This window comes from Esox lucius, chromosome 3 (assembly GCF_011004845.1).
Source record: "Esox lucius isolate fEsoLuc1 chromosome 3, fEsoLuc1.pri, whole genome shotgun sequence".
Taxonomy (NCBI): domain Eukaryota; kingdom Metazoa; phylum Chordata; class Actinopteri; order Esociformes; family Esocidae; genus Esox; species Esox lucius.
The window spans coordinates 33,915,463-34,159,276 of record NC_047571.1 but is presented as its reverse complement, the minus strand read 5'-3'; the positions used below and the strand labels follow the sequence as shown (position 1 = coordinate 34,159,276).

Below are 243,814 nucleotides of genomic sequence, written 5' to 3'. Positions count from 1 at the left end.
CTTTTTTGCTTCCTGATGTAGTGTGGATGATGTCTACATCTGTCCTACTGCTGTGAAGACTTAACCGAGGATGACTTCTCTTCAGTCCGGCACGGTGGAGACCTTTGGACCTTTGTTCACTGAGATGTTGACACTGACAGCCTATCGGTGTTCACTGTGATGTTGACACTGACAGCCTATCGGTGTTCACTGTGATGTTGACACTGACAGCCTATCGGTGTTCACAGTGATGTTGACAATGACCGGCTACAGTTTCAGATCCCCATAGTCAACATGGTCCTGTTGTTTTCCAGGAATTACTACCTAATTACGCTAGCAATAATGGCGGGGAAAAAAGGTTGAAAAGTTGTTATTGAGGAAATCATGTTTTGCCAATTTATAGATTTATTTTTTCTATTTAATGGCACTTCCATTCAACAGAGAGTGAACTTAACTGGATCTTAAGTAGTATTGAATGTCTGTCATAGAAAATATGTTGTTGTGGTTCTGACTCATTGATCATGAACGGTAACTCACAACAATATCACCAGTACACTTCCTCACGTAATATTCTTTTATTATTTACATCACAAATTTACAACCATTTGGCCACATAAGAACAGCTGCTTTTAGAGTGGGAGAACAACATTATAGCTTTGAGACAGCAGTCTCGGAGACATCCGGAAGGTCATCCCTGTACGGTCAGAACGTCCCTGTACGGTCAGAACATCCCTGTGCGTCGTCATTAAGGTTGCAAGTTTTTCCCAAAATCCCAGTGTCTTCCAGAAACCCTGTTCGGAAGATTCCAGGAATCAGGAGGGGATATGTGGAAAATGTCGTAAATTTACAACTTGAATGAAAACCTAGGATTTGTTAGGAAGTGACCATACTTATTAAATAGTCCTGAAAATGCTGGTTGAAGACGTGCTTCTAGATGTGCTTTCATACCTTGTATCCAAGAGGGTTGGAGGGGCTCAGAAATGGGGTAAATTATAACTGAAGTCACTCATTTCAGGAAGTTAGTTGAATTTAAAAATATAACTATTTAAGCTTCTCAGTTGAATATGCAATTTCTTCAGTTTAGTTCTTGAATTTACTTCAATCAAAACTTAAATGCTGGTAGATTTAAGAGGGGAGACTATTAACTGTCTACTTTATGAGCCACCGTATCAAGAAATCTGAGAGGGAAATGTTGGCCTTGCTGACTGAAGTCCTTCAGCCAAACACGAGGCCACGTCCACGGCTGTTCGTTTCTTCTCAAAACAACCTAACCATTCTGACTGGTCCCACAAACAGATGGGTTGTGTCTGATTGGTCCCTGAAACAGATGGGTTTTCTGATTGGTCCACCAATGGATTCTGACAGAGTCAGCACCTGTAGAAAAGGGGCCACTGGTTGATCTAACCAGTCTCAGACTGAAACACTTAACGAATGTACAGAGGAGATTTAGTGGTCAGTGACTTGGTCCAGTTCTACGGTCCAATGACATCCGAGAACCAAGCCCTTCGCTGGACAAGGTGAGGTGAGAACACACTGGTCCCGGGTGTCACCCTCACCTGGGAGTGTAGCGCCGTATGACAAGGCTGTTCAACTCAAGTCCTGCGCGGACAAAACACTTGTTTTCATCCTCATTAAATTGGGCATTAATTCAAATCTGGGGGCAAACGGGAAGTGCAATTAAGCACCAGGTAGAAATGAAATAAAACAAGTGTTTCATCCTTTGGCTACTGGAGTTAAAGAGCCATGGCCTGTGAAGTTCCCATATAGACCCGGGACCATGGGTGGAAGGAGGTCATTTAGGATGCAGGCCTGAATAGGAAGATGTGGGGCTGAGGTCACACAGGTTCTCCAGGTAGAAGCTGTCCTGAACAACAGATCTGGGGTCAGATAACCGTAGCCCCAATCCAAAAGTTAAGTCGCTACGCACAGGGGTTTGGGTCCAGCTTCGCTCTCAACACACCAGTAAATGTGCCAATGTAGCACGTTGAATGACTCATTATTGGACTGTGGTGTGTTAGAGAAGGGCTGGACCCAAACCCTGCGTGCGAGACATCCACCTGCACCGCTGCGGTCAGGGACGACCTCTGACCCGGGATGTCAGAGAGACTGGTGCTTGCTGCTGGCGCAGGGGCTGAGGTACTGGAGGAGACCTCGCCTCCACAGAATGTGGAGGAGCGGCAGGAGGAGCAAGCTGGCTCCCGTGGAGCAGTAGAGGGCTATTACGGTGCTCTCCTCCGGGAGGAAACACTTGGATAGGCCGTAGGCGCCTGGGGAGAACGACCCCTGGGGGCAGGAGGAGAAGCGAGTCAGATGGAGGAGGTGCGCAGGCCGGGGTCCAGCCATAGGAGGCGCATTGCCCCCTGCGCCTGCTGATGTCATTTAAAACCCTCCCCTTATGTTGTTCAGGGTGAGAAGGATCTCAACTACAAATCTGGGGAAGGGGTTTCAAATGACACGGCAACGCGCCTAAGAACTCCAGTGGCAAACAAAACGCAGAGGCTGATGGCTTCTGCACAACAGTGATCTGGATAACAGTCACCAACCCAATGGTGAGTTCTTTACCAGGATGAAGCTTGGGTTGTTGCGGTTCCTCCAGTTGAAGGACGGTACACTGATCTCTGGGTATAGGTTGTCATGGAGAACCTGGCAGCCACTGTGGGTGTGGCCACTGAGAACCAGGCGGGGCTTAAACCATTGCAACAGCTGGAGGGAAGGAAGAGAGAATTAGATCACTATAAGTACTAAATACTATATCTGATCACCTGTCAGTCACTATAAGTACTAAATACTATATCTGATCACCTGTCAGTCACTATAAGTACTAAATACTATATCTGATCACCTCAGTCACTCTAAAACTAAATAGTATATCTGTTCACTTGCACTTGGCTCACTAAGTAGCTTTGTCTAAATTTTAAAAAACTAAATTAAAACAGCCTCCTCCTTTTAAAAATACTTTCCCCTATAACGTACAAGCATTTGATAATAACCCACATAAAAATATCAGTAATACATTTCCATCCACTGGACGATGTGCTGGTCTACTGAAGTATCCCCATTCAACAGGCCAGGTTACCTTTATAACATTGACACTCAAGGAACATTCTGGAAGCTCTGCTGGTGAAAGGTAAGTGGGAGCCCCACTGTCCACACACACAGCTAATAAAAGGCAGGCCAAAATGTGTTTCCAAGCGCCAGTGTCCCATACCCTGTGTGAGGCCTCCTGGGAGAGTACGTCATACTTTTCTCTGAACAGCAGGTGGCGCTCTTCTGGAGGAGCAGCATCCCGGCCTGTGCATCCTGCATCACTCACTCTGTACAGAGGATAATGCTGAGACAAAACACAAAGAGACAGAAAGGGTTAGATTTTTCGGTTTCACATTCCAATTACTCTTCTAATCATGCTAACATGGACACGCCACAGGCTCAGAGGTTTGGCTTGGCTGTACTAGTTAGCTACAGGCTAACATAAATGTCTACCAGCTTTGCACATGTGGAAATTGCCATTTCTGTCCGTTCCTCTTTGCACAATTGCTCAAGCCCCATCAAGATGGATGGGGACCTTTGGTGAACAACAACTTTTTTTGCCACTGTATGCCTTTTGGCAATCTCTAGCCAAGATCTGATGTGAGTTGTTGTCCTTTTGCCACTGTCCCATAAAGGCCACCATTAAGCACCCAGGTACTATTGCAGTATGAACAGTGTCTCCCAGCTCAGCCCTGGAAGACTCTACCTCTGGAGTGGCCATTGGCCTTTTAGTGGCCTCTCTGACCAGTGCCCTTCTCACTTAATGCTTTTGAAGAAACTTACTCTGGATTTGCTTTGAATGTTTCTTCATGATGTAGATTTTCTTAAATAACCAAGAATGGGAACTCCCAGAGACAGGTGTATTTGACCTCAAATTAACTGAAACCCCTTTATTGCACACAGGTGAACACCAGGCAACAAATGAAGTGACTTCTAAAGACAACTGGCGTCACCACAGCTCATTCAGATGTGTTATAGCAAAGGGGGTGAATAACTATGTAATCAGTTATTTTCTGATGTATGTCTGTAATTAATTTTTCAGATTTTATCAATTTAATTCCTTATGATTTCATGTTGTCACACAAAATAGGGGTGGGGGAGAAATCACAATATTATTTTAGTCAATATTAAAATCTATTCTCAAATCCCCATATAGTTTTTTTTAAATACAGCTCTGGTAAAAAGTCACAACACAAGGTGAGGGAAAGTGTTACCCCAGCATTAAAGTCACACTCAAATTCACAGGTTTTTGAAAGGGATATCATAGTGGTTTATTATTACTGTCAATGCTACGTAATCTAAATTATGACTAGTTAATTGTGGTTATATGTACTGTTATTAATATGTAATCGTGATTATTAGTACTGGTTATTCATATGTAATAGTGTTTTTTAGTAGTGGCTATTAATATGTAATAGTGATTATTAGCACTTCTTATTCATATGTAACAGGGATTATTACTACTGATTATTCATATTTAAGAGCTTATTAGCGCAGATCATTACTACGTAAGAGTGTGTATAAGTACTGATTATTACCCTAGTGTTATTTGGAATGCTAACGGGTTCATGTATACCTGCAGAATTACAGGCGATGAGGGAGGGTAGATCCATGCGTCTCGGCAGTCTTCTCTTATGATGCTGGACTGGGAATTCTGTCAGATAAAAAAACACAACAGGACTCGGTAGCCTATGCGTAACGTATGCGTGTCACATTGACAAGCAGTAAATCAGAACTTCATACGTGCTCATGTTCATAACCAGAAGACTTGCTGGCCACTGCGATGGGAGCACGGATGCCCACCTGTAGGAGGGAACAGTTGAGATCCCTGGACAGTGTGAACAGCTGTTTCTCCACTGATTGGCAGATGGGACAGCCGTCGCCGTGCAGCGCCACGCTGTTGACCAATAGGAAGCTAGAGTAGTGATCCAGAGAGACAACACCATGGGATTATACAGTATCATGTAAATGGTACACGACATGACGGTAAACACGGAAATGCTGATTTCTTCTGTAGAACACGTGGCTCAGTAGTCTGAGTGTTAGACCAGAAACTGGAAGATTCCTGGTTCAAATCCCAGATCCAACATGGTAAAGGGAAAACTGTCGCTGCGCCATTGGTTACGACACTTAACCCCAATTTGCATAAAGTGTCACCTTACTTACTTGACACCTTTCTTGGTGATCATTCTGGTAGAGGTGGCGTTGAAGACCTTCTCAAACCGCTGTAACTTGAACCAATCCATTCTTCAAGAGTATGAAGTGACAAGACAGTTAGAATTCAGTCTGTCAAGTCTAAACTACAGCAGCTTTTATTGGTTATGAAAAAAATATATTATCTGTGTAATCATGTAGTTTTATCTTTACTGTTTCACCGTTTTAATGTCAAAACTCTGCAGCAAAGAACAGCCCACAGTCCATGACTCATGACTGCACAAGAACAGTCAGGCAAAGATCAAGAATAAACAAAACAGACAAGCTGCAGTACTACCTAGCTATATTTCTAAGTATGGAGTATTAGTATCACTGAGTATTACATAAGGATCCCCATTTGCTGTTTTTGCAGAAGATAAAATACATAAAAGTGCGTGTGAATTTACTTGCAGTACACTTAAGGGGTCCCAGTTTGGGGGTTTGAAAATGTGGTCACCTTACAAGAACACCACAAGCACCCAGAATATGTTCCTGGGGATGTCTATTTCACAGTGTGATTTGGCCATTCCCTCGTCTGCCAACTGAAAGGAAACAATATTGCTTTTGACAAGGCCTTGTTAACTTGGTCAAACCGTCTTAAGCCATGTTAACCCTGTGGCACCATGCCGGGTTAGGATGAAGCCGCGTACAATCCTACTTCCTACAGCTGATTGATGTAAACCATCTCTTAGTTGGAAACAACGAGTAACCTAGTGGAAGACAACGAGTAACCTACTCATAATGAAATCCGATGTCGTGGTTTCCCACCAGCACTACTAGATCCGTGTCACTGGAGTGCCGAAACATCTTCTGGAAACGGCCCACGTCCTCGTCCCAGTTCTGAGGAAATAAGAGCTTAGTTATGATATAGCATAAACATTTTGGGAGTTAGAGGAACACGTGTACAAGACCTATATTGCATAAACACGATCAGTGAACATGCCTGGTGTCCTTAGAATCGAGCATATCGGATCAATGTTCTTGAACTTTTTGACTAGTGCATCTTTTTACCAATCACATCAGCTCTGAGAAATATGTGAAAAGTTCCGAATCGATAATAAGTACTCATAACAATTAGGGGGAATTAGTACAACGATGTATGCAGTCACTACTGTTATTCACTTTGGCTAAGAGCGTCGGCTAAATACGACGTAAATATAAATCTAGTGGAATTCAAACTAATAATCATTAGGGGGTGAAGATCCTAATTGGGTTGCGTGGTTAAACGCAGCCAATCCGCCTGGCTGCAACACAACAGCCAATCTGCGTCAGGCATCGCCGTCAGCCACCTACGCTCAATTCGAGATCAATGAAATGTACATTGCCCATGTTGCGACCGCAGCGTCCAAGCTCAGAAATCGCTAAAGTTTGCTTCCGGCTGACGCGCGGGTTTAGTCTATGTGTATCTTTTGAATGGAAAACAAGGCCTACATTTTGGTCGGTTTCTGGTGTAGCGGGTAAAAGCTCCATAAGGTACCTTTGGAGAGCTCCACTTCCCCTCGTCAAACACGTCCCCCAGAATAAAGACTACCTCTGGCCGGAGAAGAGCCAGAGCTGTCTGGAAAGCCCGTTCCATCTGCCATTCCCTGAGTGGTACAGCGAGCGCATCGACAAAACAGTCAGTCATCCCTCTGCTCAGAGGATCATGCGCTCGCGTTCTATTGTTATTGTTGACCGCAGAAGTGTCGTAATCTGCCTAGAAACAGCGTGGATACAGACTGACACGGAACCTCGGTGACATCTTATGCGTTCCAATCGTTTAGTAGCCACAACAAACACTCGGTCCCAGGCGTACCTCATGCAATATTAACCAAATTAATATCAGGGTATAATGCACAAAAATAATTTCATCAATTGGTATAATTGTGCCTACCTTCGCAGTTTGTCAAACCAGTGCCCGCCAACGGCGCCGAGAAGGTGCGTGTCTGCAAGCACCATAGCCCGGAGGAGCTCCGGTTGGCCGTCCGCGCTCCTCTCTCCCGCCGTCACACCATGGTCAATTCCCGGCCAACTGCACTGTAATATCGCCGCGTAATAAATCAGATACTCACAGAATATAAAAACGCTGCAGACCGCTCCGAGCACCACCACAACAACGCTGCACGCGACGTTCAAGACCGGCATGTTATCTCAATTGTTGTTTTAATTCTCAGATGACCTGCAATAGAGGCGCACTGACGGAGCGGCGCATCATAAGGCATATTCTTTTATTCTTTTTTAAAACCTAAATACCCGAATGTCTGCGTGACGTTCGTATCGCAGAGTACAAGCGCCCAGTTCCACATTCAAAGACTCGCCGGGCTCCGCATCTCTCCCAGCTGTCGACTGGACGGTACAGAGCAGAGCGAGACAAGACGCTGTGTTACAATGGCTCGCACTGTGCCCCCACCGCGAGTGCTAATGCAATAACAGCAGTGGGGGGTTGTGACGGGGATCTTGCCACCACTTCCGGAGGCAGCAAATAATTGCTGAGATCTTCCCGATGATTTGGCTGCCCTTTTACTGCACTAACCATGGGGGTTCCTTAATTATTATTATTATTCTAATGTTTAATTCTAACGATACAATTATTTGAGGTCGGCATTTGCACACAAGATCTAACCGATTGCAGAGGGCGCCAATATGGATAAATGCTTTGTTCAAGGGCAGAATGAAAGATTTCTCATCTTCCTCACTCTGGAATTCGATCTTTCCGTTCCAGGCCCAAAGCTCCTGACTGTTGGACTACCTTCCACCTTCTACCTGCTAGCCACAATAGTACAATCCATCATGGAATGCTGTGTAGCCAGATAGAAAAGCAGGGAATGAATTATAGCATTACAGTATTTTTTTTCCATATTCATTTCATTAGTAAACACCCTGCTGTTTGTACATCAGTAATGTCCCGACTATACTTTATGATCAGTTGAATGCCATTTGTGGTGAGTGAAAGTACCAATTTCATTTAGAAACAGCAAAATCTGTACATTATTCCGAATTTATGGCCACCAGTGTATATAAAACTATATTAACAGGGTAGCAAGAAAATATGTTACCTATATTAATACAAATTAAAAACATGTGTTTGGACACATTACTAAAAACATTATTGTGACTAAAGATATAATTTGACTGTTTGCACTAATTGAAAATTCTTACTTGCAGGTTCTCGCACGGCAAAGTAACAATAGACAATAGAGTCAATGTGAATAAAATCTTTATGCAATACATACCTCACAGCAATGCACCAATAGAAGAATCTGGAAGCAGCAACTGAGACTTGAGTTTGTGTGTGTGTGGGGGTGTGTGTGTGTGTTTGTGTGTGCACAATGTCAGTCCAGTTCAAGTGTCCTTCGCTGGTCAGCAAAAATCCACCGGGGTCCCCTGCAGGGGCGTAGAATTAGGGGGTCAGGGGGGTCATGACCCCCAATATTACAGACAGGTAAACGTGACCCACCAGGAAAATCCTGTAATAAATTGACCCTGACCCCCAAATATACAGTACAAACCTACGCTGTTGGTCCTCTGTGTCAGTCTCATCACCAGACTTCATGTCCTCAGTTGCCCGGTAAACCACAGCTTCTCTTCTTAAATGTCCTGAGCAATCAGGTGTCCAGGGTAGGGCTGTGGAGGTCGTGGACGAGTGGAAAGTTTTTTGATTTGGCGACACCTCTTCTCCCCATTAGAGCAGTTGGCTCTCCTTTGTTTGTCAGCTGATCAGGTACTCAAACTAAGCAGAGCGCCAGCTCGGAGAGGAAACCAGAAATCCACCAACCAGAAACCAGTCAATCTCCATACCAGACATCATGTCCTCAGTTGTCCCGACAAACGGCAGCATCTCTTCAGCCGAGAGTTTCTTCAACCAACTAGTCAAAGCCTGTGAAAGTACAGTAGACAATAAATTGACATTGTCAAATTGGTACAATGTCAAACTGTAAAACTCTAGATCTGTCCAAACATTACAGCCAGTCATACTCTTTACATCTAAGGAAGCTAAAGGTGTTAGGATAAATTCAAATACATATTAAAAGGAATATACACCCATTTTTACATCTGGCCTTATTTTATTTATTTTGGGAGAAAAATGAGCCATCACATCCAATCTAATATAAAACAAAGATCCTCAAAATGTGATTCCGCTTTTTGATGTCCCTGTTGGCTGCCCTTGGGTCCAGTATTGGCTTGCAGCTGCATCTGAGAAGTCAAATGTGGTGTTTTAGAGTTAGATAATTTACCCAATACTGTTATAAATTAAGAATGATTCCTTTGATAGTATTAATAAACACATTTGTTTAAGGCTCTACTTTCATTTTAGCAGCAGCTCTAGTCAATAACGTTAATATGGGATCGCTTTGAGACTCTGTTGAGAGTAATCTGTAGTTGGTATAAGAGCCTACTGATGCAAGATCTTAAATTTGAGCTTGTTTGCTACAGCAAAGTAAATCCCCTGCGGCAATGAAAGATGCCCATAATAATCTGGATTAGAATGTTTTCATTTAAAGAAATGAAATACAAGATAATACAATTGCGATATTTCAAAATGACAACTAACCAATTCAGATGTTTCCTGCATTGAAATACGTTTCTCCTGCAACAAGGTGATCAAATAAAGATCCCACACCTAAATTGGACAGGATTACTGTAATGCGGTTGTAGACAACTTCATCTAATAAGATTAGCAGCTTTAAGAGGTTGCCTGACTGCTTTGCAAGCAACTGGAGCCTCTCATTAAGACTGGTCTGTGTCTGGGATTTGACCATCAGAACTCCCACAAACCTGGCGATAGCTGAAGTAGAAACGAATCTAATTTCACAGATCGTCCTCATCTTCTAAGTTTAATGTTTACAGTGAGAGTTTGTCTGATCAAACCGCATGAAAAGCGTTTACTCTTACGATCATTTGCTAACAGCACTCAAATGACAGACTACAGTGTTTGTGTGCAGTTTTTGGAAAATGTGAAATTCTGGTTCAAGAAACAAATTGGTGACCATGACGTGAAGTCAAATCTCCAGCAAACTTTCCCCCGTGGCTCCTTTTGGGAAATCCAGAGTATAACGAAGGATGTTTCAGTGAGGAGAAAAGACACGAGGCCTGATACGTTGGCATGTCATGTCTGGAACACGTCTGCAAAAACAGGGTTTGCACACAGCTGAACGTAGCTGGGACCGTGTTTCTGTCAGTGTGTTCACCATCAGGAACGTAGCTGGGACCGTGTTTCTGTCAGTGTGTTCACCATCAGGAACGTAGCTGGGACCGTGTTTCTGTCAGTGTGTTCACCATCAGGAACGTGTCGGCGAGGCCTTCGGGGTCAATATGGCGACGAACGAGGACAACGACGCGACAATGTGCCAGGTGAGGAGAGAGGACTAGGGAGCAACTTGACACTTAAATTTACACTTTGATATGCATTGGGATGGTTATATTATAGTAAGTCTAAAACATGTGACTAAAATGTAGGAGTGAAATTAAGATTCCAGCTAAAATTGGGATGTGAGGTGGAAAGATGTAGCGTGCATGGTATCCTCTGTTCCTGCACCTCTCCGGACGTGGCTACATGTGAAACTGACTGACACTTCCTCTCTATGATGTTGTCAGCCAATCAAATGTGTCCGGCGTTTGATGTGTGCCCACCCTTACAAAAACAACAAGTGTGATGGTCAGTTTCACATCAGATTAGCCATTTTCACATGTTGACGCAAATAATCATGTGAAAGCAAAGATGTTACAACTGAAAACTGTTCATTACATGTTGAGCTTTGTCTTTCACATCTGGAAACAAAATGGAATAGGCCTTTGTGAAGTCAATTCCTCACTTGTGAAACTTGTGGAATTATTATTTTCCGTGTGAAAAATATTTTTCATCTTTAGCTAGGTACATTTTTAAATCAATAGCACATGTGAAAACAATTGTTCAGTATTTGTACATGTTAAGTTAGAATTTTCTACAAAATTAAAGTGTGTACCTAATGTTTAATCCAGCGTCCACAAATGATTTTCAAACACTGAGCTCAATTTAATCACATGTTTATCACGTGATGGTAACTATAGCACATACAGTGTGAATTGTGAAGATTGAGAGTTGAGAGTAATTGATATCTTCCAAAAGTTAACATACTTTAGACCTCTGTGTTTAGGACCCAGATCCTCTGTACAGGAGGACGTTCCATGACAGACTACAGTAGACTGGCAATGAAATCAAGTTGAATTGAGGAGAGGCATCATGTTGCCTTTAAATGACACACATCCGAGTTTGTCTGTTTCAGATCTCTGGGGATAATTCAGTGATATTTTGGAAGAGAAACATCCTTCACATTGTTCTAGTCAGTATCGCTTCAGTTACTCAGCTTACATATCTGCCTGTTAACCATCAATGCATTTTAAGATTTTTTTCTTAAACATAGTATTCAACTTTCCAAAACATTATGTTTTTTATATTGCTGGGAGTTTAAATGTGTGGGAACAAGAATTGAAACTGGACGAAAGCTGTTGCAGGAAATAAAGATGGATGGATTATTTTCATAGAAACTGATAAATTGTGGCTAAAGATCAAAATGAACGTTACCATGACATCAATAAAGCCACGTCATGCTGTCAGATAAGTGACAGAGAACAGATATAAAGCCAGTGTCTTTAATGTCTTTAAAGATTCACAACTACAGAACCACTGAGACAGAGACTAAGTGTTTAACCAGCAGTCAGACAGATTCCCTATAACAGAATGGATTGTGTCACCATGCTGAGCTTTCTACTGGCTGTTCTCATCACAACCAACCAGGCTGGACAAAAATATGAAGTTTTAAAAGAAAGTCAAAACTTTAATCTTCTCCTCGACCCAAGTCGTATATCCACCTACTGTCTGATCTTCAGATCCTCCTCTGAGGAGAACCTCCTGCTGTGGAACACTTCTAATCCTTCACCTGAGAATTTCACCCTGCCTGGAGGGTTACGGGATCGACTGGATCTGAAAGGGGAAGTATTAAAGATCTACGATGTTACTCACTCAGACTCTGGTCAGTACAAGGTAGAGTGCTGGACAGATGACAGTGTTACATACCAGGAGAATCTCATCCTGGAAGTCTGCAGTAGAGTACAAGAGATGAGATCAACGAAAGTGTATCGTGGTCCAGCAGAGATAGAACTTCAGTGTGTTGGAGCAGTAGGACGTGACGATGTGGAAGTCCAATGGCTTTACAAAACAATGAAAGACAAACTACAACCTGTAATAATGGACCAATCGGTTAGAGTACCGACAGAAGACATCTCCACTCTACACATTCATTTAACCAGGAGGAACATGGGTGGGTACAAATGCCTGGTACTGGAGGGACAGAGTTGTGTTTATAGTTTATTTTTTAAGGTACTAATGATGTGGGACTACATTCATGGTTTTGATGGAGATGAGGCTGTACTACCCTGCTTTATCAGTGATCACAATAAGACAGAAATATGGTGGGAAAAAAATTCAAGACGCATCCAACCATCCCCATCTATAAACCAGTCTGAGAGAAACATCACTGGTCAAGTCAACCAGATGTACATGGAAGATGGAAGAATATCAGGGAATTACTCACTGGTCATCCCATCACTTACCCTTCAACACACAGGGTTTTACACGTGTCAGGAAAATGATGCTAAATATTTGGAACTGTATGAACTGTTTGTGTGTCCGAGGTCTGAGCCCCTAACAGAGTTCTTCTCAGAGGGAGAGGAGGTTGTTCTCAGATGTGACTCTAATCTCATTGACTGGGTCGTGTGGTCCAGAAACACCTTTCAGGGGGTTGAAGTCATTCTGGACCAAAAATGGGGTTTGATGTTCCCAATACCAGAGGATTTGGTTGGGAGAATAAATATGTCTCTCCCTAATTCTTTTCTGGTCCTCTCTAACCTGACACTGGAGGACATTGGAGAATACTGGTGTTCTGTTTTCAGTGGTCAGGAATGTGTCTCTTTAACCAAGACCGTCCTGCTGAAGAGGGACCCCTTTGGCATCAACTCCATGTTCTACAGAGTTTACTCTTCACTGATGACCTGTGCTCTGCTGGGGATGGTCTGTGTTCTGATCACTGTGAACCTGAAGACCAGGAGAAGAAACCAGGTCTCCCTGAAGACCAGGAGAAGAAACCAGGTCTCCCTGAAGACCAGGAGAAGAAACCAGGCCTCCCTGAAGCCCAGGAGGACTGCAGCCCAGACACAGAGGAGCAGCAGAGTGGAGGAGGAGAGAGAAGAGAGTGATGAAGAGGAGAGAGAAGATGAACGACAGAGAAGAGTGTGAAGAAAGGATAAAGAGAAGAGCTTGATGACAAAAGTAAGAAAGTATAAGAAAGTGAGGAAGAAGAGGTGAGAGAAGTTTGAAGTTATAAGATATAGAAGAAAGAGATGTACTTCAATTTAAAGTAAACATACAAACATCTCTGCTTACAGCTACACTTACATTCTGTACATATTTTAGTATTTCTGTTAACCTAGTTTCATATTGTCCATTTTGGATCCAAAACCACTTCTAATACTGAATGTTTGACCTGATCTGACCACCTACACTGACTCAACATGGACTGACTCCCTCACCCACACACCCATACAAACACATGGACTGACTCCCTCACCCACACCCATACAAACACATGGACTGACTCCCTCACTCACACACCCATACAAACACATGGACTGACTCCCTCACCCACACACCCATACAAACACATGGACTGACTCCCTCACCCACACACCCATACAAACACATGGACTGACTCCCTCACTCACACACCCATACAAACACATGGACTGACTCCCTCACCCACACACCCATACAAACACATGGACTGACTCCCTCACCCACACACCCATACAAACACATGGACTGACTCCCTCACCCACACACCCATACAAACACATGGACTGACTCCCTCACCCACACACCCATACAAACACATGGACTGACTCCCTCACCCACACCCATACAAACACATGGACTGACTCCCTCACTCACACACCCATACAAACACATGGACTGACTCCCTCACCCACACACCCATACAAACACATGGACTGACTCCCTCACTCACACACCCATACAAACACATGGACTGACTCCCTCACCCACACACCCATACAAACACATGGACTGACTCCCTCACCCACACACCCATACAAACACATGGACTGACTCCCTCACCCACACACCCATACAAACACATGGACTGACTCCCTCACCCACACACCCATACAAACACATGGACTGACTCCCTCCCCCACACACCCATACAAACACATGGACTGACTCCCTCCCCCACACACCCATATAAACACATGGACTGACTCCCTCCCCCACACACCCATACAAACACATGGACTGACTCCCTCACCCACACACCCATACAAACACATGGACTGACTCCCTCCCCCACACACCCATACAAACACATGGACTGACTCCCTCCCCCACACACCCATACAAACACATGGACTGACTCCCTCACCCACACACCCATACAAACACATGGACTGACTCCCTCACCCACACACCCATACAAACACATGGACTGACTCCCTCACCCACACACCCATACAAACACATGGACTGACTCCCTCACCCACACACCCATACAAACACATGGACTGACTCCCTCACCCACACACCCATACAAACACATGGACTGACTCCCTCACCCACACCCATACAAACACATGGACTGACTCCCTCACTCACACACCCATACAAACACATGGACTGACTCCCTCACCCACACACCCATACAAACACATGGACTGACTCCCTCACTCACACACCCATACAAACACATGGACTGACTCCCTCACCCACACACCCATACAAACACATGGACTGACTCCCTCACCCACACACCCATACAAACACATGGACTGACTCCCTCACCCACACACCCATACAAACACATGGACTGACTCCCTCACCCACACACCCATACAAACACATGGACTGACTCCCTCCCCCACACACCCATACAAACACATGGACTGACTCCCTCCCCCACACACCCATATAAACACATGGACTGACTCCCTCCCCCACACACCCATACAAACACATGGACTGACTCCCTCACCCACACACCCATACAAACACATGGACTGACTCCCTCCCCCACACACCCATACAAACACATGGACTGACTCCCTCCCCCACACACCCATACAAACACATGGACTGACTCCCTCACCCACACACCCATACAAACACATGGACTGACTCCCTCACCCACACAAACACATGGACTGACTCCCCCCCCACACACCTTTGACAAAAACCAAGGGACAACAGACTGAACTAAAAGCAAGAGAAAAACGGTGTGTCTTTAAATTTGTGGGATGGGAGACTATTCCAGCATGGGAGCAGCAACAGACTAAACTGGCTACATAATCCTTGCTGGAGGGTGGGTTCTTGCTTCTTCCAAATATACCAAATAGTTTATTTGGAAAGACCAAACATCTTGCCCATGCCTATGATCTGATGTTTTAATCCTTAATATAATTGATGCAACCATTCTTTACTCCATTTCCATTACATTCATGTTCACAGTAGCAGAGGACTTTGAAAATGATGCATAAAAGAACAAATTGGTGCATAAAAATTCACCAGAATGCAGGAAGTGAAGCATCTGACACTCTCATTGGGGAGGACCCCCAGACCCACCAGACCCCCAGACCCACCAGACCCCCAGACCCACAGACCCACCAGACCCCCAGATCCACAGACCCACCAGACCCACCAGACCCATCAGACCCACCAGACCCCCAGACCCGCCAGACCCCCAGACCCACCAGACCCGCCAGACCCCCAGACCCACCAGACCCACCAGACCCACCAGACCCCCAGACCCCCAGACCCACAGACCCACCAGACCCATCAGACGCACCAGACCCCCCAGACCCCCAGACCCACCAGACCCCCCAGACCCACCAGACCCCCCAGACCCACCAGACCCTCAGACCCCCAGACCCACCAGACCCCCAGACCCACTAGACCCACCAGACCCCCAGACCCCCAGACCCCCAGACCCACCAGACCCCCAGACCCACTAGACCCACCAGACCCATCAGACCCCCAGACCCACCAGACCCACCAGACCCCCCAGACCCACCAGACCCACCAGACCCCCAGACCCACCAGACCCACCAGACCCCCAGACCCACAGACCCACCAGACCCCCAGACCCACCAGACCCCCAGACCCAACAGACCCCCAGACCCCCAGACCCACCAGACCCACCAGACCCCCAGACCCACCAGACCCACCAGACCCCCAGACCCACCAGACCCCCAGACCCCCAGACCCACCAGACCCGCTTCATTTGTGTCCCCCGGGTTTGGGGCCGCTGGCAAGGGGTCCCTTATTTTTCCACATTGAAGGTGGCAAACCTAATCTAACCCTAATCTAACCCTAATCTAACCCTAATCTAACCCTAATCTAACCCCACGGCGTCACTGACTAGATAACAATATGCTGTTGCACGGCTGCTTTGGGTTCATTCAGTATGAGCCTTGCACATCTAGCTAGTGTTAGTGGTTATACAGTTGTGCTCATAAGTTTGCATACCCTGGCAGAAATTGTGCAATTTCGTCATTGATTTTGAAAATATGCACTGATCATGCAAAATAAATTAATTTTATCTAAGGATAGTGATCTTATGAAGCCATTTATTATCACATAGTTGTTTGGCTCCTTTTTAACTCATAATGAGAACAGAAATCACCCAAATGGCCCTGATCATAAGTTGACATGCCCTTGAATGTTTGGCTTCGTTGCAGACACAACATCTAATGACACTGCCCTTCACGTGGGTGACCTGGGTTCGATTCTCGAGAGCGCTGCCATGATCAACACATTCTACTGCGGGCAGGCTTAACTAGGCGTGACTGGCTTCTTGTTTAATATATATTGTTTTGTCTTTGTTTACACTTTAATTAAAAGTGAATAAATGCACCTGCTGTTCTTTTTTTACATTTTAAACCTACTTTTGTTAACAACCTTCATTTTAAGTTCAATTCATTTTAAAGATACATTTTATGATCTTCTCGATTCTGTTTTCATTTCCGTACAACTTTTACTCCTTTCATTTAATAAACATCCTGTTATTTAAAAATACAATAGAATGAACACCTACAAACCAATTGAACAGGGGCATAGAAAGTAAAGTCATTCAGCAAGAGTGAATCCATTGTGTCAATCAACCAATCACAAACTTTATTTTCTGTGGACTCTGAAACAACATAGCCATTGTGTTTTCAAGTGACTGGACTCCACCTTGCCTCCAGAAACAATGCAAGAAAAATTTAAAATAAACATACCTGTTGTGTAAACATGCAAGTAGTCAAACCAGTGATGTGTTTAGAAAATACTAAAATAGCTTCCAAAATGAACACTGACATAAAATAACAAATATGTTATTGATATGGACTTGTTGTGTACAAGCTGTTTGATAAAGACTTGTGGAACATAACCTGTCTTAGGTGGGATAGTATTTTTGACCATCTGAAAAATATCACAAACTCGATTATAATGGTGTCTATAAAATAAGTTTGACCTGGTGGTTGTTTTTGATATGGTATGTTTAAAATGTATTTTTGCCTTAAAAAAAAAAAATAGATGTCAATAACATTTGTCATGTCCTTTCTCACAACAAGAAAAGTGTAATACATTGCATTACTTAATTTGAGTACATTTTATCCATTAGTGCAGAATGTGTTGTGTTATGTTGTGCAACATGTTAATAACTCCTGGGCTGTTTCACTGCTCTTTATCATCTCTTCCTCTTCCTCCCTCTTGTGGGAAACAACTTGAGGTCCCTTTCTCAGAAAGAGTTTACACTGATCATTAAATGATAAGACACATCAATCATGTTCATGTATTTGTGCTTTACAACATTTGTAGCAGTACGTAATTTCATCCACTATTATTTTGCTTGAATGGACCGGATCCACACACAAAGATGGTTATTTTTTTAGACAAACGGTCCCAGAACTTGAGGAACTGAGGCTGTCAGACTTTCCATTCAGCAGAAGGTGAGGCCATGTCAGACTTTCCATTCAGCAGAAGGTGAGGCTGTGTCAGACTATCCATTTAGCAGAAGGTGAGGCTGTGTCAGACTATCCATTTAGCAGAAGGTGAGGCTGTGTCAGACTTTCCATTCAGCAGAAGGTGAGGCTGTGTCAGACTATCCATTTAGCAGAAGGTGAGGCTGTGTCAGACTTTCCAATCAGCAGAAGGTGAGGCTGTGTCAGACTATCCATTCAGCAGAAGGTGAGGCTGTGTCAGACTATCCATTTAGCAGAAGGTGAGGCTGTGTCAGACTTTCCATTCAGCAGAAGGTGAGGCTGTGTCAGACTATCCATTTAGCAGAAGGTGAGGCTGTGTCAGACTTTCCATTCAGCAGAAGGTGAGGCTGTGTCAGACTTTCCATTCAGCAGAACTATCCGCTTTGGTCAAGAACAAACATATCCTTGTGAAGTATATCGTCGTCAGTGTGACCGGACTTCACACCAGCTGTGAGGCATAAAACAGGACCTATGATACCGAGTGATGCGTTATGTAATGCCTTCTGTAGCTCCTGTTGCAGTCCTCTACTTAAAAATCATTTTAAATTGCGCAGAAAGAATCTTTGAACACCCCACTTCCTGTAGGAGACATAATACTGTAAATAACAAGTCAAAACTACTCCATGTGGTTACCTGTCGCAACCTAATCTTTAATTACATATTCATTTCATAAGAAATGTATCCAAGTAGAATGTGCAACTATCCACATAGCATTAATTAATCACCTTTACAAGTAACATTATATTTAATACTATTTAAATGAAAGACATACAGACTGGTGACAGAAAATCCAACATAAAGTGTCTCAGTAAAGTGTTGGGCCACAAGTCACCAGAACAGATTCAATATGTCATAGATTCTATGAGTCTCTGGAACTCTACTGGAGGGATGGAAAAGATATTCTATTTTAAAAGTTATTCCCTCACTTTGTGTTTTGATGATGGTGGTGGAGAGCTGTCAACCACAATTTCTGACCAGATTTACATATGTCTATCCCATAGATCTAAATGCAGATGTCACTTTAGCCACTGTTCCTATTTAAACACCAACTAGTTGAGCAGTCTATGGTACTGAAGCTCCTGCCATCCCTCACCCAATAATGACCATTTCAGAGTCACTTAAACCCTTTCCTCTTGCCATCTTCATCCAATATCGAGATCAACTGGGCCTGCTCTGCATTTTATAAGTAACAGAGCATGATAGGATGTTTGTTGCTTAATTGTGTCATGAGGGGCAACTGAATGGAAGCATCTGCATTTGTTATGTTCCTCCAGTCATTTCTTCAAGTTTTTTCTTTAAATTCTCACCCGTGTGTATGTACTGTCTATTGAATCACAATGTAGAAGTATTATCCATATCATAAAATGCATAACACGTATCACACATATGGTCAGATGTGTCAGTTTCTCCCCCTAATAAACAAATGAAGAAAAAATAGAACAAAAACATATGAAAAATGCACGTGGAAACATTCACATGTGAAATGTACAAAAACATATGTCAGTTTCACATTTTTTGCTGTACCAAGAAGAGCGAATGTCTCCGACTGAGTCAGTGAGTGGCTGGCTGACTGGCCCTTGTTAAATAGCGTAGTGGTTAGAGATGCGGATTACAAAATGACCACCAGCGGACTACTGGTGTGCATGTTTCTGACCAAACTGTGGGTGGCATGAGGGCCCGACGTCCTCCAGTGGGACCTGTGCTCACAGCCATATTTGGCATTCGCCCTGAGAACACCAGAATTGGCTGGTCTGCCATTGGTGCCAGTTCTCTTCACAGATGAATGAAAAAAACTACTTGAAAAAACTACACAGTTGTGCTCATAAGTTTGCATACCCTTGGAGAATTGGTAATATATGTACAATTTGTAAAGAAAACATGAGTGAACAGGTAAAACGTCTCTTATTTCTTATGGGATTCATATTCAACTGTAGGTCATTACAGAATGTGGAGAGGAGAGGGTTTGGTGACACAGTGGAGAGAGTTTGGTGACAGTGGAGAGGGTTTGGTGACAGTGGAGAGGGTTTGGTGACAGTGGAGAGGGTTTGGTGACAGTGGAGAGGGTTTGGTGACAGTGGAAAGGGTTTGGTGACAGTGGAGAGGGTTTGGTGACAGTGGAGAGGGTTTGGTGACAGTGGAGAGGGTTTGGTGACCCAGTGGAGAGGGTTTGGTGACAGTGGAAAGGGTTTGGTGACAGTGGAGAGGGTTTGGTGACAGTGGAGAGGGTTTGGTGACAGTGGAGAGGGTTTGGTGACAGTGGAGAGGGTTTGGTGACCCAGTGGAGAGGGTTTGGTGACACAGTGGAGAAGGTTTGGTGACAGTGGAGAGGGTTTGGTGACAGTGGAGAGGGTTTGGTGACCCAGTGGAGAGGGTTTGGTGACCCAGTGGAGAGGGTTTGGTGACAGTGGAGAGGGTTTGGTGACAGTGGAGAGGGTTTGGTGACAGTGGAGAAGGTTTGGTGACAGTGGAGAGGGTTTGGTGACAGTGGAGAGGGTTTGGTGACCCAGTGGAGAGGGTTTGGTGACAGTGGAGAGGGTTTGGTGACAGTGGAGAGGGTTTGGTGACCCAGTGGAGAGGGTTTGGTGACCCAGTGGAGAGGGTTTGGTGACAGTGGAGAGGGTTTGGTGACCCAGTGGAGAGGGTTTGGTGACCCAGTGGAGAGGGTTTGGTGACCCAGTGGAGAGGGTTTGGTGACAGTGGAGAGGGTTTGGTGACAGTGGAGAGGGTTTGGTGACAGTGGAGAGGGTTTGGTGACAGTGGAGAGGGTTTGGTGACAGTGGAGAAGGTTTGGAGACGCTGCTCTACGTCACGACGGGGTCTCCATAGGCACAGCTCTGCTCAATGGCCAGGTTATACCAGTGACCCTTCCCTCCTTTATAAGCACTGGTGACGATCCTTGCCCAGCCATACTCCCCCTGCCAAAACCAAATCAGAGACTATGGTTAGTCGACACAAAACCAAATAAGAGACTATGGTTAGTCGACACAAAACCAAATAAGAAACTATGGTTAGCCAACACAAAACCAAATAAGAAACTATGGTTAGCCAACACAAAACCAAATAAGAGACTATGGCTAGCCAACACAAAACCAAATCAGAGACTAAGGTTAGTCAACACAAAACCAAATCAGAGACCAAAAACGGTAGCTAATACATCATGTTGTCCAGTATATTTTATTCACCATGTATACGCATATACGTCCCAGCAAACATTTGGAATGGCCAAGTGTCTAACCTTCTGACCGGTCCTGAATATGAACATGTATACACAGCTGTATTGGCAGTAGTTTACACGTTAAGTTGACCAACACGGTCACACTATGAGGTCAACTATACACTTCTTTGTCAGTATACACGCTAGGTGGGCCACTTCGATGAACCGACTCAAAAGATGCTAGGCACATCCGTGCGTGGTATTTATTCAGTTGTCCAGTAGAGGGCGCTGCATCTGAACGGGTATTTTAGTGTGAACAGCAGGTGTGCTTGTTCCTCCTGAGAAGCTGACATTGTCAACTATTAAGACTTGCCCAGTTTTCCCCGTTTCTCCCTTTATCTAGAAACAAAGCAATGTCGGCCTACGCTATAGCTAGCAAAATAATATTGTTACTAGCTAACCAGCTGTCTCAGGAGCTGCGCCCTCTACTGTGTAGAATAACTAACTACACGCATTTACATGTGCATTCAGACGACCAAGTAGGTCAACAACAGCAGTCGACTGTGTATTTGGTTCATGTGTGTGGGTGTGTGTGTATATGTAGGTGTGTATGTGTATGTGTGTGTATGTATGTAGGTGTGTATTTGGTTCATGTGTGTGGGTGTGTGTGTATATGTAGGTGTGTATGTGGGTGTGTGTGTGTGTATATGTAGGTGTGTATTTGGGTTCATATGTGTGTGTGTGTGTGGGGTCGGGTGCCCGACACATACCCACGGCTCCCCCCAGGAGTTGCGAACCACCCAGTACTCCGTCCCGTCCCCGGTCAGCCCCCAGCCGGCCACTGAGACGATGTGGTTCATTAGGGAGATGGGGTGGAACTCTGCAAACACGCCCCCACTGTACTCCTCCAGACCCTTGGTGGCCATCACACCACAGCTGAGACAGGACAGTTCAACATGTTACAACCGTTACTACGGCCGCCATTACACGTACCATCACACCACAGCTGAGACAGGACAGTTCAACATGTTACAACCGTTACTACGGCCGCCATTACACGTACCATCACACCACAGCTGAGACAGGACAGTTCAACATGTTACAACCGTTACTACGGCCGCCATTACACGTACCATCACACCACAGCTGAGACAGGACAGTTCAACATGTTACAACCGTTACTACGGCCTCCATCAAACGTACCATCACACCACAGCTGAGACAGGACAGTTCAACATGTTACAACCGTTACTACGGCCGCCATTACACGTACCATCACACCACAGCTGAGACAGGACAGTTCAACATGTTACAACCGTTACTATGGCCGCCATTACACGTACCATCACACCACAGCTGAGACAGGACAGTTCAACATGTTACAACCGTTACTATGGCCGCCATTACACGTACCATCACACCACAGCTGAGACAGGACAGTTCAACATGTTACAACCATTACTATGGCCGCCATTACACGTACCATCACACCACAGCTGAGACAGGACAGTTCAACATGTTACAACCGTTACTATGGCCGCCATTACACGTACCATCACACCACAGCTGAGACAGGACAGTTCAACATGTTACAACCGTTACTACGGCCGCCATTACACGTACCATCAAACCACAGCTGAGACAGGACAGTTCAACATGTTACAACCGTTACTACGGCCGCCATTACACGTACCATCACACCACAGCTGAGACAGGACAGTTCAACATGTTACAACCGTTACTATGGCCGCCATTACACGTACCATCAAACCACAGCTGAGACAGGACAGTTCAACATGTTACAACCGTTACTATGGCCGCCATTACACGTACCATCACACCACAGCTGAGACAGGACAGTTCAACATGTTACAACCGTTACTATGGCCGCCATTACACGTACCATCAAACCACAGCTGAGACAGGACAGTTCAACATGTTACAACCATTACTATGGCTGCCATTACACGTACTTTCACATCACAGCTGAGACAGGACAGTTCAACATGTTACAACCGTTACTACGGCCGCCATTACACGTACCATCACACCACAGCTGAGACAGGACAGTTCAACATGTTACAACCCTTACTACGGCCGCCATTACACGTACCGTCACACCACAGCTGAGACAGGACAGTTCAACATGTTACAACCGTTACTACGGCCACCATCAAACGTACCATCACACCACAGCTGAGACAGGACAGTTCAACATGTTACAACCGTTACTACGGCCGCCATTACACGTACCGTCACACCACAGCTGAGACAGGACAGTTCAACATGTTACAACCGTTACTACGGCCGCCATTACACGTACCATCACACCACAGCTGAGACAGGACAGTTCAACATGTTACAACCGTTACTACGGCCGCCATTACACGTACCGTCACACCACAGCTGAGACAGGACAGTTCAACATGTTACAACCGTTACTACGGCCGCCATCAAACGTACCATCACACCACAGCTGAGACAGGACAGTTCAACATGTTACAACCGTTACTACGGCCGCCATTACACGTACCATCACACCACAGCTGAGACAGGACAGTTCAACATGTTACAACCGTTACTACGGCCGCCATTACACGTACCATCACATCACAGCTGAGACAGGACAGTTCAACATGTTACAACCGTTACTACGGCCGCCATTACATGTACCATCACACCACAGCTGAGACAGGACAGTTCAACATGTTACAACCGTTACTACGGCCGCCATTACGCGTACCGTCACACGTGTTACACTTCTAAACATTCAATTTCATGCCACAGCTGAGGTGTGGATAAAGCTACCATAATTTACATCGGCAGCAGTCCCACAAACACACATAATTAACCTAATTAAAGAGCTGGCAACCAGATATTGAAGCACACTGGCTATGAAAAAACATTATGGCTAGAAATTCAAAAATATTTAAAGATATCTTTTCTGTCATTTTATGCTCTATGGCATTGGGTGGGATTTGAACCCATGATGCAGCAGTACATGTGCACCAGAGGCAGTGGCTTAGACCACTGGTCATGTACCCCCAGGGGTCCTAGTTCCCATGGTTGGGAACCACTGGTCTATGAAATATAATTAGTATTATAGTTTCCACATTACGAGTTGAAAACAAAATCATGTGGGTATGTGTCAACAGAATGTAAACGTTTAAAAGGGAGGTTTTTACTGATCATGTTTTCCCTAACTACCTCTGACGTCAAATCTGACAAAAGCCTTTTCTGTTTTGGTCACAATAACAGCAGTAACAACCTAAAGGTCAAAGAGAAACAGCCTAGAATTCAAAGAGTAACAACCTAAAGGTCAAAGAGTAACAACCTAAAGGTCAAAGAGTAACAACCTATAATTCAAAGAGTAACAACCTAAAGGTCAAAGAGTAACAGCCTAAGGGTCACAGTCCCGGGACCAACGGTACATAAAACAAACAGCCCTGCTTCCCTCTGATCTGTGGTCACCTGATTGGCCCATTGGTGTATATCTCCGCCTTCATCTTGTCTCGACCAGACACCTCTCCATAGTCCCCAACCTTCCACAGGGTGTAGTTCTGCACCACAGCACAGGAGTCAGAGGAACACGTTCCACACTGGTTGAACTGCTCACACTCTGCAGAACATACAGGAAAAAGATGACGATTATCCTTCTGAAGAGACCTCACTGAAATATAATAAATAGACCAGGTGTCACCATTCAAGTCAATGATGGCATGACGGATGGATTGGCCATTCTATTCTTTTTATTTCAATGCCTCTAGCCATACAAAAGACTGAAGACACTGTAGCCTGGGAGACGAAATTCTAAGCACACGCAAACTGAAAAAAGTACAGTATATTCAACAGGTAGGAAGGATGTCATGAGAACAGAAACTTGGATTCTAATTCAGTACCCATAAAAAACAGGTTCTGTTCATATTTTATACAGCACACATCACAAAATTGTCTTCAATACCAATTCTCTGATTTGTATCGAATGAATACTTTCTATTTACATTCTGCCATGAGAGGGCAGTGTTGCCCTTATAAAAGTGTCCAAAGATAAACATACTATGCAACAAAGGCTAGACAACTTCCTCGTGACATACAGGAATACCCGGAATACCCGGAATACCATACACAGGTGTGCCTTGTAAAAAGTTAATTTGTGCCACAGAAAAGTTGGTAAGTTCGCTTATTTGAGCTGTTCTTACCATAATATGTATTACTACAATACCGATATACTGATGGTCTGTATACTAACCCTACTGTCACGGCACAACTGATTATGTTCAACACTTGTTGGGTTGCTACATGATTTTATATGAATTATTTCATAGTTTTGATGTATTCACTAACATGGAAAATGTGGAAAATAGTAGAAATAAAGAAATATCCTTGAAATACCCTTCTCATTAAAGACCAAAGTTTTAAACGTTTTCATGTATTTTTTAATTATAAAATAACAGATTGTAAAGGTTCCTTAAAAATAAATAAATAAATAATGATTTAATGGTAATTGTTAATTTCTAAAATACACAATTGATGTATTAGATTTTTTTTTTTGCCTTGGAATCGCAATGGTACCGAGAATAGTATAATTTCTGTGGTACCATTTCGAAAGTTCAAACTTCTGGCGGTATCTTGACATCCCTAATAGGCATAACGGTCAAATTTAAACGGGAGCATTAAAAGACATAACGGGAGCATTAAAACCAGACAAAGCATTTGAACCCCCAAACTGAAGCGTTACTTTGGTTTTTGGCCTGGTAGTTGTTGCAGGTCTCGTCCGGGATTCCCGCCAGGTGGGCATAACGGTACACTCCGGTGTGATCTCCTCCGTAACACGAACCCGCGTGGCCACAATCAATCACGTTCTGGACAGACAGGTAGGCAGACGGCCAGCTACCGCCACGCTTTATGTTGATCCGGTCTAATCAAAAAACACGCATTAGATAATCATTATGTTAAACTTTCATTGCCATATTGATCAAAACTGTTGAGCTGCAGTGTACAGAATCAATCATTTATTTACGATATAATGAAGCTAGGCATCGTGCCCGCAAAAATTAACACAAATTGGTAGTAATCAGGACTAGCTACACAGTGAACATGAATCGATTGACCCAATAACATTTTAATGACAACCTGTGTGACAACCTACAGTCACCTCCAAAATTATTGGCACCCTTAATAAAAATGAGCACAAACGCTGTATAAAGACAAAGGCAAAGAGCTATAGTTTATGCTCAGAAAAATAGAAATTACATAATTTTATAATAATAACATTTCTTAGAGGAAACATAAAACACTGCTCAAAAGAATTAAGGTAACAAGTAATCATCACAGTATAACACTAATTCAATTACATTTCAGGGATATCAATCTGTCGAATTAGGAAGCATAAGCGATTGTGAATCAATTTAATCTGTTTTGGTGCAAATGAAAGTGACATCATCCAGCATGACCAGTTTGGCGGTGGGTCAGTGATGGTCGCAGGAGGCCTATACTTGGAGTCAACGTGCTAGTCAACAGTACCCTGACTGCTGTTAGGTACCGGGATGAAATCCACCCATCGTCAGACCTTACCCTGCAGTGGGCCCTGGGTTCCTCCTGGTGCAGGACAATGCCCGGCCTCATGTGGCCAGAGTGTGTAGGCAGTTCCTGGATGACGAAGGCATTGATGCCACTGACTGGCCCTCATGTTCCCCAGACCTGAATCCAATTGAGAACCTCTGGGACATTATGTATCAGTGCATCTGACACCACTAAGTAGCGCCACAGACTGCCCAGGGGTTCACTGATGCCCTGATCCAAATCTGGGAGGAGATCCCCCAGGACACCATCCACCACCTCATCAGGAGCATGGCCAGACGTTGTCAAGAGTGCATACAGGCACGTGGGGGCCATACACACTACTGAGTCACATTATGAGTTGCAGTGATGAAATTCACACAAGTTGGAAAAGCCTGTTATTTCAATAGTTTACTTTGATTTTCGGTGTGAGTTTGAATCCAGCCTTCAATCGGTTGATTTTGGTTTCCATTGACCGTTGTTGTGTCATTTTGTTCTCAATGAAATACATAATGTACAGAAAGGATTTTGATCTTTAATATATTTCGTTCATTGAGACCCGATTGTGTGATTTAAGTGTTCCTAATTGTTTTGAGCAGTCTGTAAGGTATTGCCTTGTTTAGAAACTGCCGGGCGCTGTTATCAAGGCAGGAAAAAAGCCCTTTGCACAAAGTGCGCTAAACAAGGGTGCCAATAATGTCTCACTTATTCTTTGGTGAAACACCTTTAATTCGAGAAATGTGCCACTGTGTGTGTTATTGCTGCAGCCTTTTTTGCTCGTCTTTATCAATGGTTACAGTATTTTTTGAGGTGCCTTGCGTCTCTCCGAATTGTTTCAAGCATGTGTAACGTTGACTCACAACAGGTTGAAACACGGTGTCATATTGTTTCTACGGAGTCCAACATACCCGCGAGCGCGCTGGTTGAGCCCATGGCCCAGCACGAGCCGCAGTACTGTGGAATGTGTTGGTTGCGCGTGATGCTCACGTAGTTTGTCCCGTCCACGTTCCTCCAGTCCCAGACTGCAGGCAACTCTGACACATTCACGTACTCATGAGGTCGGGGATAGGTTCTGAGAATGTACACGTTTATAGGAGAAACGTGTCAGATGTTAGACAAGACAATTCCTTCAAAGGGAGTTTGTCGATTTCATAGATTTTAGAACAATGCTTTATGTTTACGTTTAATCTGTACAGTAGCCTACAGGAATGCGACAGCGTCAAAAAAACCGTATGAGATTTTGTCCTTACTTTACCGATGTAGGTCTGCCGTCTCTGATGGGTTTGTAGCATGCACCGAGTGTACCCATGACGTTGCTATCCGCCGTGACCAAAAGTAAAAATACGTGGGTCATAAATGTAAACAAAAACATAGCGACAGATGATTCCATGTTGATCGGCTTGAAATTACTTCTTTGACCTCATCCGGTAAAATGTTAATGCCAACGGCTTCCATCTAGCGTCAAGGCATGTAACTACAACCAAACGTATACAACCATTATTACGGTGATGTTAACAAATATTTGAACAATATTTACAGGTTTTTTAGCAACATACGCTGCCTTCCAGACAAAGTCGTTTTCAGAGAACGCCTTGTTTATTTCAGCAGGACAATGCCAAACCACATTCTGCACATATTACAACAGCATGGCTCTGTAGTAAAAGAGCCTGAGTGCTAAAATGGCCTTCCTGCATTCCAGACCTGTCACTCATTAAAAACATTTGAGACATTATGAAACGAAAAATATGACAGAGGAGACCCTGAACTCTTGATCAGCTGAAATTCTATATCAAGCAAGAATTTGGGAAAACATTTCACTTTCAAAACTACAGCAGTTGGTCTCAGTTCCCAAACACTTACAAAGTATTGTTAAAAGAAGAGGTGATGCAACACAGTGGTAAACATATCCCTGTCCCAATGTTTTTGTCATCCAATTGTATTTTTCCAAAAACAATAACATTTCTCAGTTTTCCTTGTACAACTTTCAATTAAATATAGGGATAAATGAATTGCACCTCATTGCATTCTGTTTTTATTTGCATTTTACGCAGTGTCCCAATTTCTTTGGGAACAGGGTTGTATTATTACATGTATTTTCAACACTAATTGTGCTGCATTTAATCAAGCAGTTAACCTGTCATTCCCACTTCATACCTGGCTTAGAATTCCCCTCTTCTCCCTCTGTTAAGTAAAGTACGGTAGGTGAATGACTGTGACTGTTAAGTAAAGTATGGTAGGTGAATGACTGTGACTGTTAAGTAAAGTACCATAGGTGAATGACTGTGACTGTTAAGTAAAGTACCGTAGGTGAATGACTGTGACTGTTAAGTAAAGTACCGTAGGTGAATGACTGTGACTGTTAAGTAAAGTACCATAGGTGAATGACTGTGACTGTTAAGTAAAGTAAGGTAGGTGAATGACTGTGACTGTTAAGTAAAGTACCATAGGTGAATGACTGTTAAGTAAAGTACGGTAGGTGAATGACTGTGACTGTTAAGTAAAGTACCATAGGTGAATGACTGTAAAATGGAATTTATATTTGTAACCACTAGGGGACACTGTCTAGTTTCACAAGTGTCGAGGGTGGAAACGATGACAAGAAGACAGCTTAATGTACTAAAAAGAGCTGTCTTTCAATATCCCTCTCTCATCTGGATTTAAAAGTCTGACGTACTTTCCTCTCTTGCGTATTATTAAAATATCACTGAACGTGGATTTGATCTGATCACATAAGACCCAGTTAAACAAACGTCAACAGACTCTGTGTGTGGTCACATCTTCTGCAGACTCAGCACTAAAGTTTTAATGAGTCCATAACCCAACCCATTAATTATATCTTGAGTTCTATCATACATTTCCTAAATGCTCTGTTCCATTGCATTGGATGACAGTTAACTCAATAGAGGTGATCAGGATGAGTTTGGCCAGAAATAAAATACAGATGCCATAACCTAATTTGAGCCGCCTTATTACATCGGGAGACAGTTCTGCAACAACGAGAAATGTGAATTATATTGTGGATTATTCTGAATGATTATTATGAAGTTTTGGCCGTTTTTCTCAAACCGGCCGATGTTCCCATGACGCAAATTTCCCCCGTGAGTCTCTCCGGACAGTGCCTGGTGAATGAATGAGATGGTGGAAACGCTGTAGGGATTTCATACATTTTTCATTTTCAGAGAAAATCAAAGTCAGACATTTTGAAAGAGGAAAATGCAAATTTTCAGTGTTTGCTTTTCCTGCAACGACAGGATGTTCCAATTATAATACAGCATCTGTACCGCTAAAATAGGGCCATTATAAAGCTGTTATATTGCTCCCAGGCCTTACAGTCAGGGCAGACAGGAGCCTCATTTCCAATCTGGGGCAGCTTCCCTCCTAAACGACACCCTACGTCCTAGTGTGCTTTTAACCACGACCCAAAGGAACCTGTCCCAGAGTAGTGCTCAACTGTGTGTGGAGTAGGGGGACGTTTGGGGCGCACACTTCGGTTTTGTGCTGAGTCTTGGATGCATAGTGCTATCTCTTTTTTACGACAAAAGCGTAATTAAGTTGGGCTTGCATTAGGTAGGTATGTGTGCAGTACATTTACATTAGGCGGAGAGCTGTAGGAACATCATGAAGAACAGGTCATTCAATGGTTGGTGTTAGTACTGTGGGCCAGGGACAGGACGACCGCTCTAGTGTCCGTCTGTCTTTCCCCCCTTCCCTCTCTTTCCCTCTCTCTCTCTCTCTTTCTCTCTCTCTCTTTCCCTCTCTCTCTCTCTCTTTCTCTCTCTCTCTCCCTCTCTCTCTCTCTCTTTTCCTGCCTATCTCAGGGAGGGGTGTCCATTTTGTGCCATAACTGAGACTAACGCATCATGTGTTTTCTATTCTTGCCAGTAGAATAACATGACAATCTCTTTTTGATTCTGTCTTTATGATTGTGTCTTTTGGACTGTGTGTTTTTGACTATTACAGGAGCTGGTGGAGTTTAGGTCAGGGGGGTGTAGTAGTATTATAAAGGCTGGTGGAGTTTAGGTCAGGGGGGTGTAGTAGTATTATAAAGGCTGGTGGAGTTTAGGTCAGGGGGGTGTAGTAGTATTATAAAGGCTGGTGGAGTTTAGGTCAGGGGGTGTAGTAGTATTATAAAGGCTGGTGGAGTGTAGGTCAGGGGGGTGTAGTAGTATTATAAAGGCTGGTGGAGTTTAGGTCAGGGGGTGTAGTAGTATTATAAAGGCTGGTGGAGTTTAGGTCAGGGGGGTGTAGTAGTATTTTAAAGGCTGGTGGAGTTTATGTCAGGGGGGTGTAGTAGTATTATAAAGGCTGGTGGAGTTTAGGTCAGGGGGTGTAGTAGTATTATAAAGGCTGGTGGAGTTTAGGTCAGGGGGGTGTAGTAGTATTTTAAAGGCTGGTGGAGTTTATGTCAGGGGGGTGTAGTAGTATTATAAAGGCTGGTGGAGTTTAGGTCAGGGGGTGTAGTAGTATTATAAAGGCTGGTGGAGTTTAGGTCAGGGGGGTGTAGTAGTATTCTAAAGGCTGTGCAGTTAACATCAGGCATCTGGGGTCATTATTACTGTGTTAAAAGCTTTAAACCCTTTGGGATTCAGTCAAAGGTCACACAGTGTAGGGAATTACTCCAAGGTTGAAGCTGTCTCTTATTTTTGCCTCCTTTTTACCACCCATATCAAACGGCTCCCTTTTAGCCTCATTTCTTCTTCATCTTCTCCCTTTGATCGTTTTTGGATTTTCCCATCCACTCCTTCCCACTCCACACTTTTGGAGAGTCAAAAAGAAAGCAAAGCATAGGAGAAGTCCAGCAAAAGGGTGAACTGAGAGTGAAGATTCCCTAGGTGTTTGTGACTGGTGTTAACGTCACTGGACTGAAGTGACTCAACTTAGTAGCAGGTTTTTTATTTTATTATCTTAAATGAACATGCTTGGATGAATGTGTCAATTCTTGTTTTTACTGTATAGATGGTTTTGAAACATTGAAGATCGGTTACTAATATATATATACACCGATCAGCCATAACATTATGACCACTGAGAGGTGAAGTGAATAACACTGATAATAATTATCATGGCACCTGTCAGTGGGTGCGATATATTAGGCAGCAAGTGGTGAACTGGCGACAGGGTCAAGAGGGGCCAAGGCTCATTGATGCACATGGGGAGTGAAGGCTGGCCCGTGTGGTCCGATCCAACAGACAAGCCACTGTGCCTCAAATTGTTAAAAAAGTTAATGCTGGTACTGATAGAACACACAGTGCATCCTATTTTGTTTGCGTATGGGGCTGTGTAGCCGCAGACCAGACAGGGTGCCCATGCTGACCCCTGTCCACCCGCCGAAAGGATCTACAATGGGCGTGTGAGCATCAAAACTGGACCACGGAGCAATGGAAGAAGGTGGCCTGGTTGGATCATGTTTTCTTTCACAGCACGTGGATGGCCGGGTGCGTGTGCGCTGCTTACCTGGAGAACACATGGCACCAGGATGCACTATGGGAAGAAGGCAAGCCGGTGGAGGCAGTGTGATGCTTTGGGCAATGTTCTGCTGGGAAACCATGGGTCCATCCATTCATGTGGATGTTACTTTGACACGTACCACCTACCCAAGCATTGTTGGAGACCAGGTTTACCCTTTCATGGCAACGGTATTCACTGATGACATTGGCCTCTTTCAGCAGGATAATGTGCACTACCAAATGCTTCAGGAATGTTTTGAGGAACACTAAAACGAGTTCCAGGTGTTGACTTGGCCAGACTTGGCCAAATTCCCCAGATCTTAATCCAATCGAGCATGTGTGGGATGTGCTGGACAAACTGGTCCAATCCATGGAGGCTCCACCTCGCAACTTACAGGACTTAAAGGATCTGCAGTTAATTTCTTGGTGCCAGATACCACAGCACACCTTCAGAGGTCTAGTGGAGTCCATGTCTCGATGGGGCAGGGCTGTTTTGGCGGCAAAAGGGGGACCTACACAAAAGGCAAAAGGTCATAATGTTATGGCTGATCGGTGTATTTCATGAATGCCTTTTGACTTTAAATGAAAATGGTAAATTTCACAGTGAGCCAGGCCTGTTTTTTGATTGTGACACAGAATATATATATATATATATAAACACAGGACTATATATTAACCTGTATAGTCCTGTGTCCATCCCATCCTGTAGGTCCAGATTGGTTTAGTTGAGCTGATGTCTTTATGGACCAGCGTTGTTCCAAGTTGGTGCTAGGCAGTCAGGACACAGGTTGCTCTCTATGTCATTCATTAACACTTAGATTATAGGGCAGATGCTTCCTGAAATACTTTGGGATTAGTTACCACAGAGGCGGACTTGGCATTTTCTTACTGGTAGTCTGTCTTAAGTTTTTGGAGACAATTATCTGGCTAATAATAATGATGATGACTCAAGGGGAGAAAATGGCCCGGTGGGTGAGATGCCTTGAACAAGAAAACGTGCAGGTGTGTCAGAATTGCCAGGGGCGATTTCTGGTCCCTCTCTGTCCCTGGTAAACAATCAAACACATCCTGAATGGCAGAGCGGGCATAAAATATTTAAGTTGCGTTGTTTTAAAAACAGAGCATCATCAGCCCATCCATTTTTTAATAACATTAATATATGATACACTTGCTTTGACAGCGAGATGTAAAAACAAATGTTTTTGATGCTAACCTACTGTATATTATTTGTAAGAACTATGAATCATTTTCAGCTGATCAATTTTTATTTTCTTCGATTTGCAATAGAACAAAGGTTAAGAGCATCTCATCACGCTGTTAAGTCAGCAAGAACGGTTTTCAACAGGCTGTGTTGCTGTTGTTCAGACAGGGAGCCTGGAATCAGTCATGCTCTCATCACAGCACATCGATCTGTTAGCACTTGTCAACATTTAGACCCAAACTGTATGGTTGAGGTTTGTGCCTCTATATTACCTCTGAGACCAAGATCTGTTTTTAGCTTCTGACCACTGTGGAAACCTACTAGAAAGCCCACTTAAACAGACACAAAAACACACACAGTTACATACACGCATATATACACACACACACACACACACACACTCACACACACATGCACACACACAGTCACGCTTGTTTTACTAAATACTTGTGAAGACCCATAACCTTCACCTAAAAACTTCAGAAACGCCAAACTCAAACCAAAAACTGTAAAACAAAATTCGAACCCAAAATTTTATTAGAAACCTAATCTTAATCCCAAACCTAGAAAAGAGAATAACGAATGTGAAGACAGGCAAAATGTCCTCATCAGTCATGATTTGCTGTGCTAGGACATCTGAACTTCAAAACTATAGTAATACACACACACCAACATTGGCACACACACACACACAAGCAGTCATAGAGCTACAGAATATACATCTACTTAAATACAAAATTAGGTGAAAAACCTGCATGAACAACACATCTATGCTGATATTGAAGTTACGGAGTAGATTTCATACTTGATCAATATTTGCAAGAATATGAGTTGGGGTGATTCAACTTACACCTCCTCCTTTTTGTTAAAAATAAAATGAATAATAATAAATAACATATTTACAAATAACATGCATCTTACAAATGTTGTGGAAATTACCACAAATTACGAAGAAAAGTCTGTATACTCAAATTGTACTTTTATTCTTATAGCGATTGCAGGAAACAGTGGTTAGGCTCTGATCCCCTTTTCCACACATACATTATCATTTAGAAACATTCAGAACCTTTAAGACTTGTTTTAGTACAAAGACATACTGAATGTGCAATTGGAAATGACACTTTATGTTACAACTATAGGGGGATCACACTTCTCAGCCTCCCCGGGAAAGTCTATGCCAGGGTTCTGGAGAGGAGAATACGGCCGATAGTAGAACCTCGGATTCAGGAGGAACAGTGTGGTTTTCGTCCAGGCCGCGGAACACTGGACCAGCTCTATACCCTCTACAGGGTGATGGAGGGTTCATGGGAGTTTGCCCAACCAGTCCACATGTGTTTTGTGGATTTGGAGAAGGCATTCGACTGTGTCCCTCGTGGCATCCTGTGGAGGGTGCTTCGGGAATATGGGGTCCTGGGTCCTTTGCTAAGGGCTGTCAGGTCCCTGTACGACCGAAGCAGGAGCTTGGTCCGCATTGCCGGCAGTAAGTCAGACTTGTTCCCTGTGCATGTTGGACTCCGGCAGGGCTGCCCTTTGTCACCGGTTCTGTTCGTAATTTTTATGGACAGAATTTCTAGGCGCAGCCAGGGGCCGGAGGGTGTCAGGTTTGGGGACCACACGATTTCGTCTCTGCTCTTTGCGGATGATGTTGTCGTGTTGGCCCCTTCAAGCCAGGACCTTCAGCATGCACTTGGACGGTTTGCAGCCGAGTGTGAAGCGGTGGGGATGAAAATCAGTACCTCCAAATCCGAGGCCATGGTCCTCAGTCGGAAAAGGGTGGCTTGCCCACTTCAGGTTGGTGGAGAGTGCCTGCCTCAAGTGGAGGAGTTTAAGTATCTAGGGGTCCTGTTCACGAGTGAGGGAAGGATGGAACGGGAGATTGACAGACGGATCGGTGCAGCTTCTGCAGTAATGCGGTCGATGTATCGGTCTGTCGTGGTGAAGAAAGAGCTGAGCCGCAAGGCGAAGCTCTCGATTTACCGGTCAATCTACGTTCCTACTCTCACCTATGGTCATGAGCTTTGGGTCATGACCGAAAGGACAAGATCCCGGATACAGGCGGCCGAAATGAGCTTTCTCCGCAGGGTGGCTGGGCGATCCCTTAGAGATAGGGTGAGAAGCTCGGTCACCCGGGAGGAGCTCAGAGTAGAGCCGCTGCTCCTCCACATCGAGAGGGGTCAGCTGAGGTGGCTTGGGCATCTGTTTCGGATGCCTCCGGAACGCCTTCCTGGGAAGGTGTTCCGGTCCCGTCCCACCGGGAAGAGACCCCGGGGAAGACCTAGGACACGCTGGAGGGACTATGTCTCCCGGCTGGCCTGGGAACGCCTCGGTGTCCCCCCGGAAGAGCTGGAGGAAGTGTCTGGGGAGAGGGAAGTCTGGGCATCCCTGCTTAGACTGCTGCCCCCGCGACCCGGCCCCGGATTAAGCGGAAGATGATGCGATGCGATGCGACTTTATTTTACTAGTTTATGTTTCAAGGTTTGGAACAAAACATCCATGTCTCACATAAACTATTTTACAACAGGTCAAAAATAGTATGTGTTACAACAGATCAAATATAGACCATGTTACAACAGATCAAATATAGACCATGTTACAACAGGTCAAATATAGACCATGTTACAACAGGTCAAATATAGACCATGTTACAACAGGTCAAATATAGACCGTCTTACAACAGGTCAAATATAGACCGTCTTACAACAGGTCAAAAATAGACCATGTTACAACAGGTCTAATATAGACCATGTTACAACAGGTCAAATATAGACCGTCTTACAACAGGTCAAAAATAGACCATGTTGAAACAGGTCTAATATAGACCATGTTACAACAGATCAAATATAGACCATGTTACAACAGGTCAAATATAGACCATGTTACAACAGATCAAATATAGACCATGTTACAACAGGTCAAATATAGACCATGTTACAACAGATCAAATATAGACCATGTTACAACAGGTCAAATATAGACCATGTTACAACAGGTCAAATATAGACCATGTTACAACAGGTCAAATATAGACCATGTTACAACAGGTCAAATATAGACCATGTTACAACAGGTCAAAAATAGACCATGTTACAACAGGTCTAATATAGACTGTGTTACAACAGGTCAAATATAGACCATGTTACAATAGGTCAAATATAGACTGTGTTACAACAGGTCAAATATAGACTGTGTTACAACCGATCAAATATAGATAATGTAACAATAGGTCAAATATAGACCATGTTACAACAGTTCAAATATAGACCGTGTTACAACAGGTCAAATATAGACCATGTTACAACAGGTCAAATATAGACCATGTTACAACAGGTCAAATATAGACCGTGTTACAACAGGGCAAATATAGACCGTGTTACAACAGATCAAATATAGACAACAGGTGTTACAACAGTTAAAGAGGTTAACCATGTGTCCATTGGTCCACTTTCCTTGTGATTTCCATTTGTATTTAGTTGAACTGATCATGTTGATTTGTGTATTCCTAGGGCTCCACACCAAGTAACTCAGATATATTGGTGTCAAATCAGTCCATAGAAAAAAAACACCTTAAACCCCATATACCTCCCTTAATAGCATAGAATATTCCTGAACACCACAAACACCATAGAATATCCCTAAACACCATAAAACACCCTAAACACTACAGAATATCCCTAAACACCATAAAACACCCTAAACACTACAGAATATCCCTAAACACCATAAAACACCCTAAACACTACAGAATATCCCTAAACACCATAAAACACCCTAAACACTACAGAATATCCCTAAACACCATAAAACATTCTAAACACTACAGAATATCCCTAAACACCATAAAACATTCTAAACACTACAGAATATCCCTAAACACCATAAAACACCCTAAACACTACAGAATATCCCTAAACACCATAAAACACCCTAAACACTACAGAATATCCCTAAACACCATAAAACATTCTAAACACTACAGAATATCCCTAAACACCATAAAACACCCTGAACACTACAGAATATCCCTAAACACCATAAAACACCCTAAACACTACAGAATATCCCTAAACACCATAAAACTCCCTACACTGGCCTCTTAACACGGCTTCGTACATTTAGTTCAGGAAGTTATCAATACGTCCTTTCATTCCTTCCTTGCGCCCCCTTTTCCTCCATCCTTCCCTCCCCCTCTCCATCCTTCCCTATCCTTCCCTCCCCCTCTCCATCCTTCCTTCTCTCTTTCCGCCCGTCTTCTCATGGAATGAATGAATAATGTATCAAAGACAAGTGGTAGCTGAAGATATCCATCCTTCCTTCTCTCTGAAGGGCTAAACTTTCTTAGGTTTGATCTTTGGACTAGCATGGGAACAAATCGATGGAAGATTTCTGTCTAGTTCTAATTCATTGGTTGGTGCCCCCTCAGAAACACACACACACACACCTTAGGGGGGGGGTTAGTTATTTTCTTCTGTTGTCCTCCTACCTACATCCAAACAACACAAACAGATCCAAGACCAGGCTACATCTTTTAACACCTAGCAACGCTTCAAACTTTATCCTGTTGTGTGTGTGTGTGTGTTTATGTGTGTGTGTGTGTGTGTGTGTGTGTGTTTGTGTGTGCATGTGTGTTTGTGTGTGCATGCGTGGTTGTGTGTGTGTGTGTGTGTGTTCCATTAATACTTCATATTCAGGCCTGTAAATCAATGGAAACTCCATGATGTGAGAACAAATATTCTGCATCCCAAACAACACACTATTCCCTATGTAGTGCAGTCATTCACTCCACTCTTAGAAGGTGTTATTTCTGGTTCCAAAATATACCATTCTAGCAGAACCTTTTCTGTTCAAAACTAAATTATTCTGAACACTAAGGTCCACTTTCACAGACACAGATTAAGCCCAGTCTAAAGCACTAGACTACGCTAAATCCTTGTCTGTGAAACCGGCCCTACAGCCTTGAGGCGTGGCTGTACAATCTAACTTCTTGTTCACCTATTAGGGAAATGTAATTCCTGTTCACCATGATAACATTTCACTCAGCAAATACATTTCAATTCTGCTTTAATTTTCATGGGCAATATATGTAATTGTATGTTATTATAATTAGTAGACTACTTTATTATAACTAACAATTATACTTCTTAATAACAATGCTGACTAACTTTGGAAATAAAATGGTAACTATTCCACCTCTGTAATCATAAATTCACTGAAGCTAAATGAGGGACTGACATCAGGCTACCTCTTGTACAATCTATATGTCAGGACAATTCAACAGAAGACTGCAAGATTCTAATTCAGATTTAAAACATTTTTTATATGTTCAGATCAGAGAATATATCACCATGCCACATTATACAGTTTGTTTTTGTTGTGGAATTATTATCTAAATGTGTTTTAAATCTGTTGTGCGCTTTAAGCAGAGACATGTCATTCAGAATGACCCATGAGTGTGTTCAGGTCATGTTGCCTTGGTCTAATCTGCTTCACGACTCTCTCAATACAGATGCCATATCATTATTTGATCACCCTGTTGTTACATAAAAACTTTGCAATATATTTGCAGATTAATGAAAAACAAATGATGTGATTGCAACAGTTTTAACTAAATTTGGCCAAACCAAAAAATATCCTGAACTGACCTGTGTATATTATAATCCACATAGTAATTCAGATTTCCTGTTGCTCTGGTAGTGTTGCTTAATAGTCCTGCTGTTAACATAGAATTAGGCTCAGATTGAGACAGGGCATCTAGGTGTATTAGTCCCATTGATCATTAGTGTGCTCTTTATAATGTCCTAATGCACGTGCTTACTTCCGTGGAAACAGCAGGGTGTGTCCGTCTCTCACATCCTTGTCAATATAAGTCATTAATATATTACTTCATGAACGTTAATAGAACATTTATTATGATCACAAAACAACTAATAAATTATCTGTTTTTCTGTTAATGTTTGCTTATATACAGTTCGGCAGTGGACAGTAAATGGTTTATAACTATCAATAAACCAACGGCAGAAAGAGACTTCAGAGAGATTAGGATGTCATATCTATCTACGCTCGGGACCCACTTTAATGCACTTCCTCTGCACTATGATTATATGAAGGGCGGGAATAATTAACGTCTCGTGTCTGTGCAGTTCGGTTAGTTTGATTGCAGCTCAACACTGTCAGCAGTGTCGCCAAGGGGCTCCATCGGTAGCTTGCTTTAAGTCGGGTCAAACAGATGTAGTTGAAGCACTTGGAGCCAAACATACGCATGTTTAAAGATCCTCGTATATTCTAGACCATTATGTGGGAAAGCACGCACGTCTGCACTCTCTCTCACTGTCTCTGCACTCTCTGACTCTCTCTCTCCCTCTCTCTCTCTCTCTCTCTCTCTCTCTCTCTCACACACACACACACAAATGCAGGTTATATATATACATAAATATTTACAAAAGGTTAAATTAATTATGAGGAAAACACTGTATACAAATTGTATATTAATATTATATTAAGATGACTAAACATTTACCGAGATTTGAAGTTTGGATTATGTTGCAATCCACTGTTCATGGAAAGTACTTTTCGTTTGGGAAGTGACCCAAACCTCTCCCCTAATTACCAAAGGGATCGCTAACCCAAAGAACTGTTCTGATTGGCTAAACAAGATGACAATCACTCCAGTGTCAAACCACAGTCAAACCAGAAGTCGGAAAGTCCAAATTCACCAATGCGTCAAAACCTGGGACTGCTTAACTCAAGGGGAATTAGTCAACCTCGATTAACCAAAGATACATTATAACATGAACGTTTCACGTGGCGACTTTGATATTTTAGCTTCTGCTTAAAAATGTTTCATTGTGGAGGAAAAGATTGGTTACGTGACCGGATAAGTTGCTGACGGTTGGCGTTGTTATTCTGTGGCTCGCACAGAGGCAGCAGTTTTTCTCACGCACCTGAGTCTTGAGGACTGTTTAAAAAAAGGTTTTTAACATATCTTTAATATATTAAAATATTGTTTTTGGTTTTCAATTGCTTCAACATTAAATATTGTTAATGGACAAAAACGCGAATTGCGGTTGGTTCATGTGAACATTTTCAGTTTGGAATGCAGGTGGGATGGTGCTGATGCTGCCGCGAGAAACATGTGTTCGGAAGTCGGAGAAGATGACAGCTGCATGATGCGGTCGCGGTTAACGACATCAGAAAGGACATAACTACCTAAAAGGATGCAATTTTCAGAAATTTGCTGTCTTTAAAACCATCAATCTCACTGTTTACCTGGTGGTAAAACCCGCAACGCAAAGTGATGGCGTCTGAGATGATCTGCGGGCTGATCTTCAGATTGCTTCTTCCGATATGTTTAGCAACAGGTAAGTTTTATCCGTGTATGTGTACGGTTTAATCTTGTGCATAAATACTTTTTTGGTATTACCTATTTATTTAAGTAGCCTAATTGTTAGAGTGTTGGACTTGTTGCAGATTGGGTGCTAATTCAAATCCTTCAGCCTACATGGTGAACATTTTGTCTATGTATCCTTGAGCAAGGCCCTTCATCTTTGTCGCGTGTTCTTTGAATTGATTACCTGTATGGGCCCCAATGATTTGGTAGTGACTAAATTGTTGAAAACGAGAACGTTGCCTATTATTGGACAGTGTTTGCTTGTTCGTCACTCGCTGCATTCGGTCTATTTGAAAATCGTTTTGTTTGATTGTTAGGTCCGGAAAACCTCTTATCATATTCTATAACGGTCATCACTGATCCAATTCACTCCCTAACCTGCAATGGGTCTACGGCTGTATCATTAACATGCGCATTTACGAACATGCGCTTTTACACAGGACTTAATTCGCAATTTCCCTGAGGTATTCTTTTTGAAGGCTTTAATTTACGGTTATCTTCCGGAAGATTCTGCACTTATGGGGATCACGTACAACAAAATAGGTCCTGCAACGACGGCCTTTCGTTTCACAAAAATAGATGCAATGTCTTCCCTAAGGTGATATTTAAATTGTCTCGGCAAATAAGGATTCGGTACTTAATAAAAATATTAGCGATTTGTTAGCATGTCGTTTATATTCTATCACGGCGAAGGAAAGACATGGTTGTCTTAACCAACATAGTATGACAAAAGTGAGGAGTTGTGGATCCAACCTAAGATCGGGTGTGTGGAGGGTCTGTGAATGTGAACCCCAATATATTTATGGAATTGGATTTTGTTTTTTAAATAAATAAATACACCCGATGTACAGTTGGAACATTAGTGTGTTAACAGATTAGTGTGTAATGTTTAAGTATATGTGAATGGTTAAACAGTAAGTAGCCTCTCACTTAAATTGTTTATTGGCTAAATATTGACCCCTATCCAAATATTGAGCCCTACCCCCCAAATCTAAATATATCCTATTTAATATGTTGCCCAAATGTTTTTGTTATCCCAGAATATAGTGTCTCTGTAAAAGATTGTGGATAATCAAAACTTTTTATATTTTTTTGATTTTATGAAGTATGAAATTACTTACATCTTACATGTTAGTATTAAGCGGTTTTTGTGGCCTGAAAGAGTAATGTAACACAAATATAATCTGTCAGGAAAATTATAAGACAAACATTTCCATCTCCAAGTAGCAGACATGTGAAAATCAAAATGTTGATATTAACTGTTTAACTTTCTAAGTATTGTATAATATTTGAAATAATCTACAAATATATCAAAACTTATCCTATAAAAAATCTATTGAAAAATGCTGCCTCAAATCTATCACAAACACACCTTCAGCAGGCTACAAAAGCCAATCAGCAGGCTACAAAAGCCAATCAGCAGGCTCCTCACATCAATAATTTCTTGCACCCACATAATTATATTTTTTCGTATATACCAACACATATCTTACAGAGAACAAATGTCAAGTCAATTCACTTAATTCCTTATTTTTGCTCAACAGTACCTTTCAAACTGGTTTGAACTGGCTTGATCAGACACTGTCTTGATCAGACACATAAATAATGTTAAACATTAAAACACTCCAGGAGAGGTCTTCGAATTATGCACTACACTGAACCTGAAACATTAACACCAATATAGTGTTTTTGATATTTTCAGAAAGTGCTCCCAGTCCCTGGAAACTTGATTAACTGATGTTACAAAAACACTGTGTTATATTTCAAAACATCTGAGGAGGATGTGTTTCAATGCTTCAGCAGAGTTGAACTTTTAGTCATATTTAAGATGGTGGCAGCTCAGTTGCTGCTTGTTTTCGGGTGGGAAAATATAATTTTTGGGTGAAAATATTTGTTGATGTTATTTATTGCAATAATAAATTGTGTTCATACTTGTGTGAATTGTGTTCATACTTGTGTCCACAAATTCAGCATTGTCTATATTATTAGATTTCAAAACAAATAATTGCTGTTTTGCCTTAATTCAATTTTGGAGTTGGACATATGGTTTGCTGTGTGGTTAGGGTTTACATTCGGAATAGGTTTAATATGATCTGCACACAATTTTGAAATAACCTTACTATCACTATGAGGCTCTGGAAACTAGTGTTGACTCTATGCTGATGCCTGTATATACCTCCTAGCTGGGTTTTACCAGTCAGGTAATCAGGCAATTTACACAAGTGGAGTTTTACAGTCACAGGCCTTAAACAGGGCCGAAACAGTGGGGTTACAGTCACACGGCTTAGTGTAAAGACAGTGGTGTTTTACAGTCACACAGCTTAGTGTAAAGACAGTGGTGTTTTACAGTCACACAGCTTAGTGTAAAGACAGTGGTGTAAAGACAGTGGTGTTTTACAGTCACACGGCTTAGTGTAAAGACAGTGGTGTTTTACAGTCACACGGCTTAGTGTAAAGACAGTGGTGTTTTACAGTCACACGGCTTAGTGTAAAGACAGTGGTGTTTTACAGTCACACGGCTTAGTGTAAAGACAGTGGTGTTTTACAGTCACACGGCTTAGTGTAAAGACAGTGGTGTTTTACAGTCACACGGCTTAGTGTAAAGACAGTGGTGTTTTACAGTCACACGGCTTAGTGTAAAGACAGTGGTGTTTTACAGTCACACGGCTTAGTGTAAAGACAGTGGTGTTTTACAGTCACAGGCCTTAAACATTGCAGAGATAGTGGAGTTTTATAGTCACAGGCCTTAAACAGGGCCGAAACACTTGAGTTTTGCAGTCACAGGCCTTTAACAGTGTCGAGACAGTGGAGTGGATACATTATTATTTGCGCAAAGTTGTTATGCTTCTGTGCCAAGCTATTGTGTTTACTGTTGATGGACAGTGAAAACAGAAACCCCCCCTTTTCATGCCGTACAAACAGCTTAAAGTAATTCAGGCCAGCTGGCTTCCACAGAGGTGTGTGTGGGTGTGTGTGGTAGATCAGGTCTGCTGTGTTTGTGTGTGTTTGTTCATCCCCCCTCTCCATTGGATCGTATTGTATCGTGCGGTGGTTACCTTAATAGGCCACAGTTAAACAGGATTAACACCCAACCTTCATGGTGGAGGACTGCCGGACCAGGCGCAACCCCTCTTCTTGCTAACAACAGCAACCCTTTGACCAAGGGGGCATTCCATGCCTAAGCCCCATCCGTAGAAGTGTGTCCTAAATCACACAATGTGCCCTATGGTGTGCCCTGCATCTGACCAAGGCAGCGTACTCCTTAGGGGTTAGGTTGCCGTTTGGGCCGCAGGCCAGGAGGATAATGCAGTCTGCACCAAGGCCTTCGTCTCTTCCAGGAGCCGTGCCGGGGCCGCGGTCTCTGCCTTAATTGGTGGAAAGTCGTTTTAACAATATGAATTAATAATGCGGTTGTGTGGGGATGAGAAGGACTGCCTTTCCCGTTATCCTAAAAACACACCTTTAATATTTCATGTTTTTTTCTCCTAGTTTTTCCCCCCACAAAGTGGCAATGAGCGGGATGTAGTCCCAGGCTCAGGGACATCTCAGAGATACGGGGAGAGGGGACATGTCAGAGACACAGGGGACATGTCAGAGACATGGGGACAGGGGACATATCAGAGACACGGGGGACAGGGGACATATCAGAGACACGGGGGACAGGGAACATCTCAGAGACACAGGGACATATCAGAGACATGGGGGACAGGGGACATCTCAGAGACATGGGGGACATATCAGACACATGTGGGACAGGGGACATCTCAGAGACACGGGGACATATCAGAGACATGGGGGACATATCAGAGACATGGGGGACATATCAGAGACACAGGGGACATATCAGAGACACAGGGGACATCACAATGTTATGTATTTATATTCCACATATAATATTACATTTTGTGTTGCTGCAGAATGATTTTTCGTCCCTGATAAACTGGCTTAAATTAAGATACAGCATTGACACTGTTTCTGTTTGCCGGACCACGTAAGCGGAGCCGGCTCAGAAGTGCGAATGTCTCTTACTGACTGACTGACTGACTGACTGACTGGCTGGCTGGCTGGCTGGCTGGCTGCACCTTGTTAAATAGCGTAGCAGTTAGAGACGCGTGCTCCGGCATAACAGGTCCCGTGTTCGCCTCCCATGTCATTCCAAACGCATTATGCCTGAGGTTCAGGACAGAAAGAACATTATGTAGCTACATAATAGGAAGCCTGAAATAAAATGGTTCTGGTGGATGTTAGGATTTGTCCAGGATAGACAAACACTTCATCGGCTTCACAATTCTTTCATCTTTTAACTGACAAAAAGTCAGTTATCGTTAGTGATGGTCATTCAAGGCTTCATTACCGTCATTCAAGGCTTCATTCTAGCAGCAGGATATTATGCTAGCAGCGCTAACTCAGATTTTCTTTTTCAAAATAGAAGCCATCATTGAAATATATAAGTTAATATAGTTAACTATCTTGTCTGTACATTTTATGTTTAATATCCATTACAATGTTATTCTTGTCTGTTCTTTTTCACAGAATAGATTGTTAACTATATTACCTTATACATTTCAATTATGGCTTTTGGGATAAAGAAAATCTGAGTGCTGCCAGCATAATATCCTGGCATTGTGGTGGAAGGAAACTTAATAAGAAACGTTACTCAGTTTTATGCTAGTTAATGGTGTCTAACAAAATATTCAAACTTGGCGTGATTTTAATGAGTGAAAGTATTATAATGCGAAGAGGCGTAGGCGACCCGGCTTCGATTTTCGAGCCACGATGAACACATTTTATTGCGGGCCGGCTGATCTAGGCTTGCTTGGTTTCCTGTCCCCTGAACACTTTGTACTGCTTCATGCTCTGTGTGTGAGTGTGTCTGTGTGACAGAGAGAGAGTGTGTGTGTGAGAGAGTGTGTGTGTGTGAATGTGTGTGTGTGTGTGAGAGAGAGTGTGTGTGTGTGTGAGAGAGAGTATGTGAGTATGTGACCGAGGGTGTATGCCTCTGGACAAAGAGGCTAGTTGCTGTCTTCATGGAAACTCAGTAAAGACACTATTGTCTCTATAAAGGTGATATGTGGCCCAGTAAATAACAGCCCGATCACAACCATAACCATGTCATTGTGGAATTTCAGATAAGTCCACTCTAACAGTTCATAGGGGGACATTCAAATTTTAATAGCGTATTTATACCTGAAATACAAAACATGTTTCCAAACTCCTCCTGCTTGGGTGATCAAATTCAGACCCTCCATTTGTGCTGTGTGAGGCAGAGAGAGATGTGAGGCTGGGGGCGGGGGGGATTTGCCTGGGGGGCATCAGTTGCATCATGGCGACTGTTACCTGCTGCTTCTCTGACAGCACCTTTACAGGCAAGCAAACAGAGGGTGAATAGAGCTGTTATGCACACACACACAGACACACACAGACACACACACAGACACACCCAGACACACACAGACACACCCAGACACACACAGACACACACAGATACACACAGACACACCCAGACACACACACAGACACACACAGACACACACACAGACACACACACAGACACACACAGACACACACAGACACACACAGACACACACTTATTGTTCTGTTTAGTTGCGTACAAGTACCACATACTGGTCAGACACAGGTTCTGTATTACCCAGGGAGGGAACAGGTTCTGTATTACCCAGGGAGGGAACAGGTTCTGTATTACCCAGGGAGGAAACAGGTTCTGTATTACCCAGGGAGGAAACAGGTTCTGTATTACCCAGGGAGGGAACAGGTTCTGTATTACCCAGGGAGGAAACAGGTTCTGTATTACCCAGGGAGGAAACAGGTTCTGTATTACCCAGGGAGGAAACAGGTTCTGTATTACCCAGGGAGGGAACAGGTTCTGTATTACCCAGGGAGGAAACAGGTTCTGTATTACCCAGGGAGGAAACAGGTTCTGTATTACCCAGGGAGGAAACAGGTTCTGTATTACCCAGGGAGGAAACAGGTTCTGTATTACCCAGGGAGGAAACAGGTTCTGTATTACCCAGGGAGGAAACAGGTTCTGTATTACCCAGGGAGGGAACAGGTTCTGTATTACCCTAGGAGGGAAGTGGTTTGGTTTTACCCAGGGAGGGAAGTTGTCCTGCTGTAATTTGCTTCCAGTGATTTACTGACTTCCATTCAATCTCCCACCATTGAATTCTCTGTAGTGAGACACAGTTTTATTATTTAATCTCTCCTCGATGATGCATTATCAAGCCTGCTTAATAGTTCCTCCTGTAGGACGACAGGCTGGTGACTCTTCATTTTCTCTCTCTTATCACTTTCTGCCCAAGCCCCACATAGACACACTTACACACACACAGACACACTCACACACACACAGACACACTCACACACACAGACACATTCAAAGACACACTCACACACACACAGACACACTCACACACACAGACACACTCACACACACACAGACACACTCACCCACACACAGACACACTCACACACCCAAATGACTTTTCTGTTAGTTCTGACTCTTTGAATACAGTTTTTTACAATCACTTTATTATTCCCACAGGACTAGTACTATAGAATGTGGATTGTGTCAATATTTACACAAGACTAGTACTATAGAATGTGGATTATCTCATTATTCCCACAAGACTAGTACTATAGAATGTGGATTGTGTCAATATTTACACAAGACTAGTACTATAGAATGTGGATTGTGTCAATATTTACACAAGACTAGTACTATAGAATGTGGATTATCTCATTATTCCCACAAGACTAGTACTATAGAATGTGGATTGTGTCAATATTTACACAAGACTAGTACTATAGAATGTGGCTTATGTCATGGCTTTCCCATAGGACAGAGCTGACTAGACTGTAGGACACGTTCAGGTACCTGTTCTGACCAGTCCCCTGTTCTGACCCGTCCCCTGTTCTGACCCGTCCCCTGTTCTGACCAGTCCCCTGGTTCTGACCCATTCCCTCTTCTGACCCATTCCCTGTTCTGACCCATTCCCTGTTCTGACCAGTCCCCTGGTTCTGACCCATTCCCTGTCCTGACCCATTCCCTGTTCTGACCCAAGCTGCAGCACCTGTTAAACCTTAGAGCACAGGGATGTCTAATCACATGTGACACGTTTTCTCACAGGACTTTGGAGTTTGTAATATGGTTCATTAATGTGGCTGGAATAATTCCTCTCCGACAATTTGTGGGGACCCCAGGGGGAAGTGCTACTGCCACTCCAAGAACTAATGGGGGGCCTAAAAAACAAACAAACAAATGGGAGCTACGTACAGGACTTAAATAACTGACATGGGAGATACGTACAGGACTTAAATAGCTGACATGGGAGATATGTACAGGACTTAAATAACTGACATGGGAGATATGTACAGGACTTAAATAACTGACATGGGAGATACGTACAGGACTTAAATAACTGAAATGGGAGATACGTACAGGACTTAAATAACTGACATGGGAGATATGTACAGGACTTAAATAACTGACATGGGAGATACTTATAGGACTTAAATAACTGACATGGGTGATCTATACAGGACTCTGATTACTGACATGGGAGATCTGTACAGAACTTAAATTACTGACATGGTGTTCTGTGCTTTTTCCATGGTACTACATTACCCCGACCACCCCCAGTAAAGCATAGCCCTTCCCAGTAAGGCTGTAAATGCTGTTTGGTGTAAGTGTCCCGGCCAGGCTTGGTTGGAGCCTACACCTTATTTTCCGTTCATTCTTTCGGGGCAAAGATTCACTCCCTAAATCAGCTTGAGTGTTTTCTTTTGTAACTTAGTCCGGAGGGCAGTGCCGGGCTACAAGCCCTTTTTTGGATAGCTCATCTCTGTTTCTGACGCTCTCTAACGTGGAACAGAAGAGTTAGAACGCCATTAGAGAAGTGTTCTGTACGTGTGGACAGTGGTAGGAGTTGTCATTGATTTCTCTTTAAGGTGACCAGGCCATGAAAATACTCGGTCACCCTCTGCCAGGTCCCTATCAGACTGTTTTTCCCGTTTCACTGAGGTGTGAATACTGGACGTATATAAAAAAAGGGAGATGCTCTTAGACATTAATCTCACTAACCAATCTATGGTCAGGGACAATAACAATATTATTATTAGATTGAGTTCTTACAGTAAAATCTTAGCGAAGCCTTAGTGTGATGGACACAGTCCCAAAGCAAGTCCTAACCCATATTAGTGCGTAGAGCTCCATTGGCAGTTAAAACACCCTTCAGGTGTTGAAGTAAAGTCAAGTAAAAGCACTGCATATTGACACCACCATATCAGAGTAGTGAAGTACTTTCCAGAGTCCTGAAGTACTTTCCGGAGTCCTGAAGTACTTTCCGGAGTCCTGAAGTACTTCACAGAGTCCTTAAGTACTTCCCCAAGTCCTGGAGTACTTTAGAGAGTCCTGAAATAGTTCAGAGAATCCTGAAGTACTTCCCAGTGTCCTGAAGTACTATGCCAAACAAAGGCTGGTTAGTCTTCTTGTGCGCTATGTACTGAATGTTTAAACCCCTGGTCTGTTTGTTGCAAATGCAAATACAAAGGTACTTGTGTTTGTGTTCCAGAGAAGGACATCAATGAGCTCCTCCAGTTGTTTATGAATCCATCTATTGACTGAGACCAAAATAAGTAACATTTTACGTGTCAATCCTGGCCTAAGAATTTTATGCTTATGACCTGGACTTTCTTTTCCAATCAGGGAATCCTTTGTGCCTTAAATGTTGTAATGGCTGTAAATATGAGTCATTTGGGACATGGTGATGATGGTCAGTGCAGTAATGGCAAAGCATTAGCTTGTTGGAGGGGGGTTGGGGGGTGGTCAGTAAACTGGTAAAACATTAGCTTGTTGGAGGGGGGTTGGGGGGTGGTCAGTAAACTGGTAAAACATTAGCTTATTGGAGTGTGTCTGCATTTTTTTTTTTGGGGGGGGGGGGCCTGATGTGGAGGGAAACCTGATGGGAAACCTGATTAAGGGAAACCTGATGTGGAGTGGATATTTTCTGTCAGGATATAGAGCCATACATACATGATTTTCTGTCAGGATATAGAGCCATACATACATACATACATTATTATTTTTCGACTTCAATTTGGCCTCTTGCACTTCAAATGACACATTAAGGCCAGCCAGTGTTCCCCCACCTGGTTCCCCGAAGCGCCTTTCCAATCCCAATATTTGTTCAATTCCAGCACTGCCACACCTGTCTCAACTAGTCATCTGGTAATCAATCAAACCCCTAACGATTCATTCCCTGCTCGAGCCACCGAGCTGAGTTGAACCCAGCTGATATGCTCAGGTCTCTGTCAATGCATTATCCAACTCTATTTCTTAACCACGAAAAGCTCTCTGTCCAGATCCAGGATGACTAGTGAGACAGGGGTCGAGGAGACAGCATGATGTTCCCTAGACTCAATGTCCTTATTGACCTAATGGACCTCGTCCTGTTAATTGTTACTCTGCTCGGCATATACTGTTAACAGCCAGAGTCTATCAGGCTGATTGACTACATCAATATGATTATATCTGTGGCTGTTATCTTACAGACCAAACGCCAATATCCCAGCAACCCAGTGCCTTCTCATATCGCCTGTGTGTGTGTCTGTGTGCGTTCGTCTTGCACGCGTGTGTCTGTGTCTGTGTGTGTCTGTGTGCGTTCGTCTTGCACGCGTGTGTCTGTGTCTGTGTGTGTCTGGACCAAACGTTGATACCTAAGCAATGTAGAGATAATGCAAACTATTTTTCCTCACACAACTTTGATCGATACTGTTGTTACTGTAACTCAGGGCCAGATTATTTCCAGGGAGGATGCTAAATATGTTATTTTTACTTTTCTATGATTTCTATTGATTTGCCTACTAATCCATGTCTCTTTGTCCTTTACCTCTCTCCTCCTTTCTGTTCCTGTCTCTCCTCCTCTCTGTTCCTGTCTCTCCTCCTCTCTGTTCCTGTCTCTCCTCCTCTCTCCTCCTGTCTCTCCTTCACTCCTGTTTCAGCGTGTCTGTTCAGGTACAATGGGCTGTCATTTGTCTACCTCATCTACCTCCTCCTCATCCCTCTTTTTGCCGAGCCAACCAGCACAACCATGCAGGGTAAGTCCCTCCTCCACCTCCTCCACTTCTCTCCATGATCTCCTCCACCTCCTCCACTTCTCTCCATGTTCTCCACCTCCTCCACCTCCCACCCCTTTCTCCTCCACATCCTAACTTCTCTTCTCCTTCTTCATGCCCCCCCCTTCCCTTCATCCTCCTCCTCTAACTCTTTGGTTTCCTCCTCTTTTCCTTGTCCTCCTCCTCCACCAAATCCTCCTATTTCTTTCGTATTTTGTTTGTGATTCACCGTCTTCTCCAGACCAACAGGCTGGACAATTGACCCTGGTCCTTCCACTAACTCTTCTCTGAGAGACACATAGTCAATGGGCCTGCTGGTCTCCATCACCTGCAGGATCTGCAGAACTCTCTGTTTCAGAAAACCCAAATGAATCCAGCTAATGAAACTGTATTTCCGTTTCAGAAAACCCAAATGGATCCAGCTAATGAAACTGTATTTCCTTGATGACAGGATGTCCTTCCCAATAGATATTAGGCCTGGCTGTGATTGGATGGTGCAACTGGTTTGGCCACTAGTCATGTGGTTTGTCCGACAGAGATGTGTTTTGTCTGTAATTAATTAATCTGAACTGGCTTAATCAGGAGGGTGTGTCTTAGAAGTAAGACGAAGAAAACAACTACGCTGTTTTCATTTGAGAAACTGATAGGGAAATGGTGTTTAAATATCAATGTTTGGACTACATTGAGAAACAGATCAACTATCCTCATACCTATTTGGATGGACCTCAACCTCTCATGGGGAAAAGGCCAAACTGGCATTGGACTGGCATTAGACTGGTATTAAGTCACAGATCACTGACCTTTTGAACCTCTACTCTCGGACCTCTCCATTGGTCCAGAACAGTCAGCAGTCTGTCAATGTTCCCTGGAGCAAGGCATTTCAACGTAATTGCTCCTATAAGTCACCCTGAATAAGAAGATTATCACTGAAATGTAGATGTTTGGTTTAGTGAGACTACTGATGACTCCACTGTCCTGGAGAACGGGTCATTTCTCTATCACTGCTGAGAAACCGGATGGTTATATGTGTATTTCACCACAGGTTGGAAAGGATGGTTCTGATGGTCAGAAACCTGGCCGCTATGGTTTCTGGAGGGGACCATGTCCTCTGCTTAGGATTACACAATGCTATGCTGCCTCAGGAGACAGGTGGAGTGGATTGGTTCCTGTCAGCCACCAGACCCAAGCGCCAAGACAGAGCATTTGGACATTGTCAGTGGGCATCTGGAGAGGCTGGGTTGAAGAGGTGATGAGGTCCAGATAATCAGGCTGTATGTGGCTTTATCTTCTTGGAATAACAACCTGTCACACAGGAACTGAAGCAGAAGAATTAAGGGAGCAAGTCGGAGAAAAGAGGATGTACACCCTCAGGAAAGAACTATTAGCCAGCCAGTCAGGAAGTAAAATACAGCAGAGGGTGTAATGGAAAGAGGAAAGAAAGAATGAAGGATAGAGAGAGGAAGAGAGGGAGAAAACAGACGAGGGATGGAGGTGGGAAGGAAGGAATGATGGAATGTAGTGATGGAAAGAGCAGAAGGACAGAAAGGACAAAAGGAAGAAGAGGGGAGTGAGGAGGAAAATAATCTTTAAAGTGTTCCACTTAAACTCTCATCAATAGTTAAGGAGAGAGGACTTCTTAGTCAAGCTAATGTAACGTAATGTGTAGTCTGGATAGCAGGTTGACCGTATGTAAACTAATGCATATTGCTCATAGACAGTTTACTGTATTGTTTCACAGATCAGGGAAGCAGTATGGGTGACCTCTCTGTGTGATGCTAAGACTTTGTACTGTCTGTGTGATGTTAAGAGGTTGTCCTGTCTGTGGTGTTAATAGGTTGTCCTGTCTGTGGTGTTAGGAGGTTGTCCTGTCTGTCTGGTGTTAAGAGGTTGTCCTGTCTGTCTGGCGTTAAGATGTTATCCTCTCTTTTTGGTGTTAAGAGGTTGTCCTGTCTGTCTGGTGCTAAGTGTTTGTCCTGTCTGTGATGTTAGGAGGTTGTCTTGTCTGTGTGGGGTTAAGAGGTTGTGCTGTCTGTGATGTTAGGAGGTTGTCTTGTCTGTCTGGTGTTAAGAGGTTGAGTCTGCAGACGTTCTCACCCAGAGGTCACAGAGGAACATGCGCAGGCAGAGATACAAACATACACACACACTGCTGTATACACACGTGACCAACAGAGACAGTGGGCAGTTCCAGGAAACCACCGAAGCGGTCTGTTTTGGCCATACAACACACTAGGCAGCCTGTTAAAATTGCCTTTTAAAAACAGATGCCATGTATGAATAATTTAGCTACTTTTCAGATGGCTATTAAACATAAAGCCATCCTACAATAATATCCTCAGAGACAATAAAAACTAGGTTTGCCTCCTGAATTGCACCCGATTCCCTATATAGTACATTACACCAGAGTCCTATTCCCTATATAGTACACTACTCTAGACCAGAGACCTATTCCCTATATAGTACACTACTCTAGACCAGAGACCTATTCCCTATATAGTACACTACTCTAGACCAGAGACCTATTCCCTATATAGTACACTACTCTACACCAGAGTCCTATTCCCTATATAGTACACTACTCTAGACCAGAGTCCTATTCCCTATATAGTACACTACTCTAGACCAGAGACCTATTCCCTATATAGTACACTACTCTAGACCAGAGTCCTATTCCCTATATAGTACACTACTCTAGACCAGAGACCTATTCCCTATATAGTACACTACTCTTGACTAGAGTATAATTCCCTATATTGTACATTACACCAGAGACCCTCTACCTATATAGTACACTACTCTAGACCAGAGACCTATTCCCTATATAGTACACTACTTTTGACTAGAGTATAATTCCCTATATTGTACATTACACCAGAGACCCTCTACCTATATAGTACACTACTCTAGACCAGAGACCTATTCCCTATATAGTACACTACTCTTGACTAGAGTATAATTCCCTATATAGTACATTACACCAGAGACCCTCTACCTATATAGTACACTACTCTAGACTAGAGTCCTATTCCCAATATAGTATACTACTCTAGACCAGAGACCTTTTCCCAATGTAGTACACTCCTCTAGACTAGAGTCCTATTCCTTATACAGTACACTACTCTAGACCACAGACCTATTCCCAATATAGTACACTACTCTAGACCAGAGACCTATTCCCAGTGTAGTACACTACTCAAGACTAGAGACCTATTCCTTATATAGTACACTACTCTAGACTACAGACGTATTCCGTATATAGTACACTACTCTAGTATGGAGTACTATTCCCTATATACTACATTACACCAGAGACCCTCTACCTATATAGTACACTACTCTAGACCAGAGACCTATTCCCTATATAGTACAGTACTCTAGACCAGAGCCCTTTTCCTTATATAGTACACTACTGTGGTATAGAGTAATATTCCCTATATAGTACATTACACCAGAGACCATCTACCTACATAGTACACTACTCTAGACCAGAGACCTATTCCCTATATAATACACCTATTCCATGCAAAGTAACTTAACATTGCACAACACTTTTGAAAGAAGTAACTATATAATTTGGCTTGAAAATATTGATTGTTTTTTGGAATACGTCTAGATAAAATATGCAGATTAAATAGTTTTGATGTGGAACAGAATATGAATGCACATCTTACTTTGAATCTACAACATAGATATTCTAGTATCTGCCTTGTTAATCTGGAGATGAAGTTTCCAGACTGTTATTTGCCCCTTCTTGGAGATGAAGTCTCAGTGGTCCGTTTGTCTTCTACGTTATTGAGAAATGGAGTGGGCGCAGCCAAAGCAGGGCCATTGCCCGGACATTAAGGACCAATTTGGACACTAAAACCTTTGGACACTTAAACTCTCCCGTTCTGTGTATTAACACAAATTCTCCCCCCCCCCCGGTGACCGTCAGGGGAACACTGAAGGAAATCAGCACACTAGTTTTACTGTAGAAATATGACAGGCTGTTGTTGGTAGTGGTGATAAGGCTGGCTGAGAAGAGATGTTGGCTGGCTGAAGGAGGCTCCTGGAAATTAAATATTATATTTTATTACTAAAATGAAACAGAAATACATTGAACATTTATTCAAAAGTGGAGATTTAAGTCCTTAAATGAAGTGGTGATTTATAAATTTAAACAAGTTTGATTTTTTGCTGTAATAACGAGATGATTAAATTAGGACACAGGATCTGTAGTCATTACCTTCAGGATTAAGGATAATGTTTTTGGCAAGGCATCTCATTGCATCGGCATGACTCACTGACTCACCTAAGATACACACTTTCCTTGTCACTCCACTTCACAATAGTGAGAATAGTGTTAGTGTTTTTAATGGAGTGTCTGTTTCCTGGGGTTGAGGATGTTCACTTCCTCATCAAAAGGGGAGATCCAATCACCCTACTGTATTCTATCATCACCATGACAACCATTAGCAACAATTATGCCAAATACCTGTAGGTGTGCAGTAAAACCCTGCACATGTGGGGAGCAGCTGTGGGTGTCTCTCCTCCTATTTTTCTCCCTTTTTCCAACTTCTCTCTCTCCCTCCTCCACCACCCCCACTTTCCCTCCTCTCCCACCCCCACTCTCAGAGTCCTTCACTTTCCCTTGTTGGGAGTGGAGTAGGCGTCTTCTGAAAGAGCTGTAGTGATCAGTTTTAGATCAATTGGAGAGATTGCTCTAGTGATCAGTTTTAGATAATGTGGATAAACTGCTCTAGTGACTTGTTCATGTAATGTGGAGAAAGTGCTCGAATGATAATTTCAGATAATGTGGAGAAAGTGCTCTAATGATCATTTCAGATAATGTGGAGAAAGTGCTCTAATGATCATTTCAGATAATGTGGAGAAAGTGCTCTAATGATCATTTCAGATAATGTGGAGAAAGTGCTCTAATGATAATTTCAGATAATGCGGGGAAAGGGCTTCAATTGTCAGTTCAGATAATGTGGACAATGAGCTCTAGTTGTCAGTTCTGAGCCTGTTGATGACAAAAATATTTATTTTTAATGAAGTTCCATGTCATTGTTTGTCCTCCAGGCCACACGGGGCACCTCCTATTGTCCCTGTGCATCACCAGTTTCAGCTTCCTGCTCTTTCACATCATCTACCAGATTACCATCAACAGTATCCTGGCCTGGAACAACATCAAGCCGGACTTTAACTGTAAGTACTAATGTTAAATCCAATCATGTGAGTGGGTCAGTCACTGAAGAACAGGTGTAGACCTAAATGTGGAATACTTACAAGGGGGTTGAGTCAATGCGAGGGATATGAGGTGGTTGAGTCAATGTGAGGGGGTATGAGGTAGTTGATTCACTGTGAGGGGTTATGAGGGGGTTGAGTCACTGAGGGGCTATGAAGGGGTTGAGTCAATGTGAGGGATATGAGGGGGTTGAGTCAGTGTGAGGGGGTATGAGGGGGTTGAGTCAATGTGAGGGGGTATGAGAGGGTTGAGTCACTGTGAGGGGGTATGAGGGGGTTCAGTCAATGTGAGGAGGTATGAGGAGGTTGAGTCAATGTGAGGGGGTATGAGAGGGTTGAGTCAGTGTGAGGGGGTATGATGGGGTTGAGGTACAGTGACTAGGCAACAGGATAGACTTAAACCTAACCCTTATTCTAACCCTTCAATTATTAACTTACTTTACCCTCTCCATGATCACAACATTCCACTTATTAGAACAGAGAAACTACATACACAGGCATAGTTCACACTACTGCTGCAAAATGCAAAACCATAGTTTTCCATCCGCAACACCAGTGTTGGAGCCATGAGGTACTCCAATAGGGTGGTGTGAATGTTACTAAAATGCACTGTATACCTTTTAATGCATTGAGGTCTGTTCAGGACAGGGGTAACTCATGGCTAATTCTGTTTTTTGAAAGAAAAATTGATGATGACCTACAATGTTTGGGATTTAAGTCTCTGGATACGAGCTTCTGCTAAACAACTGAAAGTTAACTGCCAGAAAAAACTGCTAGTGTTTATTAAAGTCAAAAAACCAGAACATTTTGAGGGAGCTTTTGTGGAGGTGCCGGGAGCATTGAGTCGTTTGTTTGAATGGTTGTTGTGAATAGTTTTGGCCCTGTGTGAACTCCTCAATCAGTGGATAACATGAAGTTAATAATACATCTGTCTACCACACTAAACAGTCTGTCTTTTCCTACCTCATTAAGTGGTCTGTCTGTCGGTCCCCTTTTCTGTCTACATCACTATGCTGTCTGTCAGTCTATATCTACACCACGAAGCTGTCTGTCAGTCTATATCTACACCACTAAGGTGTCTGTCAGTCTGTATTTACACCACTAAGGTGTCTGTCAGTCTGTATTTACACCACTAAGGTGTCTGTCAGTCTATATCTACCCCACTAAGGTGTCTGTCAGTCTGTATTTACCCCACTAAGAGTCTGTCAGTCTATATCTACCCCACTAAGGTGTCTGTCAGTCTATATCTACCCCACTAAGGTGTCTGTCAGTCTATATCTACCCCACTAAGGTGTCTGTCAGTCTGTATTTACACCACTAAGGTGTCTGTCAGTCTGTATTTACCCCACTAAGGTGTCTGTCAGTCTGTATTTACACCACTAAGGTGTCTGTCAGTCTTTATCTACACTACTAAGCTGCCTGACTTTCTGTACCTAAATAAACTGTCTGTCTCATCGTCTCTGCCGGGCTTACTTTGCTGTCAGTCTGTATTTACACCACTAAGGTGTCTGTCAGTCTGTATTTACACCATTAAGGTGTCTGTCAGTCTATATCTAACCCACTAAGCTGTCTGTCAATCTATATCTACCCCACTAAGCTGTCTGTCGGTCTATATCTACCCCACTAAGGTGTCAGTCTGTATTTACGCCACTAAGCTATCTGTCAGTCTAAATATACCCCACTAAGCTGTCTGTCATTTTGTATCTACACCACTAAGCTGTCTGTCAGTCTATATCTACCCCTTTATGCTGTCTGTCAGTCTATATCTACCCCACTAATCTGTCTGTCAGTCTATATCTGCCCCATTATGCTGTCTGTCAGTCTATATCTAACCCATTATACTGTCTGTCTGTATTTACGCCACTAAGCTGTCTGTCAGTCTATATCTACCCCATTATGCTGTCTGTCTGTATTTACGCCACTAAGCTGTCTGTCAGTCTAAATATACCCCACTAATCTGTCTGTCAGTCTATATCTGCCCCATTATGCTGTCTGTCAGTCTATATCTACCCCACTAAGCTGTTTGTCAGTCTATATCTACCCCATTACGCTGCCTGTTAGTCTATATCTACCCCATTATGCTGTCTGTCACTCTCTACTCTACTAAGCTGGTCTTATCTGTCTGTCTGTCTCTCTGTCTGCATGTCTAACTTTCTTTCACTGTACCTCTCTCCCTCTTGCTTCAGTGCATTGTGTTGAGTAGTTTTATACACAGTTTTGTCTCCTCAGCCTCATACATCTCTGGGAAGATGTATGTGACACAATATGATATATTCCTTCTCTTTTAGCCACACGGTAGATATGACAGTTTTGGAATGTGCCCGTTGTTAATCTGTGGAATTAGCGGACAAGGACATGGTGTAGTAACAGGACTAGAAGCTAAATAAGAAACTGTTAAACTGTCAGATACACAAGAGTAGTCTGACACGGTAGCACTTTATTTCAGGAAGAGTGTGTCTAAAAAAATAATGGCTCAATGAACACAGATGTGCTCAGATGAACACAGTTGTTGTAGATTTCAAGGACAGGTGTTTCAGTAATTGTATTTTAAGCTGGCCAAGCCTCAAATCTCTCTAAACTCATTAGGGAAGCTAGGCCCAGGTCAGTTGTTCCCTCAGTGAATATAATGGCTTCCTATTGGTACATAGTTATTACCAAATTGTTTGAAATGCATAGAGTCATTGTCTGTACACCTTAATTTTCTCTACTACAGATGCAAAGTCATAATTTGATCATGCTGATGCACAGCAGGAAATGGAAACTTGTAAGTGTGTTCAAGTTTTACAGAGGCTTCTGAAGTTACTAATTTAATCTTTAAAATGTTATATGTGATTTGCCCATGCAATAAAATATACGAGCCCTACAAAACAGCCCATTATATAAAATAAAAAGTATTATATAATTTCTTGTTGATGCCACATTATTTTCCTGTTGCATCAAACTGGCTCAAGATGCCAAGGCTCATGATCCTGCATGTTAAGCGATGTCTGGCCTGCTGTGTTTTCAGTTGTTAGCAACATGTCTGGATGCTGTATAATGTTTTGGATCATCTCTGGTTCCAGTACATTCGACTGAGACATTCCTGATGCGTTACACTGCAGGAATGTTGGCTATAGCCTGCAGTAGAGCATCATTCATTTTATACAGTGCAATAAAAGTTGCCCAGTTTTCACCACGATCTTGGTTAGATACTTTTGTGGGTCGTAGTGGCGTATAGAGGGAGTCTGAAGAAGTCATGTCAAGGCTGCTTCTTCCGTTTCTGAACAAAGTATATAAATATGCAATAATCAGAGGTCAATACATTATTGTCCCCCCAGTCAACCTGATGAAAAGGCTCTTTTGGGTCAGCTGTGTGAGTACTTTCTGTGCCAGTCTTGGTTTGGGCCAGCCCCAAAATATAAATATGTATAGAAATCTGACTAACTTTGCTTCACACCAGCAGACTGACATATTCACTACAAATGTCTCTGTTGCACGTTGGGCCGCTACCCAGAGAAATCCCTTTTTTGAGGTCTTTTGAACACATCTGCTGATTCCGTTTAGTCAGTAAAGGGTTACCAAGACATTTCTAAGGCTCTGGGGTTCCTGTGAATCACAATCAGGGCTATACTGTCCAAATGGAGAAAGTTTGTTACGGTAGTGAACCTCCTTAGGCGTGTCTGTCTTGCCAAAATCTCTCCAGGAGCAGGGCATAAAATTATCCAGGAAGTCACAAAGAACCCTACAACAACATCCAGGGATCAGCAGGCCTCTCTCGCTTCTTTTAAGTTCAGTGTTCATGACTCCAAAATCTGAAGGACACTTGGTCGAAACGGATGGATTCACTTCAGAGTAGCAAGGTGGAAACCACTGCTCACTGCGAAAAACATAAATGGTCATTAAGTGAGACCTGAATGATCCTCAAGAGATTCGGAGCAATGTTCTTCAAATAGATTAGCCAAATGTGGAATATTCTGGCCAACATCTGATCCGTTACGTCGGTTGAAACCCTAACAGTGCATTCCGCAGTTGGAGCTTTTCCCAGTGGTCCAACAGAATATGGTAGCGCCATGGTGTTGGGTTGCTTTATCCCCAGCAGGCTCTGGACACCTTCTCTTCATCGAAGAAACCCTAAGTTCTGCTCTGAGATAATTACAGGACAATGTCAGACCATCCGTCCTGTTGTTGGAACCTGAGGTGATGCACTTCTGAGTCATGCCACCACACTACGATCCAAAACACACAAGCAGGGCTACATCAGAATGGTTGAGGGAATCATTAAGCTTGCTTTTTATGGTCCAACACTGGTCAAATATAGGCCTATTTATCTATACATCTAGGGAGAGGTTAAGATTTTGTGGCAGGACATGAAATGGGTACTTTCTTGAAAAAAGATGTCCACTGAGGTCAAGTTCAGCATGTGTGGGCCAAAATTCCTCCATGGGCCTGTGAAAGACGATACAATAACTGTGTTGGGTTTTAGTCAGGACTGCGATAGTGTGCTGTTATTGAGTGTAACAGGCCAATTACTTTGTCACACAGGGAATTTGACAATTTCAACTTTCTGTAAAAACCTAATTTGCATCCATGTTTCATGTTGTTGCAATATGCACTCTGGACAGAGTGCATGATGCCATGTATCCCAAAAAAAAATCCCAGAACCTTTGGAAGAAAAACAGACCCATAAAGTCACAGACTCCCCTCCATACTTCACACTGGGGAGTTGGTTTGTATTGCATCGTAGTCCCTTTTTTGTGCCAAACCACATTTGATGTTTCCGGCAAAAAGCTATATTTTGCCTTATTTGACCACAGAACCTGCTTCCAATCAAAATGATGATGTTCAGTAGACTCCATGTGAAATGATAATGCCATTCAGTAGACTCCAGGTGAAGTGATATTGCTGTTCAGTAGACTATGGGTGAAATTATAATGATGTTCAGTAGACTCCAGGTGAAATGATAATGCTGTTCAGTAGACTATGGGTGAAAAGGTATTGACTTTCAGTAGACTCCAGGTGAAATGTTAATGACATTCATTAGACTTCAGGTAAAATGATAATGATGTTCAGTAGACTCCAGGTGAAATGATAATGACATTCATTAGACTTCAGGTAAAATGATAATGACGCTCAATAGACTTCAGGTGAAATGATAATGATGCTCAGTAGACTCCAGGTGAAATGATAATGATGTTAATTAGACTCCAGGTGAAATGATAATGATGTTAATTAGACTTCAGGTAAAATGATAATGACGCTCAGTAGACTCCAGGTGCTTACATTCATGTCTTGAGGGGGGTGGAGGCTTTCATCTTACCTATAAATCGGGCTGCGACAACAAATCGATAAAATCTAAAACATTGATAATAAAATCTAAAACATTGATAAAAAAACAACTTTCAGAACTAATTATTTAGGTCTGTGTGACACTCAGCAACTTTGATAGAAATTTGAAGTACACCTGGCAGAACTTCCTTAAGGCAGGTGAGACAGAGATCAAAATACTCTTTAACACCATATCAGTTTTAATACATTTGCAAGGAGAGAGATATCTTAGCAACAAAGTGACCACTGAAATGTCTCTGACATTTTTATTTTGACCCCTGATTTAGCACACTGGATTCACTTAGTAATGAGGCTTGATGCTTAGTTGCCCATTTAAATCAGGTGTGTTAGTTTTGAGTTAACATGAGTTAAGGTGTGAAACATCTGGGGAGACCCTGAAGAGGAGGGTCGGGTGACTCTGCTCAAAATCAAAATGTTCTTAATGAAATGAAACGTTTGTAACAAATGTGATTGTTTCTTATCTTTCTGTTCTCCAGGTACTCTGTGGGAGAAATCCATAAGACAGATTGGCTTTGAAAGGTAAGACCATAGAGACTAAACAGTCTTTATATAGTATACATGTACCTTTTTGTTTCAATCTTGATGATAACGGCTTACAGCTCATGGAAATAAAAATCTCAAAAAATTTATAATATAGAAATGTCGACCTGAAAAGTGCTCTAATCAGCTAATAAACTACCTGAGCCCTCAATCTCTCTGTCTGGTTCAGTACACACAACCACAATCATGTGGAAGACTGCTGACTTGACAGTTGTCCTGAAGACACTCATTCACACCCTCCATGAGGAGGCTAATCCACAGAAGGTCATTGCTGAAAGGGCTGGCTGTTCACAGAGTGCTGTATCAAAGAATATTCATGGAAAGTTGACTGGAAGGGAAAAGTGTAGTAGGAAAAGGTGCACAAGCAACAGGGATGACTGCAGCATTGAGAGGATTGTCATGCAAAGTCGATTCAAGAACTCGGGGGAGCTTCACAAGGATTGGACTGAGGCTGGAGTCAGTGCATCAAGAGCCACCACGCACAGACGTGTCCAGGAAATGGACTACAAGTGTTGAATTCCTGGTGTCAAGCCACTCCTGAACCAGAGACACCTGAGTGCTGGAGAAAAATGACTGAATAACTGTGTTTACAATGTTTTCAGTGGTCCAAAGTTCTCTCTTCAGATTATAGTACATTTTGCATTTCATTTGGAAAGCAGGGTCCCAGAGTCTGCAGGAAGAATGTAGAGGCACAGAATCCAAGTTGCTTGAAGTCCAGTGTGAAGTTTCCATCGTCAGTGATGGTTTGGGTGCCATGTCATCTGCTGGTGTTGGTCCACTGTGATTTATCAAGTCTTTATGGAGATGCTTTATGGAGATGCTGATTTCCCTTTCCAGCAGGACTTGGCACCTGCCCACCATGCCAAAACAACTTGTAACTGGTTTGCTGCTCATGGTATTGCTGTGCTTGATTGGCCAGATAACTCGCCTGACCTGAATCCCATAGAGAATCTATGGGGTATTGTCAAGAGGAAAATTAGGTACACCAGACCCAACAACACAGACGGGCTGAAGGCCACTATCAAAGCAACCTGGGCTTGCATAACACCTCAGCAGTGCCAGGGCTGATTGCCTCCATGACACGCCGCATTGATGCAGTAACTTGTCCCATAAGAGCCCCGACCAAGTATTGAGTGCATAAATTAACAAACTTAGGAAAACGTTGCAGGTGTTTTGAGTGAATTAGCTGATTAGAGCTCTTCTCAGGTCGACATTTCAGGATTATAAATGTTTTATTGTAATATTTTGAGATATTGGATTTTTGATTTCCATGAGCTGTTAAGCTGTAAGTGAAAAAATTGCTCTATGTATCTCTATGTTCGAAAACAATTAAAAGCCCCTAATATAAATCAGGCACAGTTGTCAAGCTGAATAAAATATCGTCGGGTTGTGGTTTTCAGTCAATTGACCGTGAAAGCTTCTCCCAGTAGAGCAATTCAAACACAGCCTTTTCTAAAAACTGATGTGTCAGTTTCAAAACTGTGGTTTGATAAAAGCCATTTAATAAGCAATAAGGCATACGTTTTTATTTTTTTGGCCTGTATATCAATGCGAAGGGCTCTTCATGGGCATGTATATTCTGTACCATAATCCCCAGAGAACCATATTGGTTTCATGATTTGGTTACTGAAATATTAGAACAGCAAAACTATTCAGGTGCCATACCTGTGCTGTACTGTCTGTGATAACCCGGGTAGATTGAATGCTGAAATCTAATTGGCCAATAGCTATGATATGAGATTATTGTACATTATTGAGATGCGCTGTGCATAAGAACAATTCTAAGCCATGGTATATTGGCCATACAGTGGGGAGAACAAGTATTTGATACACTGTCGATTTTGCAGGTTTTCCTATTTACAAAGCATGTAGAGGTCTGTCATTTTTATCATAGGAACACTTCAACTGTGAGAGATGGAATCTAAAACCAAAATCCAGAAAATCACATTGTATGATTTTTAAATAATTAATTTGCATTTTATTGCATGACATAAGTATTTGATCACCTACCAACCAGTAAGAATTCCGGCACAGACCTGCTAGTTTTTCTTTAAGAAGCCCTCCTGTTCTCTACTCATTACCTGTATTAACTGCACCTGTTTGAACTCATTACCTATATAAAAGACACCTGTCCACAAACTCAATCAAACAGACTCCAACCTCTCCACAATGGCCAAGACCAGAGAGCTGTGTAAGGACATCAGGGATAAAGTTGTAGACCTGCACAAGGCTGGGATGGGCTACAGGACAATAGGCAAGCAGCTTGGTGAGAAAACAACAACTGTTGGCGCAATTATTAGAAAATGGAAGAAGTTCAAGATGACGGTCAATCTCCCTCGGTTTGGGACTCCATGCAAGATCTCACCTCGTGGGGCATCAATGATCATGAGGAAGGTGAGGGATCAGCCCAGAACTACACGGCAGGACCTGGTCAAAGACCTGAAGAGAGCTGGGACCACAGTCTCAAAGATAACCATTAGTAACACACTACACCGTCATGGATTAAAATCCTGCAGTACACGCAAAGGTCCCCCTGCTCAAGCCAACGCATGTCCAGGCCCGTCTGATGTTTGCCAATGACCATCTGGATGATCCAGAGGAGGAATGGGAGAAGGTCATGTGGTCTGATGAGACGAAAATATAATTTTTTGGTGTAAACTCCACTCGCCGTGTTTGGAGGAAGAAGAAGGATGAGTACAACCCCAAGAACACCATCCCAACCGTGAAGCATGGAGGTGGAAACATCATTCTTTGGGGATGCTTTTCTGCAAAGGGGACAGGACGACTGAACCGTGTTGAGGGGAGGATGGATGGGGCCATGTATCGCAAGATCTTGGCCAACAACCTCCTTCCCTCAGTAAGAGCATTGAAGATGGGTCGTGGCTGGGTCTTCCAGCATGACAATGACCTGAAACACACATCCAGGGCAACTAAGGAGTGGCTCTGTAAGAAGCACCAAGGTCCTGGAGTGGCCTAGCCAGTCTCCAGACCTGAACGCAAGAGGAAATCTTTGGAGGGAGCTGAAAGTCTGTGTTGCCCAGCGACAGCCTCGAATCCTGAAGGATCTGGAGAAAGTCTGTATGGAGGAGTGGGCCAAAATCCCTGCTGCAGTGTGTGCAAACCTGGTCAAGAACTACAGGAAACATATGATCTCTGTAATTGCAAACAAAGGTTTCTGTACCAAATATTATGTTCTGCTTTTCTGATGTATCAAATACTTATTTCATGCAATAAAATTCAAATGAATTACTTAAAAATCATACAATGTGATTTTCTGGCTTTTTGTTTTAGATTCCGTCACTCACAGTTGAAGTGTACCTATGATAAAAATTACAGACATCTACATGCTTTGTACATGTGAAAACCTGCCAAAAATGGCTGTGTATCGAATACTTGTTCTCCCCACTGTATACCACACCCCCTTACGCCTTATTGTTTCATTATATCACAGCTTTCAGCCAATCAGCGTTCAGGAGCAATGGCCCCATCACTGCTGCATTTACTGCCACGCACACACACACACACACACACACACACACAGACACACCCACACACACACACCCTTTAGAGTAATTTAGTTGGAAAGTTGGTGTCTGAGTTCCCTTCCCCTACTTAGCAGGCCAGACCACTTAAAAGCATCACACAGATATGACTGAGAGGCTGGCTGTCTGTGTCTGTGTTAGAGAGGTGTGTGTGTCTGTGTTAGAGAGGTGTGTGTGTCTGTGTTAGAGAGGTGTGTGTCTGTGTTAGAGAGGTGTGTGTCTGTGTTAGAGAGGTGTGTGTGTGTGTGTTAGAGAGGTGTGTGTCTGTGTTAGAGAGGTGTGTGTCTGTGTTAGAGAGGTGTGTGTGTGTGTTAGAGAGGTGTGTGTCTGTGTTAGAGAGGTGTGTGTCTTTGTTAGAGAGGTGTGTGTATTTGGGTCTGCGTGTGGGGGAGAGATATTCTGGGGGCATTATTATAATTAATAAACACTGATCTTTTGTGTATATTATACTAAATATGCAATAGCTTCTACTTATTTTCCGTATTATGTCTCCCTTTCAGATTTGTTTTGTCATCAAAGGATGTTGTATCTGAGTTTGAATTTGAGAGAGCAAAAGGGGAGTAGAGCGAAATAGACAAAAATAATTAGTTCTGTAAAGATCCTAAATATATAAATCCTATACTACACAAAATGTGTGTATTAGTTTATAGCTTCTCACATAAACTTCCCCTGTCCATGTTTAAGGTTCAGTTTGGTCCATTGGCACCACTGCTAGCTCCATATGGGTCTAACCTCCGGAGACCAGGGTTCAGAACCAGTCTCCACTGATTCTCCTCTACATTTGTTTCTCTGTAATCCTAAATGTCTGTATAAAAAACTTAAAAAAGCCAGAACTGAGCTTCAGAACAATAAATGTGGCCATTTTGTGGAAACAAGGCCTCTGTCCCAAATAGCAACCTACCTCCTATACCAAGCTACCTCCTATACCACGCACGTCTGAGCGGATAAGTGGAGTAGGGTGCCATTTGGGATGTCCAGCTGGTCTTGATTAAATTAACTTCATCCACAGGAGCCCTGTAGGCGTTTCTATCTGAGTGAGTGTTTTCCACTGTGTTGTGTAGCACTCAACTTGTAAACTTTAACGATGTGACTATTAGGGCCAAACACCCAATCCGAGACCGTGTTTCTGCTCATAGAACTGTGAGTTCTAGAATGGATGTTCCCATTCAGGTCAACTGTTCAAATTGCTCTGGGCTGAGTGTCCTCATCAGCTGAGTGTTCTATCCTTTCTGTTTCTAACCCTGTAACCGTGGTTACAGACATTTCTTCATACCATAACACCCATGCATTTGTTTTTGCACTAGCCTCAGATGCATCGCGCGTCAACCACACCAGATTTGGAAGGATGCCCCTGGGACTGCGTTAACATTCACTCTGCGTCCAACGTGACTGCAGCTTTTTGTTGTTGCAATATCGTGAATAAAGACTAAACCAATTGCTTGAAGGAAAACAGGATGTAATTAAATAGTTACAATAGAGACAGCCACTGGTTTGGGCTTCAAAGGGGAACAGTGGTACATTTCTAAAATATTTCTCTGTTTAAACCTTCCTTGCTTAATGTTGGACTGTCTGTGGAAGTGTCTGTGTGTTTATCAATCAAATCAATCAATCAAATTTATTTATAAAGCCCTTTTTACAACAGCAGTTGTCACAAAGTGCTTTACAGAGACACCCGGCCTTAAACCCCAAGGAGCAAACAACAGTAGTGTTGAATTTGTGTTTAGTGTTGGACTGTTTGTGAAAGTGTCTGTGTGTTTAGTGTTGGACTGTCTGTGAAAGTGTCTGTGTTTAGTGTTGGACTGTCTGTGAAAGTGTCTGTGTTTAGTGTTGGACTGTCTGTGAAAGTGTCTGTGTTTAGTGTTGGACTGTCTGTGAAAGTGTCTGTGTTTAGTGTTGGACTGTCTGTGAAAGTGTCTGTGTTTAGTGTTGGACTGTCTGTGAAAGTGTCTGTGTTTAGTGTTGGACTGTCTGTGAAAGTGTCTGTGTTTAGTGTTGGACTGTTTGTAAAAGTGTCTGTGTGTTTAGTTTTGGACTGTCTGTGAAAGTGTCTGTGTTTAGTGTTGGACTGTTTGTGAAAGTGTCTATGTGTTCAGTGTTGGACTGTCTGTGAAAGTGTCTGTGTTTAGTGTTGGACTGTTTGTGAAAGTGTCTGTGTTTAGTGTTGGACTGTCTGTGAAAGTGTCTGTGTTTAGTGTTGGACTGTTTGTGAAAGTGTCTATGTGTTTAGTGTTGGACTGTCTGTGAAAGTGTCTGTGTTTAGTGTTGGACTGTTTGTGAAAGTGTCTGTGTTTAGTGTTGGACTGTCTGTGAAAGTGTCTGTGTTTAGTGTTGGACTGTCTGTGAAAGTGTCTGTGTTTAGTGTTGGACTGTCTGTGAAAGTGTCTGTGTTTAGTGTTGGACTGTCTGTGAAAGTGTCTGTGTTTAGTGTTGGACTGTCTGTGAAAGTGTCTGTGTTTAGTGTTGGACTGTTTGTAAAAGTGTCTGTGTGTTTAGTTTTGGACTGTCTGTGAAAGTGTCTGTGTTTAGTGTTGGACTGTTTGTGAAAGTGTCTATGTGTTCAGTGTTGGACTGTCTGTGAAAGTGTCTGTGTTTAGTGTTGGACTGTTTGTGAAAGTGTCTGTGTTTAGTGTTGGACTGTCTGTGAAAGTGTCTGTGTTTAGTGTTGGACTGTTTGTGAAAGTGTCTATGTGTTTAGTGTTGGACTGTCTGTGAAAGTGTCTGTGTTTAGTGTTGGACTGTTTGTGAAAGTGTCTGTGTTTAGTGTTGGACTGTCTGTGAAAGTGTCTGTGTTTAGTGTTGGACTGTCTGTGAAAGTGTCTGTGTTTAGTGTTGGACTGTCTGTCAAAGTGTCTGTGTGTTTAGTGTTGGACTGTTTGTGAAAATGTAGATGTCTCTCTCTTGTAAACCCTCTTTCACACTGGACATACTGCATAACCTCCCTGACTTACTATTCAATCACAACTAGAGGGTCAGTGTGCTTTGGATAATTAATTTCCAGTGGGATGCTGCTTGCCTTCCACAGGCAATAGCAGACCATTCTGTTTGGTGAATGTGTTGGATTTATCCATTGTTTGCATTGAGTTGTACTGCGCCAGAATTGGCTTGGGGAATAGTGGTGGCAGTATGTGAACTTCAAAGGCACACATGCCCAGATGATGTATGAACAAACGTTCTGTCACAGCAAACACCCTCATTTTGGGGAGGATAATCGTTTGTGAGATATGCTCTATATATTTTGATTTGAGTAAATTTTCATTGAGTTGTCACGATTTTACTGTTTCATCATGAAAGCTCTGCCAAAAAGTTGTAGAAACCTTCGCTGTAAAACCCGCTTGTTACGTGCAGCTTTCCATATGCATCCAATGTGTTCCTGGGAGTTTGTGTAGAGTCTTAACAGGTTTCCTTGATGGTTCTGACTTCTCTTCATAAACCATATCCTTCCCTCAGCCATACTGGACCGTTATACACACACAAACACACACAAACACCTAAACACACAAACACACACACACTATCTGTAGCTCTCTGATCTATATTACTGTCTGTGTTAGTGGTTCTTTTACCGTAAATGTACTGAATGTTTTTTTTCCAAATTTCATTCAGAAAATATAAACAAGAATTTACCAAAAAAACGGAAGTTCTTCCAAAAGAAACCTTGAAACAGTCATACATTCTGAATATGTGTACAATATTATTTGCCGAGTCATAATGTTCTACAATGTAGCAGTTCTGCACTGTCCTACAGTTCTACAGTTCTGCACTGTCCTACAGTTCTACAGTTCTGCACTGTCCTACAGTTCTACAGTTCTGCACTGTCCTACAGTTCTACAGTTCCACTGTCCTACAGTTCTACAGTTTCACTGTCCTACAGTTCTACAGTTCCACTGTTCCACATTTCCTGCGGTTGTAAAACGACATTGTTTATCAGTTCAACTGTTTTAGGGTTCTATAGTGTAGTTCTCCTGTTGTTACATTTAGATAAAAGAAAGTCGCATCAGGACTGAGTTCCAAAGGCCTCCCTATTCCCTATATAGGACACTAGATCAGGGCCCTAAGGGACTAGACCTTTTGGGACAGATTCTGGGCTGTTTTCTTATTAATAATGTTAATCGGTTTTACGTGAGATCTTTTAATTTCATGGTCAGCCTAATGTGACCCAAGTGTTTGGGGATCCCCATATAAAACCCACAGCCCATGCTGAAGAAACTGCTGTTGAAAAAAAAATGTTTCTGATTCCCACAGTGTATTTCAAGCACACTTAACAGGTGGGGATTTTTATACACAAATAAACAATGTGATGCTCTGGACAAGGTTTTACAGACACATTTAGATTTGCAGGAACATTTGATTATTGCTGACTAAGGGTGCAACATAGTTCTAGGCTAATGTTCAGTGTTAGTGTTATTAGTCACTAGTTCTAGGCTAATGTTCAGTGTTAGTGTTATTAGTCACTAGTTCTAGGCTAATGTTCAGTGTTAGTGTTATTAGTCACTAGTTCTAGGCTAATGTTCAGTGTTAGTGTTATTAGTCACTAGTTCTAGGCTAATGTTCAGTGTTAGTGTTATTAGTCACTAGTTCTAGGCTAATGTTCAGTGTTAGTGTTATTAGTCACTAGTTCTAGGCTAATGTTCAGTGTTAGTGTTATTAGTCACTAGTTCTAGGCTAATGTTCAGTGTTAGTGTTATTAGTCACTAGTTCTAGGCTAATGTTCAGTGTTAGTGTTATTAGTCACTAGTTCTAGGCTAATGTTCAGTGTTAGTGTTATGAGTCACTAGTTCTAGACTAATGTTCAGTGTTAGTGTTATTAGTCACTAGTTCTAGGCTAATGTTCAGTGTTAGTGTTATTAGTCACTAGTTCTAGGCTAATGTTCAGTGTTAGTGTTATTAGTCACTAGTTCTAGACTAATAGTTAGTGTTAGTGTTATTCATCACTAGGTCTAGGTTAATATTTGGAGTTAAATTTAATCTGTCTGTAATACATTCTGTCTGTAACTCCGTATTTAACTGCCTGTCTGTAACTCTGTAAATAGCTGTTTGTCTGTTACTCGTTATATAACTGTCTGTCTGTAACTCTGTGTATGTTGCCAGTGTGATTGGTGCTGATGCGGGAAATGGCATCCGTGTCTTCCTCCCGGACGTCGGGATGTTTCTGGCTGGTCTGGGCTGTTGGCTGGTGTGTCGCAGTCTGGTTCAGAAAAGACCCCCGGAGGACATGGCTCAGGACAATACTGACTTTGAACCTGAGGAAGAGGTGAGCACACGCACACACAGATAAACTAAGACACTGATAGTGCACCCACACACACACACACACACACACACTCACATACACACACACACATGCTCACACACACACACATACACGCTCACACACACACACAAGTTTGTACAGCTACCCTCATGGGGACCAGAAAATTGAAATTGCATGCTCCCTTGCCCTAAACCTAACCCTAACCTTAACCTCAATATAGTAACATTTAGGTCTAAACTTTACCTAGATGTAATGCCTAACCTTAACCCTAAACACAACCAACAACGCCTGGACCTTAAAGAAACCCCAATTCAAACTATAAAATAAAGTGTAAGTTTGACCCTAAACCTAAACCCTGAGCCGGAAATTGACTTTTGCCTCACGGGGACCGGCAAAAGGTCCCAATGAGTCCAATGTTTTCTGGTCTTACTATACTCATTGGGATATTTGGTCCCCATGAGTTCAGTAAGACCTAAAACACATACATGCTCACACACACACACACACACACACACACATGCTCTCACACACACACACACACACACACATACACTCAGAGCCAAAAATCACTCTTAGGCCTACATGTGGTTTTGATGGATGTTAAGAAACCATTTTAAATTGTTATTAAATAAATGTCTTAAAACATTACAAGTTAAAAACTATTTTCAGGGGGCACCTACTTAGACGCCTGTGTCCAGGATAATCTCAATGATCGGGGTAGAAGGCTGGAATGTTTCCGTAGTCATAATCATCTTGACGTTTCCTCAAGTGTTTTTCCTCGGCTAAGTGAGTCTGGTTCATCTTACGATGAGGGACGGTGGCAGACAGAGTGTGGTCAGCCCTCAGGTGACTCTACTCCCTCGTACATCCCATCCTCTGTCTCTCTCTCTCCCCCTCTCTCCCCCTCTCTCTCTCTGTCTACCAACCAGGAAGAGGAGGAGGAGAAGCTGAGCCTTGACGACAACATCCTGCTGGACGAAGACTTCGAAGCAGGTTATGAGGCTGGAGAAGAGGAAGAGGACGAGGAGATGGAGGAGGAGGAGGAGGAGGAAGGGGAGATGGAGGTGGAGGAGAGCACAAAGATGAAGATTCTGCGTCGTGTTGCAGGCGTGGCGTCCAGAGTGAAGGAGATCATTGGGAATCTGATCACCACGGCAGGGAAAGTTGTGGTCACCATACTGCTAGGCCTGACAGGTCAGTTGTCCTTCAGACTCTCTCACAAAGCTCCATTACGGACTGTCTGTCACAAAGCTCCGTCACCAACCATCTGTCACAAAGCTCCATTACCAACTCTCTGTCTCAAAGCTACAACACGAAACTTTGCTCATAGCATTACTATCTGTAGAACATCTACATTTGCTATAGAGGAGATGTTATCAGCCAATTGACGGGTCAAATTAGGGTCACACTTAAGCTATGAGGCAGAAGGGAGTGGATTATATTGCAATTATAGGATGTTGTTAGGACTGTTGTTAGGATACCGTTCTTTTGTATAGAGACCTTAGCTGTGGTATGTCGTAGACCAACAGGTGCCCTGTATTATGAAACTGTAACCAGTGCAATTAAAACAGTAAAAACATGTTTTTTTGTTAATCCCTTTGGAATATGGTCGATACACTATATGATGTCTTTCACCCAAACAACATTCGGGGCTCTGTACACCTGGTTTTTCCTGGACAAGTCAGCCACCTGTTCTTCATTGATTTCCACCAGGTATCATGCTGCCCTCCCTGACGTCGGCTGTCTACTTCTTCGTGTTCCTCTTCCTGTGCACGTGGTGGTCGTTCTGCCGGACCTTCGACACGCTCATCTTCAGCTGCATGTGTGTCCTCATGGCCATCTTCAGCGCTGGACACCTGGTCGTCCTCTACCTCTACCAGTTCCAGTTCTTCCAGGAGGTCATCCCTCCCGAAGACCACTACATCAGGTCAGGCACCGACGGCGCCCCAAGGGGTTAAGGGACACATGTACAGCTCCGGAAAAATGAAGAGACCACTGCACCTTTTTCTGTCCTTTCCAAAAGAAGTCGAAAAGGAAGGTTTTGAGTGAGGAACAGAAGGGTTACAATTAAGAGACCACTGCAAATTCAACGCTTCTGTTCCTCACTCAAAACCTTCCTTTTTGACTTTTTTTGGAAAGGAAAAAACAAGAAACCAGGCAAGCCTAGTTCAAACCCGGGTCGCCCACATGAAAGGCTGTGTCGTTAACCACTACACCACGGAGCTGTATATTTGCAGTCTGTCATTATAGCCTCTATACTGACACCCGTATATCCTGAACAAATCCTCTTGCCACTGGCCATTTTAATAGTTAATTGGCCATTCGTGATTGACATTGATACAGTTAAACTAACTAACGTTTCTTATTAAGTTTACCTGAACCAAAAATATGAATATGAACTGTTAGCTTTTTTCCACTGGCTGTTTGAACAGCTTATTAGCCAGTAATAGACTTACTGGTTTCTACTAACTTCTTAGGAATAATCATAAGAATTGAGCAATTGCTAACGAGACTGAAGATAAACTTTTCCATGCCTGAAATAGTCGCAATATAACCGTATATAGTTTTGTTAAGGCTCACTGTAACGTAACTACAGTAGCCTAAGTTGTAGCCAGCAAATGTATCCTGACCCAAAACGCATGCACGGAAGCGAACTTGGAAACTCCACCAGAAACAGTCGCACTATAACCTTAAACTGTTTAATTTCAGGCTTACTGTAATGTAGTCACTGGAGGTTTTAGCCAGCAAAGTTTTCGTCTATACGGAATAATTCATAATGCTTACTTTGCCTGCGAGGTGATACGAACTCAGGATCTATAATTCACAGGTCCACTTCTCTAACCACTATGCTATTTAACAAGGTGTAGCCAGTAAGTCAGTCAGTCAATCAGTCAGTCAGTAAGAGACATTCACTCTTCTTAGCCGGCTCCGCTTACACGGTCGGGCAAAAAGGTGCAGTGGTTTGTTAATTTTTTCCCGGAGCTGTATATTCAGCAGATGGCCGCTTTTTTGTAAACAACCGTTCAGTCCTACTAGCTGTAATTACTTATGCCCCCCCCCCCCCGGTCATGGAAATGGAATTCCTGTCATCTTTTACTCCAGAAACCAAATCCTCCCGTCGGGAGGCTCCCGGTCTTCCAAGCACCACGTGGTCAGGGGCGTGTCCCGGTGCATTCTGGGAGTGACTGCCATAGCCCGTCATGATCAGGGCTGTTTTATCCCCGTCCTTCCATTCTGAACGGCCTCCTGGTTCCCTTGGTGATACATCCTGGGTGCCGGGTTATTTGTGAAGGGTATTGATTGTGAAGGGCTGTTGTCAGCTGGCAGCGTCCGAGGCTGTCCGGACCAATGCCACGATCCCCATCAGAAGCATTAGCCCAACGCCCCCCCCCACACACACACACATTGATCGGGTTGCTGCATTGCTTTCGCAGCCTTGAATAGATGGCCCCACTTTGATGAACCTTGAGTAACCTCGATTAACCTCTAGTGAACCGCGATGAACCTTGATGAACCTTGTTGTACCTGGATGAACCTCCATGGTCCTCTGCTCAGCTGGGAGGGGAGTCTTCCTGGTCGTGGTGCTGAATTTCTATGATTCAAAATCTTCCTGTATCAGTGTTTGGAAGAAATGACCAGCATAGTGTTATCCTCAGTAGATCTTGTTTCCACAAGCTCTGTATTATTTCCGACTCTGATGTCATCTATAGAACCTCAACGACATGATGACAGAGGCCCAGGACATCTATGATCCATTTAATGACACCCTGTTCTGTGTAGTGCACTGCTTTTGACCACGACCCAGGTGTGGTATTCCCCACATGGTGCCCGACGGCCTCCGCCCTGCCTCCGCCCTGCCTCCACCCAGCCTCCGCCCTGCTCCCAGTGTGTTCATGACAACCGGGCAAACTCACCCACTCCCTGAATACGCGCCGTGCTGCCCTGGGTTCACACAGCATCCTAAATGTTTCAAACACTTTAGGCTGCAGTCAGGTGGGCGTGGATTGGAATGTTCCATTGGTTCCATTGGAACAGGCAAGCTCAAACAAGCCCGGGCAGAATACTGAAACCATTTCTAATTGCCGCTGAACCCAGTTCCTGTGTTGTCCAAGCAGCACAATGGACGGGCTCCGGTGGGCGTTCTAATTGTGTGTGTTGACAGGGGCCGGTTGGCTGTGTGGCCGCGCTGAGTGAAGGTGGTGAAAAGCCTGGTTTCCTCTTTGCTTCCTGCCCGCCCCGGCTCAAAATAGACCAATCTGGGGAAGAATGTGCGCAGGTCTAGAATCAGATTCACTGTCACCGGTCCTAATCGGAAACAATTGGAGTGGATGCTGCACTTGGACCCAGGATTGATCTCTTGGGGCAAATTCCCCATCCTGTGTAGACCACTCCCCTTTTGCTGAGTCACTCCCACTTCATCTTAGGGGGTGCACTCACAGCTACTGGAAGGTTCTGAGGGAGGAACAGGAGCGTTCAATTTGCAGTGGTCTCTTATTTAACCCTTCTGTTCCTCTCTCAAAATATTTTTTGGAAAGGATAGAAAAAGGTGCAGTGGTCCCTTAATTTTTTCCATAGCTGTATATGCCACCCCAGCTATTACCAGCTTCAGGAAGAAAGCAAACTGGTTTAGCGTGGAGGGGTTGGGGGTTGTTAATGGCAGTAAACCTTTATCCACAAGGGCTGTTTCCTCTCACTAACACTCTTCAGGTCTCCTTTCCTTGTCAACTACTTTTGCCATCTCTGTTTTGCTGTCATGACCACAGAACTGGTCAAGTGAAAACAATCTGACTGACTGACAGGTGCTTAATATGACATTTTGCACAGAGCCTGTGTTCACCTTCTTTCATCCTAGCTGTAACTCTTACATTGAACTCAATTTTGTGTTTTACAGAACCCAAGGTCCACTAACATGAAATAACATTCCTCCTCCACTCCTGGTTTGGAATTAATGGCCTTACGTATATTGTATGCATCAGCAGAGGAATTCAGACCAATTTATTTCCTATTCTGAAAATCTTCACTGCAAAAAGGGCAGGGTTACTCAGTGCTTTGAATAATATTTTTTATTAATATATAGGTGTCCAGAAATGTGTCCCATCGTATTTCTTTATTTGCAGTCTCTGTCCATCCCTTTGTCTCTTTCACACCACATCCCTCTCTCTCCAACAGCCTCTTTGGCATCTCGTCAATCATTCAGACGAACTGTTCGTCCACCTGGAGGCTGATTGTTAACCCTACGATGGCCTGGCATCACTTCGTCAACCCCATCATGCTACTACTGTTATACTACACCCTGGCCACGCTCATCCGCTTGTGGCTCCAGGAGCCTGTTGAGGTGGGTGACAACCTGGGGACCAATGTCACATATGTCTGGGGAAACACAGTTAGAACACAGAAATACATAGAATGGGCGAAGGGGTTCTACACTCTAGAATGTAGAGCTTAATTCTAGGATGCAAAAGATCTGGTTAATTATGTCAATAGAATATCCTTTGTGGGTTAAAATTGAATTTGGATGCTTGTATTGATGTCAAACATAATCTGTGTTCATGTCAACTCACCAGTCAACTGCATCAAAGCCAATAACGATTTCTCTTCCAACTTCTATAACTGAAATAATAATTATGCTGTGAAAACAATTAAATATATCATAATCAGACTTGAGGAACTCGTAGGCTTGTTACCATAAATATATCATGATGAATTTGGCAAATATCCCCATGATGGATTTGACAAATTTGCCCCAATGAAAATTATCTCTCTTCTCCTTCCTGGCATTCTCCTATCTGGCCTTCTTCTACCTGGCCTTCTTCTACCTGGTCTTCTTCTACCTGGCCTTCTGCTACCTGGCCTTCTGCTACCTGGTCTTCTGCTACCTGGTCTTCTGCTACCTGGTCTTCTGCTACCTGGTCTTCTGCTACCTGGTCTTCTGCTACCTGGTCTTCTGCTACCTGGCCTTCTGCTACCTGGCCTTCTGCTATCTGGCCTTCTGCTACCTGGCCTTCTGCTACCTGGCCTTCTTCTACCTGGCCTTCTGCTACCTGGTCTTCTTCTACCTGGCCTTCTTCTACCTGGCCTTCTTCTACCTGGCCTTCTGCTACCTGGCCTTCTTCTACCTGGCCTTCTGCTACCTGGCCTTCTGCTACCTGGTCTTCTTCTATCTGACCTTCTTCTACCTGTTCTTCTACCTGGCCTTCTGCCAGACGTTCTCCTAACTCTTTACCAAAACTAGGGAAATGGTTCTGGTATTCAATATTTCAATTTCAAAACTACCCCATCAACGACACCTTCATTAGAGAAGCTGTGGAAAAGCCTATATGTCTCTCTCTGTCTGTCTCTCTCTGTCTGTCTCTCTCTCTCTGTCTCTCTCTGTCTCTCTGTGCTTCTCTTTATCTGTCTCTCCCCCAGTCTTCTAAGCTCAGCGAATCTCTTTTATGTTTCCCTCCTCCTCTCATCTTCTAAACGTGTAATGGTGTTATAGATCAGGGTTTTATAGAGAGGTCGATGCTCGTCCCTGTAAATCTTTGGGTCAAGGCTAACTCCTTCTCCGGGCTGCAGTTTCTTGTGGGACAGTTCCTCTATTTGTTATTTCTCAAACCTTTATTTAATCATGGACCGCACCGAAACCAGACTCTCATTTTTAATGGCTCCCCCAGGGCAACAATTCAACGAATACATTTCTTTCCCAATGAGACAAATAACATAAAAACAATCCATTAAAACTAGAATTTCCAGTTTCAACAGCACTGTATTAACAATACTGACACAATAAAAACACAGCTCTTATTTAACTCATCCATCACCAGCCTCAGAGAGGCATCAAGCATCGATGAAAAGATGACCCATATCATAGATTCCAAAACTGGCAGGCGTGAATACGAAAGGCATAAACCTTTACAGCTATACATTATTGATTTCCCTTTGCGTTTTTTCCCTCCCTACTTTCAAGTTACACAAATAAAATATGATTACAAAGTACATATGCAGCAGAAATGATCAATAACTTGTCTTCACCATCCTATCCTACAACATGATCAGTGGTAAAGCTAACACATACCTTACAGGGATGGAAGGTCATTTATATCATGCTAACACATACTTTACAGGGACATTATGTAATGTATATCATGTTAACACATACCTTCCAGGGACATTATGTAATGTATATCATGCTAACACATACCTTACATGGATGGTATGTAATGTATATCATGCTAACACATACCTTACATGGATGGTATGTAATGTATATCATGCTAACACATACCTTACAAGGACATTATGTAATGTATATCATGCTAACACATACCTTCCACGGACATTATGTAATGTATATCATGCTAACACATACCTTACATGGATGGTATGTAATGTATATCATGCTAACACATACCTAACAGGGACAGTATGTCATGTATATCATGCTAACACATACCTTACAGGGACGGTATGTCATGTATGTCATGCTAACACATACCTTACAGGGACAGTATGTCATGTATATCATGCTAACACATACCTTACATGGAAGGTATGTCATGTATATCATGCTAACACATACCTTACAGGGATAGTATGTCATGTTTATCATGCTAACACATACCTTACAGGGACGGTATGTCATGTATATCATGCTAACACATACCTTACATGGACGGTATGTCATGTATATCATGCTAACACATACCTTACATGGATTGCATGTCATGTATATCATGCTAACACAATATGATGGTATTCACATCCAACAAAATGGAAGATATTTGTTTTCGCTAGTAAATCAGACCCGGGAGAACATATTTTCACTTTATAAAATTCATATGAAATGTAAATGGCTTGAGGCTCCTGAAATTGGAACTAAACCCATTTATTTGGGTAATAAGTGTTTAACATACAGCACTGACACTACCATATAATGTATATTATTGTATATATTTTTTTTACAAATAAACACCCAAATAAATGGCTTTAGCTTGACTTTTTCACAGTACTGTATGTAGATTATATAGGTAGCATGTAAGGTACAGTATGTTATTAGACATCTTTTTCTATTATTTTCTTTTAACGCCTCATGAGGCCCTCTCCTCGTTGAAACTTGTTTTGGTTTTCTTCATCAGGAGGACGAGAAAGAGGAGCAAGAGGAGGTTATGGGGAATGGCACCAGTAAATCTGCTGACAAAAAGCGCCAACTGTGGTGGAAGGCTCACCAACACACTGAGGAGAGAAACGTAAGAGAGATTCCTGATGAAACCATTCTGAAGTTAGAAACCACGTGGCATTGTAGAGGAAGGAATAAAAAAAAAAAGAACACTTAGCAACAAGACTCTTATTAGGATAAAAAAAGATATAGTCATAATAATAAACAAATTATACAAATAAACGCATTCATCAAAACACAAGGTCTATATTAAATAAAAACAACTGCTATGTCTACTGCCATTGCAACGGGAAATTAGAATGACCTTTATAATGTGTATGAAGAACAAAGACAGTCTACATTACCTGCAAATTTCTAATAATTAATAAATTATGTTTACCTTTATGAAAGCATCAGGGATGGTAATCTGTGCTGTGTTGTTCAAATGGGGGGGATTGTGCTGCAGTAAAGGCAACCCTGGAACATATCACATAAATCAGTCCATGGTCCCTGCTTAACTTCAGGGTGAATAAATAAATAATAATGAATGTTACATTTATTGATTATTGGATCCAGTATAAAAACAGTAATTACATTTTACTGACCATAAATTTAGGAGGCGATTCTTTGTTTCCATCTTTATATTTCTTCACCTTGCCTGTATTCTTATTTTGACCTTTGACCTATACACTCTTTCTTTTTGACCTTTCACCTGTATTCTTGGTTTACTTCCTAGCTGCTCTCTACTCTGGACGGCTACAGCACTTCTGAGGTGGGTTACTGATATCCCTAGATACTACCACACCAAAATCCTAGATATATGATACTACACATATCATATCACTACAGACGATTAAACATATCATACCTAACCCTAGTCCATTACCAGGAACACCCCTGGGACCTAAATCTAGTCCATTACCAAGAACACCCCTGGGACCTAACCCTAGTCCATTACCAGGAACATCCCTGGGACCTAACCCTAGTCCAATACCAGGAACATCCCTGGGACCTAACCCTAGTCCATTACCAGGAACACCCCTGGGACCTAAATCTAGTCCATTACCAGGAACACCCCTGGGACCTAACCCTAGTCCATTACCAAGAACACCCCTGGGACCTAAATCTAGTCCATTACCAGGAACACCCCTGGGACCTAACCTTAGTCCATTACCAGGAACATCCCTGGGACCTAACCCTAGTCCAATACCAGGAACATCCCTGGGACCTAACCCTAGTCCATTACCAGGAACACCCCTGGGACCTAAATCTAGTCCATTACAAGGAACACCCCTGGGACCTAACCTTAGTCCAATACCAGGAACATCCCTGGGACCTAACCCTAGTCTATTACCAGGAACACCCCTGGGACCTAAATCTAGTCCATTACCAGGAACACACCTGGGACCTAACCCTAGTCCACTACCAGGAACACCCCTGGGACCTAACCCTAGTTCACTACCAGGAACACCCCTGGGACCTAACCCTAATTCACTACCAGGAACACCCCTGAGACCTAACCCTAGTTCACTACCAGGAACACCCCTGGGACCTAACTCTAATCCATGCTTTTGTTATGCTGTCTAGCAGGGCTTAGCAGTCAAGTCCAATGGGACATCTTTTGACCTAATCTCCCCCCTGAATGTGGAGAATGGACCTGTCTGCCTTGACCTGTATTCCACCCCCCAGTACAAAATGGATCAAACCAACAGCATAGCAGGTAAACACAATAGTACACATTTTCTGTTTTGAAAAGATTGTATTAAATGTGATGTTTATTAGAAGGTTAGGAGCAGGCTGGAGAAATGTGTGAAACCACTAGTGGTGTGCACTGATGCATTTAAATAAGCACTGAAGCTCATTCTGAGACTTCTTGTAGTTGCTAGAAGATCTCCAGTTGTGGAGGTTGGACAGGGTAAAGGTCAATATGGTAAAGGTAATATAGATTGTTTAAGGAAACAGTTAGCTAGCTGAAGTGCAACACATTTCAACTATTTTGTGAAATTTGACCAAAGGTCAAATATTTGACCAAAAGGTCTTCCTATAATAAGGATCTGTAGCCTTTACTATGAGAAGGATCTGAAAAATGTATCCCTTCTATGTTTTAATCTTGTAAAGACACTGTCAGTAAACATTAAAAGTATATGGGGGGTCAATGATCATCTGCATCATGATGTATGTATTGATTATTATAATGACTATATTATATTTTGATTTCTATGTTATTTTTTATTATTACAATATTAAATAGTTTATATATGATTTATGTGTTCATTATCATTGCCTCTATATTATATATATATTTTTGTATGTTAGTTGTTATTATCACTAAGTTATATATTTTAGGTTTTTCTGTGTACGTCACTGGTGATTATTCTTTCTTCGTGTCAACAGGCCAGAGGGTTGGAGGGGGTTATGACATCAGTCCCACGCTGGAAGGAGAACTGGCTGGGATAAAGGGAACGGTGGAGGAGAAGGGAGAGGAGGAAGAGCAGGAGGAGGAGGAGCAGGAGGAGGAGGAGCAGGAGGAGGGCAGAGTGAACGCGGCTGTGACGGTGTTCAGGTTCATTATGAAGCAGAGCTACATCTGTGCTCTTATAGCCATGATGGTGAGTCAATACAGCCACTCTGCTAACTCTGGTGACTGTGCTCACATCAAGGCCAAAGAAAGCACACGGGTTTGTGTTGCTTCGGCAGGGGGAAGAGTTTGTCTTTGACCCACAGAAGGGTCAGAGGTTTGACTTTGACTCACTGAAGAGTCAGAGGTTTGACTTAGACTCACAGAGGAATCACTGGTTTGTCTTTGACTCACAGAAGGGTCAGAGGTTTGACTTTGACTCACTGAAGAATCACTGGTTTGGTTCAAAGTCACTTTAGACTCCATGGGTGATTTAGAGTCAAGGTTGGATGTAGAGTGACCCTAGTCCACTGGTCATGGATTATGATATTGTCTTCCTCCCCCCTGTCTCTGTTTGTCTCCCCCTCTCTCTCTCTATTTATGTCTCTCCCTCTCTGTCTCTGTCCCCCCCCCCCCCTCTCTCTCTCTCTGTTTATGTCTCTCTCTCCTTCTCTCTCTCTGTTTATGTCTCTCCTTCTCTCTCTCTGTTTTTGTCTCAAACCCTCTCTCTGTGTGTCCAGGCCTGGAGCATCACATATGTTAGCTGGCTGACGTTTGTGTTCCTGATGTGGTCATGTATGCTGTGGATGGTGAGGGACCGGCGTCGCTACACCATGCTGACCTCGCCCTTCATGGTTCTGTACGGGAACCTGCTCCTGGTTCTGCAGTACATCTGGAGCTTTGAGCTGATGCAACCGGTTCCAGGACTCTTCATTAAGAAGACGGTGCTCTTCAGGGAACTGGGATCCAAGGTAAATGGATGAATCAGGTTTTTCCGGGTTATATCAGGGTAATGTTGGGGTTATCTGCGTTTCAAATATGTTTTCTATGAACACCCACTTCACTGGATATTTTACAAAGAATGAAGTGTTTTTATTGTTTTAAATTTGAGGGAAAGCTATTATTTGGCCTGAAAATTAAAGTATGTTTTGCCAAAATGAGACCATAGAAAAATAGGAATTGTTTGCCAGTACTGGTGTCTATTGTCTGTCGGTAGGTCCTGTGTCTGTTTTCCTTTTGGCTGCTGCTGAGACAGACTCTGATGGAGAGACAGGAGAAGCAGAGAGAGGAGGCTGCTGTCCTCACTGATGTCCACGTGGACCTCCAGCCCCAGAGGAAGGGTCGGGACACCTGTCACCTCTTCATTAATACTGTGTTTACATCATGAGTGACTGGCTGGTTTGATCCCTCAACAAATATATGATACATATATAATACTCTCCGAGGCAAACTTGCAATCTGACATATTTTAATTGGTTACATTTTCACCTAGTCAAATGTATGTTTCTTTGCCCAAAATAATTTTGCTTATTTTGGGGCGATTCACAGAATGAAAGGGCTGGTGTCAGAAAAGCCAGGGCTGATTTCTGGTCCCTATCTGCCAAACTTTAATCTCTAGTCCCACACAGTAGAGTTTTAATATGAAGAAGACAAACAAGATATTTGTGAGATTTTCATAAACAAAATATTCATTCATGTTTAAAGATTGGTTTATACTCATTTTAGCAGACATTAAATGTTTTATTGTGCATGAAAACAAAGGAGATTGATCAAATTCTAATGTTCTTACATGAGTTACAATCTAGCCTCAAGTCATTCTTTGATTATCCGTCTTGAATAATCAGGGCTTCTAGCTCTGCTTAGTGTTTATCAGCCCTTCTAGCGCTGCTTAGTGTTGATCAGCCCTTCTAGCTCTGCTTAGTGTTGATCAGCCCTTCTAGCTCTGCTTAGTGTTGATCAGCCCTTCTAGCTCTGCATAGTGTTGATCAGCCCTTCTAGCTCTGCTTAGTATTGATCAGCCCTTCTAGCTCTGCTTAGTATTGATCAGCCCTTCTAGCTCAGCTCAGTGTTGATCAGCCCTTCTAGCTCAGCTCAGTGTTGATCAGCCCTTCTAGATCTGCTCAGTGTTGATCAGCCCTTCTAGCTCTGCTTAGTGTTGATCAGCCCTTCTAGCTCTGCTTAGTGTTGATCAGCCCTTCTAGCTCTGCTTAGTGTTGATCAGCCCTTCTAGATCTGCTCAGTGTTGATCAGCCCTTGTAGATCTGCTCAGTGTTGATCAGCCCTTCTAGCTCTGCTTAGTGTTGATCAGCCCTTCTAGCTCTGCTTAGTGTTGATCAGCCCTTCTAGCTCTGCTTAGTTTTGATCAGCCCTTCTAGCTCAGCTCAGTGTTGATCAGCCCTTCTAGCTCAGCTCAGTATTGATCAGCCCTTCTAGCTCAGCTCAGTGTTGATCAGCCCTTCTAGCTCAGCTCAGTGTTGATCAGCTCTGGACTGTTTTTGACATTCAAGCTGTTTATGCTGTAGAGTCAAACATCTTGCATCTTCTCTTGGTTCACAGAGGAAGAGGAGGAAGAGGAAGGAGAGCAGGACATCATGCAGGTCTTGGGGAACATGGTGATGGACATTCTAGTGAAATACTGGATCTACATCTGCGGCATGATGTTCTTCTTGGTGAGCTTCGAGGGACGCATGGTCATGTACAAGATCATCTACATGATGCTGTTCCTGTTCTGTGTGGCGCTCTATCAGGTTGGTAAACACACACACAGTTCCAGTATTACTAACCATATGGGGTCGCACTAACTCCAGCCCCTAACCCTAACCGTATTCCTTACCCTAAACCTAATACTAACCTCACCCTAACCTTAACCTCAGTTGCATAACCTTTGTACCTAAACCTAATCTAGCTCTAATGCCTAAGCCTAATTTGAAGTTTCACCTTATCCCAAAGCCAGAAAAATTATGTTTTTCCAAGTGGGGATGTCCCCAGATTGTCACTTTTACTCCCCAGAATGTAATTAAAACATGACCATACACAAACACACATATATTTTTCTGTTATTGTGAAGACCAATCATTCAATACCAGGAAAGATACTCCCTAACCCCGAATCCTAACTGTAAATTTAACACCAACATATAGCCCCAAAAACCTGACGTTAGCCCATTGGCTAACCCTGACTGCTAAACCTACTCCCTATTTTCAAACTATTCTTACCTATACCCATGTCTAACCCCAACACTACTAAATTGTGTTTTGTGAGTGTTCATACATACAGTTGTGGCGATAAGTACTGGTGCCCCTCCAACTTTATTCAAATAATGTACCATTATATGAAATGTTATGTATTACTTTGTTGTGCACAAAACCAAAAATCTGAGTAATTACTAAATCTAAATTATTCCACAAAACAATGTGTGTGTCCCAGGTGCACTATGAGTACTGGAGAAGGATCCTGAAGTACTTCTGGATGTCTGTGGTGGTCTATACCATGATGGTCCTTATCCTGGTCTACACCTTCCAGTTTGACACATCTCTGCCCTTCTGGTCCAAACTAACCGGCATGAGCAAGGAGAAGTAAGCTAACCCCTGACCTCTCACCCTCTAACCTCTGCCCTTCTGGTCCTTAGTGAATGGCTTGGATTTATAGTTTTAATTTTAAATGAATAGTCAACAAATGTTGGTCAGTCAAGTCGACTTGCTAATATTATTAGAATTAAGCTAGCCTGCTAACAAATATTATTGTAGGCTAGCCATTGGTAGCTAACCATGTACATGCTGTGTTTCAACAGTTTATTGTAGACTAGTCATTGGTAGTTAACCATGTACATGCTGTGTTTGACAGTTTATTGTAGACTAGTCATTGGTAGTTAACCATGTACATGCTGAGTTTGACAGTTTATTGTAGACTAGTCATAGGTAGCTAACCATGTACATGCTGAGTTTGACAGTTTATTGTAGACTAGTCATTGGTAGCTAACCATGTACATGCTGAGTTTGACAGTTTATTGTAGACTAGTCATAGGTAGCTAACCATGTACATGCTGTGTTTCAACAGTTTATTGTAGACTAGTCATTGGTAGTTAACCATGTACATGCTGTGTTTGACAGTTTATTGCAGACTAGTCATTGGTAGCTAACCATGTACATGCTGAGTTTGACAGTTTATTGTAGACTAGTCATAGGTAGGTAACCATGTACATGCGGTGTTTCAACAGTTTATTGTAGGCTAGTCATTGGTAGCTAAACACCATGTGCTTTGAAGTCGGGCGCCTGATGTCAGTTGACATGTTCAAAATGACACGTGCAATAATGAGGCCTTCAGCGTTCACCTTCCATGTTGTTTTTGGCTCCTCCCCCCTCTCTCTTTATGGCTGTCTTTTTCCCGCCTCTCCGTCTGCAGACTGAAAGACTTGGGCTTGGAGCAGTTCTCCGTCTCTGTGCTCTTCACACGCATCTTCATCCCGACCTCGTTCCTCCTGGTGTGTATTCTCCACCTGCACTACTTCCATGACCGCTTCCTCCAGCTCACCGACCTGAAGGCGGTGGCCCAGAAACAGGACAGCACCATATACAGGTGAGACCCACTGGATTGGTTCAGGGCAGCTTGGGTCACCGAGCTATGCCGGGGGGCATTAACCTCTTACTCTGCAAGATTTACATCTAAACACAAAAGGTTGCTAGATGGTCTTTTTAGGGGTTCTTTGAATTGAAACGGTGACATTCTTCTAATAACATTTTGGGGTGGATTTGTGAGTGAGTAGTGTATTGATAACCTTTCACACATTTGCTTGGAGAACTTATTGGTGTTCCCCCCCATAGTTACAGCCGAATCTGCAACTGGCTTACCAGGTCAAGATTTGAAGTGCAATTCCTAGTCACAAATGTATGGAGTTACCTGTGTTAAACATCTGCTATAGCAGGACAGACAAGGGATTCAAACCATGGTACAATGTCAACCTTCTGAACTAAAGTCTAGGCGTTTGTTCCGGAAGCTAACATTAATTTGATGTCAGCGTCTACAGGTGCACTGGGTAGCTGAATCACTGACCCCCCCCTCCCCCAAAAAAATAATTCTAGTTGAGCTAGTTCGCTAGCTAGCTAAAGTCTGCCATCGATGGTTCAGCTTATTTCTATGTTACAGGATTCGCTGGAAGGTCATCGCATTGTCTTGACATTGATTGCCATTGCCTCCAAAGCATGCTTCAGAAGGGCTCTTAGCTCTAACAATAGTGCAACAATAACAATTGGAATCGTATATTCACCGGAGTGCTGTTGTTTGCTTTGTTGTGGTTCTCTGGTTATTGCCATGATTAACTAAGATCATTCTAACTCTCATTTTGTGTTTTCTCTCACTACAAGAAACTGAGTGCTGAAGTGTGTCCTGCACCACTGTGTTTCGCCCATGTTAACGTTCAACTTTCTCATTCGCTTCTTCTACATACTTACCATCCTGTGTCCTCACTGCTTTCCTTGTCTCGCCGTCATCTCTCATCTCCCCTTCTTTACCTTCACGCCCTTCACCTGGTCCACCGGCCTTCCTTCACACAGTCATGCTAAAGTCAATGGGCGTGTGTACGTGATCATGAATAGGTGGGTACCTGCTCGCTCTTCTCCAGCATCCATGCAGCAGCATCCAGACACCCTCCACCCTTCACTGCTCGACCTCCATCCCTTCTCCATCTCTCCCTTCTCCTGTCTCCTTTTACACCTCTCCACCACTCCTCTGCATCTCTCCTGTGTACCTCTACACCTCCTCTCCCGGTCTCCTTTTACACCTCTCCACCACTCCTCTGCATCTCTCCTGTGTACCTCTACACCTCCTCTCCCGGTCTCCTTTTACACCTCTCCACCACTCCTCTGCATCTCTCCTGTGTACCTCTACACCTCCTCTCCCGGTCTCCTTTTACACCTCTCCACCACTCCTCTGCATCTCTCCTGTGTACCTCTACACCTCCTCTCCCAGTCTCCTTTTACACCTCTCCACCACTCCTCTGCCTCTCTCCTGTGTACCTCTACACCTCCTCTCCCAGTCTCCTTTTACATCTCTCCACCACTCCTCTGCATCTCTCCTGTAAACCTCTTCCCGTCTCTCCTGTAAACCTCTCCTCGTCTCTCCTGTACACCTCTCCCCGTCTCTCCTGTACACCTCTCTTCGTCTCTCCTGTACACCTCTCCTCGTCTCTCCTGTACACCTCTCCCCGTCTCTCCTGTAAACCTCTCCTCGTCTCTCCTGTACACCTCTCCTCGTCCCTTCTGTACACCTCACCACCAATCGTCCACATTTCATCTACACTGCCCTCCCTCTTCTCTTCACCACTCCTCCTCTTCACCACTCCTCCTCTTCACCACTCCTCCTCTTCTCTACCACTACTACGACTCTCATTCTCTCCACCTCCTCACCACTCAAAATGTTCTCCTCCACATCTCTCCTCTACACGTCTGCATCATCTCTCCACCACTCCTCAACTCCATTTCATCTTGTCCCTGTTCTGGTTTCTACCTCTCCTCTGAAACAGATTGCTTCCATGGTTAATAGTAATCTATGGCTTGATTTTTCTTTAACAGGTCATGTTTAACGGATGTGAATACGTTTTGTACTGTTGGTTTCTGCTTGGATCCCATTTTCTCTCCTGGAACACGACAGTTTGTCCCCCTATAAGAACGCCTCTTCCTCCAAGCATGTTTTGACTGTGTTTGTAGACGACCCTCCACTTACAGCTCCCTCTTCCTCTTAAAACCTTCTCCTTTCAACACTGACTGGAACATCTATGTTTTATCAATCTCTCTCTGTCTCTCTCTCTGTCTCTCTCTCTGTTTCCCTCCTGTGTTAATTGTTTCTTTCTCTGAAACTTACTCCGAGCAGCGTCAAGCAAAGCATTTCTTCTCCGCAGACCAAGTAAGTCTGAAATGAACTTCACAAAGATGTGAAATGCTTGCCCTGACATGCAGCCATTTCATGCAAGGCTCCCTCAACCTCAATATTCTAACCTTTGACCTCTGATATCCCGCCCATTTTGCCATCCACCATTGCCTGAGAGGGATATTAGGTTTGGGTTGCATCTTAAATGGTCCCCTATTTCTTACATAGTGCACTACTTTTGACCAAGGGCTCTAAAAGTGGGTGCAACATATGGAGATCTGGGTGCAAGTTGGGATCCAGTTGCTTGTGCTCATACCCCTCTCCCAATTACTGAGGATCTGTACTGAGGAAAGGAGGACTCTGAGAAAGGCTTTTATTCTGAAGTACGTGAGAGTATGAAACTGAAGACATTTATGTTGCGGTATGTCAGTCTAAGAATGTGCCTTTTCTTTTTCTGTTGACAAAGATCCATAGCATCATCCGTCATGACATCAGTTGTTATTGGCTAGATACAGTCACATCCATAACATCATCCGTTATGACATCAGTTGGTATTGGGTATATACGGTGACATCCATAACATCATCCATCATGACATCAGTTGTTATTGGGTAGATACAGTCACATCCATAACATCACCCGTCATGACATCAGTTGTTATTGGGTAGATACAGTCACATCCATAACATCATCCATCATGACATCAGTTGTTATTGGGTATATACGGTCACATCCATAACATCATCCATCATGACATCAGTTGTTATTGGGTATATACGGTCACATCCATAACATCATCCGTCATGACATCAGCTGTTATTGGGTATATACGGTCACATCCATAACATCATCCATCATGACATCAGTTGTTATTGGGTATATACGGTCACATCCATAACATCATCCGTCATGACATCAGCTGTTATTGGGTATATACGGTCACATCCATAACATCATCCGTCATGACATCAGCTGTTATTGGGTATATACGGTCACATCCATAACATCATCCGTCATGACATCAGCTGTTATTGGGTATATACGGTCACATCCATAACATCATCCATCATGACATCAGTTGTTATTGGGTATATACGGTCACATCCATAACATCATCCGTCATGACATCAGCTGTTATTGGGTAGATACAGTCACATCCATAACATCATCCGTCATGACATCAGCTGTTATTGGGTATATACGGTCACATCCATAACATCATCCATCATGACATCAGTTGTTATTGGGTATATACGGTCACATCCATAACATCATCCGTCATGACATCAGCTGTTATTGGGTATATACGGTCACATCCATAACATCATCCGTCATGACATCAGCTGTTATTGGGTATATACGGTCACATCCATAACATCATCTATCATGACATCAGTTGTTATTGGGTAGATACAGTCACATCCATAACATCATCCGTTATGACATCAGCTGTTATTGGGTATATACGGTCACATCCATAACATCATCTATCATGACATCAGTTGTTATTGGGTAGATACAGTCACATCCATAACATCATCCGTTATGACATCAGTTGTTATTGGGTAGATACAGTCAAATGTAGTATGCTCCATCATGAAATCAGCTGTTTTTGGGTAGATTCATGGCTGTAACATCATCCGTTATAACAGCAACTGTTGTTGGGTATATGCAGTCACAACTGAAATGTCATCCGTTATAACATCATCTGTTTTCTGGGTATATAGTCTCATGGCTGTAACATCATCTGTCATAACATCTGCTGTTATTGATATGATGGGATCCTGGGGATGAGTGTTTGTGTGTCTGCATGCTACAGTTTCACCAAATCAATTTACACCATAAGGCAAGCGTGGAAAATTGGAAATACATTGATGCTGGTTTGGTCCACCATGAGCCTAATCCCATCTTCCCGTCTCCAGACTGGTTCATTAGATTGTCTGTGTTCAGACTGGTTCATCAGTCTGTCTCCCAACTGGTTCATTAGTCTTTCTCCCCACCAGACTGGTTCATCAGGACGGGAGCCTGGCAGACATCACCATGCTCAGCATGTCATCTGGAGAAGGAGCCATACGGATGGAGAAGGAGGAAACCCTGGTTGTAGTGACGGAGGAGAAGGATGTAGGGATGAAGCAGAAAGGAGCACTCCGTCACACCATTGACCTCCGTCAGTCTTTTGCAAAGTCCTTTGAGTCCAGGTCCAGTGCAGGGCAGGGGGCCAGTGTGGGGATGGAGACCTCCACAGAGAACACCAGCTCAGGTACACCAACCCAGGATCCCACCCACACAGGGACGACTGGATTGTTTTGTGTATCTGTTGTTTTTATTTCTACATTAGTCTTCCTGATGTATTGGTCTGTCTCGTTCGGTCAGATCTAAAGAACAAGTGGCACCTTGTGGTGGACCGTCTTACTGTTCTGCTCCTCAAGTTCCTGGAATATTTCCACAAGCTGCAGATCTTCATCTGGTGGCTCCTGGAAATCCACGTCATCAAGATTGTGTCCTCATACATTATTCTGGTATCAGTGAAAGAGGTAAGGCCTCCAGATTGTGTCCTCATACATTATTCTGGTATCAGTGAAAGAGGTAAGGCCTCCAGGTTGTGTCCTCATAGATTATTCTGGTATCTGTGAAAGAGGTAAGGCCTCCAGATTGTGTCCTCATACATTATTCTGGTATCAGTGAAAGAGGTAAGGCCTCCAGGTTGTGTCCTCATAGATTATTCTGGTATCTGTGAAAGAGGTAAGGCCTCCAGATTGTGTCCTCATACATTATTCTGGTATCAGTGAAAGAGGTAAGGCCTCCAGGTTGTGTCCTCATAGATTATTCTGGTATCTGTGAAAGAGGTAAGGCCTCCAGATTGTGTCCTCATACATTATTCTGTTATCTGTGAAAGAGGTAAGGCCTCCAGATTGTGTCCTCATACATTATTCTGTTATCTGTGAAAGAGGTAAGGCCTCCAGATTGTGTCCTCATAGATTATTCTGGTATCAGTGAAAGAGGTAAGGCCTCCATATTGTGTCCTCATAGATTATTCTGGTATCTGTGAAAGAGGTAAGGCCTCCAGATTGTGTCCTCATACATTATTCTGTTATCTGTGAAAGAGGTAAGGCCTCCAGATTGTGTCCTCATAGATTATTCTGGTATCAGTGAAAGAGGTAAGGCCTCCATATTGTGTCCTCATAGATTATTCTGGCATCTGTGAAAGAGGTAAGGCCTCCAGATTGTGTCCTCATAGATTATTCTGGTATCTTTGAAAGAGGCAAGGCCTCTAGGTACTGGCCCATTCATAAATTGATTGACAGTTAGCTGACATGTCTCAGTTCTCCAGTAACTATACTCATCACAGATCACCAAGGTTACATATTACTGATCACAAATTTCCCATATCAGTAATCACAAAGGTTCCTCATCACTGATCAATACATTTTCTTATCACTGATCAATAAGGATACTTATAACTGAGGCTAAATAAATAACTTCATTATTGATACAAATTAGTATTTCTTTATGTAATTTTGACACCATCAGTGGAATCGACACCTTGGTTGTCTTTAATTTTCTCTGTCCCGTGCTACAGGTGACCTTGTTTAACTACGTGTTCCTGGCCTGCTGGGCCTTCGCCCTTCCCTTCCGCCGCTTCAGACCTGTGGCCTCCAGCATCTGCACTGTCTGGACCTGTGTGGTCATCGTCTGTAAAATGCTCTACCAGCTGGAGTCCATAAACCCTCCCCAAAAGAACTGTTCCATGGTGAGGAGCATCACCGGGTCATTGGATGGTTGGAATGTGTCTGTCTCTGTGAGGGGCATCTGTGGTCTGACTCCGCCTTTTCCCTCCCTCTCCAGGAAGTGAATTACAGCGAAAAACAGAAGCAAGGGGAGTTGAAGAACTCGCTGTTTATAAAGCAACGAATTAACCCGTCCAATTGGGTCGGCCTGGAAAAGTTTAACCCCCTGCTGGACTATCTCACGGTGAGCAAAGGGCTACAAATGACCTGCGTATTCCAGGATATTCGTATCCAACCTCATCTTTCACATTTCCTTGGGCGCAGCAATTCAACTGAAGTGTTGGCTTTGACTTCTGCTTTTCCCTGAGGAGCGAATGTAATGATAATCGCCACGGTAAAGATGATTTTAGTTATTTTCACAAACTCTGTCCTCCTCTCAACTGGTACTGCTGGATGGGTAAATGTGTTTCTGACTCCTGTTATGTTAACAGGTAGTGATCGTCCATTTGTATTGATCCTCATCCATTTGTATTGCATCACTAACCAGGTTCCTTTCTCATGGTAATGTGAAGTCAATTACCCGTTATAATAGATTTAAATTAATTTCATGTTGGACATTGTTTTGTTATTATCATAATATTGCATAATTAAACAACACTTGGTTATATGGGATTTTTTATTGTTTGGGTTTTTATATTTTTACAGTGCCAAGATATGTCCAAAACACTTTACCAGAAAGTCTAGACAGGATTCCTAACATTCCAGAAAGGAATGTAAGCTCACAAAGACTCACGACTGGGCCAAGCCATCACATTTTATGACTAACACCCAAAACTCAGTGTTGGCCATTTGCTTCTATGCTAATCCACAAGCTCGATTTGAACCTTGGTCTCCAAATGATGTAGCTAACTGTGAGGCGGTTCACTTTGAGGCGGTTCACTGTAATGAGGTTCACTGTGAGGAGGTTCACTGTAATGAGGTTCACTGTGAGGAGGTTCACTGTGTGGAGGTTCACTTTGAGGAGGTTCACTGTAATGAGGTTCACTGTGAGGAGGTTCACTGTAATGAGGTTCACTGTGAGGAGGTTCACTGTGTGGAGGTTCAGTTTGAGGAGGTTCACTGCGATGAGGTTCACTGCGAGGAGGTTCACTTTGAGGTGGTTCACTGTGAGGAGGTTCACTTTGAGGAAGTTCACTGTGAGGAGGTTCACTGCGAGGAGGTTCACTTTGAGGGGGTTCACTGCCTCAGTATGCGAGCAATGTGGCAAGTGCCATTTTTGCTTCTTTGGCTAAATTAGATGCAAGAAACCAATATGAAACCAGTATGAAACCAGTATGAAACCAGTATGTGTGCACTCTACCGAAGAGAGTATCTCTCGATAAAAGCATCTGCTAAATTATGTAAATGTATAAACTGAAGCAAATGTATCATAACTCATGATTTAAACGTTTTATAATATAGCCAGTAGATTATTTACTTTCCCTTGTATTACTTACGGAGGTAGTGGATTGCTTTTGGCACGTGTTTGGATTGTGATAATGTGTCATCTCTGTATTTGGCTTCCGTATTTAACATAATTTTAAAACAAGGTAGATGATACTGCACTAAAAATAAAGCAAGGTACACATTTAGTAAAACAAAGCCGTAAAACATATATACACTGATGAGCCAAAACATTATGACCACTCACAGGTGTGTGTATATGTATGTAGGACATGATTATAAGAGGTATTTAAGAGTTGTTCAATGGGACTTTTTTGATTTATAATATTATCATTTATTTACTATACAGTATATTTTCTGTCTCCACCCCTGTCTCCTTCCCCTGTCTCCTCCCCTTTCTCCTCCCCTGTCTCCACCCCTGTCTCCTCCCCTGTCTCCTCCCCTGTCTCCTCCCCTGTCTCCTCCCCTGTCTCCTTCCCCTGTCTCCTCCCCTGTCTCCACCCCTGTCTCCTCCCCTGTCTCCACCCCTGTCTCCTTCCCCTGTCTCCTCCCCTGTCTCCACCCCTGTCTCCTTCCCTTGTCTCCATCACTGTCTCCTCCCCTGTTTCCACCCCTGTCTCCTCCCTTGTCTCCTCCCCTGTCTCCACCCCTGTCTCCTACCCTGTCTCCATCCCTGACTCCTCCCCTGAATCCTCCCCTGTCCCCTCCCCTGTCTCCTCCCATGTCCCCTCCCCTGTCTCCTCCCAATCTCCTCCCCTGTCTGTCTGTATCTAGTACAACTTCCTGATGCTGGCCCTCCTGGCGTTTGAGGTGACCATCTACCGTCACCAGGAGTTTTATCGTCTGAGGAACAAGCTGACAGCGCCCGCTGCACGCATCATCTTCCATGACATAACACGGCAACACCTCGACCATGGCATCCTCAAATGTGCCAAGTACTTCATCAACTACTTCTTCTACAAGTTTGGCCTGGAGGTAGGTGGAAGAAGTTATTATCATACAGATCACTGTCCCTACAAGTTGTACTGATTCTGCCTGTACTGTTTACAGAGGGGTCCATTTTGGGTTCATTGTACACTTTTCATGCTTTTGAGAATAGCATGACTACCACATCAAAAACGTGAACATCTCTCTCCACGCTCTCTCCCTGCTCTAGACATGCTTCCTGTTAGCGGTGAATGTGATTGGCCAGCGTATGGACTTCTACGCCATGCTGCACGCCTTTGCTCTGATCACGGTTATGTACAGGCGCAGGAGAAAGGCCATCGCTGAGATCTGGTCTAAGTACTGCTGCTTCCTGGCCTGCCTGCTGACCTGGCAGTACTTCATCTGCATTGGAATACCGCCAGCCGCCTGCAGAGGTGTGTGATACTGTGTTGCATTATGGGATGTATATGATGCACAGCGTGTTGATTGTTTCTGCTTTGATGACATGGCCACTGATATTTGTAGTTGTTGGCTCTGGTTTCTTCAGAATACCCGTGGAGGTTTCCTAACTGGACGATGGAATCCAATGTCATCAAGTGGCTGTATATCCCAGATTTCCACATGAAACCCAACCCCATGTTCCTCATCTGTATGGGTCATGTTATTCATTCGTGTTCATGGCGTGTTGACATTTTAAATTTGTTTGCTATCAGCCACCTAGCTAGTCACAATCTCCAATCTCTGGTCTCCTCTCCAGATGACTTCATGCTCCTGCTCTGCGCCTCTATGCAGAGAAGTATTTTTGACGAGGAAAACGAGGCAGCTGTTCGTCTTATGGCTGGGGACAACGTGGAGATCTGTAGAGACCTGGACGCGTCTTCCTTCAGCATTCACAACCCTGTTCCTGATTTCATACACTGCAGGTACAACTACTGACAATGCTATTTACTTGAACACTCTGACCCCATAAGAGACATTCATTTCAGTTCCTGTCAATTCAGGAAGTTTATTGAAACAAAAACAAACTATCTAACATTTTCAATAAAGTACATTGGTCCACTATAGGAATGGACTTAAGCAGACATTTAATTGACAGCAACCGTGGCCAGTATCTATGCCTGACCGCTGAAGTGTCAAGGTGCTTTGCCCGGCCGAAGAACCGACCCCGAGCTCTCTCCCCGACAGCACAAGGCAGGAAATGAGGAAGGGTGATGAAACAGGGAGATAGGACGAGGGAAAGGGAGAGAGGCTGTCCTGGGCTGTCCATTCCCATCGACCGTATCGTCTTCTAACATTCCAGTGTTGTGATTCTGGGAGCGGAGAGCTCTTTCATTATAGCACTCTGTGTCCATCAACAGAGGGTAGTGTAGTGAAGACAGCACTACCCCTTCACCTACACGTCCCAAATGCTTCCCTATGCCCTGTATTCTACCACAGGACCCTGGTCAAATGGAAAGTGCTGTATAGGAACACGGGGGGGCATTTGGGACTAGTCAGCCCTTATTCCCCGGCACTTATTATGTTGTTTTTCAATGTATCACCTTACGGCTACAGAGGTGGGGATCAATAAAACGCCAAACGGTCTGTCCAGTTGGTGTCCGTCTCTCCGACCCGCTCCCCAGACCTCTCCGTCTCTTCGCCTCAGACCCTCCAGTCTGGGACTCTAACTCAATTACGGCTTTTAAGGAAAAGTGGAAAAGGTTTTTTCTCTCTTGCCGTGATTGAGTTCCACCGAGGACGACACTCACCCATCTGTTCCGTGCAGCCATCAGCGTATCTTAAGCCCGTCTCCCCGTCTGTCTGTCCTTTTTCCCACCTCTCCATCCATACATTCATCCATTCATTCATCCATCCATTCATCCATGCATTCATCCATACATTCATTCCAAAACAGGATTTTATCTAGAAGAAGCAGGTTCCAAATAGCATCCTTTTCCTTATAAAGTTCACTATGTTTGACCTGGGCACAGAGGGAAAAGGAAATTTTTCCTGTCTTTAGGACTCTTTGATGCTCCACTTTCAACATCGTAACATAATAGATAACAGATTTACCTCGGCATTCACCTGACCCAGGGTCAGTTCGCAGTTCCATAAACACAGGGCCAATACACGGTTCCATAAACACTGGGCCAATACATGGTTCCATAAACACTGGGCCAATACACGGTTCCATAAACACAGGGTCAATACACAGTTCCATAAACACAGGGCCAATACACGGTTCCATAAACACTGGGCCAATACACGGTTCCATAAACACAGGGTCAATACACAGTTCCATAAACACAGGGCCAATACACGGTTCCATAAACACAGGGTCAATACACGGTTCTATAAACACAGGGCCAATACACAGTTCCATAAACACAGGGCCAATACACGGTTCCATAAACACAGGGTCAATACACGGTTCTATAAACACAGGGCCAATACACAGTTCCATAAACACTGGGCCAATACACGGTTCCATAAACACTGGGTCAATACACGGTTCCATAAACACAGGGCCAATACACGGTTCCATAAACACTGGGTCAATACACGGTTCCATAAACACAGGGTCAATACACGGTTCCATAAACACAGGGCCAATACACGGTTCCATAAACACTGGGTCAATACACGGTTCCATAAACACAGGGCCAATGCACGGTTCCATAAACACAGGGCCAATACACGGTTCCATAAACACAGGGTCAATACACGGTTCTATAAACACAGGGCCAATACACGGTTCCATAAACACAGGGTCAATACACGGTTCTATAAACACAGGGCCAATACACGGTTCCATAAACACCGGGCCAATACACGGTTCTATAAACACCGGGCCAATACACGGTTCCATAAACACAGGGCCAATACACGGTTCTATAAACACCGGGCCAATACACGGTTCCATAAACACAGGGCCAATACACGGTTCCATAAACACAGGGCCAATACACGGTTCCATAAACACCGGGCACTTGAAGACCCCATGTATGGGTGAAATACGCAGTACTCTTCGAGAATGAGCACCTGTCTGTATTTTCAGGGTTTCAGATCATTAATTTTCCATATATTGATCGATCCCAATCAACCTCTTACTGTAAGTCTGATAGAAGTTGATCAGATTAAGATGATGCGATTAATGGATGTATGATTATGTTACTGTAAAACCACAAACATCATTTACAATCTTCCTGCGCACTCAACTGGAAGATGTGATTTCCCACTGTAGCTTAATGGAATAACTAAGATGTATTTTCCCACTGTAGCTTAATGGAATAACTAAGATGTATTTTCCCACTGTAGCTTAATGGAATGATTAAGATGTGTTTTCCCACTATAGCTTAATGGAATATTCAGATGTGTTTTCCACTGTAGCTTAATGGAATATTCAGATGTGTTTTCCACTGAAACTTAATGGAATATTCAGATGTGTTTTCCACTGTAGCTTAATGGAATATTCAGATGTGTTTTCCACTGTAGCTTAATGGAATATTCAGATGTGTTTTCCACTGAAACTTAATGGAATATTCAGATGTGTTTTCCACTGAAGCTTAATGGAATATTCAGATGTGTTTTCCACTGTAGCTTAATGGAATATTCAGATGTGTTTTCCACTGTAGCTTAATGGAATATTCAGATGTGTTTTCCACTGAAGCTTAATGGAATATTCAGATGTGTTTTCCACTGTAGTTTGATGGAATAATTAAATTTCTGTAGCTGATGGGTGTTATCCCTATTTAGGTGAAGTGGTCAGGAAGAAATAATATGTTCATATTTTCTTTTAGATGACCTCCTGAGATGGTAGATAATCATGATAAATGTGTCTTTTTAAGAGCACTGGGATGAGAGGCAGTGAGGGAGCGACCGGATTTTACGATGGGAGATAAAAGTAGAATAAACAAGCCTCCTCACTTTGGATCACCAGCATATACCTCAGACACCCGCTCCGCAACATGGAATCCACACAGTTGGTTTCAGGGCCAAGTGAACTTCAAGAGTGTTTTCCAGAGGTTCATTTCAGACCCAGACGGTTTAAAACCTGGGTGTTCCTAAAACACTGTGTTACCCCGCTGAGAGTAAAACTAGACCACTTTTACTTTAACACATTAACCCTTCCCTCTTCTTCTCTCCTCCCCTCCTCCCATTTTCTCCTTCTCTCCTCCCCTCCTCCCATTCTTTCCTTCTCTCCTTTCATTCTCTCCTCCCCTCCTCCCATTCTCTCCTTCTCTCCTCACATTCTCTCCTCCCCTCCTCCCATTCTCTCCTTCACTCCTCCCTTCGTCTCCTTCTCTCCTCCCATTCTCTCCTTCTCTCCTCCGCTCCTCCCATTCTCTCCTTCACTCCTCCCTTCGTCTCCTTCTCTCCTCCCCTCCTCCCATTCTCTCCTTCTCTCCTCCCGTCCTCACATTCTCATATTTCTTTCTCCTGTATTCTTCTCCTCTTCTCTCCTTCCTTTTTTACCAGGTCTTATCTGGACATGCTGAAGGTGATCGTGTTCAGCTACCTGTTCTGGTTCGTGCTCACCATCATCTTCATCACCGGTACCACACGGATCAGCATCTTCTGTCTGGGCTATCTGGTAGGCTGTTTCTACTTCCTGCTGTTTGGCGGGCAGCTCCTGCTGAAGCCAACCAAGACGATTCTCCACTACTGGGACTTCCTGATTGCCTATAATGTGTTTGTGATCACCATGAAAAACATCCTGTCTGTGAGTAACACACAAACACACACACACACTTACACACCATGTAGCACATTTCTATTGTGAGTAACATGTCATTAATAGCTTATAAAGGCTTGATAGCTTCATTAAATGCTTCAATAAGCTTCGGAAAATTTGCTTCCCTGTCTATTAAATCTTTTTATTTATCTGATTCCCTGTCTGTTAATCATGTTCATTTATCTGATTCCCTGTCTGTTAAATGTGTTCATATATCTGATTCCCTGTCTGTTAAATGTGTTCATAAATCTGATTCCCTGTCTATTAAATGTGTTCATATATCTGATTCCCTGTCTGTTAAATGTGTTCATATATCTGATTCCCAGTCTATTAAATGTGTTCATGTAACTGATTCCTAGTCTGTGTGCTACATTCAGATCCTGGCCTGTGGTTACATCAGGATTCTGATGAAGGACAGTTGCTGGCTGATTCAGCTGCTAAGTCTGGCCTGCACCATCAAAGAATATGACGTCCCCACTGGCTTATCACGTAGGTCTTCAACCGTAGTGACTGTTGTTAGATTCTGTCCAGACTGTGTAGTAATCAGGGATACGACAAAAGCATCAAATCATAAGTTATAGAAGTTGGATAATACTGAAAGAGAGATTTTGGTTTTTAGCATGTTCCACCTCATTTTCCACTTACTTTTCATAATTCCACTATTGAAATCATAAATGTGTCTTACTCAAAATGTGTGTCTGCTGTGATCTGTTTGTCTGCTGTGTTCTGTGTGCCTGCTGTGTTCTGTGTCTGCTGTGTTCTGTGTGCCTGCTGTGTTCTGTGTCTGCTGTGTTCTGTGTGCCTGCTGTGTTCTGTGTCTGCTGTGTTCTGTGTGTCTGCTGTGTTCTGTGTGTCTGCTGTGTTCTGTGTTCCTGCTGTGTTCTGTGTTGGCTGTGTTCTGTTTGTCTGCTGTGTTCTGTGTTCCTGCTGTGTTCTGTTTGTCTCCTGTGTTCTGTGTTGGCTGTGTTCTGTTTGTCTGCTGTGTTCTGTGTTCCTGCTGTGTTCTGTTTGTCTGCTGTGTTCTGTGTGTCTGCTGTGTTCTGTGTGTCTGCTGTGTTCTGTGTGTCTGCTGTGTTCTGTGTCTGCTGTGTTCTGTATGTCTGCTGTGTTCTGTGTGTCTGCTGTGTTCTGTGTGCCTGCTGTGTTCTGTATGTCTGCTGTGTTCTGTTTGTCTGCTGTGTTCTGTGTGCCTGCTGTGTTCTGTGTGCCTGCTGTGTTCTGTTTGTCTGCTGTGTTCTGTGTGTCTGCTGTGTTCTGTGTGTCTGCTGTGTTCTGTTTGTCTGCTGTGTTCTGTGTGCCTGCTGTGTTCTGTGTGCCTGCTGTGTTCTGCATCTCGGCTGTGTTCTGCATCTCGGCTGTGTTCTGTGTGTCTGCTGTGTTCTGTGTGCCTGCTGTGTTCTGTGTGTCTGCTGTGTTCTGTGTGTCTGCTGTGTTCTGTGTCTGCTGTGTTCTTTTTGTCTGCTGTGTTCTGTTTGTCTGCTGTGTTCTGTGTGCCTGCTGTGTTCTGTGTGCCTGCTGTGTTCTGCATCTCGGCTGTGTTCTGCATCTCGGCTGTGTTCTGTGTGTCTGCTGTGTTCTGTGTGCCTGCTGTGTTCTGTGTGTCTGCTGTGTTCTGTGTGTCTGCTGTGTTCTGTGTCTGCTGTGTTCTTTTTGTCTGCTGTGTTCTGTGTGCCTGCTGTGTTCTGCATCTCGGCTGTGTTCTGTGTGTCTGCTGTGTTGTGTGTCTGCTGTGTTCTGCATCTCGGCTGTGTTTTATGTCTGCTGTGTTCTGCATCTATGCTGTGTTCTGTGTGTCTGCTGTGTTCTGCATTTCGGCTGTGTTCTGCATGTCTGTTGTGTTCTGTGTCTGCTTTGTTCTCTGTCTGCTGTATTCTGTGTCTGCTGTGTTCTGTGTCTGCTTTGTTCTGTGTCTGCTGTATTCTGTGTCTGTTGTGTTCTGTGTCTGTTGTGTTCTGTGTCTGCTGTGTTCTGTGTCTGCTGTGTTCTGTGTCTGCTGTGTTCTCTAGGAGAGGACGATAAGGCGTGTGACCTCCCCAGCGATGAGGCAGGGATTATTTGGGACAGCATCTGTTTTGCCTTCCTCCTCCTACAGAGACGCGTCTTCATGAGCTACTACTTCCTCCATGTTGTGGCGGACATTAGAGCCTCAGAGATACTGGCATCTAGGTACACTGGCCGTGTGTGTGAGAGCTAGGTCAAACAGAAAGACAAAACATGAAAAATCAGCTCACACAAGGTTATATAGCGAGTCACTAGAAAAAAGGCTTTTGGTTTAAAATTGGAGTTAGTGTCAGAAGGGTTACTTTTAAGTTCAGGCCTTGCGTGTAAGGTGTCAGGGCTTTTTTAAATTTAGAGATAAAGATAAGGTTATTGAGGTTATGTTTAAGGTTAGGCTAAGATTAGAATTAGGGTTAGGAGATAGAAAATGTGAAGTATTAGTGTTTCAGAGGAGATGGCTTCCCAGGCTATATCGTCTCGGTGTGTTTCAGAGGAGATGGGTTGTTCGAGGCTATAATGTCTGTCTTTGTTTCAGAGGAGCTGAATTGTTCCAGGCTACTATAGTGAAGGCAGTGAAAGCCAGACTGGAGGAAGAGCGCAAATCTATGGAGCAGCTCAAAAGACAGTGAGTCACAACAACCTGATGCATAACTTAATATGAACTGTGACCTCAGTGTGGACCTCGAACACAGAAGCCCTGTCCAGCCTCTCACAAGCCTATTGGTCGAAATAGTTAATAAGCCCTTCCAGTGTCATTAGAGAAATATTGCTTGGAGGAGCAGTGATTGAGTAATAACTAATCCACCCCCGGCCACCAGGATGGACCGTATCAAGCAGCGCCAGGAGAAGTTCAAGAGAGGGAAGGAGAAGATGCTGAGTCTCGTTCAGGAATCAATAGATGGACAGAAACCCATACAGCTACAGGAGCAGGAGGATGATGATGATGGTACTGTATAATGAGGAAGTCTCTTCAGGAACACTGCCTGCCAAAATCGGGTGTACCAGATGGTCCATAAGAACAGAGCGTTGGGAATGTCTGAAGGGATCTTTAGGATGTCCAGTAGTAGAGTTGAATATGATTACGATTATTATAATATCGATACTGTAAATAATGTTATGGTCTCAATGGTTTATGATTCATTGAGATGTCTTTGTTTTGAATTAAGAAATGTTTCCCGTTTACAGTATAATGGATCTCCCTGTGAAACTATTTTTATTTTAGGGGCAGAGCGACAAAGCCAGAAAGAGAAATCCAAGACTAAAAAAAAGCAGTGGTGGCGGCCTTGGGTTGACCACGCCTCCAGTAGGTTGACCCCTCCTTCTTTCTCCGCTCTGATTGGCTGTCATGTCCTTGACCAGAACTCTTAGAGGATTCCCATACTGCACCTGGGCTCCAGACAACCCAAAACAAACAAAGAACCAAAAGAGTACAAGGGTTTCGTCCAGACTTCAGTCCTTTTCTGATTCTATTTAAGGCCCCTGGTTCATCAAATCGAAGACCTACCTGGTTGAATAAATGTCTCCACGTAAACCCCAAAATATCTGAACTTCACTTTCTCGGTCATGTAACTAAACCATATAATTGGGGTTGCCTTAAATAGACAGGATTGCCTTGGTTTAAAGGAAAAGGACAGATGCCTTAATGTTTTTGAGTGACCTGATCATCACGGTCCTGTCTGTCTTGGAGCTCTTAGTGGGGAATTTCTCGCTGTGACGGTGTTCAGCAGGGATAAAACCCTTCGCCCTTTTACATCTTTCTAATTTGGAAAGAAGAGGGTAAAGGATTTTGTTTCTGTTATCCAAATGATCATCAACAGGCATTCTACAAGAGAAAAGCTGAGCAATGAGCCAACTTAATTAACAAGGCTTTAAAGATTGATAGGTCCCAATGAGTCGACTTATTTATCATGATTGACAAAGTTGTCCCAAGCAAAAAAAAAATATATATATATACTTGAATTGTCTGAATGTATATTTGTTTGTAATACATTTTATGTCAATTGTATAGTCATTTTATTAGCATTAAAAAACATACAAAAGTATCAATGTTGGGACAGTATTGAACGCTAATAATGATGTGATTAATGCTAATAAAATGCTAATATAGCTGACAATCAATACAAAACATTTGTTTGAAAATGTAGATTTTCATACATTGTTTTAAGTATATTGAAGTATCTTTTTTCCTGCTTAGGGTACGATGTCTTTTCTCTTAACTAAAGTTCTCCATAAAGAACTGTCATTACTCAATTCTTCTGTTTTATGGCCTGTTTTGTATTTAATCTTTTTTGTAGTATCTCCCCATCACGATGTTGCATTCACTCATTATTTAACTGTTTCATCCTTCATCCATACTCTAAACATCCCATCATATATTACCCAGCATCTTCTGTTCCATCCTCTTCCTGTTCCCCATTGTGGCTCTTCTGTTCAAGGACATACGCCAGTTTCACCTATTCCAATAACTTTAAAGTCTCTGCCCAAGTCACCTTTGCCTGTCTGCCATTGGTTAGGAAACAAATACAGTGCCGTGTGTAAGATTGTGCTCTCTCAGCCTCTTCCTCCTAATACTATGCTTTAAATTTCACCTTCTTCTGCCTCACACAAAGATTCACCACAAAACATACAACGCCTGTCACCACAAGGCCTTTCCTCCAGTTACATTTCACCAGTAACAGTTTGTCGCTTTTCAAGGCCTTTCCTCCAGTTACATTTCATCAGTAACTTTCCATCACTATTCAAGGCCTTTCATCCAGTTACATTTCACCAGTAACTTTACATCACTATTCAAGGCCTTTGCTCCAGTTACATTTCATCAGAAAAATTTACATCACTATTTGAGGCCTTTCCTCCAGTTACATTTCACCAGTAACTTTACATCACTATTCGAGGCCTTTCCTCCAGTTACATTTCACCAGTAACGTTACATCACTATTCAAGGCCTTTCCTCCAGTTACATTTCACCAGTAACTTTACATCACTATTCAAGGCCTTTCCTCCAGTTACATTTCATCAGTAACTTTACATCACTATTCGAGGCCTTTCCTCCAGTTACATTTCACCATTAACAGTACACCACGTTCTTCCCTTCAGTGGTGAGAAGCGGAGATTATTACCTTTTTGAAACTGATAGTGAGGAAGAAGAGGAAGAGGATGTGAAAAGTGAAGACCAAGAGCCGCCCAAGAAGTCAGCATTTCAGGTGAGGACCAGACCAGACTAGACCAGACTACACCAGACCAGACTAGACCAGACTACCACAGAACAGACTAGACCAGACTGCAACAGAATGGACTAGACCAGACTGCAACAGAACGGACTAGAGCAGACATTTTTTATTGTCTTTACAGAACAGATTACACTGCACTGGACTACAACAGATCAGACTAGACTAGACCAGACTACAACAGAACGGACAAGACTATACCAGACCTCAAAAGACCAGACTACACTAAACCAGACTACAACAGTCCGGACTAGATTTCACCAGACTACAACAAAACAGACTAGACTGGCCTTGACTGCAACAGACCGGAGTAGACTGTAGTAAAGTTTTCTCACTTGATGTAATCTTTATTAATGTCATTTTCAGTCGTTCCGTTCCCAGGTGGGGGTCAGGCCTTCAGCAGGCTCCAGGTTATCAGTCTGTACTACACCTCTCTCTCTCAATATTAGACACCATTTAATTGGATATTTGATTGATATAAAATAAAATGTGTTTAAGGTATATTTTCCATTCATTGTGGGCTCTGCCTGTCAAGTAGCAGTGGGAGGCATTTGTGTTATTAACAGTAGCTAGCTAGAAAGTTTTGCAAAGAAAGGTCACTAAATATTATGTTAAGGCATGTACATCGTTTTTCTCCAGCCAACCTACTTAGCTATCTAATATTGTACCACTTTCAACATTGATTTCAAGACTGTCTAATCACTATTGCTGATGGAAAGCAACATAATGGACATTGATTAATGAAACATCAAATTAGCAAGAAAATGACAGATTGTGTCAATGCTGCTTGCTTTCAGTATTTTTAGAAGCTATTCAGGTATCTATAAATATGATTAGTTCAGATATGCCTATACAGAAATTGTGGTGTCAGACAAATTCTACAAGGAAAAGTTTAGACTCAAAATATAGGTATTCCAAAATAGGCTTTATGTCAAGCTCTTTCCAAAAGCCTTTTCTGATCAACAAAAAATAAACTAAAAGGCTTAGGCAAGCTGTTTGGTTATGTAAAGTTACTAGCTACATGATTATGCTAGCATGATTATGTGGTCTTCAAATGATGAAAATATTACAACTAAGTAATTATAATTTTTATTTAGAAAATCCCTTCAGAACTGCTTGCAGTTCTCAGTGGTTCTAGCAGAGTTTTAACCCCTCCATGCCCCCAGAAGGTAAATCGGCTGTTGTTAAACCTTATTGGAACTTTTAATTGAGAACATCATATACGTAAAGACTTGTACAGCTGCTGCTGTTGTGAGATATATATTGTAATGTGTAGAGTATTTCATAGTCAGTTCTGTGTTATAACATATTGTGTATTTCAACATTTCAATCTTCTATCTTCCAAAGATTGAAATGTTTTCTACATCATCAGCTGTCACTACATTGTTAGTTTAATACCTTGTTGAAAATGTTCACGTTCTGTGTTTCTACTAACTCTCCCATCTCTGTTACACTATTCCTTCTCTGTGTTTCTACTAACTCTCCCATCTCTATTACACTATTCCTTCTGTGTTTCCTCAGAGAGCTGTTGGAAAGTTTCTGTCTGCCCTCATAGCTCTTCCTCGATCTATCTTTAAGCTGCCCAAAACCATCCTCCAGTATATACTCAGGGCAGCCAAGGTATCAATCACCAGACCTGAGTGGTTACTTCAGTCTGTGCTGTGTGGACATATTGTCTTTCCGTCCCATGTCAATGCAAGATGTGTTTGTAACCGGAATTAAAGAGGTGCACTATCCAACAGCAAAGATATGAAACGGAAACACTTCAAAGGTCATGTTATTGTGGTTGTTTTGCAGTAGTTTGCACGAGTTGCTACTGGATATCCCTTGTGTCTGTTTTTTGTTTTTTGTCTTGTTTTTTTGCCTGTGGTTTGCTCCATTGCACTAGATTGTTAATGTCAAATATTGTTCTGCAGTCCCAAGTTAATACATGTAGATACTTTAGTATATGATTTTACCTAGCAATGTTTCAGAGAGATGGTTTAATAAATTCAGATTAAATTCATATCAGGCTTCTCTTAACTGGATAAAGGGAGTGCCAGAGCTTTTGTTTCTAAACTAACCTTGTTCAGTTACATCTAAAGGGTTAAATATAAAAGGTTATACCTTAAGGGTTAAATCTAAAGGATCTTTTCAAGTTCCAATGGTTTGTTCATTTTGATACTTTGATGTCAGTTGGGTTATCTGAGAAGAGACGGGCCATAGTGATGGAATAGAGTCTGATTGGTGGATGAGCGCTGCTTTTAATTCACTTGGATAGGATAAGATCAGCTTAATCTAGTAGTATGTAGTATGTAGCAAGTTTGGTTCAGAGCAATTGTAGCAATGGTTTCTGATCAAGCCACACATCAAGCTTTCTTTCTGGAGGCAAAAACTTGCTCAACTTCTGGTTTGACACTGCTCATTAAGTTAACAGTCCAGCTTTCTGGAATACCCCTCTGATCATCTTTTAGTAAAAGCTCATGACCATGGTGTTGCGCCACACTCTAGTTACTGAGAAACAGCCAAATGAATGTAGAAAATGTAGCTGAATAATTACATACATGGAAATCTCTTCTATATGGATGTACAGTGGAGCAAAAATAGTTTTGTATTTTCTTTGCTTGTCTGATTCATGTTCTTTTGGTATGTTTGGGTTATAAAGGATTAACTATTGATGGCCACTTGTTTTGCTGTTGATCTTGTGTCATTTGCCTCTGGGTCTGACCTCTTGACCCCAGCACACTTGTGACTGGAAATAATCCCTAACATGAGATCACTGCTTAACTTGTGTCACTGCATATCGTCTGTCTGTATCAATGGATGATTTATCCTGAAGTCTGGGTTAATGGTGCACAAGTTTCTTTCCGTTATTTTCCAACTAACATGCTGCTCACTGTCCTGTACCCCCACTCCCACAGTTTCTTTACCACGCCTGGATAACAGATTCCAAAACAGCCATGAAGGAGCGAAGCAAAGAGAAGCGGAAGTTCTGGAAGCGGTACACCAAGAGAGGCAAACATAAGAAGGACCAGAAGGAAGGTAAGTCCTAGCACGGGTACTGGATTTACAGGTAGCACAGTTGGAGTATTCCCAGATTTCCATCTTATTCCCTCCGGATTCCAGGAGTGTTCCAACCTGTATTTTTGTAAATCTGGGATTTCTTTTGCAACAGCATTTTGTTACAATAATTCCAGCATGTTTAAATCAAAGTAATTGTAATGAAGATATGAACAGCATAAAAGTACTCTTTGGGTTTTATCCCAAATCCCTTTATTCCTGTAAATGATGCACTTAAGAGACCTTAAACAAGAGCCTTGTTTGCAGAAGTATAAAGACAGGTGCCCCAAAATGCAGAAGGGATTCTGTCTTACACCCTACTTTGTTCTCTGCAGGTCATGTGACTGTAGAGTTAGGAGAGGCAGAGGAGGAGCAAGAAGAAAAGAAGGCCAATGGACCAGGTTAGTGAACACTTCTGACACAGAGGGACTACCACCAATCTTAATCTCCAGGGAAATGCAACAGTAATTGACAAACAGGTTTTAAATTTATAGGTTGGTAAAGAAAATCGAAACATTGAAAGACAACATCTGTCCTAGAACCTCATTTTTTCAGACAGGACATTCAATTGAACCAAATAGCATTTTGCCAGTTCGTTCTCTTTAATGTGGTTTACTTGTTTTCCTCGGTTCCCACCAGACAACATCCTGAAGCGCGTGTTCAACATCATCAAGTTCACCTGGGTGTTGTTCCAGACCACGGTGGAAAGCTTCACCAAGTGGATGAACAACATGTGTCGAGAACACATCGACATATCCACTGTGCTGCGCATTGAGAGATGCATGCTGACACGGGAGGTCAAAAAGGTGCAGCACTGCTCTGGCTCTCTCCCCATCTGTCTGGCTCTCTCCCCGTCTGTCTTGTTCTCTCCCCATCTGTCTGGCTCTCTCCCAGTCTGTCTGTCTCTCTCCCCGTCTGTCTGGCTCTCTCCCCATCTGCCTGTCTCTCTCCCTATCTGTCTGGCTCTCTCCCCATCTGTCTGGCTCTCTTCCAGTCTGTCTGTCTCTCCATTTGCCAGTCTGTCTGTCTCTCTCCCAGTCTGTCTGTCTTTCTTTCAGTCTGTCTGTCACTCTCCCAGTTTCTTTGGTCACATGTTCGTGTGTCTGATTCATTACATGTTTGAGTTAAATATATAACTACAGAATGCATGAAGAATCAGTGCTGATCTGAATCCCCAACTGCCTTACTGCAGGGTAACGTGCCTTCCAGGGAGAGTATCCACATATACTACCAGAAGCAGATGCGCATGGCCACGTCTTGTGGCTCCAGCTTGGACCGGCTGAGTGATGATGACAGTGTGTCGGGCGGGTCTCACCGTGTCCGTAGAAGAAGAGAGGGCTACCGAATGGAGAGCCAGGACTCGATGGCATCTATGGCGTCCAGGGATAGCATATCCAGGTGGGATCAGGAGCCAAGGAGCTTGCATTTCACTTTAGTCGATTTCATCAGACTCATCAGTGTGTCATCACTTGTCTTTCCCCACTTCTGTTCCGCGAGTTGCATGTAGACCCCATATAGCATGTAGACCCCATTACACCTGTTTTTTTTCTCATCACTTCCATTTCCCCTACATTCCCACCAGTGCCTACACCGAAGCCACCATGTTGTTCTCCCGCCAAGGCACACTGGACGATCTGGATGGAATGCCATCTGACATTCCTATTCCCAAAACCAGTGAACGCCCCAGGCCCAAACTTCGTAAGATCTACGGCCTGGAGGCCTCCAAGTCATCTGACAGCAGCAGCAGTCAAGTGTCCAGGTGCTTGATCAAGCAGAACTGTCATCCAACTCATATTTGTCATATTGCTCTTCCTCTACATCCCTCCATACACCCATTTGCTCGTCATGGGTTACTAATTATAACTTGCCATCACATGTGGTTTGTCTGTCATCCATGTTATTGTTTTTGCCGGGCCGCGTAAGCGGAGCCAGCTAAGAAGAGCGAATGTCTCTTACTCACTGACTGATTGAGTGAGTGACTGACTGACTACCACTTGTTAAATAGCATAAAACTGTTAGTATCTACGTTATGGTAAGCCTGAAAAAAAACAGTTTACGGTTATATTGCGTCTGTTTCTGGTGGATTTTCGAAGTACGCATCCGTGAATGCGTTTTGGGTCAGGATAGACAAACACATTTTCCTGGCTTAACAACGTAGTTACGATATTTTAAGCCTTAACTGAAACTGTTCATCTTCAGTCTCGCTAGCAATTGCTCAATTCTTGTGATTATTCCTAGGAAGTTAGTAGATACCAGAAGGCCTATTACTGGCTAATACGCTGTTAAAACAGCCAGTGGCAAATGCAATACATAGCTGCTATTTATGGTAGAGGTAAACTTAGTGAGAAACATTAGTCAGTTTAACAATTAACTACTAAAATGGCCAGAGGCAAAAGAGGATTTGTTCAGGACAGAGACAAGAGGCTATACTGACACTTGGCCGAAGTACAGCTCTGTGGTGTAGTGGTTAACGACACAGCCTTTGGGCTATCCGGGTTAGAATCGCGAGATGGCAACGCTTTCTACTGCCGGCCGGCTGAACTAGGCTTGCCTGGTTTCTTGTTTTTCTGTTTCTTCCAACAACACAAAGACCTTAAGATAATGTCAATATTTTCTGTTCTTTCTGCCTCTGAAAAATGGAAGGCTGCCTCAGCCGAATACCTCATTAAATGAAATGTGGTGCCCGTTTGAACGTGTCATACAATAACCCTCCATGAGGAAAGTACTGGAACACTGTCAGGACAGTAACCTGCCCTCTATTGGCACATGTACAGTATATTGTGTATTATAATCCATAGTTGTGCATTTACCTGGTCCAGTAACCCCTCCTCTGTCTGTCTCCCAACAGTGAGGCGACCCAGTGCATCACGCTCTACTCCCGGCAGGGCACCAATGACACCATCGAGGAGGTGGAGGACGAACAGGACCAGGGGGAGGACAGGCAGCGAGGCCCCCGGGAACCCTTCCCTCCGGAGGGGCCAGAGGGTGCAGACGGTGGCCCCTGGAGTGGAGGCTATTGTGGACCTGGAGGTGGGGACACCACAGAGGAGGAGGAGAGGAATCAGGGACACGATCCGTGGGGTTCTTCAGGCCCGGGAGAAGGCCCCTCCATCAGGTTAGAGGAGGTTCCGACCTCGACCTTCCTGGCCCTGCGCGCAGAGTCTCGGTCAGGGTCTCAGGACTTCACCACGGAGAGTGACGACGGGGGCGCCCAGAACAGGCAGGAATATTTCAACAAAGAGGATCCAGATCGGGCGGGGCAGCTGTACACTCCTGACACAGATGCCCCCAACACCTCGGACGCTGAACTGCCCCCTACCTACAGCAAGGTCAGTTGTCTCTGTCCCTTTTCATTCCGAGCAGGGCTTCTTCCAGGTTATTATCCGATAGGGGATTGTGCTTTTTCCACTGGTATTCTTGTATTATGGTCTCTGCCTTTTTTTGCGCCCACTCTAGCGGGAACTGATGTGTGATGAAGTCAAATGTGTACGTCTATTGTCATTATGAAAGGCGGTGAGCTTCGACAGGCTGGAGATGAGTGACGATGAGAGTGACAAGTACGATAAGAGGATGATGGTAATGACCCCGGACACCAGCCGGTCAGACTATCAGGATGATCCTCGGCTTCCCTCGCTGACCACTGAGCTGACCGCCAGCGAACTGCTGCTCAACAAGTGAGTGGACTCGGCTGCCAGCTTGGGTTGTGGTTTATTTGGAGTCTGGCCAAAATGCTGAATCCTGCAGTACCATAGTCTTCTTTAAAACATTCAGATAAACCTCTCACCCGCCCTCATCTGTCCCGAACACCATTCTCCATTTCTCTTTAGGATGTTCTATGATGAGGAGCTGGAGCGGTCCGATAAGTTCTACAACAGCCAGCCCCTGGCTCTGCAGCTGCTCTATGCCCTGTACAACATGCTGGTGGCCCACTCTGAGATGGTCTGCTACCTGGTCATCATCCTCAACAACATGCTGTCCGCCTCCTGTGTAACTCTGATTCTGCCCATACTCATCTTCCTCTGGGCCATGCTGTCGGTACCTAGGCCCAGTAAGAGGTTCTGGATGTGTGCTATTGTTTACACAGAGGTACGGGACCGTAGACTAAACAGGAATATGGTTTATGTTTTGGCCTGAAGGACCCGTCGGCATGTTATGTTTACACTGTGAACACCTTGGTGTTGTTGATTTCATGTTCCATTCTGATGCTCATTTAAAGGCCAGAGTCAGTCAAAACAGCTTGTACTTACATTGAATAACTGATTGGTTGGTTGGTTGACAGTCAATGACCACTCACAACAACACTATAATAATATTAGTGCCTGTTTACATGTATTTCCATACAGGTCACCATCATCATCAAGTACTTCTTCCAGTTCAGCTTCTTTCCCTTTAACCAGAACCTGGAGGTGTCAAAGACTAGGCCCTACCACCCTCCAAACATTATCGGGGTGGAGAAGAAAGATGGATACGTCGTCTATGACCTCATACAACTTCTAGCACTTTTCTTCCACAGGTCCATCCTAAAGGTACAATACAAATGCTGTATCTTAATTTGAGACACTTGATCAAGATCAATATGGTAGATCTGATAGTCTTGGCTGAAAACAAGAACATTGCTTGGTCTGTTGGTTTCTTAAATGGTCTCGTATTTCTCCTTGGTCCCCGTTAGTGTCACGGCCTCTGGGACGAAGATGACCTTCATGACAACAAGAAAGAGATCCTCAAACGGGACACTCGGTCAGAGGACGAGGAAAGAAAGGAGAAATCGAGGGAGGCCACACCTGTTCCATTGACGCCTCATGACAGAAATGGGTCCACGCAGACCCTCAGGTCCATAAACCTGGGTGTGGGCGCCTCGGGGGAACTCCCCCAACAGCAGCACCAGCAGACCAGCCAGAGGAGGAAGAGCTCCAGTGGGGGTTCTCATATCTCCCACCGCTCAGCCCACTCTGTCCGCTCCAAGAGAGGTGGGGATACTTTCTGTACTCTGCTACTCAGTTACCACAGTTGACCTGGTGTCCTTTGACATGCGTTGTAATGGTTCCCACATGCAGGCAGCACCAACTCGAAGAGCAGCAGCCGCAGGGACGGGAGTGAGGCCTCGGTGCAGCTTAAGACCAAGAAACAGCTGGTCATGGAGAAACTCACTGAACAGATGATCAGAGCCAAGAACTTCACCATCAAGAGGTGGGGTTTGCTCGATTTCGCTTGTCGTTTGATTTGTCGGTTGACTGGTTGATTGATGGGTATTGCAGTTTGGTTAATTTTGTTGTTTTCATTAAATGTTTTGACTGGTGTTTTTTTTGTGTCTTGGTCATTCTAGGACCATGAATTTGTGCCTCCCCATTCGTCAGTTCTTCTACAACCTTGTCCACCCAGAGTTCAGCGCTGTGACAGACGTATATGTGCTCATGTTCCTGGCTGATACCGTTGACTTCGTCATCATTGTCTTCGGGTTCTCAGCCTTTGGGGTACAAAATCTCTATTTATTTTTGGGGTAGGAATTATAAGATATACACTTTATTTTACCCGAGGTGGCTTTTTATTTTGACAACGGCGGTATGTACTGTCTTCTAGAGCAGGTGGGTGGTTAATTTATTGTTAAAAGGTCATTTAACAACTACTGAACCTCTACAATCCGTCTACATGATTATAAGTTTATAAGTGTTATGTTTTTATCCTTTCAGAAATACTTTCAACACATGAAGTCCTTTTATTTTACCTGTCAAGAAGACTCATGAACGCATAACATCCTATTTTCTGTCAGAAACATTCAGCAGGAGCAGACATCACGTCGTCGCTGTCGGAGGACCAGGTTCCTGGAGCCTTCCTGGTGATGGTTCTGATCCAGTTTGGCACCATGGTGGTGGACCGGGCTCTGTACCTGAAGAAGACTGTCTTGGGGAAGGTCATATTCCAGGTCATCCTGGTGTTCGGGATTCATATCTGGATGTTCTTCATCCTCCCAGGTCTCTCTGAGAGGTAACACTTTGTGATTTTAGTTAACTGGTTAATTTGGTAACTATTTAATTAGTTAGGGGATTCTTCCTCCTTCCAAGACTTTCTGTTTGCTTTCACATGGTAGATCTTAATTTAAATTAATTATTTATCCTCTCCTCCAGGCGATTCAATGAGAACACAGTAGCCAAGCTCTGGTATTTTGTCAAGTGCATCTACTTTGGGCTGTCAGCCTATCAGATCCGCTGTGGCTACCCCACCAGAGTCCTGGGTAACTTTCTCACCAAGAGCTACAACTACCTCAACCTCTTCCTGTTTCAAGGGTGAGTGGAAACAGTCAGTGTAGGGTTTGGGACATCCATGTCTTCCCCTGCTGGTCCACTGTTCTACGTGACCATTAGGGTTAGGGTTTGGGACATCCATGTCTTCCCCTGCTGGTCCACTGTTCTACGTGACCATTAGCTGTACTTGTATGCGTAGCACCGTGTTTTCCAAATCCACTCCTTCAGTACCCCACATTCATAGTGTTCCCTCTGGACAAACAAACCTATTCACCTCCTCCCAGAGGTCTGAAACACTGTTCTCCTCTCCTTCCAATCAGAGATCAGTTGAGACCCGGAACCCAGATGAGGGCCATTAACTAGCAGATGTATAAATGAACTAAATGTATAATCCTGGGGAACAAAATTGCTTATCCCTGCATTATGTGTGTGCTTATAGATATAACAAAAGGTGTCCTTTTGGGTTTAGTCAAGAGGTTGAACTTCAAACGTGAAATAGAAAGCCTATTAGCCCAACACCCTCATCCCCTAGGGCCTACACCTTAATCCCCTAGGGCCTACACCTTAACCCCCTAGGGCCTACACCCTTATCCCTTGCAGAATTTTGTATATAATTACATCAGATTGTACTTGTTACTGTACTTGTCAATAATCACATCAGAGTGTACTTGTTACTGTACTTGTCAATAATCACATCAGAGTGTACTTGTTACTGTACTTGTCAATAATCACATCAGAGTGTACTTGTTACTGTACTTGTCAATAATCACATCAGAGTGTACTTGTTACTGTACTTGTCAATAATCACATCAGAGTGTACTTGTTACTGTACTTGTCAATAATCACATCAGAGTGTACTTGTTACTGTACTTGTCAATAATCACATCAGAGTGTACTTGTTACTGTACTTGTCAATAATCACATCAGAGTGTACTTGTTACTGTACTTGTCAATAATCACATCAGAGTGTACTTGTTACTGTACTTGTCAATAATCACATCAGAGTGTACTTGTTACTGTACTTGTCAATAATCACATCAGAGTGTACTTGTTACTGTACTTGTCAATAATCACATCAGAGTGTACTTGTTACTGTACTTGTCAGTGCTCCAGATAGTGATGTTTGGAGTTAGCCTACTCGCTAACTAGCTACAGACCAGACGAGGAGTTGTCTGAATACCTCCAACCTGTTGAAATGATCATGTCCTTTAAGTTGTGTGTGTTTGTGTCTCCACTCTCAGGTTCCGTCTCATCCCGTTCCTGACTGAGCTCCGGGCGGTGATGGACTGGGTTTGGACTGACACCTCGCTGTCTCTATCGTCCTGGATCTGCGTGGAAGACATCTACGCTCACATATTCGTCCTGAAGTGCTGGAGGGAGTCAGAGAGGGTTGGTCCTGTATCCTCTCTTGTTCATGGGTCTGTGTCTATAGGACCAGTAGGGTCCTAGTTTGAATCTGGGTTCTGCCAACAGAAATGCAAGACTGGGCTTTTATGCTTCAGGGGTCAGATAAAGTGTCCTGAAAGGAATTTTCTTTGATCCCTCAATGTACATTTTTATTTTAGAAAAATCTGACATGAAATTATTATTATTTTGAAATACATTTAATTTTGGGCTTACTCAATTTGCAGTGTGCACATCATTTCTTATAATTATAATTTTGTTCCAGCCTGTCGACCATTTGCTTTAAAACAAATCGACTGCCAGATGAATCTAGTTGCCTTGCCCCTATTTTATATCCTTTTAGTTTGTCAAGTTAGATTAAATTCAAGCGCTAAATTCTGGTAGTTAATGAAGGTCTTTGATTTCATACAATTGTCTCTGAAAATGAATACAAATCTTCACTTTAATTTGATTTTAACATTAGCTCTGGTAGTTTAATGCAGGTCTTCTGTTGGATTTGATTTAAACTTTTGCTCTGGTAGTTTAATGCAGGTCTTCTGTAGGATTTGATTTAAACTTTAGCTCTGGTAGTTTAATGCAGGTCTTCAGGTCTAAGGCAAGACTACCCAGATAACCATGAACAAGGGAGGATACAAGACCAACCGACTCGTCACGCGAGTGTTACCAAACCAACCACACTTACCCAAACTAAGCCTTAACCTTTAGCCCAACCCTAAACACCATAGATTGCACAGATCTATGCATGCATGTCAAATGCCACCATGTTTCCTAAGTAGTGTTAACCTTTGTCAAAGTACCCTATTCCTGGTGTAGTGCAGTGCTTGGGTCCTGATCAAAACAGGTGCCTTTGTAGATGCAGCTTAATTGTTCTTACCTGTCCTCGTATCTAGCCCCTCCCCCTTCCATTCCCCTGTATATCAAGCTCCTCCCCTTCCACTCCCTGTACCTCTAGCCCCTCGCCCTTTCACCCCCCCATACATCAAGCTCCTCCCCTTCCATTCTATGTACCTCAAGCCCCTCCCCTCCCACTCCCTGGTACACCTTCCCCATACTTCTAGCCCCTCCCTTTCTTCTCCCCCACACCTCTAGCCTTTCCCCTCCTTCCCTACACCATCCAATCCACTCGACAGTCTCACCCAACCTTGCCTTTTGTGACACCTCCCCCTGTCTCCGTGCAGCGCTACCCTCAGCCCCGAGGCCAGGCCAAGAAGCCGGTGGTGAAGTACGGGATGGGCGGGATGATTGTCATGCTGCTCATCTGCATCATTTGGTTCCCACTGCTCTTCATGTCCCTGGTCAAGTCTGTGGTGGGCGTGGTCAACAAGCCCCTGGACGTCTCCTTCTCCATCACCCTGGCCGGGTTCCAGGCAATTATACCGCCCCACTGCCACGGATCAGTCAGTCAGGGAGACAGTCAGTCACTCAGCCACAGTAAACTAATCAGTCAGTCAACCAGGCAGGGAGTCCGTCACTCAGCCACAGTAAACTTATCAGTCAGTCAGGGAGACAGTAAGTCAATCAGCCATGTATTAGTCAGTCAGGAAGACAGTCAGTCAACCAGTCAGTCAGTCACCTAGCTAGAAGGCACATACTGCATGCGTTTTAAGAGTTGTGTCTTTCAGGGATGGCATTGTGTATTAAGTTAGAGCTACATTTGTAGGATGAAAACAGAAACCTTTCCTAATACAACCAGAGTGAGCAGAAAGTGGAGATTTATCACGCTAACATGTTTCTGTGAATTTATTTTTTTAAAGTGTCTCTAAATCAGCCAGCTATCCATGGGTTATCTGACTCTGTGTCTGGTCTTCTAGCCCATCTTTACCATGAGTGCTCAGCAGAACCATCTCAGGAACGTGTCCCATTCGGATTTCTACAAGACCTTCAAAAATTCCTACCAATACTACCCAGTGTGTAAAACGTCATTTATACCATAAATCTTCATATACAGTCAGGTCCATAGGTAGTTTTGGACAGTGACACAATTTTCATTCATTTTGTCTCTGCACAACACCACAACAGTTTAGAAAGGATGCAATCAAGATGGGCTTTCAGTGCTTTCCAACTCCAATCTGCTGTGTTATACAGCTCATATAATACTAACCTTGTCACTGTACAAACACTTTTGGACCTGACTGTTTGTCGCTGGTAACAAACATTTTGTGTATGTAATGTAACTATTAGTTCCCTAGGTTTGTAAAAACCTTTGAAGTCTCCATTATAACAGATGGAAAATCTCCTCTCAGTGGGTTGGTAAAAAGCATAGGAGAATTCTCTGTTGTAACAGATAGTTAACTTGTCCATCCACAGGAAGCCTTGCAGTGGCTGGAGTCATACGTGCCAGAAGACCTGACGATTGCCGAGCTGGAGGGTAGCTCCAACAGCTTGTGGACCATTAGTCCTCCCAGTAGAGAAAATATCATAAAGATGCTGGAGTCCAAAGATCTGTTCCCCATCACTGTATCCTGGTCCATACAGAGGTAAGAGACTTCTGTAACCTGGCCCATTCAGAAATAAAAGTATTCTGTAACCTGGTCCATACAGAGGTAAGATAATTATGTAACCTGGTCCATACAGAGGTAAGATAATTCTGTACCGTATCTTCTCTAGGGGCAATTTGCTTTCAAACATGCAGTTACAATATGTGCAGAAAATATTTGTTAGACTATTACTAAAATACTAAAATATTTTCTATGTCCATACTTTAATAGTTTGTATTTTAGCCAGTAAGCCTGCCACAAGTCTGTCTTTTGATAATAAAGTATGTCTTATATATGGTCATTATTCCTTTTTGCTCTTGTAAATCTGTGTAAAAGATTGACTTACATTCTTTATTTTGTGTATCTAACCAGAAACCTCACTCTGGGGGCCAAGACAGAGTTTGCAACTGGGAAAAAGGTAACTTCTCTGGATGATAAAACCAAGCAGGAGCTGATCCAACTTCTGAATAGGAACAGGAGTGAAGCTGTGTGAGTCTTAACATCCCAATTCTGAGAATCATTCAGGGAAAAATGTTGGAATTTGGGGAAATGTGCAGGAATGAGCATTTATTGGTATGGTGAAAAATGACATTACTAGAAGATTGCCAGCCGGTTGTGCCAGCCAGCTCTCTTTAAACAACTTTTCTGTCCTATGCAGGTTATTTTACTACCTTGAAGTACTGTGAACACTTCATTTGTCATTTGGTACCCGTTTTAAGTGAATTATTGTCATCATCAGAACTAATAAATATTTTGTTCTTCTCTGCAGGGTGATAAAACATTTGTTCCCTCGATATCTCCGTGCCCCAAGTGACTCTGAGGCCAAACCTGTTGACCAGCTGTATAAAGGTAAAGTAGCCCCATAGACCAGCTGTATAAACGTAAAGTAACTCCAAAGACCAGCTGTATAAAGGTAAAGTAGCCCCATAGACCAGCTGTATAAAGGTAAAGTAGCCCCATAGACCAGCTGTATAAAGGTAAAGTAGCCCCATAGACCAGCTGTATAAAGGTAAAGTAGCCCCATAGACCAGCTGTATAAAGGTCAAGTAGCCCCATAGACCAGCTGTATAAAGGTCAAGTAGCCCCATAGACCAGCTGTATATCAATCAAGTAGCCCCATGGACCAGCTGTATATCAATCAAGTAGCCCCATGGACCAGCTGTATATCAATCAAGTAGCCCCATGGACCAGCTCTGTATGGACTTGTAATTACTGTACAACTGAACATTTTCTAGAAACAAATGTTTGTGAACAATACAGAATTCCTTCCCATCTTCCAGACTCCAAACTCATGAACATCACGCTTATGTTGAAGCGTTCTGATAACGTCACAGGGGAGTCCCAGGAGTGGTGGATAGTGAACCAGACAGCTCCAGGACAGATCAATGTCCGGAGCCCCGAAAAGCACAATGAAGCTGGGCTGGATCTCTACGTGTTCAGTGACCAGGTCAGCCCTCCAAGTTTGGGCTTCCTGGCTGGTTACGGGTGAGTTGACAATCCAATCACAATCCATTAGATATCATAAAGTCTGGTCTGGTCTGGTCTGGTCTGGGCTGGTCTGGTCTGGGCTTCCTGGATGTGTTAAGTGGACGACATGACAGTCCTGGAGAGTCTGTGATGTGGTTTTTCGTTCCTGCCTATAAAGCAGCAGGACCCCTGATTTAGCTTTATCCAGAATTGTTTCACCTTTACTTACCTTTCACTAAAATTGATTGAAGACATTGATATAGCTTGAAGACCGTGGTTAGAAGTGAACAGAGTTAGTTATTCAAGAGAAATAGGCAGGAGTAAAACAAGTTTTACCATCCTGTGGGCACAGCCTCAGCGACTTCTTCTGTTTTCCTCTCCTCTAGGATCATGGGTCTGTATGCCTCGGTGGTGCTCGTCATCGGCAAGTTTGTCCGCGAGTTCTTCAGCGGCATCTCCCACACCATTATGTTCGAGGAGCTGCCCAACGTGGACCGCATCCTGAAGCTGTGTACCGACATCTTTCTGGTCCGAGAGACTGGCGAGCTGGACCTGGAGGAAGACATGTACGCCAAACTTATCTTCCTCTATCGCTCGCCAGAGACTATGATCAAATGGACCAGGGAGAAAACTCAGTGAGCTGGCAACAGTGAGACGTTTAGCAGTGTTTCTCCCCTTCAGATGACCCCTGGATTCTTGACTGGCTGTGGTTCCTGGGATGTCTGTAAAACTGACTGACCTGTCAGGCTAAGACACTTTCCTGACACTTCTTTAATCAGTTTTATAAGTGTTAGCCATTTTCATGCAGGCTGTCTTTCAAAGAGTAAGAGCAGAGATTGATGGTTGCTATTGCAAAAAATATATATACAAAGACTAAGAAACATCCATACAACCCTAAAACACACATATTGGGGACAACAACCTGACAGACTGAGGTCAGGAAACCAAGACAGCTCAGACAAGGGAGGTTCTCCAGTCACTTGCAACCGTTTTGCTTCTTTCCCTTTGAACGCATTGACCGATTGGACACTACAAGGGTGCTCCGTTGTCTGGACCGGAGGATGAGTGGCTGCTGTGAAGGCCAAGGCTGCAGGAAGCCAAATAAATACAGAATACAAGCTAGCCTCTCCACAGAGGCTGGGGGAGAGTTTGAACAGTATCCAAAGAGCTTCCGGTGCCCTGGCCACTGTTGACCAACGACCTGAGTGTAAAGGGACGTCCTGCCTCTCCTGACATGGGTTGGGGTTTTAAAAAGGGCTCCCCACCAATTGATGAGAACCATGATGATGAATTGGACACAAGACTCACCCATTCAAATATTTTCAACCTTTTTCCTGATTTAAGCTCCTGGATCGTGGGGTTGTGCAATATTATGGAGCTCTTCATCATATCCCCCGAGGTGGCCATTTTGAACAATGTTATTGTAGTTATGTAGGAGGCAGCTCATGACCAAGATGGCCGACTGTCCCATCTGGTTAATCTCTGAGGCTAGGCAGAGAGCTGCTTCTAAAGGCGCTAAAGCTAAATGCATTATTCGACAATCTGTACATGCCTTATGTTGTCTGTTTATACGGCAAGCCTGTTGGGATTCAAAATTCCAGTAACCTTCCCAAATTCCTAGATTTCCCAGAAATTCTAGTTGGAAGATTCCCTAAATCAGGGTATAAATAGAAAATTCTCCAAATGGAATATCTGGAAATCCTTGACATTTTGCGAAAGTAACCAGAATTTTCCAAACCGAAGCTTGTGTTAATTATCAGATATGATCTCTCTCAGGAAAAGAAAGACATTAGTTGTGGTTTCACAATGAAGTGGTTCACATTTAATAATTTTAACATTCAGAGTGCAGAACCGTTCATATGTTATGGTATCTACTTAGATTAGATTATCTACAGTATTAAAAGACGGTCATATAAGACAAAGCATTAAAAAGCATGTTAATGGTAAAAGTTTTGTGGATACTGTGCCGGGATAATGGCTGTTAACTTGACATCTATGTTGTGCTAACCGTAAATGGCCATGGGAGGAAAAACATCTGCACCAGGTAATTGACAAGATAAACCCAGGGGCTGGCTATTGCTATGACCTGTAAATAGATAAGACGTTGGACATCGAAGTAAAGGTTCAAGGTGTAGATTCTGTACTAACTGTAATAAGCACAGTTACTTCGACTGTTCTACTATTCTACTAAAGGTTCTCCTCTCATAGAGTACCCACACCCAAAACACATCTGTACATATGTCAAGCAGCTTCCAGCGCTGTTTATCTGAAAAAAGACAGTGTTTTGCTCAGGCAAGCTGACTTTTCATTTCCTACGGCAGGAGCAGGCTTCCCTGGTGCTATAGGCAGCCACAAACACTTAATGTTTTTTCGTCTAACAAACCTGCAAAACAGGTGTGTTGAATTGAGGCAATAACTGTGATGTCTTGTTTCTTGTAGTACCTGGGCTCCCCAGGAGCAGTGTTGCTTCTCCCGGTTCTCCGTATCCACATTGTGCTGCAAAAGGTGCTTGAACGTTGCAAATAGAAATTGCATGAATATGGCAGACGTAATTCCTAATGTTATACGTTGGAAAGGAATATTTGTTCTACATAGCATATTTCTATCTGAACGTTCTGACACTGAGTACAGCCCAATTAGGCGGCCAGAGCACAGGCTGGAGGACGTTTCGAATGTTTAATCAGGTTGCCTTGAAGCTACTGGGCTGGACCAGAGCATTGTAGACACAGTTTAGACCTGGCACTAACGTGTTTTTTGTCCTGACCTTGTCCACATTCTGGTTGTGTACACAATGTAGACAGTGTAGCCGATTGAAGTACACACTGTGATGGGATTGTTATCAGTGTGAACAGACAAGATCAGGGCATGCTAACAGCAGGTGTGAACAGACAAGATCAGGGCATGCTAACAGCAGGTGTGAACAGACAAGATCAGGGTATGCTAACAGCAGGTGTGAACAGACAAGATCAGGGCATGCTAACAGCAGGTGTGAACAGACAAGATCAGGGCATGCTAACAGCAGGTGTGAACAGACAAGATCAGGGCATGCTAACAGCAGGTGTGAACAGACAAGATCAGGGCATGCTAACAGCAGGTTTGAACAGGACTCTGGAAACGTGTTGACTTCCTCCATTTTGTGTTTTTAACTTGAGAAATTATGTAAATGTAAACTTCTTCCAATTCCACCTCCTGACTTCAACTCAGCCAAGCATCACTTCAGTTCCATCAAGATATGATGAGGAGTGAAGGCAGATGGAGAAAACAGACCATTCATATAAAACACAAACACTGTTTGTCCCTTTGGTCCGAGCTATGCATTAGAGGACATTGTAGCATGAAAGAAAAGAAAAAATACTTATTGTCATGGGTAATTTTGATTACAAACATAGCAGTTTTAAGGTAGGGTGGGAGTTGGGGGGTGAAAAGAAAACATGTTGGCTGTATGTTTAAAGTACCTTTAAAAGATCGGTATGTAAAGTTCCCTTTAAAGGACTAGAATGTTTGAAGGACCTTTAAAGGACTAGTATGTTTAAAGATTTAAATGTGGAACGATTATGGAAATGTGTGGTTACCGTGATCCATTATGGAAATGTATGGTTACCGTGGTCCATTATGGAAACCTGGTATTGTTATGGTCCTGTGGTTGCCAAAATAAAACAAGAAAGGTCAACTTTGAGCTTTCAGAGGTCATGTTTCTAAGGGACCAGTCCAGTGTTAGACTGCAAAAAAAGTTGCCAGTGGAACAAGACAAATTACACAATATTCAAGGCAAATATTCAAGGCATATTTTCTAAAAACAAGCTGTATATTCTAGCTTGTTAAGAAAAATATACCTTATTTTAAGGATGGTAGGGTTTTTAACCTGAAAATAAGATAAATATACTTGATAAGCCATAACTTTTTGCAGTGTATGTAATAACGTATCAGGGAAATTATGAACTGTTTGATCCACTTTAGTGACTTATCAAAAGGACATTGGACATAATTGCACATAATGTAATTGGACATCATTTATAAATTAATATAACTACCGTATATGTCAAGAATTAGGTTCCCTGGGAACTACTGTAAAAACCGTGATTACGTTCTATGCCATTACGTCGGTCCAGAACATTATATATCAATCCACATTTTGAATGGCCACACGCGGCGCTCTCCATACAGGTTTTCGTCTTGTATTATTCTTTTAAAAACAACTGACTTGGCTTGAGTGGGGATGTTGAGTGGGGATGTTGAGGGGGGATGTTGAGGGGGGATGTTGAGTGGGGATGTTGAGGGGGGATGTTGAGGGGGGATGTTGAGGGGGGATGTTGAGTGGGGATGTTGAGGGGGGATGTTGAGGGGGGATGTTGAGTGGGGATGTTGAGGGGGGATGTTGAGGGGGGATGTTGAGGGGGGATGTTGAGGGGGGATGTTGAGGGGGGATGTTGAGGGGGGATGTTGAGTGGGGATGGTCTACATAAATTGCCTTATTTGGACAGGTGAAATCCTACAAAACTATTGGATTATTACAATACACATCGATCAATTTTTCTAAATATATCATGTTCTTGACCAACGTCATGGCAACTAGATATGCTGACATAGAACGTAATCGCGGTTTTTACAATAGTTCCCAGGAAACGTCATTCTTGAGATGTAGGATAGGAATATAAATGCATTCCAAATGCGTGTACATGCTTATATATTATTCAACTAGCAAAATTCCATTCATTGGCAGCAAACACAGAGTGAGAAGCCTCCCGTTCAATATGAGTCAGTCACACAGTGAGCGATTCATCGGTTTTATTCTCATCTGACGGCTATGCTTTCGTACACTGCTGGGATGGGGCTAATGCACAGACACACCACACCTACAGAGGAGGAACATCACAGAAGCTGCGCCGGGATGCATTAAGACCAGAGTAAAGGACACAGCACGAGAGGAGGACCGAGACATTAGCAGACCGTCTGTCCTCATAAAATATACATAGGTCTCACATCCATTACTAAAACAACATCCTTTTCAAGTTACACTTCTGGAAGAAGGCTCTTAGAACTGCTTTAATTACTTGTGGTCAGTGTCCGATTAGCAGCGGTTTGGTGTACAAGGGGACCACCACAACAGGACTGGAGCCATGGCTAATGAGGACAACTGAGTGTCATCAACTAATGGGTGGTGACGCTTTGAAAGGAATGTACAAGAACCACTGATGGTGCCCCAAGAAATACACAACATGTGTCTTTTTTCTTTTTTTTAACACATATTTCTGCCAAGATGATTATTGTGCTTTGTGAATAAGGGCAGTTGTTACGGATTGTTTTATTACGTGGCCATTTACAAATGAGCACTAAGTTGACTTTGGAAGTCCTAGATTAAACACTGTCCATTTCCAGTTAAAACATCACAGGGGAATAACAGTAGAATCAGAATCACACACAAAAATCTTTTTTTGGAAAGAAATATGGTAATGTTCTCTTGTTTTTGATCACTAACATACACAGAGTGTAGCCATTTGATAAAAAAGGATAAACTCCAGTAACATCCATTTTGTACAGTGAGATACGAAGACAGAAACATTTCACAGGTTAAGCTACATAAGAATTTCTTAAACCCTTGGCAGGGAACTTGAGTGAATACATCTATAATTACACACTATATTTAATTTGCGATGTCGGATGATTGTACGTTAATTTCAGACAACTTTGACAAAGAAACCTAGTGTGTATTTATTCCAACAAACAAAACTATTTTGATGCAAATATTCTTGGCAAACAGTTTCTATTGGGACAACTTCAGAACAGAATATCCGTACATTCAAAACATTGACTTATCATGTAGCAACAGCAATGCTTTGTTTGCCAGAATGAATACACACCCACGCTATCATTTAACCAACTTTTGGACAGTCCCTTTCTGTTCTATTCATCACGTTTCTTCTCTTGCATTCAAGCCCACTACAACTACATTGCATAATGCCCCAGCTACTGCCCACCATTGACTTTACAACCATAAATACTTAATAAATACTTAATAAATACTTAATAAATGCTTAATAAATACTTACGGTACAGAGACACTTACACAGAACATACATCAAATCATCTCTATATAGCACTAGCATATTTAATCTGTCAACACAACCGTCAACTCATCGGTCACTAGAAAACCAAGAACATAAATAAAATATCAGGATTGGGAATCAGTACACATGCCCACCACTGCACCAATTACAGACAGGGTCGGCAAGCAGATTCAGCCACAGGCTGATGTTTTTATCGGTGCTCATACAGATGGGTGTCGAACTGATGGAAAGACCTTAATAAATGAGTGGAGGAACATAACAATGCATAACAGATGCTTCCATTCAGGTGTACTGCTTGTTACAATTAAGCAATTAACATCCCATCATGCTCTGTGGCATGTATGAACATGCTGAGCAGGCCCAGTTGACCTGGATTTTGGATCAAGATGGCCAGAAGAAAGGGTTTAAATGACTCTAAACAAGCGTTCATTATTGGGTCAGAGATGGCAGGAGCTTCAGTACCACAGACTGCTCAACTGGCAACTTCAATAGAAACAGTAGCTAAAGTGAAATCTGCATTTAGATCTATGGGATCTATTTACATCTGCATTTAGATCTATGGAATCTATTGACATCTGCATTTAGATCTATGGGATCTATTTACATCTGTATTTAGATCTATGGGACAGACATCTGTAAATAGGGTCGGAAATTGTGGTTGACAGCTAACACCAAAATGAGGGAATATCTTTTGGAAGAACAGTGTCCCAACCCAGTAGAGTTCCAGAGAATCTATGACCAGACCCAATGAATCTGTTCTGGTTCAACACCTTACTGAGACATTTCATGTTGGTATTTCCTTTAATTTGTCACCCGTCTGTATGTGTGTGTGTATATATATGTAATTGTTTTCTAAAATGTTGGGCGGTGGATATGAACACTACAAAATAATAACAAAGTAACATGTACAACGTGTCCTATCTGTTATAGATCTCTTAAAACACAGGTGATATGTTATAGTTACACGGAATTAAACGGAAGACAACAATAGAAAGGTTAAAAGTCTATAAACCATTTCTACAACAGGTAACTTGGAATATGATCCATTTAGTTTCTGGACCTGTTTGATATAGAAACATACATAGTATGTCAAACACACTGGACCCACAGAGGACAGGCGTGTCAAGCAGAGGACAGTATGAGGATTCAGACACCTTGCTCGCTTTTGTTAGGGAATGAGGTTTTCCCCTAAGTACTGATCTAGGATCAGCTTCCCCTCCACCCACCGTAACACTAATGACTGAGGGGGGGGTAACAACCTGACCCAGGATCAGCATTTAGGGGAGCCGGCCGGGTGCACCCCGTGGTGTCAGTGGCTAACATAGCCCCCCCTCGTATTCATCGTCATCCTCGGCTGCAGCGGGCGTCCCGGAGCCCCCTGGTGGGGGGGCAGGCTTCTTCTTCTTCCCTCCTCCCCCGGGAACCTTCAGGGAGATGGCCAGCTTGGCGTACTGCAGGTGGGAACAGAGGAGCTGGTCAGTGATGTTACTGCCGGTGGGAACAGAGGAGCTAGTCAGTGATGTTACTGCAGGTGGGAACAGAGGAGCTAGTCAGTGATGTTACTGCAGGTGGGAACAGAGGAGCTAGTCAGTGATGTTACTGCAGGTGGGAACAGAGGAGCTAGTCAGTAATGTTACTGCAGGTGGGAACAGAGGAGCTAGTCAGTGATGTTACTGCAGGTGGGAACAGAGGAGCTAGTCAGTGATGTTACTGCAGGTGGGAACAGAGGAGCTGGTCAGTGATGTTACTGCAGGTGGGAACAGAGGAGCTGGTCAGTGATGTTACTGCAGGTGGGAACAGAGGAGCTAGTCAGTGATGTTACTGCAGGTGGGAACAGAGGAGCTAGTCAGTGATGTTACTGCAGGTGGGAACAGAGGAGCTAGTCAGTGATGTTACTGCAGGTGGGAACAGAGGAGCTAGTCAGTGATGTTACTGCAGGTGGGAACAGAGGAGCTAGTCAGTGATGTTACTGCAGGTGGGAACAGAGGAGCTAGTCAGTGATGTTACTGATTTGAAGATCAGAATAAATTAAAGGTACTTACGTCATTGTCCATGTACTTGAGGAGGGCGGAGCTACACACACGGTGTACCTGATCCTCGTCCTGTTCGTCGTATCCCTGCAGTAACGTCTCCATGGCGACGCAATCCTCACTCCCACTGTATCCTGGGAGGCTGCAGGACACAGGAAGTGATGTCATCAAACTGCAGTCACAATCTGTAGCCTATAGTCCACTAGCATTGTCCTGTGTGGCTTAGTATATGAGAGCATGGCGTTAGCAATGCCAGAATTGTGGGTTTGCTTTTGGCACACCAAGATCGAAAAAAATCACTGATGTGAGTCACTTTGGATAAAAGAATCTGCTAAGTTGTATATTATATACAGCTCTGGAAAAAATTAAGATACCACTGCACCTTTTTCTTTCCTTTCCAGAAAAGTTGAAAAGGAAAGTTTTGAGTGAGGAACAGAAGCGTTCAATTTGCAGTGGTGTCTTAATTTGAACCCTTCTGTTCCTCAATCAAAACCTTCCCTTTTCACTTTTTTGGAAAGGAAAGAAAAAGTTTCAGTGGTCTCAAAAAAAATTCCGGAGCTGTATATTATATTATTACACCTTATTACTGTATGGGTTTTTGGGGTCAAGGAGGACAAACAGGAAAGGACCTCCAGTCGGTTGCTTTTAAATCACACTGTGGGAATGTTGCACAAAACCGCCACAGTGCTTTATTCATCTGCTGACAGTACCTGTAGCTCTCTCTGACAGTACCTGTAGCTCTCTCTGACAGTACCTGTAGCTCTCTCTGACACACTTGTCTGCTGCCACAAAGTCATTCCTGTGAAGATGAACCAGAACCTCTGCAGTGGTTTTCTAGGAGAGAAAAGACACGGATCGGCAGTGTACAATCATTAGTACACTGAGATGAGGATGTCTGCACGTTATATCAGTGAAGGGCATGGAAAGGTGTCCAGTGTACAGAATGACTGCTAGGTCACCTTGAAGCATGTGGGATAATTCTCCATGTCTTTATACATGTTCTTTTCTTTCTGCAGGGCGGCTGCAGCTTCATCCAGTCTGGTCCGAGGAGACAGGAAGAGGTGAACAGGAGGACGTGAACGGGAGGAGGTGAACAGGAGGACGTGAACAGGAGGAGGTGAACAGGAGGAGGGGAACAGTGAGGAAGACGTCACTGATCGTGTTTGGCGATGTGTGTTTGCACTTACCAGGCCATAACGAAGGATCTATGAAGCCTTTAGAAGATGTTATACACATTGTTTACCTGCGTAATCTGACAAGCAGTCTGGACGCTTTCCCGAGTAGCTCAGCTGACTGACGCAGGCGGTCTTCATTCTACACACACACACACACACACAATCATACACGCCCACACACATACTACATCAGAATAACTTGTCAACCCTACAGTAGTTTCACCTAAAGGCATTCCTGGTCCAACGCACCTCAAACACTCCAGCAGCCTGCTGGTAGAGGTCCACGGCCTTCTCTAAACTCATCGGCTCAATGAGTCTACACAAGAGGACCACAGAGGGTACGATTAAAAACATGACCAGTGGAACATCTTAAATCATTCACACAGGGATTGTTGCTATACAGGATGTCTGGGAAGTCCCAAATCTCACATTGCCAACAGAAGTTTTAATTTGTAATAGTTAAGTGTTGTGGACGGGGAAGGGGTAGAAAAGCCCCAGGGATCTCAACAGGCAATGAAAGACAGCCTCCACTGTGTGACACTGTGACACTGGATGGGTGGACGGGTGGGTGGGTGGGTGGACGGGTGGGTGGATGGACGGACGAGTGGATGGACGGGTGGGTGGATGGACAGACGAGTGGATGGACGGGTGGGTGGATGGACGGACGAGTGGATGGACGGGTGGGTGGATGGACGAACAGACAAGTGGATGGACGGTTGCATGGATCTGTGGATGGTTGGGTGGGTGGACGGGTGGGTGGATGGGTGGACGGGTGGGTGGGTGGACGAACAGACGAGTGGATGGACGGTTGCATGGATCTGTGGATGGTTGGGTGGGTGGACAGGTGGACAGGTGGATGGATCTGTGGGTGGTTGGGTGGGTGGATCTGTGGATGGTTGGGTGGGTGGACAGGTGGATGGATCTGTGGGTGGTTGGGTGGGTGGACAGGTGGATGGATCTGTGGGTGGTTGGGTGGGTGGATCTGTGGATGGTTGGGTGGGTGGACAGGTGGATGGATCTGTGGGTGGTTGGGTGGGTGGATGGATCTGTGGGTGGTTGGGTGGGTGGATGGATCTGTGGGTGGTTGGGTGGGTGGATCTGTGGATGGTTGGGTGGGTGGACAGGTGGATGGATCTGTGGGTGGTTGGGTGGGTGGACAGGTGGATGGATCTGTGGGTGGTTGGACGGGTGGATGGATCTGTGGGTGGTTGGGTGGGTGGACGGGTGGATGGATCTGTGGGTGGTTGGGTGGGTGGATGGATGGATCTGTGGGTGGTTGGGTGGGTGGATGGATCTGTGGGTGGTTGGGTGGGTGGATCTGTGGATGGTTGGGTGGGTGGACAGGTGGATGGATCTGTGGGTGGTTGGGTGGGTGGGTGGATCTGTGGATGGTTGGGTGGGTGGGTGGATGGATCTGTGGGTGGTTGGGTGGGTGGGTGGACGGGTGTACGGACTGGTGGGGCTTCCCTGGCAACCAATGTCAGGTCCACTAGAACTTACTTCCCTGCCCGGTCCAGGGCCATGGCAGCTGTGTCTGGGGTACCGTTCTCTACATACATCATACTGGCCTTCTCGATCAGCTGGATCGCCTCTGGCATCTTCTTCAGGTCCTGTTACACCCCAACAGAAACAGGAGAACTGATTATTGATTCTATACTGACCAGCAGAGTCACAGATATCATTGCTCAGCAATCTCCATTGTCTGACCAGATATTACAATGCACCCAGCAACAATCTAGCTCATGTTTGGGGACTCACCTTCATCATCATTCCTGCTTGCTCAATTGCTCTGAAAAAAGATAATTGAACATTTTACAAGAGGAGCTAAAGTAAAAAGAAAATCCATCTCAATAATTGATATAAAAATACTCACTTGGCTGCATGGAACAATGCCTTGTTCTCCGTATGATACTCTGCCTCTTTTAGGTAAGCATCCTTGGCTTGTTCAAACTGCTTGGCATTCTTGAAGCACACAGCTGCGAATATGACAACCTCATAATGTTAAGCAGTTTCAGAAATACACACTCAATGGCATTCTTACTGAATCGCAGAAGCTATTATATGTTACACGCATGCTTACCGGCTTTCGCGTATTCTGATGCAGCACTGTCATAATCTGGCTTCCACTTTGTCATGCTTGTCTTTAGGCTGAGAAATAAGACGTGACACAATTTTTTAAATCATGAACTAACAGATGTAAATATAAATACTAGGAAAATCCGTAACAGGAGGCCGTTTAGACCACCGCACCATAGCAAGCACCGTAGCAATTGCCGACGGATGGATGCATCCAGACTGGCGCTGGCAGTAGCTACAGATAACAAGCTAACTAATAGTTCAATGAAAATATCGTTATTTCATCTTATTTTCAAAATATTGTCAACCAATTACGGTCAGATATTCTTGACAAGGTTGCTAGATCCAGTTGATAGCTAGCTAATATTCTAAAGCATCTGACACTGACAGCGGCGCTTGATTCGCCAACAGTACCGTTACAGCTTGCGAAATCAAAACAACCGTTGCATCTTACTTTTTCTCCGCTTTAGCGATATGTTCGTGGGCTTCATTTATTTTAGAGGCCATGGTGCTGTCGGGGTCTTCGACAATCTGTCGAACAGATATTATTTAAAGAATAGAATAGCCGAGGACGATGATAAACAAATTCTCTCGGTGTTTGGATTAACGTCCTCAACGTGACTCACAACGTTAAACTACGGACAGCCACGGACGCGCGGATGTTATTGCGCATAGCGTCATCTCAGCATCAATTTAAATTCCGCTGGACCACTGGGAATTTCGTAAGCATTAAGGTGAAGGTAATATGTGTTATAAGCGGTTATAAGTGGTAAACATTTCACGGTCCCTTTTATAGGTTGGTTTCGTATAACGGTTTACAAGGGCAACGGGGATAAAACAATGTGATAAATAAATAGATTATAATAATATATAACAGCTTGTAGCGCTTTTCTTGACATAAATAACACCAAGCTACAGCATTAGTGAACATGTCGAATGCTATAAATTCTTCATTGGACCCAGGCAAACTAAGTGTTGCGATTTTAATTAGTCAACAACATTTAATTTAGACCATTCCATCACATACATTATTTTGGTAATGGAAAACATTGTTTTCTCATAGTTGGAGACGAATCCGAATGTTTTGGACTCAGTATCAAGACTAAGAATTGACCCCACTACATTTCTCTATATTCATAATAAAATACCACTACTTACATGGTCACTTCTACGCAGATGATACTGTAATCTATACCTGCAATCTATATCGATATCAAGTTTAAATATTTTGGAGATATAAGAAAATATACAAAATATACGAAAACGTTTTCATCACTTTAGAGAAATGGTTTCTTGCTAATAATTCTGATTTGAATCAAGCAAAATATTATTTCATGCCCTTTTCAAATAAGAACTAACTGTGTTTTAATTCATCGAAATGTGGAGATATTTGTAAATAATGCTGTTTTTGTTTGCGTGTATGTATTATAAAACTCATATTTGTTTGTTGCATTGGTAGTTGAACTGTTGTTGTTTTTTTATTAATTACAGAGACTTAATTAGAGACTATTGATGTTTTCTTGTTTAGGTCAGTGCCTTTCTTTGTATAATGTTATTTGATTGTTATTACTGTAATAACTATAAAGAGTGAACATACTAGTATTATTAATATTAAGTATATTTTTTGTTTTTGATACATTTAATGTCTTCAGTTGGACACTTGAAAACGGGTTCCAGTTGCTTAAAAAACAACAAAATAAACTTGTAGAGTATGTCTGGATAACAATTTTCAGTCAGAGTGATTGCAGACAATTTTGCAAAAGACATAAATATTGACGGTGAAACCATCACAGAGAAGAATTCAGTCCTTCCTTACATTACGTCTTTCTTTTTTTTAACGCTATTCAACGTAATGTACCAAATGTAGCCTATATAATCAGTTTAGATGTAATGCACGCACATACATGTTATTACACTAAGCTTATCAACGCAAAAGCATACAGTTTCCACTTAGCAACTCTTTCTTTAAGAAATGCGACGGAAACGGATAAATCCAAGGGAGCTTGTGGTCAAAGATGTTGAATAAATAAAGACAGTTCACTCAGGCCGTTGACCATCTAGTTCCGGTCTATATAAAGGGATGGCTTTCCCACGGTGTCCAGTGATTATTGTTAGGGGGTGCGGGGGTAGTTTTCCACAGCCGCATAATCAAAATGGGAAACAAACAAAAATGTATTCTTAATTTAAGGTTACGGTTAGTTATGAGGTTACCAGTGTGGTTAAAGTTTAGTTCAAAATAACATTGCAAGACACATATGGGGGGGGGGGGGGGGTTGACAAAAAATACATTCGGGAGTGGGATGTCTTGCTTCCTTCTCTTCCAGTGGTGACGTAATGATAAAGCTCACAGGATTCGCTTGACAGCAGCTGAACAACAATTGAGAAGTAGAGCAACTTTGTAGAACTAACTCAAAGACTAAAGAAAAGTTATTTTAAGTTGGCCCATATATTTACTTCCCCCTTTTAAAACGCGTCTAGGTGTTCAAATGTGGAAACATTGATGGATTCGAGGTATGAGATCCAGCGGAGGGCCGGTGGTGGGGGGTCGGCGAATGCTTCTCCTGCTCTTGGGGCTCAGTCTCGCCGCAGGAAGATGCCGCCAAGACCCGCTGATTATAAACTCCAGATCATTATTATCGGTTCCCGTGGTGTGGGAAAAACCAGTCTCATGGAAAGATTTACGGACGACACCTTCTGTGAAGCATGCAAATCAACCGTTGGTAAGGTCGGAATGGTCGTGAGTTAGCCTAATTTGTTAGCTCTACTGCTAGCAGTTCTGTAGTTGTTTTGTTCTATGTTGATGCTTCGGCTAAATTGCACTAGCCATGCCACTAGTTCCAGCTAGTACATGTCAGTGAATGTAGCCCACCTTCGCCGTTTCTGCGAACCCCTAGCCAAACAATGTGGCCTTGATAGATTTTACAACAACTATTATTTAAGTTGCCTGCCAATTACAGAGTGTATTATTAGACTGCCGTGTGTATGAGCTTGAGGTTGATGACACGTAAGATATTTTAAACAGGCCAGCTAACTTGCTAGTACTGTAACTTGAGCCCTGTCCAGACGATACTGGGGGCAACAACATTTTGTTTATCAGAACAGTTGCGGATGACGTTCTTGCTGTTGTTTAGCTTGGTCGGTACCTTGACACAAATGAACCCAGTAGAGACATTCATTGGTGTTGTCTATAAAATCAGTAACTGACCCAAACAAATCGCTTGTTTGTTGTTGTTGTTAGTGTTTTACAGAATAGTGTGATGAAGCCCTTTCTAAAACCATTTGAGATTGACATATCAGTCGATGTTTCCAGCTGAGACTTAACACCAACCTGTGTTCACCCTTTGTTGGGTGGAACATAAATTGCCAGTTTTTCTCTGTATTTATGGTTGAGCAGCAACAACCCAGCTGTCAAAAAACAAGCAGAGATAGAGGCCAGTATATTTTCTGCTTAGTCTTTATTTCATGAACGGTTGTCCCCACGGTTACACTGACAGTTCAACATGTATGACCGAAGGTTATTATAGTAGTAGCAATGTATTGAAGTTCAACTGTGCTTTTCATAGAGTTGGTCAACAGCAAACGACAAACAAACAGCAATGTATGATGATTGGTCGGTCAGCCAGCTGAGGCCTTTAAGTGCTACATCCTCTCAACATGGCTTGAGGAGAGAGAAGGGGTCAGAGGTTGGTAGATGATGTCTGAGTCTGAGAGCAGCCTGATATTAAAGCAGCTGGACGATTCCTCTTCCTCTTCCTCGGTGTGGTGTCTGCCTTGATGAGGCCACATTAACTCGAAGCACCACACGAGTGCATCGAGTTACTGATAGGAGGCAGTTTTTCCAGTAAGTGTATTCACTCATACCCATCATTTGACCTGCTGCATCGGTGCTGCTGGTGGCAGAGTACACAACATTTATGGGCCCTCGTACTCACCACTGTTCTGCTCTATTTTCTCAAAGGATTAGGTTCTGACTACCAAGTGAAACAAGAATCTGATACTGTGTTTAAAGCAAAACCGTTAGCTTAGCTAGCTAAACACTAAAAACACACTTAAAATACCAGTATGTAAATCGGGGACTCAGAAATGCCAGATAGAATTTTTTCAGAGACAGGACGGTTTATAAAAATTCTCATTTTAAAACATGAAAAATGTCTTCAAATGCGCTGGATCTCTCCGACTGAGGCACCATGGCAACTATAGAATTGTCTCAATGGAGGCCTCTGCCAGACGGAGCTCAAATAAGCTGCACCGAGAGACCGGCATGACAAAGCACAACGCGATGGAGGCCAGGCACGGCAGCTGGCTAAACCAGGGAGAGAGTGTCAGGGGGACTATTTTGGGAGGTTTGGGCCTGTGGTGGCCCTTCAATTCTGGGTCACTTCCATATGCTGTGAATCCTAATCCACACCACGTGGTCTCCATAACTGTGTACTGTGCCACTGTTCAGGTCTCATCTCATTGGTGTGTCTCTTATTCACTGGAAACCAAATAGGAACCAATTGAAGAATTGGGATAGGACAAGGAACCTGCTGCCATTTGTCCAGTCAAAACAGTTATTTTTGTTGTTGGTGAATCTTGCTTTGTTGTTATCTTATGCATTAATGAATACAGCCCTGATCTACTCTTAAGAGGGCTTCACAAGATGAATTAGTTTCCCCTCACAGGCCCCCTTTAACTTATACAGTTAGACAGGCTTGCTGGAGTTATCCAATGCTCTGCCTCAGGAAAATGTCATGATTGGGCTTCCCTTAGTTGATATGGTCATAGATATTAGGTCTTAAAGAGTGGAAGCCAGATGGTATGGACATACTTTTAGAACACTGACCCTCTGTTCAAGACTATTCTCAGCTCTCCATTTATCAGCTCTCCATTTCGGACTGCACGATTTCGTGGTGGCCAATTTGGGATCAAGGACTTGCTTCATCTCTGTAACTCCCAGTTAACTGTCGGGTTATGTGTCTTCCGAAGCACACCCAATGCTGTTCTGCTTATCACGCTTAACCGGGAAAGGTACGCCAGAATCTCACACCACGTTCTCAGGCCAACCAGTTCAGCTCAGGAGCGTCCAAGACACCACAAGGATTCACAAGTTGAGGCATCCCACGTTCAATAACTAACAAACCCAAATTGATGACATAATCCGTGAGCAGGATTTGATCCCTGGTTTTCAATGACACAGCTGACTGTACAGAGGCAGTTACTTTACCTCTGCGCCATTCAAGACTCTGCATTTTATCTCTGATTACTCCATTACTGAAAACTAGTGAAAAGAGAGCATACCGACATTAAGATACCTCTCGCAGCTTATTTGAAGGGGGAACATTATGGTCTGTCGTGTTACTTCTTAATGTTGATCTCTGTTGATCTTACTCTATCTCTGCCCCTTTCCTCCAGGAGTGGATTTTAAGATCAAGACAGTGGAGCTGAGAGGGAAGAAGATCAGGTTGCAGATCTGGTATGTCAACCGGAAACTGGAAGTCATCATTTGTCAATTTCTTTAATCACTTCCTGGTGCATTTTCCCTCTATCCGACTCACTGTCACATGCACGCACAAATGCACATCAGATGCTGGCGGAAATACTGTGTAAACATTTGGACAGTGGAAAACTTTGATTTGAAGTAAAACATTACTTTGAGGTTAAAGTACAGGCTTTTATTTGAGGCAAACCCTTAGTCTCCTGAAATAGGGGACCAATGTATACCAAGTGTTTTCATTCATAAACTGTAAAATGAATATGTACAGACATACCCTGGAATAAATGCTTAGAATCTGGACATTAACCTCATAGTGACTGTCAAAATGTAAACTGGTAAGGTTATGAAAATGCTTCCAATAATTGCAGAGGACCCTCTTTGCCTTCCCTGTCATTTTTGATACTTCTGTGTCTGTAATTACCACAACTTTTGAACTGCTGACCTGCCTGACACAGCAGAAGACCTGTCTACTCTGGCATGGAGGACTCTGGGCTAAGCGAAGTGCCATATATAGCAACTACTAATGACACATTTATTTTGTTTACTAACATCCACCTTAGTCCCACTCTACCTCTGCTATCCACCACCTAACCCCACCCCTACTGTCACCTAGCTCCACCATCCACCACCTAACCCCACCCCTACTGTCACCTAGCTCCACCATCCACCACCTAACCCCACCCCTACTGTCACCTAGCTCCACCATCCACCACCTAACCCCACCCCTACTGTCAACTAGCTCCACCATCCACCACCTAACCCCACCCTTACTGTCACCTAGCTCCACCATCCACCACCTAACCCCACCCTTACTGTCACCTAGCTCCACCATCCACCACCTAACCCCACCCCTACTGTCAACTAGCTCCACCATACACCACCTAACCCCACCCCTACTGTCACCCAGCTAACCCCGCCCCTACTGTCAACTAGATCCACCATCCACCACCTAACCCCACCCCTACTGTCAACTAGCTCCACCATCCACCACCTAACCCCACCCCTACTGTCAACTAGCTCCACCATCCACCACCTAACCCCACCCCTACTGTCACCCACCTAACCCCACCCCTCCTGTCAATCACCTAAACCAACACCTAGCTCCACCATCCACCACCTAACCCCACCCTCACCAACCATCCACCACCTGAACTAGTGATGGCCATTCGAGGCTTCATTACTGTTCTTCTAGCAGCAGGATATTATGCTAGCAGCACTAACTCAGATTTTCTTTTTCAAAATAAAAGCCATCATTGAAATATATAAGGCAATGTAGTTAACAATCTAGTCTGTACATTTTATGTTTAATGCCCGTTCCAATGGTATTCTTGTCTGTTCTTTTTCACTGACTAGATTTTTTACTATATTGCCGTGTACATTTCAGTGATGGCTTTTATTGGGATAACAAAAATGTGAGTGCTGCCAGCATAATATCCTGCTGCTAAAATAACGGTAATGAAGCCTTGAATGGCCATCACTAACCTGAACCCACAACTAGCTCCACCCCCACTATCCCCCACCTAACCCCACCCCTCCTGTCAACCACCTAACCCCACCCCTCCTGTCAACCACCTAACCCCACCCCTACTGTCAAGCATCTAACTCCACCCCTACTATCAACCACCTAACTCCACCCCTACTGTCAACCACCTAACTCCACCCCTCCCTTCAACCATCTAACCCCACCCCTCCTGTCAACCACCTAACCCCACCCCTCCTGTCAACCACCTAACCCCACCCCTCCTGTCAACCACCTAACCCCACCCCTACTATCAACCACCTAACCCCACCCCTCCTGTCAACCACCTAACCCCACCCCTCCTGTCAACCACCTAACCCCACCCCTCCTGTCAACCACCTAACCCCACCCCTCCTGTCAACCACCTAACCCCACCCTTCCTGTCAACCACCTAACCCCACCCCTCCTGTCAACCACCTTACCCCACCCCTCCTGTCAACCACCTAACCCCACCCCTACTATCAACCACCTAACCCCACCCCTCCTGTCAACCACCTAACCCCACCCCTCCTGTCAACCACCTAACCCCACCCCTCCTGTCAACCACCTAACCCCCCACCATAACTCCCACACACAAACTCCAGTTTAACCAGTGAAGTACAACGTTAAATTACATTTAGGGATTTTCATTGTGTAACAAAGTTGGATTGAAATGAAATGTTACAAGTAATACAAAAGAAATATGTTAAATACATTTTTGCCAATGCACTTATTCATCAGACCTCTGGTCATTTCCTTAATATTCACCTCGTTGATTAGTTGAGCCTAAATTATTTTAGGAGTGTAATTTTTGCTTTAAACACAATAAGTTTACATGGAATCACACTGGGAGATTGAAAACCACAGTGTGTTTATTTGTTGTGATGGTAGAACTGGGAGTGGATAAACCACATTGTATTGACTCTACAGTAACAACCAAATCAGCAGATTGAACAGGTCAATGGGTCACAGGGTTTGGCTGAAATTGGCCTTAAATTTGGGACAAATCCAAAACAACATGTTACTGAGTGACTGCCTGCTCCCATTCAAACATGGTGTTGGATTTGTCATGGTATGGGTGGGTCAGACATGGGCAAACACCAGAAAGAAACTGGAGGCACATTGACTTGCCTAGAGGAGAAGCTGCTTCAGTCGATTCAACACTCACAAGAGGAACAGGACAGTAATCAACCATACAAGGCCTGTCTTAAATTGAAGTTGCTTATCAGGAATATAATGACTGTATAGTGAGTGATCTTGTTAATGACTGTAAAGTGAGTGGTCCTGTTAATGACTGTAAAGTGAGTGGTCCTGTTAATGACTGTAAAGTGAGTGGTCCTGTTAATGACTGTAAAGTGAGTGGTCCTGTTAATGACTGTAAAGTGAGTGGTCCTGTTAATGACTGTAAAGTGAGTGGTCCTGTTAATGACTGTAAAGTGAGTGGTCCTGTTAATGACTGTAAAGTGAGTGGTCGTATTAATGACTGTAAAGTGAGCGGTCGTCTTAATGACTGTATGGTGTGTGGTCGTATTAATGACCGTAAATTGAGCGATCGTATTAATGACCGTATATTGAGCGGTCGTGTTAATTACTGTAAAGTGAGCGGTCGTCTTAATGACTGTAAAGTGAGCGGTCGTCTTAATGACTGTAAAGTGAGCGGTCGTCTTAATGACTGTAAAGTGAGCGGTCGTCTTAATGACTGTAAAGTGAGCGGTCGTCTTAATGACTGTATAGTGTGTGGTCGTATTAATGACTGTAAATTGAGCGGTCGTGTTAATGACTGTAAAGTGAGCGGTCGTGTTAATTACTGTATAGTGGGTGGTCGTATTAATGACTGTAAATTGAGCGGTCGTGTTAATGACTGTAAAGTGAGCTGTCGTATAATTGACTGTATAGTGAGTGGTCATATTAAGGTTTTGACTTCAATTGGTTTTGAATTGTATGTAAAGATTTGGGGGAAAAAATGGACACCCAACACCTTTACAAAGCCTCTGGCAGGATTTATATAAATAATGGTTGCATGTAGTAAAGTATATGAGTGTTCATTTATATTTTTAACCTTTAATTCTTTGTATTATAATTTCAATAAGACAATACTGTATTTTGTTGCCCCCAAAATAAAAACACTTTTGGTTTAATCACACTTAAACACAACAGAGTATGAAAAGGTGTGTGTGGGCGAGTGGAGTAACTCTCACCTCTAGTGTAACAAACACCACTGTAGCATGGGTTCAAATCCAGCTTATTTGACCACTCTTTCCTAACTACCTAACTTTCTATGCTGTTAATAAAGTATCTGTCGTTTCTGCAGGGATCGTGGGCGACCTCTAGTGGCACAGTCTGGTTTAGCACGGCTGTCACCAGATCCACGAATTAAAGATTGTCTGAGTTTTAGAACAACTTTTTTCTCAAACTGTTAGTGAAGTAATGGTAGGGAAGGCCCTCTTTTTTCCTCTGAAATGTAAGAAATGAACAGGCGTTTTTATTGATTCACATTCTGGTTACCATGGATCCTGGTCGTAGCGTTCTGGTGTCACCATGCTGATGGTTGTGTTCTGCCCATGCAGGGACACAGCTGGTCAGGAGAGGTTCAACAGCATCACCTCTGCCTACTATCGAGGGGCCAAGGGAATAGTCCTGGTGTATGACATCACCAAGCAGGAGACCTTCGATGACCTGCCCAAGTGGATGAAAATGATTGACAAGGTGAACAGAAGCCCTGGGGATTCTTCTCACTTGGTTCCTTTTTCACCAAGTCAGCAGTTGAGTTTAGTCACATGGTCTCTGTTTGTCCATCTCTGACTGTATGTATGTGTCCGTCGGTGTGTGTCCGTCTGTCTCTGTATGTTTCTGTTTCTGTGTCTGTCTTTGTGTGTGTCAGTATGCTTCAGAGGAAGCAGAGCTGCTGCTGGTGGGAAACAAGTTGGACTGTGAGTCGGACCGGATCATCACAAAACAAACTGCAGAGAGGGTGAGTTACCTCCCCCAGATCCTCCCCCGTAACCTTTAGATAATACTTAACCCCAGATCTAGAACCAGTTACCTCCCCCAGATCCTCCCCTTAACCTTTAGATAATACTTAACCCCAGATCTAGAACCAGTTACCTCCCCCAGATCCTCCCCTTAACCTTTAGATAATACTTAACCCCAGATCTAGAACCAGTTACCTCCCCCAGATCCTCCCCTTAACCTTTAGATAATACTTAACCCCAGATCTAGAACCAGTTACCTCCCCCAGATCCTCCCCTTAACCTTTAGATAATACTTAACCCCAGATCTAGAACCACTTAACCCCATATCTAGAACCACTTAACCCCAGATCTAGAACTAGTTGCCTTCACATGGGGCAGGGTTGCAGAATCATAAAGTGAATCCTTCACTAAGAAATAAAGAAACAATCAGTCAGATTTCAGTGATGAATTGATCAGTTGTCTTTCCAGTTTGTGTCGAGGATATCTGGAATGCGTTTCTGCGAGGCTAGCGCCAAGGATAACTTCAACGTGGACGAGTGTTTTCTCAAACTAGTGGACGACATTTTAGCAAAGGTAAGAGCCTCTTCTTATCTGTGCTCTGGTTACCTTCTGTATTTTGTAAGAAATAAAGTTTCCTATGACTGCAATAACATCACTTAGTTGTAAAAGTCTTGTAAGTTTTTGTTATTTTTGGTAACGGAACAAAACATTGAGTCATTTGTCTGTTAAATGTCTGCTCCAATCTCTTTGTGAGGGCTAACAGTTTGGGGGTTCAAACACCCTGACAACTTTACTCTCAACCCCTATTTCATAGAAGTCCTGGTTGGAAAATGACTTCAGAATGGAATTGCTTTGGGTCCCTGTGAAGGACACATTCTGAATACGTCTTCTCTACCGTCTTGACCATGCTGTCTGTCTTTCTGGTCTGCTCTCCAGATGCCGCTGGAAATTCCCAACAAGGACCTTTCCAACAGCATCCTGTCTCTGCAGCCTGAACCGGAAGTGCCTCCCGAGCTCAACCCGCCACGCATGCGCTGTTGCTGAACCCCGTGGCGTGTCCCTTCCTGCCCAACCCTCTGCACCTGCAGTGAACCACCCCGGCCACCAGAGGGCAGCACAACCCAGAAGCAGCCTGGGAGCATCTGGAGAGCAAGGCTCTCTCTCAATTCATCTTTCCTCACCTCCTCCCTCCTAGCCTCTGTCTCCTAGCCTCCCTTCGAAGAAAGTCTGTGGGGGGGGGGGGGGGGGGGGGGACTGGGGGGCTTCTGGTTCTGGTATAGTTGAGAAGGATGCCAGGAAGTAAGATGTGAGGACATAAGATGCGAAGAATCTCAGAAGATGAGTTGAGAGAGAGTTGAGAGTGAGTGGTCGTGCCGACAGACCTCTCCTCCCACTGACATGCTTCACCCCATGTTTTTAGTCCCTTCCTGTAGCTGTGCAAATGACATACTCATGAACACCCTCACACACCTGTACACACACACACACACACACACACCTGTACACACACACACACCTGTACACACACACACACCTGTACACACACACACACACCTGTACACACCCTCACACACCTGTACACACACACACACACACACCTGTACACACACATTCACACACACACCTGTACACACACACACACCTGTACACACACACACACCTGTCCCAGACTACCTCATCCCCAGGCCAGCTTGTCTAGTTGTGCCTTGCAGACTGGTGCCTTTTAGGTAAAGAGGAAGAACCCTCCGGTAGCCGCTGCGCACTCACACACACACACACACACACACACGGACAACCAGCGTGGAGGAGAGAAACACACATCTAGGTTCGATGAGGGTTTGGAGCTACTGGTGTTACTGGTGTTAAATGCTTCTTATCAGTACAATAGGCAGTCCTTAGTAACAACCGAACAGGCTGATCAAACCCTGTTCGGAGATCAACCCTCCTTGGAGGTTTAAAATCAATGGAATGACTCCATCCCAGGGGGAGGGTTTTGTCTGGTGGAAGGACTCCATCCCAGGGGGAGGGTTTTGTCTGGTGGAAGGACTCCATCCCAGGGGGAGGGTTTTGTCTGGTGGAAGGACTCCATCCCAGGGGGAGGGTTTTGTCTGGTGGAAGGACTCCATCCCAGGGGGAGGGTTTTGTCTGGTGGAAGGACTCCATCCCAGGGGGAGGGTTTTGTCTGGTGGAAGGACTCCATCCCAGGGGGAGGGTTTTGTCTGGTGGAAGGACTCCATCCCAGGGGGAGGGTTTTGTCTGGTGGAAGGACTCCATCCCAGGGGGAGGGTTTTGTCTGGTGGAAGGACTCCATCCCAGGGGGAGGGTTTTGTCTGGTGGAAGGACTCCATCCCAGGGGGAGGGTTTTGTCTGGTGGAAGGACTCCATCCCAGGGGGAGGGTTTTGTCTGGTGGAAGGACTCCATCCCAGGGGGAGGGTTTTGTCTGGTGGAAGGACTCCATCCCAGGGGGAGGGTTTTGTCTGGTGGAAGGACTCCATCCCTGGGGGAGGGTTTTGTCTGGTGGAAGGACTCCATCCCAGGGGGTGGGTGGAGCTGCCCTGCCTCCATCTCTGCCGGTCCCTCAGTGAGGAGAAGGGACGCATCGTTGCACACCTCCGCTACACCCAATGGAACCCTGTTCTTGTAGATAGTTTCATATAGAGCGTATAAACCATTTTTAATCATCATTATCACACAGTAACTTTAAGTAGAAATATTTGATAGTATTAGAGGGCCTAGAAGTTGGTATGATGCATTTCTGGGTCTGAAATCATGTACATGTACCCGGCGGCCATTTTGTTTTGGACAGTGTTGAATCGACAGGATATGTATGAGAACCGTCAACGTGTGTTCACGCAGCCAACAGTGACGAGTAGCCTTTTGAGTGGTCGGGTGGTTGCGTGTCACGTTAAGTCACGTCCCTCGTTGCCTTACGTTATCACGAGAGTGGCTTGAATGGTTCCTGTTACGTTTGTGTTCATTGCAGTTTTTTGCACTACGGTCCGTGATGGCTGGTTCTTCTCGTGGTTCTGCCTGTGTGTGTGGGAGGCAAGCCACTGATACAGACGACAGTATTAAACCCGTTATATCACGGCAGTATTATAGATCAATACAATCCTTCTTGTCTCAGTGTTGCACTACCTGGCAACACCTGGGGTGAAAGCATTAACAGAACCGTTTACCATTTAAAAAGCCGCAAATTAGAGGAGGGACTTATATGAATTTGTCCAATTTGACAGACACATTTTGCAACAGAATGTGGTTAACGCGGGCACCCCTGGCTCATATTCAGCGCACGCAGTTGAAGGGTAATCGAAATGTTTTCTTGTTGTACCAGGTTTGGAAGTCCCCTGACTGAGTCCGTTTTGTAATTGCGGTGCCTGATTAAATAGGACAGAAGTGCAGGGGCAGATGGGTAGTATTGTTTTAGGAGGCGTTGTCGTAGTTCTGTCTCAGAAATAGATGGTCCTTTATGAAAGTCATGAGTTCTTGCTGCACCGAAAAAGGGACTGACATTAAAGCAAGGCTCCTGACTCTGTACAGAGACGCCAAAAGACAGGATAGAGTAGCTTTGCTTCTTTACTAACATTGCCATCATTTTCTTTCCTTTATGTCAAAGTAAAAATGAAAGTTTGCTTAAAGCTGATCATTTTTTTAAAGCTGAAAGTTGCTTAAAGCTGATCAGTCTCCCTCCACAAGTTTGACTTCAGCGTTGTGTTGCGAGTCGTTAGGACGAGTGATGTCAGACAAAATGTCCATCATTATTATGGGTGAAGCTTGTGGGCGCAGGGTTGCACATTCAGTACTTGAATGACTCAGGAATTTGATTGGTTGACGAATTGTAGGTGGTTTGTTGGCTTCTTTTAGCAGATCTTTATAGTCCTGAGAGTTTCAAGTCCCTGTTGAAATGAGTCCCTATTAAATAGACAGAATGAGACGCCTCTTAGGTGAAATACTCATTTCAGGAAAGTATTGAATACTTATGTAATTAAGAAGGTAGTTTGGCTGCATTGTACTTTGTTCTCAGTGTTCGCTTGGACCAGTTGAGGGACACCATTTATATTCTTCTTGTTATCGTGCCTTAGTAGCACTTAATTTACCGTGTTATTTGTACTTCTCAACCTTCAGTCTAAGGCCTCTCAACCAACTTCAATCTAAATGCATGAGATGAAAGGGCTTGGTTGTTTTGAGGTAACCAGTGTCACTCAGACTGCTAGTTGTTCAAGTGGGATTCCACCCACATATATGCCTGAAGGGCATCTAGAGGTTGTATCAAAGGGCACCGAATTGTTTAGGCCCACATTCATCGTTGACACACGTAGCATAAGCCCAGGTCCAAATGTTTTCAGATAGAACCGGGCCAGTCATGGTACCACCCCTACAGAATAGCTTCTGGTTTAATGAACCACCTTGTTTTTGTTCCTTCTCACCAATTGACAGGTTTATTCCCGTGACGATGTTGTCCAGTAAAATGTTTCTGTACAGTAAGCAGTGAGGTTATTGGTCCGACACCATGGTTCCTGTTATTTGCCTTCCCAAAGCATCTCTGACGATTGGCTCCCCAAAGCACAGGCCACTGCTGATTGGCTAATCAGTACCTCCTTTAGAATGAAATGCACTAATGTCAGAGCTTGACTGTTGCCAGCTGGTTGATAATACTAACTTTTAACTAACACAATGAGCGCTGTAATGGACAAACTGTTATTGTTTACTTTATCTGCTTTTCTCTGTGGATCCTGTTCATTTTTTGAGTTGAAGCAAGGGTTGTGTTCTGTTTAATGGTTGTCTTCATTTAGAAGCACTTCATTACTGACGTTTACTGTAATGGTTAGGGTCGTTTTCTGGTCCATACAGATTATGGGGGACGTTCATGGGTGGAATTGACATGAATAGTAAACGCCCGGTGATGTGAGCGTGTTGATGAAATGTTTTCACCCTTTAATTCCACTCCTGGTAACATGTTCAAAAAGAAAGAGATAAAATCAAATATCATCACTATAGTTTAAAGATGGTATCCAAGGTATTTGTGTTGCTTCGGCCTGTTGTGGTGAATGTGGTGCTCACGGGACTGATAAAGTCCTCCGTTTTTTGTGTCCAACTTTAACAAATTGCGTACAGGGTTACCCATTAGTTATATGTTATAACCATTAAAATAATACATTTATTTTAAACCATGTTAGGAATCTAAAGTGTTGCATATTGTACACATTTGGTGTCTTTAAGATCTTGGAATGCAATGTTTTTTGGTTGACTGAGATTCAGTATTAGTGATGATGTTGAGTTCTAAACCACCACCCGTTCAGCAATAAGCAGCTTTGACCCTGTCTTTGGTTCTGCAGACAAGCCTTACTATGCTATTCTGTTACACATGATGGTTTTCTTTAGAAAGCATTTTTTAGTTCTGAAACATGAATCCTTTGAAGACGTGAGGACTGTATGTATATAGGGGTTGGGAACAGGTTAAATTGAAGTCTGTCTATTCAAGAAGTGAAAAGAATTACATGTGCAAAAAGTTTAACAACTTTTAACATTTAACAGCTCCTCTTTGTAGTTGGGTTATTTTCTGTGTTAATAGTTGTTGATGTAATGGAAAATTGCCTTTTTTTTGTTGTTAAATTGGAATTTAAGTTTACTTTATGAATTGAACCTGACCCTTTTGGTTATTTTGAAAAAATAAATATAGCTTATATGTGTATATATAAGCATTTGGCATGTTTTAAAGTGGATTTCTTGTATTTATAACTTGTGGCATTCTTTAACTAATGAACTGCGAATAAAGATATATATTTATTACCCTAACGATTCTGACAGAGAATTGTATTATTAATTATTTTCCTCATAATGAGATGGGCGATGAGTTGCAAACTTGTCACCGTGGTAACATCAAAAGATAACCCCTGACCCCTGTGCAGCGCCACACATTTGACCCCATAGCACTAGTCCTGCTGCTGTTTGTAAATAGAAAAACGCCACAGATGTCTGTTCTTAGGGGCGTGTCTGATCTACATCAGTGTGTTTTCTCTGGATGTTCTTAGGAGGTAAGTGACCTGTGTGAATCGACGTTTTGTTCCTCCGTCAGGTAAAACGTATGATGACGATGTCTAGGTATAAAGAATCAGAACCTGCTTCAGCTCTGCCAGGGGCAGTGTTTCCCAACACACAAACAGCTGTACGGGGCTCAGTGAGTGGGGGTCCCCCTTGCTTCCTAATATCAGGTATTACAGGTGGAATTACAAGTAGACTCAAAAAAATGATTTTGTTGCAGCTAATATAAATAATGTAGGCATTGTCATGGGCATGTTTCCATACATGATTATGTAGATGTAATGCACCACACACCTTGTATATGCATGTATATTTATCCAGAATGAAGGATTTTGACTACCCACTAGAGAAGGTTTTACAGTGTGCAAGTAGTACTAGAAGGTAGGAAATGTCCCACTCTCCTATTGTAGCTTACTAGCAAGCACGTTAGTTCTAGTGGACTGTTGATACTGTTTCCCACTTGTAACTGCTTAGGATTCTGGCAGATACTGGTGTATGTAATGCTAAAAGGGTCATGCGAGAGGCAGGGGGGCCCTAAACTGAGCTTTGATTGAGGCTACCAAATGAACACACCCGTCCCTGAACTCAACATCCTCATTGTACCCCTTTTCCGATAACAACCACCTGCTTTTTTATAGAACGGTAGGCTATAGTCCAGTGTAGGGCAATTATTTCATAATTATACTGGAATATAGAGAAGAGGTGCACGAGGACGGTCTGTAATTCTATAATTTGGTCCTCTAAAGCAGACCGTGTGTATCTCTCGTGCTAGTTTAATGTGCTCGTCTCAGCGTGCGTGTTTGTGTGTGTGACATAGGGACATGCGCAGGAAGGCACCTGACCTGGGTGCCGTAGAAAACCAGGGGAGTGTTTCGGCGTTTGTGAGAAACAAAGCGCATGCGCCCCTGATTGCAACCACGGCAGTAAGGCGTCAAGATCGAGACCGCAACGATTGCAGATTTTTCATGTCAGATAGACAGAAGGAGTTGGAAAGCGCAAGACGGGGAGCCGCGGAGAGGAACGGACAGAGGCCGAGAGAGAGAGAAAGAGAGAATGTGTGTGTAAAAGAGAAACAGAGAGGGAGGGAGCGGAATGGAGGAATCATATCAAGAAATACGAAAACGGATGTATTGATTTATATCCAAACCATTACGCCAAACACAGTACCGTTTTCTTCAGGCTAACATAATCTCGTTGATTGCAGCAGTTCCCTCAAGGAGACAGAGTGGAGCCACGGGTCTGGTAGAGGGGAGTACAATGACAACCTGGTGAATGTAGGATAAACTAACAAACGGACGAAATGGAATAAAACCTCGAATAAAGACTGGTCGGTTTCCGCATCACCATCCGGGAGTGATGAGAAGAAAAACGGGGACACAGGACTGTTTTTCTGCTAGTGTCGCCAGTCAGGGCAATTATCTCGGCGTGTGGTGGAGTGATCGGTCCTTATTCCATTACGCTCCTCCCCTGTTCCACCACGCCGCCAGTTTCGCCGGGGTGTTGTAATATGGAGAGTTCTAATGGCTCTGGAACCAGCGAACCCACAAAACCACCAAACCACCAGTTGGAGAAGAAACGGTTAAACCGCGCGCCGTCTCCGGCCAGGCCATTCCTTAAGGATGTCCACTCTTCCCGTTCCTTGCCAAAGCCAGCGGCTATCGTACCAAAATCTCCAACACTGGGCAAGCAGCAGTCCTCTTCTCCAGTGCCCTTACCATCCAATTTAAACCGCATCTCTAGACGCACCCCAACCGGAGGGAAGGACAACAAACCAGCAGCGGTGAGAAATCACGGCACCAAGTCGTCCACAGTCACAAAAAAGACCACTAAGGTCATTCACCATGCCACACCTGAGCCTAAAACGACCGCCGTCAGCAAAGCGTCACCGGACAGCAGCACGAGCAGTCCACACCTCGCCCTTAAAGCCAAGAAGACTAAGATTGCCACTCTGACCGCGTCACACCACGGCCCTGTATGCCATGGCTCCCCAATCCGCGTTCCAACCGGTGCTACTCCCCTCGGCAGCAGGGTCAGCCAGACCGACAGCAGCTCGGATCTCTCCGACTGTCCCTCCGAACCCCTTTCGGACGAACAGCGCTTAGCTGCGGCCGCCAGCAGCGACGCTGAATCGGGGGGCTCTGGCTCCGGAACCAGCGACAGGGATCAATTGGGAGCGGATTATCCCCCGCATGCAGCAGCATCTGCATCAGAAGCAGCCGGAGCGGCAGGTGCTTCTGTTGGTAGTGGTGCTGGTTTATTGAGCACCGCAGAGGGTAGCGCGACTGCTGCGGTAGCGGCAACGGAAGGGAAAGCCAGCATGTCGGCTCCAGGAGCTGGCGCCCACGTCCCCGCAGAGCGGAGTAAACAGGAGAAGGCATCCACAAGCGCGCAATTTATAAAACTGGAATGCGGCAAGGAGATAATTGAAGAGGATTTGTTACGAGAAATTGAAGATCTTCATTCTGAAAACGACTACCTCAAGGTAACAGAAAACAAAATGAAATATATTTGGAAATATAAAATGAAATATAGATGGTGATAATAAATCACATTTGATTTTGGTTTGGGGTCCAATGCAGTTGTTTCTGCATTGACGTATCATGGGCTTCCCTCGTAGTATTAGTTCCATTGATCGTCCGTGTTTTCTTTGCAGATGTGTTTCACAAAATCCCTGTAAAGCCACTTCAGTGAATCCCAGCTTCCCCACCGTATCTTTTTACTGACATTCACCTGCTATTCCTTAATGGCTCTTCATAGAGTTGACTACTCTGTCTGAGCCTGCTCGGGACAGGATGTGCCATCAAGTTTTTACGATGACAATTTAAATAAACCCAATGATACGTCTTCCTTCAGGGAATAAGATAGGCCTGTATTAATCACTCAGCATAGTGTTATTTTTCAATCTTGTATTACACATACATTGAAAACATTCGGAGCTTTCTAAATAAATGTCTCCCAAATTGGATGACATCCAAAGGATTTTACAAGTGCACACACACACACACACACACACACACACACACACACACAAAAACACACTGTAGCTACAGAAATGCAATTTATTTAGACTATGTAGGTTACATATCCTGATAAGAAGTTGCACATGAGAGCAGGAGTGTGTCGGAGTAGTACTTTATGGGAGAAGAAGAATAAAAGGAAATAATGCGGCAAATGATTTCCCATGTAATTTCCCTGTTTGAGTTCGACAGTAGTCAGATTCATCACGTCTGTCGTGTTGGGTCGGGCCCAACTGGATCACTGCTCCCTCTGTTCACAAATAATCAGCTTTACCTCCTCTGTTCCATCCCTCCGCTCAACCTCCTCTCTCCCATCCCTCCGCTCAACCTCCTTTCTTCTCCCGTTTTTTTCTAGGGGCTGTCACTAATGACTGTTTTGGTAATCGTGGATTGTATTGATTATTCTGCCCTTTATTCAAGTTATTTGGATAGAAATAACGCTAAACACTGCTTTTTGAAAACGCAGGGTACAGTAGGCTACTTAGAAGTGCTTATATCCACTTAATACCGAAAAAATTTCAATGAAAAAAAACATTTTGAAACCAGCTTGTCCTGTACAGTTGTAAATAGGCTGAGGCCTGTGATGATCATGTTTTTAACACTATCTGCAGAATCTTGCTGAGGTAAACATGGCCCAGGTCTATGTCTGAATTTATCCGAGACTGTGGTTTACTGAAACAGTAAACCTCATTATAATAACGATCTGTCTTTATTCTCTTTATGTTGTGAAGAGAATACTGACTCATCATTACGTGAATTCACAGTCTGTTCACATCCCACCTGGTTGAAATCAGTATTCTTTCTGTAAGGAAATATATTTTTTTTAGGCAACACAAACTCTAAAACATTTTTTTTTTACATTTCAGTTTATTATTTTAAATTAAAACTGAATTGATCCCATATTTATCTAGATAATGCTAAATTGCAAAACTCTGACTGGTGGGGGTGGGGCAAAGGGCATTTCTAGATAATGACATTTTGACCAGGTCACCTGTCCAGGTCAGCAGAGACACTTTGATTTAAAACTTTATCCCATCTTTTATTTAGTTGTGCTCAAAAGTTTGCATACCTTTGGAGAATTGGTAATATCTGTACAATTTGTAAAGAAAACTTGAGCAGGCAAAACATGTCTTTTATTTCTCATGGGTTTCACATTCAACTGTAGGTCATAACAGAATGACACAATAATAAAACAAAATATGGCAGCAAAGAAAAAAATGACCTGACCTTGTTCAAACGTCTGCATACCCTTAGTTCTTAATACTGTGTATCACCCCTTTAGCATCAATGACAGCATGCAGTCTTTTATAATTCAGGTCGTCATCGACTAACGACCGGGATACGTTCTGACCTACCGGGTGGAAATCGATTTGGACTTAAGTCGGCCGAGGAATAATAACTCAAGTCCCCCAAAGCCATGTTTGTGTTTTCTCTTACTTCTCTTTGCGGCAGTAACTGTTGTATGCCCAGCCTCCCGCCCAGCCTCCCGCCCATACCTCCCGCCCAGCCTCTCGCCCATACCTCCCGCCCAGCCTCCCGCCCAGCCTCTCGCCCATACATCCCGCCCAGCCTCCTGCCCAAACTCCCGCCCAGCCTCCCACCTCCCGCCCAACCTCCCACCCAGCCTCCCGCCCAGCCTCTCACCCAGACTCCCCCCCAGACTCCCGCCTCCCGCCCAGCCTCCCGCCCTGCCTCCAGCCTCCCACCTCCTGGTCAGCCTTCCGCCTCCTGACCAGCCTCCCGCCCAGCCTCCTGCCCAGCCTCCCGCCCAGCCTCCCACCCCACCTCGTGCCTCCCGCCCAGCCTCCCGCCCAGCTTCCCCCCCAGCCTTCTGTCTCCTGCCCAGCCTCCCGCCCCGCCTCCTGCCCAGCCTCCAGCCTTTTTACAATTTCTGCCAGGGTATGCAAACTTATGAGCCCTACTGTATTTACTGTAGTTTTCCAATTAAAACCTTGACCCCAGTGTTATTCACCAAAACAACAACATTAGCCTATCTAGTGGTTTAGCATTACATCTCCGGTCATTTCTAACAGGAGACTTCATTACAAAGGATGCTGACACGACTAATAACGACAACAGAAACCTAACCTCTCCTTGCCCGAGTCTGATGACTCTGTGAATGGAAGCTTATTTTTCAAATGTTTCAGCATCGATGACGTGCTGCTCTAAAATGCCAGTATTTTTGCAGTAGTGGCAAAGAACCAAGTTGGCACTATTAGCGTTAAATGTTCCAAAACGTTACCATTTTATTCCAGCATGGAAATTGTTTTCCAGTTCCCTAGCTTGACTGCCATGGTGAATAGAAGCCTCAAGGCAGTAAATTCTAATGAAGGATTTTTTTGTAATCGAATTATTCCAAGTTACTCGATGAATCGTGACAGCACTTCTCTCGTTCCTTATAATGGACCATTTCCAGAGGATCGGATAACAGCCAGATGTCTCGTTTTGTTATCGGGGTCCCCAGAGGATCGGATAACAGTCAGATGCCCCGTGTGTTGTTGGGGTCCCCAGAGGATCGGATAACAGTCAGATGCCCCGTGTGTTGTTGGGGTCCCCAGAGGATCGGATAACAGTCAGATGCCCCGTGTGTTGTTGGGGTCCCCAGAGGATCGGATAACAGTCAGATGCCCCGTGTGTTGTTGGGATTCCCAGTCAATTTGATAATAGTCAATGTCTTGGTTGTTTTTGGGGTTCAAACTGACCTGTGTGTTGTTAATGTGGTCCATCCTGTGTATTTCAGTCTGTTAGTCTGCCCACTATGACCACATTCACACACTCCCCTAACCCTGTTTGTCCTGTATGTATTTCCTTCTCTCTGTTTCATTTCAATTAATTTGTAAAAAATACAGATGTTTTTTGTTCGCTATGTTCAGTGTCGGAACATTGTGCAAACAGTTAAAGTATAAATGTCAAGGGCATCAAAACAAACAGAGATGTTTTTACTCTACTGGCCCTTTTTCTCACGTCCCACTGCTGTGATCCACATTGAGGTATTTCACCTAACAGATACTGGAGTTGGTCAGGGTTTGCCTGTGTTTGTTCTTTTTGAAAGTTTATGTGGGAAATATATGTCTCTACTTGGGTCTCTCTCAAACACACACACGCGCACACACACACACACACACACACACACACACACACACACACACACACACACACACACACACTGCCTCTTGTAACTCTCTACTCAATGCAATAGACTTGATTAACAGGACAAGCTAAAAGGATTCCTACTGTGTGTGTGTTGGTATAATGGCAGTGATTGGACGGACATTGATCAGGCCAGTACCAAGAGCAGTACTGGACACAGAGCTACAGATAACAGAGAAATTCTGTGGAAACCCAAGGTGGTTCCACTCATTCAAATGCCATTCTAGAATGTTGCTGTCACAAAGTAAACATTAAACACACACACATACAAGTATCTCTGTCAGCCGCTCCTTCTCTCTCTAAACCCTTATCATTAACCCTTAACCCGACTCCACAACACAATCACAGCTCAGATAACTCTCGTCTCCCATTCTCCAACATGATACATTCACAAAACTCATTGTGAGCATAAATGATTACTTTGCAAGGATGGAAAAGGAAGAATCTTTGAAGTGCCAGAAGCACATAATCTCTCTCACTAGCTGGCTGCCATAGTTCACTTCAGAGTGTGGAGCAAAAATGTAGACTCAGATTGTTAACAGGATCAGGACTGTAAAGTTTAGCCTTTGGTCATCGGGATTGTAAAATTTTGCCTTTCGTCATCAGGATTGTGAAGTTGAGCCTTTCGTCATCAGGATTGTAAAGTTGAGCCTTTCGTCATCAGGATTGTAAAGTTGAGCCTTTCGTCATCAGGATTGCAAAGTTTAGCCTTTCGTCATCGGGATTGTAAAGTTTAGCCTTTCGTCATCAGGATTGTAAAGTTTAGCCTTTCGTCATCAGGATTGTAAAATAGCACATTGTAATAACAATGTAATAACCAAATCACAATTTTTACTTCAAGCTGATGAGTGTCACAGCAGACTCATCATTCATCTAATTACTTGCTTTTCCCAAAGAAGTTTACAAAGGGGTTTACAAAGGGGTCTACAAAGGGGTCTACAAAGGGGTTTACAAAGGGGTCTACAAAGGGGTTTACAAAGAGGTCTACAAAGAAGTTTACAAAGGGGTTTACAAAGGGGTTTACAAAGAAGTTTACAAAGGGGTTTACAAAGGGGTTTACAAAGGGGTTTACAAAGGGGTCTACAAAGGGGTTTACAAAGAGGTCTACAAAGAGGTCTACAAATTGATCTACTGTGTCCACAGAGAGATCCACTCTGCCTCAGGTTAGCTCTTATCCAGAGCAACTTACAGGAGCAATCAAGTTGAAGTGCCTTGCTCAAGGGCACACAAATAGATTTCTCTTACCTTGTCGGTTCAGAGTTCAGGTTGACCCATCCTGTCCCATCTTCTTTCCTCAAGAGTTGAGGATGAAGTGGACCCTCGTTATTACAGGATTATGACCTAGTCATTACATGTTTATGATGTTTTTATGTCATGTTTATGAATGAATACAAACTAATCATGGAGTGTAAAATACCCCCACCCCCAGGATGAAGTGGAGGAGCTGCGAGCCGAGATGGAGGAGGTGCGTGACAGTTACCTGGAAGAGGAGGTGTATCAGGTCCAGGAGTTACGCCGGGAGCTGGATCGCTCCAATAAGAACTGCCGGATTCTCCAGTACCGGCTCCGTAAGGCCGAGCAGAAGAGCCTCAGGGTGGCTCAGACCGGACATGTGGACGGAGAGCTCATACGCAACCTGGAGCAAGACCTCAAGGTGCATGTTGTTGTTGTTGATGTTGTTGATGTTGTTGATGTTGTTTTTGCTGTTGATGTTGTGGATATCGTTGTTGATGTTGTGTTTTGACACAACAGAGAGCTGCTGCTGAACAAATGGACTTGAAGGTGGGGGTGGAAGGGAACAATGTGTGGGTACATGCTTACCTACCTGTGAGAGTTACACATGTCCTCACAGGGATAGTGAAGCAAGATACTGTCAACCTTCTGGGAAAATTGAGGGGATTCTGTTCTTCCACTATTAATTTGAGTCCATGTTTCACTTCTTCTACTGTTTATTTGAGCACTTCTAAAGCTGTTCCTCCTCCTCTCCTCCCTCTGACAGGTGGCGAAGGACGTGTCCGTGCGTCTGCACAACGAGCTGGAGAGCGTGGAGGACAAGCGGACCCGGGCGGAGGACGAGAACGAGTGTCTTCGGCAGAGGATCATTGAGGTGGAGATCTCGAAACAGGCTCTTCACAACGAACTGGAACGGGCCAAAGAGGTAGGAGGGTGACCGTGGTGACGCAGGGTGATGAAGGACGCGCTGGCATGGTTATGGGTGTTACCAGTTACCGTGGTGATGCAGGGTGATGAAGGACGCGCTGGCATGGTTATGGGTGTTACCGGTAACGGTGGTGACGCAGGGTGATGAAGGACGCGCTGGCATGGTTATGGGTGTTACCGGTAACGGTGGTGACGCAGGGTGATGAAGGACACGCTGGCATGGTTATGGGTGTTACCGGTTACGGAGGTGACGCAGGGTGATGAAGGACGCGCTGGCATGGTTATGGGTGTTACCGGTTACGGTGGTGACGCAGGGTGATGAAGGACGCGCTGGCATGGTTATGGGTGTTACTGGTTACCGTGGTGACGCAGGGTGATGAAGGACACGCTGGCATGGTTATGGGTGTTACCGGTTACGGTGGTGACGAAGAAATGTGGGGAGAAAGAGGATGATTGAATGTTGATGATGGTGGTGATGAAGATGAAGATGAGGGATGATAGCAGCGGTGATGGTGATTAGGATGATACTGAACTGGCTGAAGCATGAGGATAATGACAGTGAGGATGAAGATGTTCATTATGGTGACTAGTGGTGATGGCTGTGTTGACAAAAATGACAATGACCTGATGGACTTTGGAAGTTTTGGAGGTCAGGGGAAGTCTGTGGTCAGCATATGGCTGGCCATCCTCATTATAAACGAAGGGTAAATATGTTAGACTCCAGATGGTGTTGAAGTCTGTCTCCACAGGGTAGAATCCTCCTTTCTGTTGGCTGCAGCAGGCCTGGACTGTTAAATACAGTAAAGAAAGGCTTCTCAAACTATGGGCTGGCTCACAAAGTAGGCCTCAGTTTACATTTTTAGAAATGCTTAATTTGTGTTACTTCATTTGTGTCATGAGGTCTGAGCTGGCAATGTTGCGGGCACATTTTAATGAAGTTACTGGTTATTGGGTTTAATTTCACATCAATACAGATCTGAACAACTTTGGTGCCATGGAATCAATTAAACAAATCAATCACTAACCTGTTCCTAGGGATTTTCATAATGACATCATTAAATGGTTTGTAATTGAAGTCTTAGGGTGGTTTAAGACACATTTTTCAGGTTTCATTATTGTTTATTAGATTACTGTTGTATGTTTGTTGTTTATTTGATTTTTGCTATTTGTGTCTTTGATGTAGTCATCTGACTGGTCACCATATGTGACTTGTTAGCACCGAAGTAGTGCATTCTGGGAGTTTTAATGAGATGAGAAGTTTTTCTGGTTGGTGTGTGTGTGTGTGTGTGTGTTTTCAGTGTGTTTGTGTGTGTGTGTGTCAATGTCACTTTCAAAAGCTCAGGCTAATGGACAGTGAAACAGTGATGAACAAGGCAGAGAGAGACTGAGGAGGAAGGAGAGAGACTGAGGAGGAAAGAGAAGAAAGTGAGGAGGAAGGAGAGATACTGAGGAGGAAGGAGAGAGACTGAGGAGGAAAGAAAAGAAAGTGAGGAGGAAGGAGAGAGACTGAGGAGGAAGGAGAGAGACTGAGGAGGAAAGAGAAGAAAGTGAGGAGGAAGGAGAGAGACTGAGGAGGAAGGAGAGAGACTGAGGAGGAAAGAGAAGAAAGTGAGGAGGAAGGAGAGATACTGAGGAGGAAGGAGAGAGAGTGAGGAGGAAGGAGAAAGACTGAGGAGGAAGGAGAAGAGATGGAGGAGGAAGGAGAAAGACTGATGAGGAAGGAGTGATACTGAGGAGGAAGGAGAGAGAGTGAGGAGGAAGGAGAAAGACTGAGGAGGAAGGAGAGATACTGAGGGGGAAGGAGAAGAGAGTGAGGAGGAAGGAGAGATACTGAGGAGGAAGGAGAAGAGTGTCAGGAGGAAGGAGAGAGAGTGAGTGAGGCGAAGGAGAGAGACTGAGGATGAAGGAGAGAGGCTGGAGAGGAAGGAAAGATACTGAGGAGGAAGGGGAGAGACTGAGGAGGAAGGAGACAGACTGAGGAGGAAGGAGACAGACTGAGGAGGAAGGAGACAGACTGAGGGATACGTTTTGCAGTGTTCCTGAGCACCGTTTTGGGGGATGTTTGTTCAGACTATTTTACACCACTGACCTCCTGACCACCTTGAATGGAGGCTGAAGTCTTGCTGCTGGCCCTGGGAACACCTCCACCTGCTTGGCAATGTCAGCTGTTGCTGCAACCAGCAGGTGGGGACTAAATATGTATTTGACGCCATGACTTAGCCCACCTTCTCTGAGATCTGGGATGATGAACAGAGTGTGTACGTGTGTCTCCGTGTGTGTGTGTGTGTGTGTGTGGATGCCTTCTGTGGCGTGGCCTCAGTCTAAGATGTCTGGCAGATAGACGACCAATAGCTCAGTAATGTCTAACAGCAGGAACACAGAATGTAGCATCAATGCAGATAGAACGATAAAAACAACGTTACAAAATAGTAGAAAAAGATGTTGATTGAAAGCACAATATAAGACGGACTCAACAACAAAAAGCTTTTGTGTGAAAATGTTCACAGGCTGTACTATCCTGCCACAGAGAAATGGCAAGTTGGTCGAAATGGAACAAAACGTTTGGGAATGGAGTGAAACCATAGCTTTGTCCCAGATTATGCTGGATCCTAGCAAACCCTTTTCCTGTCATCGCCAAGCTAGAACACATTTCCCTCTATGGTTGTGAGGTCTGGTTTCCACTTACCAACCAGTTATGTATAGCATCAGAAAAACACCCAGTTTTTTTTCTGATGCTATACATTATGCTATACTGCTTGCAGAAAAATGCTCTTAAATCCCATACCAACCCTTGTTTACAGAGAGATGAAGCTAGAGAAGTGCCTACTAATTCAGCCAGTAATTGGGCTCTGTTCACAAACCCAGAGCCCACAGAGCTCCAGAGGAGCAACACTGTCCCAACCAAATAAAGAAAAAATTATATTATTGCTTGAAACATCCGTGACTGACACAAAACTATGAAAAACCTTTACTATGTAGAGACTCAGTGAACATGACTTTGTAATCGAAAGTGTTCACCACGGAGAAGAGAAGACAGACTGTGTGCAAAACCGAGCTGCGGTTCCTGTCCTCCTGGCAAATGTTTCACAACATTACAGACACATTTTACATCAGCAGCACGATTAGCGGCCCATTGTCATGTAGAGAGAGGATAGAGGAGGAATAGATGGTTATGTAGAGATCTGACAGAGATGTAGCGAGGATAGATGACCATGTAGAGAGAGGATAGAGGAGGAATAGATGGTTATGTAGAGAGAGGATAGAGGAGGAATAGATGGTTATGTAGAGAGAGGATAGAGGAGGAATAGATGGTTATGTAGAGATCTGACAGAGCGAGGATAGATGACCATGTAGAGAGAGGATAGAGGAGGAATAGATGGTTATGTAGAGATCTGACAGAGATGTAGTGAGGATAGATGACCATGTAGAGAGAGGATAGAGGAGGAATAGATGGTTATGTAGAGATCTGACAGAGATGTAGCGAGGATAGATGACCATGTAGAGAGAGGATAGAGGAGGAATAGATGGTTATGTAGAGATCTGACAGAGATGTAGCGAGGATAGATGACCATGTAGAGAGAGGATAGAGGAGGAATAGATGGTTATGTAGAGATCTGACAGAGATGTAGTGAGGATAGATGACCATGTAGAGAGAGGATAGAGGAGGAATAGATGGTTATGTAGAGATCTGACAGAGATGTAGCGAGGATAGATGACCATGTAGAGAAAGGATAGAGGAGGAATAGATGGTTATGTAGAGATCTGACAGAGATGTAGCGAGGATAGATGACCATGTAGAGAGAGGATAGAGGAGGAATTGATGGTTATGTAGAGATCTGACAGAGATGTAGTGAGGATAGATGACCATGTAGAGAGAGGATAGAGGAGGAATAGATGGTTATGTAGAGATCTGACAGAGATGTAGTGAGGATAGATGACCATGTAGAGAGAGGATAGAGGAGGAATAGATGGTTATGTAGAGATCTGACAGAGATGTAGCGAGGATAGATGACCATGGAGAGAGAGGATAGAGGAGGAATAGATGGTTATGTAGAGATCTGACAGAGATGTAGCGAGGATAGATGACCATGTAGAGAGAGGATAGAGGAGGAATAGATGGTAATGTAGAGATCTGACAGAGCGAGGATAGATGACCATGTAGAGAGAGGATAGAGGAGGAATAGATGGTTATGTAGAGATCTGACAGAGATGTAGTGAGGATAGATGACCATGTAGAGAGAGATGGAGATGTAGAGAGAGATGGAGATGTAGAGAGAGATGGAGATGTAGAGAGAGATGGAGATGTAGAAATAGAGATGTAGAGAGAGATGGAGATGTAGAAATAGAGAAGTAGAGAGAGATGTAGAAATAGAGATGTAGAGAGAGATGGAGATGTAGAAATAGAGATGTAGAGAGAGATGGAGATGTAGAAATAGAGATGTAGAGAGAGATGGAGATGTAGAAATAGAGATGTAGAGAGAGATGGAGATGTAGAAATAGAGATGTAGAGAGGGAGAAAGATGTAAAGCGGGTCGAGGGAATGAGAGCTATTGAGAGGGTAGGATGTAGGGAGAAGAGATACTGAGATGTTGAGAGAGGACAGAGAGATATTCATTATGTGTGAGGCTGCTCTACTGCTACACCCCCCTGGGGTTTGCCCCAGAAATACATTGCCTGGCAGGGAGCCGTGCTTTGGTGCAACTCACCTCCTCCCCTCTCCTCCTCTCTCCTCCCCTCTCCTCCCCTCATCCCTCCCCTCTCCTCCCTGTGTAAGTGCATGTACTTTCTAAACTAAAAGAAAAGAAAGACAAATATCGTGTCCTTATATGCGAGTGGCTCAGTGTTCACTGGTACTGTTTCTTCGTTGCTGTGTGAAGGACTAAGCTTCTGGGTGTCGCAGATAAAACCAACATCCACAAGACGGGAGAGGCAGAGGGGGAACATTCATTACTCATAAGAAGTTTGCTGCACTCTCCGAAGGAGTAGTTTCTTATCTCTCTTAGCTTTCTCATCCCGACAGATCCCGTGTGGCTCAGAAGGCACAGTGTTCTGGGTTTCATTCCTGGTGGGAACTGTGGGAGAAAGGGAAAACTACAAATGTATTCTCAACACTTCTGCTAAAATGGCTAACAATGTAAACATCATGTACCTGAATGTTTTATTAAGAGCAGAAACAGGTTCTCTATAATTACGACATGAAACAATAGTTTCCTGAACCAAGATTAAATCTAGGTGGGTCAGATCCAGTCTATCCATCCCTACCCAGGCCCATATACAGATAGGGTCACACTAGATCTGCTGAGGAGTGCAGATCAGTTACCCCTCTCTTTCCATGGGGTCCTCTTCATGATGATCTAAAAGGGAAATCAGATCTTGGATCAGACTCGACTGTACATCTCTCTGGACATGATACACTGGACTGTAGATCTCTCTGGACATGACAGACTGGACTGCAGGTCTCTCTGGACATGACAGACTGGACTGCAGGTCTCTCTGGACATGACCGATTGGACTGCAGGTCTCTCTGGACAGGACAGACTGGTCTGTTGGTAAACCTGCAGGGAAATTCTAGTTTCATAACTGTAGCAAAGCAACATTTATACTACTGTAACTGTAGCTGTGAAACATTCATCAATGTGACGTTCCCAACAGGTAGCTATGTGACATTTCTATCTGTAGCTATGTGAAATTATTATCTGTAGCGATATGACGCAGCTATATGACATTCTTATCTGTAGCTATGTGACATTCTTATCTTTAGCTATGTGACATTCTTATCTTTAGCTATGTGACATTCTTATCTGTAGCTATGTGACATTCATATCTATAGCTATATGACATTCCTATCTGTAGCTATGTGACATTCCTATCTGTAGCTATGTGACATTCATATCTATAGCTATATGACATTCCTATCTGTAGCTATATGACATTCCTATCTGTAGCTATGTGACATTCCTATCTGTAGCTATGTGACATTCCTATCTGTAGCTATGTGACATTCCTATCTGTAGCTATGTGACATTCTTATCTGTAGCTATGTGACATTCATATCTATAGCTATGTGACATTCCTATCTGTAGCTATGTGACATTCTTATCTATAGCTATGTGACATTCCTATCTGTAGCTATGTGACATTCTTATCTGTAGCTATGTGACATTCATATCTATAGCTATGTGACATTCCTATCTGTAGCTATGTGACATTCATATACCAAACTGCGTGACATTGCGGAGTAGCTCCTTCTGTCCGGTCGGTGCTATAAGAGGGATCAACACTGTGTGTTTGTGTGTTTGTGTGTGAGAGTGTGTGTTTGTGTTTGTGTGGGTGTGTCTTTATGGATAATCTCAGCAGGAAGACGTAGTGGTTATGAAACAACCTGGCAGTTTGGAAAGGGAGAGAGTGGGAAAGAGGGAAGGGGTGAGGGAGGTGTGGAAGGGAGGAGACAGAGGATACTGTAAGAGAGAGGTGAGGAATAAAGGCCTATAGAGAGGATGGAGGGAGAGAGAGACAGGGACGTAAGCATTGGTCCCTGACTTTTATCCAGTAATAGAGAGAGTGGCACAGAGAGAGAGGGGAGAGAGAGAGAGAGGGGAGAGGGAGAGGGAGAGGGGAGAGGGAGAGAGAGAGGGGAGAGGGAGAGGGGGAGGGAGAGGGAGAGGGAGAGAGAGAGAGAGAGGGGAGAGGGAGAGGGAGAGGGAGAGGGAGAGGGAGAGGGAGAGGGAGTGGGAGAGAGAGAGGCAGAGAGAGAGGCAGAGAGAGAGGGAGAGGATGGTGTTTGTCCTAGCCTGTAAGCCTGTGATACGATTCAACCTGCAGACAGCTTAAATAGCTGTTATAAAAAGTCCTGGAGCAGACAGAGAGGTGTTATAAAGGTTCAGGAGCAGACAGAGAGCAGACAGCTTAGCTGTTACAAAAAGCCCAGGAGTAGACAGAGCAACCCACTCTCTTCCTTTTGCGTACATATAACATGGGTTCACACAATGTCGTGCTATGCACACGCCAAAGTCCTTTTTTGCGTGCAGTTGAGACGCGATCTCCTACCATTAATACTAATGGTCAATAAAATAGTTTCATTGACACGCACCAACTGAAACCTATTTGACGTCACCATCATCGAGGCACGGATTTCCCGAAGAGTGACTAATCGTTTAATAGCCGTAGATTTACTTTTTTCTTGAAAGAACGTCAAAGGGTAAAGGTAAAACTTTAATATCGCATTTATTCACCATAGTTCTTAATGGGAGGAGATTGCGTCTGCACTGCACGCAAAAAGGGACTTTGGCGTATGCATAGCACGACATTGTGGTGTGAACCCGTGTTATATGTACGCAAAGGGAAGAGAGTGGGTTGAGACAGAGAGGTGTAATGAAGGTTCAGGAGCAGACAGAGAGGTGTAATGAAGGTTCAGGAGCAGACAGAGAGCAGACAGCTTAGAGAGGTGTTGTAAAAGGTTTAGGAGCAGTCAAAGAGGTGTTATGAAGGTTCAGGAGCAGACAGAAAGATGTTATGAAGGTTCAGGAGCAGACAGTTTAGAGAGGTATTGTAAAAGGTTCAGGAGCAGTCAGAGAGGTGTTTTAAAGGCTCAGGAGCAGACAGAGAGGTGTTATAAAGGTTCAGGAGCAGACAGAGAGGTGTTATAAAGGTGCAGTAGCAGACAGAAAGGCGTTATAAAGGTTCAGGAGCAGACAGAAAGGCGTTATAAAGGTTCAGGAGCAGACAGAAAGGCGTTATAAAGGTTCAGGAACAGACAGAAAGGCGTTATAAAGGTTCAGGAGCAGACAGAAAGGCGTTATAAAGGTTCAGGAGCCCTATTGGCTTGCAGAGGCTTGGTCTGTTGGTTAGTGGCATGGTGGCTTCTGTGAAAAATTGCAGCAGCTGCTCTTTCCTCCATCTATATTGTCAAATATGAGAAATTATGGTAGCGCACACACGCACACACACACACACACACACACTCAGACACACTCTCACACACAGAGAGTGTGGTGTGTGAGAGATTGTGAGAGGGTTATATCATTATCTGAATCTTCAGTTACTCTTAATTTTTCATCATCAACATCATTTACCTAGTTAGTCGCCATGATCATTTACCTAGTTAGTCTCCCTGATCATTTACCTAGTTAGTCTCCCTGATCATTTACTTAGTTAGTCTCCTTTATCATTAACCTAGTTAGTCTCCCTGATCATTTACCTAGTTAGTCTCCCTGATCGTTTACCTAGTTAGTCTCCCTGATCATTTACCTAGTTAGTCTCCCTGATCATTTACCTAGTTAGTCTCCCTGATCATTTACTTAGTTAGTCTCCTTTATCATTAACCTAGTTAATCTCCTCCTCATTAACCTAGTTAGTCTCCTCATCATGAACCTAGTTAGTCTCCTCCTCATTAACCCAGTTAGTCTCCTCCTCATGAACCCAGTTAGTCTCCTCCTCATTAACCTAGTTAGTCCCCCCTCCTCTCTCTCTCTATCTCTCCCTCACTCCATTTTTTCACTCTTTCTCTTCCCTTCTTTTACTCTGACTACCTTAGATGATGAGATCCCCAAACTCTTTCCAATTTTACATTGAGAAACTTAATTCTTAAATTGTTGCACTGTTTGCCTGCGCAGTCTTTCACAGAGTGGTGAACCCCTCCCCATCTTTACTTCTGAAAGACTATACCCAATATTTTTTTCTGATTTGCCAATTAACCTAATTCGTTGTGAGATGTTCCTCCAGGTTTATTTTTTAGCATTATTCATCTTTTCCAGTCTTTTGTTGCCCCTGTCCCAACTTTTTTGAAATATGTTGCTGGCATCAAATTCAGTGGACATATATTTTTCAAGAATCAATAAAATGTCTCAGATTCAACATTTAATATGTTTTATTTGTACCATTTTCATTTGTTATCAAACTGTTAAGAATTAAGAATGTGCACAGTAATTGTTGAATCCATAACTTTATTTAACATTTACACTGCAGTTCTATAATTTTCCTTTAGGAACCAAAACAACTTGGAAACCCTTTGCAGTATAACATCTACAGAATCTACAGTAAAAATATGATACCAGTATAATGGATTGTACAGTACATATATTATTGCAATATAACAGAATGTACTATATATATATATATATATATAGTAGCATGTAGCTGGGCTACCTGCTACTATGCAACCTGCTGCTGGCTGCCTGCCGCTATGCAACCTGCTGCTGGGCTGCCTGCTAATATGCAACCTACTGCTGGGCTACCTGCTAATATGCAACCTGCTGCTGGGCTGCCTGCCACTATGCAACCTGCTGCTGGGCTACCTGCTACTATGCAACCTGCTGCTGGGCTACCTGCTACTATGCAACCTGCTGCTGGGCTGCCTGCTACTATGCAACCTGCTGCTGGGCTACCTGCTACTATGCAACCTGCTGCTGGGCTGCCTGCCACTATGCAACCTACTGCTGGGCTACCTGCTACTATGCAACCTGCTGCTGGGCTGCCTGCCACTATGCAACCTGCTGCTGGCTGCCTGCCGCTATGCAACCTGCTGCTGGGTTACCTACTGCTATGCAACCTACTGCTGGGCTACCTGCTAATATGCAACCTACTGCTGGGCTACCTGCTACTATGCAACCTGCTGCTGGGCTGCCTGCCACTATGCAACCTGCTGCTGGCTGCCTGCCGCTATGCAACCTGCTGCTGGGTTACCTACTGCTATGCAACCTACTGCTGGGCTACCTGCTAATATGCAACCTACTGCTGGGCTACCTGCCACTATGCAACCTGCTGCTGGGTTACCTGCCACTATGCAACCTGCTGCTGGGTTACATGCTACTATGCAACCTGCTGCTGGGTTACCTGCCGCTATGCAACCTGCTGCTAGGCTACCTACATTTCTAACTGCTGCTTGGCTGCCTGTCGCTAGGCTACGTACATTACTAACTGCTGCCAGGCTACCTGCTGCTAGGCTACGTACATTACTCCCTGTTGCTAGGGTACCTATGTTACTACCTGTCGCTATGCTACCTATGTTACTTCCTGCCGCTAGGCTACCTACATTGCTAACTGCTACTAGGCTACCTACATTACTACCTTCCCTGCTTTCTTTCTGTTATAGTGAGTAAGGTTAAATCTGTCGCCCCCAGACTACAGCATGACAGACAGGGTCTGGAAATAGCTGCGGCAGTAATAATCTAAAAAGTTTTAAACTAATCAAAACATACTCAGTTACATACATCTTTTGTGTGTGTGTGTGCCTGGTTGACTGTGTGAAAGAAAATATGGATGCAGATCTTGAAGATCATTGCAATCTCAAATGATCTCCAGATAGAGTATCATGTGAACACACTCAGATTTCTCTGCCGCCATCTTGGCCTCTCTTGTCCTTTGCAGGACCAGGAAAATACACCAGTATCTTCCTAGTCCATCCAGACTACACATTGGCCAAACTCATATCAGGCACCTATTATTGAACACCTTTAAAGATGTAGTCAGGGACTTAACCTCCCATTTGGGGCTGGATGTGTAATATCATTCAATCAATCAAATGTATTTATAAAGCCCTTTTTACAACAGCAGTTGTCACAAAGTGCTTTTACAAAACCCCAAGGAACAAAAAACAGTAGTGTTGAATTTCAGTGGCTAGGAAAAACTCCCTAAGAATGCCAACATTTTGGAAGAAACCTAGAGAGGACCCAGGCTCAAAGGGGTGACCAGTCCTCTTCTGGTTGTGCCGGGTGAACATATTAAGATTACAATTGTAATAATTAAGAAATGCATGTGGGCTGAGTCTATAGTCTATTTAAACTTAGTCCAGGTTGGAAGCATGACCAGATGGACAAGGTCAGGGACAACACGGGAGGGGGAGGTGTCAGCACAGTGGCAGCTGAAATCATCAGGTATCGTCTTGATCTGCAACACAACCAGGAGGACTCTGGACAGGGACAGCAACGGGTCTAATATGTTGTTTTAATTTGCTTAACCCTATAAGTAGAATTCAAGTTCGAAAACTGGTGCTTTTGATGACATGGGAACTAATTGGCACCTACAGGACACAGCACACCATTTTTGGGACAGCGCCACTTATATAACCAGTTACAAAGAATCCCAAACGGCTTACAGCAAGTGTAGTTTTATGTATTGAACAGTAAAATGTGCCAACGTTCTGTTTTACACAGACAGTCCTGCTACCTAGGACCTGTGTTTCCATGGCTACTTCGATATAACCAGTTCAAGGTGTCCACATTGATGGGCCATGTGAAGAATACACCCTGATCAACTGGCTGTGAATACCTCCTGATCAACTGGCTGTGAATACCTCCTGATCAACTGGCTGTGAATACCTGCTAATCAACTGGCTGTGAATACCTCCTGATCAACTGGCTGTGAATACATCCTGATCAACTGGCTGTGAATACCTCCTGATCAACTGGCTGTGAATACCTCCTAATCAACTGGCTGTGAATACCTCCTGATCAACTGGCTGTGAATACCTCCTGATCAACGGGCTGTGAATACATTCTGATCAACTGGCTGTGAATACCTCCTGATCAACTGGCTGTGAATACCTCCAGATCAACTGGCTGTGAATACCTCCTGATCAACTGGCTGTGAATACATTCTGATCAACTGGCTGTGAATACATTCTGATCAACTGGCTGTGAATACCTCCTGATCAACTGGCTGTGAATACCTCCTGATCAACTGGCTGTGAATACCTCCTAATCAACTGGCTGTGAATACCTCCTAATCAACTGGCTGTGAATACCTGCTAATCAACTGGCTGTGAATACCTCCTGATCAACTGGCTGTGAATACCTCCTGATCAACTGGCTGTGAATACCTCCTGATCAACTGGCTGTGAATACCTCCAGATCAACTGGCTGTGAATACCTCCTGATCAACTGGCTGTGAATACATTCTGATCAACTGGCTGTGAATACCTCCTGATCAACTGGCTGTGAATACCTCCTGATCAACTGGCTGTGAATACCTCCAAATCAACTGGCTGTGAATACCTCCTAATCAACTGGCTGTGAATACATCCTGATCAACTGGCTGTGAATACCTCCTGATCAACTGGCTGTGAATACATCCTGATCAACTGTCTGTGAATACCTGCTGATCAACTGGCTGTGAATACATCCTGATCACCTGGGTAAATGCATGTGGTGACGATAAATAGACATTGACGTTTATTAAAATTACATTTATAACATTAACGTTCACTACATTTTGGCCGGACCCGTAAGCAGAGCCGGCCAAGAAGAGCGAATGCCTCTTACTGAGTGGGTGAGTGAGTGACTGACTAACTACCCCTTGTTAAATAGCGTAGTGGTTAGAGAGGCAAAACTGCGAACTGTAGGTCCCGAGTTGGTATCTTTCTGGCATGGAAAAGTTAATCTTCAGTCACGCTAGCAATTGCTCAATTCTTATGATTGTCCCTAGGAAATTAGTAGATACTAGTAAGCCTATTACTATTTAAAATGTATTTATAGAACACTGCCCTAAAGACATGACCTAGTTGAAAGAACATTCAACCCCAAGGGCAGTGAAGGGGACAAAGCCCCAGGGCAGTGAAGGGGACAAAGCCCCAGGGCAGTGAAGGGGACAAAGCCCCAGGGCAGTGAAGGGAATATAGCCTCAGGGAAGTGATGTGGACTAAGCCCCCAAAGGCAGTGAAGGGTACTAAGACCCAGGGCAGTGATGAGAACATAGCCCCAGGGCAGTGAAGAGAACATAGCCCCAGGGCAGTGAAGGGAACATAGCCCCAGGGCAGTGAAGGGGTCTGAGACCCAGGGCAGTGAAGGGGACAAAGCCCATACCATAATCCACTCTCCCCCCACTACTAAACATTGTAAAGTCCTAGAGGTATGTAAATTACTCTAAATAAGTTAGTCAGCTAAATTAATAAAACAATTGAAATGTAAATTTAAAATAGTGTTATTTAGTGAAACAGTGAAACAGGTCTATTTTAGAATGAAAGAAACACCTTGCAATCTCAATCTCATTGTGTTTAGTTAATATTAACCTGTAATTTCATGGTTGGTCTTAATATAAGCAATAATTAGCTGTTACTAATGATGACATGATAGTGAGATAAAAAAGGACTGATGCATTTCCATAAAAAACTTACAGATTCTGTCTGGTCATAAACAATATTAATCAAACTGCTGGTTACTTTCACTTCAGTAACCGGGTGGGTTGTTCTGGTATTAACATGGTGTCATCACTATGGTAACCAGGTTGGTTGTTCTGGTATTAACATGGTGTCATCACTATGGTAACCAAGTTGGTTGTTCTGGTATTAACATGGTGTCATCACTATGGTAACCGAGTGGGTTGTTCTGGTATTAACATGGTGTCATCACTATGGTAAACAGGTTGGTTGTTCAGGTATTGACATGGCGTTATCACTATGGTAACCAGGTTGGTTGATATGGTATTTACATGTTGTTACTACTACTACTACTAAATCTGGTTACAGTGTTTTGAATGTAATTCTTTGACTTCACACTATTGTGTGTGTGTGTGTGTGTGTGTGTGTTGAATCAGCATTACCAGTAGTAAATGATAGCATGTGAGACAGAGAGAGAGAATGAGGAGAGAGGGGGTGAACACATTCATCATTATCGTACTGGTCTTCCTCTGTCTCGCTATCAGAATCTTTGAATAATCTTAGTCTTGGACGGAGCAGCTTCCTGTACTCCCTCCCTCCCTGCTTGTTGTTGCCTTCCAATACCCCCATGACAGGCTGTGAATACACTGTCTTCATTGATTCAAAGTACACTGAATACAGTATCTGATGAAAGCAACAGTGAAATGGACTGGGGGTCTGTCCTTGATTTAGAAGGTAACAACTGGAACATTGGCAGAGTACCAGAGTCCGGAGAGAGAACCTGTCCTGAGTGATGAGCTCTGGGGGAGGGAGGAGGTCTGGGGGATGGGGAGGGAGGGGGCAGGGGTGATGCTGCTGTTGCTATAATAAGAAAAAGAGGGTGAGAGACAGAGTGAGAGCGAGAGATCCACTAAACAAACTGTAAATTCACCCTTGAAGACTATAATTGGATGGTATAAAATAGCACTGTGCTGGATGTCTGTCCCAAGCTATGAGTTTCAACGAAGACTATTAATGACTCAACAAGGGCTAAAAGAGACTGTAATGGCTATGATATACCTGTTTATACACAGGTCTGTGTTCAGATTTATCCGTGTCTGTGTTCAGATTTACCCGTGTCTGTGTTCAGATATACTTGTGTCTGTGTTCAGATATACTTGTGTCTGTGTTCAGATATACCCGTGTCTGTGTTCAGATGTACCCATTTATGTGTTCAGATATACCCGTTTCTATGTTCAGATATACCTATTTCTATGTTCAGATATAGCCATTTCTATGTTCAGATATACCCATTTCTATATTCAGATATACCTGTCTTTGTTCAGCCCCTCAGAGTAACCGTAGACAGCAACTGAAAACAGGTGAAAAAAAATAAAAATAAATGTACTTAACCCTAATTACTCCTGTAAGTCGCTTTAAATAAGATCATCTGGGAGAGACTAAGGGCCTGTTGACATCAGTGAGAGTTATCAGGGTGACATTTAAATTTGAAACAAAATGAGCAAAACTGAGACACTGTTTTTCTATTCACATTTGAGAATGGAACATATTTCATTAACAGTGTGTGCGGGAGATGGAGATCCATCCAGTCTTGTGTCTGTGATAATTGTTTTCATCATATCGTTCCATTTTACATCCAGCTGAGGTGTGTTCTGAAACAGTGGTCTACTCTGTAGTTCTGTATGTCTAGTTAACTCAGTCAATTGGGTCATAAACTGTTCATGGAGCAGGATGTCGCTTGTGACTTCTGGTCTCTGGAGTGAAGATCCCACGTTACCCCTGAAAGTGATACAGAAATACAGAAATACTTTTTTTGAAGTGCATGTCTCAAACTCACCATGCAACTAGAAAATATTAGACATGCAAACAATGTAAATGAACATGAGCCAGTTTCCATTCTAAAGATCCTGCAGAAATAGGAAATCTGAATTATTATGTAGAATACCATATCAAATGATGTTTTTTTAGGGGTTGATAACGTTTTGGTTATCACAAGTCAAGTTTGAGGAACTTTTTCAAACCTTGAATGCAGTAGACGTTTGCAGTAACTGCTGTTAAGTCCATTCCATTTGAATGAACTCCTGGTTCCATTCCATTTGAAAGAACTCCTGGTTCAATTCCATTTGAATGAACTCCTGGTTCCATTCCATTTGAATGAACTCCTGGTTCCATTCCATTTGAATGAACTCCTGGTTCCATTCCATTTGAAAGAACTCCTGGTTCCATTCCATTTGAAAGAACTCCTGGTTCCATTCCATTTGAAAGAACTCCTGGTTCCATTCCATTTGAAAGAACTCCTGGTTCCATTCCATTTGAAAGAACTCCTGGTTCCATTCCATTTGAATGAACTCCTGGTTCCATTCCATTTGAATGAACTCCTGGTTCCATTCCATTGAAATGAACTCCTTGTTCCATTCCATTGGAATGAACTCCTGGTTCCATTCTCTGTCTGTAACTCTGTCTGCCTGTCTGCCTGTCTGTCTGAGGCCAGGGTCAGACCCAGGTCGGATAATGCTGAGATGTCAGAAACAGGGAACAGATACTAACTGCACCATATTGAGACTGACCTGACAAAGCAACCCCAGTCAGGTGAAGAGCTCTGAGAAATCCTTCCTAGCTTCAGATTTTTCTACAGCCTTCTTTCGTTCGCTGTTTTCAGAAGCATCTTCCCTATGGCAAAGAGGGTCTAATTTAGTGCTTATTATCAGCAGCTAATTAGCCCTCAGCCGTTGATTAATATCTTGTTGAGGGTTAGATAGTGTACATGAGATAATGTGAATACACGCACACACACACACACACACACACACACACACACAGCTACAGTATAAGACCACTATAAATCCTTCATAATGAGGATGACTCCTGTTGTTCTACTCTCTAGCGGATGACCATTAGCCACAAGGCTTTTGGTGATTAGGCCTCGTATCATCCCCTCCAATCCCCTCATCCCCAACCTTATAGACCCCCAAACCCCCCCCCCAGTCCAATGATGTATGTCATCCCATCCCCAAACCCCCCCCCCCAGTCCAATGATGTATGTCATCCCATCCCCAAACCCACCCCCAGTCCAATGATGTATGTCATCCCATCCCCAAACCCCCCCCCCAGTCTAATGATGTATGTCATCCCAGCCCCAAACCCCCCCCCCAGTCCAATAATGTCATCCCATCCCCAAACCCACCCCCAGTCCAATGATGTATGTCATCCCATCCCCAAACCCCCCCCCAGTCCAATAATGTCATCCCATCCCCAAACCCACCCCCAGTCCAATGATGTATGTCATCCCAGCCCCAAACCCATCCCCAGTCTAATGATGTATGTCATCCCATCCCCAAACCCACCCCCAGTCTAATGATGTATGTCATCCCATCCCCAAACCCAGTCCCAGGATGTATAGTTAGGTCCGGAAATATTTGTACACTGACACAATTTTCATAATTTTGGATCTATACGCCACCACAATGAATTTGAAATGAAACAACCGAGATGCAATTGAAGTGCAGACTTCCAGCTTTAATTCAAGGGGTTGAACAAAAATATTGGATTTGTAAACATTTTCATACACAGTCCCCTTATTTCAGGGCCTCAAATGTAATTAACAAAATCATAAATAAAATGTTCATTTTTAATACTTTGTCGAGTATCCTTTGGAGGCAATGACTGCTTGAAGTCTAGAACGCATGGACATCACCAAACGCTGGGTTTCTTCCTTTGAGATGCTTTGCCAGGCCTGTCTTCAGTTTTTCTTTCTGCCTTAGGTTGTGTTTTCAGCAAGTGAAATGCATGCTCGATGGGTTTGAGATCAGGTAGTTGACTCGTTTGTTGCCGTATATTCCACTTCTTTGCCTTAAAAATCTCCTGGGATGCTTTCTCAGTAGGTTTTTGGTCATTGTCCATCTGTAAAGTGAAGCACCGTCCAATCAACTTCGCTGAATTTGGCTGAATCTGGGCAGACAATATATACCTATACACTTCATCCTGCTGTTTGTCTTCTGTCACATCATCAATAAACACTAGTGACCCAGTGCCATTGGAAGCAATGCATGCCCATGCCATTATACTGCCTCCAATCAATCAATCAATCAAATGTATTTATAAAGCCCTTTTTAAAACAGCAGTGGTCACAAAGTGCTTTTACAGAAACACCCGGCCTTAAACCCCAAGGAGCAAACAACAGTAGTGTTGAATTTCAGTGGCTAGGAAAAACTCCCTAAGAAGGCCGAAATTTAGGAAGAAACCTAGAGAGGACCCAGGCTCAGAAGGGTGACCAGTCCTCTTCTGGATGTGCCGGGTGAGATATTAAGAGTCCAATTGGAATAATTAATAAATGCATGTGGGCTAAATCCAGAGTCTGTTTAAATTTAGACTAGGTCAGAAGTATGACCAGATGGACAAGGACAGGGACAGCAACGGGCCCCCCAAACCAGGTACTCCGCAGGTCTCCTCCCAAGTTTAAAACGGGAGGAGACTGGGAAAATTCATTCCTCATATCAACAATGATTTATAGTGGAGAAGGAGAACTTAGTGGGAAAGGAGAACTGACCCAATCCCCCAGCACAATAGTATAGCAGCGTAAGACCTTGGGGGTCCGGCAACACTGTGGCCCTAGCTGGGGGAGGCACCGGACAGGGCCCAACAGGCAGGAAATCAATCCACCCACATTGTTTTATATATGATATGGTATGCTTCATCATGAGCTGTTCCAAGACTTCTCCATACTTTTTTCTTCTCATCATTCTGGTAGAGGTTGATCTTTGTTTCATCTGTCCAAAGAATGCTTTTCCAGAACTTGTTTCAGAAAATATTTTTTAGATGTTTTTTGGCCTGTATTATCTGGCCTGTATTTCTATTCTTGAGGCTCATGAATGGTTAACACCTTGTTGGTGAACCCTCTGCACATTAAGAGCATTTTCATTATTTAACTGTAACTTGATATTTTGGTAAACAGTCAAAATAACAAAACTTGTGTCAGTGTCCAATTATTTACAGACCTAACTGTATATAATGCCCTCTCCGAATGTCTGCTTCCATGCTGCTTCACAGAGCCATCGGGTTAGTTGGACCTCTGGAACCAGCAATGGACAACGGTTTCTCTCTATACATCTCTGTTCCTCTCTGTCTACATCACCCTCTATGCCGCTCTCTCTATGTCTCTTTGTCTCTCTCTTTGTCTCTATGTCTCTTTGTCTCTCTCTATGTCTCTTTGTCTCTCTCTATGTCTGTTTGTCTCTCTCTATGTCTGTTTGTCTCTCTCTGTGTCTGTTTGTCTCGCTCTATGTCTGTTTGTCTCGCTCTGTCTGTTTGTCTCTCTCTATGTCTGTTTGTCTCGCTCTATGTCTGTTTGTCTCGCTCTGTCTGTTTGTCTCTCTCTATGTCTGTTTGTCTCGCTCTATGTCTGTTTGTCTCTCTCTATGTCTGTTTGTCTCTCTCTATGTCTGTTTGTCTCGCTCTATGTCTGTTTGTCTCGCTCTATGTCTGTTTGTCTCTCGCTCTGTCTGTTTGTCTCTCTCTATGTCTGTTTGTCTCTCTCTATGTCTGTTTGTCTCTCTCTATGTCTGTTTGTCTCGCTCTATGTCTGTTTGTCTCGCTCTATGTCTGTTTGTCTCTCTCTATGTCTGTTTGTCTCTCTCTATGTCTGTTTGTCTCTCTCTATGTCTGTTTGTCTCTCTCTATGTCTGTTTGTCTCTCTCTATGTCTATCTCTCTGTGTATTTTTCTCGTCCCTCTCCTCTCCTCCCTCCCTCTCTGTCATCTCTCACTAACAAGCCGCCGCCGGACAATGAATCCCTTATTCGGATGGGGGGAGGAGAAGGGGAGAACGATAAGGGTAGGATTTGGGGGAGGGGTTGTCCAGCTGGTTAATAATAATGACCCCCCCAACCACCCCACCCCGTCTCATTATGCGTCTCTGACAATAAACTAGTAATCACTGGTGGGGGTGGCGGCCTTCCTGACGATGAAGCCAGTGGGCGGGGCCACGACAGAGGGGAAAGGGAGAGTGTTTTCTCACTGTCAAAGTGCTGCATGACACCTCAATCCCTGGAGAGTCCAGACCTCCTACTGTCCTCCAGACCTCTAGGGGACTAGAGGATCATTCAGGACGTCAACACCACTACAGCCATGTCATCCTAGCCTGGTATAGAGGATCTCTCAGGAAGTCAACACCACTACAGCCATGTCATCCTAGCCTGGTATAGAGGATCATTCAGGACGTCAACACCACTACAGCCATGTCATCCTAGCCTGGTATAGAGGATCTCTCAGGAAGTCAACACCACTACAGCCATGTCATCCTAGCCTGGTATAGAGGATCTCTCAGGAAGTCAACACCACTACAGCCATGTCATCCTAGCCTGGTATAGAGGATCACTCAGGAAGTCAACACCACTACAGCCATGTCATCCTAGCCTGGTATAGAGGATCTCTCAGGAAGTCAACACCACTACAGCCATGTCATCCTAGCCTGGTATAGAGGATCTCTCAGGAAGTCAACACCACTACAGCCATGTCATCCTAGCCTGGTATAGAGGATCACTCAGGAAGTCAACACCACTACAGCCATGTCATCCTAGCCTGGTATAGAGGATCTCTCAGGAAGTCAACACCACTACAGCCATGTCATCCTAGCCTGGTATAGAGGATCTCTCAGGAAGTCAACACCACTACAGCCATGTCATCCTAGCCTGGTATAGAGGATCTCTCAGGACGTCAACACCACTACAGCCATGTCATCCTAGCCTGGTATAGAGGATCTCTCAGGAAGTCAACACCACTACAGCCATGTCATCCTAGCCTGGTATAGAGGATCATTCAGGACGTCAACACCACTACAGCCATGTCATCCTAGCCTGGTATAGAGGATCTCTCAGGAAGTCAACACCACTACAGCCATGTCATCCTAGCCTGGTATAGAGGATCTCTCAGGAAGTCAACACCACTACAGCCATGTCATCCTAGCCTGGTATAGAGGATCACTCAGGAAGTCAACACCACTACAGCCATGTCATCCTAGCCTGGTATAGAGGATCTCTCAGGAAGTCAACACCACTACAGCCATGTCATCCTAGCCTGGTATAGAGGATCTCTCAGGAAGTCAACACCACTACAGCCATGTCATCCTAGCCTGGTATAGAGGATCACTCAGGAAGTCAACACCACTACAGCCATGTCATCCTAGCCTGGTATAGAGGATCTCTCAGGAAGTCAACACCACTACAGCCATGTCATCCTAGCCTGGTATAGAGGATCTCTCAGGAAGTCAACACCACTACAGCCATGTCATCCTAGCCTGGTATAGAGGATCTCTCAGGACGTCAACACCACTACAGCCATGTCATCCTAGCCTGGTATAGAGGATCACTCAGGACGTCAACACCACTACAGCCATGTCATCCTAGCCTGGTATAGAGGATCATTCAGGACGTCAACACCACTACAGCCATGTCATCCTAGCCTGGTATAGAGGATCACTCAGGACGTCAACACCACTACAGCCATGTCATCCTAGCCTGGTATAGAGGATCACTCAGGACGTCAACACCACTACAGCCATGTCATCCTAGCCTGGTATAGAGGATCACTCAGGACGTCAACACCACTACAGCCATGTCATCCTAGCCTGGTATAGAGGATCACTCAGGACGTCAACACCACTACAGCCATGTCATCCTAGCCTGGTATTGAGGATCTGTACTTCAGTATAAGCACAGCCATGTCATCCTAGCCTGGTATAGAGGATCTCTCAGGACGTCAACACCACTACAGCCATGTCATCCTAGCCTGGCATAGAGGATCTGTACTTCAGTATAAACACAGCCATGTCATCCTAGCCTGGTATAGAGGATCTGTACTTCAGTATAAGCACAGCCATGTCATCCTAGCCTGGTATAGAGGATCTCTCAGGACGTCAACACCACTACAGCCATGTCATCCTAGCCTGGTATAGAGGATCTGTACTTCAGTATAAACACAGCCATGTCATCCTAGCCTGGTATAGAGGATCTGTACTTCAGTATAAACACAGCCATGTCATCCTAGCCTGGTTTAGAGGATCTGTACTTTAGTATAAACATATAATTCCTATAATTCCTTTTGACATGGCCCTGTTGACAACCCACTTTGGGAAGCTGAGCACCGAGCCAAGTGGAGCTCAGGTGGGGTCACCACCCACAAGCAGCAGGCTGTCATGCACAATAATCCTCCTGAAAGAAACACCTCTTTAACCTAGACGTGCTTAGCACATCTTTAACACTTCCTGGGCCGAAGGTGAGGCAATGATGTGGTAACTGAGACTCCAAGATGACGCTCACAGGCCCTCTGTGATCAATGACCAGTAGTAAGGGGATCATAGTCCAGTTATAAGGCTTCATTGACCAGCCATAAAGGTTATTGACGTCCAGTGACATGACAGGGTCCTGACTATAGCATTAGACAGATGGCTGATGGGAAATATTTCATCCCAGACACTAAGTGGCTAATGGGAAGTCTCACATCTAAGACACTAAGTGGCCGATTGGGTGGAGCCTCAGGTCTAATTGGTCAATATAGGTTAGTGGGACAGGAAGAAGTCTTGACTTATAGCTCCTAATGGAACAGAGGAAGAGTCGTGGTAATACGGGCGGAGGAAGAGTCAGGGTAATACGGGCGGAGGAAGAGTTGAAAGAGTTGGGGTAATACGGACGGAGGAAGAGTCGGGGTAATACGGGCGGAGGAAGAGTCGTGGTAATACGGGCGGAGGAAGAGTTGAAAGAGTCGGGGTAATACGGACGGAGGAAGAGTCGGGGTAATACGGGCGGAGGTAGAGTCAGGGTAATACGGGCGGAGGAAGAGTCGTGGTAATACGGGCGGAGGTAGAGTCAGGGTAATACGGGCGGAGGAAGAGTTGAAAGAGTCGGGGTAATACGGACGGAGGAAGAGTCGGGGTAATACGGGCGGAGGTAGAGTCAGGGTAATACGGGCGGAGGAAGAGTCGTGGTAATACGGGCGGAGGTAGAGTCAGGGTAATACGGGCGGAGGAAGAGTTGAAAGAGTCGGGGTAATACGGACGGAGGAAGAGTCGGGGTAATACGGACGGAGGAAGAGTCAGGGTAATACGGGCGGAGGAAGAGTTGAAAGAGTCGGGGTAATACGGACGGAGGAAGAGTCAGGGTAATACGGGCGGAGGAAGAGTCGGGGTAATACGGGCGGAGGAAGAGTCAGGGTAATACGTGCGGAGGAAGAGGGTTTATTGATGCAGGACCACTGACAAACAACCGACAGGCAGCCGTCAGAGACGTCCAAAATACAATCTACAAAATACCGATTTATAAAAGTAAAAAATAAAACACAAGAACATTTTGCAAAAGCAGCCCTGGTGACTCCAAATGCCCCCTTTCCTGTCGAGCCACACTGCCAGTCTGCCAGTCTGCCAGTCTGCCAGTCTCCGCAGTCAGTAATAAGGTCTAGCACCTCTTATTTTAAAATCGAGTGCAGGCACCACCTCATATTCTGAGGACTGGGTGTTTCTGGTGTGAGCTCTGACAAGCCTGTCAGTGTTACAGGGAGAGAAACCCTCCTGACTCAGCCCCACCTGGCAACAGCCCATGTAGAAAACAATATTACCTGTTTAAAATGTCAGGCTTCAATTGCCGTAATATAAAATCTATCAAAATATCAATCGATTCTAATTCATATAACAGCTCCACTAGGCTTGGTCGGCATATCAAATATGCAGTGTCCCAAGATATCCAGAAACAGCCGTGCCAGTCCTGTGGTCCAGAATGATGACTTTCAAGTTCCTTTATTCATCTCTGGAACTGCATTCTTAGTACCTACAGTCAATGTGTGCATTGCATAAGGATGTGAAGCTGATCAGTTTTCATTAAATCAATCACATAATAATAGAATGTTCCACTGCAAAATACTCCACCCCCCCCCCCCAAAAAAAAAAAATATGACTGTAATATTATCAGAATATCATGAAATCTTTCTCTAAATCAGATTAATCTCTCACGAACATACTCATCTGTTTAGCCACAGTTGAGATTTCACCTCTGAATAAATCCCCTGGATTACCAAGGCCTTGCAGCGGATTTGGAACTATAACACCAGGATGGAGGAATCAGAAAAGACAGCCAAACATTTCACAGTTTGGACACGTTGGGATGAGGGAGGGGCATCAGTCACCACAAAGAATGTATAACCATAAAAGAAGATCAATCAAATTTGTATTTTGCGAAATTACTATCTGTGGAGTTTTAGCCAAGTAACAAATGGTCACTGTCACTACCTGGGGGACATCTTCGGGAAACACAAAAATCCCAACAGCAGAACTCAATGCCATTGCTTTTTTTATGCCTTGTCTTGCGGCTTTTCACTCATGTCCTGAACATCATATTATTGTTGTGTCGGCTGTTAATATAAATAAAATATCCCTGCTTGTTTTAAATATTATTGCCAGCCTTCCATCTGATTACTGTTAGAATATGCATATGCTCACCAAGCTCAATGAACCAGAAAAGTATCAGGACACGGACGATGGTTGAAGAACAGCTCCCAGCTTAAATTTCAGGGTATTTTCAGAGGAAACTTTTGGAAATTACAGCCCGTCCTCCATTTCAGGAAACACAAACCAGGCCCAGGTGTTCGGCTGGTGGGATGAGGACAGAAGTCCACTATCTACACCCAGTGCCAGCTCTAGCTTTGGGGCCCCCTCTCACAAAGGCAGTTGGGGGCTCACTGGCGGTTGGGGGCCCCCTAGTGGTAGGAGGCCCTAAGCAACCACTTGTGTTGCTTAACCCTAGAACCGACCCTGCACACACTACAGGAACGAAAATATCAGAAATAATTTTGTTACTTCAAACTTTTTATGAACCGACCGACAACGTGGACAGTGAATTATTGCGCTTTTTGGTGTAATACATGGCATCTCCTATTAGAGCTTGGTGGTGTAATACATGGCATCTCCTATTAGAGCTTAATGGTGTAATACACGGCACCTCCTATTAGAGCTTGGTGGTGTAATACATGGCATCTCCTATTAGAGCTTAATGGTGTAATACATGGCACCTCCTATTAGAGCTTGGTGGTGTAATACATGGCACCTCCTATTACAGCTTGGTTGTGTAATACATGGCATCTCCTATTAGAGCTTGGTGGTGTAATACATGGCATCTGCTATTAGAGCTTGGTGGTGTAATACATGGCATCTCCTATTACAGCTTGGTGGTGTAATACATGGCATCTCCTATTACAGCTTGGTGGTGTAATACATGGCATCTCCTATTAGAGCTTGGTGGTGTAATACATGGCATCTCCTATTAGAGCTTAATGGTGTAATACATGGCACCTCCTATTAGAGCTTGGTGGTGTAATACATGGCATCTCCTATTAGAGCTTAATGGTGTAATACATGGCACCTCCTATTACAGCTTGGTTGTGTAATACATGGCACCTCCTATTACAGCTTGGTGGTGTAATACTGTACATGGCACCTCCTATTACAGCTTGGTGGTGTAATACATGGCACCTCCTATTAGAGCTTGGTTGTGTAATACTGTACATGGTACCTCCTATTAGAGCTTGGTTGTGTAATACATTGCACCTCCTATTAGAGCTTGGTTGTGTAATACATGGCACCTCCTATTAGACCTTGGTAGTGTAATATGCGGCTCCTAGTTGACATGTTTTCAGATGAAGCCTAAATGACCTTCTCTGTTCTCAGTTCTGGAGAATGGAGAAGGTCCTTCCACCACCCAGGAATGAAGAATAACTCAAACAGTCAACCAATCAGCCTGTTAGTGGTGAATAGCAAACTTTGTAAAAAAAAGTAATGATAATACACAACAACACTTTTTTCAAGTAATTTCAGGGAAAATGAAAGACTCTGGCTGGCTTCATGTCTGGCTTTAACGCATTCCGTATAACAAGGTCATATGCATAAAAAACATTGCAATTTATAAATGTAATTTGAACTTAGCCTTAGCATTTGAATTTGAAGCTAGCCTTTATTGCAGTGCATGAATTTCAGTGTTGCATGTGCTCAGGAACACTTCCGAAAACCATTTTCTCTGAAACCAGTACGTCACTGCATCCACAAATGCAAGTTAAAACTCTACCATGCAAAGAAGAAAGAAGAAATAAACAAGATCCAGAAACGCTTTCACCTTCTCTGAGCCATTTAAGATGGCTGAGGCAAAGTGGAAAACTGACCTGTAGTCTGATGAATCAAAATTAGCTATTATTTTTGGAAATCATGGATGCTATGTCCTCCGGAGTAAAGAGGAGAGGGACCCTCTGGCTTTTTATCAGCGCACAGTTCACAATCCAGCATCTGTGATGGTATGGGGGTGCATTAGTGCACATGGTATGGGTGGCTTGCACACCTGTGAAGGCACCATTAATGCTGAACAATATATACAGGTTTAGGAGCAACATACGCTGCCATCCAGATGACACATGTTTCAGGAAAGGCCTTGCTTATTAGAGCAAATACAAATACAATAGTAAAAGAGTCCAGGTGCTAAACCGGCCAGCCTGCAGTCCAGACAACATTTGACGCATTATGAAACAAATGATACCTGAACTATTGAGCACCTGAAATCCTATATCAAGCAAGAATTGGAAATTGGTCTCCTCTGTTCCCAAATGCTTACAGAGTATTATTAAAAAAAGAGGTGATGAAACACAGTGTGTTAATACATTTCTCTGTTTCAACATTTGATATGTTGTATTTGTACTATTTTTTATGAAATATAGAATCAAAGGATTTGCACATCATTACATTCTGTTTTCATTTGCATTTTACGCAGCGTCCCAACTTTTTTGGAACCAGGATTGTACAACCGAGCTTACTCCTATAACCTGGGTTCTATGTACCAAGGGCAATTGATTTTCAGTTTTTCTCTTGATCACAATTCCCTAGTTTGGGAAATGTGTTAGCATGAAGTCTAATGGGTAAACACATATTAGGTTGTGCTGTTAGCCTTTTGTAGTAATGGTTTACGCATTGTCAGGGTGGATAGAGAGACCCTGGTGTAGTCACAGTATTGGGAGATAGACCCTGGTGTAGTCACAGTATTGGGAGATAGACACTGGTGTAGTCACAGTATTGGAAGATAGACCCTGGTGTAGTCACAGTATTGGGAGATAGACCCTGGTGTAGTCACAGTATTGGAAGATAGACCCTGGTGTAGTCACAGTATTGGAAGATAGACCCTGGTGTAGTCACAGTATTGGAAGATAGACCCTGGTGTAGTCACAGTATTGGGAGATAGACCCTGGTGTAGTCACAGTATTGGGAGATAGACCCTGATGTAGTCACAGTATTGGAAGATAGACCCTGGTTTAGTCACAGTATTGGAAGATGGACCCTGGTGTAGTCACAGTATTGGGAGATGGACCCTGGTGTAGTCACATTATTGGGAGATGGACCCTGGTGTAGTCACAGTATTGGGAGATGGACCCTGGTGTTGTCACAGTATTGAAAGATAGACCCTGGTGTAGTCACAGTATTGGGAGATGGACCCTGGTGTAGTCACAGTATTGGAAGATGGACCCTGGTGTAGTCACAGTATTGGAAGATGGACCCTGGTGTAGTCACAGTATTGGGAGATGGACCCTGGTGTAGTCACAGTATTGGAAGATGTGTGTGAAAGTATGTGCGTGTGATACCACCCTCTGCTTTTGGTAGAACCACCAGGCTTCTGTATAATCCCATTAACATTTAGCTGCTCCAGATTCTCCAGTTCTCCAGTTCTCTTTGAAAACAATCATAAATAGGTCAGGCGCTGGTACACTCAATACTCTGTCCTCAAATCCTCTACCTCTTCTTATTCCCTCTCTCTCTTCTACTCTTCCTATTGCCTCTCATTTCTGTCATTCTCATCCTATTCTCTCTTTCCTTCCATGTTATTTTCACTCTGGGCGTGGGTTGATTTCTAGTGAAGTCAATGGATGATGTCAGTGGGAAACTTCAGAAGGCCTTATTCACACAGGAGTGGTGAAATGGCTGAGATCAACCACAGTCCTTCACACTGGAGCCAGCTTCCGCAGTATGTTTGCCAGCATCCGCAGTATATTTGCCAAGGTCCGCAGTATGTTTGCCAAGGTCTGCAGTATATTTGCCAAGGTCCGCAGTATGTTTTCCAAGGTCTGCAGTATTATTGCCAAGGTCCGCAGTATTATTGCCAAGGTCCGCAGTATGTTTGCCAAGGTCTGCAGTATTATTGCCAAGGTCTGCAGTATTATTGCCAAGGTCCGCAGTATGTTTGCCAAGTTCCGCAGTATGTTGGCCAAGTTCCGCAGTATGTTGGCCAAGTTCCGCAGTATGTTGGCCAAGTTCCGCAGTATGTTTTCTAAAGTCCCACTGCAGTTGTTTGTTATACCCCGACCCCAAGACAGACACCTCCGAGTAGACATCTCTCACGTCATGCAACGATGTGGGACGGTGTTTATTCATTCAGTTGATTGGTGTGTATATTCATTCAGTTGATGGGTGTGTGTATCTCTGGGGTCCAGAGTTTATTCACATGGTTGATTAGGCTGGTCAGCCATCATGGGTACTGCTTTTCTGCCTCTGACACAAATTAATTAGGCAGGGTTTTATTCATACAGACGGGAGGTAGCCCCACCCCCCTCCACCCTCTGTGGCACTTTGGTCTTTTCTTTTCTTAATCTGAAAGCGTTTCAGTTCTCCACGCGTCTGGCTTCCACCTCCCTCAATAGGCCGGAATGCATCTGCCGTCTGTGAGCGGGAGACGGGTGGGAGGGGGCGTGTGAGGCCCTGCTGGGGAGGCCCTGGCCTGGGGTGAGGGCCGTTGCAGGGACTGTGTCTGGGGCAGAGGCGCGGCAGTGAGACCTGGTTGATTAGTGATCTGTCCCTTGGGTCTGAGCTGCTCTGCTTGGGGGATTAACAGACAGCAGATATACACACGTTACCTCTGGGACTGAACCAGCCTGGCCTCCGGGACAGACTAAACAGGCGCCGTGGGCCTTAGCTGGCTGCAGTGGCTCTTCTGTTCTCCTCCCCCTGGTTCTTTCCTCTCCTCCCTCCTTCACTCCTGCTCCTCTTCTCCTCCAGACGAGGATTTTATCATGCGAGCAGCATGGGACCTTGGTATTGGTGTCTGTTGATGGTTCCATTCAAACTACAGGTCAAAGCTCCGTCACTGTTCAGTCAAACCCTTCTGTCTGCGATGTGGAGATGACTGTTTATTTACCAGATGACTGTTTATTTACCAGATGACTGTTTATTTACCATATGACTGTTTATTTACCAGATGACTGTTTATTTACCAGATGACTGTTTATTTACCAGATGACTGTTTACATACCAATATTTCACTCACCATATTTCCCCCTTTTTCTTTCTATTAATGCTGTTATATACAAATGTGTTGATGTACAGGATACTTTTGTATTTGTTCAATTGACTTGATTAGGTTCACACTTTCAAATTAAAACAAACAAAAACAAAGACACAGTGCATCAGAACAGACAGACACATCAGGACAGACAGACACATCAGAACAGACAGACACATCAGGGCAGACAGACACATCATCAGAGACAGACACATCAGAACAGACAGACACATCAGGACAGACAGACACATCAGGACAGACAGACACATCAGAACAGACAAACACATCAGAACAGACAGACACATCAGGACAGACAGACACATCATAACAGTCAGACACATCAGGACAGACAAACACATCATAACAGACAGACACATCAGAACAGACAGACAAGGGGCACGTTTGGATTCTTAAACTGTAAAATAAGAAGAGCGAATGTCTCTTACTGACTGACTGTCTGTCTGCCCCTTGTTAAATAGCGTAGTGGTTAGAGAAGCAGACTTGGGAACAATAGGTCTGGAGTTTGTATCTCCTCGCAGGCGAAGCGAAGTCTGCATTGTGAATTATTCCATATGGGCGAAAACTTTGCTGGCTGAAACTGTATACTGTTACATTGCGACTGTTTCTGGCATGGAATAGTTCATCTTCAGCCTCACTAGAAATTGCTCAATTCTTATGACTTTTCCAGTAAGTTAGTAGATACAAACTAGATATTACTGGCTAGTACGCTGTTCAAACGGCCAGTGGCAAACTCAATACATAGTAAGAAACGTTCTGAATGTAGAATGTTTTCCTAATTGCTGAGCTATTCAGATGTTGAAAACTAATTTCCCCCCAAAATTAAGATAATCTTTTATCTCCAAAATGAGACGTAAGATATATGTTATTGTTATACATTACTACCTCCAGGACCACAGAGAGAGAATCACCTGGGGCTCTGGGTCGTTTGGAATCTCCAGGACCTCAGAAAGTGTCTAAAAGATACCAGACCAGAAAATGCGTAGATTTGGGCAGGGAACATTGTAAAGCAGTGTGCCCTCTGAACCTGGACTGGTCACACAGGGAGTGTCAGGGACTATGCTGTGGGTTTCAGTAGTCTAGGTATGGTCTGTAAACGTATCAGACAGTGGAACACCCATCCGTACTTTTGACTTAGCAGAAAAAGCTATGCATTATACAGCTCCGTAAACAATTAAGAGTTTGAAAAGAAAAGTTCTGAGTGAAGAACAGAAGCGTTCAATTTGCAGTGGTCTCTTAATTGTAACCCTTCGGTTCATCACTCAAAACCCTCCTTTTCAACTATTTTGGAAAGGAAATACAAAAGTGCAGTGGTCTCTTAGCTGTATCTTACCAGGCGTCCTGATTTCCAGATTATTTTTATAGTCTACTTGAAAACTCAGCTTCTCTGTTGAAGGTTCGTCTGTGTTTTTTTTAACCCTTTGAATGTGTTGCTTGTTGTGCTCTGTACTGAGCTTATCCCTGATTATATAGCACATCGTCTTGATGGCAACAGATTGCATGTCTCTAATGCACTTTGTCTAATAGCTTTACTGTGACACAGTTCTGCTTAATCCCACTCGCGGACCCACAACAACGGTTACAGAACAGCATCCCCTACTGTCACCCCCACCTAGCACCAATTGTCCACACCGAACCAACGTCTCTGCCCAGTGGGTAATATCAGGGAAGTACCAGGCCCAGAGAGGGCTCTGGCCTCTACTATGTATCCAACACTGTTTAAATGACTGTAGACTGACAGTGCTAGAGGTCATAATGCTCGTCAAGGCTCAGCATGTTGCCCCTGCTGAACACGACTCAGGTCAGTCTTGCTGGTTTTCTGGGCTGTTAGAATATTCTGTTTGAGGAGGAGATGTTTAATCCTGTCTCTCCCTAGGGGGATTAACCCTGGCTGTCACTGTGGCCACTGGTTATGAAAGGATCTCTCCTGGACCCTGACAGACCCTGGTGTAGTCACAGTATTGACAGAGAGAGACCCTGGTGTAGTCACAGTATTGACAGAGAGAGACCCTGGTGTAGTCACAGTATTGAAAGAGAGAGAGACCCTGGAGTAGTCACAGTATTGACAGAGACAGACCCTGGTGTAGTCACAGTATTGAAAGAGAGAGACCCTGGTGTAGTCACAGTATTGACAGAGAGAGACCCTGGTGTAGTCACAGTATTGACAGAGACAGACCCTGGTGTAGTCACAGTATTGACAGAGAGAGACCCTGGTGTAGTCACAGTATTGACAGAGAGAGACCCTGGTGTAGTTACAGTATTGAAAGAGAGAGACCCTGGTGTAGTCACAGTATTGAAAGAGAGAGACCCTGGTGTAGTCACAGTATTGACAGAGAGAGACCCTGGTGTAGTCACAGTATTGAAAGAGAGAGAGACCCTGGAGTAGTCACAGTATTGAAAGAGAGAGACTCTGGTATAGTCACAGTATTTAAATGGAGACCCTGGTGTAGTCACAGTATTGAAAGAGAGAGACCCTGGTGTAGTCACAGTATTGAAAGAGAGAGACCCTGGTGTAGTCACAGTATTGAAAGAGAGAGACCCTGGTGTAGTCACAGTATTGAAACAGAGAGAGACCCTGGAGTAGTCACAGTATTGAAACAGAGAGAGACCCTGGAGTAGTCACAGTATTGAAAGAGAGAGACTCTGGTATAGTCACAGTATTTAAATGGAGACCCTGGTGTAGTCACAGTATTGAAATGGAGACCCTGGTGTACTCACAGTATTGAAAGAGAGTGACTTTAGTGTAGTCACAGTATTGAAAGAGAGAGACTCTTGTATAGTCACAGTATTTAAATGGAGACCCTGGTGTTGTAACAGTATTGAAATGGAGACCCTGGTGTAGTCACAGTATTGAAGACACCACTCATGTACTTTGTGATGTTTATTTCAAAACCACTCTTTCTTTGATGCTGAGACGGGCTGAGAATACTGACACCCAGTGCTGCATCTCCCATCACAGCTGTAGGTATGTGTGTGTATCTGTGTGTGTCTGTGTGTGTGTGTGTGTGTTCACATGTGTGTGTGTTGGATTTCTGCCAAAAGTACTAAGGCTTCTCCCATCACAGAGAAAGTGCTGTTTTGGTTTTATTTTAGAGGATAGATCAAATGTAATGTTTCTAAGCACAGGATCACATCTCCCCTTTCCTCACTGGGCCCAAGTGATATCACATCTCCCCCCTCCTCACTGTGCCCAACTGAGATCACATTTCCCCCCTCCTCACTGTGTCCAACCTTGATCACATCTCCCCCCTCCTCACTGGGTCCAACTGAGATCACATCTCCCCCCTCCTCACTGTGTCCAACCGAGATCACATCTCCCCCCTCCTTACTGGGCCCAACTGAGATCACATCTCCCCCCTCCTCACTGTGTCCAACCTTGATCACATCTCCCCCCTCCTCACTGGGTCCAACTGAGATCACATCTCCCCCCTCCTCACTGTGTCCAACCGAGATCACATCTCCCCCCTCCTTACTGGGCCCAACTGAGATCACATCTCCCCTCTCCTCACTGGGTCCAACTGAGATCACATCTCCCCTCTCCTTACTGGGCCCAACTGAGATCACATCTCCCCCCTCCTCACTGGGCTCAACTGAGATCACAATACCCTTTCCTCACTGGGCTCATCTGAGATCACAACTCCCCCTACTCAGGTATTCTGGGACACTAAAACCAGGTGTGTGTTTGTGTACAGAATGGGTATGTACTACATGTGAGTGTGTTTACATGGTTTTGGAGAGAGAAGACTGAGAAGGCCCATTTCGCACTTGTCTCTAATGGATGCGATTTCTTCTATTCTGGGCACTGGGAGTTGAAACGAGCTGGCTAGGACTTCTGGTTAATGTTTACCGTGCCTACCTCAGCACTCATATTCTCATGGGCGGACAGAATCTCATGTGCTGCTGTGATCTGAATGTAGCTTTTGGTGAGACAGAGTTTCCATAACAGCACACATGTAACCAACCACACACACACTCAGACACACACACACACAGCACCTCTTCCACTATTAATACAGTCTTTACAGTATTTCCAGGAGCAGACACATTCTGATGTTATTTAAAGGTTGTGGTGATAGTTTAATGTGCCAGTCCTTTTCAGGGGGAACATCCTGCTGCCTCTGTAGATTTCGGAGCTCGTAGATGAACCACCTTGCAGTCTTCTTACGCACACACAAAAACACTGATACCTCACCACTTCTAACACAGCTTCACACTCACACCAAACAAATGTTGACTTCTGACAGTTTGAAATGAAATCTGCTTAGTAATATTAAGCAATAGATAGCTGCAACATAATGTACTAGTATTTTTTTACAATTTAAAAATAAGAATAAATTGTGTTAACTCTACTTCCCTTTACCGAGCCACATTTGCCAGCTCTGACTGATAAATTGTGATAAAATTTATTGTGATACATTTTTTTTGATTAATTGCTATCGTGACTCAGTCAGATCAGTAAAATTCAAATCAGTTCATTTATTGAGATATACCATTTGATCCATATCTCTCTGCACTTGAAGACCCATACATTATACACCAATCAGCCATAACTTGCCTCTTTTGCCGCCAAAACATACCAAACAGAACTGTTGAGGTATGGACTCCACTAGACCTCTGAAGGTGTGCTGTGGTATCTGGGACCAAGACATTAGCAGCAGATCCTTTAAGTCCTGTAAGTTGCGAGGTGGGGCCTCCATGGATCGGACCTGTTTGTCCAGCACATCCCACAGATTCTTGATTGGATTGATATCTGAGGAATTTGGAGGCCAAGTCAACACCTTGAACTGGTTGTTGTGTTCTCCAAACCATTCCTGAACCATTTTTGCTTTGTGGCAGGGCTCATTATCCTGTTGAAAGAGGCCAATACCATCAGGGAGTAGTACCGTTGTCATGAAAGGGTGTCAGGTAAGCGATGCACACACACCTTACATCCACCTGATGTAAAAGAAAACATGATTCATCAGACCAGGCCACCTTCTTCCATTGATCCATGGTCCAGTTATAATGCTCACATGCCCATTATAGGCACTTTTGGCAGTGGACAGGGGTCAGCATGGGCACCCTGACTGGTCTGCCGCTACGCAGCCCCATACAGAACAAATTGCAATGCATTGTGTTCTGACACCTTTCTATCAGTACCAGCATTAACTTTTTCAGCAATCTGAGCTACAGTAGCTTGTCTGTTGGATCGGACCACACGGGCCAGCCTTCACTCCCCACGTGCATCAATGAGCCTTGGCTGCCAATGACCCTGTCGCTGGTTCACCACTTTTCCTTTCTTGGACCACTTTTAATAGGTACTGAACACTACAGACCGGGAACAGCACACAAGGGCTGCAGTTTTGGAGATGCTCTGACCCAGTCGATCCTTACACTTGCCCATTTTTCCTGCTTCTAACATGTCAACTTTGAGGACAGAATGTTCACTTGCTGACTAACATATCCCACCCACTGACAGGTGCCATGATAATGAGATTATCAGTGTTATTCACTTCACCTGTCAGTGGTCACAATGTTATGGCTGGTCGGTGTATATACAGTATGGCATTAGATGACTATGCTACATTTGACCATTTAGACAACCTCTCTCAGGGATGACCCAGCTGACCAAATTAAGTGAGATTCCATTTTCAGTCAATCGTGAGGTTCTCATGTAATCAGAAATTTCTGCTGAGAAATGTCTCAAAGCATATTTCTACAGATTGTTATTAGGCCAGTTTAAGTTTAAGAGTATGTGATTGGTCCATTTCACTGAATAAACAGGGTCAACAACATCCCGAACTGAGGTTTAAAATGGCTACTTAAGGTTGGGTTTAGGGACGATTAAAAGTAGGTAAAAATATTTAAGGACAATACATTTTTTGTGTCCCTATTTAGGTAGCAGGTTAAATGTTTGTGTGTGTTTGGTGTTTGTGTGTCGTGTGTGTTATTTGGGAACTACCGTAATGCAGCTGTTATAAAGTCAAACTGATATATCTCACATGGCTCTTCCACAGATCAGGGAGAAGGCAATTACATAAACTTGAAAACAAATCTCCAGTCCTGACAGCAGTACCTCAAATGAAGTCAAACAGTCCTTCGTCACACGCTTCGTTAACTACAGGTGTAGACATTACTGGAAAATACCTACTGTCTCCAAACAATGCAGGGTTAAACCAATACAGGAAGTACCAGCACTGTACATGTTCAGATGTAGTGCTAAACTATACAGGAAGTACCAGCACTGTACATGTTCAGATGTAGTGCTAACTTATACAGGATGTAACAGCACTGCACATGTTCAGATGTAGTGCTAACCTATGCAGGAAGTACCAGCACTGTACATGTTCAGATGTAGTGCTAACCTATACAGGAAGTACCAGCACTGTACACGTTCAGATGTCGTGCTAACCTATGCAGGAAGTACCAGCACTGTACACGTTCAGATATAGTACTAAACTATGCAGGAAGTACCAGCGATGTACACATTCAGATGTAGTGCTAACCTATACAGGAAGTACTCAGCTGTAGTGCTAACCTATACAGGAAGTACTCAGCTGTAGTGGTAATCATAGACGGCCATACAGATGGAGAGACTGTGGAGGTTGGGAGGTGTTTTTTTCCTGGTACAAGCCCTAACTCACTTTCTAGTCTCAGTGGAACCACTTGGTCACATGACCACAACATGGGAGGAATCACTCACTGGAATGGGCAACGGGGTGTGTATGTGTGTGTGTTTAATAATTACAAACATCTACTAGATTATGCCTTCCTAATGCACTTTACACGTCAAGGGGAAAAAACATTATCCAAAGGAACCTTTTGAGTTAATGGCCCAATCAGTGAGGTTACGACCCCTATGTCATGAGCCAAAGGATCTAGTGACAGCAGAGTCAGCACGCATGTCTAATGTTCCACCAGAAAGACGACACCCTACACAAGGCAATGTCCCCTTCATTGCCCTGGGGCACCCTGTGCTTGGAACAGTGTGTTTGTAGTGTACTGTTATGTGAGAAGTGGATTTCAAGTTCATATGGCTTGTGTTTTGTCATCAGGGGTCACCAGTCAGTCAGTGAAAGCACTAAGCTAGCGTGCAGAAGGACACGTTTGATCCTCGCTTGGCTTTGCGTGATGCGGCATTAGAACAGATTTCTGCCTGTCAGCTGTCAGCCAGAAAGAAAAGACACTGAGAGACTGACAGACAGATACTCAGGATATGTTACAGTTGATTCAACAAGATGCCTGCCTGTCTTTTCGTCTGTCTTTTTGTCCCTGTCTATCTTTTGTCTGTCTATCTTATGTCTGGTTTCTGTGACTCTGAACGTGTAGACTTTCCAGCGTTGAAAGTGTCTCCCCATTACATTGGTCCTGCTATTAATGGCATCGCTTGCTTGGGGCCCATCCAATTCCAGAAAGTATTTTTGAGCTGGAAGCGGTGAAGTATTATCCTTCACTCCTACACACTCAGAAAAAGAACACAGTCTTACCCATGCTACTTGGACACCATGATTTCATTCCATTTGATGCATTATCTGACAGCTGAGTCGTGAATTTTTTTGCATTATCTGACAGCTGAGTCATGGCAATTTTTGAATTATCTGACAGCTGAGTCATGGCATTTTTAGCATTATCTGACAGCTGAGTCATGGCATTTTTTTGCATTATCTGACAGCTGAGTCATGGCATTTTTTGCATTAGTCTAAATAGGTCTTTATTAGGGCTTAGCCATAATGACTTGATTATATGACTGTTATGTAAAATCTAGATGATACATGAACGATATCCACACAGATTAGGCACATCTGGAGCCGCCATGCTGTCCTTGTGAAGCAAAACATTTCAACCTATGTTTTTCCAGACCTGGAAATGGTCTTGGCCCTGCTTATAACAAGTGTTCTGTCTGAAGTGGAATGTGCTTTGAGCATTGAAACAGTGTTTATTTATGACACTTTGTGCTAGATAGGGTACACCGAAGTGTGTGCAGTCTGAGGGTCGTGTCTTACTGATGTGCTTTCTCCTTTTCGGTCACAGACCGCGTTACGACGAAGAGGGAGCCGGGAAACGTTTAAGGACAAGAAATCCCTGACCCAGGAGGACAGCGCGGATCTCCGGTGTCAGCTGCAATTCTCAAAGGAAGAGTCCACCCTCATGCGTAAGAAGATGGCCAAGCTTGGCCGGGAGAAGGATGAGCTGGAGCAGGAGCTACAGAAGTATAAGTGTGTGTACGGCGATGTGGACAGCCCCCTGCCCCTGACCGAGCTCGCCGGCGGGGGGCCCCACAGCACGAGGGAGGCCGAGCTGCGCCTCCGGCTCAAACTGGTCGAGGAGGAGGCCAACATCCTGGGGAGGAAGATTGTTGAGCTGGAGGTAGGGGCCCTTTGGGTTCCCCGCTTGGTGGAGGGTTCCAAATGGCACCCTTTGCCATGTTGTCATGTTATACGCTATCTTTTACCAGCCTTTTACACTACTGTAGACCAGAGCCCTATATTTGCTGTACTCTAGAACAGAGCTCTATATTTACAGTACTCTAGACCGGAGCCCTATATTTACAGTACTCTAGACCGGAGCTCTATATTTACACTACTCTAGAACAGAGCCCTATATTTACACTACTCTAAACCAGAGCCCTATATTTACACTACTCTAAACCAGAGCCCTATATTTACACTACTCTAGACCAGAGCCCTATATTTGCAGTACTCTAGACCAGAGCCCTATATTTGCAGTACTCTAGACCAGAGCCCTATATTTCCACTACTCTAAATCAGAGCCCTATGTTTACACTACTCTAGAACAGAACCCTATATTTACACTACTCTAAACCAGAGCCCTATATTTACACTTCTCTAGACCAGAGCCCTATATTTACACTACTCTAGAACAGAACCCTATATTTACACTACTCTAGAACAGAGCCCTATATTTACCCTACTCTAAACCAGAGCCCTATATTTACACTACTCTAGACCAGAGGCCTATATTTACACTACTCTAGACCGGAGCCCTATATTTACACTAATCTAGACCGGAGCCCTATATTTACACTACTCTAGACCAGAGCCCTATATTTTCACTACTCTAGACCGGAGCTCTATATTTACACTACTCTAGAACAGAGCCCTATATTTACACTACTCTAAACCAGAGCCCTATATTTACACTACTCTAAACCAGAGCCCTATATTTACACTACTCTAGACCAGAGGCCTATATTTACACTACTCTAAACCAGAGCCCTATATTTACACTACTCTAGACCAGAGGCCTATATTTACACTACTCTCGACCGGAGCCCTATATTTACACTACTCTAGACCAGAGCCCTATATTTTCACTACTCTAAACCAGAGCCCTATATTTACACTAATCTAGACCAGAGGCCTATATTTACACTACTCTAGACCAGAGCCCTATATTTACACTACTCTAGACCAGAGCCCTATATTTACACTAATCTAGACCAGAGCCCTATATTTGCAGTACTCTAGACCAGAGCCCTATATTTGCAGTACTCTAGAACAGAGCCCTATATTTACACTAATCTAGACCAGAGCCCTATATTTGCAGTACTCTAGAACAGAGCCCTATATTTACCCTACTCTAGACCAGAGCCCAAATTTGACATTTTACATAATTTAGCAGGTGGACTTTGGATCAGAGCATTTTCACTGCCACTGCCAAACTCCTAGTGAATGATAATGCCAACCGCACAGTGGTATCAGTTTCTGAATGATAATGCCAACCGCCCAGTGGTATTAGTTTCTGAATGATAATGCCAACTGCACAGTGGTATCAGTTTCTGAATGATAATGCCTACTGCACAGTGGTATCAGTTTCTGAATGATAATGCCAACGACATGGTGGTAACAGTTTCTGAATGATAATGCCAACCGCACAGTGGTATCAGTTTCTGAATGATAATGCCAACCGAACAGTGGTATCAGTTTCTGAAAGATAATGCCAACAGAACAGTTGTATCAGTTTCTGAATGATAATGCCAACCGAACAGCAGACTGTCCACATTAACTGTGGATTTGACCCAGCAAAGTTAGATTATAGTTTGGATCTTATAACACAATAAGCCTTCAGAGCTAATCGAAACAAGTAAACGGGCATGGAGATAGAAGTACCCATAAGGAGGGAGTTACGTTATTCACAATTTGATCTGGACAGAACTTTGCTTTGTCTTGTATATTTTACTTTGTTCAGTACATAGGGGTTTCCGTTCTGATTTCTGGTCTGTACATAAAGGAAATGTGTATCATTATCATCCTGTTCAGGTGGAGAACCGAGGCCTGCGGGCAGAGAACGAGGACCTCCGCTGCCAGTACGAGAGGGACTGTTTTGGCCGTGAACCCTTCGGCAGCATGCCCTCCTCGCCGTATGGCGGAGACGCCCTGGAGTCCGCCGGAGAGCTGCGGCGCCACCTGCAGTTTGTAGAGGAAGAGGCAGAGCTCCTCCGGAGGTCCATCTCGGAGATTGAGGACCACAACAAGCAGTTGACCTCCGAGCTGAACCGCTTCAAGTTTGGGCCGAGAGACGAGGAGGGTGAGGTTGGGCTGATGAAGCCCGGTAACGGGAGTAACGGGAGTAGCGGGAGCGGTGTCGTGGTGGTGGAGGAGCTGAAGGCCGCCCGGATGCAGATCAACGAGCTGAGTGGGAAGGTATTACAGTACTACAGTACCCACAATGGAGCATGATGTACTACAGTAAAGCAGCATAATGTACTGCAGTACCCATACTGTTGCATGAAGTACTACAGTAAAGCAGCATAATGTACTGCAGTACCCATACTGCTGCATGAAGTACTACTGTAAAGCAGCATAATGTACTGCAGTACCCATACTGTTGCATGAAGTACTACAGTAAAGCAGCATAATGTACTGCAGTACCCATACTGCTGCATGAAGTACTACAGTAAAGCAGCATGATGTACTGCAGTACCCATACTGCTGCATGAAGTACTACAGTAAAGCAGCATAATGTACTGCAGTACCCATACTGCTGCATGAGGTACTACAGCAAAGCAGCATCATGTACTGCAGTACCCACAATGCAGCATGATGTACTACAGTAATGCAGCATGACCTACTTCGATCGCAGTAATGTAGCCATAGTACAGCACCTCAATACCTATGATTCAGCATGATGTACTACTGTACTCATGTTTCACTATAATGTACTACAGCAGCAGTTTTCAAGCTGGGGTCTGAGAGACCTCAAGGGGGAGCCATAAATTGTATATTTTTCACTTGTCTGTCTTACTCTGTACACCAGTGGTAGATAGGGCCTTGTTATGGGTAGCCATGGTACTTACGTAGGGGGCCCCCTTCCCTGCTCCCCCAACTCAAACCACATTATACTGTTTTCCAGCAAGAGGTCAGGAGGTCAGGCTACCAAAACAAATAGCGACCCTACTCATCATTATTTTCTTAAAACAAATTTACACAAAAATGTCTAACAACATCTGTCCCTGTGCCATGTGTGAAGCTGACGTAGTGTTTGAAGCTGACATAGTGTGTGAAACTGACATAGTGTGTGAAGCTGACATAGTGTCGTCCCTTCAGGTGATGAAACTTCAGTATGAGAACCGGGTCCTGATGTCCAACGTCCAGCGGTGTGACCTGGCGCAGCATCTCGGCCTCCGTACCGGCTCTCCACGTGACAGCGACGCCGAGAGCGACACCGGCCGCCGAGACCCAGCAGAAGAAGAAGAAACCGGGAGACTCCTCCTCCTACACCCCAAGAGGGAGGGGCCCGTCGGAGGCGAGAGCGACTCTGAGGATCTGTTCGAAAAGACGACCACCACCTCCGGGTTTGGGAGTCACAAACCCCTCGACGAGCTCAGTGGGCTCAGCGCCGGCGAACTAGCCGCTCGCAGACGGGAGGACCGCGAGACGTTCACCAATGTGAAACGAGAAGCAGAGCGTCTTGGGAAAACCGTGGACCGTCTCATCACGGATACGGACAGTCTGATCTACGAGGGGAAGCTGGTGGTTACAGGAGGGCTGAGGGGAGACGGTAGCGATGGAAGCGGGGAGGAAAGGGGGGATGTCGGCTCCCTCCCCGAGCCCAAACAAGACCCCATGATCCTGGACACAATCAACAACCGTATGAAGGCCTTCCGGACGGAGCTCCACATCTTCATGGAGAAGGTGGACCACCTGGGAGAGGGTCTGCGGGAGCGAGGAGGAGACCGGGATCGCGGGGATGACTTGTCGCCAATGCCCAACCTCACAGAGTCCAGCAGCTTCTTGTCAGGGGTCACCTCCATGTCACGTGACTCGCCCATCGGCACTCTGGGAAGGGATCTGGTCACTGACTTCCAGGTAAGTGGTGGAATAGGTCTTCCCCTGCCCTTTGACCCTTTGACCTGTATTCGTCTCTATCCAGGGATGCGGCCAAAATGGCATCCTGTTCACTATGTTGGGCTACATACCATCAGACCCCAATCCTCTTGTTACGCCCCTTTCATGTCCAAGGATTGTAATTCCTGTCTAAGCAGTGTACTTTGTGTCCAGTAAGTCCACTTCCCGTCCAGGGGGTATACATCAAGCCACAGAAAGAGGAGATGGGCTCATTCCCCCATGGGCCCTGATGATGAGTGGTGCTCTACATAGGGTGCCATTTTGAACGTCCCCACAAAGTGTGTGTCTTGTCAGGCTGTCCGTGTCCCTGCTGCGTCCAGATACAATTCCTTGGCTGCTTCCTTGTATGCTCAGTATCAAAAGGTATCACTAATATGTATCAGTAAGTATAAATGAGATGTATCAACAAGTATCAGTAGGACTTATTCCTACATTTGTATGCCTTATCGATAAGTTAAAATGCTTCTCAATAAATCGCGAGGCCTCATGAAAATCAGCATTGTAAATGTTCTACAGTTGATATAGTTTCATGACCAGGGCAACACAAATGTGTTATTTTGAAATAAGCTTTAAAGAGCTGATGAATAACTGTCAGATATAAAACACGCCAACCCTAAAGCCTACATATTCTGCAACAGTCAAATGTTTAAGAATATGAAAGTCCTGTCAGATAGACTGCTAAGGCGTGACCATAAACAGCAGCTCCACAAGTCATGTTTAGCCAAGGGCACAGAATCAACTGTCTAAGGGTGCATCCAAAATGGTACACTACCATGGAGACAAAGTCATGTTTAGCCAAGGTTACAAGGGTGCATCCAAAATGGTACACTACCATGGAGACAAAGTCATGTTTAGCCAAGGGCACAGAGTCAACTGTCTAAGGGTGCATCCAAAATGGTACACTACCATGGAGGCAAAGTCATGTTTAGCCAAGGGTACAGAATCAACTGTCTAAGAGTGCATCCAAAATGGTACACTACCATGGAGACAAAGTCATGTTTAGCCAAGGGTACAGAATCAACTGTCTAAGGGTGCATCCAAAATGGTACACTACCATGGAAGCAAAGTCATGTTTAGCCAAGGGTACAGAATCAACTGTCTAAGAGTGCATCCAAAATGGTACACTACCATGGAGACAAAGTCATGTTTAGCCAAGGGTACAGAATCAACTGTCTAAGGGTGCATCCAAAATGGTACACTACCATGGAGACAAAGTCATGTTTAGCCAAGGGCACAGAGTCAACTGTCTAAGGGTGCATCCAAAATGGTACACTACCATGGAGACATAGTCATGGATGGAAGCATTTTAACACCACAGTGTGGAGTCAGTGTTAATGCTAGTCAGAGGGATTGTCTGAGGAATCACCTGGGAGTAAACATATTCTAACATGGACATTCCTTATGGAGAGAGAGTTACAGGACTTAACTAGGTTCTGGCATTGTCAACCCTTCTAGAGAGAAAGTTAGAGGCATTAATGGTTCTAACATGGACATCCCTTTCATAGAGATATTTAGTAGAATTAAATGTGCTTCCTTAGAGAAAGTTGGTGAATTGAAATGTATTCTAGACTGCTTCCATAGAGATAGTTAGTGAGTTTAAATGTATTCTAGAAGGGACATTCATTCCAATGAGAAAGTCAGAGGACTTAACTGTGTTCTAGAACAGACATTGCGCCCATTGAGATAGTTAGAGGATTTAACTGTGTTCTAGAATAAACATTGCTTCCATTGAGATAGTTAGAGGACTTAACTGTGTTCTAGCATCCCCATTGCCATTGAAAGCCTCCACCATTGTAATATAGTCAACTAGGTGATCCCAACACATGGCCTAGTTGGTCATTTGCAAATACCTCCTGATGACCGTGTTGGTCATGTGAACACCACTCCAGCAGGGTCATCAGGAGGGTTCAGCCGAATTAAATGTATTTTAACATGGCCTGGGGCTCAGTGGCACTGCTCATGCTGTGACATATGCCACAGTGCCTTGGATACACAGGTGAGACCTCTTAAAATAATTTTTCCATTGCTATTGCAATGTGGAGTTCTTAAATTCCACTCTAAAAGGTCAGAATTCATTCAACCAACAACTGAGCAATCTCTACAAAAAGGTTTACATGGTATCCAAGCATTTTTAGTTTTAAAATGTTATCACTTATAATTCATAACGATTCAGATTTTCCGTTGCTGCAGGTTGGTTGTCCTTTGTGAAACACTTGGTCAAATTAGGATATTTAATCTGTACATTACTTCTGTTAAAATGCATCACTGGATCAGTCGAGACTACCAGGAAACAAGGAGAGAGCTTGTTATTCACAGTGTTTCTCTATCTGTTTATGGGGGGCACCAGGATGTGCAAATGTCAGAGCTAATGACCAGCAAACTTAGATTACCTATATCTTGGTTACCCATAAGTACAACCCTGTTTCCAAAAAACTTGGGACACTGCCCAAAATGCAAACAAAAACAGAATGCAGTGATGTGCAAATAATTTATCCATATATTTAATTGAAAATAGTACAAAGACAACACATCAAATATTGAAAAGTTTCAACAAAGTTGGGACCGGGGCATTTTTAAGGCCTTCCCTGAAAAAGACATAATCTGGATGGCAGCATATGTTGCTCAATAGAATCTGTATATATTGTTCTGTATTAATGGTGCCTTCGCAGATGTCACCCATGCCATGTGCACTAATGCACCCCCATACCATCACGGATGCTGGTTTTTGAACTGTGCGCTGATAAAAAGCCGGATGGTCCCTCTCCTCTTTAGCCCAGAGGAAGCAGTGTCCATGATTCCCAAATTGTCAGACCACAGGACAGTTTTCCACTTTGCCTCAGTCCATCTTAAATGAACTCTGGTCCAGAGAAGGAGGCAGCGTTTCTGGCTCTTGTTTATATATGGTTTTGTCTGCATGATAGAGTATTAACTTGCATTTCCTGAGTGTTCCTGAGCCCATGCAGTGATTTCCACTTCAGAATCATGTCTGTTTTTAAAACAGTGCTGCCTGAGGGCCTGAAGATCAAGGCCATCCAATATTGGTATTCGGCCTTGTCCCTTGCGTATAGAGATTTCCCCGGATTCCCTGAATCTTTTAATTATATTATGTACCATAGATGATGAGATACCCAAATTCTTAGAAATTTTACATTGAGAAAAGTTATTCTTAAATTGTTGCACTATTTGCCTGCGCAGTCATATCACAGGAGTGGTGAACCCCTCACCATCTTTAATTCTGAAATAATCTTCCTCTGGGTTGCTCTTTTTTACCTAATTATGTTACTAACCTGTTGCCAATTAACCAAATTCGTTTTTTTTTTTTTTTTTCAGTCTTTTGTTGCCCCTGTCCCAACAATTTTTGAAACGTGTTGCTGGCATCAAACTCAAAGTGGGCATGTATACATATATTTTTTAAAACAATAACATTTCTCAATTTCAACATTTGATTTGTTGTCTTTGTACTATTTTCCCTACTTTTTGGAAATGGGGTTATACAAAACTACTTATTACATTTTGTAATTTTTTGTTTTAGTTCTGGGGGACCGTTGATATAAATGTAGATGTATGTTTTGTGAAGGGAGAAAACAGTCCCTTCCCATAAAAAGCAAACTCTCAGCCAAAACCCTATCACATATTTCACATTAATTTACCAATTTCACACAGGTTTGAAGTCACCACCCTAGTTTAAGATCTGCCTTTGCCCAATCCAGGATTTTTCCAAATAAGAAATTGTTAAAATCCCAAAACCTGGTACTGCTACTGTTCATAATAAACTTTTGAAGATTCCTTAATGTAAACTTTTTTTAAAACAACAGTGTGCATGCCCTAGTGGCCTTGGAAAATTGGGTTAAGAAAACATAGGAGACATCTAGTCAAGACACCCAAAACAGCAGTGGTTCCACATCAGCCCCTGTCCCACCTCAAGCCTCCCAGCTCAGCCACACTGACCTCCCCTCCCCACTTCCCAGCCACCATCCCCCTGGCTTTTGCTGCTCATCGACATTCCCATACGCACCTATACATTTTCATACGCACCCATATGCGAAACTACAAAGTTCATCTCAGCCCGTCACCAGGGGGTCCAGACCACCTGCTGACCTGTCCCGCTCCACCTTCCCCCACGCCCAAACCCAGTTAGTTGCCTGCTTCCACTAAATCAGGGAAGAGGGGTGGTTCTTCCGAAGGATTGCAAGATGCATTTTGTGATTAACAATCAATTAACCAGTCAGCATCAAACAATCCGCCTCAACCAACCAGTTAACAATCAAGCAATCAACCATCCATGCAACAAACCAATCGATCAATTAATGATTCTGAGTGACAGTTCTAAGTTGCCTTTGGGAGAATCACTTTATTGCCCTCCACCGGACTCTGCTGCTTGGAAGGAGTCAACATGTAAACAGTGTTTCACAACAACAACAATAACATCTTCATCTGCTTTCTGCATGATTGGGTACAGATCATGAATGTCATTTAACATTTTTTTTGTCTTTTTAACAAAACAATCCAGGACTATTATTCACAGTTAAGAATCTATTTAGATTCAAGTCAGTCAATCTCAAATAGAAATGTTTTTATTTTTTCTTTGTAAGTAGATAGTTATTTTGTTACATGTTCCATGGCAATCTGCTTTGACCTCACTAATATCGGAATAAGACCTCCCTACTATCTCCCTATGAAAGCCTATAGGGTTTCGTAGTTATGTTTGGTCAGAGACCTAATGGCCAATAGCAGTTTACTGAATGTTATTAACTTTAAACAATTCTATTTCAATCAACATCTAGAATTAAAATGAAAATCCAAATAGCTGTCTCTGGGCTGTGGGTAGGAATGATTGTAGGTTTGTGCTGGACATACTGTAAGTGAACAGACAAACAAATAAGCAAACAAATGGCTACAGCCAAACAAACACTATTATGGAAGCCATGATCTGCCCACACACTTCTTAATGAAAGGAATAAATCTTAATGTACAATAAGAAGTCTAACAAAGTGTAAAGCTAAGTTAAACAGCATTTCACGTGTGACAGATTAATATGTATGCTTTGTTAGCTTACTGCTTTTACAGCATGGCACCCGGCATGTTTTTAGCATTTGGTGTGCTAGCTTTTAAGCTATCACTGCAGTTTTGCCTTTTGTATTTATCTAGCTATTTTATCTATCAGCTGTGGGTTTAGACTCACGGATCCTTCATTGCATGCGCTTCATAACCAGTATTTTTGCATTCTTTTCCCCTCCCAAACCCTGTCTTTTTTCTCCTCCTGCTGTTCCTCCCAACATTCAGATGTTTCAGACCATCATTATGTTCATTCTCATTCTAGTCCTCTTCTCATCCCTGTCGTATGCCGTCGTCTTTAAGTTGGTCTTTCTCTTTGCGCTTTTCTTCATACTCTAGTATGTTCTGTGTTATTCCACGCTGTTTTACTTTTAAGTTAAAGCCCCCCCCCACTCCCTTGGCTTTTTCCTGTTCTTTCTTTATATTTTTGGGTTTTGTTTCTTTTACTCCTTCCCCTGTTTGTTCGTTGTCATTCGTCTGTTTGTTCGTTAACCCAACAATCCGCTTCATGCATTCCCTTTCCCGCCCCCTCCTCTACGCCCTTGACCCATTTCCACTCCTCTGTCCCCACCCACACACCTTCCTTCACCTGTGACCCCCCCCGACCCCTGACCCCCACTCCCCAGTCACAGTCCGGTGCGAGGGATGAGCTGGAATGGCGCCTAAGACAGGAGCGAGCCGTGGAGACCCAGGGCCAGTGGGGTCTTCCTCATGCCCCGGCCCAGAACAGGGGATCCTCCCTGGGACATCCTAGATACCGCAGGCCCCCCCAGGCTTCTTTAAAATCAGAGGTCAGTGCCTCTTCCATCTACATCCTCCCTCCCATTATACTCTCAGAAGAAATGGTTCCACAAAGCTTCTTTGGCTGTCACTGTGGGAGAACCCCTTTGAAGAACCTTTTTGGTTACCATGTAGAACTGTTTTGACTTCCATGTGAAAATGTGTCAACATGTCACTGAAAAAGGTTCTACCTGCAATCCAAAAAATGTATTTGAAGATTTGTTCATATTGGGAAAGCGGCATAAATACTGTAGGTTGTGAACAACATATTTCTCTGAGAGTGTTTCCTGTACACCTGGCTGAGGACAGACTGTGAGGATACACCTGTGACCCCCCAGGCTGCTATAGACTTTTATAGACTGTCATAGACTGTCATATACTTTTATAGACTGTTATCGACTCTGAGGGCTTGTTTACATTACACATAATTTTCCTGAGACACATCGAAATGCTAAATGATAATTTTTTGATAACCTGGATATCGATTGCTTGAGACGCCACCTTCCGAGGTAGCGTGTGCCATAATTTCGAAAGAGCCCCCCCCCTCGCCCAGAGTTTCTCAAGTGTGAAGACAATTCTGTAGGAACTATCACAATCAGCATGGTACGTCTCGAACATTCTGGTGTAAATTCAAACGTTATTGGGAATGATTATGCAAGCTTAGTCCCCCGCTCGTAATGTAAACAAGCCCTTATAGACTGTTATAGCAAAGTTTACACTGAGGTTTACACACAGGTCTACACATTGAGGTCTACACACATTGAGGTGTACATGCTGAGGTCCACACACTGAGGTCTACACACTGAAGTCTACACCCTGAGGTCTACATACTGAGGTCCAAACACTGAGGTCCACACACTGGGGTCTACACACTGAGTTCCACACACTGAGGTTTACACCCTGACTCTACACCCTGATGTCTACACACTGAGGTCTACATCCTGAGGTCTACACACTGAGGTCCATACACTGAGGTCTATATCCTGAGGTCTACACACTGAGGTCCATACCTTGAGGTCTACACACTGAGGTCCACAGATTGAGGTCCACACCCTGAGGTCTACACGCTGAGGTCTACACACTGAGGTCTACACATTGAGGTCTGCATGCTGAGGTCCACAAATTGGGGTCTACACCCTGAGGTCTACACGCTGAAGTCCACATACTGAGGTCTACACACTGAGGTCCACACACTAAGGACTACACATTAAGGTCTACACACTGAGGTCTACATGCTGAGGTCCACACACTGAGGTCTACACCCTGAGGTCAACACACTGAGGTCTACACCCTGAGGTCAACACACTGAGCCTGTAAAGACGATGTTTAGGTCATTGCGTATCAGTAGAGTTCAGTAGAGTTCAATTCGAAGTGTTCTTAGCTCGGTGAACATGTGACAGTCCACAGGTGGGCTTTTGACGTCAGCCAAGTGTAAGTGGAAAGAACTCAGATGTTCTTGAGTTAGTTTGATCAGTGTCCATCGAGCTGATTAGAATTTAAGTTGAAGTTATGTTTAATACAATGGAAACGGTTCTGGGTTTGTGTTGTAGAACCATGTGGAGGTCCCAGGGAACCATGCTTGAGAGAACATACAGGCACTGTTATGCATGATGAGCACCATCTCTCCCTTCACTCTGCTTCTGTGTGTCTCTTTAACTCTCTACTTTTGTTTTTGGTTCGTCTCAACTATCTTTCACTTCCCCCGATCGCTGTAAGTTATTCCCAATCCTTTGACTGTTTTGTTGTTTTCAACTTCCGCCATAAAACATCACTGCACATTCATTGGTTGTTGTAAAGGTTGTTCTAGGACAATATATGCAAATCAGTGGGCATCTGTTATTTTCTGAAGGAATTTGCTGAGCTGGGACATTCTTCCTCATATGTATTGGTTGAGTCTACGACCAACAGATGAGTATCCCTTGATGTTATAGACTATTATACACTCACCTAAAGGATTATTAGGAACACCTGTTCAATTTCTCATTAATGCAATTATCTAATCAACCAATCACATGGCAGTTGCTTCAATGCATTTAGGGGTGTGGTCCTGGTCAAGACAATCTCCTGAACTCCAAACTGAATGTCTGAATGGGAAAGAAAGGTGATTTAGGCAATTTTGAGCGTGGCATGGTTGTTGGTGCCAGACGGGCCGGTCTGAGTATTTCACAATCTGCTCAGTTACTGGGATTTTCACGCACAACCATTTCTAGGGTTTACAAAGAATGGTGTGAAAAGGGAAAAACATCCAGTATGCGGCAGTCCTGTGGGCGAAAATGCCTTGTTGATGCTAGAGGTCAGAGGAGAATGGGCCGACTGATTCAAGCTGATAGAAGACCAACTTTGACTGAAATAACCACTCGTTACAACCGAGGTATGCAGCATTTGTGAAGCCACAACAAGCACAACCTTGAGGCGGATGGGCTACAACAGCAGAAGATCCCACCGGGTACCACTCATCTCCACTACAAATAGGAAAAAGAGGCTACAATTTGCACGAGCTCACCCAAATTGGACAGTTGAAGACTGGAAGAATGGTGACTGGTCTGATGAGTCTTGATTTCTGTTGAGACATTCAGATGGTAGAGTCAGAATTTGGCGTAAACAGAATGAGAACATGGATCCATCATGCCTTGTTACCATTGTGCAGGCTGGTGGTGGTGGTGTAATGGTGTGGGGGATGTTTTCTTGGCACACTTTAGGCCCCTTAGTGCCAATTGGGCATTGTTTAAATGCCACAGCCTACCTGAGCATTGTTTCTGACCATGTCCATCCCTTTATGACCACCATGTACCCATCCTCCGATGGGTTCGAGCTATGTCACAAAGCTCGAATCATTTCAAATTGGTTTATTGGGAGTGCTCCTAATTGCAGCTTGTTACCTGTATAAAAGACACCTGTCCACAGAAGCAATCAATCAGATTCCAAACTCTCCACCATGGCCAAGACCAAAGAGCCATCCAAGGATGTAGGGACAACACAAAACCTACACAAGGCTGGAATGGGCTACAAGACCATCGCCAAGCAGCTTGGTGAGAAGGTGACAACAGTTTCGCAAATGGAAGAAACACAAAAGAACAGTCAGTCAGTCTCTCTCGGTCTGGGGCTCCATGCAAGATCTCACCTCGTGGAGTTGTAATGATCATGAGAACGGCGAGGAATCAGCCCAGAACTCAATTATCTGAAGGCAGCTGAGACCATAGTCACCAAGAAAACAATTGGTAACACACTAGGCCGTGAAGGACTGAAATCCTGCAGCACCCGCAAAGTCCCCCTTCTCAAGAAAGCACATGTACAGCCCCGCCTGACATTTGCCAATGAACATCTGAATGATTTAGACGAGAACTGGGTGAAAGTTTTGTGGTCAGATGAGACCAAAATCGAGCTCTTTGAAATCAACTCAACTCGCCATGTTTGGAAGAGGAGGAATGCTGCCTATGACCCTAAGAACACCATCCCCACCATCAAACATGGAGGTGGAAACATTATGCTTTGGGGGTGTTTTTCTGCTAAGGGGACAGGACAACTTCACCGCATCAAAGGGACGATGGAGGGGGCCATTTACCGTCAAATCTTGGGTGAGAACCTCCTTCCCTTAGCCAGGGCGTTGAAAATGGGTCGTGGATGAGTATTCCAGCATGACAATGACCCAAAACACACGGTCAAGGCAACAAAGGAGTGGGTCAAGAAGAAGCACATTAAGGTCCTGGAGTAGCCTAGCCAGTCTCCAGACCTTAATCCCATAGAATATTTGTGGAGGGAGCTGAAGGTTCGAGTTGCCAAACGTCGGCCTCGCAACGTTAATGACTTGGAGAAGATCTGCAAAGAGGAGTGGGACAAAATCCCTCCTGAGATGTGTGCAAATCTGGTGGCCAACTACAAGAAACCTCTGATATCTGTGATTGCCAACAAGGGTTTTGCCATGAGGTCATGTTTTGCAGAGGGGTCGAATACTTATTTTACTTATTAAAATGCAAATCAATATATACATTTTTTCTTGATCATTCCATAATGTGTTGATCATTCCATAAGGAGTTGATCATTCCATAATGAGTTTATCATTCCTTATTGGGGTTATGTTTCCATCAGGGCAGTGTCCAAACAGACTGGCACCCGGGCTACTGTGAAATAATACAGATACAGGCAGACACCCAGGCTAGAACCGCGGCAGGATATATCCTGAAGACACTGAGTGTTGGCGTACAAACAGGAAGCAGGGAGTTGCCCTCTAAATGCCGTGACACAGCAGTCATGTTCCGACGTCTGCCCACAGAGAGCAGCCTGACTGCAGCGTCACAGTACAACAGGTTCTGTGTTTAGCCCACACACAGACACACACACACACACATATGTGGGCACTCATGCATGTACGCACCACACACACACACACACACACAAACACACATGTGGGCACTCATGCATGTACGCACCACACATGGACACAAGCACACGCTGAGTCAACAACATATGTTGCTGTGTGTTAAGTATTCGCATAGAGCTGTTTGATAAAGAGATTTTTGCAGGTCATATAGTATTATAATGGCAACACAAGTCATATAGTATTATAACGGCAACACAGGTCATAGTATTATAACGGCAATACGTCATAAAGTATATTAACGGCAACACAGGTCATATAGTATTATAACGGCAACACAGGTCATATAGTATTATAACGGCAACACAGGTCATATAGTATTATAACGGAAACACAGGTCATAAAGTATTATAACGGCAACATGGGTCATATAGTATTATAATGGCAACACAAGTCATGTAGTAGTATAACGGCAACACAGGTCATAGTATTATAACGGCAACACGTCATAAAGTATTATAACGGCAACACAGGTCATATAGTATTATAACGGTAACACAGGTCATATAGTATTATAACGGCAACACAAGTCATATAGTATTATAACGGCAACACAGGTCATATAGTATTATAACGGCAACACAGGTCATATAGTATTATAACGGCAACACAGGTCATATAGTATTATAACGGCAACACAGGTCATATAGTATTATAACGGAAACACAGGTCATATAGTATTATAACGGCAACACAGGTCATATAGTATTATAACGGAAACACAGGTCATATAGTATTACAACGGAAACACAGGTCATATAGTATTATAACGGAAACACAGGTCATAAAGTATTATAACGGCAACATGGGTCATATAGTATTATAATGGCAACACTGGTCATATAGTATTATAACGGCAACACAGGTCATATAGTATTATAGCACCAGAGAGAAACTGGACACTGTTATAATAAAAACACTCTCACCAGAGATGTGATTCATTAAATGTTTTGGGGCCAATATTATGTGATTAGTTTTTTTCCTTTAACATAATCTGTGAGGTGGAAGGAGTGAATGAGTGAGTGAAAGGATGGATGATAAAGCAGCTTTGGTGTGGTAGGATTAGTGTTCAGTGTGATTTACATTTCACATGAAGAGGCTGACAGAGAGGAAGAGAGCGAGGGGAACGAAAGAAGGAAAGAGAGAGAGAAAGAGAGAGAGAAAGCGAGAAGGAGACAGCGAAAAAGAAATATATTTTGGGACAGACAGTCCCGTGTGAACAGTTCTACTTATGAGGACAAAACACATCTTAACACATAACACAAAAGAACACATAACATTATTCTGGAAGAACACAGAACATTATTTTGTTAGAACACATAACATTATTCTGTTAGAACACAGAACATTCTCCCAACACATAACACATTCTCAATAGAACACAGAGCATGTGATAATCCCATAATATAATGAAGAAATTCTACTTGTCTTCAGTCAGACAGAAAGCAGAAATATAGATGACACAGTGGTATGAACCCCAGGCCTTTAAAAAGGCTGTACATACATACATAATACTGTTGAGGCAGGACTGTTACTGCACTCCGCTTTCAGGGGCAGGCCTGACATCTAGCCTAGTGGTTAGAGTACATTCAGGTAAAATATCTGTTGTTCTGCCCTTGGGCTGTAGTCTGTTCTGAGGGTAACTGGTCTGGTCTGAGGCTAACAGGTCTGTTCTGAATGTAACTGTGGTCTTTTCTAAGGGTAACTGTGGTCTGTTCTGAGGGTAACTTGTCTGTTCTGAGAGTAACTATGGTCTGTTCTGAGAGTAACCGTGGTCTGTTCTGAGGGTAACTGGTCTGTTCTGAGGGTAACTGTGGTCTGTTCTGAGGGTAACTGGTCTGTTCTGAGGTTAACTGTGGTCTGTTCTGAGGGTAACTGGTCTGTTCTGAGGGTAACTGGTCTGTTCTGAGGGTAACTGTGGTCTGTTCTGAGGGTAACTGTGGTCTTTTCTGAGGGTAACTGGTCTGTTCTGAGGGTAACTGTGGTCTGTTCTGAGGGTAACTGGTCTGTTCTGAGGGTAACTGGTCTGTTCTGAGGGTAACTGTGGTCTGTTCTGAGGGTAAATGGTCTGTTCTGAGGGTAACTGTGGTCTGTTCTGAGGGTAACTGGTCTGTTCTGAGGGTAACTGTTCTGTTCTGAGGGTAACTGCTCTGTTCTGAGGGTAACTGTGGTCTGTTCTGATGTTTAACTTGTTGATTGTAATATTTTTGTGTCGTTTTGGAATTGAGACAATCTGAACAGTCTAAGACAATGTCAGAGGGTGTAATTTCTCAACTTACCTGACATTCTACAAGAGATTGTTGATTAGCAACCGCCTAATGAGTCTTGAACGTGATTGGTTGACAGTCTGCTGAGCTATACAGTCCTCCCTTTGTTGATCAATGAGATTCAGATCTCCTCATTTCTATAACTCCACTCTGTGGTCCCTCCTATCTCTCTGCTCCCCTTCTTCCTCTTCCTCCCTCTCCTCTCTCCCTCCTCCTCCTTCCCCCGTCCCTCCCTCCCTATCAGGATGAGGAGCGGAAGAGGTTGGAGGCTCAGAGTCTGAGGGCCAGGGGAGGTCTGGAGCTTACCGGCCTGCAGGCCCACGAGGTTCCCTGGGTCCAGGAGAGGACACTCCTGCAGCAGGAGGTGCGGCTGTTCAGACACAACACCATCATCTTCTACATGAAGCTGCGCTGGATTCTCCTGCACTGGAGACTTGGACGACGGCCGGAGACTGGGGAGGAGGCCGCCCACTCCGAGGTATGGGTACTGTAGGTTCCATGGTCCCGAGAAGTTCACTGTAAAATACCAATCAACCAGCCAACCAAACAGCCAACCAAACAACAAACCAACCAAACAGCCAACATGAGTCAATCACTCTGCAGAGCAGGATTGATGGCATCATTCATTGTTTGACTGACTTTCTGTCTCTGTTTTGTTTGGTTTGGTTCATTGACTTGCTGGTTTTTCTTGCGGTTGTGTGCAATAACAGACAGAGGACCTGTTAATCCTTAAGTATCTCAGCATTGATTAAAATCACTGATGTGTGCAGATTTCCTTTTTCTAACGTAGACAATTCCAGCAAATTCCACTTCAACCATGAAATCCTGTGTCTTGTCTTGGATTGTTCTAGTATGAGAAGTTGGAGGGAATACCAGAACTGGGAGCTTTCTCGGAGCATGGCGAGGGAGAGATGGAGAGAGAGACCAGGGACCGTTTGTATACTCAGTTACCCCCGGGAGACAGCCCTGATCCTGGGACCAGCACCCACCTCCTCTCCCCCGAATGCCTGCAGCACCAGAGACAGGTACCTTGGGAAAGAGCTTTGTATTTAAATACAAAATGAATTGTGTAAAGAAAACGTCCTGATAATAGATGTGTTCATGTATTGTTTTACGTGACCTATAACCATGGTATCAGCAATTATTTATAAGGCCAAAGGTCAACAGCGTATCCTTGTCAGAATTACAGTTTCTCTCATTGAGTTTAAACTGATTTCTGTTGCTCTCGTTGATTTTAAACTTGTTGCAGTTTCTCTCATTGAGTTTAGCCAAGTACAGTACGTTTACCAGTGGAACAAAATGTAAATGAGAATGCTGACCTAGATAATTAGATAGCGTCAGAAATTATTTTGAGTAACTCTGCATATCATCCAAGGTTGATGATTCCAGCCAAACAGTATTCCACGGACAGTTATCATTCATAATTCATAATCAGGTCAAAGGAAAACTATAATTCCAGTTCAACTGTGAAGGAGGAACAAAAGCTCTCAAAAACAAAATAGGATTTCACTCACAAGGCGTTCTGGTGTTCTGCCTGCGTCCATCACTGTGACTGTGTGTGAGTGTGAGTGTGCATATAGAAGTCATATTTGGGGCCATGTCATCAATTATTTACAGGCACTAATGTGCTCTGGGTTGTCGGATGTTGGGATTTCATTCAACCGGACTGCAAGGCTTTTGTACATCGATCTCTACATTCTGATGCTTCAGACCTCAAACCTCGCGGGTTAGCATTACCCAGGAACAGGTCCATTGGCATTACCCAGGAACAGGTCCATTGGCATTACCCAGGAACAGGTCCATTGGCATTACCCAGGAACAGATGCTTTGGCATTACCCAGGAACAGGTCCATTGGCATTACCCAGGAACAGGTCCATTGGCATTACCCAGGAACAGATGCTTTGGCATTACCCAGGAACAGGTCCATTGGCATTACCCAGGAACAGGTGCTTTGGCATTACCCAGGAACAGGTGCTTTGGCATTACCCAGGAACAGGTGCTTTGGCATTACCCAGGAACAGGTGCTTTGGCATTACCCAGGAACAGGTGCTTTGGCATTACCCAGGAACAGATGCTTTGGCATTACCCAGGAACAGGTGCTTTGGCATTACCCAGGAACAGGTCCATTGGCATTACCCAGGAACAGGTGCTTTGGCATTACCCAGGAACAGGTCCATTGGCATTACCCAGGAACAGGTGCTTTGGCATTACCCAGGAACAGGTCCATTGGCATTACCCAGGAACAGGTGCTTTGGCATTACCCAGGAACAGATGCTTTGGCATTACCCAGGAACAGGTGCTTTGGCATTACCCAGGAACAGGTGCTTTGGCATTACCCAGGAACAGGTCCATTGGCATTACCCAGGAACAGGTGCTTTGGCATTACCCAGGAACAGATGCTTTGGCATTACCCAGGAACAGGTGCTTTGGCATTACCCAGGAACAGGTGCTTTGGCATTACACAGGAACAGGTGCTTTGGCATTACCCAGGAACAGGTGCTTTGGCATTACCCTGGAACAGGTGCTTTGGCATTATCCAGGAACAGGTGCTTTGGCATTACCCAGGAACAGGTGCTTTGGCATTACCCAGGAACAGGTGCTTTGGCATTACCCAGGAACAGGTGCATTGGCATTACCCTGGAACAGGTCCATTGGCATTACCCTGGAACAGGTCCATTGGCATTATCCAGGAACAGGTGCTTTGGCATTACCCTGGAACAGGTCCATTGGCATTACTCAGGAACAGGTCCTTTGGCATTACCCAGGAACAGATCCTTTGGCATTACCCAGGAACAGGTGCATTGGCGTAAGTCACATCACAGAGGCTTGTGAATTACGGATCCGCCAGATATTTGTATCTGTCCCTAAACAGCCAGTTAAATGAAGTGGGTTTGCATGTGTCAGGTGGTGAATTTATAGTCTGGATTTGTGTTAAAATGGTTGACATTGTCATGTCGATTGAAAGAAACCCTTTATTCATCTTGATTGGATCCAGTTTCATTCTCTCCCTTCTCTCCTCCCGCACCTCCTCTCTCCTCCCCGTCCCCTCTCCTTATTGCCTCTTCCCCATCTCCTCGTCCTGCCTCTCCCTCACTCCTGCAACTCGACCCCCTCTTCTCCTCAGGCTGGTGAGAACCGCAGGGTGCTGAGTGCTCTTCGGGCCCTCCTGGAGGAGTTCCGGTCTGAAATCAGGGAAGAGGAGAACAGGAGGTGGCAGCTCCAGCAGACCTATGCCGACGACAAGGCATCCTGGGAGGTGAAATGGGCAGAGTTGAAGTGTCACGTTGCTCAGGTAAAACACACACATCAGCAAGCAGATTTGGACTGACACACACACACACACACACACATACACTATGCCAATAACAAGGAATTCTGTACGCTAACCACAAAGATCTCCCAGACCCTGTCCCAAGTATAGATTTGCGTTAAGTAAAAATTGTATGACCCTTCACAAAACATTCTGGAAACATCTGTCTTATTCAACACAGTTTGGTTCAGGACCAGTGGAGAATTCTCGCTCACAGCCTGTACTTTCAAATATTATTCCCTGACCTAAATAACAAGGGGATGGAAGTCAGTGGAAACGCTGTGCTGACATGGCTGTGGCCATAAAGTGAATACTCTAAAGCATCCTAAATCTTTCCCATCCATGATCAAACACCTTTGGAGAGATGAAAGCACATTTTACACTGTTGAGCTTCACCATTTATCTCACTTCCAAGATGTCAGGCCCAGATATAAGGCTCAACTCTCTCAAAAAGGAGTTGTATTTGGAATCCTTTCAAGGAAACTCAGGGAAGGTACATTGTCAGAAAGCTGTCCTTTACCAACCAGGTTTGGTTTAAAAAACATTTTGACAGAACTCAAAGCCAGGCAATCCTGATGATTACACTGTTTCAAACCTTTTCTTCCATGTGGGTTTTAGCTGCTTTGCACATTATATTTGGACTGACAACAGAAGTGTTGTATATTAAACTACAGAACACAGTGAGATTGCCAGAACCTATGCACTTCTTATAAAACACTTTGCTACAAGCCTGCTGGAATGACGGTACTATATTACTATATATTTCACGGTACTATATTACTATATATTTCACGGTACTATATTACTATATATTTCACGGTACTATATTACTATATATTTCACGGTACTATATTACTGTATATTTCACGGTACTATATTACTATTACATCCCAGTTTCACAATGCAACAGTGAAGAATTGCAAGGAAGTTAGTAGTTATGTACTCAGTCCTGTTAACTCTAGAGTAGATACTCATTCCTAAAACATCGAAGGCAATCTTATTGTAGCACCTGGCTATCGTGAAACGATTTCACTGCTGTATGTGTCCGCTAAATTAACACGGTTTGAAAACACCTTATCTATGAAATGCCTGAATGTTACATTATTCCACAAATTTATGTTGACTTATTCCATTCAGGAGGTCCTTGGAAATGTTACCCCCCGTGTGAAGCTGGACATCCTTTCCTGTTGCGTTCTCTCTTTCAGCCGTTGACCCTGTTTGAAAGGCTGCCACTACGATGGCGGGACGTTCCAGTTTTAGCTCTTATTTATTAAGGGTTGCTGCCCAGGCCCAGTATGTTCATTTGCAGGCTATTAACAGGCGACTGGGGGCTGCTCACGTTGAGTGGGTCAATGCCTACAGGTTCTTTTAATGACCATCTTCTAGCAGTTTTATTAATTTGAATGACATTTACGTAAACGTTTACTGTTCATAGACTCTAATGGCAGAAATAAGGTAAGAGATCCTGACCGAAGAGTAAAAGCAGATAATACAGGTTGTCTGTTAAGTGTTGGGACTGTGATTTTGGTGTGCTCTAATGTTCTTTTGGTGTTCTAGTGATGGTATGTGATGCTCTGTGATGTTCTGTGATGCTCTGTGATGCTCTGTGGTGCTCTGTGGTGCTCTGTGGTGCTCTGTGGTGCAGTATGGCTAATACAGAAAAACAGTTTTAATGTGAGAGGGAGATGCAGCTCTCATTGGCCCCGGCCTCTGTCTAACACATCACTTTGAAGATTATCCAGAACATTCACAAACATCACACGCCATGTTCTCTCCTATGAGCAAGAGAAAGACAAATGAGACAAGAAAAAAGTGTAACATAAGGCTAAGCCCAATTCATATTGTCAAACAAACAATTTAATAAGCCGGGGCTCAAAACGAGTACATGATAAGATCAAAGACTTCCCCTTTACCTCACAAAGAACCGAACAGGAAAATGTCTAGAGCTCTTTTCCACTGTTGGAACCACTTTCATGCTAATCAGCCAAGATCCCTGAGGGTCACGCTGATGACATACAGTTGTCACAGCCTATAGTAATCACAGCCTACAGTAATAACACAGCCTATAGTAATTACAGCCTACAGTAATAACACAGCCTACAGTAATCACAGCCTACAGTAATCACACAGCCTACAGTAATCACTCAGCCTAGAGTAATCAAAGCCTACAGTAATCACAAAGACTACAGTAATAACACAGCCTACAGTAATAACAGCCTACAGTAATCACACAGCCTTCAGTAATCACACAGCCTACAGTAATCACACAGCCTACAGTAATCACAGCATACAGTAATCACACAGCCTAGAGTAATCACACAGCCTACAGTAATCACAGCATACAGTAATCACACAGCCTTCAGTAATCACACAGCCTACAGTAATCACACAGCCTACAGTAATCACACAGCTTACAGTAATCACAGCACACAGTAATCACATAGCCTTCAGTAATCACACAGCCTACAGTAATCACACAGCCTACAGTAATCACAGCATACAGTAATCACACAGCCTACAGTAATCACACAGCCTACAGTAATCACAGCATACAGTAATCACACAGCCTACAGTAATCACAGGAAAGTACAGCACAAACGTAGTTTATTTAAGGTTTAAAATGTCTTTTGAAGATTATCAGATTGTGAGATTGTCAAGATTTTCCACATTGATATGTTATATTTCTTTTAACTCCTCCAGGGTTCATTAGATCCATTAATTGTAATCACAGAATGACTTACCTTTCCTCTTTCTTCAGGATAGGTTTCCTGTTGTACTGTAGCAACCTGGTTCAAATGTATATACAGCATCTGTATCTGATGTCCTTTCTGTTGTGTCCATACAGTTGGAAGAGGAGAGAGGAGAGGCAAGAGGAGAGATGAGAGGAGAAGCCAGAGGGGAGGTGCAGGGTGCGGGAGGGACGGGAGGTGACCCCGAGTGGGCCTTTAAGCAAGAGCGAGAGGAGCATCGCCGCCTGCTGGCCGAGAGCCACAGCACCTCCTTGGACCTCCGCTGGAAGCTGCAGCACGAGGAGAAACGGTGGGGCAGAGAGAGGAGCGACCTCCTGGAACGTTTCGACCAAGAGAGACAGGAGTGGGACAGCAACATGAGAGACATGCACCGCAAGATGGAAAGGGTGAGAGAAGTAGGGAAGAGGGGGAGGGAGGGGGGAGTGGGGGAAGGATGGAGGGAGGGGGGAGAAAGGGGGAGTGGGGGAGAGATTTAGAGGAGTGGATGAAAGTTAGAGAGGAGAGTAGTGTGACTGCAAGATGGAGAGGGAGATTTGGGGGAAGATGGAGAGGGGGATTTTGTGGAAAAGAGAGAGAGCCAGGAAAAGAATAGTGATTGAGATGACACCTACATTTATATTGAATTAATTCATCAGATGCTCAAATTACAGAAGAAACGTGAATAAATGTCTTGCTGGCTCAGGATTGGATCCAGACATACTGTGTCCTCTATTCGGTTTAATCTGCCATCCCAGGCTGAATTTACCTCAACCGAATATTCACGCTGTTATACGCTTGAGCGCTTTTGAAAGATACACACAGTTAATATTACTGCTGATTAATATTTAGAGTTTAGTCACATTATAGTGTCTTAGTAACAATAATATGTCTGGCATGTGTGTGCCGAATTACACCCGTCCCCCCCACAACGCACTCTGGGCCCGGGCACAAATTACACCCGTCTCCCCCCACAACGCACTCTGGGCCCGGGCACAAATTACACCCGTCTCCCCCCACAACGCACTCTGGGCCCGGGCACAAATTACACCCGTCCCCCCCACAACGCACTCTGGGCCCGGGCACAAATTACACCCGTCTCCCCCCACAACGCACTATGGGCCCGTCACAACGCACTATGGGCCCGTCACAACGGACTATGGGCCCGTCACAACGCACTATGGGCCCGTCACAACGCACTATGGGCCCGTCACAACGCACTATGGGCCCGTCACAACGCACTATGGGCCCGTCACAAACGAGTGCACTGGGAGAGAAGTGGGGACGTCCACATGGAATGATGAGTGTGAATTTTACTATTTAAAATGTGGGGACAGAAAGCGAATAGATTCAGTGGATCCTGAAGAAAGAAAATATTACAGAAAAGCGTGATGGACCCAACCAAGCTCCATCCTCCTTCCCTCTCTAACTCCCCCTGGCCTTTTCCCTGTCACCCTCCCTCCCTTTCTGTCTCCCTCTCACTCCCCCTATCCTCCCATGTCTCTCCCCCACAGCTTCAGAGAGAGCTGAATGTGCGGCGAGGCAGTGAGGTCTCACCCTCTGACGGGTTGACAGTGGGTCACAGAGGCGTCTCCTTTTTGCCTCAGGAGAGCCCCTGTAAGGCTCCTCGCTCCCCCCGGTCTCCACACTCCCCCCGTTTAGGGACCCCAGGACCGGCCGTTCTCCCCACCCGCTCCCATTCAGATTCGGAGGCCTTGGAGGAGCAGGGGGCTGTGGTTAGGGTCCGAGCCCCGACAGAGAACCTGTTCCTGGACGCTCTGACACTGGACCCCCTGGGAGGTCTGGAGGTCCCACCACCCAGCAGACTGGACTCTGATAAAAGGTTCCCCTGCATTAATCAGGTAGGACTCTGACTACGCCCCAAATTATACAGTTACATTGGATTTACAGTCACATGTCTCCCAACTGCTAGCTCAAACGTTAACCTTTTGTGAACTGAAGGGATAGTTTATTTCTTTCAAAATGTTTCCAGTCCAGTCTAGCCCTATGCTGTGATAGCTTTGGCTAACATCTTTATTAATAGCGTTGCAAAGCAATTCAAAGTATGAAGCCGCACAGCCATGTTTAACACGTTAATTTTCCCAGTTTATATGCATATTTCACTCCTCTGTAATTTGATGCTTCAGCTTGTCAAATGCAGATGTACTGTTTATCTGGTCCACTCTCTCTCTTTCTAGCCCTTGTGGTATCACCATGATTACAGTGACTGAGTGACTATATTGTTGCTCTTTGGCGCCATCTAGGCATTGCCTGATATTGAGAGCCACCCTAATGAATACATAGAGCCGGGAGTTTATTTTAACGCCCCAAATAGGTCCATTAACACTTCTGCAAAGGTCATGTGATGTACTTCCTAGTATCTCTTTGGTGCAGCCCTCCTGCATAGCCAAGCAATTTATATAAGCTCAGAGCTTCAGTGAGAAGAAGTAACTAAAAAGCTTGTTTTTAGGAGTATAAGCTGTAAGATTTAAACACTTTTACGATACTTGCATCATAATGGAACATAAACCATAATACAAAAAAATATATATATACAGTAAATAGCTTATTTTTTTACAATCACAAGTTAGATGGGTGTGGCCTTACTGACTACACCTCTTGTCTATTCAGGCTCTGAATGAGATCCCAGACCGCGATGAGCAGTCATACCTGGAGGAGGAAGAGGAGATGGGCTGTGGCAGTCTGCTCAGGTAATGTTGCCCCGGAGCTTCCACCAAGGACAATGCTTCCACCAAGGACAATGCTTCCACCAAGGACAATGCTTCCACCAAGGACAATGCTTCCACCAAGGACAATGCTTCCACCAAGGACAATGCTTCCACCAAGGACAATGCTTCCACCTCACAGAGACAGGCTGTGGTGAAGCACCAGTTATGTTCTCTGCTCATGGGTGGAAGTAGGTCAGCATCTCAGTCTGACATTTCATCACTTTAAAGCGATCCCTCTCGTGAAACGAACAAATCTTTTCAGGCTCTCTTGTAGTAGATCGAGGAAGAGAAAAAGGAGACACTTTCTTGTCTCCTATGTGAATACTGCGTGAATGCTTCCGTGATCATCTTATTGGGATTATTTCAATTATATTGAATTTTTTATTGAATTATTCACAAAATCTCTATAACAATTGAGCATTACGAAATTGGCAAAAGAAAATGTCTTTGATAGTTTGTAAAGAAAATCTAATGTTGGCATAAACTTACTGTCAGAATAACCATCCCGTTGTTCTCTGTGATTCAGATGTACTGAAGCAGAATCTCCTCCCCTCCTCAGGGCCAAGTCTGTCTGCTCCATGAGTGACTTCCAGCGCCTGATGGACAGTTCCCCCTTCCTGCCCGACAAGAGTCGTCATGGTGAATGTGGGCGCGACGACGTGACCCCGCCCCTGTCACCTGACGACCTGAAGTACATTGAGGAGTTCAACAGCAAGGGGTGGGACTTCCCGGTCCCTGGCCCCTCCCCTACACCCAGTCACCACGCCCCCAGCGCCGTGGAGGCCTGGGCAGAAAGAGCCCCCGCAGGTACTGGTCTTTCAACTGATCTGTGGATGGTTTCATGTTTACCGTTCCAGGTCAGTCTATATGATCTGATTCCTACCATTTTGATTAACATCTGTGATCTCCAGAACCGTTCCAGTCCAGTTCCAGTTGGTTCCTGACCACCAACGTCACCCTGACCACGAACACCCTGTCCGGCCCGGAGCCTCCCTGCACGCCCCACTGCCAGCGGTCCCCTCTCAGGGGCAATGGGGGAAACGGAGGGGGGGTCGCGGTCCACGTTGCCCACAGCCCCACCCGACCCCCCGGCCCCCCCGATCAGGACTACCTTTACCCCAAGGGGACCAAGGGGAGAGGGGGTGGGGGTGAGGCCGGCGGGGTGGTTAGCCCCGAGGTTGGAGGAGGTCCGGACGAAGTCTTTGGGAATGGAAGGTGGTCACCCAGCTGTCACAAGGATTTACTGGAGGCAAGCGGGGGGCTCGGGGCTGGGTTACCCCTCCCCACTGTGGGGTACGCCTCCTCCCTGGAGTTGCAGCTGTCTCGGAACCTTAGCGATGACATGAAGGAGGTGGCCTTCTCCGTGAGGAACTACCGCTCAAGCCCGGGCACCGTGGAGCGCCTGGACCAGCAGAGACAGGTGTGTTGACATCGTTCTTCCGGTGTGTGACGGTTGTTTCTCCGGCTCTCTAACTGTCCAAATGAAACCAACGGTGGCCTTGTGGTACAAACATTCAGTACATCAGTCTCCATTGTATGTTGGTGGTGTGATCCACAGCTCAGAGACACGGCCTGTCAGACCAACGGTTTCACCACGCGAGGCACCCAGACCACACAGACCATCAATGTAGGGCTGCAGACTGACGTCCTCCGAACCCTCACCAGCTCGCCGCACCGCTGCCTCACTCCGAAAGGAGGAGGCTCCACCCCCATCTCCTCCCCCTCCCGGAACATCCGCAAGATCCAGTACTCGCCCGTGGTCCAGTCTAAGTTCGAGCGGCCGTGCTGCTCTCCGAAGTACGGCTCTCCTAAGCTCCAGAGGAAGCTGTCGACGTCATCGAAGGCGGACGTTCCCGGGGGGGCTTCCTCCTGCTCCACAGCAGGCCCCAGGGCCCCCACCCCGACCACTCCCCAGAAGGTAATGCTACGGGAATAAGTGGGTTGACTTTAGGATGTTTCTAATATTTAGTCTGTTAATACTAATGCAGTGTAACCTATGTAAATGATACATATATGTCTAAAGAAATCCATTTTATATACCTTTATGCAGTGAGAATATATGCAATGGCTAAAATTATAATCAGGTGCACTAAAACAGGTTCAAATGATCCAGCCTTCCATATATATAAGAAACTTGGTCTGGTTTGTTCTTGACCATCTGGTTGGTGGTAACACATGCTAATGTCCAAATCTAAAGCACTCAGAAGAATGACTCTGAGTCATGAGTCTGGAAGGGGTTACCATGACATTTCCATGCAATTCGATGTACATCATTCCCTCACTCAAAACCTTTCAACTTTTTTGGAAAGGAAAGAATAAGGTGCACCGGAGCTGTAAATAAATAAATATAATATAATTGTATATACTTTTGTACCATTGTACTTAATTTGCCACAAATACAAACTTTCCTGTACTTATTTCTTCCCATGACAGTGTTTTACATCTTCTGTGATGTTCCAGGGGGCCTCTGAGTCGGCCTGGGCTCGTTCCACAACCACCCGGGACTCCCCGGTCCACACCACCATTAACGACGGCCTCTCCAGCCTCTTCAACATCATAGACCACACCCCCGTGGCTTACGAACCCCCGCAGTCCAAATTCACCAAGTCCCCCAGCCGCTGCCGACCCACCCCTCCCGAGCCCTCACCTCCCGGGGTCCCCCTGTCCGACCCCAGAGACCCCAGGTCCCTCGGAAGCGTCCAGGAGTTCCTGAGGAACGTCCGCGGCCGCTCCCCCAGCCCGGTGCAGCTGATCGTAGAGGCCCAGGGCGGAGCGGGCGGAGCGGGCGGAGAGAGGACCCCGGAGGTCCTGAGTATACGACAGGACCTGTCGGCTCCGCCCGGGTACACACTGGCCGAGAACGCTGCCCGCCTCCTCAACAAGAAGCTGCTGGAGCAGAGCTTCAGGGAGGAGAAGAGGCTGGGGACCGGAGCACCGAGCAGAGAGGGGAGGCCGACGGAGGGAGACCGAGCACAGACGGGGTGCATGGAGGTAATTACCGTCACTTCACTGTCTGAGTTGTAACATGGATCGTTTGTGTAGAGGGCCATTTGGTGAGTGCCGGACCACTTCTAAACACGCCGAAACAAATACCAATCAGGTAATGAGCACCGTCCAGGATGAAACGGCACACTACTGTGCCTCTCATTTCCCAATGGGAAAGGGTGTTCTGGCTCTTTTTCAGTCCTATCGGCATTCGTATTTACTGTTTTGGCTCCTCCCATCACTCTCCTTTAGCGACCAACACCCAATCAGTTGGCCAATATAAGTGTACTGTCGATTTAAACCAACTCTTTATTTTTAACCAGTTCAACACATTCTTATTCATAATGATGGTTTTGACTGCTGTAGTCTGTGGTTTAACTCTGTCCGTTTGACCTACATAAATGAGCATTATGTTCAATGGGTAAAACAAAAGATATAACACTTTATTTGGCAGAATCCACTGAATATTACAAGTTAAAGTGTCATGTAAATAAAAAGGTTAAAATCCATTAGGTGTTACAGTTATACTGTTATTAGTGTAACTAATATTAGTGTTAATCCTACCATATGCATTTCCTGATGCCGGAAATGGGGTCAGAGTTAGGGTTATGGTCAGGGTTATGGTGAGGGTCAGGGTTTTGGTCAGGGTTATGGTGAGGGTCAGGGTCAGGGTTATGGTTAGGGTTATGGTCAGAGTCATGGTTAGGGTCAGGGTTATGGTCAGGGTCAGGGTTATGGTTAGGGTCATGGTTAGGGTCATGGTTAGGGTCAGGGTTAGGGTCAGGGTTATGGTCAGGGTAGCATATACACCATTAAATCATATAGCTGTGAAACTGTTATCCAGATGGGATAGTTGAGGACTGAGCCAGTTAAGTGTCAATATCAGTTGAATTTATGTTGGTTCTATTGTGGTCTCAATGTGATTATACAGCTACATGACAAACCACACCCATTACCATCTGTTAGAATAGAGAGATTAAAATGATGCTAAATATTCATGATAATGGATAAAACCCCTGAACTGCCCTCTGTTCAGAGGATAAGGCTTCTTTTCAGGTTTGAAAAGGGATTTCTGTTCACAGTTTTATCACTTTTTTAAATCATGTCTGTTGTGATGGCAATATGATTATTAGCATATTATTAACTTGACAAAATTCCACCAAAGTTAACTTTGAGTCGCACATGAATTATGTAATGTGGTTTTCACACTACGACTTGGAGAAACATGCAGTTTATTAGCTCCAGAATATACTGTACTAGACTTTATGATGAATTTCACAGGGCAATGAACTTGTTTTTCCTTTCCAGTAACTAGAGGGTTTTGTTCTAGCAATATAATTAATGTTGTGTGACAAATAAAATCTTGCTTTCATCCATAATAATCTCCTCATGGAGCATCAGGACAGTCTGCCTGCACCCAGCTCAGGGGAGCAGACTAGACTTGGCAAATCGAAAATACAGCACAAACACCTTGCACTTTACATTGTTTTATTTTCAATATGTCTTCATATCCATTTTTATATGAAATAAGTCAGCTTAGGAAATTCCATTGGTGGGGGAAATGAGTTTGTTTACTTCTGGGATTTTAGAATAGTCACTTGAAAATCTGTCAACAGTTGGACGGACACCTAGCTACTGATTCCATTTAGATATTGTACAGCCTATATTTACACAAAGTAGATTTATTCCAGCGTTTGTTTGGCTGTGAGGTCACCGACCTTCTTATGGTTCACATTTATCCTCTACTTTTTAACCACCAGCGTTATCCTGTGTTTCCTTCTCTTCTCTCCACACTTCTCTTTCATCTCTTCCTTTCTTTCTCTCATCTCCACACTCTACTCTCTCTCTCGTCTTTCTCTTTTACCCTCTTCTCTCTCAGTTGGATACATGTCTCTAATTCTCTCCACATTGTCTCTCTCCTTCTGAAAAACATCTCTCCCCTCTCTCTCTGGGTGTTCCTGTCTTGCCTGTGCTTTTTTCGACTCTTTCTTTCTTTGCTCTCTCTCTCCTTTTGATGAACACCTCTCTCTCCTCTCTGTCTACTCTCTCTCTGTCTCTTTCTCCTCTGTCTACTCTCTCTCTGTATCTCCTCTTTGTCTACCCACTCTCTCTCTCTCTCTCTCTCTCCTCTTTGTCTACCCTCTCTCTCTCTCTCTCCTCTTTGTCTACCCTCTCTCTCTCTCTCTCTCCTCTTTGTCTACCCTCTCTCTCTCTCTCTCTCTCTCTCTCTCTCTCTCCTCTCTGTCTACTCTCTCTCCTCTCTGTCTTCTCTCTGTTCCTTTCCTCCCTTCCTAAATACCTCCCTCTCTGCTCCTCCTCTGTACCCTCTGCTGACTGTAGAACCACACTCTCATACTAACCACACCCTGGGGACTCTAACCCTGCGTGATGTAAGTTCCTGTTTACTTCCTGTTTCTCTGACCCATGAGGTCACAGGCTCCGCCCCCATGGACCCCTCCTCACCCCACCTCCCCACCCCCATCAGCATGCCTCACAGGTTCACAACAGACGTTACGTCGGTGGAGTCGGTTGGTGTTGTAGCTGTGTTTTTACTGTTACGATCATAACATCCGTCCGTGTTGATGTCTGCATGTTCTAATATCTGATTCATACTGAAAAAGATCACCAGTGACCCAAACAGTCATCGGTATTCTGTGTCCTTATGGGTTAGGGAGGGCTGCACGTTCTGTGACGGAGTGGTGGCCAACTAAAACCTAACACAGACCATGAGAACCCAAAAATACCCTGTGTGGAGTGTTGGCCAACTAAAACCAAACACAGACCATAAGAACCCAAACATACGCTGTGTGGAGTGGTGGCCAACTAAAACCAAACACAGACCATGAGAACCCAAACAGACCGTTTGTGGAGTGGTGGCCAACTAAAACCTAATAAAAACCATGAGAACCCAAACATACGCTGTGTGGAGTGGTGGCCAACTAAAACCTAACACAGACCATGAGAACCCAAACATACCCTGTGTGGAGTGGTGGCCAACTAAAACCTAACACAGACCATAAGAACCCAAACAGACCGTTTGTGGAGTGGTTTGCCAACTAAAACCTAACACAGACCATGAGAACCCAAACATACCCTGCGTGAAACATACTCTAACACAGAAGGACAGATGACTCTTTTGGACACGATTTTCTTTTGGTGCCACAAGAACGATCGTTCTTTGTGGTTGAGAGGTCAGAGGTTTCTAACATGATACCACTGTATTTCTGATAGGTCTCCTCGCTGCTCTGTCCATGAACGTGTTTTGCTTCTTCTGTTTGTTTTCCCCCAAATATCTGTTGCTATTCGTTGTGCTTCTTCCCCCCTCCTCTTCCACAGCTCGCTCACCATCCCTCTCTCCTCTCACTCCACAATCAGAGTCACTAACAAACCTTTCAAGCCTAGTTGGCGAAGACAGCCCTTCTAACAAGTCTCATTCGTCGTCTGCCTACAGTGTGAATGTGTGCGTGTGTATATGTGTGTGTGTGTTTGTGTGTGTGTGTGCGTGCGTGCGTGTGCGTTCTCAAGGTCGTGGGAACTGAAGTCTTCCCCTGTGTCATATTAATGGAATGTTCCAGTGGGTCACCCTAACTACTAAACGTGGTAGAAGCAGCATGCTTAGCGACCATCAGAGTGTTGTGGTGACGGCCCTGTCTGACCACGAGGCTGCTCTCCCTCGGCGGTCTGGTTGACCTCGTGTAGATGGGTGTGGTGCATGCAGGATGGTGGGCCTTTGACGTCAGGAACTGTCAGTGTCATTACAATGTTATTCCGCTGTAGATTGATTTATGTTACTATATGCTTACAATGTTATTCTAAACTAGATAAGATGATAAGTGTTTACAGCCACATGTTGAAGTGAAATATATGTAGATATCATTTTTCATACACTTCTGTTTCATGTTTTTTCATTTGATTTTATTTGACTCTCTGTCACCTTATCTTCCTCATCTTCCAGTCTTTGTCCACACTGGTTTAATTTCCCTCCCGTTTATCTGCCTGTATGGACTATACTGCTATGCTATGATAGGCTATGCAGGGCTAGGCAAGGCTGGACTAGGCAGGGCTAGGCTAAGCAGGGCTGGGATGGGCTAGGCAGGGCTGAACTAGGCAGGGTTGGACTAGGCAGGGTTAGGCAAGACTGGGCTAGGCAGGGGTAGGCTAGGCTAGGCAGGGCTGAACTAGGCTAGGCTAGGCAGGGCTGAACTAGACTGGGCTAGGCAGGGCTGAACTAGACTGGGCTAGGCAGGGCTATGCTACAGGCAGGGCTGGGCTAGGCAGGGCTGAACTAGGCTAGGCTAGGCAGGGCTGAACTAGACTGGGCTAGGCAGGGCTGAACTAGACTGGGCTAGGCAGGGCTGAACTAGACTGGGCTAGGCAGGGCTATGCTACAGGCAGGGCTGGGCTAGGCAGGGCTGGGTTAGTGTGTATTGGAAGAGAGGTCTGCTGGGTATTTTTAGCAGGACTGGATGTAGCGGTGGGCTTTAGATGTCCCTCATTTTGAATATGACACATAGCATCGGGAGGAAGGAGAACTCATTTAAAACCTGAGCAAAGCCGAGCAATAAGGCTGTGATCATCATTTATGCCCAAACTAAACCAGCAACAGACACACACATACACTAACACACTCACCCACACACCAACACACACACCACATAGTGCTCCGACACACACACACACCCACACACACCAACACACACACCACATAGTGCTCCGACACACAGAACATGGATGTTTGCTCAGTCTGGGTGTAGAATGTTCTCTATTCATTGATGGAAAGCCCTGCTTTACTTAAGATGTCTGACATTGCAAGAAAATACAATGACAGCTACCAAATATAACTTTTGTTTAGCAGTGGATGAATGTATTGATTCCTGGACAGATTATTGGATGAATGGATGATTTATAGGTTATGGATGGATGATGTATAGACTATGAATGGATGATGTATTGATTGTGGATAAGTGGATGATGGATGGGTGGTAGATGGGTGGATGATTGATGGATTATGGATGGATTGATGGTAGATGGATGGGTTGTAGATGGGTGGATGATTGATTGATTATGGATGGATTTATGGTAGATGGATGGGTGGTAGATGGGTGGATTATGGATGGATTATGGATGATTTATGGTAGATGGATGGGTGGTAGATGGGTGGATGATGGATGGATTACGGATGGATTTATGGTAGATGGGTGGATTATGGATGGATTACGGATGGATTTATGGTAGATGGGTGGATTATGGATGGATTATGGATGGACTTATGGTAGATGGATGGATTATGGATGGATTTATGGTTGATGGGTGGATGATTGATGGATTATGGATGGATTGATAGTACATTGGTGAGTGGTAGATGGGTGGATGATTGATGGATTATGGATGGATTTATGGTAGATGGGTGGATTATGGATGGATTATGGATGGATTTATGGTAGATGGATGGGTGGTAGATGGGTGGATGATGGATGGATTACGGATGGATTTATGGTAGATGGGTGGATTATGGATGGATTATGGATGGACTTATGGTAGATGGATGGATTACGGATGGATTTATGGTTGATGGGTGGATGATTGATGGATTATGGATGGATTGATAGTACATGGGTGAGTGGTAGATGGGTGGATGATTGATGGATTATGGATGGATTTATGGTAGATGGATGGGTGGTAGGTGGGTGGATGGATGGTAGATGGGTGGATGATAATTAGATGAATGGATCTATGAAGGATAGATGATATATCAATGAATGCTTGAGGATCTGTAATGGATTATCTATGATAAATGGATGAATGATGGATCTATGATTTATGGATGAATGGATGATGTGTGAATAATGCTGGTTTGGCCCATGCAAAGCTTCCTCCCCTGACCCAGTCCGTCACTCTAGACAGTCTGTGTTTTAGTTACTAGACTTCCCTCTCCCAGTCCGTCACTCTAGACAGTCTGTGTTTTAGTTACTAGACTTCCCTCTCCCAGTCCGTCACTCTAGACAGTCTGTGTTTTAGTTACTAGACTTCCCTCTCCCAGTCCGTCACTCTAGACAGTCTGTGTTTTAGTTACTAGACTTCCCTCTCCCAGTCCGTCACTCTAGACAGTCTGTGTTTTAGTTAGTAGACTTCCCTCTCCCAGTCGTCACTCTAGACAGTCTGTGTTTTAGTTATGTTAGGAATGATGAGGAATCCGGCTAATTGTCCTGTGATAATAATTAGACAAGTTACCTGAGAAGGGGGTGGACTGTGGGCACTATTTAACCGTGTCAGTGGGAAGAACACAACACGCGTGTCAGCCTGCAGCAGTAGCGTGTTGCAGCGTATCCCTGACAACAACATGGATTAGACAGATCGTCATGTAAAGCCTGTAGCCCAGCATGTATGAAGTTGATGGAACTGCAGTGCCCTCTAGTGGCCAAATAGTTTTTTCACCATAAATCATATTTTCATAAAGGCAGTTTCAAAGAGAGATTGTTAATTTGTCACTTACCCCTCTCAGCCTCCCACTTCTCCACACGATCTAAAATATCACTATTTAATATTTATAAAATAACAATGTGAACCAATTCCTATAATCTCTGGTCGGTATCTCAGAGTGAAAGGTCAGGGGTCGTTCTTGTTTCCTCTTGTGGTCACTCATTTTTATTCACACTTCTTTTTCTTAGTTTCATTTCACCACCACTTGGTTTATTTGTTCCATCCTACTCTCCCTCTCTGTCTCTTCTCCTTCTCTGTCTCTTCTCCTTATCTGTCTCTGACCTCCTCCTCCTCCTCTTCTGAAGGACCTCCCCCGTTCCCCGGTGGCTCCTCCTTTGGAGTCGTGTTTCCAGCGCCCGGCCAGGCCAGCCAACCGCAGGCCCCCGTCCCGCTGGGCGGCCCACTCTCCCTCCTCCTCCCCCCGGTGCTGGCGGGATGTCAGTGAGCGGCGCTTCTCCTTCCCCATGGTGTCCAGGACCAGGAAGACGGCCTGTTTACTGGAGCTGGACGAGGCCGGAGCAGGACAGGAACCGTCGTCTTCTGCATGAGGAGGTCATTGTCTTCCACCTCCTGCTGCCCCTCTTCCTCAACACACTCCTGATGAATCCTGCCTGGATCTGATACCTCAAAAAAAAAAATCCTCATTCTAGTCACCTCCTCCCTTCCTCTTTACTCCATAATCCTCCTTTCCCTTCTTTCATCTAAGTACCTCAGCCTCCTCTCCTACCTTCTCCTTCTCCACCCTCTCCTCCATCAGCCTGCCCAGACTCCTCTACCCTCACCTCCATGGGCCTGCCTGGACTTCAGATCCCGCTCCTCCCTCGTAGGGACTCGTGGGGGGGAGTTGTAACGGGGGCTGAGGCCCTAAAGCACCAGCTGACCAACTAGGAGGAAAAGGACCCGGATCATAGAATTGAGAACTCTTCACTTTAGAACTCAGTTTAGAATGAAAAGAACCTGGAATGTACTGTAACAAGAACCACGACATCATCAGAAATATTACCATCAGAGGTGCCTCTACTTCATTTACCCATAGTTCCACATGATATATGTGTACGTGTGTATGTGTATGCAATACATTATGTATATTCACTTATATAGTGAGCACCTTTTCTGGTGTTGAGGGAAAACAATATAGATTTTAAGAACATAAAGGTTTACACGTTTTCTTTTTGTTTACGTTTTTTCTTTTGTTCATTTGCATTATGCATAAAGTATTGGTTATATTCCATGCTATGTAAATACTTGTTTAAAATTATTTTCTTTCAAAAAGTGTTACTTTTTGCTCCTAGCCTTCGAAGACTGAAGTCCGACTACTCAGTTGTATTTGTAAACAACAACAACAAACAAAAGCTAAGACGAAAAACACCACAACACTGCTTCCTGTTCGCCGAGGCAGCTGAGTCCTGATGTCATTTACGATGCTGATGTATGTTTATGATCTGTGTTTATTTATTTCTATACGTCTCAAACAAATGTTGACCTCTGTAAACAAGTCATAGAGGATGAGAGGGAGGGCAACTGAAAACCTTCATGCCCTCGCTGAAGGCAGTTGTAACAAGTATCAGTCACTTAGAATGTGTCCCAAATGGGCCTCCATTCCCTCAGGGCTAGTGTGTGAGAGGGAAGTGCACTGGGCTGGGAATAGGGCTCGATTTGGGATGCTATCATATTTTCTCTGCATGCCTTTGGAGAAAACTAGCACTTTAGTGCATGTACATACTAGCTATCCAGCCAGTGTTGTCACACCCTGTCACCTGACCCAGACAGACGGAAGATAGGCATGAGTTAATAGTCAAGTTAAAGGTCACGTTAAAGGTTGCGTATGCTGGCTCTTTCAGAGATGACCTTTGAACCGGACATTGTGTAAACCCTTGATCGGTTTGGATCTCAACCTCTATTCGTGGTAATGGCGGCGAGATATCTTTAGCGTTCATTTTGTTGTCACATAATTTGCATTGAATTAAAGTATGAGATCACTTTTTAATTAAATTATTGTACTATTATACACTGTCTTTGTACAGCTGTTACTATGACATAAATTCAAAACTTTTTCTTTCAAGAAAAAAAATGAATGTTTTAAATCTGAAGTCTATGTTAAAACGTCTAACAGTGTATAGTCGGATGAATTGGTAATAAACATGAATGTGTATTTACAAAACCCTTTTCGATATATTTTATATGCGCTGGAGAGGAATGTAAAGTAAAGAAATGTAAAGAAATGAGTGCTCCTGCCATCCATGTTACCCTTTCATCTATGTGTTCCAGTCATCCATGTTACCCTTTCATCCATGTTACCCTTTCATCCATGTTACCCTTTCATCCATGTTACCCTTTCATCTGTGTTCCAGTCATCCATGTTACCCTGCCATCTATGTGCTCCAGTCATCCGTGTTACCCTTTCATCTATGTGTTCCAGTCATCCATGTTACCCTTTCATCCATGTTACCCTTTCATCTGTGTTCCAGTCATCCATGTTACCCTGCCATCTATGTGCTCCAGTCATCCGTGTTACCCTGTCATCTATGTGTTCCAGTCATCCATGTTACCCTGCCATCTATGTGCTCCAGTCATCCGTGTTACCCTTTCATCTATGTGTTCCAGTCATCCATGTTACCCTTTCATCCATGTTACCCTTTCATCTATGTGTTCCAGTCATCCATGTTACCCTTTCATCTGTGTTCCAGTCATCCATGTTACCCTGTCATCTATGTGTTCCAGTCATCCATGTTACCCTGTCATCTATGTGCTCCTGTCATCCGTTACCTTATCATCTATGTGCAGAGGTGACCTGTCTTGGTATAAATAAGGTTGATAATAGATAAGATCCACATGCTGAGAGACGCTGATGACAACACTGAACCAGAGAAACAGGGAGGAATGCGAGAGGGAGGGGGGAGAGAGGGAATGGGAGATGGGGGAGAGACTTCCTCCCCCATAAAGGGAAGGAAGAAGTGAGGGTGGAAGTGGGAGGGAGGAAGGAGGACAACTACTAAATATTTCATAAAACTGTATTAAGACAGTTGGAGAGAGAAGTAAGGAGAGACCTCAAACTGCTGTCTGTCTTCTCTCCATTCCACTTTAACTTTCATGAATTGACATGAAAAAGGCATTCCAGAGAAGATGTCCTGAGTAGGAAGACCTTACACCCACTGATGGGTGTATTAGAGAAGATTAGGAAGATCCCTGTAGTACGTAGATTAAACAATCTATGCCAGTAATAGCAGTAGTAATAGTAGTAGCAGTAGTACTAGTAGTGGCATTAGTAATAGTAGTGGCAGTAGTAATAGTGGTAGTGGTGTCGTAGAAATGTAGTAGTAGTAGTAGTAGTAGTAGTAGTAGTAGTAGTAGTAGTAGTAGTAGTAGTAGTAGTAGTAGTAGTAGTGGTGGTAGTAGTGGTAGTAGAGGTAGTACTCATCACTACACTAGAGGTGGCAGGTAACTCCTGTAACCTTACCATGAGAGGGCGTATGTCAGGCTGTTAGCCAGCCTGCTAGCTTAGTAGAGTCTGCCCCTAGCATAGTTAGATGTTAGCCAGCCTGCTAGCTTAGTGGAGTCTGCCCCTAGCATAGTTAGATGTTAGCCAGCCTGCTAGCTTAGTAGAGTCCGCGTCTAGCATAGTTAGATGTACGCCAGCCTGCTAGCTTAGTGGAGTCCCAGACAGCAGTGTAGCAGACTCAGTTTAGGGGGGATTTTTTGGGGACTGTGAAAGCCAAATGAAAACATCATTATCTCTGAGAAAGATTTTAAAAAATTATGAAGCCTATTTGTCTATTATTGATGTCTTATTTCAGATCTCAAAGAATCTCAAATAATGAAGCCTAGCTGTCTGGTCTGAGCGTCTCATTTCAGATGTTTTGGAGGAACTACCTTCTCACTCCTCTATCTGTCCTTTCTCTCGTGAAACCCACTTGGTGCTACTACAGCTGCAACACATTTTAGTGCTGTTTTCGTTTATTTCATTTCCTGAGTGGGAAAAGGTGTTTATTGAGGTGTTTGGAAAACATTGGGCTCAAACCTACATTGCAGTACTGCGGTTTTCCAACTAACAGACAGTTTTTTGGGTATTGAACATACTTCCTTATTTGTTTGCTTAAACATTGTCTGGTTTGAATGAATCCCAGCCAGGTCTGAAATAAATGCTTCCAAGATGACTGCCATCAATCATGGACTTCTATGGTAACTGGAGCAACAACCAACTTTATAGATATCCAATTAATTTTGCATGTGGCTTTTCCCTTGCCTGCACTTTAAATGTATGGATGGTTCTACAGCCACTGGCTGGATACAGCCACCTCTTTTTCCATTCTTCTCTTCTTCTCTGTCCTTCTTTCATGCATTGTTGAAAGCTTTTTTAGGCTTTCGTACAGCAACACCGTCACAATCTGTTAAAGTTACTCAATAACACAAAACCCAAACTGCAACTGTCCACAAAGTCTGTCAAATCAAAAGAGTCCAACTGACAAGAGGACAGCTACGCGGTGAGCCCCGGGTTGTCATGCCAACATTGTTAGATTCTGTCAATTTTTTTATCATGAACAAAATTAATGCAACCGGATGTCAGGAGAGAATCTTTATTCAGCATGAGTCTACGATGTTGACCTTCCATAGGACTTACATGTTCTCCAATAATTACACAGTCTTTTATGCCAGGACACATGGGAGCCGGTCAGTGGTCATAAACAACCATTACACAGTCTAGTACCCTCCAATAAGAAAGGTTTATCCTAAAAAAGACCCTTGTATGGTATGTTCCAACCTATGATCAATGGGCCTATCCATATAGCCTATGTCAGTCACATAGACAGCTCCTAGCAGGAGGTATGGACAGGATGTGTTGGGCCCATCTGTAACAGGCAACACATCCTATCTATTGACCTTTGTTCCTACCAGACAAATGTACACATGTTGTGAAGGCCTGTGCTGCACTGTACAACCATCTGGCCGATACAGATGCTGCCAACACACCTGCAACAAAGTATATACCACCTAATTTCAAAGACTCTTTTGAACAGTGGCGAGGCACAGCCAGGGAGTGGAGAAGACAGGTCACAGAGGGAGGCACCTTGGCTGATGCAGGGAGAGAAAAAGCCTTATATAAAACGGAGGTGCTTTTTTCCCCTCCTGCATCTCCACTTTTACTCTTCAATACATTTTTTCTTTTATTTAGATTTGTCCCTCATCGGCTTCCAACTTTTCTGGCCAGTTTCTGGCTCTTCGCCTAGAATTTCTATTATATTCTTCATCTTCATCCTCTTATCCGTATCGGGTCGCGGGGGCAGCAGCTCCAGCAGGGGACCCCAAACTTCCCTTTCCCGAGCCACATTTGCCAGCTCTGACTGGGAGATCCCAAGGCGTTCCCAGGCCAGTGTCGAAATATAATCTCTCCACCTTGTCCTGGGCCTACCCCGAGGTCTCCTCCCAGCTGGACGTGCCTGGAACACCTCCCTAGGGAGACGTCCTGGGGGCATCCTTACCAGATGCCCGAAACCACCTCAATTGGCTCCTTTCGACACAAAGGAGCAGCGGCTCTACTCCGAGTTCCTCACGGATGGCTGAGCTTCTCACCCTATCCCTAAGGGAGAAGCCAGCCACCATTCTGGGAAAACCCATTTCAGCTGCTTGTACTCGCAATCTAGTTCTTTCTGTCATGACCCAGCCTTCATGACCATAGGTGAGGGTAGGAAGGAAAATTGACTGGTATATCGAGAGCTTTGCCTTCCGGCTCAGCACTCTTTTCGTCACAACGGTGAGGTAAAGCGAATGCAATACCGCCCCCGCTGCTCCGATTCTCCGGCCAATCTCCTGCTCCATTGTCCCCTCACTCGCGAACAAGACCCAGAGATACTTGAACTCCTTTACTTGGGGTAACGCCTCATTCCCTACCCGGAGGAGGCACTCGGTTTCCTGCTGAGAACCATGGCCTCAGATTTAGAGGTGCTAATCCTCATCCCAACCACTTCGCACTCGGCTGCGAACCTGTCCAATGAGTGCTGAAGATCACAGACCAATGATGCCATCAGCACCACATCATCCGCAAAAAGCAGCAATGAGATCCCCAGGACACTGAACTGCAACCCCTCCCCACCCCGACTACGCCTCGATATCCTGTCCATAAAAGTTACAAACAGGATTGGTGACAAAGCGCAGCCCTGGCGGAGGCCAACCCCCACCTGGAATGAGTCCGACTTACTACCAAGAACCCAAACACAGCTCTCACTTTGGACGTACAGGGATTGGTTAGCCCTCAGAAGGGACCTCCTCACCCCATACTCCGGCAGCACCTCCCACAGTATCTCCCGGGGGACCCGGTCATACGCCTTCTCCAGATCCACAAAACACATGTAGATAGAATGGCCTTATTCCCAGGACCCCTCCAGGATCCTTGCAAGAGTAAAGAGCTGGTTGGTTGTTCCGCGACCAGGGGGGAATTTGCATTGTTCTATTATATTATCAAAAGTTATTCGATTTGAGCCATGCCTCCAGACTCCATTGTTGTTTCGTCTTTGTTGATACAGGAAGTCAAATTTGGGCGGAATTCCATAAGCTCTGTAAAACCCTTCCTCTGCCATCCAACCAATCATCGTTTGTGTGGATATGCGTTTCACGTACGCTTAGCTACGCGCTTTTAGATTTTTGAGCTGGTTTGCGTAGCCTATGCGGCCTGATAGGGAGTGTGGACAGCGTAGAGAGACGCACAGGCCCGCACAGGCCCGCACAGGCCCGCACAGCTCTCTGCTCTGTCCAAGGATCCTACGCAGACGCGTTTGACATTGAAGCATAAATCAGGCTAGTCAGCACATTTTTGTTGTGTTAACTTTCTCATGCCCATTTCCTCTTAATTACAACCAACCTGACGCGAGGTGGAACGTCAGTAAAAGGCAGAGGTTGGGGCTGAGCCCATAGAAAGGTGGACATGGGAGAAACCTGTTGAGAAGAGCCCATAGAGAGACTGATACAGAGGTGGAAGAGGGAGAATCCTGTTGAGAAGAGCCCATAGAGAGACTGATACAGAGGTGGACCAGGGAGAATCCTGTTGAGAAGAGCCCATAGAGAGACTGATACAGAGGTGGACCAGGGAGAATCCTGTTGAGAAGAGCCCATAGAGAGACTGATACAGAGGTGGACCAGGGAGAATCCTGTTGAGAAGAGCCCATAGAGAGACTGATACAGAGGTGGACCAGGGAGAATCCTGTTAAGAAGAGCCCATAGAGAGACTGATACAGAGGTGGACCAGGGAGAAACATGTTGAGAAGAGCCCATAGAGAGACTGATACAGAGGTGGACCAGGGAGAATCCTGTTGAGAAGAGCCCATAGAGAGACTGATACAGAGGTGGACCAGGGAGAATCCTGTTGAGAAGAGCCCATAGAGAGACTGATACAGAGGTGGACCAGGGAGAATCCTGTTAAGAAGAGCCCATAGAGAGACTGATACAGAGGTGGACCAGGGAGAAACATGTTGAGAAGAGCCCAGAGGCCTCGGGGTCTGTTTGATTGAATAGATTGTGGATTGGGGGACTTGATCCTAGATCTTAGCTCTGAGATTGTACTGTCTTGTCCTGTCTGTGAATTGACAACCTGTATTTACCACATCCTGTATTTACCACAATCGGAATTGCGTTGCCTATTTTATGTTTTTAATCAAACACACACCCACCCACACACACGCACTTCTTCACCCATGCACATACCCACCTACACACACGCACGCATGCACATACACACACGCGCACACACCCACACACTCATACACACACACTCCAATCTTGTTTGTAGTTGAATGAGTGGGAAATGGATTTGAAGACTTCTCAATCTCTTTTGTCTCCTACTTTCTGTCAGCTGATATAAAGTGTGTCTGTGCTGACAAGTTTTTACTCAGTCTTCGGTCCAGTAATGAGTCTGGGGCATCAGCACTGCTGTGGTCAATAGAACTGTTATAACAAATAGTTATTATCTTGCATGACTGCAAATATGACTTGAATGTCACAGCTGCAGTTTTCAGAAACCACACTCTGGTGCCCCCTGGTGGTGGACTGGTGTAAATCACTTCCTCTCAGTACTGCTGCATCCTCCTGACCAGGTTCTGACACAGACTTTGGGTCCAGCAGAGGGGGCAGCAACAGTGTCTCAGATCAACCTGGGTACCAATACTGGACCAGACCTATGCATCTTAAGATCCTCTATAGTTCTGGCTCAATGTAGTTTGCTGTGAAGAACAGGTCATAATTTTACCCAGTGATATTTAAAGTTTCTCCATACCACATTTTTAGAGGATGATTTTGGGGAGCAGAATTTCTCAGTTTTAGACATTCATGAAGTTATACAACTTTTATTCACCATAACAACCTGGGAACAGAGAATATACTTTTTGGCAGGAGGACTGCCCAGTCAATGTCCTGGCTCTCCAGGAAGCTCAAACCTGCATCTGTTGCAACAGTGTGATAAGCGTTTAACCTTGGGGTTTTCTACAGAGATGTTTGGTGATCGACCTGAAATGTTTTTCTCATTTTGATTTAAACTGTTTTCTATGAACTGAAAACAGAATAAGTAGTGTTTTTACTGGCCATGTGTTGTATAATGTTTTGTGGATCTGCTCCCTGGCAATAAGATGAAATAAAACACTTTGAAGTAAATCTCAGCTGTTATTTACAATTTTATTTATCGTTAGTTTCAGGACTATTTTTAAAACAGGTTCACATGCCACACCATTATAAACTATACAGAAAGTAATTATATTGCTGAAATAAGTAAATACAAAAATATAATGACAATAGTCAGGTTAACCAACACCTGACACAGACATTGTGGAGCAGTGAGACCATCAGAGATACATGAACTGGAGGGTTGTGAGTCCAAATCCCAGGTGAGATCATGTTGAAAGAAAAAGACTGCAGTTTGTCAAGGTATAAGACATGTCGTAAAACTGAATGACGTCACGATGTGGGCCTGTCAACCATCAGTAGCAGACAGACAGTCGGAGTTGGAGTCTTTTAGCTTTAATGAGGTTCCTTATGTCAACCACACTTGACATTCTGTGATTTATGACACAGTTGAACATGGAAAAGACCTTGGTAAAAGTGTATTTATCCCCAGTCACAGATGAAGAGCCCTGATTGGCTGTTGAACAGAACGGCGTGGTGTGCACTAATGATTTTTTGAGAAACCTTTTTTGTCACGATCACTCAACGTCCTGACAAACTGATACATATCAATGTTTTTGCAACTTTCTCATGAAATGTTTTGAAACATTAATATTGTATATTCTCAGACCATAGTGACCATGCGATGTGTGGTAGGATATTACAGGAATATTCTGTTTTCATGAAAACATGGGATGATGCAATAATGTTCATGTAACATCCCATCAAACGTATCTGAAACATTTATATTTTATATTTTGAGCTCCTAGTCACCACGGTTTGGTTAAGTGCTGTTTGACATTAAGGTAATGTTCTCCAAACTCTGATCCCAAAATAAACTACATAGTTTTTGCAATATTGATACAATATAGATACTCTGCTGCCCAAACAAACAGAAAGCTGGACACATTACAAGTCACATATGAAAAACAAGATCAGGACAAAGGCTACATGTTAGTATCAGGTGTAAACAGGGCATTAGTCTCCACATCTCTTCTCTTCATCCTCCTCTATCATTCTGCTATAACCATCTCTCTGCTTAACTCCTCCATCCATCTGTTGAACTGTAAGTGAACTTCACTGCCCATTTGAAATGCCGCTTTTAGTCTCTCTATCTGTCTGTCTTTCTCCTTCATCTGTCTATCCTTCTCCTCTATCTGTGTATCCTTCTCCTTTATCTGTTTTCTGAACTCTGTCTTCATCTTTGTGCTAAACATCATGATGTTTGTCTGTAACTCAGGTAGGACTATCTTCATCAGGTTTCTCTCTGCGTCAACTCTGGCTTCTCCTTCAAATTTCTCCATTATCTCCTCAATCTCCTGCTTGTGTTTCTTCACCATCTCCTTCTTTTCATTTTCTTTCTCCTCTTTAAATACATCCAGATCTTTCATCATCTCCTCTCTCTTTACACGCTCTGCATTTAACTTCTCCTCCAGTTCTTTCTTCTTCTCCTCATCCCTCTCTTCTTCCAGTTGTCTCTCTAGATCAGTAATTCGTTCCTTCAGTATTGTAATTTCTCCATTGAGGTTCTGTATTACTACATCTTTCTCCTTCAGAGATTCCTGTAGTTCCCTCTCAAACCTCTCTTTTCTCACTCTTTCCTCCCTCTGTTTATTTTCCACTTTCTTCTTCTGTATCCTTTTCTCCATCTCTCTGATCTGGACCTCTGCCTCCTGGTAGGTCAGACTGCAGTAGAAGCTCTCTCTGTTTCCTGACACCATCTCCTCTATCTTCTCCAGTAGCTCTGGGACCTGAGTGTCATGGGTCCTGTCCTTAATGTTGAGGACATGGTATCTTCTCCCACACTTCTCTACAACCTCCTGGAGGTCCTGACTCCCTGCTTGGAGAAACTCCTCAATGCTTTGCTCTTTCAGGCTGTCATCATGGGTGAATAGAATCACAGTGTGTCCCCAACACCCCTCCCCAAACATCTCCTCCATTCTCTCCAGCACCCCTCTCTCCTCCTCCTTGGAGGGCTCCACTGGTATGACCAGGAGGAAGGCGTGGGGTCCCGGGGCAGACAGATGGACACAGAGACCCACATCCTGTCTGATCTCCTCCAGAGAGAGTCCAGGACAGAACCAGTCTGGAGTGTCCACCAGCACCAGGCGTCTCCCACACACCTCCCCCTCTCTCCTCACACTCCTCTGGGTCACTGCAGAGGGGCTGGCCTGGGCCCCAAACTCCTCTCTGCCCAGGATGGTGTTTCCTGCTGCCCTCCTCCCAGCACCAGTCCTCCCCAGAAGCACCAGTCTCAGCTCAGACCCACTGGGAGACACTGGGGAGTCTGGACTGCTGCTCTCTCCTCCCACTGTAACACAACACACATCACTGGTCAACACACCGGCTCTCTGGAGGATGGACCACTTTAACACACAGTGGAAAACAAAGAAAACACAACAAAGAAGACAACATCATGGTGTTACTGCCCTAGACTCTCTCTGGAGGAGATGAGAGAACTCACTAGTTGGAGTTTCCTCCATGCTGTTTCTTCTCTGTATGCTCTGACTCCTCTTCAGTGTAACTCTGGTGTCTGTATCTGAGGTCTCTCCTCCCTCTGTAATACAACACAGGACTCAGTTCTAAAACATCATCACAGCTTGGCAGAAGTCCTGTTGAGTCACCCTAGAAGGTGACCTAAACCCCTCAGACTTCTGCATCCATCTCTATCACAGTCCACATTCCGGAAACCTTGGTAAGTGAAATAATAAATGCTGTTGTACCATCCTCCCAGTGCTGAATAGCCCTTCTTAACATGCCCTTACCCATGGTATGTAGACAGGCTACAGCCACCCAGTTATATCCCATGGAAGTGTCATTTGTTTGAATTGCCGGCCAGCTGATTGAAGCCAAACAACAGTTAATCCAGCAAGTTACAGTATGTCACTCACCAGTCTTCAGGAGTGAGATTTTTGTTTGCAGTCCCTCCATTTCAAACTTCAATTCACTCAACTGTTGAGCTAAAAATAATAGACGAAAGAAAAGATTAACATTATGTATTAAGACTAGAAATATGTTCAACAACTTTTATAACCTAAAGCTTTTCACATGTTCATAATTTGGTAGAGTCTAAAACCTATTCCTAAAGAGTTGAACCATAATGAGTAGGATTCCCAACATATTGACCATATTCTTACTATCATAATGAGTTAAATACCCAACAAATAGACCATATTCCCACTATCATAATGAGTTAAATACCCAACAAATAGACCGTATTCCTACTATCATAATGAATAAAATACCCAACAATTACACCATATTCCTGTTATCATAATGAGACAAATTCCCAACAATTACACCATATTCCTAATATTATAATGAGGGAAATACCCAACAATTAAACCATATTCCTATTATCATTATGAGTTAAATACCCAACAATTAAACCATATTCCTAATATTATAATGAGTCAAATACCCAACAATTACACCATATTCCTATTATCATTATGAGATAAATACCCAAGAATTTGGTATTTGACTCATTATGCTAGTAGGAACATGGTGATTGAATAAATTATTGAATAGTACTGACTGGCATTTGCAAGGCATTTTCAAATTCCCTTTACCATCTTTATGAAGTTACACTCACCTAAAGGATTATTAGGAACACCATACTAATACTGTGTTTGACCCCCTTTCGCCTTCAGAACTGCCTTAATTCTACGTGGCATTGATTCAAAAAGGTGCTGAAAGCATTCTTTAGAAATGTTGGCCCATATTGATAGGATAGTATCTTGCAGTTGATGGAGATTTGTGGGATGCACATCCAGGGCACGAAGCTCCCGTTCCACCACATCCCAAAGATGCTCTATTGGGTTGAGATCTGGTGACTGTGGGGGCCATTTCAGTACAGTGAACTCATTGTCATGTTCAAGAAACCAATTTGAAATGATTTGAGCTTTGTGACATGGTGCATTATCCTGCTGGAAGTAGCCATCAGAGGATGGGTACATGGTGGTCATAAAGGGATGGACATGGTCAGAAACAATACTCAGGTAGGCCATTGCATTTAAACGATGCCCAATTGGCACTAAGGGGCCTAAAGTGTGCCAAGAAAACATCCCCCACACCATTACACCACCACCAGCAGCCTCCACAGTGGTAACAAGTCATAATGGATCCATGTTCCCAATCTGTTTACGCCAAATTCTGACTCTACCATCTGAATGTCTCAACAGAAATCGAGACTCATCAGACCAGGCAAAATTTTTCCAGTCTTCAATTGTCCAATTTTGGTGAGCTCGTGCAAATTGTAGCCTCTTTTTTCCTATTTGTAGTGGAGATGAGTGGTACCCGGTGGGGTCTTCTGCTGTTGTAGCCCATCCGCCTCAAGGTTGTGCGTGTTGTGGCTTCACAAATGCTTTGCTGCATACCTTGGTTGTAACGAGTGGTTATTTCAGCCAAAGTTGCTCTTCTATCAGCTTGAATCAGTCGGCCCATTCTCCTCTGACCTCTAGCATCAACAAGGCATTTTCGCCCACAGGACTGCCGCATACTGGATGTTTTTCCCTTTTCACACCATTCTTTGTAAACCCTAGAAATGGTTGTGCGTGGAAATCCCAGTAACTGAGCAAATTGTGAAATACTCAGACCGGCCCGTCTGGCACCAACAACCATGCCACGCTCAAAATTGCTTAAATCACCTTTCTTTCCCATTCTGACATTCAGTTTGGAGTTCAGGAGATTGTCTTGACCAGGACCACACCCCTAAATGCATTGAATCAACTGTCATGTGATTGGTTGATTAGATAATTGCATTAATGAGAAATTGAACAGGTGTTCCTAATAATCCTTTAGGTGAGTGTATATTACCTTGTTACGCAGGTCTTATTTCTGCTCCCCATGGCTCAGTATCTTGGCTGCTCAGTGCATCCACATGAGAGCTAAGAAACTCATTGACTATTTATACACAGACACTAATTGCTATTTAAAAAGCCAGAGGTGTGGGAAATTCACCTTTAATAGACATTTTCACTTGTGTGTGTCATCTTGTATGTCTGTAACAAGGCCAAACATTCAAGGGTATGTAAACTTTTGATCAGGGCCATTTGGGTGATTTCTGTTATCATTATGATTGAAAATATGCCCAAACAACTATGTGATAATAAATGTCTTCATATGATCACCATGCTTAAATAAAATTAAAGAAATTTGCATGATCATTAATATTTTCTAAATCAGTGTCTACATTTCAATATTTCTGCCAGGGTATGTAAACTTATGAGCACAATTTTATGTGGTTCCTTGTTTAAGGCATGCCCTAAACAAGGAACCAGAAGGCACAAGTCAACCACTTCTAAAACTAGAAGGCACAAGTCAACCACTTCTAAAACTAGAAGGCACAAGTCAACCACAGAATATTCATAAGGGTCAACATTTTTATAATTCTACCATATAATATTGTGGAGAGTCACAAATCATATTAAATACATTGTTGTGAGTTAATAACTAGAATCAATAAGTAGAATTATTCAAATAGGCTTAATATTCTTACCAAGTTTACTGTATTCATTGTTAACCTCCTCCACTTGTTGGTCTTTTTCCTTCAGCTGCATCTCTTCCATCTTCTTCATCTCCTCCAGTTCTGAGTCCTTCTCTTTTATCTTCTCTTCATATTCCATCAATGTCAGCCTTAATTGTCTATATGTTTCCTGTGACTCTTCTTTTATTTCTCCCAACTTCGACTCTGAGGATGGACACACGTCTGTTATATGTATTTCTGACTGACTAACCGAGTCCATATGTGACAATAATTATTAGAAAACAACTAACAATGACTTTAAATTAAATGTTTGATGGACCTACATTAATTAAATTGTCCATTTAACTGGATGACAAAGCAATAATTGGTATTTCTGAAAAGAAGAGAGTCTCTAGCATGTAACCAGACATAGTTTATCCTTCTGCGTTGCCTATATGCTTTGCACCACGTAAGCAAAGACATGCAGTCGGGCACCGTTTACACGCGAGCTCATGTCTTTGGTAGCATGTACCTTCCTCAAATAACAACCAATGGATTTGAAACAAGCTAGGTTGAGAGCACACAAGCCACACTTTACAGGAATTGGTGAACAATCACCGTCAGACGCACACACAGGACACACCAACAGTCTGCACCACCCCAACCAAATCTTCAACCAAACTTGACTATTGTGCAAGACATATAGCTGTCGCTGCTCAAAACTATAATCAGCATTTAAAGTTTAAATGGCTACCCCTAAGTGGAAAAGCAACATATGAGACCAATTTGGACTAGATTTCTGGAAGAAATCATAGACAGTGAGTCAAGCAACTTGGTGAGTACAAAAAGATACATTACCCATGACATATAGTATATTAGCATTAGCATATTAGGCTATGTCATATAGTTTCTGAGCGACTTACTGCCAATTGGGTCACGTTATTATAGTAGATTTCTTATATGTAACCAATGTGATTTGGCAATGACATGTTGTGGCTGTTTCTCCCTGAATACCCAACAGTGATTCAGGAGGTCCCTCTGGCTCTTGACCCCCACTGTGACGCCATTTCAGAGATTTCCCTTCTTCTTCAGTCTCCTTCTTTCTCCTATTCCCTTCTACTCTTTTCCTTTCTACTCCTGCCAACTGTTTGCTTACTATCTATGTGTGTAAGGAGGCATAGATACCACATAAGATCTAACATCATATGTGGTGATCTAACATATGACATTAGATCATTGGATCTGCCTCCTTGTGGCGCCTCCTGTTAGTACCTTTATGAAGGGAAGCTAATTTTCCATCATGTATTACATTCCTGGGAGTGTGTAACCCTTATATTAATCACCTTTGCACTGTTGTATGTTCTGTGTATGTATGAACTTGAACATTCATAATGTGTCCAAAGTGGCCAATCTGTAAAGGACACTTTGGGCTTGCTTTACAAATGAGTAAGTAGATCACAGAATTGTATATCAAATGGCCTGTAAATGTACCCAGATCCTGCTGACATCTAATGGATCAAGTGAAAAGTTCCTCCAGGTTCATAATCCATGTTTGGCCTTCCCCACTGCAACTCAAACATGATGAGGAATTTTGTTTTTTTACAAAAAACGCATATTTTTGGTTTGTTTTATCTTCTGCCAAATCTATTGTGTTATACTTTTAATTTATAATTCCTACAAACTACAGAGTGTCTCCTTTCAAATGGAACCAAAATATGTTTCTACTATATTCAGGTCATGAGCTACAAGCATTTAGATTTGGGTACATCATTTTAGATGGAAATTGACTTTTTCTGCTTACTCCCTAACAGGTTTTAACACACAACATGAACAATTATTACAATATTAACAGTGTGTGCAATATATTACTGCCTCCCCCTTATTTATGGATGGAAAAGTGTCTAATTGTTATCTGTTTTTCTCATATTTTGACAGTTTTTTTTTCTCCTTTTTGTTCTCCTTGCTATTGCATGTTATGTTCCCGGTTCCAATGCCTGCTCCTTCAGACTCCCTAATACTTACCAAGCTGAAAGGCTGATGCGTCCATCTTTAGCTTCTTGTCCTTGGTCTCTCGTTGAAGGTAGTCTGCACTAGGACCTATGGAATAAAACTAAGAGGTGAGTTCTGTGTGGTAGACTAGGGGTTCCCAACTGATGGTTTCAGATTCACTGTACTTCATTTTAAGGGGTAAAATGAATAAAAAGAAAAAAAAGAAACATACACATAAGTAATTACTCACCCAAAACTATTTTTCCTGATCCAATATCCAAGAATGAAGCCATGAGCAATGATAAAACAAAAAAATGTATCACTTTGTCACATTATCCAATCAAATACCACAGTGATGTGATGTCATCAGAGAGGTATTAGTGTTCATCACATTCATCACTAATGACAATCAAGAGACATGACCAGTAATGTTGGAATGATTATAATGATGCATATTGATTGCATATTTAAGCATCTTTGTGTTTTGTTTTCTTTTTCATTTTTTCACATCACTCTACAGTACTCCTTGTCTACTGCATGTATTTCAACATGGACTTCATATCATTCTGTTTGGCCTCTATTAAAGTGTAGCTCTTAGAGACCACCTTTGGTTTAGGTAGGTGGTTGGAGGTTCCGATTTGGTGAACACCTCTGGTTTGTGCCTTTGGACCCCTGATATCGACTGGAACAAGGGGCTGCCTGTGAGAGGGGGTGTAATGCAGGCTGAATGGCATTGGATGAGGACAAGTTGGACCAATTGGACAAATGGGAACTTATGTATTGGAAGTTTTTCATGCAAAATTGGAAATCTTTAAAATCTTTCTCATTTGAATGACAGCGTAGGGGTGCTCTCGGTTTGATTTGAAAAGGATGTGGATGACAGATATATATGTGAAAAGAATTCAGCAGAGGCCATTGCTTTTTCAGTGTTGCTGTGCATATTGTTCACTTGTTGGACAGCTAAATTGAGAGTTGAGAGTTTCATAGTAAAATTTTCCGTGTTTGTGTTTTTGGTCCAAAAGTCTGCCACTGCGAAGTACATAATTGAGTTGCAGTTTTGAGTCACTTTTTATGAATAATTTATAGTTGTCCATAGTGGAATTGTTTTAGAATACCAACATTCAAAGAAAATAAGCAATTTCTCTAATACATTAACTTTCTACAAGTAATTCCATAATGATTAACTCAGAACCTGGTCACATTTCATTAAGAATCATGCTGATTTTCCAGTAGGATTTTCTGTAGGATTCATGCTAACATGCATATGGTATGAAAACATGTTTGAAATAAAATTTAAAAAAATGTTCAGAATGGGTGTCATTATTACAGACACTGACCTGGGGAGACGTATACAAGAGACGGACCCATGAGCCAACTTTCTTAAGAACAGCATAAAGGTATTCCCATTGAATCCTGTCCAATGCCTTCTCCACATCTAGAGAGATGACCACCTCAGGAAATGTGGAGAACTGTTTTAGTGAATAA

General features: G+C 43.8%; 8 protein-coding genes across 18 annotated transcripts; 4 read left to right on the top strand and 4 right to left on the bottom strand.

The window, feature by feature from the left end:
• Positions 1–539: 539 nt before the first annotated feature.
• Positions 540–9,040, bottom strand: LOC105030507 (metallophosphoesterase 1). 4 transcript variants are annotated; one of them, XM_020042213.2, is made up of 11 exons: positions 8,688–9,040; positions 8,412–8,562; positions 7,073–7,215; positions 6,677–6,785; positions 5,936–6,039; positions 5,173–5,253; positions 4,810–4,921; positions 4,583–4,660; positions 3,188–3,310; positions 2,542–2,682; positions 666–2,262 (listed from the first exon to the last, which is right to left on the bottom strand). In XM_020042213.2, the coding sequence occupies exons 3-11, from the start codon at positions 7,135–7,137 to the stop codon at positions 2,077–2,079; spliced, it is 999 nt and encodes a 332-aa protein (XP_019897772.1). In that variant the 5' UTR covers positions 7,138–7,215; positions 8,412–8,562; positions 8,688–9,040; the 3' UTR covers positions 666–2,076. The 4 variants fall into 4 exon arrangements, with proteins under 4 accessions (XP_010902705.2, XP_019897772.1, XP_010902706.1 ...); XM_010904404.3 differs by lacking the exons at positions 8,412–8,562; positions 8,688–9,040 and adding an exon at positions 7,432–7,574; XM_010904403.5 differs by lacking the exons at positions 8,412–8,562; positions 8,688–9,040 and having other exon boundaries at positions 540–770; positions 7,073–7,575.
• A 6,751-nt stretch (positions 9,041–15,791) lies between these two features.
• Positions 15,792–17,057, top strand: LOC117594267 (extensin-like). The gene is made up of 2 exons (XM_034291561.1): positions 15,792–16,515; positions 16,960–17,057. Exons 1-2 carry the CDS (start codon positions 15,792–15,794, stop codon positions 17,055–17,057), a joined length of 822 nt encoding a protein of 273 aa, XP_034147452.1.
• Positions 17,058–20,136: 3,079 nt separating this feature from the next.
• LOC105030515 (cathepsin Z) lies at positions 20,137–28,388 on the bottom strand. The gene is made up of 6 exons (XM_034289149.1): positions 28,210–28,388; positions 27,868–28,031; positions 26,139–26,318; positions 24,872–25,019; positions 22,171–22,336; positions 20,137–21,161 (listed from the first exon to the last, which is right to left on the bottom strand). Exons 1-6 carry the CDS (start codon positions 28,347–28,349, stop codon positions 21,048–21,050), a joined length of 912 nt encoding a protein of 303 aa, XP_034145040.1. The 5' UTR covers positions 28,350–28,388; the 3' UTR covers positions 20,137–21,047.
• Positions 28,389–40,336: 11,948 nt separating this feature from the next.
• On the top strand, positions 40,337–122,735 carry LOC105030517 (piezo-type mechanosensitive ion channel component 2). 3 transcript variants are annotated; one of them, XM_029115528.2, is made up of 58 exons: positions 40,337–40,573; positions 40,692–40,962; positions 51,012–51,107; positions 56,187–56,312; positions 62,153–62,195; positions 70,847–71,009; positions 71,939–72,203; positions 72,723–72,936; positions 76,179–76,344; positions 79,127–79,237; positions 79,883–79,918; positions 80,737–80,866; positions 81,541–81,755; positions 82,285–82,515; positions 82,761–82,884; positions 84,101–84,291; positions 84,971–85,119; positions 85,946–86,119; positions 87,094–87,135; positions 88,409–88,441; positions 90,409–90,665; positions 90,779–90,939; positions 91,986–92,156; positions 92,252–92,377; positions 94,351–94,551; positions 94,733–94,937; positions 95,051–95,152; positions 95,261–95,426; positions 98,962–99,205; positions 99,595–99,706; positions 101,224–101,383; positions 101,751–101,840; positions 102,034–102,161; positions 102,438–102,518; positions 104,309–104,415; positions 105,961–106,059; positions 107,340–107,460; positions 107,814–107,879; positions 108,118–108,284; positions 108,671–108,876; positions 109,061–109,237; positions 110,327–110,807; positions 110,989–111,152; positions 111,306–111,564; positions 111,822–112,004; positions 112,148–112,445; positions 112,533–112,665; positions 112,802–112,949; positions 113,246–113,460; positions 113,601–113,759; positions 114,959–115,106; positions 116,300–116,488; positions 116,933–117,028; positions 117,429–117,598; positions 117,971–118,087; positions 118,368–118,447; positions 118,879–119,083; positions 119,452–122,735. In XM_029115528.2, the coding sequence occupies exons 2-58, from the start codon at positions 40,899–40,901 to the stop codon at positions 119,702–119,704; spliced, it is 9,018 nt and encodes a 3,005-aa protein (XP_028971361.2). In that variant the 5' UTR covers positions 40,337–40,573; positions 40,692–40,898; the 3' UTR covers positions 119,705–122,735. The 3 variants fall into 3 exon arrangements, with proteins under 3 accessions (XP_028971361.2, XP_034147363.1, XP_028971362.2); XM_034291472.1 differs by lacking the exon at positions 87,094–87,135; XM_029115529.2 differs by lacking the exons at positions 87,094–87,135; positions 88,409–88,441.
• A 1,100-nt stretch (positions 122,736–123,835) lies between these two features.
• napgb (N-ethylmaleimide-sensitive factor attachment protein, gamma b) lies at positions 123,836–131,066 on the bottom strand. Its single transcript, XM_034288935.1, has 11 exons — positions 130,866–131,066; positions 130,416–130,483; positions 130,209–130,311; positions 130,094–130,124; positions 129,836–129,945; positions 128,585–128,651; positions 128,404–128,474; positions 128,120–128,198; positions 127,915–127,994; positions 127,173–127,302; positions 123,836–126,581 (listed from the first exon to the last, which is right to left on the bottom strand). The coding sequence occupies exons 1-11, from the start codon at positions 130,916–130,918 to the stop codon at positions 126,447–126,449; spliced, it is 927 nt and encodes a 308-aa protein (XP_034144826.1). The 5' UTR covers positions 130,919–131,066; the 3' UTR covers positions 123,836–126,446.
• Positions 131,067–132,726: 1,660 nt separating this feature from the next.
• rab12 (RAB12, member RAS oncogene family) lies at positions 132,727–141,898 on the top strand. Its single transcript, XM_010904406.5, has 6 exons — positions 132,727–133,131; positions 135,806–135,866; positions 139,953–140,091; positions 140,267–140,356; positions 140,826–140,930; positions 141,294–141,898. The coding sequence occupies exons 1-6, from the start codon at positions 132,912–132,914 to the stop codon at positions 141,399–141,401; spliced, it is 723 nt and encodes a 240-aa protein (XP_010902708.1). The 5' UTR covers positions 132,727–132,911; the 3' UTR covers positions 141,402–141,898.
• A 5,406-nt stretch (positions 141,899–147,304) lies between these two features.
• LOC105008700 (microtubule cross-linking factor 1) lies at positions 147,305–227,586 on the top strand. Of its 6 annotated transcripts, XM_020045503.2 has the most exons (19): positions 147,305–148,882; positions 153,997–154,221; positions 154,567–154,725; positions 191,189–191,524; positions 193,438–193,821; positions 194,725–195,486; positions 201,207–201,371; positions 208,247–208,480; positions 208,854–209,027; positions 211,128–211,295; positions 214,159–214,449; positions 215,554–215,901; positions 216,671–216,750; positions 217,295–217,575; positions 217,680–218,188; positions 218,327–218,686; positions 219,202–219,759; positions 222,094–222,143; positions 226,539–226,627. In XM_020045503.2, exons 1-18 carry the CDS (start codon positions 147,908–147,910, stop codon positions 222,130–222,132), a joined length of 6,048 nt encoding a protein of 2,015 aa, XP_019901062.2. In that variant the 5' UTR covers positions 147,305–147,907; the 3' UTR covers positions 222,133–222,143; positions 226,539–226,627. The 6 variants fall into 6 exon arrangements, with proteins under 6 accessions (XP_019901062.2, XP_019901060.2, XP_019901059.2 ...); XM_020045501.2 differs by lacking the exon at positions 222,094–222,143 and having other exon boundaries at positions 217,328–217,575; positions 226,539–227,586; XM_020045500.2 differs by lacking the exon at positions 222,094–222,143 and having other exon boundaries at positions 219,229–219,759; positions 226,539–227,586.
• An 8,300-nt stretch (positions 227,587–235,886) lies between these two features.
• Positions 235,887–240,537, bottom strand: LOC105008701 (GTPase IMAP family member 7-like). Its single transcript, XM_034291363.1, has 4 exons — positions 240,374–240,537; positions 237,765–237,833; positions 237,338–237,430; positions 235,887–237,184 (listed from the first exon to the last, which is right to left on the bottom strand). Exons 1-4 carry the CDS (start codon positions 240,498–240,500, stop codon positions 235,887–235,889), a joined length of 1,587 nt encoding a protein of 528 aa, XP_034147254.1. The 5' UTR covers positions 240,501–240,537.
• Between the last annotated feature and the right edge of the window lie 3,277 nt (positions 240,538–243,814).

What these genes read in the sequence shown, in the direction of transcription:
- LOC105030507 (XM_010904402.3), bottom strand. Translation starts at nt 7,323, where the DNA reads ATGCCGGTCTTGAACGTCGCGTGCAGCGTTGTTGTGGTGGTGCTCGGA. An exon ending in GGAAGTGGAGCTCTCCAAAG is followed by an intron (nt 6,040 to 6,676) that starts GTACCTTATGGA and finishes TTATTTCCTCAG; the next exon opens with AACTGGGACGAGGACGTGGG. An exon ending in ATCACCAAGAAAGGTGTCAA is followed by an intron (nt 4,922 to 5,172) that starts GTAAGTAAGGTG and finishes TCACTACTCTAG; the next exon opens with CTTCCTATTGGTCAACAGCG.
- LOC117594267 (XM_034291561.1), top strand. Translation starts at nt 15,792, where the DNA reads ATGCAGGAAGTGAAGCATCTGACACTCTCATTGGGGAGGACCCCCAGA. An exon ending in GCTTCATTTGTGTCCCCCGG is followed by an intron (nt 16,516 to 16,959) that starts GTTTGGGGCCGC and finishes GCTTCGTTGCAG; the next exon opens with ACACAACATCTAATGACACT.
- LOC105030515 (XM_034289149.1), bottom strand. Translation starts at nt 28,349, where the DNA reads ATGGAATCATCTGTCGCTATGTTTTTGTTTACATTTATGACCCACGTA. An exon ending in GGCAGACCTACATCGGTAAA is followed by an intron (nt 28,032 to 28,209) that starts GTAAGGACAAAA and finishes GTACATTCTCAG; the next exon opens with AACCTATCCCCGACCTCATG. An exon ending in CTACCAGGCCAAAAACCAAA is followed by an intron (nt 25,020 to 26,138) that starts GTAACGCTTCAG and finishes TATGTTCTGCAG; the next exon opens with AGTGTGAGCAGTTCAACCAG.
- LOC105030517 (XM_029115528.2), top strand. Translation starts at nt 40,899, where the DNA reads ATGGCGTCTGAGATGATCTGCGGGCTGATCTTCAGATTGCTTCTTCCG. An exon ending in TTGGGTTGACCACGCCTCCA is followed by an intron (nt 102,519 to 104,308) that starts GTAGGTTGACCC and finishes TCTTCCCTTCAG; the next exon opens with TGGTGAGAAGCGGAGATTAT. An exon ending in GCTGGAGGGAGTCAGAGAGG is followed by an intron (nt 115,107 to 116,299) that starts GTTGGTCCTGTA and finishes GTCTCCGTGCAG; the next exon opens with CGCTACCCTCAGCCCCGAGG.
- napgb (XM_034288935.1), bottom strand. Translation starts at nt 130,918, where the DNA reads ATGGCCTCTAAAATAAATGAAGCCCACGAACATATCGCTAAAGCGGAG. An exon ending in ATCAGAATACGCGAAAGCCG is followed by an intron (nt 130,312 to 130,415) that starts GTAAGCATGCGT and finishes TCATATTCGCAG; the next exon opens with CTGTGTGCTTCAAGAATGCC. An exon ending in GCCCTGGACCGGGCAGGGAA is followed by an intron (nt 128,652 to 129,835) that starts GTAAGTTCTAGT and finishes CCTCTTGTGTAG; the next exon opens with ACTCATTGAGCCGATGAGTT.
- rab12 (XM_010904406.5), top strand. Translation starts at nt 132,912, where the DNA reads ATGGATTCGAGGTATGAGATCCAGCGGAGGGCCGGTGGTGGGGGGTCG. An exon ending in AAGATCAGGTTGCAGATCTG is followed by an intron (nt 135,867 to 139,952) that starts GTATGTCAACCG and finishes CTGCCCATGCAG; the next exon opens with GGACACAGCTGGTCAGGAGA. An exon ending in TGGACGACATTTTAGCAAAG is followed by an intron (nt 140,931 to 141,293) that starts GTAAGAGCCTCT and finishes TCTGCTCTCCAG; the next exon opens with ATGCCGCTGGAAATTCCCAA.
- LOC105008700 (XM_020045499.2), top strand. Translation starts at nt 147,908, where the DNA reads ATGGAGAGTTCTAATGGCTCTGGAACCAGCGAACCCACAAAACCACCA. An exon ending in ACCTGGAGCAAGACCTCAAG is followed by an intron (nt 154,222 to 154,566) that starts GTGCATGTTGTT and finishes TCCCTCTGACAG; the next exon opens with GTGGCGAAGGACGTGTCCGT. An exon ending in GGCTGTGGCAGTCTGCTCAG is followed by an intron (nt 216,751 to 217,294) that starts GTAATGTTGCCC and finishes TCTGTGATTCAG; the next exon opens with ATGTACTGAAGCAGAATCTC.
- LOC105008701 (XM_034291363.1), bottom strand. Translation starts at nt 240,500, where the DNA reads ATGGAATATGAAGAGAAGATAAAAGAGAAGGACTCAGAACTGGAGGAG. An exon ending in CAATGAATACAGTAAACTTG is followed by an intron (nt 237,834 to 240,373) that starts GTAAGAATATTA and finishes TATTATTTTTAG; the next exon opens with CTCAACAGTTGAGTGAATTG. An exon ending in AATCTCACTCCTGAAGACTG is followed by an intron (nt 237,431 to 237,764) that starts GTGAGTGACATA and finishes GTTGTATTACAG; the next exon opens with AGGGAGGAGAGACCTCAGAT.